A 262,670-nucleotide genomic window follows, 5' to 3' on the forward strand; every position below is an offset into this window, starting at 1 on the left:
GGCAGGAGTCAAGGCTGCAGCAGCAAATCTAGGCAGTAGGATGCAGCAGCCTCCTTCCCTTCAGCTGCCCCCTCAGCTGTTCTGCTCCCCTGGCGTCCTCAAGTGCGCACACTCTGCCTGACATTTCTTTCAGCTGTCAGGTGAAGCATTTTGTCCACAACAATTTCTGTGTTTGCTTTGCTACATGAGATGGATCCTCGGAAATATATATTTTTTTTTTTCTCCATAGCATTATCACATGTCTTTGAAGGACAACATTTTGTGAGCAAATTCTCTTTGTAACTACTTCTTATAAATACGTGCAAACATATTATTTCCATACTCTTCACTCAGGATGTAGAGATGACTAGGTATATACAGCGCTGAGGTCTACTCCATCATATGCCAGTGAAAAACAATTCTTGCTCTAAAAGATACTTGTTCACTGTCAAATGACTAAAGGCTGAACACCAAGGGTATGCATTTCAGAAGTCTTTTGTCTGTACTTTTTATAAAGAATAGGAATTTCTTATTTGGCTGAAAAAGTTCACCAGTTATTCACAGAATGCTTTCATTAACAGGTGGTACAACTGCTAATTAAACCATGTATGTTTTGTATATATGAAATTAATGTACCTGTAAATACTTATATGATAAGTATGTATTTTCACATAACACAAACAAAATCTACATATTATCATAAATCTGCATTTTTCTTTTTGAGGAAACTAACAAAGGTGTTTTGCTTTTAGAGCTTTGACATTTGACAATCTTTAAAATAGGGCAATTTCAGTAATGGGTTTTCTCAAAGCATTCCTGTTCTGGGACTCCTTGGACACAAGAATCATAGAATCACAGAATCATTAAGGTTGGAAAAGACCTCCAAGATCATCTGGTCCAACCATCCCCCTACTACCAATGTCACCCACTAAACCATGTCCCTAAGCACCACATCCAATCTCTCCTTGAACACCCCCAGGGATGGTGACTCCACCACCTCCCTGGGCAACCCGTCCCAATGCCTGACTGCTCTTTCTGAGAAGAAATGTCTCCTAATTTCCAACCTGAACCTCCTCTGGCACAGCTTGAGGCCATTCCCTCTAGTCCTATCACTAGTTACCTGAAGGAACATCAACAGTGGGTTTGCCATGCATGCAGCTGTCTTGCAGGCCAGCTTTCACTTCCAGTTAAGACCATCTAGTGTACTTGCCTCTGATGTGGGAAAGAGTAGGCCACACTATTCAAACCCATAGATTTAGGGTCAGAGACATTTTGTCTTGTAATGAAGTTCGTATTTTGAACTGAAGGGATTGCTGTTTGGGAGCTTCTGCATTTTCCATTAGTTACACTTATGGTCCGTATCCCTGCAAGTCTGTTCTCTCTGAATCCCTGCTTTGCTGTAATGCACTCTGTTTCTCACATTCCCACCATCACAGCTTGGGACCTCCCGGCAAACCAGCGTGTGTGAATTCCTTAAACACATTTGGCAACCACGTCTGTTTTACAGCTTTGTCTTTCAGGATGGGGAAGTTCTGCAGCACAGGGGCAGCCACTTTTACCATGGCTGGTATGCTCTACAGGACACCTTTCCCCACCCTGGGGCAGTACTTCACTGTGGTTAGTAAAGCCGTAAAAACAGAAGTTGTCATCTAGAGCCAAAATGATTAGGGCCAACTGCACCCTTGGTGTTCTTCCAGGCCCCACCCTGCATTTCCCACCCTGCAGATGATGTGACGAGGATGGGGTGTGTATGACAGACAGCGGAGTCTGGAGAGGAGCAGGTAGGGAAAAGGATTCTCATTGGCATTGCCTTGTGCTTTAATCTCTACTGCAAGAGCAGCTCTTGGGGGTCTTTGGCCATAAGATCAGCTAGAAAAGGGGGTGGTGGAGAGACAGTCTCTAATCTGCCCCCTTGACAGCCTCCCAAGAGGTTCTGGCCCTTTGCCACCGAGCTTTAATAGTGCAGGAGCTTATGACAGCATCAGTACTTTGGTGCTGCCACCGCCCAGTGACCTCATTTGTTCTCAGCCCGTTTCAGCATCTCCACACTGTGACATGCAGCATGAGAACTCCCTGGCTCTCGTGGTTAGGATTGTTTCTAGACCTCCAAGCTGCAAAAAGACATTTAGACTGTGCGGGACGCCAGCAGCTCGCAACCAGAGTGGTGCAGGAAGGGGATGCATCCATTCAGCTCTGCAGGGTGAAAATTCAGCTGTGAGCATCAGATGTGATGCACAGATACTTGCTGGCAGTAACCGCTAGAAGAATTTTCTTATGGTCCAAAAGTCCTTCTCATGCTCTTCTAGAGATGAAGTGCATTAAATTGCATGGTCCCTTCCCTGAAACCTCAGCTTCTTTCTGTCTCCACAAAACTCCATAATTTGTTTCTGTAATCAGTTCAACACCCTACAATGATGTACATTAATAATAAAGGGATGGAAGAAATGTAAATTGATAATACTTTTTTTTTTCTTTTTTTTTTTTTTCCCCACAGACTAAGCCCCCAAATTATCTAGGGTCTCATCACCTGAGACTCTTCAAAAACTCCACTTCAAGCATGTGTTTAAGTGGCTGCAGAAATGAATGCCTAAGCAGACAGGAAAAACATATTATCTACGTTTTTTAATTCTGTATCAAGGTCAGTATGAAGTTGTATGTTTTCCATGTTCCTGGTGTATTCACATATGAATCGCATTCAGTGATCAGTGAGGATGATCTGGCTAAAGCTTTACTCTCCATTTTCCCACTGATTGTACAAGCATACTTATGCATTATATAGATTTACTGAACGGGCTCGTCTATTCCCTTGTGCTTCAGCGCAGAGCACAATCCAATGTCACGGACAGCCCAGGCAATCTAGCAGCTCAAATCCCATTCTCACACCCCTAACCCTCCCATTTTCAAATACCTAGTAAAAAGATTAGCTGTGCGGATCAGGCTGATGCTCCTTAAGCAGTAAGAAGCATGTTTTTTGCTGTTAGCTAATTCCAAACACACAAATGTCTTTTATTGCAATTTTAACATGTGGCTCTTGGGTTGCTGTACACAGAATACAAAGGCAGAACAATGAACTTTTCAAAGTGCTTTAAAGCAACAGATAACAAGTTGATGATATCAAGTGCTGCTGCAGTGACCTTAGCCTCATTCTCTTTCCTCCATGGAATATAACACATCTCATAATTCAACAGGATGCACTGCTGCTATTAAAAAGCTCTCAGTTAGGGCTTTTCAAAATCTTCCATTTTAGTCCCAAATCTACTGTGCCATGTAAATTCCAAATCCTTACACGCAATTTATCAGCAGACAATAGATCAAAATAGTTATTGAAACAGCTTCTGTGTCATCCGCATATTTTAAAGGTCACTTTGCTACTGATGAGAAGAGAACTGCAGGATTCACTCGCACAGAGAGAAGCTAATTGCTCAACATTTCATGTCAGTATACTCAGACTCTTCCAAGCTGTTCATTACCATTTTTACCCTAACTCTAATGGAATTATTTAACATTTAAAACCATCAGACACACTCAATCTCAAAGCTCTGCAGACATTACTGCACTGAAAATATCACTTCTTCAAGTGCGGTAGACCAAATAACGGTGTTCATTTTCCATTTTATATCAAGTCAGGAAAACGCTGTGACTACAGCTGCACTTTTTATATTTCCTCAGATCTCTGCAAAGACTTAGATAGCTATCAAATAATACATATTTTTTAATATTGACTTCCCCCACTTTTTCTGCCTACCATTTTTACTCTCGGTGTCAGCTCATATCAATATAATATCTGCCTCTCTCTCGCCTTTGTTTGCATGTTTCTCTTCGCCAAGCCCTGGCATCTGTGAGTCATCTGTTTGACAATAGCAAGCTATTCACTACTTCATGTACACCACATGAGGGTGTTTCAAACTGTGAAGGATGCCAGAGTTAATTTGGAAGTCCTCCTGTTTGGAAAGGAACCAACAGGCAAACAGCTACATTTTTTCCACTGATTAAAATCTTACTGGGGCAACCTGGCACTTTTCAAAGCAAGAGATGAAACATCATACACTAGAAAACAGATGGAAGAGGCATTTTAAATACATAATCCGATGTTCCTTGAAATCAAGTAATCTTTGGGGGGGGCTTCCCTGTGCTTTGTCTTGTCCTTGAGGAATCATTTTAAATATAATATGATTTCGTATTATTTCCATTAAAATCTCCTTAGATGGGATTAACTAATCATTATTCCTCTGCAGAGCTTTTTAGAAGATTTCCTTGGCTTATTGCTGAAAGTTAATTGCAAAGTCAGGAAGAATTACCTGCTAACATAAACAATAAATAAAACTAAATTGCTCCTTCATACTCTGCTTCTTCTGGAGTTTTAGTGTACACACATTTTTCTAACATTTGCCTGCTCTGTAAGTGATGACTTAAAATCCAACAAAGATGACATAAGGTAATTAATACCCTGTTCTAGTTAGCGAGCGTAATTTCTGTACACAGCTTTTTAAAACAAACACATAAATTAAAATGAAGCTGGAGCACTTGACAAGGCTTTCTACACAGCTGGAGCAAGGGAAAGATCTACCTAAAAGAGAAAACCCTGTGGGTCCGTATCAAGACGGGCTATATCCCCGGGATATCCCAAACCTATGATCAGCAATTAGAAACTAACGAGCCCAGCCCTGGGACTGTCCCCAGCCTGCTCCCAGGCACCCCGCATCCTCACCAGCCCTGGCCTGACTCAAGCACACTGCGCATGCAGCGGGGGGGGGGGGGCTTGTTAAATAACCAAGCCAAGCTTAATTAATTTACAGGACAAAAAGGTGTCTTGTATGAAGTTTAAAAAGGATGCGTGATGCTGAGGGAAGCAGAAGGTCTGCAGGAGGATCGGTGCTTGGTGGGGTGGCCCTTGGGCATGCTGATGGCAGGCCATCCGCTCTGTCCCCGCTGCCATCAGGGGGTGGCAGGTGGGCAAAGGCTTAGGACAGGCCCCCTGCCCCATGCACAGCCTCCCCCATTCCCCACTTATCGAGGGCCCAACAGTGCGCTTTTAACACCTTGCTCTTCTGGAAAAGCTTTTATCTGGCACTCAGTAGCAACCTTCAGGCATCTGATAACTTAAACTTTGGCGGTGGGCTGTTTATGGTCCTCCAGAGTTAACAGAAGCCATGTCCAATCGGAATGATTTAAACCCACATACTGGGGCAGCTGGTGAAAAAACAAACAAACAAACAAACAAACAAAACAAACAAACAAACAAAACAAACAAACAAACAAAAACCACAAAAAAACAAAAACAGTTTTTTCTCTTTTAAAGAAGGGATACATTTGGAATGTAATCATTATCCTTGAGTAACTGCAAGTGTACATGCTTATCCTGGTAAAGATGAGATGAAGTCAAACAGGACTAACAACTATTCTGAGCTCATTTTAGGGGTGGAAAAAATCGAAAAAAAAGTGAAGCTGTCAGACAGGTTCTTTTCTCCTCTTTTCTTCTCTTTTCTCTACTTTTCCTTTCTTTTATCTGCTCTCCCTTTTTCTCCTCTTTTCTCTCCTTTTCTCCTCTCCTCTTTTTTCTTTCCCTCTTTCCTCTCCTATCTCCTCTCCTCTGTCCTGTCTTCCTCTTTTTTCTCCTCTCCTCTTCTCTCCTTTTTCTCTTTTCTTTTTTTTTCCTTTTTCTCCTCTCCTCTCCTCTCCTCTCCTCTCCTCTCCTCTCCTCTCCTCTCCTCTCCTCTCCTCTCCTCTCCTCTCCTCTCCTCTCCTCTCCTCTCCTCTCCTCTCCTCTCCTCTCCTCTCCTCTCCTCTCCTCTCCTCTCCTCTCCTCTCCTCTCCTCTCCTCTCCTCTCCTCTCCTCTCCTCCCTCTCCTCTCCTCTCCCCTCTTTCCATTTCCTTTTTTATTTTTTTTCTTTTCCTTTCCCTTTCTCCCTTTCCCTTAAGCAATAACAGTTCTGTAGGAAGGGACGCCCGACGACCACCCACCCGAGGTGCAGTCCCCCTCCTCCACACCGCCCCGTACCCCCCTTCCCCGGGGCGCGGCGCCGAGCCCCCGCTTTCGGTCCCGGCGGCGAAGGCGGCGGCCGCGGGCGCCACCTGCTGGGGCCGGCTCAGGGCCGTTTGCATCCCTCCGGGTGCTTCGGGGTCCGGGGGTGGGATGGGGCTGCCTCTGGGGAAAGACCCCCTGGAGATGCCGTGAGCAGCGCCTGGCAGCGGGCGGCAGCGTCCCTTGGCGGTGGATGCATCAGCTCCGCTCTTTGGGATCTGGCCCTGCTACGGGACACGCCGAAAAACCACTAACCCCAAACCTTAGGGTCACGCTAACCTTGGGAATGCAGCCCAAGGCACCCTGCAAAACCTTAGTGACAGAGGGAGCATCTCTGCCGTCAAGCAATTAGGATGATTAAAATATCTATAACGAGAAAATAACCCCTCGTTGGCTGGTATACTGTAGACGGTCATCCTCAGCTGTTGACAAGGAAGAAAGTTGAGGCTCTCCACAGCCCTCGGAATATGGCTGTCTAGCTTTTTCCCGTATATATAGGAAATATATAAATATATACAGGAATAAAAAGCAGCCTGCTTTTGCAGCGACTGATGGTATGACAAAAGTTAAACTGCTTTGTTTCCACAAACCCATACACACAAGAAATGGTCAGATTAGCAAAGTCATCTGCACGTTCAAAGTCTGTATAATTTAGAGGAAGGAAAGTGTTTTCTATTGAGCACAGATATTACCTTAACGATGAACTCAGAACTCCTTGTGCTAGAAGGTAAATAACACTATAAAACACTTTAAAATGTCTGTCATATTGTTCTTTCCAGTAAGTCATGGAAAGTAATTCATGTGAAGTCACAGTAATTCATGTAAAGTCACAAGAAATACAGTGCTCCAAGCCCTGATACTCATTGGCCGGTGTTTAGCAGTAAATAATGCAAATCCCATTCCTAAATCAGAACACCAATTTTGTTTGACATGATTTAATTTTAGTTGATTTGCCTTAATTACAAAAAGACCATTGTGGTAACAATAAATTTTCCAACAAGCTTGCAGGGACAGTTTCTTGGCTTGCTTAAGTCGATGTAAGAGCACAATGCTGCCAAAAGCAGTGCTCCTGCTGCATCTCTTGCACTTTGTGTTGGTAATCACACAACTGCTGACCTGAATGACATCCATTCAGTGTGCTGATGTGACCCAACCCACAGCACGATCATTTAATCATTAGTGTCAATGCAAGGAAATACGCAGCCTGGGCAGGATAGGATAAATCTGGACTGCCCCTTCCACAGACTTAAGACAGCGGACACTTCCTCCAAGGTCCTGAAAAATCTGAAGATAGCAAATGACAAAAACCAATGAAGAACAAGTAAAAATAAAAGGATTATATTCCTTTCTCTTCTCACATATACCATAAATATAATACTCAGAAAAGCAGACCCAAGGGCAATTATCGTTTCAAAGGCACGACTCTTCCAAAAGGACTGTCACATTCCATTATCCTCGGGGTCGTATTCACTTCAGTCCTTAAGTCTCTGGTCGATTGATTACTTGTAAATGAGCCCTCAACTGACTCTTCCTTGTGACTTCACCAAAGGCATCTGCATCTTCTTTGCCAACAGGTCCACTGGGCCTGCATGGTACCGTTTATGTCGTATCAGCCTCTCCCAGTGCTCTTGTGCTGAAACCCCCTGGTGACAAATGCAGACTATTTTCTTTCAATGCAAGCTACTGATTTCTGCTTTGGTGTTTTCTCTCTCTCTGTCTTCTTGGTTTGGCTTTACAGTGATAGGATGTGTTGGGTCATATTAGCTGATACTTGCAGAGTAAAAAAAAAAAGTAATTGTAATAACTGCTCATGTAGGTCTCAAAAAGCTGGTATTAAGCCAAGGTTTTCCCATGTAATCATGGTGTCCATACAGCAGAGCTGTCATCTCTATACACTTAGTAAAACAGAAAGCTTCAGCACTCTTTAGGCAGGCTTATGGAATGATGTGTTAATCTACTCCCATTAACAAGACAGCAAATTCCCAGTTGATTACCCAATTCAAATTAAGCACATGTAATCTCTCTGTGACACTCACAATGGTGTTAGTGTAATGCATACAGAGAGAGAAGGGATGAAGTCAGTGTGCTCAGGAGTGCTCAGCTGCCAACATTAATGTCATTTAGGCACTCTGAATTTTAATATGGGTCATTAACACCAAACTCCTGTAATCACTGCTTTAAAGACAGAGCTTCTTAACTGTGTCAGTCTTCCGCTGTGCACTACAGAAGCAGCGCAGGCGATGTTACAGGTTTTCCAGTTCGTGGTAGGATGGGGGAGTCCCATCAGACTCTACCATAGATGTGTACTTTATGGGAGGTGGCGGTGGCTTGAAAGATGGAGGTCTGTTCATACTGCAATGGAAGAGACAAAATGTGGTATAACACAAAAGCCACATGAAAGACCGTTGTAAAATGTTCACAAGAGGAAGTAGACGGACACTAAGCAGAGAGTATGTTGTAACAGCACCTGGCATTGGCTCTTACACATCGTGATTTCCCTGTTCCTCTTTTACAGCCCCAACGCACCTCCTGGTGCCCATGTGGCTTTCTGAGCTCCCACCTCACAGTTTTATTTTATTCATGTTTTTAAAAAAAAGATCATGGCCCTGGTGAACCACTCAAAGCCATCACAGGGATCTTCTGCTCCTGCTGCTCTTTGAAGATATATTTAAAGACTCATAACTTCTTTCTTTTGCCAATTTATAGGCCAAGATAAAGTAAGGTCCTGTCCCAAATCAGTGATAAAAATCCACTCCATTTTTACCTTCAATATATAGGGTTTGCTGTTATGTTTTGAAAGGATTTTCTAGGACAGCAAATGATTCATGATCTCCATGATTTTTCAAACATTTTAGTAATGGTAGGAAGATTAAAAATAATTGGCTTTTAGATACCACTTTCATCAGAGGGTCTCTGAATGCTTTACTAAGGAATTAAACTTTGGCCATGATTACAAACTCAGTGCTTCTCTGACTGGGATTGTGTATCAGGTAGCCTGCTTTCACATATATTATCCACAACTCCTGTAGTACCCTAGAAGTACAGTTACATTAAAGTATGTCCTCAAGTAACCATGCAAAATGAGAGAGCAAAGGCAGCTGGCAGGGAGGCTAATAGAAGTGGGATGCTCTGGGGAAAAAAAATTACTTGCACTCTTCCCTCATACCCTACAGCATGCACCAAAGCTGCACCACAGTTCTTTTTAAGGTTTATTTTAGAGAGATCTGCAGAATGGATGGGAGGACTGAGACCACTCTACACTGCATACCCCTGTATAAAAAGGTGGCACTAGTGATCCACATACTTAAAGGCCTTGTACACTGTGGAGAGTTTCAGGTGGAAACACTTAAGTCCAAACACCAGAGACTGGAGTTTGTGCTGTACTATACCTCCCACACATTCTGTTCCCCTTGCTGATACTTACATCTCTTTTTGGTACTGACACCATTTCCTGATGCCTAACACTATCAGAAAGCTGCAGAAGAGGAGCATGATCGCTACCACCGTTGGCCAGGGGAAGCGACTGGCTTCTGTATTCTTCACATTGCCTGCAAGTGACACAGTAATGAGCCAAACCTGGTCAGAAGGAGAGATGTTTGTGCCTGCTGCCTTTGGCTTCCTGATCCTCCCCAGCCCTGCAGACAAAGCAGCTCCAGCCCAATACAGGATGGCCAGGTTTCCAGGCTGAGCCCTGTAAAACCTGAACATCACTGCTCCAATTCATGGACTTGTGTTCTGGCTGGGTTTGCAGGCTGATTTCAGCCACTCACCAGTGGCTGAATGAGGTTATTTAGGCACAGCTGGACAAGCACTTCATCAGAAAACCACTGGTGTTCTCTGTTCCCCCATGAGCTTCTCCACAGAGAGACAGCATGTCTCAGCACACCCCCAGCACTCATTCCCACTGCTTAGGATTTGTAGGATCATGTCTCACCAGTACTATTGACCAGTGGGATGGTGGTAAAGAAACCTTTCCATCTGGTAGCTGAAACGGGCTGGTCTGTTATGCTGAAGGACATGTTACCTGCAAAGATATGGGTACAGAACATTTTTAGTAGCTTACTTGTTCTTTGTTTTGTTTTATTATTATTTATTTTAACAAATACAACGTCCAAACCATTCTATGATTCTGTGTTTAGAAGCCACCATCATTTACCCTGCTGAGGACTGGAAATCAAATTCCAGAGTCTGTGTGTCAAAGTTCACTTTGTGGGACAATTGTGTTTTTGGCATACAAGCTACTGCTAGGCAAAGAAATTTGCTTTTATCAAATAAAAGAACATTAGAAGAAACAGGGAACACTGGTAAATACCTATTAAGATATTCCAGCAAGCCAGCACTGAGCTGCACAGCAGTCTGGGAGAATGATAAGATTTTTGCTTCTTTGATGGTAATGAAAAAGCTAAAGATACTAAGTGGCTTAGCAGCAACACAGTCTGCTTCTGCCATGACTGCGTGAAACCTCAGTGTCCTGTATCAAGAGCTGTGTCTGAACCACAAAAATAATATTTCATTTGTTTGTAGACAGACATTTTCCCTTTCCTAATACAGTTAAGCTACCAGCCTTTAAGATCAGTGCTGCCTAAGGACACATGCCTGTTTTCTCGAGCTGTCTTTGTGTTCATGTGCTCCAAAACAATAGCTAAAATATGCAGCTAGACAACTATACGGTATTTGCAGAACCGTCACAGCACTTACTATGCACAGGGGTTGTATCCTCAGATGAGCGCGTTGCATTCTTGAGGCTCTTTGGGGATTCAGTGGTGGAATCATTCAAATCTGTATAAAAGCAGTAATAACCTTAAATGATTGTAACAGCCTGTACGTGACTGCTTCATTAGGCTTAACTGTGGCTATTTTATATCATCAGTTTTCCCTGATGCAAACAACAAATGGAATAACAGAGATACCTGAGAGTCTTTCATGTAATTGCTGGTTTATAGATCCAAGGAAAAAAATCCCACTGTTTAAATGATGTAGATGAGTAACCAGACTGAGCCAGGAAAATCTAGCTTTCTCATGAGATGCTGGTTCTGACTGAGATTAAGCAGTCAAACATACATATATATATATATACAGAGAGAAGTTTTTTAAAAATACATATGTGTGCGTATATACATATAAAGATATATATTTTAAAAACACAACTAATATATAAATACATTTAATAAAAACCCCTACCATATATATATATATGTTTATATATATATGCACTCAAGCATATATGAATGCTCAATTACAATCAGAAAAAAATCAGTCCACTTTTAGGGCACTCTAAAAATTCACTAAGAGTTTTTGATGTTAATTCAATTTAGTTTTTTTTTCCTTGTTTATCAGATATTAAATTCTACAGGGGCAAGCATAGTAGACATGCCATTTAGAAGAGGACAAAAGAAAAAAAAAAAGGACATACACTTAGAAATCTCATAGCACTGTGCTCTATAAAGCATGCCAATGAAAGCTATGTATTATTATTTACATAATGGCTTGTGTTACAGCCTCAGAGAATTTAGCTAATAGTGATAATCCCCACTGCAGGAGCCCTGTGGCTCTGGGAGGACGTACTGGAACACATTGGTATGCCTCAGCAAGCACACCGGTGCTTGTGTGCTCTGAAATTGTTCTCAGTTATAGCTGCCTCATGGAAGACCCTTCAAGCTCATGCCTCAGCTAGCTGTCAGGCAGACGTGGCTGTAGGGAAGACAGTGAGTGGTGCTGTACCTCCCTTAAATAAAACACGGTTCAGTGTGCTTTTTAACAAAACTGCAACGGGCAAGCTGTGCAAGAGCAGGGTCGCAAGGCAAGCGGAGTTGTCACAAGGTTTCAGTCTAAATGTGTGGTTGTGGGTTATATGCCGGTATATAACCACCAGTGTGCTGCAAAAATATATTCAGAATAAAGAAGGTGGCTGTTGTATTTGTGCTTCAGCCAGAAGATGACTGCCATACAAATACAATAGCGCACTGACAGGTCCTGCCTGTCCTGAAAGCACAAAGCAAGATGTAAAAAAATCAAGTAATTTCTCGCATTCTACTGCCAAACAAAGGTTTTCTGAAGGGAAAGATTTGAGAAAAAATGTCCACCCCCACCTTTTTTTCATTCATTGGTCTTTAATGAAGCTGCCTTCCAATGTTCTATTAGCCAGCCTTTATACCCCCACATTAGCTCACAATTTCATTGCTGCTCTGTGATTTTATTTAGCTTCTCCAGTAATTTATTTTGTCTATAAACTGCCCTCAATACTCACTGCATTTGCCTAGTAACCCTCCTAATTTTAATATTATTAAATTAAATAGATCTAATAAAAACAGTATACGGAAACATTTTTCATTCCTCTTTCACTGCTGCAAATCCTTAAGGCTTGGAAGACTTGAGCCTTTGTCTTCTAACTCAGTGCAATTCAGCAGAGGAATGCTTCTGTGGAGCATTAAAAAGCTAGTACAGATGACACCACTTGATGTTTGCTCTCTGTTTGGACACTACTTTTCCATGTTTAGTAATGATTTTTGGATGGCAGCATGATGAATATCAAGTGACAACTGAACATAAGCACCACAGATGTCATGGGCTTGGCAAAGGCATTGCGAACTGAGGGCCACATAGAGTACCTGCTGCTGCACTTTTTGCCAGAGACTCCAGACCACCACAGATGTGCAGCCTAAGTCTGTACCACATTTGCACTTTGCAGCACCTCTTGTTAGCTTCATAACATCCCTGCTACAGTCCTATCAAGCAAAGGAGACGTATCATCTACTCACATGCTGTTGTCACATTCTCTCTGAATGCTGTGATGCTGGTATAGCTTTTTGTCTCTGGGGCAGAAATCATCTCTCCTGTTGAAAAACACACACATACTTGCAAAAATTACTGTTGAGGACCCCATCGTTTGTTCTTCATTTTTTCCTCTTTCTTCCCTAAATGTCACATAGTTGTAAACTATCATCTGAAATTTTGGCTTCCCCCAGACACCACCAGAAAATCCTGTGTCTGGTTTTAAAGGTCTGTCACAAGCTAGAAACTTAAGAGGAGCTTAGTGAGCTGTATGAATAAACTGAGAAAACATGGGGCATTTAGGCCTGAATTTTTGGTTTTCAGCTGAAAATCAGAAACTGTGAGTGTACTGGCTTGTTTCAACCTGAAATCAATGGAGAGTGTTGAAAAAATGTACGTAAACTTGAATTTAGACAGGGTTTTACCAGGTCCAATGGGATGAAACTGTGTTTCCAACAAGCAAAGAGACGTTTTAAGGAAGTTAGTACAGGAGATTCACACCTACAACGGCTGGTGCCAAATACCCACTTCTTTAACATTTTTCTTGAATCTTCTTTTGAAGCAGTAAGTGTTCTGGAGATGAACTAGCTATTTATCTGATATTCAGACAGACAGATGGCGGTTAGCAAGTAGACCTCTATCTGTCCATGAGGAATATTTCACATTTACTAAAAAGAGACCATCTTTCCTTACACCTGTCTCATTTTTGGAAAAGTGCCATTTTGCCATCTGAACAAACCTGAGAAAGAGAAATGCAGCTATAACTTAGCAGTCAAAGCCTGGGGATTTCTGGGATCAGAGATGGAGGTTAAGGAAAGACCAGGCTGTGGATTTAAGAGCCTTAGTTTTGCCTCCCCTCCTCCTTCTCCCATCTATTTCTGTGTACTATACTACTACACTTTTGTATTAATTCCCATCTGTCTCTTGGGTTTTCATTTTAACAACTTGCAAAATAAGGGGAACTGAAACACCACCCCCATCCCTGCCACTTTTTTTTTTTTTTAAAGTGTCAGGCTTGGATTTAGCATCCTGACTCAGCTGCAGCCCTAAAGGTCTGACCAAAAGCGCCATGGTGGGACTGGTGTGGGAACCAGAAGCAAGCCAGAGATGCGCAGCACAAACCCGTGCTCAGGACAGTGCTCCTGCGACACATCGGGGACACTGGTTAAAAGGCAGTTGTTTCCTGGGCTATTTACAGGAGAGAAATGGCTCAGCTTTGGCTTGCACTACGACTTTGACATCATACCTCCCCAAGCAGTTATGATATACAACCCAGTGAGGGGAAGCCTCTCTATTCACATTGTATATTTATAGCCTTTCAGTCAAAATTATTCCCCCTTAGTGCCCTGCTGCCATCCAGGTCTCTGCTTCAGAGGGTGGGGAGGGCAGCCCAAGAAGAGGCCAGATTTAATTTCACTGCTGCTGCAATCTCTGTTCCTGCCCTGGCATACGTATATATATAACCTCCTCTTTGCCCCAGGCTTCATATGAAGGTATTCACCTCCCAAACAGTGCACTGCTGGGTCAGAATAAATCCTTTTGCTCAGCCGTTTCCTCCAGTACTGCTTCACATGTCACCAATTGCATTGCTCGCTCACACCTGGGTAAATATTGCTGTAGTATAATGGTGGTTGCTTTAAGTGAAGTTTGCAGGGTTGAATCACACAGATGAAGGAGGACACTTAACACCTGACAGGCTCACGAAAGTCAGCCTGTTGTAAGGCATTTTGTTTTGTCTGGAGAATAAGACTGCTGCAGACTCCATGGACTGTATTCATTCTTGCTATGGCTACTGCGCTGCTATGGAGGGGAAGGCAGTGGTTCAGCACTGCTGAGCTGCATCGCTTCTTCCTCATGCTGCCTGTGCTGCCATTTTGTACGTGCCATTTGAATCCAAAATGGGAATTTCACATGCCGTGATTCATGCTGAAGCAATACGGAAATCATTTTGGCCAAATTCATTACCTTGTGTTGTGGAAGCATGAGCCAAACTTGCTCGAGTTGTGAAATCTGGGGAGGCCAAAGATGTAAACTGATGCTCTAAAGAAACACAGATTAAACAGTATCCCATTTAGTTGGTAGAATGTTTAAAAATTAAAATTAAGAAATTATAGAACAACACAGATGAGTATAGAACAAAGAACTTGCAGCAAGCATTGGGTAAACACAGACTATGTGACAGGGGCCTACTGTTGGGGTTGTAGGTTAAATGCTCAGGACACGTCCCATCTATTCAGCAGGCAGTCAGTAAAAGTCAAAGTGATTAAAGCAAAGCCTTTCATATGGGCTAGCTGTTATTTAATTGTGCTTTTATACACAGGGCTCAGTTTAATGGCCATGGGGTAGATTATGCAAATGCCAGTGGTGCTCCTTGGCCTAGCTGGGGCCTGCCCAGGTGTGGGCCTCGCAACATGTCACAACTGTATAGGCCTGGGTGATCACACGCTTTTTTGGGTTTTCCTATCAGTTACAGAAGATAGTTTAACGTGGTTATCCATATGCTTCCTCTTGTAAAGCAGTGACACTTATCCCATATCATTAAAGAATAAGGATGATATGCTACTGTCAGGTCAAGATAAAAATGGGGATTTAAACTTCTTTTCTGTCACAAGCACCTCTCCATCATAACAGGATAAATTTATTTATGGTTTTATGGGATTTCTATTCCATTTTATAAAAGGCATAAGAATAATATTTGGTATTCATCATGCCATTTTACATGCTGTTCTAATGTGACAGGGCTTTAGTAGGATTTGCGTTAGCTCTCTTCCTGGTTGACTTTGCAGCTCACAAATTCCCATCCAAGAGCATTTACAGGTACTGCCAGTGTCAGGGCACGCTGACCTCTCGCTGACATTCTTCTGGCTCTGTGTACATGGCATTTAAGAAAAGGTCAAGCAAAGATCATACATCTATTGACTGAGTAATAAGGAAAGCTTTTTTAATTTTTCCTTACCTGAGGTAGTCATGACAGCCGATGTAAGTGCTGAATTTCCAAGGTCTATAACAAATCAAAGCAAACACCTTTACTAAAGATGAAAAGGGTATTTATTCTGCTTTGGAAAAGAGGGTCACTCAAGGGCTCAAGAGTGAGAGAAAGTGCATCACACTTAATTTCCAAATAATCCTTCAATGCACAACCTAGCCAAGTGGTCCAGCAAGAACCAAGAAGCACCTGAGGGAACTATGATGTGTAACCCCTAGGGAAAGCAAAGGTTTGGGGGCCAAAGGGTCTGGAACCCCTACTACCTCCAATCTCCACCTCACTCAAAAATCAGAAGTGGGTTGCGTAGTTTTAACCCATGCAGACAGATGTGTCTTATTAGCATGCAGGTTGAAATAACGTATGTGACCTGGTGAGGGCACCTGCATGGCTCCACCCATGAGGCATTTCAGAGGCTGCAACTCTGGCAGGAAATATCAGGAATACTGCCCTGAAAAGTGCTCACCAAATCCTCAAAGAAGTGGAGAGAGAGGGATTTATTCCTTGCAATTGAAGGGCTGTTAACCATCTGGCCAAGCACAACAGAGACATTGTCCTGCCCAAGCAGCATTTACATCCCAAGTAAGAGGAAGCTTATGTAGAAAAACACACCTCTTTCCTTGCCATTTATCTACAGTATTTCTCTGACACAAGCACATAATCTACTGCTGAAACACAACTGGCTCCTGTACAGAGCAAAGCAAGCTATCCAAGGAGAGGCATCTCCAAAGCACTTCAGCTGATGTGAGGGGAGAACAATTTGTCTGTCTGCGATAAGCTGACAATAAGACAAACTTGCAGGGGAAGAGCACAAATTTTCCAAATTTACACAAATTAAGAAACATTCCATCAGTTCCTTAATTAGGCAAAAGTGTTGAGGATCTTGGCTGTGTACTTAAGCAGAATGTCGAACCATTAGTAGGGAAGTTATTTTTAATTACCAGCTCAGTGCTGAAAGAACTATATTCAAATGCTAGCTGAAGCATCAGAAAGAACATTAAGTGCCCTTCAAGGCCAGAGTTTAATTACGTTTGAGTTTAACTATGATGGATTACATCACCAAAATATCTGCGCGTTGTATTTGTTCTGAAGTCATAGCTGCAGAAAAGGATACCTTACTATTCACCCAGAAGCAAGTCTGCAAAACCATCTCTCCAATAGCTTTAAGAATTTATAGATGCACCCCTAACATAACCCAGGTTATTTTGTCTTCTAATTTATCCTACCTTCTGAAGCCATGTTGGTAAATGCTTGGGATGAGGCTTCATTAGATGTATTGTCTGTGAGGGGGGAAAAAAAAAAAAAAAAACAGAGATGAAAGCAGTTCCTAAAAGAAGTTAGGCTTTTGTTATATAGGTTGAAAATTTAGTCTGGAGTTTGTGCCGTTAGTATGGCACCTTCACAGAACATTGCCAAGAATTAATTTAATTTTCCTCCTTTTTGTCACATCTAAATACACTAACATTTTTATACAGAGTGGATCTATCTTAGTGTTAGTATAGCCCACAGGCAAAAATGTAGACTTCTTTAATTGACGTCTCTCTGATTTGAATACATTTCTACAACACTGCAAATTGGGTGAAATGAGTCATTTTGAAGAAAAATGATCATTCATCTCCCCTCCTTCCAAAGCTATATTTTAAGGGACTAAGCTTTGGGTTTTGATGTAGTCTTTGTTGAAAAACATACCAATAATGTATCCAGAGCCAAAAGCTAATACAGGTGCAAGTAGTTACCACGGTACACATGAAAGCTGATCCAGGGCCAGCAGTTCTGTTATATTATCTGTGCAGCAAGGAACATACATAGTAGAAAAAAAAAAAAGAAAAAAAAAAAAAGGTGTAACTGTGCATTTGCACCTGAAGACAAGGTGTGCACAAGAGGGTGCTAAAGGAAGTCTATCTGTTCTTCTTGCCAGACACTCTGCAGGACTGCTCAGTGAGAAATACGTGGTTGTAACAGCTCACTGGTGCTGTGTAGCTAAGTTAGTGTACTTTTGGGTATGTGAATTGCAGCAAGATACTGCCTAACAAATACCAAACATCTTATGTTTGTGTAGGAGTTTCTTTTCTTCTCAACTTGATGAGTTTACTCAGGCATTTTTGTCAGGTTTCTTGGCTCATTTAGAGACTTGAGCTAAGAAACCTGCCAGAAAGCTCAAGCTGTGTGATGAATGTGTTTAACAAAACTTCCATACACTTCCCATTTCTTCTGTAATTTAAATAGCAGAGAATACATGTGTTTGGTATTCTTAACATTTCAGATATGTCCTATCTATGAAAAACCTACCAAAAGAAATAGATATTTCTTCTGATGAAATATTCCATGTTTCATTCCTGAGGAAGGGAAACAGACATACACACGAGAATGTTGTATGTGCCTGGTGGGTCCCTTGTAACATTAGCATAGATCTCAGCTGATAGAAACCATCACTGTCTTGTGAGTCTTCTTGTTCAACAGAAATTTCTGGAGAAGAAAAAACAAACACACACACAAAAAGAAAAAGAAAAGCTGCAAACCCTTTTCATAACACTTCAAATTATAAATCAGAGTCATGCAAAATGCCAGTACTGAAAAGCAAGCTTATGTAGCTGAAGGTTTCTTGGCTGAGATGCTATCCAAAGCAGTCCACCCAGATGGACACCTACATGCTCCCATCAGCAGTAGTTTAGCAACCATTGCTTTTCCTCTGAATCATTTCTACAGTTATGTAATTGACCTGTTAATGGGACTTATTACCTTCAGACTGCTCCATCAGTGTTGCTCGGTCCACATACCACACGATGCTTGGCTTGGGAAATGCGTTCCTCACAATGCAGCTCACATTAGGCTGTGGGACAGTGAAGAACAGTTAGCCTCCACCATTCTCACCTGTCCGCCACTGCTGGCATACAAAATCCATGATGGACAGAGTTGCTCTGACAATCTTATTTACACATCACCCTCCTTGGCCAGGAAGCACTCCCTCCTCATTGCAATTCTTCCCCTACCATTTTTCTAGTTGGAGGCACCATGGAAGGAAAGTTAAGGGACACCCCCATTGCTACCCTGGGGGTGATCGGGCTTCAATGCCCTTCAGTTCAGTTCAGTGGCTGGAGAGACATGGGGTGACCCCCCAAGACCCAGCCCAGCACTTTGGGGACAAACACCCATATGGAGGAACACTGGCACTAGTAATGTGTAGGATAAGGGGGCAAGAATGAGACGCCTCCTGATTGTCATGCAAATCTTTCATTTGTTGGGCAGATAAGGACACAAATCCCATGAAAAAAACTGCCTAGCACATTGATATGTTGAATACACAAAATTAAATACCTTTGTAGAGGGCATTGTACTTAAGAGGTTTCCAGAAGTCACAAGAAATCACGTTTTAGATGCAGTAGTCCTGGCTGTACGCCAGTTGTTCCAAAAATCTGTGTGCTCACTTTACTTTCTCCTCAAGCAATAGAAGGGAAGAACTGGAGTGTCCTGGTTAAACCACAACACGGAGGGACCTCAAAATCAACGCTGGATGAAGGGGCGGGTACTAGCAAGGTACGAGGTCTCATCTGCATACTGCCTGGATGTTCCCAATTAGATTTACTTAGTAGCTTATGTCACTAAGAGAAATTACCTTGTCCATTTAATCAAAAGACTTTCATATGTGACTTAATGCAGCACACCGCCCTCTTGCACCCACTTCTGAAGTGGGTTGCACACAACACATTTAGTTGAAAGGAAGTTTGATATATTGCAGGCAGCAGAAGTCAAACATTTGGTATGAAGACTGAAACTATCCAAATGAAACTCTTTCCTTGCCATTGTAAATAGTCACGAACTCAGCATAATTGCTTTCCCCTCTTTTCTCTTCATCGTTCCCTTATTATTCAGCCATTTTTAGTTCATAATATTTTTATAGATGCTTCCTGTGAAGAAATACAAATCTGGCATCCAAAGTAGATTTAGGGCCAATGAGAAAGGGTAGAAAAGAGAAGAGAAGCAGTCGGTGTTTGGAGATGAAGAATGGAGAAACTCTTCTTTGAAGAGTTTCTACTGCCCAGCCCTATGAAAGCAGCACCCCCTCCTCTGCTCAGCAGGACAGTACAGACAAACACCTGCAGAGTCCAACACCACAAGTGAAAATAAGTCATCAGGGAGAATGTAGTGGTTTTACAGAACGGCCTAGCTCAGGCCTTGTCTGAAAACAGGTGGGTATGGTGAACACAAGCCTCTGCCTGCCCACAAGCACTCTTTCTGATGAAAACTTCCTTAATCTGGAATGCTTACAGATTCAAAGTTTCAACCTGGATGGATGCAACAGGAAGCAGAACATCATAACAAGTAGCGAGAGCGTTCAGTCATAGGGGCCACAAATGTGTTTTATGCTAAGTACAGCCAGAGCTGTACAGCAGACTTTCTTTTTAGGTTTTACTCTAAGGAAGCAGGTGATAAAAGAGATCCCCAAAACACGTGTAAGTGCTCAGCTCTAAACAAGGACCCTCTAACTTAGATCCAGTCTCTCCACTGATATTTGGTTACTCCAGCTGAGTTGTGCTTGGAGCACATTATGATATATTATGCCTGGCGAGACCATTGCTCTCCCCTTGACTCAGTAGGAAACTTGGTAGCAGCCTGGAGCTGTCACCAGCCCAACCCTAAGTCAGAGCAGTACCACATCTGCTTGAACTGCAAGGTAATGACTCAGAAGGATTTCTGCCCAAGATAGATATCACAGAGGGATCAGTTCTCATTTCGGTGATGCTGAAGCTCATCTCAGAGTTACAGAGGAAATGTTGACAAATTGTACTAGAAAATACTGTACTAGTGACCACCAAAATTCATCTCCCTGCCTAGTGCTAGAATCAGTGATATTCATGTTATTCCTCGCAGCCCCAGTGATGGTGGCAAATGATCTGCTCAGCCTCTCCTGGGGTCCTTACCAGCCCTTACTATGAAGAAGGCTTTCCCAATGTCTAATCTGAATCTTCTTTGCAGAATCTAAGCCTGCCACTTCTGGTTCTGTACAAGTGCATTAAAGAGGCTATTCCTTTCACCTTTCCTGCGGCCTTTCACATATGTGAAGAATTATAGTCTAAAGAAGAAAAGTATGAGAAGTCCAGAAGAGAACAGCCTTAAATTTTTTCCCCAGAAGATTTTGCTTCAACCCCTAATTTCTCATCATCAGCAAGAATGGCTAATGTGGTCCAACAGGTTTCCTAAGAACTTATCTGAACTTGCTCATTTCTTCACACTATCTGCAATCCAAAATGGATGAGACTGGGGAATGAGAACATTTCCTTGGGTACTTTCTGTAATTGGAACATAGCCATTAAAATGTCATAAGTTTTTTACTTGAAACTTAAAGGAAAACCTAAGTTTCATGACTATTTCATAGTAGTTTCCATGTCCTGGTGCGAAGAATATTATCGTGAAAGACTAATGGCTTTGTAGATAAAACCAGTGGCATTTTCTGACTAGCTGGTTGTAAACCATGTTTAACTCAAGCACAGGGAGTGGACCACCCACAAATGATTTATATTTGCTTTCTTGCCTATTCCTCAGAAGCTGACTAGTTACAGTGTCCCTGGTTATTTTCATTTCCTATCCTATGCAATATTATTCCCTTGGGTAAATATCATGTTTTCCATAGCTGCATTTTTATTTCAAAAAGTCACATTTACCTTCAGTAAATAGCCACTTGCTTATCTAAAAATGATTGAACTTGGATATAACAGACGTTCTAAAATTTCCAATACATCCCCTGTAGGATCTGCAGTCCCCTGCATCACCACTGACCCCTCACAGCCTCTCCCCCCTGTTGCAGAGCCCTCCCTAGGGCTAACACAACATCAGAGGTTACCCAACCCACAGAGAAACCCTCAGCTAGCTCCAAAATGCTATCACTGAATCAGCATACTGCTGTGGGGACGGCAGTCACTCACAAGAAGGCATATGAGTCACTGACATTAGCTCATTGACTTGGAGGTCCCCCCTGCTGCCTGGCTCAGCACAGCCTGCCTGGAGCACCCTGAGCAAGCAGCCACGGTCACGGTCATGGCCATCCCTCCGTGCTCCAGCACTGCTCACCTTCTGTGAGGTGCCAGCTGGGCCCTCCTGCAGGCTAGCAGAGATTTCAGGGTAGGCTGGAAAGAAAACATAAAACGTATTAACGAAATGGCTACCAAAGGTCACGGTAACAGCTTCTAATGAGACTTAATGGCCTTGTTTTGTAAAGAGAGTGCAAATTAAATCCTACATCCACCCACATACCTGGCAAGATAAAAGCTTGCACCGCTCCAATTTGAGGTCAAGGAAGTGGTTTAGAAGCACACACCAGCAGCTACTACCACAAGATCTGTAGTGTATTTTTCTGCCTTTCAAAGATACTTCTGGGCGGCTTTGTTGAAGCTAGCTAAAGCCATCCTGCAGTCACAGCTCTCATAGCAGGGCATCACTGTTCCAGCTGTTGATTCCTCCAGATGTTTGCCGTCAAAGCTATCTGCAAAAGTTTTAGCCATCCCCTGCCTTCCCCCAAACTATCCATTGATCTCGAGTACCACCTTTCCCCACGCTGTTGTTCTGGTAGATATGTGACAGTCTTATGCCACAGGCTCTTCCTGCCCTGGCCAGGAAGCCCAGAGCTCTCTTTTACATCTAAGCAGCAGTTTTCTGATGACCACATCCACAAGAAATGGAAAAAGGTTATATTTTTTTCTTTTTTTTTTCCCTTTGCACAGCATTTCAGTTCTGGGCACAGCTGACTATAGATGCAACTTTGAGGAACCATAAGCCTCTTTTAGCTGGCATTTCTGAATCAGCCATTGGATTCCAGTAATGCTGACTGTTAGGTAAAAACTGCTGAAACCGGGGTTAACAACAAGTCCCAAAAGCTTTGAATAAATCATGCTTTGGCCCTTTCTGGGCCTTAAAACTGGACTGGAAACAAGCACAGAACCTGGATCCACATTCTTTCTCTTTCCAAGCTAAATCTCACCTTAACCCCCACCATTAGTATAATTTTCTTTTTTTTTTTTTTTTTTCTTCACCTAATTCTGTTAAACCAGTGTAGGTCCACCTCAGTTCATTACTTTCCCGATTGAGGTGATGTGTTCAAGTTTCCCCGTCATTTTTTAAAGCCAATCCACCCAGGACTCTCTCCCCCTCTTTTTCTAATTTCCATTTTTCTGCCAATCGTTACTGACTGGTTATTCCAGGACTGACCTATATTTAATGATTACGGCCTTGTGGTTCTCTAGACTTCTGGGTGGATTTTTTTTTTCTACTTTCTTCTTTTTGTTTGGTTCATCCTTCCTATCAGAAAATGAATATGTTAAGATTTCTGCCTCACCAAAACAGTACTGGTGGTAGTGGGGCTGGCAGATAGACAAAAAATCTTTCAGGTGTAAGAAAATGTATGGTAAACCGGATCTTCTAACAGGAGCTAAAAGTTGGCTGGTAGACTAAATAACATTAAGTCTAGTGCCTGTTTTTCCTTTAGGGTTTTGATGAGAATGGGAATGCATCTCCACTTCTGTACTGGATGTGGCCTCTGCTTTTTGAGAAGACATGTTTGCTTGGTAACTATTCCGTAAGGCAACTTTCAAGCACAGCTTGGAATGACCTAATAGATCTTTTCCATTTAACATCTCAGCCCCTGTTAACACTTCGACACTCATTTGTCTTGCTAGGATATTTACCAATGGTTTGGGTCTAGCAGAAATTCAATATTTAGTATAGTAGTTTCTGCTGCTGAGCTTTTACTCTTACAAAAAGGAGAAATCAATATTTGGCAAAGTTACATGTGAAAAGGCCATACATTTTCTCAGAAACTTGTACCTAAATGAACTCCATTCTGGAAAAGACATATTTTTAAGCATTGCAGTCTAAAAGTATCCCCTCAAAAAAAGCTCTTGATTGAACATATTCTTTTATTCAACTTATCAAGACCCTCAGCTTCACTGAGAGACTCACTCCTGCACTTCCCATGCTTCTCCTACCCAGCTCTCAGTCATACCCAGGCCACCTCAAGCATCTCTGGGGAAACACCACTGCCATCCCTCAGACTTGGGTTGTCTCTTGTATTCACACTGCCCAGCCCATGGGATCCCTTGCACTTGTTCTCCCCCAGCTCCTGATGGTGTGGCGCTACTATCATAAGCAAGCTAGTAGTTTCTGGGAGCATCATAAGATGTTCAGAAAAACCCACAGCCAAAGGCTGTGGTTTCTTTTTCTTGTTTGTATCTCTCCCCTCTTGTACCAGCTTATTGAGCTGGTGTGGGTCACATGTGACACAGAAATTCAGAAAAAAAAAAAAAACAATTAAATGTTTGGTTAACTGACACACAAAACAAGGCAAGAGCATCAGCCTGGGCAGAGAGACCTCAAGTATCTTAATATACTTGAATGATTACTGAGGTAACTCTGTAGCTGCTTGACAAATGTTGACTTTTTTAAGAGTAAAATCCATGGCTGAATCATGCAAATGCGAGAGGAAATCTAAGATCATTAACTTCTATTTTCATTTCTCTTGCGTCAGTGACTGACAGCCCTCCGACAGAAGGTTTTTTTGTTTTTTTTTTTTTCCCCCACTGTTCCCTGTTGAATCTTTCTTTGCATCCTGAGCATCATCCTTGCATTTCTGTGCCACCTCTGAGCTGTGAGCTTCCTCAGGCAAACAGCTAAGTCAAGGGACTGTCGACAGACCCATTGGCTAAAACCCATTCATTTTAGGAGAGTTGGAAATATGTTTTTCAGACCCACTGCTCTACAAGTAGAAAATACAGCCTGGTTTTCCCTGGGCAGCATTGCTCTTACCCAGTTGTGGAGTGGTTCCTAAACATCTGAAAAGGGAACAGAGCAAGAAACTGAAGATGGGGGAGGCTTCCAACATAAAATACCAGCCCACGTTTGCAATACATGGGCCCTGCCCCTCCTGACCAGTTTGAGACCCACTAGACAGGACCTCATTTTCAGAGCCAGAGCCTTTGGCAGCAGTTATAAATCACATCTCCAAAGGACATGACTTTGCAGCAATGACAGCTCCAAATCACATTCCCTGCCTAGCAAATGCTGGCCATGAGTTCCTAACCATGGGCAGCATGGTCATTTTGTAACTGGGGCACAGAGATCTCGATGACCAACACACTTACCTGTAAGTTGAAATGTGTCAATGTAACCTTACACACATGGGTGAGATCGTGGTAATTTGCATGTCAGTATTGTTATGTGCTCACTGGAGTAGAGCAAATATTTTTGATGCCAGACACGTGAAGAATGGCCTCAAATTCTTTTTAAGAACTACAAGGTTATTTACAAATATTTTAACTTACTGCAGCAGAAAAAAAAAAACCAATAACATCAATGTGTATGTATATACACACATGTATATATGAATATATAAAGTTGTATTTCAAAAGCTACTGCCTTCAGAAACAGGCAGAAGCTTTACTTTTAGAAAAGTAAGAGGACAGCTGGCAGAAGGCCCTTACCGAACACTCTCACGGTGGTGCTGCTCTTCCGGATCCTCTCTGGGTGGTAGACCACATGGCAAGAAAACACCTTGCCATCATCAGTGATTTTGGTGGGAAAAATCTTTAGAGCATTATTCAGACCCAGGTGGACTCTCCGTCCGTACAGCACGCTGCCATTCCCATACACCTCAGGACGGGAGGGCTCCTTGGTTATAAGTTCCTCTTTCTTTCCATTTTCCTCCTGTGAAAATATCATCCTGTGTAACTTGTAAAGACTGGATATCTCCTGCTGTTTTTGTAGGCCAACACTATTCCTGCTATGAAAATTTTCCTTACACCCCTAGCACTTACTAGGTGTAAGCAGACATTTGCAACACTTATTTTTGCCCAATACATTGTCTTTTTATGAGGAGATCCCCCAGAACTTCAAAACTGATAGCGGTCATCATCTTACCAACAAACTACAGGGTAAATAGCTGTGTCTTGTGAGTCCTGGCTCCTGCAGCCTGCACAGAGGGCAACAGAGCTGCTGGTCTTGAAGTTTTTAAATAGTGAAAACCTACTAATAATAGCTCAAAGTCATCTCCTCAGACTGCCCGTGTGCCAGTCACCTTGACATATAGATGCAACCAGCACATCCTGGACATCTGTGCCTTGGTATATATTTGCAAGCTGTCCTCTAAATGATGCATGGTGACCCATGTGTCATTGTGATGACCTTTTGTGGTTTTTGTTTTTTTTTTTGTTTTTTTCCCCTTTCCTCTGCTGCTTGATTTTGTAGAGTGAACAAGTTGCACTGAAAAGTGTTAAGGGTACACATGCTCCCTACAGAAAAAATTATAATTTTAAAATTAAGAATTCACTGCAAAGAGATCTGAATAGGCAATAACATGTGACAGAAGACTAAAAAATGTAAATATTTGAAAGTCACCTTTAAGATAATCCTCAACAATTACAACACAGTGACACTAGATAGAAACTAATGGGCAAACCTCAAGCACTCTGCTTGCTGATATTTATATGAGTTAATGAAAAGGTTACTGTAACACATGCATACAAATATTTATCCAGAAAGTGAGATGCAGAACAAAAACATAACTAGCTTTAAATCTCACAGCAAATTGCTGTTTTATGTATGTGGTTAGCTAGATAACTGGGTTTGCATGTCTTCAGTGTGTGCCTGTGACATGGAGGTCAGCAGAGCACAAAAACATTACAGTCAACCCTTTTTTTCCTATTTCAAAGCAGCCTGATATCTCACTAACCTACGCAGTAACTGTATTTTTCAGAGATATTAAAGCTTCACTACTGCAAAAATCCCTGAGAAATCTGTTGCAAAGAATATTTTACTTGTTACATTTGCTAAGTTCTTTGGTAAGACTGCTCTACATGTCCTCATGAAAAATTAAAAGCAATTAAGATGGGATTTTCCCTCTTTGTTTGTTTAGCAGCTATTGTTTGTGCTGTCTATGTTGCAAATGAACAATTATACTTTTCCCTATATTATTACTGTCCATCGCAATGAATAGCTATTGTTTAACAGATTCTGCAGGGTGCAGTAAAATCCAACATTTCTCTTTCTATCTGCAAAAATACCCTGTAGTTTCTTCCATAATTTGTACTTGAGAAGAAATAATATTTATACTTACCACTACCCACTTCAGAGGGTAATTGGACAAGTTTGCTGAGGTTGTGTTCTCAAGGCATGGAATTTCTAAAGTCTGGCTTAACTGCACTTCCTTCACGTAATGCTGCTCCTCTTTTAGCATCGCAACAACCGCAACAACGACAGCAACAACAAAAAGCCCAAGAAGGAAAATCAGAAACATGGTGTTCATCGTGCTTTAAGAACCGATGCTGACTGTTGTTTGAGGAACTGGCACTTTTTTGATTAGAAGGGAACCGTAATTTTCAACCATTATCCACAGACACATTTGTTAAGTGAAAGCCCTGAATCCAATTCCAGATGTAGTTTCAAGACTTTAATTCATGACTTTACCCAAATTTTTGTGCAATTCATAAAAACCTTTGCTTAACTGCTGGATTGAGACATTGTCTTTTGGAGCTGAGCTTCAAATTTTCTCTTATGATTTTTTCCACTACAATAAACCTTCACATCAATTTTATGCACCTGTATTTACTTTTCTCTGCAGAATTTCTTTGCACTAAGCAAGGTGTTCAGCTGTCAGGAGGGTTAAGATTAACCCTGCTTTTCAGTGTAAGTGGTCCTTTTATTATTCTCAAACCTGCCTTCTGCCAGGAGCAGAGAGCCTCTCACTCTTTCCTTTGTCCTCTATTTAAAAATGTATCTCAGCATCTCCTACCCTATCCATTCCTGATACAGGGCTCGAATGCACCTGTGGAAAGACAGAAGTGGTGCATCAAGCAGCGCACAGCTCTGATCCAAATGTCAGATCTGCCTGCATCCCCGTGTCTAAGCAGGAAGAGCAGTGGTGCAGCTAGGTGATGCTGCCAGTGCCTTGGCAAGTGCTGAGCTCTCTGGCTAGCCTCTTGGCCACAGCCTGCCTGGACCCTCTTGAACTTTGCTCCCCTGGTAGATTTGGTTTATGTGCTGAGACAAAACAAATACGGTACTGTGCAGCATACAGCCCTCAGAAGTACCAAGATGAACATTTGCCCCAGGAGATCAGCCTGTGGACAGCCTCTGCCTGCTCTCACCATCACGTCACAGCCGCCTAGTTTCCCTTCTCTCTTTGATTTTCATCTCCATTAACAGGCTGGTGGTGATGGTACTATGTGTTTGAAAATCCTACATGTGCCTGCTGCTCTGCATGTTGTTTTTTTTCAGTATCTACTAGCCAAATCCATCTGGATTCACTGCACTTCGATGCAGCTGGGAGCTGTACTTCATTGATGACTGCTGCCCTTCTCCATCCCACTCATAGGCTGAATTAGAGTCTTTTGCCTTCTTTTGAATGGACGAAGATCATTGCAAAAGATCTAATTAATGTAAAATGCAAATTGGCAAGAGGTATGTTGTAAATTGAATTTTTGAGTTCTCTCTAGGAAGTGGTATCAGTAGCACCAATTTCTACATCATGCGGTGGCTGAAAAATCCACAACAGTGCTGATATGAACGGCAGCTGCCCACATTTAACATTATAACGTAAGTAGACAGCAGCTAGAGCTTTGAACACGCCAGTGTCAACCAAGGCACCAGCACGGGAAGAGGAGCAATGCCCAATTGTCACTATTACTTTATTAGGGAAGAGAAAGAAAAATTGTACAAAGAACAGAACTGTACCCACGGACACTGCTGTTCTCTGCTAACCCTAACATCCCCTGCACCTAACCCTGCTCTCAGCCCTTGAAAATGTGCTGCAGATACAGCCCTGGACACCACCAGGCTGAGCATGCAGGCCTTGAAGCTCTGAAATGAAACTTGGCTCAGTTTGTTGCGTTTACTTTAATCCTCTTCAGCTTGCTAGCGGAAAACAAATGGGTCCAAAAGAGGTTTCTGGGGTCATCAAATCCAGTCCCTCTCCAGCACAGCTACAAGCTTGCCCAGCTCACCCAACATCCCTGCCCAGCTCCATCTTCATGGCAATTTGGACTCTTTGGTCTCACTGCTGGCATTAAGCAGCTGTTCCTGAAGTTGCTGCACCAGTGGTCAGCACTGTTTTTAATTTGTAGCCAAATCCATTCACATCCTATTGGAAACCATTTATTCCTTCGCCAGGATATTTAAATATCCTCCCAGGAGTTCACGCTCTCCCCCAAGGCTTACTTACCATCACGCTGCTTCCCAGCTTCCTTTTGGCTGACAAAACAAGCCATGTGTCCAGTGCCGCGACCATCCTAAACAACCCTCTGCTTTGCTCCACTTCAGTTTTGAAGGTGGGGACACACATCCGTCTGCTGTGCTAAAACCCAGCCCTGCAAATCCCAGCCCTCATTTCATTTTCCAAAATGAAAGTATGCACACTGTCCATCTGACCATCTTTTGTGCATTCCCCTCTAACTTCATGTTCCTCCAAACAATGAAGGTTTCCTAATCACGAGCTGGATAATGGCCAACGAGTGCCTGGGACATAACAAACTCTAAGCAGCAGCATTTAGTGGCACTGTTACAAACATCGAACAAGACACTCACATTGACCAAGGAATGATTGTCTACCCTGATATCCCCTCCCCTTTTCCCTGCCATAAAAAAACAACATCATTTGTAATTACTTACCTTCTGCCTTGACGATAAGTTGAATTTTTGCAGCCTTTGTCCCATATGGGTAAGTAGCAAAACTGCACTCATACTGCCCGCTGAGGGAGATGGTAACATTTCTCAAGTGCAGAGCCCACTGCTGGCATTCAGATGAGGAGTTTAAGTCAGGAAAACACATGGTCTCATTAATGTCCCAGTTGCAGCACTTCCTGGTGCTGAACGACACGGAAAAGTTGGAACAAGTCTCAAGAAATTCGAAGTAATGGGTGCCCAAAGTGGGGTGATGAACAGCTATTCTGGACAGACGGTTGTCATCGGTCTTGGACCACTGTGCCTGTACTATGTAGGTGAACTGTGGTTTGGGGAAGGTGCACAGCAGGGTCACGTCGGTACCTGGCAAAGCGTGGACCACCTCTGTGTGTGCAATGACATCTCCAGCTTGGCCTTAAAAGCAAACAGGACAGTTTTCAGCACAAGAAATATTTAAGCAAAGCTTTCTTCTAAGCTGCCTTAGAAATGATTTGGTGCCTTAGCCCCAGATAACTCTGAAGGCTCACGCCTACAGCTGCAACAACCCTCTTTCAAGTAAATCTCCTGATTTACAGCTGAGAGATGCTACAGATCTCTGCTGGCTGCAGAGGGGGGCCTGGAGGGCAAACCAGCACTTGCCCGAAGGAGGGTGGGGAGCTCCCATCGCTCTCACAGTGAAGTGCAACAGAGCTCTGAGAGGCCCCGTGAAAATGGAAACCTTTCAAGTGACATAAATGAAGCAGAAGCTGGGACCATTCATTCCCCAGCTCTGTTTTGCAAGAACAAATGAGGCATCCCTGCTGGCTGGTACTGCCTTGTGCGGCTGCCCCTGCCCATTCCCACTCCTGTGGCGCTTCAGCAGGAAGCCATTCTTTCACCTCTGTGCTGTTAAATGGCTCCTGCATGGCCTGAACTGCTGCCCGCTTCAGTGTCAGAGGGAGCAGCCCCGCTATGAGTGGCTTCTTCCCGAACTAATTTCATAAAGCACGTTGGCAGTCCTCAGTGTGCCATAGAAAGGAGTAATGGATCGGTGAAATGAAGGGGCTTTCAACACGAGCCTCTGCTGCTTGTTTGCTGCTGTGCTGCCGTAAGATTGATTTCTCTCCCTTCCTCCCTCCTGTGCACAAGAGGCTTGCAGTTCCTAAACCCCGTGTGCAGGGCACTGACAAGCTTGAGGAGATTGGGAATTCAGGGATGGGGGCAGTCGTGGTGAGCCAGGTGTTGTCTCACCCACAGAGCCAGACACAACCAGCCCTTTCTCCAAAAAAAGTGCAAAAATAAATTTGTACAGATGTCCTCAAGTACAGACTTGTCGCTGAATTTTACCCTCCCTGTGTTTCAAAACACCACCTCAGAGGACCTGTGCCGCATCCCACCATGAGTCCCCAGCACGGCCAGCACCTGCTGCTCCCCGTGCATGCCTGTGGAAAGCAGGTGCCAACTTCTTGCCTTCACCACTGGCTTGGTCTTTAGCAGGGAAGAAAATAGGAGCAGGTTCCCACCTCCCTGCAGAGCCAGCTGAGGTTTGTGACACAACTACTGAAGAGTGACATGAGCACACAGGGAATATGTGCATGTAAAGCAAAGCTACCCCCTGCTCAGGGCAAATTTTCCATTCCTTTTTTGTGCCTGTGCATGTGCCGTTCAACTTCTAATTCACTTTCACGAGATGGGAACAGATAGGAAGGTAGAGAAGAATAAGCCTGATATGGATATGAGCTGTGAGAACAAATTACAGAAAACTGTCTTTGTAAGACCGAGGAGCTTATTATAGCAAATGCTCATTAATTTCACTGGAAGTTTTGCATCAGTAAAGTTAACTAAAATGCAATCAGACTAGCAGGCAAGAGACACCCAGCAAGTTATCTGTCGTACTTTGGACTGATGCTGTATTAGGTCAAAGGACCATGTAAAGAAGGCCCACCAAATTATTTGAATATTTTATAAAAGGTGAAAAAGTTACATATAAAGAATCTTTTATTATTATTATTGTTTATTAGTAGTCTAACACGTTAGGTTATTTTAAGTAAAACCATTTCACACGAAAGTTTCTAACTTCATATTAACATCTCAAAATAATTAATCTAGTTTTATTCTAACTTCATTTTTCCAACTAAATGCTATCCATTGTCCCATACTTGCATTCCCAGACATTTACGTGTCTGACCTCCACAAAGGGGCTGGTGGTGGCCACTTTCACCTTTAAGTGGCCTTCACCTTTCAGTGAAGGTTTCATTCTCGGGAAAAAAGCAGCAGTCCTACTTTTCTCTAAACAGCTTTGCATTGAACTTGCTTGCATGTCTTGAGGCTTCTATTTTGTTGTTTGCATTTGGGGACTTTTATTTTCTACAAAAACTCCTATGAACTATTTTCCTGTCTTTTAAAACCAATCTGTCTCACTGACATGGAAAATACGAACAGCCTATACTGGATATCGAGATGCATTTTTTCGTGCCAGTCAAATGCATGAACCATCATTTTTCTGTTCTTAATCAGAACAAAGGCTCAACACACAAAATTCTGCTTCCTAGCTGGCAATAAGTGCTCCTGCATTCAGGTTCGTCAGCCTGTTGGGGGCAGAGGGGCTTGTGAGCATTATCAGGCTTTTCAAGCCTTTTAAGTGGCACATAGGGCTGGACGGGGGAAAAGGAAGAGTCTGCTTAAAGGGTTGCAGCTGTACAACATCCTTGCCTTTAAGTGTTTTGGTTCTTTCTCTCTCCCTGCACACGCAGGTAAGTGTGTGACAAGGAGACTTTTATTTGCTCTTTGAAAGCACACTTTGACTTTTTGCTGACTGGGGATGAGCACACATTGTGCTAAACACAAGTGAGATGGTCTCAGTGACTATTTTGGTGAAAATGGGTTAGACATTCTGAATAAATGACTCTGTTCATCAGCACAGACCACTTACTACTCCCTATTAGCTGCACAATATTACCAAGGTTATTAGAAAGTTGTCACAAAACAGAACATCATTGCCGGTAGTTACAGCTTGCTCTAGAGAGACCTATTAACAAGGTTTTCACCCTCGGTCTGAAAATGCCACCCTCCCCAGCACCCTGCTCTGCGAGCCAAGCGCGGGCATCCTGCTGCCACGCTTACCTGCAGCGCTGCGTGCAGACAGCAAGCAAAGGACGAGGAGGAACCATCTTCCCATCTTGTCTTGACAAAGCTCGGTTAAATACTTCGGAGCTCTCTTGGCCTTTTCCTGGCACTTTCTCAGAAAAGGAAGTCAAAACGGCCTGCCCCGCGCAGACAGGCAGATGTGCAGCACGGTCGCGCTCATCGCTCTAGCACGACTTCAAAGAAATGCTTCATTAAACGTGAAAGCCTCAGTTTCCTGTCTGAGCAATAAAATTAGTACACGTTGTGAAACCTTTATGCTGAAAACACCGCTTACACCGTAAGCCCCTGATGAAGACTGTATTTTTTCCCTCTGTCTTTTCAGATGAAGTCAAAGTAAATATTTTACTGGTTTAAGCTCTCCCTTGAAAACCTGGCAGGTGTCTAAGGCTGGATATATGGTTTATAACATATGAAAATGTTGCTTTTTCTTTCCCTCACTTCATTTCCTTCATGTTCTTCCCAAATAACTCAGATACACAATTTTCATAGTCTCTATTCTCACTGCCTTAAAAAAAACACACACACACGAAACAACAACAACAACAAAAAATACCACAAACAAAAACCACCATCACCCCCAGCAAAATAAAAAAAAACAGTCCCCCTAAAATAAACCAGAGCAAGCCAAGAGTTTTCCGGGTTCACTTTTTTGGGCAGAGGAGAGCGCTGATGGATTTCCGTGGGGCAGAGGATCCCAGCACTGCAGGTGATAGCATCACCTGGTGTGGCTGATCCTCCGCCACTCACCCAGTTCAGCTGGTAGCTTTTTAGGAAGAAAACAGATTGAAGGGCTTCCTTATCACACTTCATCCACTGAAGGCAGCCCTCCTGCCAGGGCAGGGGCAGTTCAGCAGGGAAGGCGACTGGCCTGGATGGCACCACCCCGTAGACGGGTGCCTCTGCCCACCCCAGGAGGCTGGCCCATCCTTGCGTGGCTCAAGTCCTGGTGTTTCTTTCCTGACAGCGTTTCTGTGGGTATTGGGGCCTTTGTCAGCCCCTTGTTTTATGTCAGCCCTCCCTGGTGCTTGGGCAATGCCTCCAAAATTGTCAGCCACCACCTCCAATTTTATTCCAAATACTTTTCTGTTTCCTTCCCAACTATCAACTTTTGCCGGCCATGGATCTCTCTGTGGTTCCAGCATGCAGGGCAAAAAGCTCAGGGAAAAAAAGACAGAGAGTGCTTGCTGGTCATTTCCCCATTTTACACACTACTGGATGTTAACAACATTTATACCACTTCCCTAATTTTTGCACGTGCGATCCTTTGGTAGCACGTTTAAGCAAGCTGAGGTCCTCCAGCTGGAAGAGCTGCTAGAGCTGGCCAGGACACCGAGAGGCTTCCAGGCACGTGTCTAGGGGGACAGATGCTGCTGCACTCTTCTGTTTGCATTTGTTTTATTCCCCTATCTGAGAACATGCATTAAAAGTGGTTGTGGAAAACGTGCTGGATGCCTGGCTTACTGCTAGGGGAATACTATCTGGGGATGAAATCTCAGCTTGTTATGCAGAAGCATGACAGAGAAATGCATGCCCGTGAAGTCCCGAAGTTGAGGATGAGCAGAATATTCAAAGCCATTGTATTTGCAGCCACAAAAAGGAATAAAAATGTTAAAGGTATATGTTCTGGTTTCCAGTTCAGATAAGAGACCACAAAGAACCCAGATATTATTTTCAGAGGCTGGACTCCAAGCAAATTGGACATGAATCTAGAATTTGGACTTGCAGCCATGAGTGGAGTTACCTTACCTTCTCCTGCTCATCAGTTCATGCAAGATTTGTGCCATTTTGTGTAACTTTCAGGGAAAACAAATTTCAGATGGCCCTTTTATTGATCTGAAACATGCACCACAGTTCTACAAGGCAGCTCAAGTGCCACGTGGTATATTCAATAGCCACAGAAATCCCTGAGCAGCTTCTTTGTGTTACTAGCTCACTATGTCTTGCCCTTTGAATTTGTTCCCCCTTCCCTTAAATGATATCCTGAAAATACACTGCTGCCATGTCACACGGGGCTGGCTGAAGGCAGCCACCCAGCATAGTTGCCGAGCTTAGCAAGGAAAGAAAGAAACGAAGGACGCCTCCCATCCCCATGGATTTTTTCGTCGGCAGGCCACGAGGTCCCACTCACAGCAAAGCAAACTATTGTGAGCGAAGCTCTGCCTGGGTAGGAGGCACACCTTGGTAGGTGATCTGTGTTCTACAGCATTTTCTGTTGGGCTGGACCTGGCTGGTCCACGTCGGTGCCAGCTCCCCAGGGGGAGGCAGCAGCGGGGGACCCCTGGGTGCAGTGCCTGGCAGCTCTGCCCGCTGCTCAAGGACGCCTCTGCTGCCTCATACAGCATCAAGTTTTTTTCCTTTGGGTGGCGGGGGGTGACAGTGGGGGGTCCTCTAATTATTTTCTGCAGATCTGTTCACCGCTGGCGGAGGCATTTAAATGCTACATATGTCTCTTTCCACGGCAATCACCTCTATTATGCATCAAGTTCACAAAAACCTCAACTGCAATACCTTTCTTCTGCCTCAATTGCGGTAAGCTGCACCTAAGGAAGAAGCAGAGCTGCAGTTAGTCCCACGGAAAGAGAAATCTTGAACTCCAGAGACAAATTCAATTATTCACAAAGAGAGCCTTCTCAGAAATGCTAGTGTGTGAGCTATTCCTGCCAGAGGCGAGGATGATTACCCTTGCAGACTAGTGTCCTCTAAACATTGCTTAAAGAAAGTGCTGCTCCCCAGTGAAAAAGAAGCAGAGGCTTTGAAGCTGGAATTTCATTAAAGAGCCAGCTAACCTCCCAGCTTCACCTGACGCTTCGCACAAAAGCTCCCTCTTTGTCATTGCGTTTTGGTTTTGGGGCCTCTTTGAACACCATGCCGGTGACTGCAGCTGGCAGGCGGTTTCCATGTGGCACCGAGGACTTCTTCGGTGCCCCCTTCCCACCCCAGACTCTTGTGCCTCTTGCCTGCATGATGCACTGTCCCCTCTACATGGAGGGGAGAAGAGGAGAGGGGGTTTCTCGCTGTTTCCTTCTTCCTCTCCTCCTCCTCCTCCCTGCTGTCTGCATGCTGTATCTGACATAACGCAGCCCTACTTCCAGCCGGGGTGTTTAAGCAGCATGGCAAACACAAACACCTCCTCAGTAGGGATTTTTCCAGCCTAAAGTTTCAAGACTTGGTCAGACTGTTCATCCCTTCTGCCTGACAGCTCAGAGAGGGGAAAGCAAACCAGCCCAGCCCAGCCTGTCTGCATGCCTGCACCACTGTGGTCCGTGCTGGCGGCGGGGGGTGCATCCTCTGCCTCTCCAGGCGCCGGGTGCAGCAGGATTGCAGGCACGCCTCTCTATGAACGTGTCATTTGCCACGGCATCCTGTAGACATTTCAGGGCCAGATCCAACCAGGCAATGGCTCTTTAATTACGCCTCTTGCTCATCCTGCCAGTAACTGTTGCTTTCTTCCCTGCATCAGCTGGGAACTTGCTTTTGTATGGCCTCACTCAAGGCTGTGAGTCAAAATGAATGGATAGGCAAAGAATACAGCCCTTAAATCCTCACTGCTTGCTGTCCACGGGAAAAAAAAAAATCTCTTTATGACTGGTGTTTACAGAGCCTTTCAGATAAAGCAATAAGGTGCCTTTTGGGGGAAATCATAGGGAACTCTTTTCTTGGGCTGAGCTCCTCTGGGTGCGCTCCTCCGGCTCTCTATTTCTGTGACCAATACCTGGATATAAGAAAGGGACTGCAAAAATGGGCACCAGCGTTTCTAACTAGTAGGCCTAGTTCACATTTCAGAGAAAACGAGGGTAAGTTTGGGAATAAATTGGAGACAACAAGCTCCCTCACCTTCTCTCTCATTCCAGCCACAGATCCCTGTGGTCCTCTACCATTTAATGCCCTTTTACTGATCAATGATGGTCAGCCACTCTAAACTGCTGAAAATTGCATTGTGCAAAGCACAACTTACTGGAAAAAGAGTATATAAGAAAAAATAACAACAGAGCCAACCAGCAAAACAAAACAAATACAAAGCACGTTGACTCAACAGCTATTCACCAATGAAAAACCACTGTGTGGTAGCCAGCCAGATGCCCAAAAAATTAAAGACTGTATGGAGTCATTATTTTTAAAATGACATGCAAGGCACATGTGAGACCAGCCCTGCTTTCTTTAGTTGCTTTCTCTTTTCCAGCTACAGGACAAACCGTGTTTTCCCCCCATTTTGCACAGCATCTGCTAAGGTTTTTCACTTGTATATCTCATCCTCACAATTCTGTAAGAAAATTAACCTAAATAGGTGGATAGCTGTGTAACAAAATGTAACAGCACCCATAGCTTTAGAAAGGCGTTTGTTAGGCAAGGGTAACCTACTACCAGTGCTGGAAAATATCTGCTCATGTCAGAATACAAGCCTGAGCTTTCCGCGATGCCTCCCAGAAGGGCTGTCGTCTCCTGGTCGCTCTGGCAGGACCTTCAGAGATGGTGTTTGGAGCAGCAGTTTGTCTCTTGCCAGCAAGAGACAATAGGACCCTGCATGAGAAAGGGCTTCTGTAAACTTTACCTTCGGGTCTTCGTGAAAGAGGGAGTTATTTAGACAAAGAACAGACCACTCATGCAGAAACAAGAAGTGCTGTGGACCTGGAGGGGGTACACACCTCATTATATTGTGCAGACTGCTTCTGCTGGATTTTGTTCCCAGATTAATTTAAATTCCTCCATGCTATTGTATGCAAATACCATCTCGCAGACCCACAGCCGCCTCGCCAAAGCTAAACACAGCAGCCTGGTTAGAATTCACCACTGAAGAAATACATCAAACAGAAAAGATTAAAGGTGCGAAAGTTAAGTTCAGATACAGTAGAGGTGACAATCTGAGGGAAGGAGCTGCCTTTTCATTACACACAAAAAAATAAATAATAATTTACAGCAATAAAAGGCCAGATTACAGTGACATTGAGAACCATAACCTGGATTTTTTTGATAGAATACTACGAAAGCCTGAGACGTTAATGCATTTGTTTGCACACAAGTAGCTTTGTAGCCCTATAAATACCTTTCAGGCTATCACGTTGTCAGAAACAAACACAGAGAAGTGACATCTCTCCTGTCACATCCGTCATCAATTAAATTGTCCACCACAGCCCAACTCTATATCTCTTTGGAAATGGCACAAATGAAAGAAGCAGAGATTGTTTTTCATGTCAGGGCTGCAGAGAAGGGGCTGCACCACAGTGGAGCCCGAGCTTGGACTCCTGGGGTGCTTTAGCTCAGAGCACTGTGGGGCAGGAGGCCTCACCCGGGCCCTGGAAAGAGGGAAAGAAGGCAATTCGGAGGTGAGTGCACCTTATACAAAGGCAGCATGGGGCAGGTGCATTCCTCAATTTAAGCATGTCAACGGGGTTAACAGCCTGCAGTTAAATGGGTTGAATCTAGCACGCGAATAGCTAGAAGCTGAAAATGAGAATGGGAAACTTCTGGGGTATTTTTTCATAATGATATTTTCCAGGCCATCATCGCAGCAACATTTAGCTACTTCAGATGTGGATCCTCTTGGTTCACTCCGTGCTCAGAGGCATAATGTGAGCCTGCCCTAAGGAGCCCGCGAGGACTTGTTAGTGCAGCAACGTGCGCTGCACACCAATCTCCTCCCAGGGCACTCCTTGGCCAAGTAGCTGAAGCAAAGGAAGAGGAAATAAGATAGTTTTCAACAGATAACACTCGTCTCAGTATAAGTTCCTAAAGTCTCTACCACCACTAAAATGATCAGAGATTTCTAACTCCTGTTTGCTTGTTTGGTTAGTTTGTATGGGTATTTGTATTTCATTACCCATATGATATAAATGCTCAGCTTCTGGCTGAGTCTGTCACCTCCTGAAACAATACCAGAAAGGATCTGTACTGCTTCACCTGTTTCCAATAAAACACCATGTCCAACTTGTGGTGGTTTAAAGGAGTCATGAATCAAAGGTTTGCTGTCCAAAGCAAAGGAGGAAGGGAGAATCATGCCATGAAAATCATTCCCAACTGCCACCAGGCCTGGAGGTGTGATGGTGAAGCAGAAGCAGGTTGGCAGTCACCTCCTGCACCCCTCTCCCTCTCCCAGGAGCGTGCTCCTGGCCTCCCGCCGTGCTTGCACCCTGTGGCTGGATGCTGCTCTTCCTCCTCCGACACGAGGCTGTGCACTGACTGCTGCACGACTGGCTGGGTTTAACAGCATTGCTGATGGCAATGAAATCATCCGAGACCTCTACCAGAGCAGTTAAATTCTATTTTGCATGATTGCCTCCATTTTTGACGCTGAACACGCAGCAGCTCAGAAGGTTTAAGGGCAGTGACCGAGATGATGGGTGGCACCTGGACGCTTCCAGAGCACATCTCCCAAAAAGAGTACCACTGTGCAACAGGGGAAGCTGCTTTTGTTCCGCAAGCCTTGTCTCCCAAAAGGCTGAAGACACCTTCTGCCTCTCGGAAAATCAATGGTTCAGTAAATTAATTTCAGCCTGCTACTGTAATTGGATTATAAAAAGCAGCGTCTTGCAAGACTTAAGGAAAGTCAGTAAGCTGGAGAGTTGCGCTGTGACTGAGCACAAATCAAATACCTCTAACGGTATTTGACATTTTAATTGCAAATCAGGAAAAACTCCCTCATTACAGAAGCAGAGCAAGTTGGCTCGTTGTGAATCAGACTCTCCAGAGGACACTTCCCCGCCCTGCGCCCTGCTTGGCGGCATAGCAGCCGGAGCAGCAAGCATCATGCAAACGAAGGCAGCCGCAGCCATCACCAGTCATCCCTTCTCCCTTCCAAATTGCACTGTCTCACATGGTGTGTTTCTCTAACAGATGTGGCTGCATGGCAAAGAGCTCATCAAGGAGGAAAAAAAAAGCCCGCCACAGAGTTGCACAAAACTGAACAAAAACAAGGCACCGAAAAAGAACCTACCAAGTTCAGAAGTGATTTGTGTGTATGAGTGCTGGCTCAGAATCATTTCAGGCTCATTTCAGTGATTTAACTGAATACTCCAGAGACCTGTTTGGCTTGCAGTGTTTCTGCAAAGTCTTGGCTCTGGTCTTTCAGGATGCAAGAGAAAGTATTGGGGCTGAGGAGCGGAGCAGCTGGCCAGCTGCTCAGAGCACAGGTACAATTTTAGAAGTCTGATTTAATATCTTGCTCTACTAGTGACGCTCCTGGCTAAATGGGAAATAAAACTAATCTGCCCTTATTAGATTTGGGCTGTAATCTCATATCACCCTCAGATATTGGACTTCCCTCGCAGCCTTCCTGCTTTGCACTGGATCTAATTCCCAGGAAGCAGAAGAGGTTAAGGTGGATGATAAAAGAAATCTAAGTTCAAAGAAAATTCGTATATAGTTCAGTGGTTTGAACAGCAAAGAGACTTATTAACCTGCATATGAAATAAAAAGGGAAAGAAACCGTTTATGGATGTGGTCCGTTTGCCCAGAATAAATGCTTAGTTATACCAACGTGGATGCAGCCTGTGTTTGAAAACACTTAGTACAATAAATGTATTAAATTACATCCCAGGGAGAGCTGCCCACTGTTCCTGATCACAAAAAGTACATGCCTAGATTTATGGGATCACCGCCTACATTGTACACTCATTGACCCCAGGAAATAAGTAGTGTTTATTTATCTATTTATTTATTTTCATTTTAGGGAAGCAATCTGCCATTTCAAAATGAACCATGGGCAATACTGAACAAAGCAAGTACATTAGCTATCTTATACTTAAAATTGTTATGTAGAAGATAGCAATTACAACAGCAGTAGCTCACGTAGACAGGTGGTTCTCCTAGCAAGGAGCTCCCTAGGTGTAGAGTTACCTCTGTAAGACCATGTCTCCCACCAGCTCTTCGAAGACAGAGATGACCTCCTGTTTTGTTTGGTGGTTTAACACCCCCACGCCAATTCTCAGAAAAACTTTCACCAGCCATCATCTGTACGGACAGACGAGTTCCCTGCTGACAGCAACAGTACCACAAACAACTCTTTCTTAGGTTCTGGAGCGTGCCTAAGAGCTCAAGATCTTTTTGTTTTGCATTTTCCAGGAAGAAGGGTCTAGCAACCCATATTCAAGCGCCATGAAGAAGACTATATATTTTTTTCCTTGTTCCTCATGCCATGTACTTTGTGTTTGGGAAACTGCCAAGTCTGCCTCAGGAGGTTGTTATTTTGCTCCAAGAGACCAAAATCAATCAATCAATCCGTGGCTTGGCAGCACTGGAACAGAAGATTAGGGCTCTCAGAGCAGATTATAAACACAACCCCTTCAATTAACTTCTCCGGGATGGGCTAGAGGTGGTTAGATCCTCATTAAGTCAATTAATAACAAAGATGGTCAATATGCTTTTTTTTTTTGCCTTTTTTTTTTTTTTTTTTAATGTCAGATCTCATTAATCTCATGTGTAAAGCTATAAACCCAGAGACAGGTGAAGGTAGGGGGCTGCTGTCCTGCCCACTGGGGTGCCAGAGACAAGCTGCAACCACAGGAGAAGGTTTGTCACAGGTCCTACTTCGCACATCACTACTAATGCTCTCAGTTTGGAGCAGGGAGAAGTGTGGCACCTCTAATACCACATTTCACAGACAAATGGTCTCTCAAGCAAGGATATTCAACAAGCAGTCACAGCCCCCACCTTTTGCACAAAGAGCCAGTCTAAGGAAGCATTTTGTGCCTACTTGCTCTAAGCCTCAACCCCATAACTCTCAGTTCATAGAATCATAGAATCATAGAATATCCTGAGTTGGAAGGGACCCTTAAGGATCATCAAGTCCAACTCTTGATACCGCACAGGTCTACCCAAAAGTTCAGACCATGTGACTAAGTGCACAGTCCAATCTCTTCTTAAATTCAGACAGGCTCGGTGCAGTGACCACTTCCCTGGGGAGCCTGTTCCAGTGTGCAACCACCCTCTCTGTGAAGAACCCCCTCCTGATGTCGAGCCTAAATTTCCCCTGCCTCAGCTTAACCCCGTTCCCGCGGGTCCTGTCACTGGTGTTAATGGAGAAAAGGTCTCCTGCCTCTCGACACCCCCTTACGAGGAAGTTGTAGACTGTGATGAGGTCTCCCCTCAGCCTCCTCTTCTCCAGGCTGAACAGGCCCAGTGACCTCAGCCGTTCCTCGTACGTCTTCCCCTCCAGGCCTTTCACCATCTTCGTAGCCCTCCTCTGGACACTCTCCAACAGTTTCATGTCCTTTTTATACTGTGGTGCCCAGAACTGCACACAGTACTCGAGGTGAGGCCGCACCAGCTCAGAGTAGAGCGGGACAATCACCTCCCTTGACCTACTAGCGATGCCGTGCTTGATGCACCCCAGGACACGGTTGGCCCTCCTGGCCGCCAGGGCACACTGCTGGCTCATATTCAACTTGCTGTCTACCACGACCCCCAGATCCCTCTCTTCTAGGCTGCTCTCCAGCGTCTCATCGCCCAGTCTGTATGTGCAGCCAGGGTTTCCCCGTCCCAGGTGCAGGACCCGGCACTTGCTCTTATTGAACTTCATGCGGTTGGTGATCGCCCAGCTCTCCAACCTATCCAGATCCCTCTGCAAGGCCTTTCCACCCTCATTCGAGTCCACAACTCCTCCAAGTTTGGTGTCATCAGCAAACTTGCTCAAAATACCTTCTATTCCTACATCCAGATCGTTTATAAAAATATTGAAAAGTACCGGCCCTAAAATGGAGCCTTGAGGGACCCCACTGGTGACCGCCTGCCAGCCTGACGCAGCCCCATTTACCATAACCCTTTGGGCCCTTTTTATTCATTTTAAGTGAATTGTTTTCTGGGCCTGAAAAGCTTATAGTTACACAATTATTTTTTTTTGCTGCTGGAAAGCAGGCACCAAAAACTTGGTCTGAAATTGCTCTGACAACTTAGCCCTGATATAGTTTTTTTTTCTGTCAACATGCTCATCATCCTCAGAAAGCCCTTCCATAAAACCTCGTTGCATTTTTAACAACTCAACTCCCCATCTCCTTCCGGACCTTTTCAGGACTTAGTCTTAAAATGGTGGTGGCTATAATCGGAGAAATGCATCACATCTTACTGCGGAAACCAGTTACTTGTCAAGAGGATGGAAACTAAGTATGCAAATCATTCTTTGTGGGTCTCAGGCCCAGCACGTAAAGGCCAGTTTCTCCTACTGTTATGTGCCACGGCCGTGAGGCAACTTCCTCACCTGAGCTATGGGATCAACCTCTCTACTTGAAAAACGGAGGCATTCAGGGCTCTGTGAAAGGCAGGAGAAAAAAGCCCTTAACATTGCCTGTAGGTAGAATTCCCCTACAGTAGTTCAAAGGAAGGAAGCTGAGCTGTGACCCAGAAAGGCTGAAATGAGCTGTAACCCTCTCCACTCTGTGACACAGCATTATAGCCACGTTCTCTGCTCAGCGGTAATTTATTACAACTTCTTCCTGTCTGAACAACATCGATGTGGGGCCAAACAAGCAGTAGCCTTGGCAGGCACCGCCCTGCACTGTTCTGGTGAGTAATTAAAATGATGCCAGGCAAGGGTCTGACTTAACCTTTTGTCAGGCTCCCATAGGACCTATAGTGTCACTTCACACCAGATACAGCACTACTCCATGAAAAGAGCTCCAAATTGCTTCCCTGTGAATGGCTAGCAGGTGGGACTGGCTCCCTCCCCACGCTCTGGTGGCCAGTGCACTTGGTGCAGCCTGACAAACAGCTGGGAAGTGGCTGGAGATGCCCTGATGCTCTCTAGCAAAGGAAGAAGTCTTGTCAGCAACCAGTGCAGTACGTGACTGGCCAGGAGTGATGACTGCTGAGGACCGAAAGCGATACTTGCATTCATTCTAGAAAAATAGTTGTTGCTGCTCTGTGTGACCACCAGTGCAAATACACGATTAAAGCATCTCTAGTTTGCAGCGCCTCCAAATGCATTCAAGTCAGACTCTCTTATCTAGGGCATAAATAGCATTTATAAATGCTGAATCTTATTCTAACTTTAGGTATTATTGCAGGTGAAAATCAGATTATTTGTACTTTGGCAACCTGTTCTGCACATGTTGTCATATGATGAAGATTTATATGTGCATCTCTAATGCCAAATCAAGCTCCTTTTCCCAGTGAAAAAGTAATTGGTACAACTTGACAATGGAAAAATACAGTAAGCATTTTTTTGGGAAAAGGTAATCTATCTCACTTCATTCATCTTTTCAGTCTCTGGCCCTGATTTAGCACCTTTTTTTTTTTTTTTTTTTTTGTCTGCTCAGCACCCCCAGCTTTGCAGGATTTGGCATCTGATGCACATGACTAGAATGCCCATCTTACACTGATGTCTGCTACCAGTAATAACATTTTCTTCTTTCACACAACTCTTTCTTCCGCTTTCTTTATATAGGCTAAGGTAGCACTACCCAGACCACCAGAAAAGCAGGAAGCCTAATTATTGGAGCTGTGCAACTGAAATGATGGAGTTTCTTAAGACTACAACTGAGATAAGAAGCTGCCTAATAAATTAAAAGGCAGGATGCCTGTAGTCCATCAGAGGAGTAATCGAAGACTGGATAAGACACTTGGGGTGCTTTAACACAAGGCTGTGCAGACTTGTAGAAGCCCAATTACAGCATCTCAATTTAAACAGAATAAATTGAAGACAGCTGATGGTGAAGAGAATGAAAGCTGAGCACTTGGCAGAAGGCAGTGATTGACAAGGAAATGCATAGCTCCCTCTGTAAAGAACATTTTTAATTTATATAAAAGGACAAGTTAAGTCCAGTCTTCAGAGAGGAATTTCTACACCAAGTGCAATGCTACATTTGCTATTTTTCAGCCATTCTACATGAATGAAGTGAGTTGGGGGTGACAAATACAGTACTGAAACATGTTTGTGCTTAAAGACAGCTTAGTAAATTAGGATTCCTGGCTGGGGAACAGGAGGAGGCTGAAAGGGGCAAGGACAGCCTGCTGAACACTCATTATCGCTAGCTGGTGATTTACACTGGACAGCCTTGGCAGGGCTCATCAAAGCACCGCTGTGCTGGTGGTGACCAGTGGGAGAGGAGGCTGCTGGCGAGAAAGCAGCAGGCGTGGCTGTATATTGGTGCTGGGAAAGTCCAGCTTTCTGACAAACAAAGTTTGAAGAATTCACAAGTAGACAGGCGGCACAGATCTAACACTTTATCTATGATAGCTTCCACTGTAGCTCTTTCCAGAAAATGTAGTCAGGGCCACCCATTTTTTTTTTTTCCTAAGATAAGAAGTAACCTAGCAAAATGTGGTTTTTTTTTTTTGTTTTATTTTGTTTTTGCTATTTCTCTACATGTATGTATTTTATCACAAGACCTCTAGTGGTACAGACAAGATCTTGAACTAAAACCAAAATTCCTCCCCCTGGCTTCCCATAATCTCTGTTATACTTACAGGGCTGCATCAAACTCCTGGGATGTCTAATATGACGATGGGGGAAACAACATGACCCCAAGCATCATGTCCAGCTTCCATCCTAGCCCTCAATGTCCCCACAAATTGCTCCCCAGCTTTATCTTCAAAGTCATGTTTGAACTTTTACCCTCAGCTAAGGTTAAAACATATACTGCCTGTAACATCATGTTACCACACTGTAAACATTTTCTCAAAGAAATAAACTCTTTGAAGGCCCCATAGATATCTTAAGGCCAGCATAAACTGAACCTGTGTGGCTCAGCATGCCCCTTGGCACCCCTCCAGCCCTCCTGTTTCTAATCAGCACCTAAACAAGGTGCTAATGGGCAAGGTGAGTGTTTCTGGGGGTTAAACTTTTTTGCAGCTCCTGATGCCATTTCTCCACAATTATAAGCAAATGTCTCAAAGGTGCTTAAATCCTTGTTTGCTTCTAAGACAACTGCGCTTCTTGGAATGATAGGGTAAAATCTTTCAACAAAGCTCATATTGCTGTTTCTCTTTCATTTACAGGTTCTCCAGAGGTTTAGCGATTGCTATTCTTCAAGTGAAATAATGTTAAATAAACAAACAAACAAAACATACATAAATGAGAAATATTTTACTTCAGGACAGGTAGAGTCATTAATAATAGCAACACTGAAATGTATGTTAATTAGATTTTTAGCAAACATTTTCAGCAAAAGGGACACAACACTCTGCTGCAGCCCAAGTCATTAACACTGAAGTTTTTATATTCAAATTAGAGGCTTGGCTAAGAGGTATTTTGTCTGGCTGTAGCTTGTCCCAGCACCCCAGCAGGGCCATCAGCTGGCTGCTCCAGCAGTTCTGTTCATGCTGGTGACACTCTCTGAGCTGGGGATAGGCTGAGACGGGTTGCCTGGCTTTATGTTTGTTTCTCCAACTAATTCTTTCGTGCTCACCTTGTCCTATATTGTTTTAAGAGCCAGTCAGTGCCTCGCTGCTCATTACTGTATAGCAACCTCCTACCATTTTCAAAACTCTCCATCTTCCATCCTTGGCATTCATTGAGGAGGCCTGAGGAGTAATTCATAGAAACTGGATTTTTAATTATTATTATTGGTTCCTTACAAAGATGGTTTTGCTTTCCAGTTCCTCCAAGCTAGGATATTTTAGCATGGGAAGCTTGTTTAAAAGTTCCTTCTTTGCATACAGCTTACAGCAAAATCAGCCTAGCTGGACTTCAGCTCAGCTTTCTCTAAGCCCACCTGAGGAAGTCCAGATGCTCCTGAATGACACAAACCAAGCTGAGTTATTTTATTACCATTCATCCTATTATCAAGCACTGTTCTCAAACCAAAATCTACAGAACATAAATCTGGCAAAACCTCCATGCCCTCGGTGCTTTGCAGAGAAATGATGGCCTGTCAAGGGAAGTGATGACTTGCTGTACTCTGCACTGGTGTGGTCTCACTTCAAGCACCAAGTGCAGTTTGGGCTGCCACAATATAAAAAAGACAATAAACTATTAGTGTCCAAAGGAGGGCTACAAAATGGTCAGATATCTAGAGGGGAAGATGTCTGAGGAGTGGCTGAGGCCCCTTGGTTTGTTCAGCCCAGAGCAGAGCAGGCTGAGGGGAGGCCTCATGGCGGCCTGCAGCTCCCTCACGAGGGGAGCGGAGGGGCAGGCGCTGAGCTCTGCTCTCTGGGGACAGCGACAGGACCCGAGGGAACGGCATGGGGCTGGGACAGGGGAGGGTCAGGCTGGGTGTTAGGGAAAGGTTCTGCACCCAGAGGGTGGTCAGGGCACTGGGACAGGCTTCCCAGGGCAGTGGTCATGGCACCGAGCCTGAGGGAGCTCAAGAAGCGTTTGGACAATGCTGTCAGACATACGGTCTGATATTTGGGTAGTCCTGTGTGGAGCCAGAAGTTGGACTCAGTGACCCTTGTGGGTCCCTTCCAGCTCAGGATATTCAGTGATTCTATGATTCTAATTATCACCAGACTCTCATGCCAGGAAGCAGCAGCAAGATAGATAGGTAACCCCATGAGTGCCCACTGCCCTATCCATAGAGACTCCCCAAAATTTCAAGCCCTCTGGGATGGTGTCATGTCACCAGAGGAGGAGCACCCATCTGAAAGCAAAGCACAACAAGAACTCATGGTGACACAGGCTGGCAGCCACGTGCCACTGCAAGCCTCATGTCTGTCTTGAAACAACTCGCACTGGTGGATATATGCTCAGTAAGGTCTGTCAAAGAAAGGGAAAAAAGGCTTGAACCAAATGTCCTTTCCAATCCCAGCAGCATACCCTCACAGGCTCAGCTTGGCAGTAGCAGGGACTGTGTGTTAGAAAATGAAACATGAAAAAATAATCCTACACTGCTTTTGCAGGTGGGCTGGCTCCCTGCCTCAGGCAGCAGCACTGCGATAGGATCAGTGTTAGGGGGCAGCAGCAGCAATGGGGCAGGAGCAGGGACACCCCACATCCCACAGGCCTCAGGGGAGGCATGGCTGCTGCAGCAGGCTGCTGACACTGTGAGCTGGGGAGATGGGGTAAAAAATAAAGCAAAAGCACCCATAAATAACCTCTTGGAAATCAGGCCAGCAGTTTCTTCACAGACACAAAAAATCAAAACACATCTTGCAGAAAAGCCTTCCCCATCCCTCCCTCAAGACCGACCTGCCGGCTGAGCACAGACTGTCTCTAAGCTTAAGGTTCCCTGATCCTTGTGGCTTTTCAGCCACAGGCTTTTTGCACCATCATCCTTTGTGTGGACCTTTGTCCAAAGCAGGTATGTCTGCCTGTCCTGCAGCAGAAGTTGCCCTTCCCCTTTCTGTTTTATCAGGTTTCTGGCAGGTCCCATCTCTGAGCCCATCGGTTATTTTCTTCCCACCTGTCATTTAGCAGTCACCTCTGCTAGCTCTGCAGACCTAGCAACAATGCATTTTAAACAGGCTTAAAATTCAAATTGACTTGAATTATCCCTAGGTACTTTACCCATAAACCACCAAGGAAAAAGCATTAGGCTGCCCAGAAGTCACCAAAGGCAAGAAACAAAGCCGCCCTGAGCACACAGGACCAAGTTCCTTGGCACTCACCTCTGCAATCGCTTTTAGTCCAGCAATTCACCTTAAAGCAGGCGAAGAGCAGAATGTCATCCGCATCAATGACTGCTAATGCATTTTGCAATGTATTTGATTTTAATATCAGAATATTACATTTTCCAGTACCAAGAGATAATAGGCAAAACACAAGGGTTTCCATGGGACATGGGTGTATTTTGTCTTTTATATTTGTGCTGTGCTTTGCTTTGGTGGTACAATATGCTTATATGCCATTACCATAAATTCAATTGTTTGCAAATTCTCTCTCAATTTTCCATCCTCTGGCAATAAAACTACATTTAGAAAGGGCTGTCTTTAGCAATTGCTTGCCATCCTTTTATTGATGGATTCTCTGAACATCTCATTGCACTTTTATTCTATTATCCTTTTAATGGTTTTTCATTTCCTTCAACATAGACAGCCACAGTTTTTCCCAAGGAATGTTTTTACCACAATGGGTGCCGTTTCTCCTCTCCATCTGAGGGGTATGGAGGGAGGGGGGACATTTTTCTTTTCATGAATTCATTTGTGAGATGAACTCTGCTTGTATATACAAAATATTTGGTGCCTTGAAGAGTCTTATTCTGAAAGAATATTCCTTATTTTTCCTCCCAAATATATTGGTACTATGCATTGAAACAGACCTTTAAAATTCTTATTGCATTAAACTGTAGGTGTTGCCTGTTTAAACATATGTTTTGTTTAACAAACTGAATAATTTATATTGACAATTATTTCAGCCTGCTTTAGTTTACTAAATTTAGCCAAAGATATTGTAATTAGTGGTAAAATTGTGTGAAACTTGGAGAATTATTAATATTTATGTTTAATTTCAACATCTCTCATGTCATCTGGTTGCCCAAATGAGATGTACACCTGTTCCTTAGAAACAAGGTGGTCTACAGATCTCAGAGAAAAGGGAATATCTTTCACAAGGATAGCTGATATAGTTGGAAAAAGCTAGCAAGAATCAGGCACGCTCTTGAGAGCAGAAGACCTCTGGTACACAGTGTAAAGCTATGAACACTTTTCATTACAGTACTTTAAACTTCTAGAAATATAATTACAGCAGGCAAACCTCAGTTTCCTTATTCTCAGCTTATGTATTTTATTAAGCCAACTTCTCCTGTTGTTTAATAAATAGTCTAATAATTTCTGGAGAAGTGGTTATCTGCTCCTTCTGTGCTTTCAACAAAACCCCACACTCTGAAGGTATAGTTTTACTTAATTAATCCATTTAACATTCATCTCCATTAATACCAACATCGATCTTTTCATGACAGCACAGACATCTTAATACTGTTTTGCTGGTCTTGCACAGAGATGGCTTTGGAACATTCAGACAAAATGCATCTGTGCTCCATTCACATATATACATGATGTGTACTTCATCAGGAGGCTCTGTCCACGCACAGTACTCCAAAACTTTCAGCATAAGGAACTTCTGTAAAGTAACAGAGGAATTATTCAAGGCATTTTCAGGATAAACCTGTCTTACTAAATGCAGCTTAAAGAAGTTCTTTTCCAACCCAGTGAGGTACCATGAACTTCCACCCCGGTTAGCTCCCAGGCATGCCGGACAGATGAGATTTCCCTTCAGGTCCACGGGAACCTCAGGCACAGATGGATGGTGCCATCAGCCTCCAAGGGACTTGTGCAGTGCAGCCAGATGTTGGTAGGTTTCCACCACACAGGGTTTAGAGAGAGCAAGTCCTGCCCATTAGAAGGGCACATTGCCCAAAATGTACAGCACAACTCACGAAGAATTGTCTCCTTAAACCCCAAGTAGAAACAAGTATGAACTAAATCTGGTATATTGAAGAGGTACAGTGAAATACTGGACATCAAAAATAAACAATTAAAGCGAAAGTAGGCAATTAAATCATCTTAACTGATCACCGGTTTGATCCAATAATGTTTGAATTTTGGATTAAAAAAACATCCACATGACTGAAACTAGAAGTAACCATCAAAATAAATCTCTTTTTGCTGCATATATTTGCATGTCTTGTTTGAGGATTTTTTTTATTATTATTATTTTTTTGTGTCATTGAAATACACAGTTAAGGCACACACTAGATATCTTCTTCAAAAGTTTTCATAAAAAACAGCTGGAGGCTGAATAATTGTCCCCAGCATTGTGGTTAAAAAAAAGGAAAAGAAAAAAGAAAAGAAAAAACTAACCAACTCCAAGAAACACATATCACAAGGAGAACTAAAATAACAGAATAAAAGGGAAACAACAACAACAAACACAACAAACCAAAAATATCTCATTTTACTGCTTTTTCTAACTCACAACAAAATGGCCTCCCATTTCATGCATTCCAGGGGGCTGCTGTGCATGCCTAGCAGAGGGACGTGCTCGGCCCTGCCACCACTTGCTCTGAACAGTCACGGGGTGAACTGAAGCTTCTGCTAAAAAAGGAAATATATTCTTACCAGGAAATGGTAGGATAATGGTAAAACTTAACCTGTCTGGTTTGAAGTCAACTCTTTGTCTTCTGCGGAGCAAGGCGGGTTTTATTAGCAGACATGGGCATTTTGGAACCATTTAGAAGATGAGTTATTTTACTGGACGGTCCTGCAAGACATGGACCACCTCTACCCACCTTAGCCTCAAACTGCACAGAAAATGACTGAAACCCAAGAAACTGAATCTGCAAAGAGCTAATAATTTTTCAAAGACTGGACTCCCACAGGATCAGAAGTTTCTGTCTGACCACAGACAAACCTCTTTATTTTCTTTTCACTGTTCTGCAGCTGAGAAAATCATCATCTTGTCATGAATTTACAGATCATTTTGTTCATGCAACAAAAGAAAAAACCCGAGAAGCACGATCTCTTTGTTTGAGCTCAATCATTTATTCTGCTCAATACCAGCCTAGTCTGAAATTAAATATTTTCTTCTTCTCCACCTAAATAAAATGTGATCCAACATATTATGCAGTTCTAATCTATTTTGGCCAGCTACATTTTTATGCTGATAAGGGAAAATTAATTTAACCATATATGCACAGGAAAACCATCATATTGTGCATGGAAGATAAAATCACAGAAGGCATTTGGCTTGTGAATGCAGCTTCCAGCAGAATGTTCATTTCCAATTGCATTTTCCCCCCAATAGATTCTTAATTTGCCTTGTTCTATATGGTTTTGAGTTATCATTTTGTATGGCAATAAAAATCAGTGAAGCAGCAAAAGCTTACAGGCCTGTACCTAGGTTTGATTTATATAATGGATGGCACAATATTGCTGGTCTTCATTGAAATTCATTCAGCTCCTGCTGTTTATAATGCACTTTTAAAGTACTTTGTGTATTTATTGATAAACAATCATTTTATTTGCAATAGTACTGGAAAAATAAAGGTGTCACCTTCATTTTCTTATTCTGTATATGCTTTATATTTATGAAACTTAAATTGTAGAGCTGTGTAAAACCTGCTTATTACTATCAGCTTCTGCTTCATAGCCTTAAAGTAGACTCATAGTTCCTTACAAAGCACAAGTGGTTAATAAAAGCAGGCTGTGGCAAAAAGTCAGAATTTTAAATCTTGAAATAGCACTCATTGATAAGTAAAAAAATCTGAGCAATGGTTAAAATTCAACAGCTGACCCGAACATGTCCCATATAGCTTAGGTTCTCCTACAGTAAGAAAGCTGCAGCTCCAGCCACTTTCCTGAAGTTCAATGTTCCCCTAATCAGGGAAAAAACAATCAAAATGTCCATTTTGGAGACATTGCCAGTAAGGATTTTTTAATAGCATTTGTTTAAACAAAACAATCAAGTTTTCACTCAAAAAATTTGTAACTGTCTCTTGCACAAACTTAATCAGGTGTCTTAATCCTACTGTCAGAAAAAAATCACATACTTTTATTTATTTCTCCCCTTCTTTAGAAATGCTACATGCTATATTTATGCCTCTGAAGGCATCATTTAAAAAACATATTTTCGCCTTTATTTTTCCCTTTTCCTTGTGGCACAATTTAACAAAATCTTATTTTCCATAAAAGCTGCATCAGTTCTGGTGAGGGTCATTAGACTGACAGCTTTGAGGTAAAGAATTTTTCATTTACCCCACAAGAAAGCACAGTGTAAAAAGCAGAAAAGCAATAACGTGCCTGTACGCTATCCCTGAATGAACCACTCCTGCAAATTGGTCAGAGAGTAAATATCATCTCGGGGCCCTTCTCAGTTCATGACATCTCTCTCGGAGTGCTCACAAGGATCAATAGCATTTCCTGTACAATGAGAATTCAATAATGTGTCCCTTTCTATAAAGGATGCATTTGTCTCCAGAAAAACTTATTTCACACCGGCCAAATATAAGTCACTGAAAGGTTATCACTTTAATTTACTTCCCAATTGGCCTTGTATATTACAACTCCCATTTTCCAAAATGTAGCATTCTACCGCACCAAAACCTGGATTTACTGCGTGAAGGTTTTACTACATGATCGAAAAGCCAACTGATTTATTGGCTTTTATTCCATGGCTTCAACTGGCACTCTTTTAAGAGATTCAGATTCCTCAGTCCAGCATCTGGACCTGGCAGCCTCCTGCATGGTTGCCCTCACCTTGGGCTCTGCAATCACAGCTTCCAATGCATTCTGCTTCTCAGCAAAAGGCAAGGATAGATTAGATGGAAATTAGTACCTTTGGTGCCTAGAAACAGTACTGACACACAATGCAAGGTGAAGGTGAAGAAAACTGTGTCCTTCGCTCCTTATTCGTGTTTCTTGTTTGGAGCAGAGCTGGTGGTGAGAGGAGAGGAGTATTCCCTCTCCATAGCGATTAACCTTATCTCTCAAAAGCATCAAGTGAAGGATTGAAAATGAACACATGCCTTTAAACTGGACCATTTGCAGTGCTAGATGCAGGTTCTCTCTTATACTGCTTCCTGGGGACAAAAAAAAAATAATAATAATACAAAAAAATCTTTAAGATCCCTTTTTCACCAAGAAACCTAGATAGTGACTCTACTATCCTAATATTTCTTGCTGGAAATGTTCCACCCATGCAAGGCAGGTGCCCGTATGAGTTATTGCAGCTTGGGCTCTCTTCACATCCTCTGTCCAAACCTCCTCTCCTTCTAGCAAGAAGGATTGGATTGATTTATGGTGTTCAAAAGCCATTCCTGACAGATATAGAGTCATTGGTATTGGCACACAGTGCTATTTCAAATGGACCTTACTATTTTTGCTCTTTTAAACATAGCAGGCAATTGGATTTACGGTCTCCTATGAGGTGACTTCAGCTGTTACGCTCACAAGTGTACACAGACTACACTCCTTGCTTATTTGCCTTTGATTTCTTGTCATTGAGCAAAAGATTTAGGAGGTATGTGGGGGATTGATTGATGCAGCAGGGCACCACATTACTGTTTTCAGGTACCAGGTCCCTCTGTCGGCTCCTGATGTTTGTGTGCGTTGTGTCCTGCTGATTTTTCATGTTGTTTGACTGCAGGAAGTGGTGCCAGGGCCTCCCCTCCACACTGGCCTTTGGCTGCAGTGATGCTCCAAGGGCAGTGAAAGCCCCCAAACATCTGAGAGCTGGATGCCAAGAGGAGAAATTCCCAAGACAAGAAAACCTCAGGAATAAGCTGCTCTGAGAGCAGTGCTGCTCCAGCACTGGCAAGCAGCCACCGCAAATCCCTCAGTCATGGTGTACATTTATGACTCAGGGAGCTGCAGGGATGGTGAGGTGAGGAAACCAAAAATATGTTGGGGAGAAGAATCTGGGGGAGATAGCTGTGGCCTGGTGGTTCTCCTCGCAGTGGCAGGGTGTACCCACCACAAGCAAGAGATACAGGTTTGCTCTACCATTTCAATTTGGTCTATGAGATGTCCGAGCCAAGGCTGGGTAAGCCCATCTATTTCCTAGCTAACAAAGTCTGGAAAACAAAAATTCCCCAGTTCACCCAGCTCACTAACAAGGGGGGGAGTGGGGGTGGGGGGTGTGGGGGAGTGGGACTGGGGAAGAAAAAAATAAGTTTTGATTCTCATAAAGAAAACTATCCATTTAGAACATTTTTAAAAATAAAAGAAGCTAGAGCTTAAAGTGGTGAATGGTAATGTCCTTTTTCACGTACTGAACTTTAACATTTCAGTAGTACCACTATTTTCCTTTTCCAGATTAAACTAAAAGCTGAATTTCTCAAGTACTTTGGTCATCTTTAAATTACTTGGACTGTTCAAACATTCATTTGGATCTTCTTATGAATCTTTTTCTAACTTTTGATGACAAAAAATAACTTTTCTTTTGCTTCCCAAGTTTTGAAATCTATTTCCCCTTCTTATCCTTGATTTGATTTTCTCTTTTGAATCCTTACATTTTGTACTTGTCAGCTTCATTGATAAATGTGTTCGTGAGCAGCTCTCTGTGATTTTTGGCTCAAGGAAAATAACATGACACAGCATACTTAGCGCACGATAATACTGAGCACAGAAAATTATATGTGAGGCATCAGGGAATATACAACCTGGAAGGGACATATTTTAACATTTAGATCTTAAAAACAGATACCTGAGATTGGGGACTTCTTTCTGGTGCATGTTCTTCTCTATCCCTAGAGAAAATAAGTCATTTTTTATAGTTGTAATTCAAATTTATAGCAGGTAAATTTATTAGTGCTTACCTTTCTTTCACCTTCTTAACTACCAAATTTTGTTGCTTATGATACAAAACAATTCTCAAAAGACTTACTAAATTCTAAAAAAGTACTGCGAGAAATGCAAAATTCTCCTTCCTCACCTCCATAGAATTTCAAGAAACTTTCCTTCCTTGAATCTGTATGAGAATAACATAAAAAGTCTTCTGGAAATTCAAGTATATTGTAGATTGTTGTAATTTATCATGTAGTTCTCAAGACACTCTATCATGTATTTAAAAAATTCTGCTTTCAATAATGTGCCAAAGAAAATATGCATTTTTAATTTAAAAGAAACATGCTGCAGAAAAAGACTGGTAAAGCTTAATAGTGAATGCTCTCACACCTTTTCAAAAAGGTTTTAATAAGAAAACAAAGCAAAATACTAGTTACACACAAGAACTATTAAGAATTAAAAACCAGTGGGGAGACTTTTCTCTCTAGTCATGACCAGTCCAAGTGCTTGGCTTACAAATTACAGCACTATGTAAAACAAGAATCTAGCCTTTGTAGCCCATTTCTTTAAAAAATAAGATGAAAGAATTGAATAAATTTGAGCCCTTTACTGGTACCACGACCAAAAGTAAGAAACACCCCCCTGAAATCCATCTAATAAGGCTCACTAACTGCATGTACTATCCACAGATGAAATGGTCACAGTCTAGTTGTATCTGATTAAAGATGAGGGAAGTCATGAGAAACTAGATTTTTGGATGATTCATCACTTTAGAGGCTAACTGTGCAGCAGGTGACTGGGATCACCATTAAACTTGATTGATGCTCAGTGAAACACTGTACTTTTACAGTTATGTTCCTATGGCTTTTCCTTTGCCACAAGAAACAGCTCCAAGGCTGGTGACCTGAGTAAAATGGTTTGTGGTCTGCTTAAACAAAACTCAGTGACTGGATTGAGCAGCCATAGCAGTAAATGGTTATATGAAACGAAATTTCAAGTACGCTTGCTAGAAATACTCGTCTGTCTTTCAGATTATCAAAGACAGTCTTGAATTGGTTAACAGGTGAGCTGGGAAAACACTGTGACTGTGAAGCTTCACAGGTTGCATTCAGTCCCTCTTTCTGGGTTTGCGTCACTAAACATGTGTAAAGATGCATGAACAGAGATGCATATCCAGATGTGGTATGAGACTAGGGAGCAATGAATAGCAAGTTGAGTAGCACATAGAATTAAAAAATATATTCATATGACACCCATGTGCTTGATTAACTACTGACTAAATACAAGGAAAATATGAAGAAGAACAGAATTTTTAAAAGCTTCATTTGTGATTCTACAAAGGGACATTCTGATTCTCTCATCTCAGCGCTACGTATCTGGGCGCTGAAGATGACCCAGTGAGTATCCTATCACAGCCTCTTTTGACTGAGCCACAACATCTCTTGAATTCTGAATGCAAAAATGAGACACATCCACAATAAGAACTGTTTGCAATGAATAATTCAGCAAGCTCCAGTCATGAAACCCACAACAAGCACTGCAAGGAAGATGAAGTATTTTTGCTGCCCATCATTATGTATGTTCATGCCACAGGGATTTTTCAATTATTGAACAGCGTAGAGTTGCCTTTGTTTGCAGAAAATGTCAATTTGAATTGTGTGGCTTCTACACATTCATTTATGTTTGCCAAAGGCTGCTTTAACCTTAGTTTGGCTTTTTATTCCTCTGCCACATGAAGCTGCAGATCAAAAATACTGGATGATTACTAACATTTTAAGAAGCATCTTAAGTTTGGATGCTTTAGCTGTCAAGACAGTTCCAATAATTTCTTCTGCTGTCTTTGTACCAGAAAAAACTCTATTAAATTTCTTTTTATTCACTAACTCAAACATTGTAAACAAGTACTAATGATACAGAAGTATGTTATAAGTGTCATAAGTAACAAAAAAAAATGAACGGCGAAGTAGCTCGTGTTAAGTTTACAAGCCAATATCCTGGAAAATATTGCTGCTTTTATTTAGTACCTATTGAAATTCAACCCACAGTTTAAGAAGGAACTGTCTGCACAATTTACAGAGGCAGTACTTTGAGCAGGCAACAACGCTTTGTGTGTGGATATGCTGAGCTTCAGTTTGATGATGTAAATGGCTAATTTTAGCTAGTGATGACAGAAATTATGGAATTTCTGATGTGTAAGCTCAGAGGCAAGACTATCACTTCCTGAGGCAGCAGCAAGTATAGAAATACACCTTGTAAATTACTGTTACATGTGGCAAGAGCTATTGCATTTTATTCCTTTGTGAGATATGATGAGGAAGATCAAGTTTGTTCTATAATTATAATTGTGGTGCAGTTGCTTATCAGGGCTGTGCCTGCATGTGTATCCAGTGCACTCATGCCCTTAATTCCTTGGCTGCCAACATTTTAGCATATCCCTGTTTAGTTTCTATAGAAGAAGCAACGGACTGATATCAAAAAGATTGGATTGAAGGCATGGTGTTGACTGAATACCTAGTTACCATCACAACACACGTGACTAAATTTTGCAGGAGCTACTCAGGAGGGAATTTTGGACAATGTTAGAGATTCCTCCAGATATGTCGAGTCTGCGGATGGGGCAATCTGTATGCTTTCGTATGTGGAAGAGAATCCTAGGTGTGGGGTGACTTCCCAGTGACTTCCCAGGTGGTTCCTATGCAGAATTCCCAAATTCTGCACAGGTGGCACAACTAGAAATAGTAGAAATCATTTCTGCAGATGCAGAAATGGCTGCTGTCTTTGTATGCAGTTTAAAATAATCGATGGCAATGGATCAGGCATATGCTGAAGAATTGTAGGAAGAATTCAGGAAGAAGTGAAGGAATAATTCAGCAGAACAGCAGTCTGGGGAGTCTCACCTGAAACAATGCTGATACAAAGGCCCTTGCAATGGAGAGATCCATTGCCACCCAGGCTGTATACAACCATCTTGTTCAAGAGATCTGAGTCCCCACACACCCACTACCTGTACACAAGGGTTCCAATAAGATGGGGTGTTGGTGGTGTCCGTTCTTTTCTCTTTTCTTTTCTTTTCTTTTCTTTTCTTTTCTTTTCTTTTCTTTTCTTTTCTTTTCTTTTCTTTTCTTTTCTTTTCTTTTCTTTTCTTTTCTTTTCTTTTCTTTTCTTTTCTTTTCTTTTCTTTTCTTTTCTTTTCTTTTCTTTTTTCTTTTCTTTTCTTTTCTTTTCTTTTCTTTTCTTTTCTTTTCTTTTCTTTTCTTTTCTTTTCTTTTCTTTTTTCTTTTCTTTTCTTTTCTTTTCTTTTCTTTTCTTTTCTTTTCTTTTCTTTTCTTTTCTTTTCTTTTCTTTTCTTTTCTTTTCTTTTCTTTTCTTCTTTTCTTTTCTTTTCTTTTCTTTTCTTTTCTTTTCTTTTCTTTTCTTTTCTTTTCTTTTCTTTTCTTTTCTTTTCTTTTCTTTTCTTTTCTTTTCTTTTCTTTTCTTTTCTTTTCTTTTCTTTTCTTTTCTTCTTCTCTTCTCTTCTCTTCTCTTCTCTTCTCTTCTCTTCTCTTCTCTTCTCTTCTCTTCTCTTCTCTTCTCTTCTCTTCTCTTCTCTTCTCTTCTCTTCTCTTCTCTTTTCTTTTCTTTTTCTTTTCTTTTCTTTTCTAAAGCAAACAATCTCTCAATATCTATAACTGCATACAACAGGATCGTACATACTGTGCTCATCTGGTTGGATTCTTTGCTGGCTCAGATAAAGACTACATATGGTTATGAGACTTATGCTGAACAGAGTATTTTATGAGTCATACAAGTTGAGCTAATTGTGAAAGCAGCACCACAGCTTTATAATAAAACAGAATTGAGAAATGTGAAGTAACAGGTTTGTTGAACCAGAATTTCACAAAAGGGTACTCTATTTCATAGCCTCTCTATCTTCGATATCTACATGTGATAAATCATATTCAACAGCAAGTCACCATCAACAAGGTAATGACAAAATCACAAATGGAAACTTTCCTGGAATGTCACTCTTTCCTATTATTATAAACTTATAAATAATATCTCTATCACCTAACATCCATCTCTGACATTGAACCAGCTGCTAAATATTAGGCATCAGATCTTCATAATCAACTTCTTGTCTATACACCCACACAATAACTCCTTTCAAAGACAGTCCATGCTTTCCTAATTCTTTAATAACTGACATGGAACAAAACGATACCAGATAGCAGAATACTGTTACCTTTTTTAACCCTAAAATGAACTTCAAGATTCCTAAAATGATTTTGTTTCCATGGAGATGAAGCTAATAATTACCGATGTTACATCTCTTGGTGAGAGCTATGAGAGCTGGCTTATTGATTATGGTGAAGTTTAACTGAGCAAGATAAAATGGAAAACAAAAATGAAAAGTTATTTGTTGATTACTGTTAATCAAATTGAAAAAAATCATCTCTTTTTTTTTTCTCCAGTCCTGTTCAACCTGGAGAAGAGGAGGCTGAGGGGGACCTCATCGCAGTCTACAACTTCCTCACAAGGGGAAGTGGAGAGGCAGGTGACCTATTCTCCGTTATCACCAGTGATAGGACCCGTGGGAACGGTGTTAAGCTGAGGCAGGGGAAATTTAGGCTGGACATCAGGAAGAGGTTCTTCACCGACAGGGTGGTTGCACACTGGAACAGGCTCCTCAGTGAAGTAGTCACTGCACTGAGCCTGTCTGAATTTAAGAAGCGAGTGGACTGTGCACTTAGTCACATGGTCTAAAATTTTGGGTAGACCTGTGCGGTGCCAGGAGTTGGACTTGATGATCCTTATGGGTCCCTTCCAACTCGGGATATTCTATGATTCTATGATCTGAAAAAGGATTTCTCAAATACAGAATTATTTGTATACGTGCCCCTCCATATACTCTTTTATTTTTTTAAATTTACTTGATGCTTTCTGAGTACTCCCCACTATTAAATACTTGGCAGAAAGACAGTGAAGTAAAATTCAGTGGAAATGAATAGTTATTCTTACTTCTAAGGATTTCCAAAGGCTTTCAAAGATTCAACAAACTAGCTCACTACAGCAAAAGATGCAACAATGCAACACACTTGCCCATTAACTACCATCTACCATTTCTATTTCTGTGTGTAATCATTGTATTTTTAACTCAGTCCCTAGGATACTTGTCTGATAACCCTACAGCACTGAATACCTGTGGTGGGCATTATGGGCATCCAAATCTAATGCACTTGCATGCTGGATGCATTCCCCAGATACGAATGTGTGTAAGCATATGAAACAATGTGCTCTTTTGATTCCATCTCCTTTTCTTTTTTTTTTTTTTTTTTTTTTTTCCCCTGAATTGTTGCCAGGATCTCTGTCCTTTCTCTTAGAACTCTCTCTTCTTTCTTCCATGGTTTTCTTAGGAGAGAGGTACTCCTTTAAAAAAGGGCTCTATGGCCATCACCTTTACCACGTTCCTTCCAAAACACCTGAACACGCAGCCTGTCAGCTGAGGAAACACAGCCATCAGCACAGGCTTTCTTGAGGGGCAGATCATGATCTCTAAGTGTCAGCCCAGGGAAAACTAACCCAAAAATCAGGCAAAGAAGCCCCAATACTACAACAGCTTGGAGTTATTACTGGGCATCTCACACAGCTCCCCCCCTTCCCCGTCGCTGCATTATACCCTGTTCTGGGGTCAGACATCAGCCTTGCTGTGGCTGTCCTTGTGCACTGCTCTGATCCTTTCAGTGTACGAGTGCCTCGAAGCAATTCTTGCCATCAATACTAATCTACAGCAGGCTTAAAAACAATTATTTGATTATTTGACACGACAATCACTCATTGGCCTCATTTCTCCTCTGAGAAATGTATCCGAATGCACACCACATGTGAAAATGTAGCACCAATGCACAGGGAAGAATTAACACTGGTGTTACCCACCACCGGTACCATTAATTTAACTCATGGTGTGATCCTTTTCAGACTCCATTTCCAGCTAACTGCTTATCAGTCCATTTTTCAAAGGTAGAACAGAACCAATGCAAAGGGATTAGGGAAGAGAGTCATGATGAATGTGAGGTCGCGAGCAGTCTCTGTGTCCTGCTCCTGACCTTTCTGATAACGTGCCACTTGAGAACGCAGAGATATTTTATGACATCCCCTTTACCTAAGCCCATGTTTCCACTTGTGATTTGAATAAAACAGATTGATGGTTATGCATCCGACCTCTCTGCAGACATTACAGCAGTACACCTAAAAATGTTAAATAAGGTAACTAACAAATAGCAAGCTCAAGTCCAGCTGCAAATCACTATCTTATACTCAATGCTTCAGAAAAGAGTTTGGTCTTCTTGAAAAATTTTGGTTTTCTATATAGATTAAAAACACAGATACTTTTTACATTTGAAAAGAACACAATAAAACACTATTCTGAAAAACTATTGACTGGCTTTAGTGGAACTGGGTATTAATAATAATGTGAGCATAATTTCTGGGCTGGTATGAACAGAACAATCTGTGAGACTGACAGGCGGGGAATAAAGAACATGTGAACCCAACAACTCAGGCGATAAAAAGAAATTTTAGGAGAGAAGGATATTTTGGCCATCCCTACCATCCACCCAAACTCCTTTTCAGCTGTGAAATGGGCATTCATCTGCAAATAGGTGCAGATGGGAGTGATGAGGTGTACTACTAACAGGAACCACTGGAGGACTTCAGGCTGCTAACTTGGAGGGACTTACAGGAGGTGATCTGACATGACTCGGGCTTGCTTTTCACCACAGTTATTCATTTGGGAATGCACTCAAGTGCAGTAACACTTTTTATGTTAGTGGTTGTCTTCTGCGAATGTCTTTTCATAAAAATACTTGAAGGCTCTACCATTCAACATCACTTACACTTCTCTGGCCGCTGGTACAGAGCCTTAAGGACATTATGGCTCACCTAAGACAGCGTCTTTCCTATGGAGGCCCATTAGAAAGCTCATGCATTATGCTGGGTGCTTCTTACGTCCTTGTGATACATTCCTCATTACTGCAACCTGAAATTTCATTTCCATGCCAATGACTCTCAGATCTGCCTCAGTGATGGAAAGCCCATAAGCTCCTCTAAGTTTCACAGTTGCCTGTAGAACAAATAAATCTTGAAACAGCTCAGGCTTTTGTTATCATATGTGTCATAGAAAGGTTTAAATTGGGTGTTATCTACTCTCAGCCTCAGTCCATGACCACACTGTCTACATATTTGGATACTTCAAAAGAACTACTTGAAGCTTGGGCAAAGATCATGTCTTCAGGGAGAATGCTCATTCGGAGCTGTTTTTCAATTAGCTTTTTAATTAGGCAGACCATGGGAAAGATGAAGCTATCTTTCAGTATACTGTATTTTTATTTATTTATTTATTTATTTTACTGGGTCTGTTAGCAGCTTCCATAAAATCAAGCCACCTACTCTTCCTTTGGACGTGATCAGAGCAACACTCGTACAAAACAGCTCCATATAAAATGATCCCTCTTCTTCCACCAGCCTCTTCATGGCTGCGAAAGAGCATTAGCATGAAAGATAGTTTGGTATCTACTGGTATCGTAGAAACTTTATGTGCTATAGACATGAGAATGTTAAAGGAAAAAAGATTAATTTCAAGGTTATGTTGCTGATGTGCAAAAACATTTTAAGGACAGAACTCTGCTTCCAGTAACAGAAAGGACAGGGTAAGCATAGGCTTCTCTCCGGGACCAAAGGCACATGCTGAACTTCAAGGAAGTGCCACTTTCTACTAGGGAATTTGTATCTAGCACAGATGTGCCTGCATATGGTGCAATGACTGCTGGAAAAGTATATTTAGTCCTAAAAAAAAAACAACCACCAAAGAATTAGATTAAATGTTGTGGTCAGCTTTCTACTGATTTCTAAGGCCAGAACTCTAGTGCTGTGAAATGGGATTTATGTTATAGAGAAATCAACTATTACCAGTCTCAGCCAACGAGACCAACAAAGCTTGGAACCATACAAAAAAAAACAAACCAAACCAAAACAAAATATTTTTTTTAGCAGAACTTATTATTAAGTATAGTAATGGAGAGGTTTGCCTTTTTCATCAAAGACACTAAGTGAGAATAGGAGAATCCTTCCTATTGTGCTTGCTTTGAATTACACATCCATTTTGTGTCATAGGTCAGGAGCGTAAAGAGCTCAGATTGCTTCTAATGATGCCACAAGCATTTTACAATGAGGCAGGAAAAACCTTGTTTATTAGCAATTGTGGCTTTAATCTACGGAATACAGAATGGAATAACATGTTTTACAAAGATGAGGATAATTATGGCAGAAAAATAAGCAAGCAGATCAGCAGCTTCTCAGCTGTACCTCTGAAAGGTACTGACTGTCTCAGGCCTACAGAAGTTAGATTTTAGATCTTATTTCATTTTAATATTTTATTAAGAGAAGTGATTTATTTCACCAGGTCAACAAGACTTGCTGCCTTCACTTGAAGACCTGGGATCACATGGAAGGTTTCTTTCTTCTAAGAAGAGAAAAAACATTTCACTTTTTTTTTTTAAATACATCAGAGGTTGATTCCTTAACCTCTATCTTTTCTTTCATTGCAATCAAAATTCACCACACATCTCTGAGCTGATACTCTATTTAAAAAACCGTGATTACAAATAACCAGTGCTCTTTTCCTATAAGTCCTTATATGAGTGTGTCCTGTTTTCCAACACCATTACTTTTTAACAAATTGCCATGCTTAAACAAGTTATTTTGACATGCTTTTAGGAGGTTTTGCATCAGCTGCAAGGACAGCTTTATAAGAAGTGTGATATTAATTTTCCTCAGTCTCAGCATACTTGAAGAACCAAAAAAGAAAAGGCAGAAAAAGGAGTGAGTTATTAGCATCACCACTCTTCATATAGGTTCCTGTAAGGTGAAACAGTTTTAGGGTCATACTGCCCATACAATGCATCTTGACATTGTGGTTGAGAGCAACATGATCCAAAGAATCAGACAGAGATGGTCAGACATTTCAGAAATTAGAATGCAAGTTTCAGCTTTCAAACAAACAAAACAAAACAAAACAAAACAAGTGTATTCAGGCCTGGTTACTATGAAAGCTTAGACCTTCTTTAACAGTTTAGGGACCAATGGCAACCTCAGCAAAAGTACTGAGCAGAAGAATCCACTGACCAGAAAATAAACTTGCTCTGTTAGTACATTTTGGGCAAGTCTAGCTCTTATACTTTTAGTCTCATACTGTGCCAGAGACTTTGTGCCCTGGCTCCTGCAGAGAAACAATAAAAAGCAATTTTTACCTGTAATAAGCCTCTTTCAGGACCAGGCAAAATCATCAGGCCCTGGATAGACCTCAAAAGACCATCTCATAAAAAAATGTTTGTCTTCTACTCAGCGCAGAAACTGAAGGAAACATTACAAGAGAGGGAGGGAAGGAAAAAAAAAAAAAAGAGAGAGAGAGAGAGAAGAGAGGGAGAGAAAAGAAACTTAAAACATTCTCAAGAACTCAAGCCAGGTTCATTGAGTCAGGCCAGAATTTATAACTCATGTGTAGATTCCCTACATACACACAATGTCATGAAGGTACTAGTGTCCTCTTGCAGCCTGATTTTCTGTCTAAGATGAATCTGCTCCATCACCTACTACTGTCCATAACTGTGGCAGAACAGTACTCTGGGTCCAGCTGGGGCATTGAGTCTTTGTGCACCTCCATGACTCCACTTGCAAAAAAACACTTCAAAGGAAGGACAATGTTTTCCTCTTTATCATGTACAGCTATATCATGTACAGCTATTTATGTCTCTAAGCAGCAGCTGCTGCAGGCAGGTAAAAGGTAGTTTTTAGTCTCACAATGTCACATATCTGAGTTAAATTATTTCATTGCTATGATCTTCAGAGGGCAAAGAGCATTCGATAGCAGAAGGATGTAGTTGTTTGTGTGACTCTAACAGTGATTAGTTCAGGCTAAACCAAAAGCCAGAGAGTATTCTTTATTACCATTTTTTTGACACCATCTCCAAAGATGTTTGCTATCTTTAAAAATACACATAATCTGTAAATACATTTTGGTTAACAAAAGGAGAAGTAAAAGCCCTGCATCTTTCTGTGCTAGGGTTAAGCAATACTACATTCAAGGGTTTTGTTTATTTTCTAAAAGGTTACTATATACCTTCTTCAATTCAGCTCTCCCTGTGGAACCTACATCACAAACAGACCTTTACAACTTAACTCGTCCCAGCTGTTTAAACAGATTTTTAAAAGAGAGAGCACCATCTGATACATTTAGAAGCCTTTTTTTGCAGCATCTGTTACAACTCGAGGTCAGTTTGAGGATGGCCAGAAAAAGCCAGAAAGGCAGTGTGTCCCAAAGGGAGTGAATTCAAGCAGCACACACTAATCCTCCACTTTCTTAAAGGACTGAAATCCACCACCAGGGAGCACCGATTCCAGGCACCGCCAACCACCCAAGGCTCTGCTGTGATGTCAGGTCTCTGATGGTGATTCCTTCTGTGCCCAGGGAGATGGGCAGGGAGGTGACCCAGCATCCCCACCGTCATCCTTGCAGAAAAACAATGTGGGATGTGGACTGCCTGCGATACTGGGACAGGTGCATCTTCTGTTTCAGAAAGCCTTGTTATGTCCACCTGGCCACAATCAAAGCCAAGAAAAGTCTCCTTGCATCTTATGTCATCAGAATGGAAGCTTGGGCATTTATTTTTGATTGTTGTTTGGTTTGTTTGGTTGTTTTTTTTTGCTTGTTTTGTTTTTGAATTTTGTTCTGTTTTGTTTTAAATCCAACACATCTTGCACGAAAAGTGTAAAAGATGTTATTTGAGACTGTCCAAGGTGTCCATGTGAGCATGAATTTCATAAAGAGAAAACGGTGGCATTTTAATGAAATCTTGCCAGCAACAGTTGCACAATATGAAATGATGATGATGCTTTAAGCCTCTTAAGATCTTCATTTTACCATGTATAGCACATCAGAAGTCCACTGTTGGCAGTTAACGAGCAGGGTTGCTTGTACTGAGGTCTGGGGGCAGAAAACAAAAAACAGTAGCTTTAAAACAGTTACTTTTATCTGGGGAGAAATGTACTGTCAAAGGCTGTTTCTGACAAAAGCTGTTATTTCTGTCAAAGCAGAGACTATATGGTTACGCAGGCATTTGGACGAGGATCTGTTTATTTATTTATCTGTTTATGGAGCTTCGTTTCATGTTTGTGTTCTTGGAACTGAAATCTTTCCACTTTTCTCAGAAAAATAAAATTAATTATACTTAACCTAATTACAGAGTCAAATATGAAAAAGCAAGCTGTAGTACTGGGGAGTCTCCAGTGAGCTCCTTCAGCTCCTGTTTTTCTGAAGCTGGCAGTACCCTGACAGATATGTGGCAGGAATACACAAAGTGTACCTTACCCACTGCACGGAGTGAATAACGCTGTGCACAGTCGGCACAGCGCGCTGTGTTGTTCTGTCACTGTATTCATAGCATGAAAAGAGAAAGCAAGACACTGAATAAAGGTATCGGCTATGCCACTTCCACAGCACAGACCTCCCAGTATGTGTCACCATTTGTCTCTAGAACAGAAACAAAATCAGACTACAAGAACAAGAAGCTCAACCTCATTCATATTCCTGAAGCTTTTGTCAGTTATGTGATGAAAGATCCTATATGCAAACAAATTCTCCTTCACTATGTGTGCTGCCAGCAGAAGAGAGGCTGTCCTGAGGGCCACTCTGCCACCATCTTTGGTCCACCCATGAAAAACAGACTTATGACCACCCATCCCTGGCCCCTGCCAGGGAGGCAAGGCAGGGATCCAAAACCACGTCACCAGCTTCTCTCCCTCTCCCCACACACGCGTGCCCTTTGTTTGCCACCAGCTTGCTCTTAAACTTTGGATCGAGGATCACCAACAGGGCTGCCTGTATAAGGGATGTGCTGCTGGCAGAGCAAGGAAAGCAGGGAACAGACTCCCATCTCAAAGGAACTGCCTCAGGGGAGCCAAAAGACTTCACAACAAGAAAGAATCTCACAGGTCAGGAACCAGGAGCAATAAAGAAAATCTCTCCCACCTGAATGCTGCCACCTAACCAGTGGCTACCCTTACTTCTCACTATTCAGGACTAGGAATTCCCCTCACACCAAGGCATTTCCATTCATACTAGGGCAAAGAGTGCTGCAGGGGCAACAAGAACAGGCAGGACAGGAACAAAGAACAAAACTACCCTCACACATTCAGATTTTCTTGATTTGCTTGCCTATTTAGCTGCTGAATACAGGCTGACAGTTTGGTAAAGGACAAGAGCTTCAGGTGACACAAACAAGGAGATAACTCTACCTTACGAATCACCACAGCTGTAGAGATGGGGCATCTGTGCAAAACATGATGCACACATTCAATTTATTTCCTAATCAGGATGAGTGCTTCTCACCCTTTGTCCCAGTACTGGCGGGCTATCTCTCAACTGGCAATAGTAGCCTGCATATACATTGCTCTGTATATATCTTATGGGTTCCTTCCACTACATGAATCTGTCTTTTTGGTCCTAGTGCCGTGGGCCCCTCCCAAACTCCAACAGCTTCCCTGGTTACGCTGTATGTCATTCAGAGTTTCTACACTGCTTTGTGCCATGGCTGATATTTAGAAGAGAAAGCCGTCCTTTTGTCAGCTTATGGTGTATTTCATCTCCCACTATCTCATAAAGTGACAGTTTGATTATAATGTAATTACCTTTTTTTAGTGAACCTAGTGAATAACTTTATTTCCAGATGGGTTTATGTTCCTTATATTTAAGCTCATTATGAACAAGAAAGCTGCACTGGGAAAATACAAAGCAAGGTTGTTTTTTTTCTTTTCCCCCTTTTTTTTTTCTTTTAAGGTGAACATTATGTAGGGCTTATAAAGTGAGGGAAAAGATGCCAACATCACACTGTAGAAAAGGTGACTCAAACATGAGGGCACAAAAGAGCTTGAGAGCCCTTTAAGACATTTATATGGAAACTGAAAAAATAAATGTTTAATTTTCATTGCGTGGAATTTGGTAACAGCTAACAGGCTGAATAGCTTCAATACCCAAGAATCAAGAGCCTGAGAAGCAAGGATGAGAATGGCTGCAGACGATTACGGCAGGGACAGTGCCAGCTCACAAATCGATGAAATGAAAGTCTTTTTTTATTCAGTAAAGTCTCCAAGCCTCTTGTGGCTGGGTACTCGCCAAGGAGCTCGTTTGCAAGTCAAGTATTATTTGTTGATGCTAAGAAGCACAAGCTGATACATTTTGCCAAAACGTGTCAAGAAAATCCATGTAAATCAGCAGTGCTTTGCAGCAGAAACAGTGGTTCCTCTCTGAAAACTGTCTTAGTAAAATGGCACCCTGGGGTTTCCTGTTTATTGCATCCCAGTGACTTCCAAATCAAACACGATCAGCTCAGACGCAAGTGATAATGATTTTTTTTTTAACTGCTGCTTCTATGAAAATAGAAATAAAGTTGCACAGCCAAGATGTTCTTTCTGGCTCACACATCAGCGGTATAGATCCTGCAACTGGTATTTAGTCAATAATCCTATTTACGACTGGAAATCCAGTTTCCTTTCTATCATCCGGTTTGTAGTTGATTGGCTTGAAAGGGAGGAAAGAACATCCTGAAGCAGAAAAAAAATCCTGAAGCAAACAAATTAACTTACCACAAAAGTGAAAATTGGATCCTCATTGGAGTCCATTTCTTTAGCAATGCTTTTACCTCTGGTTGAGCATGTGCTAACAAAATTCATCTGTCCAAAGCAGAGGTGCAGGACCATGTACTATGTGAACTACATCTGTCTGTGTTTTCTCAAGTGGGAAATTACTTAAATAACCAATGGAAGCAAATATATCCACTTCTCATTGCATTTCACCATTTGTAACCCTACAGATATGGCTGGATAATGGTGACATTTTGAACCTGTGACTTGTACGAGGTATATGACTTATTGGCATCACCAGCCAGGCTGTGACCTGGCATCAAGCTTCCTCCTCCCAAAAACTCCCACACTTTGCTCCTTGCAACACATCAATACTCTTCCTCTTTGACCAGCAGTTGCTTCAAAATACACATCCTGAAAATAAACAGGACTTTGGTTTATAAATATATGCATATTTTTCTATTTTCAAACAGTTCCGGGCTCATTTTCCCATATTTCCAAGATTTAGGCCACTGATAAGTAACCTAATCTGCTGTAATGAGCATATTGCTCATTTTCTGTGTGCTATCTAGCCAGCAGCTCTCCTGGGACACTTTAAACTAGCATTTAAAATGTTGATATTCCAGGCACGTGTTCTACCTTATTCTACTGCCTTGCCACAGACCTCAGTACACCAACTTAATTGTTCATTTGTCTGGGCCTGTCAGTTTTTCTATTTCCACATTCCCACCTTGGTACCAGCATTCTGTTAGGTGGTGGGAAAACCCAAAGATTGCCACATACCACAACATCATTTATTTACTCTATCAAACAGGAACTATTGATTGATTGAGCTTGTTCAGTAGCAAACTTGCAACATAATTTTATCAAGAAGTAGCTTAGTCCTATGTAAGAACTGGACCTTGGAAATTCAGATAAAAGATGTGAAATATCATTGCTCTGCTGTTACCTTTTCAAGTGAAAAAAAAATCAACATTACAGCAACAAAAACTAGACACCTACAGAAAAGAAAAGGGGAAATCATGTGAGAGAAAACTCAAAGATAAAAGAGCTAATATTAAAGCTTAGCAGTCCCTGGGGTTATTGTGAAGGCTTCTGAATGGATGAAGCATTTCTAGTAATTATGATGAATCGAACAAATACTGTCAACCTCAGGCTCACTACAAGACTATCTTCAAAAAAGGACAACTAATTATATATGTATATATAACTGAAACCAAGTTATTTTTTTCACTTAAATGACTAGGATCTGCCTACCAGGAAAGTTTTTGTGTGAGAATTTCAACCTTTAAAAAAATAATTCCAAGCTGATTTTTTTTTTTTTTTAAACACAAAGTATTTGCAATGTATTTGAACTTGTCAATCAACTCAGATGAGTGGTTTTTGTAGATGTGCTACAGAGCATTCAAAAAACTATATCACTATTGAAACAACCTTCTTTAAAAGCCAAGAGTTCAAAGACTCATCATTCTTGGACAGGTTCAAATTTCCCTTTAAGGTCCAGAGTAAGACTTAAAACACTGTCCCTGAAGAGGCCTCCAGACTCCCTCTTTGTTTCTCTTTTTCCATGTATTTTAGCAGTTAACTGATGAAGCATCAGACTTTTTCCTGATGCTTCCAGTAGAGGTGACTGAACAGCACAGGGATGAAAAGGCCTACAGGAGGCTATGGCTGTAGAGGTCCCAAATCCACGAAACAAAGATTTATCAGAGTAAAGCCATAGATAGGACCAGAGAAAGAAATGATAAACTTGGGACCCTCCTCCTTATCCAACACCACAGAATGGTTCTTGACTTTAACTTGCCTACCTCCCTGCCCACCTTCCAGAAACCATGGGTCATAGCTGAAGGTGTCTCCTTCATGTACTTATCTACTTCTTTTTTTGGCTTTGTTTCTGTCTGAAAAAAAAAAAAAAAACCAAATTAAGGATTATAAATTATGACAAAAAGGAAATTTGAAAGCAGCGTTTACCAAGAATCCTACTTCAGAAACACAAAGGATGCATCTTGAAAGGCCACAGCACCAGTCCTTCAGGATATAATTCCAAGTAGCCTTTAATTTCTTCTTGTCAGTGTAATGTATTCAGAAATGGCATAGGACTGGTTAACTTTGTAGTTGTTTTTCCTTCGATCAAGGAAGTAGCACAGAGGTCAAAGCTTTATATGACTGAGAAGCTGTCAAGCTGGTGACAGCATTAAAAAACAAAAGTGTCTGTTAAAAACCGAGTCCATCAAAAGAGAAAAAAATCGTGTCAAGAGTCTTATTAAATGACTCTATTAAGATGATTTTTTTAATCAATACATGGTATGCAGTCCACGTAATTCAATTTGAGAAAAATTTAACTAGATTATATTTTGTCAAGAACACCTTATGGGTCACTTTAAACTCAATTTTCATCTGTCCAAATAATGAACTCTAGAAGGTTAAGAGATTAGCACTTTGGAGTATGTTTTAGTGCAATCAAAGCTTTCTTGAGAGGAGGCTATTGTACTGAAATTGTCAGAATCGTTCCTGGATAGTCACGTAGACAAGAAAAAACCCTTAGAATTAATTTCTGCAAGTTACCTTGGGCAAGATAAAATAAGGCACTGACAAGGTACTCGAAGAAACTCAGACAGTCACTCCCAGCAATGTAAAGGCTTACCCCCAAAAGGCTGAAGGAATTCTGAAATAATTGCAAGCACTTCTCCAACACAAAATTATAAAGATGATACAAGTCTGTAAGATTTTATTTAAAATTAAGTATATTCTTTTCCACATATTGTCATTGACTCCTCATTCTTTCCAGTCATAATTCTTTGCTACCCTCATTACGATTTCATTCTTTCTGTGTATCTCAAAACCACAAGTCAACTTTTACTCTGCGTTTTTGTTTTCACCTTCAGGGGAGACCAGTGCGTGCAAATCACAGCATTTCTTCTCTCTGGCTTGCACTTCCCCATACAGAAATCCAGCCAGGGAAGAGAATTAAGAGGCAGCCTGACCCGCTGCCTTGCCAGCAGGGAGGCTCCGTTATATCTATGTCATTTCTGACAGACTTGTCTCTCTCGCTCTGCAGTGCCTGCCAGCCGCTGAAATGCCACCAGTTCCCCAGCTGGTCTGTTCCCAGCTCTCCCTGTCTTTTAGCACTGAGAAATTTCTTCTTACTTGCAGTCTAGGGAATCCCATTACATTTTGTTTTCTCCCCCAAGGACAGGGAGAATTGATCGTTTGCTCACCACCACAACTCTTTACCTACTGACCAGCTGCCACATCCCCAGTTTCAGTAATCTGTGCTGAACTATAAACCTTGCTAACGCTCTCCAGACTCTGGTCATCTTGAGGACACCAGAAAAGTTAATTTCACCTCTGGGATGCGCAGAAGACAACCTGCTGGCTTCAGCAGGCATTTTAGGTGACGATCAGAGCCTTGTCCTGGTGGGAGACAGGGCTTCCCGGCTCAGTGCTCCTCTCAGGCTGGGCAGTGCTGCAGCTCACAGCTCTGACCCCAGACGAGACCGATGTCCATCAGTGCAGCAAAACACCATCAGACAGCAGTCCTACCCATCTGTGGTGGCCAGAGGCTGAGGGACACATGAGCTGCTGTGGCACAGCCTCACGACTCCTCAGCAAGTGGCAGCTCAAGTCAGCGAGAACTGAGATCCAAAAGCCTTTTACAGTGCTAAAATACCACCTACGGGATGGATGGCTTTATCTGGCATTTGGGAAAGGCAAGCTGCTCTGGAGCTGGCATGCTGCACTGGAAATGCCTACAAAAGATGAGGGAGAAGGGTGGCTGTATTTCTGCAGGGATCCTAAATTGAGAACACCAAAAGGCATTAAAAAGAAGAACAGGTGGTATAATTCCTTAGTGTCATGGAAACCCCTACAGCTTGCATTTACTGTGCATGCTGGGTCAGGTTCTTTTGCTCATACCAGCTAACGAAGGCTTGCCTGATGTGTCCTTTTTGGCCATCATCCTCATTACTATGTCTGGAGGGTCGAATTTCCTACTGCTTCACATAGTTATGTGTGACCTGCTTGCATTTTCTATATGATGAATGGGTAACTGTGGTTATCCAGAAGAAGGGTAATTAAAAACAAAATATAAAGCTAACCAGACAGAGATAAGTGAATATTAAAGCACCTGACCTGGCCAGGTGCTCAAAGATATTGCTGAAAATGTCTTCAAGTTAAAAAAAAAATTACCACCTTGACAGATTACAAAGTGTTTAAACCTTCTGGCAATAAGAGCTGCTAATAAAGAAACAGTGTAAACCAGAAGACAACAGTAGCAACAGTAATTATGCAGCAAAATGATTAAACAGCTCACAGCCTTAATGACTCTAATCTATTTTATGAGAGGAAGTCACATCTTCAACATTCAAAAAAAAAATCAATTAGGGAGCAAGGGAGATGGAAAAAAAATCTATTTAAACTGCGTTCCTACAATCAAGTGATAAATCAGTCATGAGTAATTGTAGAAATCACTGCAGCTCACCATGTTTTGATAACACTGGCTACTCCACCAGGGACTGAAATCCTGTTCAGTTTCTCAGCATCCAAAGAGACTCCACAGAGTAATCTGAGAAATTGTTGTGCAGGACAAATCGTGCTGTCTGGCTGGAAGAATATCCAGCACTACCAAAACTAAGAAGCTTCCTTTGGAGACCTTTTCTTATTTTTATAGCAACAGAGCTAATTTCAGTTCAGTTCAGAGGTACTTAACAGTCTCGTTAACTCCTAACCACTCAGATATTTTGTTTCCTCTTCCCATTCTTTGTATATGTTTTCCCCTCCCAGATAAAAGAATTGCAGATATCAATTTCCCACAGTGGCACTAGCCCAGACAAGGTCATTCTTGGAGGTCTGCCGCATCCCCCTTTGCCTGCAGAAGCCAGAAACTTCAATGGAAGAACACTAGGGTGGTGTATGGGAAAACCTGAGGTGATTCCCAGACTCTTCTTGCACGGGGCCCTATTTGTTACAACATAATATTGACCTTCATGGTCACCTATGCTCTGAAAAACAGCCCTCAAAAAGGAGCTTGTTTTCACTGCACTCTTACCCAATTCTTGACGTACAGACAAGGATTGTTACACCAAATTAGACAGGCTCGTGTAATTCCAAAGGTAATAATAAATTAGTCAGAACTCCTCTTTGTCTTTTCCTTGCCCATTCTAGTGAGATTATTTTAGGTATCAGAACCCAAACCCTTTCTAAGGCTTTTATATTTATTCTTGTATCTCTCTTCTCTACCCTCACATTTGCAAAAAAATATTTTGAAACACAGAAACCTTGATGCTATCAGATATCTACCTTACAAATGTCAGGGAAAACAAAACAAAACAACAACAAAAAAACACTAGTTCCCACAAATATTGGTATATCTATAATGAAAAATGATACAGGCTCTTTTTGGCATGGTGGTGTTAGAAACTTTGTCTGATGTATTTTGTTTGCTATAACACACTTCAAGATCTGTGGATGCCAGGATGCAGTGCTTGCCTTTCCACCTCATGCAGAAGGTGCAGAAATGTTTCTGAGGACAAAGGATTGGGCTGGAGAAAGCATGCCGGATGCAAGGACTAGTATGAATGAAGAAGAATATGGATCTGGTCATGGAAAAACCCGTGTGTTGAGACAAAATATAATTTCTTATTTGATGTTTTTCTATGCAGTTCCTCTTTTTACATTTAAAATAAATACTTCAAAAGATTATATATATATCATGATTATCTACCCCTTTTCTGTAGACTAAATGTTATAACCATAACTATCAAAAAACAAACAAACAAACAAAAAAAAACAACAACTAAAAGGTTAATTTTCAGAAGATGGTGGGAGATAAAGAAACTCTAATAGGGACCTACTTGTGCCAAGGCTGTTATGCTTCTCAATGTTTCCCTGAAAAAAATTACTACCATACCATCCATCCCTGTTTGCTCACTGTTCAAATTTCAGAGCGAGATGCGATTAATTAACAAAGGTTTATATTTGTTATGGTTTTAGACCTAGAAGTTATTGACAGCCACTTGACATTAATTATTTGTAGTATTGACATCTTTGCACCATGGAAAGCTCTCTGGAGAAGAGCTCGGGAATATGCCAAAGGTGGAGAGGAACAGTTGCTGAAGGCAGGTAGGGAGATACTGTTGTTACACGTGTGCAGACTGGGAAAGCAGGGGGATTTAGTCATTGTTGTTTGTTTCATTCGTAGGTCTCAAAAATGGGAAAAAGAGAGCCTTGGTTGTTTCAAATCCTTGCTTCCAAACATTTAGGCACAGTGTGACCCTACCCAGCTTTTGGATGCAACTATGGTGCATGAGACAGTCATACAGAGAACATCGCCACCTTGTATGCACATGTCAAAAAGCCATTTAGCCCACCTCAAACAGGGGCTCATGGGCAGGTGAGCTGAGAGTTAAGCAAGTTCCTGGGGTTTCCAATGGAAAGAGAAACATTCACGCAAGGGTAGAAAACAGAGGAGTCAAGTGGTAAGCAGAACATTACATTTCAGACGGCATCAGAGAGGTGTAGGTCAAGTTGTAGCTGCACTGAACAAAGACCCAGAAGTCCAATAAATCAGTGCACCATGGCTGCAGGCAGCAGCCCAAGTAGCATGGCCTTGATGGCAAAAGCTGGGGCAGACACTGAGTGCAGGGGTGGGGGATCCACACAGCCCCCCAGTGATGCTGCCTGGTAAACAGCAGCTGGGAAGAGAGCGGGGTCAGGGGAAGACCTGCAGCTCTTCAGGAGGACATCTGCCCAAAAACAACAGCTCTGGGAGGAAGTTACCAATGATGAACCTTCCTTAAGTTGACCATCAGCTGGACTACACAGGGAGCGAGAGACTATCCAAGAGAAATTTGAGAGCAGAAGTCAGTGTGAAAAAAAATAATAAGGTGAAAAATTTATGACTGTGGAGGGAGATTTTGAAGGGGGAAAGTGGTGCCAATCGAAATCCAATTTGAAACTCAGGAATTCATACACATTCCTTAAGGTTTTTTAATGTCTAATATTGTGGTTTATATTGTTGGTATTGATCTTGAATATATATTTCACTGATTGTTCTTTACTTCTTTTCATTAAAAAAAAAAAAGCGACTTTGATCTTGATTTGATATAACTGCATAAATCATGTAGCTTTTTTCCTGACACTGTAGGCAAACCAGATGGCACACAGTACATAGCAAGGAATGAAGGTGTCACAAAAACAAACTGCCCAGCAGACTGCTTTCCTGCTCACCTGGAGGGGGGGTTAAAGTTGGGGTGAGCACCCACATGATGTTCACGTGTTGCTGAGAGCTACTGAGCTGAAGGCAGGGAGGATGACCATGTGTTTTTCCTTTTGCTTGCCCAAGCAATAGGCCAGAAAGGATTCAAATAAAAGATGTTTAAAATGTTTCTGTGCAGATAAAAGTGATCCCCTTAATTAGACAAGCAATAGTCAAGAATTTAGCTTTTACTTCTCCACATGTACTATTTAGTGCAGTGGTTTTCAAGGAGACGCAGACAGATAACACATAATACTATTGGTAAAGCAGGGATGCTGCTCCCCAGCCAACAGCACAATCCCAGAGATCACAAGCTATCACTGCAGACATTTCTGCTCTTCAGTTCAGAGGAAGACTCATGTTGACACTGACAACTTCTTCTGGGAGTTTCCAGCAGAAAAAAGGAAGCAAATGAAGGTCATATTGGTATTTAATACTGAAGTAGCTTATTAGTAATCACCAGAACAGATTTAAAAGTTTTATCTATTGTCCTTAATCATTTATCAGCTACAGCCCAAGAAGCACAACAAGCAGAACCTTTGTCCCATTTGCACAAGACAACTCTTGCTTTGTCGGAGCTTTTCCTAGTCCTGGTTGGATTGCAGCTCCCTCCTCCTCCAGTTTTGCTTCAAACACAGTGCAGCTCCCACAGATCTATACCCCACACCCGACCTCAATAGCTCCCTCTCAGACTGAAATGCAATTTGGTCTCTGGTGGCCTCACTCCATTCTGTGTTGTGCTTCGATTGCTGGAGCAGCCAATTGGGGCAGTAAGTCAGAGAAAGATGTTGTTCCCATAGTAACCCATATTCCTCTACCCACTCATTAGATTAACACATTTCAGATCAAAGGTAGACATCAAAATATCTAATAAATGATAGTCCAAGACATTACTTTTAAATATAATCTAAACCCACCAGACTGTCTCAAATGGCCCTGCTTGATATCAGAACATACATCTATAGCTGCTATGCTCATTACACTGCCCTGCCTGAAAGTTATCAAAAGCCTCTTATCTAGTTCACTTTATTGTTCGCAGACAGTTGCTGAAGTACTGAAACAAAGAGGGATTCCCCAATATCAGAGCTGCAACAAAACCAAGGAGCTCATTATCTCTGCAATTAACGCCTTTGGTACACATAGGGTTAGGATAACATTGGCAACTTCGCTTAAGAAAAGGCCTGATGCACACTCCGAGTAGCAGAAGACATCTTACCAGTTTAATCTCCTCCCAGTTCACTTTTACTATGTTCTTAGTATTTCAGCGTGAGTCGACTTACTGGAAGTCTGAGCCCGAGGAACAAATTCCTGCACTGACTCTGTGTGCCCAGATAATACGAAAACCCTTCAGGCTGCCTCGGTTCCATCATCATACCAAAACTCTGCTGCACACGGGAAAGCCTGAAAGAAACCCTGAAAACGGCAGAAACCTTTTGCCACTGAAGTTTTCCAAAATCTTCTGTTAAAACAGTTGACAAGGAGGCAATGGATGAGACACATTTACTAATTTATTTCATGTTTTCTCTGGAGTTTTAAAGAAGTGTTTCATTTTTCTCCATCTCAGCTCCCCAGATAGAAAATGAGCCATTTATTTTGATTTTCTTTCCAACCATTCATGCCTTTAAACTGACTTGATGGTTCTCAGAGAGGGTCTTGCCACAAACATACATATATACACACAAAATACGTGATGTACACTACTTGAGTAACCTGCACTTGGTAAAATTGGGTCATGGACATGACTTGGCTCTCGATGCTGATGTAATACAAGCGGTAACCGCAAGCTTGCTAAAAACCCCGTTCCCAACACTTTGCCATGACTCAAGCAAAGCCAATTTACACCTAACAACATCATTTGGAGACTGACTCTAGTTGGCATTTTCATGCCAGTGTTCTTTGTTCCCTGTAGATTTGTATCTGAAAAACAGCATTTTCCTGACAATAGGTGCAGTTTCACTAGTCTGTTCAAATCACCAGGAATTGAACTTTGTTCTTTTTATTTTTCTTCTCTCCTTTTACTTCTCTCCTTGACAAAAATCACTTTTATCAGACATACAGCCTTGGTGAGCCAGCTAACCCCATTAACATTTTGCCTATCTTCTGCTAAGCACGATACCTCACAAAAGTACAATTTGCAGGTGGGGAAAAATAATTCTCATATCAGAAAATCACCCTAGTATTGTGACAAGAAATCTTAATATGCATCCCACTATATTTTTTTTTAATGAACTTATAAGAACAGATGTTGTTCATGATTTCTAATCATAACACCAGTGCAAGCATTTGTCTAGCAAGGTGGGGAAAAATGCTACGTATGTCCTGATTTGGTTCCCTCATATTGACTATTCTAACACCTATTTCTGATAGCTTTGCATATTGCCTCATTTCAATTTCATTTCTTCATTTTCTTTTGTCTCATTGGCTCTCTGATGGTCATGCCCTTACGTGTTTTACTCCTTCAGAGTGGGGCAAGGTATTTCTGGATTCTTGAAAAATAACTCACATGGACTCTGCAGTGCAGGACAGTGCATGGCTGGGTCTTTGCTTTTGTACTGGAAAGGGTCTGTTGTTTTCTGTCACCCAGGGAGAAGAGGTAATTTGGTCCTAGTTTCCAAGTAAACTGCAGATGAAAGAGACTTTGCCTGCTTTGTTTTGCTATAACCTTAGGCAACAGCTTTAAAATATATATGATTTTGGTCATTAAAAAAAACTGTAGCCTTTTTCTGTCATTTATGTTCTCTATACTTTGTGCCTCATTAGAAACATGAGAGGAATACAGGCACTCCAACGTGATGCAAAAGCCTGTCAGCAGCCAGTACATTTTGAGTGTTAAAATGGAAACAGTAAAATGGTAAATGAACATAAAGAACAAAGAGCTTTTCTCTTAGATTCTATTATTTTCTGCATTTAAAGTATAGTAGTCAGAACAAAATCATAGACTTTAAATTAAGGAAAGAAACTGAATGGTGAAGTTGGCCATGAGTTTTGTAAATGATTGCTACTTAATAGCTGCAGCCCACTGTGGTTCTCGACAAGAAAATGCATGTCAGTCATGTCACTACCCAGGGAATAATCAGAGACACATCTTCTTACTTCCTTTTGTGGGCAGAGGGTAACTGCCTAAGCTGCCTTCTTTCTGCTGAGAAAAGCTAACTCACCAGCTCTTCAAAAGCAGGCAGTCACAAAATCACAGCATGGCTGAGGTTGAAAGGGATCTTTGTGGTCATCTGGTCCAACCCTCTGTTCAAGCAGAGCCACCTAGGGCAGGCTGCCCAGGACCAGGTCCTGGTCTGTGTGGCAACACGGGGAGCAAGGGGTCTTTCCAGCTCTGAGCTCAGTGCTGCTCACTGGAGAAACACTTGCTGCCTTCTCAGGGCACAGGAAAAAGGGAGCATGCCTTTGATCAGCAAATACCAAGGTGACATTGACTGATTTTCCTCTCTCAACTCTGATGTGTTGCTTTTCTCATTTTAAGCATCTGAAAGCAATAGAAGAAAGACCATTTTCCCCAGAAGAGAACTCTGCAAGCACTCGCATTTGCGCAAACTGATTCTCTTTCCTCTTTTCACAAAAGGAGTTGGCCAGCAATTAGAAAGCAGACAGCACTTTGGGAATAACTTTTGCAATTTTCTGTTTTAGCTTCGCTGCTTCTCAGTTAAATTCCCACAAACAGCAGATGAATATCTTTTCAAGTCTGCCTCTGGATCAGCCTCAGCATCATTCATGCCTGTAAGTGGTGCTTTCTACTTTGCAGGTAGAAAGTAACCTACCACAATGACTTTCAAGGTTAACAGAGCTGTACTGGGACACTGCGATTTTACCACAGGAAAGCTAACTTGTGTGGCTCGTTAAAGGCCAGGAAGGAGGATAACCTTGTCTGGTGTTTCTAGGGTAGCTGTTTATTCAACCCTTGCTCTTCCTTCACCCCATAAACGCTCCATCTCTCTCACAACTCCTGATCATTGGAAACTCAGAGAAAACTCCAGCCACTTTCTCCTAAATCTCTCTTGCTGCTTGCCAGCCATATCTCCTGCAGCACAGGTTCCCTTCTACCCTGTGAATAGAGTGACTTTACAGCTGGCAGGAGGGATGCTCCACATGGGAATACTGCTGTACCAGGCGGGCTCCTCGGTTTAGCAATGGTGAGTGAGAAAATACTCGGTGCCTACCTTGTATCAATGGTTCGCACTTACTACAGATTTACTTCAAAGCACTCTCAGTCCTGCCCTAGGCTCCTTATTTGTATCCTGTGTCGAATTACACACAGCTCCTAAGCAATAACCACCCAATGTATTTTTGTTGTTTTGTTTGGTGCTATTGTTTTTTTCCTAAGTAGACATTACCCCAGCTGCTCCCAGCCTTTAAACCTGTCACTGATTAAAATGTCATGTTCTGGTACTTGGTGTTCTCGCTCATCCCCTGGGATCCAGCTACAGAGCCAATCAATACCCGGTGCACAGCACACATCACAAGAGGTGCCGCCCAGCCACCTTCACGCAAGCACATGCTCTCTCTCCCTGGCAGCTTTCCCAGTGGCACTGCAGACAGCAGACACAGCACAACCGAGAGCAAAAGTAGTTTATTGGCAAAGATGTGCACTGTCACACAAATAGGAGACAGCTGCCCTAACACATCCTGACAAGGAAGCTCCGATTGTACTTGACATCTACATGATATACAGCACTCCAACTTGCAGACATGTCCTAGGGGAATCCATTGGAGACCCGGTCCCCATGAGAGGCGGGTTAGCATGCCAGGAGTTAGCCAGCACTGTTGCTCCCTTGTTAATAGAAACAGCAGCAATTTGCTTTAAAGAGAAAGGCACAAAGTGACCTTCACTGCTGCCTGGCAGTCAGCAGTCTTAAATTGAAGAAGCACGACACAATACCTTGCAGGTGGCAGAATGGTTTTTAAAATGGTTTTTAAAGAGCTGGACCATAACAGTCAGCTCCCCCCACAATATCTCAATTCAGCCTAGGACTTGGGCTAGTACCTGTTTCCCTGCTAAACCTTCTGCAGCAATTGCTCCCACTACTAAATACCTGAGGGCTGTGTCAGCTGCACAGCACAGGCCCCAGAGGCACACGCAAGGTACAGAATAATGCTGCACGATAGGTGCCACTTGAACGTATGTCTGTCCACTCTCCAACTGCGGGCCTTGGTTTCCCTAACACTGCCAAGTGCTACTTAGCCAAGTGGCTCAGCAAACTGTTACTCTTTTAAGAGAAGAGCCAAGTTTAACACGAGGAAACCATCCTACAAATCAAGATGCTGGTAGGTTCAGTGAGGCAAGGACCATAGCAGAGCAGGGGGCACTTGGAGCTGATCCAGCCTACCCGTCATGTTAAACTGCTCATCCAGAATCTTTGAGAAGGAGTGAAGCAATCAGGGAAGAGTAAATTCCCAGCAACCTTGCAGACAGTGATTCATTTCTTTGAAATCAAAAGCAATTATAAAGTGCTTTAATTTTAGTCACTTGTTGAAAAGAACATGAGCAAAGGGCAATGGTTTCAGGTGTGGCAGGGACTTCACTCAAAAGCATTCAAGACCTTTCTGCTTTGCTTCCCTCTCCTGTTCTGATGACCCCCATTTCCTCTGTAAAGGTTGCCTCTAACCTATCATCTTCATCTCTTAGCACTTCTGATAAAAGTAAACATACTCTCAGGTTGGGATGCTTCTTTTCCACCCGTCCCTACCCTTCTGCAGCCTTTTTAGATAAGAATGGGCTTCTCAGAACAACACAGATCAGCTCTGTCAGCTGACACCAGCCTTCCTCTTGTGCAATAGATTAACATTTTTATATTAAGCTGTAAATCAACAACGCATGACACATGATCGTACCACATATTCTAATATTGTAATACTTCTCCCCTGTGCTTCTCCAAACAGCTTTCCCACCTTGGAGGCTGTTTTTGAGTGGGCTGGTGACAAATGCCATGTTAGGGACCTTGCCACTGCAGCAGACTGCCAAGCTCTCAGTGAGTGCTCTGCTCTGGCCTTGTCACCTGGGAGGACTCTGGTCTCTGCCCCCCACTAGAGAATATAGCATTCTCACCCTGTGGTCCGCCTGGCAGGACAGGTTCCTTTGGTGAACTACCTAAATCACCCTTTTCCAGTTCAGCTTGACAGCTGGTAACACATGCTGGCATATTTTGCCTTGGTCTTCCATTTAGCACCATTAAAAAGGAAACAACACTGAAGTTCGATGTAGACTACAGATACCACCAGCACAAGCAATAGCTTGACAGCTTTTTTATGCCAACACACAGCACCCTATAATAAGTCTTTGATTTATATCTTTATAGAGGAAAACATTTATGCCAAATATCTGATTTAATTCTTGTTTAGTTTAGCTATGGTTGTTTTTTGATGAATGGAGTGATGTAAAGAGAGCATTAGAAAACTTATGTGAGAGGAACAGCTATCAGCTTCCTTTCACTACCATTCATACAGTTCCAAGATCAGGGTAAGCTAAAATCTTACACTGAAAAGTAATACAGCAAACCAAGATCTGATGTACAAAGTCATCTATTTTCATTTGCCTGCTGCTGCTTAAGTGACACTCAATTAAGAAAATCTCTGGGATCTGTCAGCAAGTACACTAGATGTACAATTATGCTTCATTTTATTTCCAGTCCCATCACACCTGTGGCATTGTTCTCAAGGCTTCTTACAATGGAATCAAACATCTTCAGACATGTGTTAATATGTTAACATTGGCTCTCTCTTAAATAAATCTTGAATAGGAAACAGCTTTTGAGTCATATTCCATGTTACGAATCCTTCAAGTTCAAAACAGGAAATTCTATTATCTAAAACATATTTCAAGGTAAAGCTCAGGTTGAAAAAAAATAAATTATTTTGGCCTTGGTCTGTAGTACATGTTTAAATAAAAGACAAGGGACCTCTCAGTCTTCACAATCTTTTATTTTATATATATATAAATATATATGAATAAATCACTAAAAGAATAATTATGCAATCCAAAAAGCATTTATACAGCCTTAACCCTGTAGTTTACCATAATTAAGATTTTGCACAACATCCTGAAGAGTCTATGCAGGAACTGTGTAATACATGCTTTGAAAAAAGAAACTTCCTTTAACCTTATTAAATGTTTTAAAAATCCATTTTCAATTGACTAAATTTCAGTGTGATTTTACTCAGTTGAATGAGTAAATTTAAATTGACTACTGAAGACTTACTTGTTTCGGCTGTTTCATGATTCCTCTAAACCATGTATAGAGGAACCAAAAACCCAACTGCTTTTGCCCCTTTGGACGTGGAGGCTGGTCCAGTGGGGTTCCACAACAAGATGGAGGCCTTCCACCTCCACTCCACTGCCGGCTCTGCCCCCAGCTTTCTGGCTGACCTCAGGCCTACCCCTCACATTCTGGTTTTTCAAAGCAGTGTAGAAGTTCATGTCCCTTACCTCAGAACTGACATTTTTTCAGTCCTCAAAAGAGTCCATGTGAGATAGAGCTCATATCCCTGCCGGGCTGGTGAGTCCTGTCAGACTTAACTCCTTAAAGGTTCTGAGATACTTATTGTACTAACTGCTGCTACAACATAACGTTAAAACAGAAGAAGCCCCCTTCCATCATCAAGTGCCTTTTCAGGGCCAACAAATTGTTTTGTAGAAACCCAGCTCCCAGCTACCGCTGCCCGAACACAGCAATGTACATGTACTTTTGTGGGTGCCTGGACTTGCCTTCCACTAAGGAATACTCATGGAAGTTGCAATCTCAGGCTCATGCTGAAAGGTTATGGAGTTGTCACTGCTCCAAAACAACTCTTGCCCCATCTGCTTCCCTAGCATCTGTTCCCGGAGCATTTCCTGACTCCCCCCAGTGAAGGAAATTGGTCTGCTGCATGCTATTGTTGCTCAAGGGATGGGAAAGGAAGAGGCAAAGTTGGCACTATACCAAACGCGTACGCATTCCTCAGGCCCCGTTGAACAAATCCGTTTTGCACAGGGCACAAATCACTGGTAATGATGAAATTTTTGCCTGCCTCCAAGATCTCCATGGAAGCGCCAAGCATGAGTCTCACTTCTCTGGTTCCTGGGTAGAGTTGCAATGATACATGACTAAGTTGGGAGGAAGTCATTTACTGTCATTTGAAAATAGAGTTATATGTGTCTTACTAAGGATCTTGAGACAGTTTGATAAGGTTTAATGCCCTGACTTCCTTAGCAGATGTCTTAAGTAAGTCTGTAGGGAAAAAGAACGGAAATTCATGGATGTACATGAACAGTGATAAAGACAGGCTGGAATATGTAGGAAGAAGCAACTAATTTATTAGGAATGGAAATGAAGGAAATGGAAGAGAATTTTAAACAAAATTAAACAATGTGATCGCAGTCAGGAGCCAGATCACGTTTTTCAAAGTTAAGAGAACTTACAAATGCATATGCAGATTAATAGGGTCAAGACAGCATGGTGAGAATGATGAGAAAATGCAGAACAAAAACTAAGGTGCCACTTCCTTTTTTCTTATGGGTGTACACACAATGTCCTGACACTGACTAAAACTCTGGTGACTAAGACCCTAGTTATGTCCTGGTAAAGCCAGGGGATGGACCAAGACAACCAGAGAAATAAGAGCAGCAGCTAGAGTTCAAAAGTCTGAACCAAACCCTCTTTTCTTACAAGTCTGCTAAAGATCTGGACTTGTAATTCTCTAAATTGTCATTAACTAATTTAGTCTTCCCTTGCAATTCTGAACCAGGAGCCCAGGCACAGCATTTAATTAGTGTCTCAATTATCGTTTAAATGTTTGCTCATCAAGTTCAATAAATATCAAGCGGCTGAGTTTTGACACAAGTGGCTGTGTCAATGATTTGCCAAGAAGTGGCTTATTTGAAGGTTAGCAATTCAAGCAAAGGGTTCTAAAAAAGCAGTTAATCAGTATAAATAATTTTGACTGCAGACATATCCCCTGCAAGCAAGTACCCAATTCATTTGATCTTAATAGACTAGGATGCATTTCATGCCTCACAGCAACAGACTGGTCCTAAGCTACCATCATCAAGTTCAGAGAGGTCGTATCCCTCCTAAACAACATGTTCTACCAAACAAATCACAATTTTACTGTAGAAAATGAGCAAGTGATTCACTAAAATAACTACACCAGCTGCTGAAGGAAAGAGGGAGAAAGGTGTGCAGGTCAAACTTAAATATTCTAGTGACTGGAAATCTGCTGCTTGGAGGAAATCGCTTTAGATTTTCCTGTTTTCCTTTCAACCATCAGTCATCAACCTATTTCTTCAAACATCTGTTTCTGATTGCTCTAAGGGAAGGAGACAAGAGTAATGAGAAGTCCTCAAACTTATCACACTTTTTTAAAACAAAACTGCATCATCTTTACTTGTGTCTCTAAACTACCGACAAAGTCTGCTACTTGCAGAAAATGAAAAAAAATCCTTCAGCTTAGACATGTACAGCGGCTTTGGAGATGAAGAGAGAACTGATTTTGGATGTCAAAAGCAAGATACAATTTATCCCACAAAGCGCATACATTCATCATAAACCAAGCAAGTGCAGAATAACAATGCCAAAACACCCTTTCCCAGTAGTAAAGTTGCCTTGTACTGAAATCTCTAACTTACCTGTCCTCTATATCCCCTAACAGACATCTGCACAGAAGTGATATTTAGATGAACAAACATCTGTAAGCTTTCCACAGCATTTTTCCCTGTAAGAAGGGGAAGAGAGGAACAAAATCTTCAGTCAGTCCTAAGACTGACTTGGTGGAGGTCAGAGGCAAAGGCAGGACATGGGGCTAGCAAAGGCCATAAGCCGAGTAGATCTAATACATCTGCCTGATCATAATGCAGGATCCACACCACGCTGCAGAAAAAAAAGTAGCTCTAAAGCTCACTGCCAGGGTTTGCTAGCAGAAAACCCCTTCACAGCCCTTGGCTCTCAGCCCGATGCAGGGTCTCTGAGCAGACATACCACTGCAGAACTGGAGGGAAGGGATAACCTGCTACTTGAAGCTACCGTATCTCTCTACAGCATCCCATTTCCAGCCACAGCCATTGCCTAGTCCTTGTGAGGAAGATCTGCACAGCCTAGCTGTATATGCAGTAGCTAATTTGCTCCTGAGGGCAAGCATTTGAAGCTCTAAGCCTGGGGAACATGACCATTACCTTAATGAAGTTCTTCAATAAGTAAATCATACTGAAGTGCAATACATACAAGCTTGCTCCACTTTGAAACATGAAACAATTGAATGATCTTCAACCATTGGGTTTTGCTGCACTCTAACATCAAACCTCTCTCTTCTTTTCCAACCGTGACAATGAATGACTTACCAAGTTGGCAAGCTTGTAATGCCACCCTAAATTATCCATAGCACTGTTGGGCTGGCCACTACAACTGAAACACTGATCTGAATGACCTGCAGGTTGAGGGAGGTACATGGAGGTATACCAGTTCTGAATTCGTTTTCTGGTAACACCTTGTCTGATCTAGATATGTTATTTTTGCTTTGGAATTGTTGTTGAGAGAAAAATCAGATGTCATATGTATATGTCTGTATATCTCCAGGTATCTTGGAGAAACCCAAGCAAACCTTACCAATTCAATTTCCTTTGTTCATCAGATATGCATTCCTACAAAGAGACAAAATGAATTTCACTGAGGCCATCAAAGTATGATTTTCTATGATAGTTTTAGTCCAAGTTTCTGTACCAAATTCACTGTTTCATTAAACTGCTCAGCTGCCAAACTAGCCAATTACAGTTTCCAATAACCATTTTATTTACTTCATTCATTTACTATTACAAGCTTTACCTGTTACAGGCAGAGATTTATGTAGCTGTTTGCAAACAGACAATTAAATTCATTGCAAGCTTCTCTCACAGTCTTTCCTCAGGCTTTTGCCAATTACAGAAGAGGCTTAAAATCAGCAATCAAATTCGAGACTAACATGGCTAAAGATTACACTTTGTGCTAATGAAATTGAACTAAAACAGCTTGGCACCAGCTATAGTGATGATATGAAGTAAGGATATACAAACCAATGATTCTCAGCTTGGTTGTTAACCTAAGAAAAACAATTTTTGTCCTAATTAGAATGGTTTTTTGTCTTTCTTTAAAAAAGAAAAGACAAGTGGGTTTTGTTTGCACTGAAATAAGATATTATGTCTCCATAATGGCAATTTTAACCTAAAACAATGCAATAAAAATGATGTGGAGCATTATTCACCAAAGAAAGGAAAGCAAATGGGCTGATGCCCTCTCCCTGCTCTAGTCAGATTTTAGAGGGCTTACTGAGAAATGTGGGAGCCCTTTTGCTGCATGCTCAAGAGGATACAAACTGAAGTCTCCCCTTGACAAGAAAGCAGTGGCTAGAGCTGTCACTCAATGCCCACAGATGATTACAACACTCTTCTTCATCAGCACTGCCTCCTTTTTCCCCACGTCTCTGAGCTGGGAAGGGACTGTTTCACCCCCCCAGAGCTTCATTGCCTTGTCTGCTCTAATTTCTAAGACAGTCTGTTAGGAATTATTAACCTCTGAACTGGGTGACGGACTGCAAGGTGACAGGCTATAGCACATCTCCAGCTCAGGCAATTACTACCAGCTAGCATAGACATGCAGAGGGGCAGAGGTGAAAAGCAGCACACACAAGTGACAGCACAGCCTGGACCTCTAACTTCGTTTGTTCAGTGACTTAAGTGTCTTAGATCCATGCAGAAGTTCCCCAAATGCCCAGACATTACAGATTATCACTGAATCATAACCACTGCAAAATGCCTTAACTTGTTAGGCAACAATATATACAGCAGTAGCAAAGAAAAATGCTGCACAGCATTGCAAGTAAGCCTTACAATACAGGAACAGTTTAACTTTGCCACCCCTCAGTGCACAGAAATAATTCTCTCCCCTCACCCACATTTTGTGCATTAACATAAGCCTTGTTCAGGATTGACAGCTTCCCCTTTCTAGGTAGGGAGTAATGCAGAAGTGAGAGATGTACAGTGCTGTAGTTATGTGGAAAGGAATAGAGGCAGTATGAGCTAAACCCTGCCACAAAAATTCTGGCATCATAATCCTTAATGTTGTCTTGGATGGCATTTGAAAACAACAGAAAATAATTGGGGTTGAAAACAGAGTGAAGTGTACTTTCCACCTGCCCCATGCTGCTTCTTGTCTCTCAGTCTACTCCTTGAAAAATGCCCTCACCTAAACAGAAGTACTATAAAGAAACTTCAAAAGCCAAAAAAAAAAATCAAACAACAATCTGCAACTTGTTGCAGGGCAGAAACAGAGGGATGTGTTTGGGCACAGCCTGGTTTTTTTTAAATCTTATCAAGTGATCTATATATGGGGGTTTTGAAAGAGGGCACTAGATCTCTCAGTTCTACCCCAGCACCAACCACGAGGTCAACCCAGAGACACCTTGGCCCCAGTGCGAGACCCCTCTGCCCACCCACACTGGGGCATCTGTAAGGTAGAGGCCATCCTGAGGGATAAAGACGTTGCTTTCTTGGTTATCAACAGAGTCTTTTCCCAGGCTGCCACCAATCACATCTAACAGCAGCAGCCCACAGCCAAAGAAGCCAAATATTAGTCTTTGGAAGTAATATCTTCTAAAGGGTAGAGGCAACAGATGTCCTTGTGTTACAGTTCTAATATAAATATCAAGCCCATTGCTTCTGTTGCCAGGCATTTGGATTGTGACTTCAGTTTTCCCACAAAGGGAATGCATAAGCAAAGCACAGATGGGGAAATATTAGTTGAGCTACCAAAAAAGTCACTGCATACCCTCCCCCCCCCCCCCCCCCCCAAAAAAGCATTTTGGAAAAACACAAATGTGTCTCAAAATTAACTGATAAGTATTTTTAATAATTCAAATAGAGGAAATTTGTAATTAAGATTATAAAGGATGTAAAGTCAAAAAGGCCATGTAGACCATGTGGCTTCTGTAATGCCTTTTTTTTTTTTCTAATCAAAATATACTTTTACATTATTAAATATGAGTTGATTCCTAGAATGAAAACTGAACCTATTCCCACTTTTCTGGACATATCTAGCACTCTGCAGAATCACTCTGATGACATCTAAGCAGCAACTATTATTTTTACTCTGTTCCAAGAGAGGAATGAACCATGTTCCAAATGTTTTCAAGACTAAAAGGAGGATTTTCAACATACTTAAAAATTTTTTTTTCTTTTTTTTTTAATAAGAGATTTAAATTCCCTGGTATGCTCAGTCTTTGAATTTATATATGCACTGCTAAAAATCTTCTCAAAGTACGTATTAGAAATTAATTCAGTTGGAAAGAACCAATGAAGATCATTGAGTCCAACTGACTCACCTTTTCAGGGCTAACCAAAAGTTAACACATTATTGAGGGCGCTGTCCAAATGTCTCTTGAACACTGACAGGCATGGGACATCGACCATCTCCCTAGGAAGCCTGTTCCAGTGTTTGACCACCCTCACAGTAAAGAAATATTTCCTAATGCCCAGTGTGAACCTGCCCTGGCACAGCTTTGTGCCCTTCCCAGGAATCCTACCAGTGGTGACCAGGGAGCAGAGGCCAGCACCTTCCTCTGCACTTCCCCACCTCAGGACATAGCAGAGAGCAGCGGTTTCACCTCTCAGCCTCCTTCTGTTCCAGCTGGACAACCCAAGTGCCCTCAACCTCTCCTCACACAACATGGCCTCAAGCCCTACTACCAGCTTTGTTGCCCTCCTCCAGATACCTTCAAATACCTTCACATCCTTTTCATACTGTGGACTGGACTAGGGCAGGCAGCCTGAAACAGCACTGCCCTGTGCATATGATTTTCTTACATTCTACCATATAATTTGCAGCCTCAAGGCCTTCAATGTCTGCTGTTCATACATGGAAAAAAAGTGTTTTACAAGTTCTGTTGCCCTAATGGCCTTGACCACACAGGGCAAGAAATTCATGGTAAAGCAAAGGAAATTTATAGCTGCAAATTTATAGCCTCAAAGAACGAATGGAATCAGGAATCCCAGCAAACATGGAAAAGTTTACAAGTAGCAATAAACATTTTTATTTTTTCCAAAAATTAGGATCCTTCAAGCTAGTCTCCGACATATCAGAACTTTTAAGAACTTTCTCAAGATCTGTCAACAAGATGCAATGAAGGCAAACTGAAATACAGAAAGTTACACTTAAACAGAAGAAAAACTTGTTTTACTGTGAGGGTGGCCTGAAAAAACTGTGGAGTGTCCACCTTGGGAGATATTAAAAACCTGATTGAACACCATCCTGGACAACCTGCTCTAGTTAACTAAATGATCTATGATTCTATGATCTCCAGATGCTCTTTCCAACCTCAATTTTTCTCTGTATGATTCTGCATAATAGGCAAAATCATATGCACAGGGCGGTACCATTTTAGTCTGCTTGCCTTAGTCCACTGACTCTGGTACAAACAATAGAAATCCACATCTTTTAAAGCTTATTTGAACTGTGGCTCCCACCTTGTTCCTTGAAAAACAGCAAAAAAAAAAGTAAGTTTTTCCTTTCAGTTTAGTAAAATCTCACACAGCCAAAAACATCCATTTATTTTCAGAGTGAATAAAATATATCTGTAATTCATTGTGCCAGACTTGGAAAGGGGTAAAGTTTTCAAGTCATCCATGTGACATTTTATTTCACCAATCACTCAAAAAAAATCTTTGGCTACTCCGTGAGATTGCTCATGAGCAGATTTATTAATACAAAACATAATACTAAACACTTGTTACATCACCCTTTAAAAACAGCTGGGCCTAATGCACATCCCAGAAGTCAAGCAGTAAATACTGTCTCTTTCTGCTGACTTGAGTCAGTTTTGGATCACTGATCAACTTGACGTTTTCATTTCACAAGAATTTAAGAAAAACAGAGTAAAAGGAATCACACTAGGGGGTGTAGATAGTTCTTGTAAGCTATATTTATCAGAATGACAAAGCTCAGCCACTAGCAGCACATTTTACATCTAGATTTCATTCAGAAATGGCCTTCTGTCTGAACATCCCTGATAACCTACAGAAGTCAACTGAAAAGACTGTCTGAATGGGTAAAAATTAGGAGGTACTTTATTATTATTATTATTAAAGATGAAATATCAAAGCCTGGAAAGACACACTAGGTATCTCTTGCCAAATGTTCAGGACAGAAGTCTTACTCCCTTGAAGCCTTGAATCTAAACAACGATTTTACGAGCATGATTTCAAAATACGTATCAGCACTCTTACTGCAAGTTTATATCTCAGGGCTTGAATCACCAGGAGAAAGGCACCCCAGAGATTTTAGGGAAAGAAGCTGAAACTTCAGAGGTAATGCCAACTCACTGTGTACTCATGAACAAGAGCAGTAGAAACTAAAAACAAACACACACAGCCCTCCAAAGCCTTTGCTTTCTGTTTCATGGCTTGATTGACTTTGCAGCAGATTAAAGCAATGGCCTGTGTGATTGGCAACTTTATCCCATAAAGTCTTACTCTTTGAGGAGTTATGTTCCCTATCTTCCCCCCCCCCCCCACTAAATACCTCTTTTCATTGCAGGATGCTTGCCCTGTAGTAGAGTGGAGTAGAAGGGGAGAAATAGAAATGAAGAAGAAACAAACTAGAGATGTCCAACAGCAACTGGCACTGTTTGTTCAAGTGGAAGAAAATCATGCTAAATACAGTGTTTAGCAGATAGGATGCGTTCCTATGCATTAAGGAAGTACTCATTCCAATATTTTCATTACAATGTTTTATTCAAAGATTGAATCCTTTTTATATCAAAACCAGTCTCTTGGCATTGCTCACAAACAATGACTAGATGAAGGCACTAATGGCCATCAGTCTGAATTCAAAAGCCAGTGAACCATTTCCACCAACTTGCTATGTACATGTTTCAGTAACCTTTCTATTTCATTGGATCACTAGCTACTTTTAAGCTACAACTTCTCTATAGATCTTGGGAGACACACATTCAAATTGTGTTACAAATGAGGACATACATACACAGGCTTCAGCAGCCCAGCTACTGAGGAGTATAGAAATACACGGTTATTCCACTTAAATCAGTATGAAAAGATTTGAGATTCTCCAGTAAGAATTTGCTACTCTAATACTCCACCTTTCTGCAGCTGTCTGCAAAGGATAACCCATTTATTGATCACTCCTACACCATCACAGCCAGCATGAGGGTCAAAGGATGAGTTTCTTATCATCAGATGAAACAGTGGCAGCACAAAGAATAAGTCACTTACATCTTCCCTTGTGGCCCACATGAAAGCACTTAGACACCAGGGAAATCTCTATATAGTGCTCTTGCATGCTTTGACAACTTAGGATATGCAGAGATGATTTCCACCACCACCACTAAGTAAATATGGAAGGTTTTAATTGCTGTGAAGGAGGTGCAAACTCTCATTTTAAAGAATAGATATAAAATGCTTGTCTCCAGAAGAACAGTTGGGTGATTCCTGGAAATACATCTGATTCCACCAAAGAGTAAGAAACAATGATTTTCAGTTCTAATTAAGAGAGGAAAAACTACTTTCAATGGTCCAGCAGCTAGGACAGGGATCTCTCTGTCGAGATGCATCACTACCTTTATGGGCTTAGAAATAACTTTTAGAGGCCAGAGGAAGGGCACAGGGAAGGCGGGCGCTGTCCGAGGTTCTGCCCGGTGCTCCCCAGCTGCAGGAGCCATACAGCACCAGTGGGCACAGGCAACAAAGGATTCAACTGCAGACAGAGAAGGAAGCCCAGGAGTCGGACAGTCCTAAAATTAACATCATCAACTGCCCTCCCTCCCCACACACAATAGTCTTGCAGAGAGAGCATTCCTCTGCACTGCAGTACTAACCTGCCAAGAATACCCTCTGTTCATCCTCTGTACACAACATACAAACACTTATTCTGCTGGTTCTTGCAACAAAATTAGTCATGCAATGCATTATTCTATCCCACTTTTCCATATTGTCTGCTTGTGGTCATGGCACCGAACCTGCTGGAGTTCAAGAAGTGTTTGGACATGTGGTCTGATTTTTGGGTGGTCCTTTATGGACACAGGAGTTGGACTCAATGATCCTTGCAGGTCCCTTCCAACTCAGGATATTCTATGATTCTATGCTTTGTTAACCATCACACAAGATGAGCAAGAAGGGCAGGTGGGGAGACAATCTTGATCCTTGTTTTTAAAAAAAAGAAATCTCCCCTGAAAACAAAATGAAAAACACCACACAAATATCCCAAGACAGAAACAGTCTGCTGATTCAAAGGCTGTGAACAGTCAATACACCATTTTGCCTCGGTCAGGACCCTAGTTCTGCCCCCAGTGGTGCAATGGCTGTGCTTGTGCCTGGCGCAAGGCTCCTTGGGCATCACCTTAGGGCCACTGAAGAACTCTACCATTTTTCCCACAGCTTGGGGTTGTCCTCACATCAAGAGCAGCCTTGCTCCTGTTTCAACTTCAGAGATGGGTCACTGCTGCTCTCTGGGCCTTTCATCAGGTCACTGAATCATGATCAGATCATCAGTGGAGAAGCAGATAGCTATAGTTACACAATCTTTCAGGAATCCCGCTTCACTGTCTAAAGCATCACACTTTCATGAAGAAAACATTCATCCAGCTGAAATGGGCAGCCTACCCATGGAAAGAATTTTCTTGCTCTTCTGTCACATAAAAGCCATTGATGTCATGCTTCAGCATGTGGTTTTGTTCTGCTTCCAAATATTCCCAAAGACATCATTTCACACTCCTCTGCTTTCATCCATCCTCCCTATAATTTCTTCTGCATGACACCTTTCATTCCTTTCCTTCTCTAAAGAAATAGAGCCAAATGGCATAAGCCCATTACATAAGACAACAGTCAACACCCCAAAGCATCTGTTATGACCTTCTTTCTGATATGTGTCTTCCTCATCAACACCCCTACGATGTTCTCTGGATGACTACATTTTCAGACAAGAGCTATATTACTATCACTTTCCCCTAATGTAATGTCATGAGAACTACCTTGCCACGTTGTCAATGGCAATCATTATAACAACAAATTCCAGAAGAATTATTTTTCAACTAAGTTAAATATCTAAAGTAAGAGCAAGTACAAGTGATGAATGCATAAGAGCTGTCAAATCCCTGTAATTAGTACCATATTCAGTGCTAAAAGAAAAGCCTGAAAAGCAGCACTGAATTCTAGAGTTTTATTATTGGGGAATAGGGGAGAGGAAACATCACACAAGAATGACTGACAAAGCTTCTGGGTGCACTCATTACCTGAAATCTGAAGATTCAAAAATTTTCTTGCAGATTTACTGACTGCATTAGAAAACAGGCAGTTTTTATTTCCATTTTAGTCACCTTGCAGAAAAACTCAAAACAATAACATACAATTCTGCCAAAAATCAAGCTCAATTTATTTTTCCCCAATCTTCTGTTCCCTTCCCCACATTTAAAGCAAGAGCAAAAGGCCTTTAGCCAAGGCTTTGACATACATGCTCAACCACGAATTACATATTTTTCAGAGATGTACCAATGAGTAGATAAAACTGTTTTTTTAATATTTCCCCTACTAAGATGAACTTAAAGCGACATTTTCATGACTGTATATAACCTCTAAAGTGTCCAGGAAGTGGGATCCAAAGTAGCAGCAGAGAGAACTCTCCATCTTACAATGAACACAATCCCCAGTGACAAAACCTTTATTCAAAACCACATTTTTTCTCCTGCATAGAGGACTTGGTACAAGTGTGGCTCAGAGGTTAGTCTTTGCTTAAGGTGCAGCCAGACAAATAAATTGAATCACAAGAAAGCTTCACTGGCAGTCTTTACTCCTGTTTCACAATTAAGGCTGTGAAGGGGATGGAAAATCCCCCCTGGGATTGGAAACATTTGTCCATCAGATGCTTGTGCCAGCACAGAGGAAGTTGTGCCAAATGAAGATACTGTGAACACTGGATTCTACCTGCAGTTTGTCTCAAGTATGGGCTGTGTTTCTTTACCCTGCTACAAAGTGCAGTTTTGGTAGCATCCTAATGGCCTGCAAATTAGGCAAATAATTCATGTGATAGATAACCTTAATTTTGAGCACCATCTTTCTGAGCTAGAATCATGAGCAGTGAAATCACATAAAAAGAGGGGCTGCCAGCCTAGTTTTCAAGTATCATCATTGTTATTGACTTTTCTATATGGAATATAGAAAAAACCCTATGTGCTTAACACTTCGTACACCAATGCATTTATCAGATGATCAGTTTGAAACGTTTTAAATGATTTTCAGGATTGTCTTCAGTCTGCATGGACTCCTCTGGCTAGCCATTACTGGCTGGAGTTGGGAAATCCATATGCCAGGAAGCAACTAAGTAAGTATATTTAATTAAAAGCAATCTTCAAAAGCATAGCTTTTAATAATTAGGATGTTATATAGGAAACCCAAATCCTTCAGGGAGATCAGAAATACCTAAAGCTCCAGTGGTGTTTGTCAGCAAGTCAACCCACAATTAGCCAGATTTAAAGGCTCCGGCTCCATACAAATTGATTGTCCATAAAAAGAATAACAGTTACTTCAGCACTTTTTGCTGTATCCTGAGCTTTGGCAGGTTGAAGAATTATGTCCCCCACAGAGCCACACCGCATGTAAGCACAGAGCCCACATGGCCAAATTGCATAGCTCTTTCTCACTCAATACAAATAAAACCACCTTCCTCTCATCTCCCTCAGAAATTTGAGTTCCATTTTTTGTAAGCTTTTCAGCTATAATCTATCACTAACCAGAAAGAAACCCTGTAAAGGCCTGTCATCTCCATCCTTACTAGAATCTCCTTCCACTCAAACAGCAAATTGATATCAGGACTCATAAGATACCTTTCAGATGAGATCTTTTTAATGAAAATGTGGCCCCCTACAAAAATTATTAGATTCTGTCTCACACTTTTCACCTGCACATTCAGGCCGTAGGCTCATTAGCATAAGGACTTCCTACAGGCTTTCATAACCTGCTAAAACTCCCACTATGCATTATGGCCTTCACGTATTAGAGCTGCATAATATTACTAACAGAACATGAAGGGTAATTTACTGACAAATGACTAATTGAACACACAATCTACCAACCATGTTCTAACAGAAAAATACATTCTATATAACGCAGAAATACCATATCAAATTTTAAAGGAGGGAATGAAGTCAGCAAGGCAGAGTTAATGACATCTATTAATTATAGATAGTCCAGACATACTCTTGATTGGCTTGTTTTTAACTTTCATCAACATAGACTCCAAAAGCTGTGCCTCTGTATGCCACTTCCACTGCGGATTTTCTATCTTCATCATCAGCTAACTTTACTAGAGCCCATTCTGAATCACAGAATCATAGATTCTTCTCTGTTGCAGTACATGTTCTCACCTACCCACTAATGACATGGAATAAAAACGTATGTATATTCATTTACAAGGCAGTATCCTTTTACATATTTGAAGGTTGCTATTGCATTCCCTCTCAGTGAATTCTTCAAGGAGCTTGTGAATGGCCACAAGTTATCCAGACCTTGTCTTCTCATTTTCCCCCTCAAGGCTTCTTCCAATTGATCCTTCCCTTTCTGATGTGTGATGCTGAAATCCAAATATGTTATGCTGCTTGAATAGTAAACAGTACTAAGTAGAGAGGCAGACTAACATCAAGCATCTTTACAGGTAATACTTCTAGTTACACTGTGGAGTACACCATCTTTGCTGCAATTAACACAAGTGAAGATGCAGAGCTACCTAATCTGAGATTGGATCTCATGCTATGAAAAAACAGATTAAAAAAAAACTTATCCTCACACTTTAAAAGTACTCTCAGTATTTCAAAAAGCTGACTTATTAATGCTGTCTACTTGATAGGAGACATGACATCCAGCAATGAAAACTTCCCAAATTTTATTCCCATTAGTTGTCACACCATTGGGAAGGAGTTATAATACGTATGTCTATTTTTTGAATGCTTTTTCTTGCACCTATTTTAAAAGGAAATCCACAACATCTCTGATTTAACATATCCCTGTAGGCCTCAAAGAAGCATGACTATTGCTTATTTGGCATTTTTGTCTCCAGAAGATGAAGTGGCAAAGACAAGCAGCCACAGCACTTCTAAGCAAAGCAGATTCTATTAAAAAATGGTAGTAATAATACGAGGGGCAGCAATAAAACTGTGGATAACTGAACTACCTGTATATCCAGAAGGAATGAATCTCAAAAACCAAAAGAACAGAACAAAGACAAAGAGCAGAACAGACCTCATATGTCCCAGCTTCTTAGAAAATTAGAAAAAGACCAAGAAATTTAAAAATATCCAAGTTATTACTATAAAGAATGAAGGCATTTCCATTGACCTATGCCTACCTCTCAGGCACAGCATCCTCCGGCTTCTTTTAGAATTTGCTACTGTACTCAAACAGGACACCGTTTTGCAGTGACTGTAGATCGTGCCAGATTCCCACTGTTCCCTCACAAATACGCCCAGTAACTATCATCTGCTGGAATTTAAAGCCGAGGGTCATCCATGTATTGGACTGCACTTCATCTCTTAACTTCCAAAATCATCAAAACATAATCCTAACTTCCAAAGACATCAGTGCTACCCCTCAAGCTGAAGACAAAGTTATACTTTATGGACTAAGAATCTCCCTGTAAAGTAGACTTTCTTCCTCCAAGAAATTGTCTGCAGGGGGAATAGATACCTATGCCACTCCATCCTCCAAGTGCTGGTGAACACCAAGTTCATTTATTCCTGTCATGTTTTCAGGTATATTTTTCATCAGGGTTCCTCCAGCATGTTAAGACCCTTCCTCTTGCTCAAATTCACTAGACAGATTACTGTGAGCCAAAGCTTTAAGAAAAACTCCAAAATCATTGTGAGAATATGTACTGACTTTTCACTTTGGAACAGAGGCTTTTTTTTTTTTTGGTTTCTTGTTTTTTATGTTTGATTCAGTCATTCATCTCATCTGGCTACAGAAGAATTATTCAATGTCTACTTATAAATTCTAACAAATCTGTGAATAATTCATGCCACGGAGGAGACCAAATTACCACCTACCTGCACCTGTGAATGCCAAGGGATTAATAATCAGTTATAAAGTCCCTTTTCTCTTATACTGCATTCCTGTAGCACCAAATAACACGCTCGATCAATGTGGCTGTCAACTTTGTCAAGTGAAACAGATGTATCACTGGAAGGTAGAATTCTTATATAGATTAAAGAAAATGAACAAGAATGCCACCCTAGATCACCTCACCCCAGACTGAGGTCAGCATCTCATTTCATAGCAGAGGAGCACACGCTTACCTCACAGCTTTGGCACACAAGTCCACCTCTGCATTGGGGAGTTGGTGGGAGGACAATTCCTTTGTGCCTTAGGTAAACACCTGCTTTGTAGACCAAGAAGAGAGTTTTATATCCTAGTGGCCCCTCCAACTATGGAGCCTCAAGCTCCATACTCTACCCATGGAGATTTAATCCATGATCTACAGAACAAGGGTCTTGGCTGGGTTTCTGTGTGAAGCACCATTTGCCCTAGCAGTGTAATTATTATATTTTGGCAACAGCTGTTGCCTTTTGCAGAATCAGCGTTCAAAAGCCAACTAAGATGCTCACATCCCTCCTGGGGGGATGTTGGTGACACTGAAGAGTGATGCTCCTGGGGCCTACCTCAAGCTTAGAGACTGCCACCATGGAGAGGAGTGACACTTGGTCCTGCTCCCATTGGCTCCCCAAAAAGCCAATGACACTGGACAGCATGGTATGGGATTTATCCCACCTCAGCCTGCTACACATCTCTGAAAGAAAGCTGCTTCTCACCACAGGACAGCCAAGTGCTTCTCTCCAGATCCTCACCAGCTTCATATGCTGCTTATCCAGGAGTAGCAGTCAGGCCCCTGGATACCCCAAAGCCTACCAGAGCTAAGGCGGAACAAAGACATGAACCAGGCATCAGCCATGCAGGCCAAGAAGTAACAACATCTACATCTTAAGTATGAGCTCCCCAGGTCAACTCCAAAGTGAGGCCTGAAGCAACGGTCATGAAGAACACAATCTAAACCTGCTCCCCCCCCCATACTGGTATGCCATTGAAGAGCCATGGGAGCTTTCTGTACTATTTCCAACCTCTTTTCTCTTTCTGTCTGGTGGCTAGGTGATAGCTTGCTGTTATGCCTCCAGTGCTGCTAGTCTTTACTGAAACTCAAAGCTGTGAGCCCTGTCACACTGAGTGGTTCCACTCACTGATAACATGAGCAATATTTTTCTGGGGAGTGGACAGAAAACACAAATCTGAGCACTTATAAACATTTAACAAATTTTTCTTTTCCTAAAATTTCAAGAACCTTTCTTCTCCAATGTACTATGAAGAAAAAAATACTTTTATATTAAGATTTTAGGAGTCAACATGAAATATATTTAACTGCAAGCACCAAGAAAATATCCATATGTATAAAAATACAGTCCCAAATTTAGTTTTTTGCTTATCAGCCAATACATTATCATGTCTTTAGGTTATACATTTCTACTTGTTCCTTTTTGGTTTGAGGTTTTATTGTTTTTATTGTTTTGTTTACACCCTATGGATAAAGAAACCCCCAAATCCAAGATCAGATATTGAGAATATAAAGACTATTAGTTTCTAAATACTTGCAAGGTAAACAAGCAACCACCTTTCACCCCCTACGGCCTTCAGTAGGGATCATCAGTTTCAGTTAAGTGTCTCAGTGAAAACCAGAAAAGCTATAAAGCATAAAACTAAGCTTCTCCAAAAAGCTTAACGCATTATTTTGCATCCAATTAACACAACAGGTAAGCTTTCATTGCTGTTTAGGAATCACCACAATATGTAGCTAAAAATTGTTTGATACAGTTGACTGATTACTCAGGTGCCAGCACCAGGTATGCAGGGCCTAAATCATCCTAAAACATTGCAGCTATTTTAATTTATTTACAGTAGTGCTTTCAGGAGAAAGACATGGTCTGGAGTTACAGTACTTCTCAAGAAGGTCAGAAACAGCGGAGACTGCATTGTTTGAGTCTCCTTCGCAATTCCTTACAATCTTATTGCACTGTTGCACCTAATCTCAGTTGGCTTTGATTAAATTTGTGGTTAGCACTATTTTATGCCAGCTTCGCAGCACCTTCCCAATTCCATAACATTGCTGAAACTACCCAGCTGGAAAAAACTTACCAAGAAAGTACTGGGAACATTAAAGAATCAGGTCTTTAGCACTTCCCCTCCTTGCAAATGGTATGAAGCAAATCAACTGTGAACTAAACTAGGAGCAGAAATTGGCATGGATTATACAAGCTATCTCAACTGAATATTTTTTTCCCCTCATCATATCCCTGCTTTACCTAATGAAGGAAAATTCTTTCAGACAGCTGTTATTTCTTTTGGCATCTTTCATACATCACCAGAAACACCTCCCACTGGGTTTCTCAGGAGATTGCTAAAATAACCTAAGTAATACAGTGCAAGCATTCTATCATTAGTCATCAGGATTAAGATCATTCTGGCTTTGTCTATTTTTCTCTGTGTTTTCTTTCAGTGCATCAGCACAGTCCTTTGTTTTTCTGTGAACACAATCATTCTTCAATTCTTGTAATACCTATGTGACAAGTTATTGCACTCAAAACCTTATTATGGGCAAAAGGGGAAATACTTCATTTAGGAAGCCAAGAATTTATTGTTAGACTAATTAAAATCTTAACAGCCTAACTAAAATACAATAAACTGTTATTACAGTTCAGTTACAACGACACTAACCTTCAGAGTCCAAATTACCTAAATAATTCAATGCACATCTCAGTAATACAGTTAAGGACTGCTATACAAAAGCATTTTCTGGTGTTATGTTCTCCCTTCCCCTGCTCCTCCAGCTCCGAAGTATGGCAGTAAGTCATCCTCAAGAGTCAGCTGTGGGGAACACAACTTGCCAGCATCCTGAGTCCTTTGCCAGGAGGAGCACAATGTTTCTGACTGTTGTGTTGTTTTCATTTTCCTCCCTTTTATATTGTTGTTAGTTTCTTCTTTCTATCTCCAGAACCTATACTCAAGTATTCTTATACGCTTTTTAACAGTTTTACTCCTTAATCTTTCTTTGCTGAGGTAGAACTCAATATTATATCCCGACTTGGATATGGAGCTTCTTAGATGTTTGATACCTGTTCTTCTTCCTTGTTACCACTAAAACTGGCTTTGTTAAGCTCTGCAGTTCTTTAACCAAGTACATCTGAGTTGCTGATAGCTCTGAGGCCTCCAGAACCATCCTCTGACCTGTCATCTCCCTGTGCCTCTGCTTCCCTAGACCACATCCTGCATTCTCTTTGGTGGCATCTCCTATTACACCACTACTACATTCCTCCATGCTACATTATGCCATAGCCATAAAAATTTCATTAATAACTATTTGTTATATGTGTCAATATAAAATAATGGTATTCCCACATGCTTATACAAAACTAAGCAAGAGCAAGTTATGCAATAGCCTCCCCACTGTTAAAGAAATTCTTCTTTCAAACTAAATTAAAGCTCTACACTGGCAAAGAAATTCACGTGAAGCCCAATAAAAATCAGTACTGAGCTCCTATGAAGTGAGCAGCCTTGCAAAGCAAGTGGGCTATAATGGTCAAGAGACCCCAGTCTTGCAGAAGACTAACTCAAGTCTCAGCGCCATCAAGTTTTGTGCAGTTGCAGCTGCTGAAAAATAGCATGTGCTTCTGTGTTGCTTCCAGTCCCACAAGACCAATTACATCACATCACAGGCAAAGCAAATGTTTGAGAGCTAATTAAAAGATGATTTGGAAAAAAAAATACAGATTCAGCTATAAATGGATGTGAATGCACTGAGTGCTTCAATTAGCAACACTTGCTCCAGAGAATCACTGGGTTTGTTTCTACAAACATAGGTCAGATTCAAAGTGATGGAGATCTTGCATTTAGCAGCTGGAAATGGGGAAATAGTCCCCCTTAGAAGTAGGTGTTCTGGAAACACCAAACACAGGACAGTCAGACATATGTTATTCTTGAATGTACACCTATTAGCCTTGTTAGTCAGCCAATTACTCGTTTTCTCTGCTGTTGGCTGGATTCATAATGCTGGAAGTGTCTAAGTATTTATCATGTGTGTTCATTACGACAAGGTTTTATCTACTGAAATTTTATCACCTTGTTGAGGCCACACTTTGCACAACTTTTCAGCCAAATTTCAGTCAAAATTGCCATCATTTGTGTTGAAATGTACCAGGAAAAATTGAATTGCAACTTTAGTAGACTATAAAACAAAAGTTAGCGCCTCTTTTCAAGCATCTCCTCAATGTCCATCTCCAAGTATGAGTGGGAGGGGAAGCAGATGGTCTTGTTTGCTCTCCTGAATACCCAGGTGCTTCCTGGGCAATAGTTGAAGTCTGGAAAATACTTGCAGATTTTTCTCTTTTGCCTAAACTAACTGGCTGTCACAGACTAAATATAGTGAATCTTAATCTACTAGGCTGTGAAAAAAAAGTCAAGTCCCGACAGCACAAGCCAAATAAAATATTGGATTTTTTTTTATTATCATGTAGTTTAGAGAATCTGATGTTACCACCTCCTGGCAGAGAAAAATATGCATGTTCAGGCAAAACCAACCCTTCATACATATTGAATATGCACAGTAGAGCACTTGGTGCAACCCACAGAAGTCTAACTTGAGAAAGCACATACTTGCCTACAGCTATCTTTTGAGATCTTCGAAGAAAGAAGAAAGCCATTGAAGAACAAATCCTATGCCCATCAGGGTCTGCACTGCTATAACCTCATGTCAATCACCACTGAGCACAACTTGTAGAATAATGAAGATTGTAAGGAAAAAAAACCAACAAAAACCTCTACTGTTGTATACATTTACAAAGCCAGAACTCTTTTGAGCTAAGCCTATTACCCTCAATCCAAATTCTACTCAAATGAAGTTTTCCTCATTCAATTTTCTCTATTAGAGGCAACCCAGCTCTTTTCACAGAACTGTTGAGATGGTAAAAAGTCACTAAAAATCATCTAGTCAACCCCTCTACTCAAGCATGGTCAGTTACAGCAGATTGCACAGGACTGTGTCCAGCCAGGTTTTGAACATCTCCAAGAATGGAGACTCTACAGCCTCTTTGGTCAACCTGTTTCAGTATTCAACTGCATTCACAGTAAAAGAAAAAAGGGTTTTCTTATGAAACTGGGTGGAATTTTCATGTCTTCTGTCCTTTTGTCCTGCCACCAGGCATCATTGAGAAGAGTCTGGCTCTCTTTTACTCCCCGTCAGGTATTTATACAAATTGATGAGATCCTCCCAGAGCTTTCTCTTCTGGCTGAACAGTCCCAGCTCTCTCAGCCTCTTCTCATCTCAAAGATGCTCCAATCCTTTAGACATCTTTGTCACCCTATCCTGAGTTTGCTCCAATACGTTCACGTTCCTCTTCTCCTAGGCACCCTAGCACTAGACATGACTCCAGACACAGGCACAGTAGTGCTAAGCAGAGAAGGCTCACCTACCTCAACCTTGTCTACAACCTGCCTTCCAGCAGTCTGTGATTTAAACCTATGCACACGCATTAGCATAGAGACATGGTCATTACTGTAAGCACTTTCAGTGATCACGCATGCCCAGAAGATGTGCAAGTGTCACGTCTACCATGAGTGGATCAGCAGTTATGCTGTGCTATAACTGACACATGTTGATTGTCCTTCAGACATTCTGTATGATTTCCTTTCCTAAAAAGGATGGCATAAGGAGCAGCTGAAATCCTCCTTTCAACAAGTCCAAGAACACTCAGCTGTTTGCATGTCTGGATTACATACAATAATAGAATATAATAGTTCAGCTGGAAGGGACCTTCAAAGATCCTGTAGTCCAATTGCCTGACCTCTTCAGAGTTAATACAAGTTAAAACATATTATTGAGGATGTTATCCAACTGCCTCTTGAATACTGACAGGCAAGGGGCATCAACTATCTCTCTAGGAAGCTCGCTCCAGAGTTTGACCACCCTTGCAGTAATTTTTTTTCTAATGTCCACTCTGAACACAACACCCCCCCCTACCCCAGCATGGCTTTGTGCCCTTCCTACACATCCTGTCATCTGTGACCAGGAGCAGAGAGCAGCACCTCCCTCCCCGCTTCCCCCTCCTCAGGACGTAGCAGAGAGCAGTGGGGTCACCTCTCAGCTTCCTTCTCTCCAGACCAGACAACCCAAGTGCCCCCAGCCTCTCCTCAGAGGGCATGCCTTCCAGCTCTCTTACCAGCTCTGTTGCCCTCTGGCCACTTTCAAGGACCTTAACATCCTTTTTATACTGTGGAAACCAGAACTGCACACAGTATTCAGTGCTAAATATAGCAGGAACCCTCTTGCTGCAGAACGTAGAATATAACTTCTTGCTTCAGAAAGTGAGAGCATGTCTTGAAATTTCCAGCTGCACTACCTTCAGCCTCAACCTGGGAACCTGTGAGGGCCCACATTTCAGCCAGACACCTCCCTGCCTGGTATGGCCTTATGTCTACACTATGCTTAGTGCTTCAGGCTCAGACACAACAGCAGGCTGTCAACACCCATTGCTGACAAAGAACAAAAAAAAAGAACAGTTATTCATTTTGACATGCACTTCCATCCCTTCCTCACCCTAAAAGCCTCCAAATACTTCCCTAGTAACTTTTTTTTCCAATTTTTATGGAGTCTTTGCTGATTCACAAGGGTGGAGGCAACAAGTAATGGGAGAAACACACATGCTGTAATACAAAAAGAGACCTTAGTGTGAACAACCCAGCTGGAAAAAGCTAACTACAGCAACTGTATGAGACAGCTTGATCTTAAGTTTCCAGTCAAGCTGTGTGGGCCCTCCCACACACAGACACTATGCACTCCCCAAGACCTCTTGCAATCAAGCTGCAATCCGTCACATGCTGTGGTCCCGATCCCATGGTGCATGACCAACATGCACAAAGCTCAACAGTAGTCCTTATTTTAGCAGTTCCAGAGGAAAAAAAAAGCACTCTCTACATCCTGGTTATGTTGAGCCACAGAAAAGCAAGGTGGAACATTTTTGAGTGGCTTCCTGCTAATGAGCCAACATTTCCAAAGTGGGCTCAGACAGATGCTGCTATAAAAGTACTGTAATTCCACATCATCGGCCCCTGGTGGAAATGAAGCAATGAATAAGACAGCTGCTTAACAGTGATCCAAGAAAGAAAATTATGATTAACGTTTGTCTTATTGCCTTAACATCTTCCTTTTTCCTTTACAAGACTGCGTGTGCTGAAAGTAACACTCAAAGAAAATTTTGTATTAAGTCTCCTGTATCTACAATGCTAAACATCACGTACATTGAACAAATGTTTCTGACTTACAGGGGCACACGGCTATCCAATGAGTACCTTCTGTCTCCCTTCAGTGGAGCTCTGTTGTCAAAATTACTCCCTTTCTACCCACAAGTCCTTTGATCCTTTAACTTTGTATTATACCCATAGCATTTTTTCCATGGTCTAGAACAGCTTGGCAAGAGTTATCACCATTCCTCAACTCCCTCATACAGCCCACTGGTTTGCATAACATGCCATGAAATAGCTACAATAAAACATCAACCCACTTGGAATACAACCCGTGGGCTGAGTGAGGAAACCTCCCATTGCTTTAGCGTCCAGGGCCCCGCTTCATCTGCTGTTTATAGTCACACACAGCACTTTCTTAATCAAGTCATCATCTACACTGGTGCCACAAGTTTTTCAGACAATCTGCTCTACCTTTTAGAAGTGGCAACCTCTGAGCACCAGCCAGCTAATTGTACTCTGTGGTATCCTCCACAGCACCCACACTGATGTACTTCGATCATGCTCCTATTCACCAGTTGTTACAGAGAAACACCCTCTTTCTGGAAACAGGTTTACTTTAGACTGATTCATCTCGGATCCTGCTCATTTTTTTTTTTTTATTTTTTTTCATATGCTATGTCTGAGGGAGGAAAGGCTTGGAGACAGCTTGGAAATAGCACTCTCAAGCAGTAGAAATGGAAGCACAAGTTCAGGAAAGCTCCATTCTCCAGGTGAAGCTTAGAGGAACGCATCTTTCTTCCAGCACTCAAAGAACCATTGTTTTGTCAAATGCTTACCTTAGAGTATTTTCTTGAAGCAGGGTGACTGCTTTGAGCTATCTCTGAGTGAGGCTGCACAAACTTTGGGCCCATGCGAGGCAACCTGAGCTAACACACACTCACAGTCAAGTTTTTCAACAGCCACATTTCTCTTGCAGAGCCATACAAGCAAAACGGTTAAGGTACTGTCTGGTAACATTTTTACTTGCCAAGAACGTTTCAGATGTACACTTTTATAGTGCATTAAAGTTTTGATTACTTTCTGATGTGGACTTCTCATACTTTTTTTTTAAAGTAAATCCTAAATTTACATGGAAACTCATCTTCCACATTACTTTCTTGTCCTTTACAAAGTTGTAGCATATATGCACCCCTTTAAGAACTTAAAGCCAAAGTATTGACAGAAGTATTGGCTGTATGTTGTGTGAACTCTACTGCAACTGCAAGGCACTCAGGACATACTCCATTTTTTTTTTCCCTCCATTATAACGCAGAACTATCAGCAGAGTAGCTTGCACAAGGAATAAAGGACAGAACTTAAGAGCTCAAGGCATGACTCCAGAAGAGAGTTGGAAACAATCTTATATCTTTTATGTATAGTGATGTAGAGGGGATTCCTAATATATTAAGCCAACAAGATACAAGAAGTTGTATAAGTGCATACTCAGGTGAATGCAGCAGAGAACATGCAGTAGAGAATACCTTAAAAAAATCACAACAGCTCACATTTTTAAGTGGGGGCACACAAACCTCAGGAAAACACACATACACTGGGAGTTGTTAAATCACCAAACAAATTAGAAGCAGAACTCCTCTTGAAATTATTCCTGAAAACAAGGTTTCTCTGTGCTATTTATATAGCACCTAGCAAGCTGTCTCTATTCCAATGATGCCAGAGGTTGACAGACAGTAACAATATCCAAAGGAACTGTGCAATTAACTTTAAAAGCCATTTATTCATGCAGTTTCAAGAAAAAGGTTTCCATATCAGGTCCTCCACTTTTCTCCAAGACATTAAAGAACCAAAGGCAGCATCTGGATCCAGACAACCCCCTCACTTAAATAAAAAGTGAAAGCACAGTTAATAGATATAGCATTTTTTACATGTATTGATTTCTGTAATGTTGGGTCAGGTTGACAAATAGTGGTTTTGTTAAAGCTGTGCATTTCTCATGTTATAGCCTCTGGCTCCTTATTGCTTGCACAGGGACATAGTAGTTACAGTCCTTCCACCACTATTTTTACCAGCTGGCACAGCAGTTCAGCTGTTCCTACTCTCTAAACCAACTTACATTTGGATTTTTGTTTCTTCCGGGCTTTTGACTTCAATTTTTGTAGCTAGCACTTCATACTTCCCTCTTAGTAAGAGGCTATTGTGTGTTTTGTGAAAGAACTATCAGCAGCCTCGGTCATTTGTGACCTACAACAACTAAGACATCTGTCTATACCTGGACCTTATCACTGTGACACTACGGAGAGATATCCAGATGTAGCACTACTTCTGAACTTCTAAGCCATGCCAAAGCCAGTGATGCCTCCTATACATTGCCTTTGCTCATGGCTGTACAACAAGATAACTGGATACATGCTCTGAGGTTGCAACATCTCAAATAAGCCTTTGTGACCCCTTCTACTAATGGTAAAAATGAAACAGAAGGAAAAGAGCAAAGAGAAAGTGAAGATTTTTAAGAAGCCAATCTGACCTTCAGCATAAAAAAAAAATCACATACAGCAAGTGGACAAACCCTGGCACTAATGTATATTTCACAGGTAAAATGTGCTTGGTAAGAACATACTTGTTAGATTCATCACTGTAAGGGGCAACAATAGGATTTTACTGACATTTTTGTACTGCACATGATTTCTATTACCATTCCCCATGTATTCCAATGGCTATGCTAGCAATGCCCTTGGTAACGGGCTTCAAATTGTCCACTTTCTTTTTACCTCCTGTATTTAGATTTGTTTACATCTCTTGATCTGACTACTGGTCTGACTCGTCAATTGTCATTAACATATTATAACTAGTCAGCATCTCCCAATTAGAGACAATAACCTCTGAATAAGACCAGTTTACTGGAATCCTTTTTGAGCCAGTCAGCAATAGCCATTAGAAAAAAAAAAAGCTTTACAGTGTCTAATTTTGTGTTATTGATCTGAAAATGCAAGAGATAAAGCACCGCTGGAAAACTTCCTGGAGATTATGTCAATACGCACTGGGTATTAATACAATCATTTTGAAGAAGCCAGACACAAAGACTCATCCCTTTCAAGATGTGCCTGGACTTTGGAATGACTTGTTATTATTTCTCTATCATTATTTACAGTAACTGAAACTTATCTTCCTTCCCCAGAAATTAATTCAAAGGTTTTACAGGAAAACTCATCCCAGCCTGAGCAACAGTTCACTGAATGGTTTCTCCGTGTCCAGTTCTGTTTGACTTCACAAAGACATAGGCAACCACACGTATGAGCAATCAGATCTACAGTTTTGGCAAGTTTCCCTACACTGCCATTTGTTCCTGATATAGCTTCAGGATAGGGATCTGTCAAAGCAGCTTCTGGGCTTCGCTGCCATATCGCATGTGCCTGACAGACTGTGACAAGATTGAAGCGACACACGACACCAATGGAAGCTGTGGCATTTTGGGAGAGGCAGCAGCCGCCAGCTTTGAGCATGCTCTGAGCACAGGTTAGCCAGGAGCCCTGGCTTCGTTCAGAAGCAAGGCACTGCTGGTCACCTGCTGAGTGGCATTTTGCCTCTGAGACAGGATTTTCCAATTTCCAGTGCTGCCTACAGGCATGCTTCACTTGTAATTTGGCAAGGCAAAGATACCTGGCACATCAAAAAGGCCACTAACTACAGGTAGAAACTGTATTCGGATGCTGTTATGCCACTGTATTTTTTTTCTGATTTCCAGTTCTACCAGGGAATGATTTTTTAGCTCAAATGGAAAGTATATCAACTTATCTTTTTAGATCAAGATTATTCAAATGGACTTAAACCATAATCATATGAAGAACCCTCTATTTGCCAGCCCAGCACATAAGCAGTACCTTCAGAGTGTCAATGGAACTTAACTGATGGTATCACCTTTCCCAACAAGGCAGGAATCCTTTGGAAAAAAACTGCAGGAAATATGAAGTAACCTGTCTTTTGACAGTTGCCACTTGACAAGGATGACTATTAATGCTCTCATTTCAACTCCTACTCATGTAACAGAACGTGCCACAAGCCTGCTTACACGCTGTAGCTTCATCCACAAGCGCGCCAGGCACTCTGACAGCACAGCAACCCTGGGCTATCCCCAGCCCACCACTGTGGGCGGTCAGCCTGCAGACCGGCCTGCCTCAAACCTATGTCCTGAGATCACTGGAGTTTCAAACATATGCAACGGTCAGCCACGCTCAAATGACAACATGAAAGCAATGAGAACATTGAGCCTGGTGTTACTCCTCTTGATTTCTCTCCCCTGATCCCCTCCAAACTACACCACTGAAGCTCTCATCTTCCTCTTGCCTTGGATGGTACTACAGAGCTCAGCATGAGGGAAATGAAAAGAAGGCATGGCTCATTCTTGGACCTACCTTACTATAAAATACAGGAACAGGACACAAAACACTACTCATTAGATCATCCACCAGGACCTCTTCCTGATGGTTTCATGCAGTGGTGTCACTTCTGTGAGAGGATGAACACTTGGCTGTTTTGGGAGAATCACTATCCTTAGGGACTTAACGCATTTGAAAAAAATTCTCCTTCCTTGGAAATGGAAACAGAATGGACATGGCTGGCTCACAAGGACAACACATCACATTAACATTAGAAAATAGCAGGATCTGGAACAGACATTTAGGCTGTTTAAATAATGCTTAAATGACAAAAAGAAAGAACAATAAAGCCAGAAATACAGTAAATGCATCTATATCTAGACAAACTTGCAGAAAATTAGAAAGCAGTTTCAGAGTTTAGACCAAAAACCTCTGGGGAAACCACTTAGTACAAAAGCACCAGAGAGCAGGATTCCCAACATCAGCAATTTTATCCCCAAAGGCTTTCCTGTTACCCAGTTATCCCCAGAACCAGCCACAGGGTATTTTCATATGTCAGGCTTGTTCTTTCATGGCCATTCCTTTCCTGGCATTTCTACGTAATTACTGTAATCACTCTACAAGAATATTGATGCACATGAATTTATCAGTGCCTTGGCCTCCCACGCTTGCCCAACTGCTATTTCCATTCTGACCCCAAGTCCATCGCTCTTCTGTGCCAAATTTTCTGCTTGTTTTACTCAGCTTCCAAATCTAATTAAGAGACCAAAGGGGGGAGGGGGGGGGGGTGTCAGAGGAAGGAGAACTTTCTCTTCCATAACATCCTCTTTCCCAGGAAGAGGATGCTGCTGGCTATGGAGAGTCTGAGCATTTTCTCAGACTGAACAAAGACAGCTTTCCTTGATGAATACGTGACAGCACAGGATTTCAAATGAGCAAGTAGGTGCTGGAAGTGAATAAATAATTCAGTGGGAGAGATGACAAGTGTGCCGTTCACCTAAGATTTATTTAAATTAAAAAAATAAAAAGGCTCACTGGAGATTATAGGGAAACTTTTTGAAGGACAGCTAATTCACACTTCTAAAATATTGCACGGTTGCCATGGGTATCACCCATGGGGTCCATCATATTCAACACGCTAGCAATCACATACTGGGTTCCCTTGATTTAGCAGACTTCTGCTAAGCTTTAGGAGAGATAATGACTGTTACAGATTCAAGCCTACACAAATCAAAATAATAGATTTGTTTCTTTGGTAGGGAAGGAGATTTTAAATCAAGCTTCGAGGTAGCAGGCTCATGTTCGAACTCAACATCTACACAGACAATGCATTATCTGGTGACACTATTGTCCTCCAAAGCACTTTTCTGTAATTTCCAGTGAGCTTTTAACAGCTTCTTCATGGAGAATAAATCTGATCCACCAACACATGCTTAGCTTTTCTGCCGCCCACCCTCTGAGAGGAAAGGAATGAAAACTTCTGAAAGGGTTCAGAACTGCCCACAGAAACTTGATATTTCTCCGTTTCATTTTTTTTTTTTCCAACCCTCTTCTGATTGCACTTAGTACAAGGCCTGGCATTTCTTGGCCAGATTCTGTCTTGCGTACAGCAACATAGAACCTGACAAACTACCACATCAATGACGTTTCTGTACTTTGAGAGGCAGACCGGTTTTTAGCTATAAAGAATTACGGACATATGGAATATTCTCTGATTCTAACAGATTAATTCCTGCCAGTTTAACTAGCTGAATTTAACTCTGTAGATATTTATTGCTCAAGCCCATGTTCTATTTCCTCCTTTGAGTAATTACTGGTCTCCCTGGAAGAAAGATTTTGTGGACCAGACATTCCACTGACAGTTGGGTCTGCTCTTTGTCACGACAGCAGCAGTGAACTCTCTGCATTTATCCTATTGAGATGATTTTAGTAAGTGTATCTTTTAATTCTTGGGTGAATGTGAATATGAATATCAGGCCTAAGTTTTAATGGCTAGAGATTTCACACTGAACATACCTAATACAGCCAAACACGAGACTGATGCCAGACAGGTGATCCATCTTGCCCACTATGCCCATTCCTACCTAAACACCCTCATCGATGCCCAGTGAATGGATTGAGCAGTCAGGTGGCTGCAGTGCAAATCTTTAACCCAGCTGAAAGATAACAGTCCCCCAAAGCAAGCATAATCAGACCAGAGTTGATTCATTGGTCAGACTCCTAACAGCAAGTAAGATGAACAGTTGGATTTGCTGTGTGGTGGAAGTAGCAACTGGGAGACTGGTACAGCCTCTTTCAAAAACCAGCATCTATACCAAGAACTTAATTATACCAAGAACTTAATCTTATACAAGAACTTAAAACTTTAACTTCTTATGGTGCCAAGTCACCAAATGGAGAGGAAGTTTTCTTGTAGCAAAGGCTTGAGGTCTGGTCAGTGAAATAAAACCAACGATGCCTTGCATGAAAAAGCAACAAAACATGACAGTGATAAACAAAGAAGTTGGATTGGCAAGACTATAACCTGATTAAGTTTGTTTGCCTTTTTTTTTTTTTTTTTGCAGGGATAGGGATGGTGGTGAGAGCAGGAGGAGATATGAAAAAAGCTGAGTAAAGCAGGAGGATGAAAGAATCTATAACAAGCTGGTTAGCTATAGGGAGAAGTAAGAGTTAATTTCCATCTAAGCAGTTGACATCAAGTAGAAGCATTGGAGAAAAGACTTAAATCCTTAGTAGTCCCATGGAGGTGATCACAACTGTAATCAAGAAATACATGTGATGAATTCTGTATTACAAAAATGGCATCTTTTAAAAATGGATAAAATAGCACCTTTTTTCTCCTCAGTCAAAATAAATGGAGATATTTTGTCAAAAATGCAGCATCTGTAAACAGGATACTAATGGGTGAGCATCAGAACTCAAACATCCACTTCATTATAGAGACAAAGACCTCAGTGCTTCAGATTCAAGCTTATTAACAGACCACCTGAGTAGCTTTCTTCTAAGAAGTTTTATTTTTCAAGAAAAAGGGGTAAGGAAACACTGATTATAGTCAAATTAAGATATAAAATGACTATAATTACGCCAAGAACAAAAAGTAATTATCTGTTAACAGGAGGGAAAAATCATCTTTACCTGACAGTATTTATGACTCCACTTGTTTCTGTGAGAAACTTCTTTCTGCTAATACAGACTAGCCCAGTCCTGGTTTTCCTGCTTGCTAGTACAACTCTACTTGGTTTTGAGAACGATCTTTTAGGAACTTATGATGCAAGGCCAAATCTAAGGGATTCCTGAGAACTTTCAGTTCACATTTTTGTGAGCCTACTAGCTGCCTGAACTGCTTTGAGACAAGGTGTAGCATCAGGGTAAGAGATGGAGGAACTCCAGGATCTCTCTGGTGTGTTAATGCAATTGTTTTATCCTCAAGAAGTCACAGTGGTACAAGCATCTCAGACAACACAACAGCAGTGACAGCATCTTCCCGTTATCATTATCACATGAGGCTGTAGGACTTCTTTTGGATAAGGTTGTGTTCAACGTTTCCATTACCTCACCTAGAACAGCTAATTTCTCATTTTCAACTCAGAGCTCTTCTGACAGCGCCAATGTGGTATCAGCAACTGGGGATATGCCTCCCAGCACTTCCACCTTGGTTGGAACCCTCAGATTTATTTGATGGTCAATAGAAACATTCAACCCTTCCAACCCACTGTTCAGCACAGGTGCACTGCAGTTTCCCCATTTTCTTATATCCATTTTCATAACATGCTGGTTTGACTTCTGTTACTGTTCTTTCTTTATCCATAAGCAGCTGCCTTTTGCAGATTTCCTCTTTGGTTATTTACTTATCTGCATTCACATGTAGTGGCTATGACTGAACTACCCCAAAGTCTTTCTATGACTCCACTCTCCACTGGTTTTTCCCTCAATCCCGAGCACCATCCTTCCTTGTGGTGTACCAGAAATCGCTGCTCTAATATTTGAGCTCATTGCTACAGATGATAAGTGACAGCAATCCTGAGCAAATGAGCTTTCCTTGGCAGGGCTCCCTTCAGCACTATTTCAACTGGGTAAAAAAAAGACAACTAGTAGAAATAGGCATTTGCTGTTCCTTATTTCAATGTCAAAGCAATTTATTAGAAGCAGGATGACCTACAATTTGGAGGATCTGCTGCTCCACAGATGCCATCTCTCCTCATGCGCCCCGTAGCTGTGCTTCACTACAAATGCACTATTTTTCAAGCACTAATATGATGAACAGTCTCGAGAGCAGCATTTTCCTCCCCTGGTTCAAACTGCTGGTTAATCCACTCCAGCAACCTTACTACAATGACAGCCAGGCCTTCCCCTTGCAGAAAAGGGCAGGAGCACAACAGGTTTGCCACCTGAGGCCCGTCACTCTGCACACACAGCATCCAGGGCTCCCAGCTGTGGCCTAGCAGTACCACACATAGCAGGCCTACCCCTCCTGTTAAATACACTTCCCTCCCCACCCCCTCCCCCCCCCAGTTACCACAGTCCAGCCAAGGCACCTGCTCAAGATGCTCCTCAGAAGGCTGTCCTCCTCCTTAAGGTCCAAGGGCTGTCCATAGCAGCCTTATCTGCAGGTCCACAGCAGCCTCCAGCATCCCAATGCACATAGTTTCCCTTCCTCACACACCCTGTTGCCTCCCACCCACCCAAGGAGAGGGGGAACACAGCCAAGCCCCCTCATTAGTGCCCTGCTTTCCTCCTCAGAGCCAGAGAGCTGAGACAGGTCAGCTGTACTTGTAGCAGCACACGCAGCTGGAAAGCAGACAGATCTCATTAGGCATTTACAAATCCACCTTCTGAATTGGAAATGAAGCTTCAAACACTTAGAGCAGCTGCTAAAATGTACCTTTGACAAGTGTGGGTAAACTCTTAGTTTATCCTGCACCTGGAAGAGCCTTACTTGTGTCCCTCTTGACATGCCATGGCACTGTGAAAGACTTCTCACAGGTCTGATTAGTGGGAACTCTCAATTATTCAGAAATGCTAATTTCCCAATTCTTCCACATTGCAAAGCTACTGATTAGCATTTTTTACTGAGGTGCAGGGGATTTGACTAGGCCCAGCCAAGCACGACAAGTGCCTTTTTAGATTTATATCCAGAAAGAAAACATTCCTGGATCCTTTTAAGAAAGCTCGTGTCTTCCTTTCAAAGGAGTCTCTGAACACGAGGTAACACAGGCTCTCTGCCCTTTTTGGCCCTGACTGATGAGGTTACACATTGAGATGCACACAGTACACTGAAAGGGCATCCAATTCCTTTCTGATAGATACAATACTAATGTGCAGTTTATGGCATCTCCCACCTTCCTCTTCTCTCAGCCATCAGAGCCAGGAATGACACCTCCCATGCTGAATTGCTATCCTTAGCAACTATAACTTTTTCAAATTGAAAACAACTTGATCTCTTACCTCTTTCTCCAGCCTTTTGAGATTTCCACCATGCCCTTGACATGAGACTGATCAGTGACTTCGTGCTAACAAGATTTAAAACTTTAGAAGTCACACTTCATAAGCAGTTCCCCATACTAGTTGAATTTCTTTATGCATTTTCAGAACTGTTTTTCTTCCTTTCTTGTGAAGTAATGCCTCTATTTAAACATCTTAAAGGCTGCTGCTTAATATTACTCTTTTTCAAGCAGCTCAGAACAGGAAGACAGGACTATGGATTTCCTAGCCAAAACTGAATATGGTAAACAAGAAAGGAGAGAGAGACATATAAAAAAAACAAAAACAAAGAAAAACATTGCAATCAGAAAGTTCCTTTCATTGAAATATTACATCTAGACCAATGATAAAGTATCAATGAAAGAACAGTTTTTACACACCTTCAGCTAAACAGTGTGTGACCCAAACCCATGCATGCATGTTTCTGGACAAAACTGAACCTTTCCCCACACCTGTAAAAAAGGCAGAAGTCAGATGTGTCAGTTCAGGCATAACTAGCTGGGCATCTGCATCATTGGTTACACACATTTCATGACCTAAACTTCCATTTGCCACAGTTGATCGGCCAGTGCTATGGCATATTCAAGGAAATACTGGTTCCCTGAAAATGCCCGTTTGAATTTAATGGTAACTGTCCTGTGTCCCAGGGGTATCATCAGTGCTACAGTTGGATTTCTACAATTAATTAGTTCATCGTCTGCCCTTGATGATTACATGGCACTTCTCCATAGCAACATTGATTTGTGGAGCTTAGTTTCATAAAAAGAAACCCACAAACCCTCAGATTTCAAATTATCTGTCAGCAACAGCAGTGAGAGTGCTCAGGCTGCAATTTTTAGAAGACAGTAGCTGTTTGCCTAACTTCTGCTGTGCTTGAGCAATTGGCAGATTTTGTATTGACCAGTGCTTAGCTGGCCTTCTGCTAGTGGGCTTGTAGCTGATTAGTCACATGGTGACTCATTTCAAGCTTGCTAGAAAAGCCTCTGAAATGAATGGCATGGGCTTGATAACAATCCAGGTTCCGGCCTCACTTAAACAGAGCTGGGCTGCTGTGGAGGTGCCAGTTATTCCTCATCATGCTACAACATGCCGTGTTTGTTTTTAAGTTTTCCCCTATGCCTGGTTTAATCATGCTTCTGATACCTCCTGCTTTGTAGTAATAAGAAACAGTAGCACCTAAGCCTTAGGATCTTCCAACATAGAAAACAGTCTAAGACATTCTGTACATTTTGTGAAGCACATTCAAGATATCTAATAACTCACCCAGCAGTGAAACACTGACACTTCAGAGCTGCAGAGCGATATGTGGTTATAAGCAGATGCCAAAACAGCCACCAAGTAACAACAAAATAAAGAAGAACTACCATGACTACACTTGGGCTGGAAAGATTTTTTGATGTTCAAGAAGTTTTAAGTTGTAAGTACCTTCTCACTCTTCAGTGGATCAGGAACATATTGCATAAGTTGGCAAGGCCTCAACACAGTCAACTAGTAAGACGAGAGTACTTAATGGGGATTCCAAAGCAAATACCTGAAAAATAAGGAAATCCAAAATACCAGAACAACCCCAAATACCAATTTCAAACCCTATTTCACCCTCATTGTACAGGGATGCTTCAACACTGGAATTAATAATGCTTACTCAGTCTTGTTCCAGCCTAGCTGTCAACATCCCCTAATGAAGTTTTTCTGCTCTGTGAAGTTAGCTGGTGCAGGGACAGAAACCTTGCTTTCTCCCCCCAACGCAGTTTAATGAGGGTACTGAGTTCTCTCTCTTATCTAGCAAACACCTTAATCTTTATATGAAGCAACATATCTCCATCAGGAGAATAATGATTTCAGAGCAGTCCTTGGCCTTGGGACTCCTCTCTGACACTGCACCTTCTACCATAGACTCCATGAGCCTCGCACAGTAGATGGGAGAAAGAACAGGTGACCATTTAGCAGACACAAGCAGAATTTGGCAGCCTTTGACTCTTCCCACCATCACATCAGAGCAACTTAAACCACAGCAGAGCACTGACAGCACCCATATCCAGCTCCCGTCCCTGACAGTGTGAGTCACAGAAACCTGCAGACCTGTGCAATGCTGGATAATCCCTGTTCTTCAACATACCTACATCTACTGCAGAAAATGCTAGCAACAGTGGGAAGGAAAGCTCATTTGATTCCCCTCCATGCACTGTTAACAGCAGAGCTGTGTGAGTGAGTTACAGTAATATAGGGTTTCATTTTTTGTTATATGCTACTTAAATAACATCTCATCCAAAGACACCATTGTTGTTAAAACCATTAGCTTCACATCCCTGTTGTTAGCGAACACCAAGTATTTATATCAGACACATATAATTATTATTTTTTTAAATCACAGGTCACTACTCACCACACAGCAGCACCCTCGTGAAGACCACAAAAGAGTGACAAGTAGCAGGTGGGAGCAAACAAGCAATTACATTCCCAGCAACACCTGCCTTAAATTTGAGGTGCTCTGTTCAACTAGCAGCTTACCAACCAGTGACACAAGCAATGCCCAAGGAGTTTAGAGCACTAATTGGTAGGATTTCAAGTGCAATAGCAGTCCTTTCTTCAGGACTTCCGGGCCACTCTGATGGAATTAATTTCATCCTAATGCCTCAGTGTTCATATTATGTATCCTCCTTCAACAAAAATAGCATTTTAAGTAGTTGAAGCCAGGTTAATTATCCTGCCAGCCCCTGGGAACATGTACAATGCCACCGCATGTGACCAAGGAACAACATGCAGCTAAGGAACCACATGCTGTTTCCCATGTGTCTGAATGTAGGAAAAAAGCAACTCTTCTACAGTTTAACAACACTACTACCTTAGATATAGATATTGGGTGTGAGATTTGATGGGGGCTATTTGGTAAGTAATTTAAAAGCCTAAGCATTCAGGACAAAGTAGGAGAGAAGGTGGCTCAGAAGCTATTTTTCTCTTACAGTGGTTACATCCAATAGATAAGCATTACCAGCAAAGAGCACAATTTTTAATCCAGTACACTGAAGCACAAGGGAGAACTACAGGCATTGCGTATAGATGCACTCAGAGGATAACAGACACCAGAAAGGAAAACTGCAAACTGACAGCAAATTCGTCATAAGAGTAACTAGTATAGTTTTACCAAATACACCTGTAACCTGGAAATCAGGAGGTCCCTAGCCAATAGTTATCAGGTGCTTAGTCTTTCAATTAAAGCTATGGGCACAAAACAGCTTTACAGATGAAACAATGTCAGTCTGTGAATCTAAGAGCAACTAGATGTGACAGCAGGGAAAGTTATTTTCACAGCCTGGTATATCCTGTTACTCTTAGAGTAATATGTCCCAGAAGATTTCACTGGGGCATTGTTTACATGCCCACCTCCCCCAGTCAAATGTTTCATAGTTCAAGCATTTGTTAAAACAGGGAAGTGGCTTTTAATCAACATATAACTTAAAATAGAAAGACAAAAGCATTTGAACTCTCTGGTAAGTGTGGCCACTACTTATATTTTCTACAGATAAAGCTATGAGTACAAAAAAATATCAAAGTTGTAATAAACATTTTGTAAAGCTTGAGAGGCACATAGTATAACAATCCTAAAGCAAAAAAGTAGCCTCTCTGCATTTATACCTTGGGTAATTCAGCAGACATCCTTGATTTTGCTGCTGTCCATTCAGACAGCATTTTCCCCAGGTTCATAAAAATTACCTGATCTTCCAATATAGGTCTGTTTGTACATTATAGGATTTTTAACCACCAATATAGAACTACTTGTCATTTTCCACCACTTACCATTATTATTTACAAGCTTCTTTGCATTGTCAGTTTTAGGCAGCCTTAGTGAAGTTTGGCAGCTGCAGTCTTCCAAGTGTGAGCATTGCAAATATGATGGAAGTTTCTACTGCAGATTGTACTGAGATGCTAACCCTAAACAGCAAACAGCATTTAGGAACTTTCCTCATATGTCAAATCAAAACAGTCTTCTGTTTCCAGAAACTGCAGAGTGAATCAACAGCTACGAAAAAATACGAGAAGCACAATTTAAAGTGATATAGTTCTGAAGTAGATCATGTTTTCCCCACTGAAGTGTTTCTGAAGCTAATAATTCATAATTTGTTACCAAATCCCACTATGCTGCTACCTGGGGCTGTTTTCTTTGAGGGGTGGATGAGGAGAAGGTGAGGTGGTGTGTGTTTAACACATTGTTTCTTTTTCTTCTTAAATAAATTACACTTGTCAGATATGAAGAGGTAGATCAGTCTTTATTCTGACAAATAGCAAACTGTCTTCTTTTCAGTCATAACCCTTGGCCCTTCACATGGCTTCCCTTTTCCACAAGGCCTTAATCTGAGTGCTCCACTGATTCAGAGGGCAAAATCCACCTGTGGTTTAATCCAGTACAGATTGCATGAAATTCTTCCAGCAGACAAGGACACTTGCAGGACAGCAGAACTCACTGTGCCAGGCTGCCGTGTCTTTCAGATACCTTCCCCTTCCACCTCTGAACACAGCAGTTGGTCATATCCCAGGATTCCGTGAACAAAATGATTTTATCATACAAGGAGCTGTACATACCTAACAAGTTACAGACACCTTCCTGAAAACTGGAGACACCAGTCCTGTAAAAAGTGCTAGTTACAAATCAATTATCCAATACAAACCTATGATAAAGGGAAATGAATAGTTGGATTCATAAATCAGTATCATTACAAGACGTTATCCTGTTATAGATGTGACAAAGACCCATACTATATGATGACGCACTAAAGTGATTTTGTCTTTACAAAGAATTTGTGAACAAACAGGAACAATATAGTGTGACTGCATCTTTGCTCCTTTATCTCCTATTTATTTTTTTGAAAATTAAATGTCTTAGCTAGAGAGGTCTCTGGAGTTAATTAAGTAGTTTTAAAGGCACAAAGAAAATAAGCTCATCTCCAGCTGCACCTACCACAGTTGTCTGGCTTGCAGGTAACCTTTGATTCATTACCATGGCAGCAAAGTGTGTCACCTGCAATGTGACAGCAAGAAAACTACAAATGCAGTGTAAACCAACACACGAAGCAACTTTTCCCCTTTATGAGAGCCAACTTATTTTTTTTAAAGTCAAGGTCAAAGTTTATGACAACTACATATTTTAACTATTGGCATGGTACACATGTTAAACCAAGTATATAGTAGGATTCAATTCCTCAGCTACAGAAACTTAACTCAATTGTTATCTTCAGAAAATGCAGGAACGGAGACAAAGCAGAGAGCAAGAGCTGGCCTCTGCAGAAGAGGATCTGGGAGTCCTGGTGAATAACAGCTTGAGTCAGCAGCATGCCCTTGCAGCAATGAAAGCTAACTGCCTATGGGGCTTTGTAACTATGAGTGTAGCTGTAGCCAGCAGGTCAAGGGAGATGATTGCTTCCCTATTTTTAGTGTTTGTGAGGCCTCATGGTGTGCTGTCCAGCCTTAACCCTCCCGGTACAAGACACATGTTGCTGAACTGGAACAATTCCCAGGGAGAGCCATGGAGAGATCAGGGGCTGTAGCACATCATGCACAGTGAACAGCTGAGGGCCCTGGGACTGTTCAGATGGGAGTCTGATGGGTGTGGGAAGCTACCTGCTGTCTTCAGCTACCTAACAGGGGTGGGTGTTACAGCAAAGACTGAGCCAAGCTCTTCTCAGAGGTGTCTTCACTGTGCAGGAGGCAACAGAGAAGTTAGAGCAAGTGTTGTTCAAGTAAGTTTTTCCCTATGATGGTAGTCATACCAGGAAAGGTTGTACAGAGCTTGGAAAATCTCCATCCTTGAAGTTGCTCAAAGTTCATCTGGACAAGGCTCTGGGTAATCTGATACAACTCTGAGGCAAGTAGTGAATTGGACTAGATAATCTCCAGACATCCCTCCCAATTTAAATTATTCACATAGTTTTCAAACCTGGGAACCTGGTAATCAGGAGGGTTTCTCCCTCCATTTAAATCATTGCAGATTTTATAAATGCCTTTACAATATTAATTACAATATTAAGAATTAAAATGTACAACTTGAAAACAGATTCCACTGCTCTGTTCTTTTTTTTTTCCTAGGTCTTCCAGCTTTAAACCATCATTTTTTTTTTTTTTTAGCAACATTCTGAAGTAACAAAATCTCTGAAGCTTCCATTGCACTTACAGAGGTCCAAGAGACTAAAACTGCAGACTACCACCATCTCCTGTTTGTTTTCTTGTATCTGGAAAATATAGATAAAAATTAGTTACTTGACAGAGAGAAGAGGGTCATGAAATCTATTAAGCAGTTGCAGAGAAATGGAGGCCCTCTGGAGAAAATGTTTTTCTTCTCTCTGCTTAGCATGACAACATGCCTGTCAACTTCAAACAGCTTCTTTGAGTAGAAATTAGGTTGCCCCTGGCAAACCCACACACAGTCCCTTATCAAAAATCGCAGCTGTAACATCAGATAACTCCATTCAGAAAGACTGCAGAGGGAAGGCCACCCTACTGCAGTGGCTGCAAGGTTCCCCCTCTGCTATTCCAACACCAGGGCCTAGAACAGAAACCAAGCAAGTAAAGCTGGATGTGACCCTTATATCTAACATGTCCACAACTTCACTTCATATGGATCCAGTGCATGGTGAAATGGCTGGACTCAGTATCATAAACACATTTAGCTGGGTCATCAGTAACACAGGCCACGAAGACATCATGCATGGATCTCTGTGACATTTCTGACTTGTGAGATGAAGCAAGTACACTGTTCAAGCTGAAGTAGCACACTTCCGTCCCACCCACCCCTCTGAAAACACTCTAGTAACATACTAACCGAAAATACCTGCTGCCCTATCAATTTTGTGTGGAAACTAGACTGACTCACAGCTACTATACCTGCGACAGACAGAAACTGCTGAGCATATTTCAATGCACAAAGTCTGTTGCAATATCATCTTCAGCTACCAAAGGCACCCCATTCTGATGCGACAAGACTCATTCTCTTTCCTCAGTTCGCCCTTGCATCCTAAGGTGCACATCACACAATCAAGTGGCGAGAAGTGGCATCATGAACAGACATATAATTACGGAGACATCTATTCTCTGTCTAGACTATTACTTTCATTTATCATCAAAAGTCCACTGAAACGAAATTCAGAGACATATCTGACTTATTACGAAATGTCACAGCTGAATACATTTCTGAGACACAGCTATTAAAGGCAAAAATGAATGAGTGACAATCCTGACGAAGAACAAATCTGAAACTGAACAGAAATAAAACAAACTTGTTGCTGGTTCCAGGACATTGTCTTGTAGTCTGATATGCAGAATTTGAGCAAGATCCTGACTGAGATGCACCAATACTTCACTTGCCAATTAAACTGTACACCTTTAGATTTCACAAAGGCTAGCAGAAAGTTTAGGCTCTCTTGTACAAGTTTAACAACAGATTACTTCAAGGCACATTAGAATTTCACCTGTGTTTTTTCTTCTAAAGGTTGACAGTCTGGGATATAAAGTGTTTTAGGTTCTTTGGTCCCAAGCAGCTTCACAGTACATGCACTGTTCTCTTAAATAGCTCATAAGCAAAAAGCAGGGAAAAGCTCTTCTCAGAGACCAAAGTCATTAACTTCAAGTTGTGAGCGGCTGTCAAGACTTAGTAGTCCTAACACTTTCTGTTACTCAGTGTATCTTGTAACTGAACACACAAATAGAAAACCCCTCCGTAGTTATGCCAGACAATCAACAAACCTAATGAGGTAGCACTGACCACGTACCTGGCAGTAACTGTCAGCTTTTTGCAACTGCACAGGCCTACCGGAAAGACACCACAATTTTGTCCCGATATTTATTGTTTCAACTAAAGATGAGAAAAAACAGGTAGAGCAACTAGCTCCATATGTTCACTTAATGTTTTACAAACAAAAAGCATTTTAGTAACAGCGAAGCAAGTCACAGATGGGAAAAAAGCTACCTTTGGTAACTTCTTGTCTGTACCACAGATTTCAGTTTAGGGACTAGGCACAAGATAAAATTGTTGGTAGGGAAAATCCAGAAGACAGGGCAAACAACTATTAATTACTAATGCACCAAGAACTCAGAGTTAAACATATTACATTTCGTATTACATTTAAGCTGAATTTCATCTCTTATCTTTTGACCAGTTTATTTCAAATAGTGACTTTCCCAATTTCCAGCCTTACAGAAGAGCTGGCCTTGTTTTGTGGGTCTGTATAGACATCCAGAAGTTTCCCCTCATCTGCACTTAGAAAACAAGCACACACTTGTTAGTATTAGAGGTCAACAAGCTTGAAAAAAACTCAAGGCTGTCTTAGTCTGTTAATTTACAGGATTGATAGGAACACTCAGTAATTAAGACAATTATTTTAAAGTTATTTGAAAGGTTTCAAGAATACCTCTAATGAAGTGTGTCCAATTATATTTTAATTATTTACTGATACTAATCAGGATGAGATACTGAGATACAAGCTCTAGTAGAACTGAAGCAATCCTGAGAGAGGAAGTGCTATCCAGATGTACAGTAATTCCCAGCAATCACTACCCTCTTTAGCATCACTTCACTACTCCAGTGAAGGGTAGTGGCACTTCAAAGAGAGCCTCAAATTGGGTTTTTGACTGTTGTGTGGACATATGCATCAGCTTCCTATTTGGTCAATTTTGCTTTTCTCCTCTACCCCTTTTCTTGTCCTTTGGCACAAAACATGGCAGTATCTTCACCAAAAAAAAAAAAATCAGGTACACCAATAAGTGCAAATCAACTGTCATCCCAAAGTCAATGGTTACCATGGACCCAAACAAGAATCAACAAGTGATTTACACGCTCACACATTATCCCACTTAAATGCATACAACAAATGCAATTGTAAAATGCACAGATATATAGATAATTCAGAGCTCAGTAAATGGACTGCAGGCGCAAAGTTTAGTTCTCATCAAATACCATAACCCTCCTGTTAAAAAAAACAACCGTTGGCAGGACATCTCGCTTCAGCATCCAACACCACAGGTATTCAAAAGTAGTACTGCTGGAAAAAGTCACATGCTGCACATATAGAACCAGAGAAAGAAACATGAAGAAATATATCATGCCAAGAAAATGGGTACATTTAATCTTAAATCTAAACATATAAACTTACTTCTCATATGTTTATTCAAATCAAAATCCAAATACATTTAAAGATATACAAAAATAAAAAGACATTTTCTACACCTTAAAAAAGCGGATCAAACTCACTTCTACGTGTGCAATCTTCTGTGCAATCCTAATTAGCATTCTCCTGTTATCTTCAGAGAATTCTATGCAAAAATACCCTCCCCCCAACATCTAGCCACACTTAAGACTGTAGGCAACATTTCAGAAGACTTAATACTCTAAATGTCCCTGAATATATTACAAAAAAAATCCTCTCACAGGTAATGATTACAGTAATACATTGCCTTAATTACTTTAGGGCAAAGTACATGCTGATGGAGAGCTTACAATTCAAACTTTTTTTTTGACAAACATTTTGTTGTTTTGAGCAACATAGGCAGACTACATTTTTTTTAAGCTAATCTTACATTTTTAGAAATAATTTTTAGAAATAACTAGAAAATGGACTTTTTTGCCAACATTCTCCCTCCCTTCCTCCTTCATCCCCATCTCAACTCTTCGAAACAAAACGCATTTGCAATTAAGAAAAAGGAAGTAGAATAATGATCTAAACTCGCAAGTTTTTTTTATGTCATCATAATAGGAAGTTACTAGCTTTTCAGTATCATATTCAACTAATGAATTTACCGTAAGCATTACTACAACAGCAGTTTTGAACCTCCCTGTAATGCACTTTCAACATCTTTTGCATTAAGTCTTGCTCAATAATATTGGTCTAATTACCAGAAGCAAGCTTACATTGGAAACAGTTTTGGGGTATACAAGCCCTTCTTCAGGTCTCAAATACAGCAGCAGGCCTCAAAGTTGAAAAGAGCTGCTCAGAATTTAAATGAACATGCTCATCAGTCCACAAGAGAACAGCCAAAGAAAGCTCCCAAGAAACAGGTTCTTCCCAAAATTTTGCTTTGTCATACCTTCAGCTGTCAGCTTCATCCACATATAAAAGCAAGTTGCTTAGCAAGATAACAGTTAATGCCTCATTAGTGCCCAGAAAATGGGCATCTAAACCATCAGCTTCTAGCTACTGCCTGTACCAAACTACAAGCGTTTACCTAACCCTATCATAGTGATGTCATTAACATTACTACAATTGAGATGAATACATATTTTTCTAAAAGCATTCTGCCTGCAGCACATTTAACTGTACAACGTTCCAATTCTATTGCTTCTGCAATGGGGAGTCTTCTGTCTCAAAAATCAAATCAAGTCTGCAGGAAAAAACACCGATATTACAGACGTTATGTTCAATCTGTAACAAGTTAGTTCAGTGTGAAGTAACCATACTTCACGTTTTGTCTTAAAGTCATCTGGCCAAATCCTTACTCTGTACGTATGTATAAGTTTCTCCAAAACAATTTCAGTCAGCATCTTATTTCTTGCTGCCTTAAACTTCAAGATTGTCCCATGAGCTCATTTTGGCATTGGTAAATATATATATATATATTTTTCTTTTTACTTGCCGAGTATTTTACTCTGAAAGAAAATTTACTTTAAGATCCTGAGCATGTTTTTCAACCATTACTCACACTCATAAGACTTGATCTGGAACACCTAGCACTGGTAACATGAGTACATTCACCAGTTATTTCACAGTGCTGTTTAAGAGGAAAGTACAGCACTGAAAACTACTTGAAGACTACTGAAGCTTTCCTTTTCTTGTCAAGACATAAGAATGTGTCACAGCAATAGTTTTATCACAAATTGAGAAGAAACCAAAGAACATGAAATACGTTTATTGACAAGCAAGAGCAAACTCTGAAAAACTTAACTGAGAAAATGGCTAAATAGTCGTGAGTTTTATCAGTCTAAATCTACTTCCTGCAACTAAATTTCATGTAGACCTACTCCGAAACTATAACCAGAAAGTACATCAACTGACAGCCAGGATGAAAATAACATGGAACACAAAATTCCTGATATAACAAAATTATGTCTGTTTTTGCAAGGTGGGAAGACACCCAACATGTTATGAAACAGTAAATCAGTACTTGAGAGGTAGTCTAGTTGCTCATTTGACTGGGAGAGGTAGAGGTAGTGGAGAAATCAATTGCTAAGGCCAGTCAAAATGGTAATTATCCCAGGCTTTCCAAGATGCAAAAAAACTGACTGATAGCCTATGACTACTTAGATCACCTGGAATTCAGTTCTCTTGCTGGCCTTTTACTCATTATTACATAGGCAATTTTATAACATCTGTTTAGGGAGAGAATACTCACTGATAACTGGGGCAACAGCCTAACCACACTCGGTCATGGGTCAACCTAACAAACTGTAGCATATACATCTTAAGGCTATGAAGGTTAATAAAGCTAGGTCGCACTCCTCGTTCGGCAGGCTGATGTTGTACTGTAACTACTAAAAGAAATACATACCAATGCTAGAATCAAGTTAAGTCACAAATTCCATAGGGTTTACTTACACAAAATTGCTATGCAATTTCCTTCCACAAGAAAAAAAAAATAATCTTTTAGAGATCAAAGCCAACAAACCATATTGGTTGTATGGTCAACGAGTATGAAAAAACTCATATCTTAAAATTAGCATCTGCATGTGGAATCATACATAATGCTCCCTCGGATTGATGTAGACTCTCCCAGGTCCCAAGCTTTGAGGGTGTCTGCTGCTCCAATTTTTGTAATATGTGTGCTGATAAACAGGATATATATGCTGAAGACTCTGTTGTTCCTGTAGTTCTTCAGCTTCGCAGGTAAGTTGCTTTCCATTCATGACTTTCTAAGCACATACAAGAAATAAACAGTTTCATATTTCATGTACAGAACCCACAATTCCCATTCTTGTTAAACCTTTGATGAAAATGAAAGGTCTATAATCTCCAAAATAATCCTAGGTATAAAGAAACATGAACTTGAAAATTCCAATCCCTAAGACTATTATATGGCAAATGTTAATAACTGCTCAAAGTTGACCTCGTAACTTCTGTTTCAAAGTTAGAATTTAACTCAAATCTAAAAAGCAAAACAGACTATCAAAATGTCTGTCAGCACTTCTGTGCTTTGTTATTTTATTCAACAAGAACTTTAAAGTTCTAGTGATTATATGATTAAATTAGTCAGCAAAACTATTTAGGAAATACAGTATTTTCAAGTCCTATTGACTCATTCAACTTAATGGACAGCAAACCCACACATCCAACAGTTATTCACTTGGACAGACAAGTATTTTGTTCTTCGTACTATAAAACAACCTCACACTTATTTTAAGAAAGTGGAGTAAATCAGTTTTTTTTTTTTTTTTTAGGAATTCAAGCCATCTTATTTACCATGTGCTGCAAGTTCCCAGTATCTCTCTCTCCACACTGGCTTTGCAAAGCAAAATGTTCTTTCTGAAAGAAAAGTTAGTGGAAGCAAGTCAAAACTACAGAACAGGTTTATTTTACACAAATACACTACTCATCACAAAAACGTATTCGGCATTTTCAAGTGTCTTAACTGACCACCTTTTAGAACACCACTTACAAGCTAATCTCTGGTGTGAAGAAAAATGCTGTTGTCAACATACCAGTGTTATTTTCATGAATTTTACTTTGACTTTAAATATAAGCATATTTGAGTGAGATTAAGAAGCTTTTTAAATTTATGACATTGACTTTAGACAAGTCACACTTAAAACCAAGTCAAATCCAAAATATAGTACAAGTCTTCACAATCATCACTATCATCATACGGATAAATACAGTTTGATATTGCACAGAAGTATTTAACTGAGAAGGAATTTAATTGGATACTACAAACAGTAAAAGGGGATAACATGTTGGTTTCTCCATTTGATGAAATTAAATATTTCTTAATTTGATAAAATTAAATAAAGCTGTTCCTTCTGAAAAAAAATACTAATTTCTAAAGGCAATATCCAAAGCAAAAGTGCTTTTTTTTCATTGTTAATTAAAGCAGATACATTCATAACTCATCTACTGAAATTTGTTTTGCTGACTAGTTTTCCTATTGGTTTTCCATGCTGCCTAGATCTTCCGCTGTCAACTTCTTCTGTGGAGCCTAAAACTTGTTCCTCAAAGCATGTCTCCAAAATATTACTTCAGACTCCTAGCAAGGCCCAATAGCTATATGTACATTAGGAGCTGATGGATGTTCTATTCACAGAACAGGAAAATAACTAACAGCCATCAGAATTTCCCAAAATGCAGATAGCACAAACAGCTTACAATCACAGTGGTAACAATATGTCTGCTCCTATTGTTCAGTGTGGCTTGCTAATAAAAATATAGCCATATACAGCAGTAAAACTTGCATAACCCAAACAGGAGTCCACTGCTCTGTTTATTAAGCCTAGCAATCCTTTGGAATATTGGCTATGTTGTAACAGAAGAAAAGCTGTAATTAATCCATCTGGCTGGGTCTTGTTATTTGATGCCTTCTACTTAAAAAAGTAAGTCAATTCACTTATTTGGTTATTTGCCTTTGACTGGATTCCAAAGAACAGTTCCATGAGCAGAATCAATGTAGTTTTTACAGATCTCTTACTTTTCTGAACTTATTAGCACTACATGGCTATTATAGTAACAAAGAAGTCTTAAAGCTGACTCCAATCTACTGATCAAGCAGCACTCCAATCAAATAGTAGATACTGATTAAGTGATACTATCCTACCCCAACAGTGTATCTGTAGTCTATTTCATGTCTTCAAGAAACTCAGTAATGAACACAGAGGTTCTCTGATAGCAGACAGAGCAGAGAACAAAAACTATTTGCATCTACATTTCATAACCGAACTGAAACTATGTACTTGGGCTCTGTGTCAGCTTTATGCGCCAATAGATTTAGCCCAAACATAAAGAACAAACACCGACGTTCCCAAGAGCGTGACTGATGCTGCCTTGCTCTGATCTAAGTGCTTGTGCTAACCCTCAGAGAACAAAAGCATATCAATAAAATTACAAGTACATAAAAAGCTAAAACACAGATGTTATCCCTGTCCATCAGAATATTCAGTAAGGAACAAGTAATAATGGATTGAAGTAACAATGGATTAAGTTCAAGACTGAAGAAAAAACGTAGTGATAGAAAACAGTATTTTAGAAAGTTTCTGTACCTTGTCAACTCTATTGCTTTTGGAACATCTATGACTATTAGTACTACTGATACTGTAAGAAAGACATTGTGGCTTATTTAGGGTATGCATTACATATTGATGGCAACCAGAACTCATACTGAAGTACACAAATACTCCATAACCAACTACACTGAAATAATCCAACTTCAATGAAGTAATACCAAATGGAAATCCCCCTCACTGCAAACACTTGAAGAAAAATGAGCTAACTACAGCTAACTTATCTATGATTAATGTATTGTTAACATAGACATAGAGAGAAACCAGTATTTATTGTTATATTCTGTTGTTAGAAAATCAGCATTACTGACATATAGAACAGCACACATACTGTGATCTTGAAAGTAAGCTAGAAAAGTATGGCAGGAAGGCACTTCCAGAGTTCATCCAGACGTTTGGTTTAAGTATAATCACCTTTCCAGCCTGAACAGTGGTTGTAAATGCTATGCAAAGATATGCTGGACAACAAGCAAGATGATAAGCTGCCTGGGAAAATTATTTCTCTTCTCTTCTATTAGCAAGCTTTTCTAATACCTCACAGAAAAATCTCATTTCTGTAGATTTTTGTCTTAATGAAAGGGGAGAGAACAGATTTTTTCTATTCTTCAGAACGGTTCTTCACTTGGTAGGTGAACACTTGTTCTTCAATATTTCTTTCAGAATGGCCAACTGTTTCCTTCAGTCATGACTTATGTTGCTCCAAGTATCAATTTTAAACATGGCTAAAGCACCCTACATAACTTCTGATATTCTCAGTGTTTAAAGTGTAAGTTTGCTCCAATCTCAGAAGACAAACTACAGATAAATTCAGCAGCTGCTAAAAAACAAGAACAGATTTTATCTGAGCAATTTAACACACCAATCCAACAGGAGAAAAGAGGCATCTGTGTTTTGCTTGGGTCTCACCTAAGCAGGATCTTAGGACTTGTACTACTCAAATCATGATTTAATATCAGCATTTCAAGTAGTTAGTTCACCAAACCTTCATCCCCAAATTTAAACCTTACTCAGCCAAGCTCAAGATCTCCGATCCATTCTACTCTGTCATTTTCTATCTAAACAAAGAATCAATTCACTAAAAATAATGTAAACTTAGTGGTTTTTGTTTTGTTGTTGTTTTGTTGTACTAGTTCCTGATAGCACTGTAGGAAGAATACAGAACAGTAACTATCTGTCCACTCCAGACCTTCAAGCATATGAGAGAGTAATTCTTCTCCCCTTTCTTTGTCAGTAGTGAAAAAAGTTTGATCAAGTAATAGTTTAAAGCCCTGTTCAATATGTTCAATAGAAATAAATATTTTTCCTCAATACCAAGTGCAATGTCTAAAAATTGTATTGGTTAAATCTTTAAACAGGTCTTTTTTTTTTTCATTTTTTTTTCCAATTCAGAAACTACTGTCTCAAAGTACAATACTAATAATCACTGCGTCTCTATGTTAAAAAGGAAGCTAAGGTAAAAGTTGCCAGTTCTACATTTAAAGACTTGCTTTAAACAACACAGAGGACAGAGTCAAGCATGAGAACATTCCACTCCTGTAAAAAGACAAGTCAAAATCTTGTTCTACTCTAACACATTATGAATGAGTAAGAATATAAGAACATGCGGTTCAAGCACAGAACCATATAGCAAAGTAACAGCTTGTAATCATTCAAGATGACCTCTACACTAACTGGACATTTACATCTTGAACTGGAGCCAAGTGAAGGATCTCAGGAAACCAACGTTTCCTAAAGAACAACCGTCTTCAAACTGACAAACAAAAGTGAGGAGTGTTATTCTTCCAATTAAAACTTTGTAATTTGAATGTCAGCTTATTCCAATGCCATAAATCTTCATGAATCTAATGTCTTGTTTCATTGTTTTTTGCTGCAAACTTGATATTTCTAAGTGTTGCTTTTCTTCTCCTATCTCCTTCCTAATGCTTTACTTTATGCATTTCAGTGTTTCCCCAGAGCACTGAATTTTACTTTCAACGTGCTTCTTCTCAAACAGTCCTTTAAAAGGCTCAACCAATTATCTCAACAACATCTTCATCTTATATTTTCTCATCCTTTCCAATTCACAAATCCCATTATAAATATGTCCTATCTACTCCCCATGTCTAAGAGATCTTATTTATAGGAATCCATCCCACAGAGTATATCATTGTCTTCATACATTCAAGGTCCATTAATAAAAAGCCGTGCCTCATTCTAGTCCCTATCAGGTTAATGTTTCCTTCCTGTTTTAAGATCCTTCATCAATATGGATGAGTTAATCTGCACACATTTTATGCTTCCTTCTACTCGATCCTGTTTGCCTAAACAACTTTGCAGTCTAAAGCAGTTTATAATAACGCTTCCTTTTCCATCAAGGAAGAGAAATTCCTACCTGTATTAAGATCATTATGAAAACAAGTAGAAGAGTGCAGGAGCGCCATGAATGAATCAATATCAAGTGCCATAAATGAATCAGTATTTTCCTCTATTCAAGACTACTTTTTGCATATGGTCCAGAAATATCATTCAATAAAGGGGTGTTGCATAGCCTTATGTTTTTAACTAAGCTACTACAAGTTCACTTTTTTCCTGTTTTGGAAAGGAATACTTGTATTACCATTGAAGAGCTTTACCATTTGACAGGATAGTTTGCTTATAGATGTTAGGTGTTTGAAGTTTCAAGACTCAAGTCAGTCTTTTCAGGGCTAGAATTACCTACTTGACTGTATTTCCTTTCTCTGCTTTTCTTTCTGCTGCTACAAAAAAAAAGTCCAAATAATTTCTGAGTGTTTCAAGAATCCTGAATATTCACGCATTACATTATATAAAATCACAGTTGAAGTATTATTATTTTTTCCATTTCCTTTGGAAAGGCTTGTCAAGCATGACATAATTCAATTTTTTCCCATAATATCGAAGAGCTCCTGTCTCAGTCATGTTTCTAAACAAGTCAACTTGGCTTCTTAGAAATATATTCCTTTGCAATATATTGTATGAAATAGTTAAGTAACTTGAATAATCAAATTGTTTGCCTGGATTAGTGCCCCCCCTCCCACTCCTTTTATTAATATTATGCAACAGAGAAATTCCTCTTCAAGCTACTGGAATTCTTCCATTGCTCAACTTCTTGACTTGCCTCAAAACTCAGTTGCCAAGCAAAGATTGTGCCCTCACCAAGAATATAACCCTCAGGCTGCTCACTGCTCTTTCATATTGCATGTAAAAAGCAGTTCTGAGTAAACAAATAGTATTTCCATGACAATGATTAGGAAAAAAAAGCACGAAAGCAAGAGCTCAGATAGCCTTTACTGTGAAAACTGTCTATTTACATGGTCATTTTTATATTTGTTCCGTTTACTGGCTCTTTGATTTAGCCTACACCCTCACTCTTTTAGGGCCTTTTTTCCTCTCAATTTTTACATGAGTCACAGGAAAATATAAGTTGGTATCCACAAATATCAGTATAAAAAATTAGGAGTGTTCAGTTACAACGTACTTCTACTTATGTGTTGAATGTTCAACATTACTACAAACACCAACTGCACTTAAAGCTTCCAAGTCTGAAAGAGTTACTATGAAAACACTTGTTTTCCACTATTATCAAATGTGTATAACACTCCCCTTCCTTTTAATACCAGCACTCATATGCTCACATATGCATTAAGATCTACTTAAAAATTGACTACTGCACACAAACAGGAGCATTTCAGCTTATTCAGTTACATCTGAAATAATTCACATGACCATAAAAACTACTGTGCTCTACTTGAGCACTAACTGTATCAACGATTGAAAATATTGCACACTACATGTATCAACAGAATCAGCTTAAATTGCATCGCTCCTTGGCTACTGTAAACATGTAGAAGGTACCATTTAAGTTCATTCTCCTTTAGCTTTACTTTGCGCTTTTGTGCAGCTTATTTCTGCTCAGATTTAATGTGATCATCTGTTGCTGTTGTCAATACAGCAACGCTTCACCTGCTTTTCTTTTCAGCATAGCTATAAGCTTGTATCTGAACTATTTGGAAAGAAGCCTACCAACATGCTTCTCACTTCTGTCTAGACACTGCAGTTCAAACGGCATTTAGAACATAATTTACATGGCCACTACAGACACTTAGCCAAACAGGACAAGGCAGACACACTAAGTCGCTTCTTCTCCCTCTTTATAGCTATTCAAGTGTTGGCTTATTATGACAAAAAAATACAACCAATCACTTCTTGACTAAAGGTAGTATTTTGACACTTATGTCTATTAGATTAAGCTGAAGCACTTGCCTCAAGCATAACAGACAGTACATGTGTATGGATAGTATCATTAGCAGATAGGAAGACAGCCTCCAGCTCCAGTTCTTTTCAGTTGTACAAAATTCCACAGAAGAAAAACAAAACAGGTATACTAACAATGTTATGCCAACATCCATTAGTTCTAAATAAAGAATAGTTAACATGTAGCTTGAAAGAGAATTTGATGTCTTCTCCCTTTCCCAAAACAACTTAGGAAGTATTTATCCAGCTTGAGGGAAATGAGTATTCAATCGAATCTGGTTTTGGTATTCAGTTTGTAAAATGCATTTAGATAAAACATTTTCTTCTTTGTTCAACAAAGATTACAGCCAACTTCAGCTTTTCTTAGTTCTTAAGTAGTCACTAACAGAAGCCACAGCAAGCAAAACCAGAGAGAATTCAAAGACAGTTCAGAAAAAGAAACCATGAACTTCTACACTGGATATGTGGAGAGCAGATTTCAGGCTGCTCAGTGAATAGTTAGTAAGAGCCCCTGCAAAACTGCTTTTGAAAATAATGGTGTACAGCAGTGCTGGTCATTTTTTAAGTACCACCTCCTAAGAGGACAGGCAATGGCAATTCTAAAACATGAGAAGTCAAGCAGGCATGGCAGAAGGGTGGCTTGGCTGAGCAGGGATCTTCTTCTAGAGCTTAGGCAGAAAAAAGCATATGGCTGCTGGAAGCGAGGTCAGGTGACATGGGAAGAACTGCAGGGATGCTGTTTGCCTTTGTAGGGAGAAATTTTGTGTGGCCAAAGTTCAATTAGAGTAGAAGCTGGACAGTTCCGTGATGGACAATAAAAAGGGCTTGTTAAAAATATCTTAAGAGCAAAAGAAAAGCAAAAGGATGAAGAAAACACAGGCCCGTTACTTCATGTGGACAGTCACCTCACAAACAGGAACATAAACAAAGCAGAGACATTTCATGCCTTCTTTTCCTCCGTCTTCAACACTAGCCATGGGCTCTGGGACTCCAGGTGCCCTGAGTTTAAGGACTGACTGCAGAACAATAAATTCCCAGCCAACCTCAATGTTGTGTGGGATTTGCTGTTCCACCTGGATGCACACAAGTCTGGGGGGCCCCTTGGGATTCAGCCTAGGGTACTCAGAGCTGTCTGATGTCATCATGAGACCTCTTAATTCTTCTTTCGTGGTCTTGGGAATCTGGAGAGGTCCCAGTTGACTAGAAGCTGACAAATATCGTTTCAATTTTCAAGGACAAGAAAGACGACCCTGGTAATTACAGGCCTCTCAGTCTCACTTCAGTGCCTGGTAAAATTACAGAGAAGATTATTTTGGGAGCTACTGAAAAAACACCTGAAGGACAATGCAGTCACTGATCTTAACCAAAATGAGTTCATGACAGGGAAGGTCCTAACAAACTTACTTTCCTTTTAAGACAAGGTCACCCATCTAGCTGACCAAGGGAAGCCAGTTGATGTAACTTTGGATTTTGGTGAAACTTTCAATATTGTTTATCATGGTATCCTTCTGGAGAAAATGTCCAGCATACAGCTAGATAAAAACGTAACACGAAGGATGAACAGTTGTCTGAGGGGTCAGGATCAATAAGTTATAGAAAGTGGGGTTGCATGCGTCTGATGGCCAGTCACTAGTGTTGTTCCGCAGGGCTCCATTTTAGGATCAGTTCTCTAACGTTTTCACAAATGACTTGGATGTAGGACTAGAAGGTGCTTTAACCAAGTTTGCAGATGATACTATATTGGGAGGAGCTGCTGACATTCAAGATGCCTTGCAAAGACATCTTGACAAATTAGTGGGATGGGCAATCTACAACAATATTAAGTTCAAGAGTAAGTGCCAGATTCTGCACCTGGAAAAGGGGAACTCTGTTCAGACTGTATATGTACAGACTAGGGGATGAGAGGCTGGAGAACAATCCCAATAGAAAGGAATCGGAGGATTTTGGTCAACAGCAAGGTAAACACAAGCCAGCAGTGTGCCCTGGCAGCCAGGAGGACCAACCTTATCCTGGGGTGCATCAAGCACAGCATTTTTGCTAGCTGCTCAAGGGAGTCATTGTTACACTCAACTCTGCACTGGTGTGGCATTACTTTGAGCACTGTCGGTGGTTTTGAACACCACAGTATAAAGAAAACATAAAACTATTAGAGTGTCCAAAAGAGGGCTACAGAGATGGGAAGGGTCTAGAGGAGTGGCTGAGGTCCCTTGGTTTGTTCAGCCCAGAGCAGAGCAGGCTGAGGGGAGGCCTCATGGTGGCCTGCAGCTCCCTCACAAGGGGAGCGGAGGGGCAGGCGCTGAGCTCTGCTCTCTGGGGACAGCGACAAGACCCAAGGGAACTTGAGTGGCATGGGGCTGGGACAGGGGAGGATCAGGTGATTGGAAGAGGTTCTGCACCCAGAGGGTGGCTGGGCACTGGACAGGCTCCTCAGGGCAGTGGTCACAGCACCGAGCCTAAGGGAGTTCAAGAAGCGTTTGGACAACGCTCTCAGACATATGGTCTGATTTTTGGGTGGTCCTGTGTGAAGCCAAGAGTTGGACTTGATCCTTGCAGGTCCCTTCCAACTTAGGATATTCTGTGACTCTGAGATGCTTCCAAGTACCCTGTAAAGGACAGCAAATTGCATTTCTATCTGTTGTCTTTTTAACATTTGACAGCACTGTAGATGTACAACTACCTTACAACAGTACATACCTTCTGATTCAGTAAGCAAGATAATATTTTACCATAATATTTCAAGCATAGGACTGTATTAGCAGAGGTACGCTCCATCACTATTGCATTCACTAACTATGGTAATGCCAGAAGAGTTATTCCATAGTTAGCACAAGTGTCAAACCCGAAGAACAAAAAGCATTGTTTCCTTTGTGTCATCTTAGGTGTTACACTGCCTTCAGAAGCAGAAGACAACAATCTATTACACTTTTTGTCAATTACATTTTTTGTACATTCATAATATTAGAATCATCCAGCTTCTACTAATAATAGCAGTGGGTCTTAGTTTCCTACTTCACTCAGGAACAAAACCAGCAACTGTTACTCAACATAATACCTGTAACACAATAATATTTTCATGCACTAATTGCTTTAAGAAGATAAAAGGTTTTATTGTCAGCTTATATTTGGTAAGCTTTAATAGCCAACAACCTCCTGAAGAAAATCTACAGAAGTATCTTCAGTGCTTTTAAGAAAATCTGTAACTAAGATCTCCACATCAGGTTACAACCAAACAACCACTAAACGCCCAGCAGAAAACACATGCCAATCTTGTCTGAACAGCATTATTTTAGATCACATTAAGCTACCCATGCAAATGCACTAAAAAGTCACGTAATTGTCACAGAGCTAGTATAGAATCTTTTGGTGCTGATGAAGGTATATTATATAAAAAAATATTTAAAAAGTTAGAATCTAGATAATTGCAGACAATTATTTAGCAACCCTCACTAAGAATCAAAAAAGCATATTAAGTAAACCATGGAGCCAGAATTCCAATGTATTCCAACCAGTCCAACAACAATAACTTAAAAGAATGGCAGTTGTTACCAGCAAAGATCACTACGCTGAAGTGTCTTGTTAAGTCTACCAAATCTATCTGTTCCCCAAATGAAAAGCCTTTTATAAAGCTATGTATATTCTCTTAATCACCACAATTTCAAATACCACTTCAACATCAAGAACAGCTGACTGTCAAACACTATTAAAGATACAAAAGAGATCTATTCACCAGTTGTCCAACCTTTAAGGATCCCATTAACACCAAGAACATAAGATCCAGATATTGCATAGGTAGAGAAACCTTTTGGTTGTGAGTTAACGAACGAAAGCCTTGGTACTTTACCAGGAAGGCAAAATGAGACTGAAGTAATTCAATACTTATCACTTCTCCTACCTCTACTTATATGTAACCCCTTACTCACCTGAAGCATAGCTTCTTTCTGTGGTACAGAGAATGCTCTCTCCTCACAGGAAGATGGTTTTTGAGTGGGTGGAAGATCAATCCTATATTAAAATAGAACAAAGTATGACATACCATGTTTGTGAAGTCCAGTTGACGGGTCATATATGTTTCTCCAGCTGCAAAGTCATCCAATGCTTACTTTCAAGAACACACATTTCAATCAACAGTAACCCAACTGTGGAACATTGTAATAACCTATCCACCACCGGAAATAATTCAACCAAGCACTTTTTGGAGGACAGAACTGCCCTCCCACCCTCCATCTAAGTAGAACAGGGACTGCTGTAAGCGATAGGTAACTATCATCATTTTTATGTTATGAAATAGAGCTTGAGCAACGTTTACCCATACAAGTTTTCTTCAAAAAGCCTTACCAACAATTACATCCAAGACTTTTATTATGAGCTCAATGAAAGCAAATGGCTATAGAATACAAATGTGTAAATCTCTTCATATAAATATGCTTCAGCTACAGAATTTGAGAAGCCAATATGAAAACAGTATTACTTCTAATAATGTTATAAATTACTTAGTTCTAAGAAAAACACCTGACTTATTTTCCTAACTCAACAGATTCAAGTGCTGTAAGTTACTTTATGCTGAATGCTTTATTTTATTCAACTCTTCATTAAGCATTCAGGGAGATGACAGACATTTTCATTTCTTATTCCGTTTAAGTGTTAATTGTATATAGCATATGTGAAGGGACTTGTATTTACAAATATTCTAAGCCACTGTCACTTTTTATGCGTGCTTTATGCACACTCCAAACAGGGTCTAGACATCAGCTACATTAACTGACAAAATCTGTTTGCTTGTTTGTGTTTGACCATATCAGAAGCTTAAAACTCAAGTGCATGTCAGCATCAGAAACTTGAACAGCCAACCAACATGCCAGAAAGCACGTTAAGTCACCTGTCTCTAACCATGCAAGTCAGAGTGCTTGCTTCATTTCACACACATCGCAGGATAAACCCTACTGGACCTTTACTTCTGCAAAGCATGGCTAGTTTACTTTGATATTAAACCTATGGTTATGATAAACTAGTACTAGCAAAGTTAAGATGGGCCTCTCCCCATCCTCCTGTTTCAACTACAAGCAATTACAACGAAAAGCATAAAGCTAAAATCAACATATTAAGAATATATGAACCCGCTCTTAGCTCCTTCATTTATTTTTCAGAAATGCAAGTGATATCACATTTGACTACCTTGAAAATGCAGCCCTGAAATTATGACAGCTATACAGTTTTTAAGGCAACTCAGTCATGTAAATTCCAATAAAACAACTATATTCTGTAAATTGTTTTCAAATTTAAAAAAATCCAATGCATACTTACACTTTGTCAAGATAAGATGGCCTTTTTTTCCTTGGGGTCAGCAGCACTGTCACAAAGATGGCAATGATAAAAAGAGCAAGGACTGCTCCAATCACAGCCCCTGCTACAGCAACAGAAGATGTCTGCTTATATGGCACATCTGCAATGTGATAGCACAGATTACACCTTTATGAAGTTCATGCTCTTTCTATACTCAAGTAAGCTATTTCACTGTCGCTCTGAGATGTGTCTCTTCCTTCCATCACCGAACAACAAAGCCTCTTCTTGCACTAGCATTCGTAATCTTGGCTCCAGCCATCCATTTAAAAAATTGGTTAAATTAATGGAGTTCATAAATCATTAACATCAATTCAAACGTTTCATTGGATTCCATTGGCTACATTTAATGATTTTTTTAACTGCATGCACTAATTTTCATTTTCAAGGCAAAATGAAGTTACAGAACACATACTTTGCACTTATGTGAATGAACAAAGTGTTAGTTCAAAAAAGCTAGAAAACCATGGCTTTTTCAAAAGAGCTGGAAAACCATGGCTTTACCTGCAATCTGTCTTTAAAGTCACTTAAGTCTGCACAAAGGAAAAAAATGAATCAAGGAAAAACATGCTATGAGGAGCAATGAACACAGAACTTACTAATATGTGGCTCGCTTAAAGCAACTCTTAAGACTACCTATCATCTCTAGCACTTAGCACTTAAAGCTATTGAGAAACATTCCTTTTGAAGTAAACTTTAACAAAGAAGAAAAACTGTTTTGTGAAAGATGCACTTTTCATTTGAGCTCACTGGTGTCAAGTCCTACATTTAACAACTCCCATATTGGATTAACACACTTGTCAGTCTTCAAAGATCACCCATTTCACTATGCTAGGAACCTAGTAAGTTTTAAATCTTTTATAAGGCTAAGCATGAAGCCTGCTAGCATACTTGAATTCAGTATTTGTTTCTGTTTCAAACTTGCATCAGGCTTATCATGAAGTTGCACAACAGGGGTAATTCACGTCAGCTTCACCAAGACTGTTACCTGTGAAATGCAGGTAACAAACTAAAGTAAGCGTTCTGGTGTATATTCATTATTGTGTCAGAAAGCTAACAGCACTAGAGTTTGAAGTTAACACAGCTCTATGCTTGTAATATTTTAAACACAGCATACTTTAGTTATGTCCCCTCAGAAATAATACTGTTTCTCTGAACACTGCATACCCCTCCCCCATTTAGTCTCTTACCACAAGAAGTTTTAGGAGCCTTTCAGCTATATATCCTACTCTAGTGTCCAGAAACAAAGCAACTATCCAAGCTGTTTTATTAATTACTCTTACTTCAAATACCTGTTCTGACTGTAAACTGGACTAATTTTTTTTCCACCCCTCACTTTTTAAAGAGTACCTCATCCCCAATCTGAAAAAGGGATTCCTGTCCTCTTCTAGTATATGAAAGACCCTGTAGCAATACTCCCCTGAAATCACTCACATGTTCAAATAGCAGGAAAAATCTGTATTGAACAGCTTGTTTTTTTTAATAGCTTCATTAATTTATGACTTGATCCCTTAGTTTTAACCAACTTGATCCAGAAGGTCAGTGTCACATACCATTTTAGGTGACAACTATTTTGTTTTTACCATACATCTTTCCTGATATGAACTTGACTTGTTAACTTGCCCATCAGCTACCAGTCTATACACAGAAGAACCCTAATTCCACTCTTCTCATGAGGAATGGGCATGTCAAATAGTTAACAGGGCACTTAACTACTGTATTTTAACTGGCTTAGGTTTAGTTTACATTGGGTTCCATCTTGCTTAGGTAAGAAAGCTGCTGGTAACTAATACACAGCACTAGGTCCAGAATTCATAAATATGCCGCTTTCGTCTTTCAATTGAAGTTGCCAGCAGAGGTACCTGCCTGTTTACAGGAACTGAAGTGCAATTATCAGGGTGCTCACTTAAATTGCTTTTTGAATTGCTCTGGCAAAGAAGTAGGCACAAAGATTTTCACTCTAACCAGATGAAGAATCATAAACCCAGAGTACTGTACCAAGCTAAAGAGTACCTAAGCTGTATGGTGCAAGCAACACAGCTATTTAATGACCAATTGGTCGTAAGTAGATGAAAATTGATTCATTAAATATATAAAGTTCAAGCAGAACTACAGCAGCTGAGAACAGGGATTTTTTTTTTTTTAATATTTTGAATTCTAGATAGTGTATCCTTCATGCTTAAACTGCATTTGTTTGGATAGCAACTACCACTGTTCACGATTCCTGAAGTTCATACACTTAAATCATTTCCAAAGCCACTCATTTTATAAGATAAGAATCTTCAGGAAGAGATGTTCAGAAGACCCTTTTAACAGCTTCATTACTGCAGCTCCTTCTAGCCATTCTTATACTTGTTTACCTTCACTTTTAATGTCTGTCAAACTTCAGTTTTTAACACTGCCTACATTTGAGAATGTAACAAAAATTTTTATTCACACAAGAGCCATTTGTACTTACAATCAATTCTTTTTTTTTTTTTACAGCAGACATAACAATGTACAAAAAATTGCAACACTTGTAAGCCCTATATCTATTATCAGCTTCAACTCAAACATTTCAACTTCTTAACCCATTGGAATTAAATGTATGTATTTCTTAAACAAAAACAAAAAACAAAAACAAACTCCACAGAGACAAGCAAGATATCCCATGTGGATAACAGGTTTATGGTTTTGTTTGTTTCCAAGTAACACCATCTTTTAAAGATGATATATCAAGTATTTTTATTTGAAGAGAGGTATAATCTCTTTATTCCAGAAAGAATTTGGATCAGAACCTTCAGCTAGAAACTTCACTCCTTTCCTCAAGTTTGCTCTCAAGCTACTGATACACACTATCATTTACTATTGTTTTTGAGACTTCGGTTAATTATGTATCAGTAATCCATTAATCAAAATGTGAACTTAAGTTCTTTAGGGAAGTTACTTTCCATTTGAATTTCAAATGAAGCTGTTGTTTTAATCTTTTTTGAAGACATGCAGTCATATGCAATCACAGTGTATTGTCTACAACACTTAATACAACTACTTTTGTCAAGCTCTAAATGCTGTAAGCTACTGAAAATCACAAGGATAGAAGAAACTTCAGCAAGATCCAGCAAGAAATTCCACTCATGAAGCAGTCATAAATATGCAGCCCATTTCATTTTGAATGTAGTAAAGGTTTTGCCCTTCTCAGGTTCTAAATCTCTATCGCCAGATCAGTTTCTTTTCTTCATGCTAAGCATTTGAAGATAACACTTGAACACCATTCTTTTTAATTCTGAGTTTATCATTTTTCTAAAATTCATCTAATCCTATTTCAGCCCAATTTCTCTTTGTAGTCAGACTTAGTTTGGTGCAACCACTCAAGACAAAGTAGAACTACTTCAGATGTCAAATGAGATGTCCTACATACAATGTAATTTTAAAGAACAAGCACATTGTTAAAACACTGAATTATTTGCAGGCAAAACAAATCCACTGCTGTACAGAGACTGCACAGTTTACCTAAACTGCTGTTTCTTAAATTCTGTAGTTGCATCATTGCATAGTAGGTTTTCAGTACATGAAGTAGCAATGCACACATCCACTTCCCTATTAATAAGCTCAAGTTCTAGTTACCCTCTTCAAAGCAAGCCATGTAACTTATGCAGAAGTAGGGTAGAACGTCTGTTTTGACTTCTGGTCGTAAAAACTCAAGCAAGTGTTTTGACACTTTTTAGCACACTTCATGTTTAATGGCATCCTGGAAAATGTTTAAGTTGGCTTTTGCCTTCAGCTTAGAAATTCATTGGAGTTTTCTTACTAGTTATGTCCAGTTCTCCAGCTTTCAAATTCAATGTTGCGATCCCTATAACACCTCAGAAAGCAGTCTTAAATTTTACTCTGTACTTGCAAGAAGGAGTCTCAAGTTCACTAATGACTTGACATCCTGACAAGCACAGGCCTAACAAAATACCATACTGTATATGTACACACAAGCTTTTAGAAATCAATGACTAAAAAAATAAATTTCTTATTCAAAGACAAGCCTTTTACTGGTTTATACTTACTCCTCAAAATCTTGCTCATAGATAAGTTACTTTCAGTGCAATGACTTCTTAAATACATAGATACAAGAAGGCTCATTAAAATGCTAAGAGGTATTCATTTTTGTGCAGAAAAACTAAGAATAAAGCTTTGATTCCACTGTAACTCATTTTAACTGGTACAGGATTTGCTATATAGAAGCATTAAGTTTACCATAGATAGTATCTAGATGTGGCTATTTGATTTACTAGATCTGAAAAGTACATGTCCCAAAATACCCGATCACTATCTTATGTGAACTTTTTTTTTTGAATCAGAGACCCAAGGCAGTCACTTTTTATTCTTAAACAATTTTGAGTGGTAAGTTTAATTTAGCTTTTTCTTTAACCTCTGACATAAACCAATATAAGCACTCTGCATTAAAAATCAATCTTAAACAGTAGTACAGCATTGGGAAAATAAGCAGCTCAAATACATTTTCCCCAGATTGAATATTTGCATGTCAAGTCACAATATAAAAACCTTCAAAAAAAATCAGTTTCAAAAAGTTTATTCCTCCTCATGTTTAAGTATAAACAATCTGAAAGTGATCAGCCAATGAAATGAATTGTAGATACAAGTTTAGTTTTCAGTGGTTACTACACATACCACTCCCTCCGGGATATTACCGAGCCATCTATGTGAGAAACAAAGTCTTCTTCATTGTCATCATAACATTCACCACCCATATATTTCATCCCCAATGTTCCACCTTCATAGTAATCCATTGGTCTTTCATAACGTTCCTGGTACCTGTTAATATTGTCTAAATTGTTCCACTCTGGTTTTTCAGGGTCTTCTAAATAATCTTTAGATATTAAGCTGTTCATTGGATGCTTTATTTCCTTTTTTATACTGTCAGGGTAAGAATCCACATCATCTGACTGAAGAACATCTATTTGAGACTCTTTCTGCATATCTGATGGTGGAATGTAGTTCTTAGCAAAGTAGTCACCACGGAACGTCCGTCTTCTCCTATAGCAGATAATTCCAACCAGAACACTGACAAGTATGAGGAAGAGGGCCCCACCCACCGCACTACCGATGACGGTACCCCAAGTGTCTTCCTGCATTGCTGGCAAGGATGATGTTGGAAAATCTATTATTCTAGGTTCTGTTGCTAAACCTGTGATGCCATCAGTCGAAGGATGCCAGGGAACCGTGGGCAGTCGAGTGGTAGTAGTAGGAGGATCTAATGAAAAGAGCAAAGAGGTAGACAAGACACAGAAAAGGCACAGAATGTCAATGCAAGCTAAATCAGTTAAGGGTTTATAAGAAAGCAAAGTTGATGGGTACGTCCTACAAGAATAGTTTTTCATTCTCAAGTTCACATTACTACAAAAAATGTCTTACACTTCGTACAGGCTTTGGACCAGCTTCAGTATATTGTTTTTAGTTATGTTGCAACAGCATAGGAAAATTCCTTGATGAATTTCAAAAAAGGTCATGTATAAGTAGTCATCTGGCCCTCCTCAAAGTAAGCAGATGCCACTTTTCTGATCGTGTATGTTCACCGTCCATAGTTCATGTTTAGCTCCATCATGGAGAAATGCTGTCTATTAAATAAAACCCAAGCAGTCTCCTACCTTTCCAGACAGCAATTTGGAATACCGGATCAAATTGATTGATTATGCCATAGAGTAAATTACTCCACAAACTCCCCCTTCAGAAATTGTTTAGGACACTGAGTATTATAAGAATGAAAAACTATGTTGTGTGCTCAGTCAGCAGGACATGAACGACTGATTTTAAGCTATTCTCTCCAAAAACCATGTTGCATTAATACATCTTATTCAGCCTCGCCTTAGTTTTAGTGAATGAAGCATAATTAAAAATACAATGTATTAGTTTCAAAATAACACTATCACTAAGCAAGGAGCTTTCAGGGTTTAAAATTAAAAATGGAACATTTGAGTAAAAATGGTATCTTGCATTCCCCTAAAGGCAATTTGATCCCTCATGCACAAAGAAGATTCCATATTACTTCCATGAAACAGAATATCAATTGATTTCATGTCAGATTTTGCAAGTAAGCAAGAGATTGCCAGATACCGAGCTTCTTCACTACTCAGCTTTCTCCTTTGTTCTTTAGATCTACTGTAGAAGATGCATGCATCTGCATTGAAGACAAGGTTGCAAGCGATGGGCTGATGACAGATGCTTCCTGAGATTATCCCAATCAACTTCAGTGTGATATGCAACACCAGTTTCTACCTCAGTGCTGCACTGACTACAAAGATCTTTGCTTCGCCCAATGCAAGGTAGTTGTTAAATTAAATCAGTGAATCAACATACTTTAAACATGTTATTATAGTTTGAATCTTTTAGAGAGAATATTACAGACAGCCAGGTAGATCACTAAGTTGTGTTATTATTTAAATGCCTATAAGCAAGATTCATTGAAGTACTACTATCATATTAGAGAGTAGAGAGGCACCCTGAATTTACCACCACAGAATAAAACAGGTCAAACTGGAGATTTGTTAAGCTTCCAGTTGTGTGACAAATCTTAAGCTGAAAAAATCCTTAGATATTATTTGTAATCTTACTATTCAGAGATGGTCGTACATTTCTCTCAAACTAGACAGAATTGCCACATTTGTCATCATCACTGCAAATCATACTTCAGACTGCAAAACTCATTTGAATTTAACATTTTAAGCTTGACAGAAGTTTTATACAGGTTTTCAAAGCACAAAATTTTATTACCTGATTATGTAAAAGAAGTGGTGATTTGTTAGGGAGGTATACATAAATGAAATTAATTTGACAGAAGACAGGAAACTGAACAAGGAAGATGCACTACCAAAATGAACAAGAGGAATTCAGATTATGATTTTAGTAAAAATGGATTTAAAGTGTATTTCATAATTTAAACAAAGAAGTAGAGATTAAGAAATCCAAATTTACCAGGGTTCCCATGTCCTATAAATCGAAAGGTCAAGAAGTTATTCAAGCCTCTCTTCCTTGAAAATGTACTTGCTTTAGATACAAGATTTGTTAGCTTAGCATACAATTTCAGGCAGCACCACTGATATTTATTTCCAGGATATAGATGTACACACAGATATATATACACACTTGCTTTTAACTGGCTTTGTATTTCTTCATCTACCTCTCTTTGGTAACAAGGTTTTGTGTCTTACCTTCCACATTCTCAGCATAAGATACACATTCACAATTAGGTAGCAATATCACCTTGCAAAGTTCAATTGCCACGTGTGAAACAACAGCAGCAATTACATTTATTATTACAAATATCAGTTTAAGAAAGCCTTTCCTTTAAAATATAGTTCATCTACTAGTTGTCAGGTTGGCCAACTGTATCATCTACAAACGCTAATTAGCATATTGATGTTCAACTCACTACATATATACAATAAATTCAGCATTTATTAATGATTATATACTTTAGGAATGCATATAAATACTTCTGTCACTTGTGTCGATATCTTTTATTGTTGGAGAATGACAATATTAAAACCAGCTCTCCTTGTTTATAAAGCTAATCAGAAGTAAGAACAGGTGAAGTTACCTGCTTATTTCAACCAGAGCTTTGAGGGAAAATTAGATTTCCCTCCCGCCCCCTGACTCTCCCTTCACTTCCTGCACCAGGGAAGTTTCCCAAATAGAAAATGCAATGAACCTTGCTATTCCTTTTCCCTAAATCTACTCCATAACATTAGCATTTCAGACATGTTTGAAATGCTATCTCCAAATGAAGACAATTCCCATGTTAAAAAATAGCCGAAACAGACAATGTCCTCTGAAAGCAGCCAATCAGCTGTTTTCATTATAGTAACATTTCAGGTCATCACCAGTATTTGTTTCTTAGCTTTCTTAATGTTTTCTACAAGAAATCAGAATGCACCATTTTGACTTGAAGTTAATTGTTTTAGACAGCAATTTGTTTAAAAACATCATTCCCTACCCGTTTTTTCCCCTTAACCTCTTAACTTATGACATAATGTTTAATATTATCTTATCTCTTTCACTGATGTAAGCTTCTGTTATTGTGCAAACCATAACATACCAAATTAAACATGCAGGCCAGGCAGCTGAAAGCAGAAATTCTGAAATAAGTTATCTTTAGGTTAAGCATGTCTTGATTTCTGATTGTCTCTCACTGTGGGGCCCTGTTCATATCCCTAAGATAAGCATGCTGTACTAATGGATAAGTGAAGAAGCACAGAAATATTCTTCTATGATTATATAGCTACTATCCTCATTAAAATAAAATAGGAGTCATAACTGATTAAACTAGAAGAACACAAAAGCTTTTCTGCTATGGTAGAATAAATCCACCCATTCCCTTGGCACATAAACCAGAGCTGTTTGTCTTTTCATTTCAAAGCCTTTGTTCATTTTCTACTATGGAAAGTGAGATTTTGAGATTTGTTCTTTACATCAAGTGAAGCTCTGGTAGCTTTGCAAAAACATATACTGGTACAGTATACTTAGTTTCTACTCTATTACTTCTTTCCCCCAGATATTTCCTATGACAATCAGTACTAGCTTTCAACAGTAGTTTTACTCTACTTCAGTCACATAATTTCACTCCTCCCTTCAGTGAAGGTTCCTGATACAGTTTTCCCAACTCTTGAAGTACAAGCAACTTACCCTAGGCAGATTAAATCCACAATTAAATTTAGTAGAAATATCCAACTGCATGATTCATCTCGTATCCCCATTGACATCTGCCCTTCTCAATCTCCCTGCAATATTTCCTTGTTCAAATGTTCAGGACCTATCTTCTCTTCCCCAGAAGTTCAAAGCCAGTATAAGTTAAGCCTCAAAGACATATGAGTAAGTAAATGGATGGGCTGTCTTTAGAAAGAGACGGAAAACCATCTTCAACAATTTCAGTTAATCCCTATCTCAGTATCAACAAGCATACCACTGTAAAAATCAGCTACAGAACACAGTATTTTTCAACTGCAAACCATTTCATGTGTTGTCCTATCTGAAGTCCTTCAGGAGTACAGTGACCAACTGTATAATAAGGATAAGGTAAAAATTAAATTCAATACTGGCAGACATATCCTTCAGCTAGAAGTTGTCACTTAGGCATCACTGAAAACATGTTTTCAAGTGGAATGTAATTTGGCCTAATTGTGTATTAACAGTAACAGTCATAGGCTGCATAGTTTCAAATAGCACAATAAAGTCTAGCTCTCCTCGTTAGAAAGAGACCCTACACAATTCAAGACCCCACACTTCCACTCACACATCCCTTCCTTAGCCTTGCACAAGAGGAAGGCTTGGTCTCAACTATAATTGCAAGTCAGTTGTCTTGCACGTACCTACTGCTTTGCAGTTCTAATTCTAGAAGTGAGACTGCGCCTGTACATGTATTACATGCATGTTTGAAGAGAATTATCCTTAGCTGTTCCTTCACCCACTGTTATTGCTAAATTTCCCTTACATGCTAAGTACCTAAACATTGGAGTACCTGACAGCTCTGTGTAGCTGGGCATTATAGAAAAGTGCCCCTTCTCTGAACTGCCGAAAAGCTTACCATTCAACAGCCTTACTACAGCAGGGGAAGTAGCCTTTCTATGAAATATTTCTATGACTATTTTCTGAATGTCTGAGAATGTTTTTCAAAGTTAGTACTGTTTCTCCAACCATTGCGACTCCAGAAATCAGGTAGTAGGTAATGACAATGTGTAACCCTCTCCCTAGTCCTGTAATACACAGCTTTACATCGGATTAAGGATACAAGATTTCCCTTGGATTATCTTCAGTTTGTTTCCCCTTCCCAATTTGGAAAGGATAGATACAAAGATGATGTGAGACAGGCCTCAAAACAACTGACCATTTCTTTAATCAGACTCGATCATTCATTCTTCAAGGTTGAACATACTTTGGCAGTTTCAACCTCGGGTTTCCACAGAAAATGGAACATTTTGCCTTTTTTATGGTACACAGGAAAAGCCTGCCATCATGAACGTTACCTGAATACCCCTTTCAGGTTGGAGGTTAAGACCTGTCTGGACGCCTACCTGTGCAACCTGCCCTTTGGCAGAGGGGTTGTACCCAATGATCTCTGTGCATCTGTGATATTCAGAAACAATGTTCTAAGTCCAAAGTCTGTTGTATCAGATAGCATAAAAGCTCAGTTAGAAGAGAGGTTCTTGAGATATTCTATGTAAGAGAACGAAAAAGCTCATGATTTCCAGTTAACAATGCACTTCATTTCTGCCTAACGAATTAGGAGCAACGAATTCACTAGCCTTCATCCCACTTTAGTAGGGCCAGGCAGGATCAGTCCCACATCTTCAGGCAGGGCCAGTGACTGCCTTTGTCTCTACCTGCTCTGGTGGTGTTGGTCATCTGCCTGCTGTTGTGAGCACATAGCTCTAAATGAGTTGGTAAATTCTTCCCACTTTAATTTGAAATATATTTTTTTTACAGAATACAAGAATATTTGTATTCACAACACTCCCTCAAAGAAGAGGTCTATATAGGAAGAGAAAAGCAAAAACAATGAACAAGCTCTTTTATGTTAATCCTTACAATATATCCATCTTACAAGAAGGCAGCTCTGAATTTACAAGTCAGATCATCTTACAACTGCTAGGATTGCTGGCTAACAAAGTCTGACTTGACTTTCAACAAAAACAATCTTTTCTGAAGGCAGAGAAGATGACAAAGGAAGCAAATATGCTCCTATATCAATGCAAGTCTCACAGGTCACTTCTCTCTCTCCCAGGTGGAGAAAAACGAGGCCACAGCAGCAAAAGTGAGACAGCAGAGAGCCAGGAAGATATAAAATTTGATTCCTTGTGTAAACCACTGAGCAAATCTGTATTACAAGGTTTGCCTGCTTGGCAAATCCAGCTGACAGCTAGTTTTGGAAAACTTTAACTTTTGGAATAAATCGGGAACTTCAATACTTGATCACCTCTGAATCCCGAGAGGCATTATTACTTCATGTACTTGTTCAGAAAGAGTAACTTCACATCACCAAAACAAGATATTAAGATACCTGTGCCTCTAAACAGTTATTAAAACACCTGTAGCTTTAAGTAAGATTTCACTATTTCCCCTATCCAAAGACTTACTACTAACTTGAACTAAAACCCGGTCAATCATTTAATCCCAGTCAACTACTGTTATAGCTACCCATTTGACTTAGAGTATTAAGATAAAATACTGTTTTCCTTTATTTTAATTATACCACCTTTTTGGTCTCAACGCGCATTAGCATTATAATATATTTTTGCTCAGGTTTTATTCCAATCCTGACACATTTCACATTAATAGTTATTTATTTTCCAAAGCATTTAAATAGCTTTACAGCTACCAACACCATGACTGTTCAGTAACGCTAACTTCGTAGGTTTTCTTAGACAGGTTTGTAATTAAGATTTAAAAGATGGTGTGATCATATAACTTGCCTGCTAGTTTCCAAATTTCGTTTAATATTTTTGCATAATATTTTTAATACGGTTTTCTACAGTGGGAGACAGCTAAGATACAAAAATAAGCTAATGAAATGATTGTTGCAGTCTTACACAGTTTGAGTGACACGGATAACACTCATAGGAGTGCCATGTTCACCATTACTAGACAATACCTGATCAGTTGAGTATAAAGTTGGCAAGCAGTTTAAGTTTACTATTTGCCTTACTTTCTTATACTTTTTGCATCAGTCTGTTCCTTCCATAGAGTAGCTAAAGTGATAATTACGTAACAATGGATATTTTATATTCATTTACCTGTTCTACACCATTTTAAGTGCATCTCATTAAATGAGATAGTCAACACTGAACAGCTAGTCTCAGAGTCACAGTTAAATGGGATTAATATTAATTTCTGAAAACAATACAGGTGCTATACTTTGTGAATGCCTCAACTCATTTTAATCACGCCTCCCATATACTGGCATTTAACAATGCTTTTAATCAGTTTGTTACTCTACGTAGCTTAGGGAAGATTGCCAAGTGCTAGATACTTGTCTCAGGATTAAACAAATGCGTATGACTCGCATGAGCACTAGTTGCACTGGTGTGGTGCCAGATTGTCTTTGTCTGGAAGTCACCCATATTTTCTTAGATGTGCATGATGATATACACACAAAGATTAACATGATGAAGCTTTCAAAACAAAGTTGATTTCAACTGATTACCTGTTATTACCAATTCCTAGAACATGTAGAGCCATAGCCCTTTATGAACTATCTAGCAACTGTTCAGTTTCGGATCTCCCTAAAACAGCTAAGTATTTGCAATAAAGTTACTCCAACAAAATAAAGTTATTGAACAAAGCTGAAGAGCATGCATATCAAGAGCACCCATAAATCCACATCAGTAAAGAAATTACCACAGCTTAATTATCTTAGCTGTAAACTAGTCTAAGTTATTGTATTTACCATAAGCTAGAACATAAGCTTTCAACTGTAATGCATTTCTACTTTTTCAAAAACTTGATCATTTTATGAAACCTTGACAATTCAGACTTAGCCCATTTTTGTCTGTTAGCAAAGGCTGCAAATGTAATTTGAATGATAGCTTTACATTTTCATGCATAACCATCATGAAAAGACTGACAGCAGATCATATTCATGGAACTGACAACTTGAAGAATGATGGATTTGAAATAAGTTCGCCCTTCTTTATGGTTAGAACAGGGCTGAGGACATAGCTAAACTTCCAAAATACACTAAGTATTTGAATGTTACACTCCAGAAGGATATTTCACCATATTTAATGATGCTTTTCTAGTTTTTGTCTGACTCAGTACTTCTTATAGTACAACAGTCTTTAATTGCTTTTAGACCATTACACACCCATGAGTTAAAATTTATGTAACTTAAGTTCTGTTTACAACTAAATCTACTGCCTCATAGTATTTAGAAATTTCCAGTAAACTAGCTCATTAGCTACTTAATTGGAACATACTAGTTTTCTGCAATGGCTCTCAGCATAGTTATGTCAGTATGAGTAACTAACACTGTCCCTTCTTCTATGCATGCAAGCATCTACCAAATAAGAACTGTGATTGACATGGCTTCAAGCATTCCGTATCTCCAGTTTTAGTCTTAAGTTTTCATTCTCATATCCATCTGAGTTTTCATACTTAGTTTTAGTTGTCTTCAGAGTAAGATCACGTGATTGCTTTCATGTATCATGTAACTGGTCAACTTGCACTCTGATGCTATTTTATATTGTAGAAGTAACATCAACTTACTGAACAGCTTGCAAGACCACACAAGAGAATGAAACAGTAATTTATGTCTTATTTCCTTGAGAAGTAGTAGTGTATTAGCACTTGATGATTTAGCTAGGTAGTAGTTAATTTAGGCAGTCTGTCATGGAAATTTGGAGTGTTGTTTTCTTTAGACATTTGTACAACACTATTCACATATACCTTGCTAAGTTAGTTTTCTTTCTCAACAAAACTATCATAGTAAAACATTATATAGATGCACAGATGTTTTCCAACAGCACAGGTGCTAAACAAATGCACAAGTTTGCCATATTATACAAAGCTCATCAAATAGATGTTCTGTATGAGATACTTAGCTTTATGATTATTGGATACCTGCATCCTGAGAAAAACAAACGACCAGTTAAGGGACTGCAATGCACACATAACTTAAGTTTCCTTGAAGGAAATCTGACTTCGCTAAAGCTGGTCAATCCTCTCCCACTAATAACTGCTGTTTTGATTATTATAGACAAGGTACTGTTTATTGTAGTATGTCTTGCCAAAACAGGTTAAGATTGGAAAAACAAAGTTCACCTACCAAGAAGTAGGTAACACTCTCAAGAGCTCTATGGAGACAACCTCAACCGCAATAACTTGCGCTGTATGCTGCCGTTATGAAGAGTCAGTTTATTCCCAAGTTTTGCTGTAGGTCTTAACTCTATTTCTACTTCACTTTCATATAATGGAAAGGCTCACTCTATGCATCAACTGGCTCTTCAGTTTGCTATTTCAACTACTGACAGAAGTCAAAGTTAACATACTGTTGTTGCCAAGATGTAAGACTTACCTGATATGTAGATAGTCTTCTGATCACTTCTCTGACCAAGGGCATTAGTCACCTTACAGATATAAGTCCCAGTGTAGTTGTAAGTCAATGGGCTGGTGAACTGCAGAGTGTTGTTGACAGACAGCAGTCCTTCAGGCCATTGTCCATCCAACCTAAAATGAAACAGTTGGCCATACTTCAGCTGCAAATCTTCGACTGAATTATTAATTTAACTGGGTTAAATGCTATTTGAAGTAGGCTAAAGTGAACTTGCACTGAACACTGATATTCTCAATAGGCCTTCACTGGATGTTCTCAGTCTCCAACTGAATATTTAGCATTTTAAGTTCTGTATCAAGTCCTTTAAGCATCAAATCTGCTGGCAATAGTAAATCATCTACCTATTAACATTACTTGAATTAAGTTCCTTCAAGTTCTTTTTGAGATTTTTTTTTTATCTAAATCAAGCTGTAAAGACCATTAGTTCACCAAGGTGAACTTAAATTACTGTCAGGATTACCTATTTTCCAGACAGTTCAGCAGTCACAAAGAATATTTCTGGCAGTGCAAGACGAAGTTACAGGATAATTTCACTAGCATTTGTCAGCAGGAGTTCAAGCAGTTTTTCCTCTCAACCTGTCTTTTCTTACCCCCACCCCATCACTTTCCCTTCTAAATTACAGCACTGCAACTGGATTTGATGCTTAGCAATGCATTTAGGAAAACAACTGGTTAGAAAAAAATTGTTCCTAACCTTTTGTAAACCTACTACTTAGCTGAAACATTCTACACACGGTAACAGTAACAACTGTGTAATGACAATAGAAGGGGAAAGGGCAGAAGGACTGGAACTTGTCTTAACACAGCTGCCAACTACCTACTGAAACACCTGTATAGTTTAATGCCCATACCACCACTGCATTTTATTTTGCTTTCATCTAGTGATCTGTTAAAAGCTAACAAGGACTAACTCAATATTCAAACAGGTGATCACCAGGTCTCCATACCATGGTAGCAGATATTTGCTAAATATTAAGTTGTATCAAAACACAAGAGCCACTCCAACACTATATTAGATATTCCATCAGCCTTTAGAGCCTTCTGTAACTTTCTTGGTTACTGCCCAGAGCTGCTGGACAACAGCCGCCATATGAAGCTGTGATTAACCTTGAAGCTTGATTAACCTTGTACTTCATAATATCACTTATGTATTTCAAAGAAGATTATTAAATAGTCTGTTTGAAAGTTATATCGTAATGTTTAAACTTCCATATAAACAGCATTTTTAAATCTTGTTTACCATGAGCATTTTACAATCCTAGCAAGTAGTCATCTTTGCTTCCAACAGACCAAGCTTCTAGAACTACTAGAACAGTAAAAGAACTGTTATCATTTGCAAGTCAGTAAGATAGTACAGTTTCAATATATCTGGTTTCCATTTCCTTAAACATTCAAGCTTCCCTTCTTTTACATGGATTTCCCTTCCTCCCCCCCAAAGTTCCTCATTCATCAGTATTACAACTGCTTGGGTGGATTTTATTTAAGCAAAGAGGTACACCCACTTGACTCCAGAAAGTTAAGCTTCTCTTGTAAAATTTGGTTCACATTAGCCTTAGGAAGTTTAATAGTGACTTCCAAAGCTTCAAGTGTTTAAGCGTTGAGTGTATTTTTACTGAAATTAGAATTGTATTGATTAGTTCCTATATGCATCTCTAAGTTCAAATAAAAGAAGTGAGAGGCTATAGTTCATCCCAAGAAACAAGCTGTATTGCTTTTGATAGCCTTACATGCTTCTTTGAACACAAATTTCTTTGTCATTATTTCCATCACACTAAGTTCCAAATTAAGGAATGGGATGGCAGACTACTGTAGCATATAGGTAAAGCATACATTTTAGTCTACGTATTTTAGGTGTAACCAGACCATTACATTACAACTAGTGTTAGCTGCAATACTGACTTAAGATTCCTATGCCTGCATCTAGGATAGAGTCAGTTACAGCAATGTTTTGGTTTCCTGTCAGACTGCCATCCATCAGTTCTCATCAATACCATATTTTCCAACCACGCTATGACTGCTTCTGTAGGCTATTATAACTACCATTGGGAAAGCAGGGAAATGGATTACAACTTTAGACCAGTAAATATTCCTGTGATCTTACCAACAAGAGCACTATAATATTGTGACTTACAAATTCATACCATCCTCATGGAATTATTCCTTTAGTGCCAACACTGGTACCAAATCAACTTAAAGTAGCTGGCTTTATTTCATTTTTTTCATAGTACAGATTTTGATTTGTTTGCTTTTTTGTCGTCTCGTGTCTCTTGCCCCACATACATATGTGACTTCAAAAAGCTACACAGAAAGTTTCAGAGTAGAGCCATCAAATCCTTACATTCACGTAATGAAGCTGTTATTTAAAAATCTCTACGCAATTTTATTTATTCATTCTAGAGACATTCAAAGCCTAGTTTACATTAAGCTGAACACTGCTTGAAAAACATGACAAGTTCCATAATTCAGTAAGTAGGAGTTGCCATCTCAACTGCAGTTTACAGATTTTAAAATGCAGATACTGAGAAGTGTCTATAATCTTCAAGTAATAATAAAACAGAACTAATGAAGTAATTGGATCCCTACTAGATGTATCATGCTTTGTGTATTATACTGCAACATACAGTTTATTCTAAAGCACTCTTAAGATAAGATCCTTCAAAGTTAATGACGAACTGTTCCAGGCTGGTAAACTTAAAGGATATCCACCCACCCATATTCATACATAAACCTCTTGTGCCCCATTTTTAAATGAGACTTGGTAAGACAATTACATCTCAATACAAGTCACAATCATTTTCTTCAGTTTTTTTTTTTTAAACTAGGAGTTTATACCACCAGTATCATGTGGCATGCCCCTTTTTATAAATATTTACCTGGTCCATATCAATTCCATAGGTAATGGATTTGCATCAGCATTACACCTGAGCTGAACATTCTCTCTTCCGATGAACCAGTTACCATCATAGCCAGTTACTGAAACTTCTGGGGCATCTGCCAAAAAGAGATATAACCCATCAATAACCACAGTATTTTCTTTAAACAAGCTCTGTGTAACAATCGGTTTGGTGGAACAGAAGGTAGTGGTGTTAATTTCTAAATAAAAAACAGAGGAAACAAACGGTTCCAAGCTATAGCATGATATACAGCAGTAGATAAAGTGGGGAACAGTAGAGTTGTTAGAACTGGTGCAACTGTCCCACTGCATTTTCCATAAACAGCATTTGAGTGCAATGAAAGAACTTCAGAAGAGAAGAATCAGTTCAATGTTCTTCGGTAATTTAGAGCTACTTCTCACTAACAAGATATAGGTAAGAGATCAGAACAGTGTTTTGAGAAGCAAAGTAAAGTAATTAAGAAATAAAAAAGGTCACAGATGCCAATTGAAAAGGTTAGCAGTCATCCACTGGCATTGTAATGTGGCAGGATATCGTTATGGCTCCGAAAAAGCAAGAAGGTCGCTTCAGATAAGCCTGAGAGACCTAGCTGAAATATTTAGAAAACCACGTGAAGAACCACCACTACGACTACATATAGTTGGTATAAGCTCCTACAGCCAAAGCACAGGAATATTCCCAAAAGCTGTGAGTAGACGGGAAGAATCAAGACTAGAGGAAAAAAAGTATCTGCTCTGCTCACTTGCTGCTGTGTTGCTTAGTATATGGTAGTGTTACAAGTTCTGAAACATGGCCTAGCACTACATTTCACATATTTTAGTATCAACCTGGCCCATTTTCAAATATATAACTTCAGTCTCATTCACTGTTAGAAGCAGAGGGAACCAGACATCTTTACCTGCATTTCTGTTTCCTCAACATCACTTCAATCTAGAACTTCAATTCAATACTGAAAATAAAAACCAGTACTAATCACTGCTTAGTACCCACATGACTGATTTCTCAATTGTGCTAAGAGAAGATATGTTTGTACGTATTTGGCAATAACCAAATGTTGATCCTTTAGAAGTTCAAAAGTATTAATCTTTCAAGTATTAATGTTCACATGCAGGAAAGTTGTCAAGTCCTAACCAGCATCGTAACTTCCAAAAGGAGAGAAATGAAGTACAGCTCCAAAGGCCATCTCAGTTCAAACCAGTATGCTTAAATGAACTAAGCTTCACTAAACAGAGAGTAACAAACCCACAATAGGTTTTCATCACACTGAAACAGCCAGGTTTGTTTTTTTCTAGACATTCCATTTCTTCTAATTGAATTGACAAACTTATGTGATTTAGGAGCTTTAAAGCAGCACAAAGCTGAAACAAAAGATTATCAAACAAAGAAACTGAACATAACTCATTTTGGTCACCCATTCATTGCTTAATAGAATACTGATCACATGCCTAAAGCTTACTTGCCTTAACATGTTTTATCAAAGAAGAGTTATAAGCCATCTTACTTCATATTCAGGTGTTTTAAAGATGCATATTTGTTAAACAAGCCTGGTATAGGCTTGAATTATATGAGCACTAACTGTTAACACTGTATATTACATTCATGTTTCCTTATGCAAATTAGACTGGAAAAAGCTTAACATCTAATTTGAAAGTAACTTAATCCCCATAAGCCATACTTTCCATTTGTCTTCATAACCACAAATCCTCATTAGAACTCTTTTTAATACTACTAAAATCATAGGACACTAAATAGTTTACATATCAACTTAGTTATTTTGTCTGTAATCTTTGTTATATTAAATACAAACATGAATGGTAAGTTCACCCATGAGTCAGTATCCAAAACAAATAGTGGAAACAACAGTATTCTAGTTTTCTGACTAGACTTATTTAAAATTAAAACAGAGACCCCAGATTCCTACTCGTCGCTGATCTACTTATTGTCACGTCGTTTTCTTCAGTTTTCTTTTTCCTGAAGCTGTAAGTGCTCATCTCCCTGTGGAAGGTACGCACTGATAAAGAATGTGGTTATAATACATAAATCAAGTAGCAACTATTCTGAAGTATACTTACACTGTATATCCAACACATGAGAGTATCTTATCTCCTTTTCCAAAGCTGGGTGCTTCACAATACAAGTTATACGTCTTCCTCTTGCAAATCGTGTAGGGACAATATTATACTGACTTACAACTGTCACTGTTTCATTTGGAAACAAAGTAGAGCTGGATTCCATTTCACCAAGACCTCCTTCCCAGTCAATCTCTGCAGCAGGTTTTCCAGTGGCTGCTGTACAAATTGCTGCTGTTGTTTGATTTGCACCATCTATTAGAGGGTTTGGTCCTTTTGTTAAGCTCACAACAGGTTCAACTAGGGAAGGGATAAAAAGTGAGTTTAAGCAACAACAGAATTTCCAAAAGTGTCTGTATGTACAAGAATTAAGCAGACATCTAAACCATTTGAAAAGCCCATGCTAATCAGGTGTCCTGGAAACAAATAACATCAGTTATCAAGGGTGAAAGCTGTACAATAGTTTGGCCCACTGATACAAACTCACCTCCACCCACCCACTGAAGGGTAAGGTTGTTCACTCATTATGTTTAATGTGCTGACAGGGAATTCCAGAGTGGTTAGGTTCACACCACCACCTACAGTGCTTCATTTCCAGTGTCTGACAGATTAGCATATTAGATTGAAAATGTGCTGTTAATTTATAAGACGCTTGGGTTCTGCTGCACTTTGAAGTTTTATACTTAAACTATTTATCTATACAGTCATTTTTTATCATTTTAAAGTTAGTGGTCTGGGGTTAGAAAACTGACTTAAGAGTTTAAGCTTCATTCAGTTGGTCATTGCAACAAAACAAATGGATTCCAAGCTAAAAAGAAATGAAGCCAGGAATTACCTTTAAAAATGCATTTTAACATATGTACATACACAATCATGATGCTGATTATATGCACAAATGTGCAAAAATATACCTGTACAGAAACTTACTTACACATTTAAGTTTAATGCAAAACTTAAATCTATATAAGATATATAGAGGCATAAAATAGACATATAGACTGTCATTAGATATAGATGTAAAAAACTTGACCCCAATACGTTGGGCAACACTCAAGAAAAAAAACTCTACTCAAAGAACCTGACTTCCTTGTAAGCCTGTTGCTTACCCCCAAGTTTAGAGCATGCTTGTTCTCAAGGTTAGGTTCCTTATGCACAGACCACTGCATTCTGAAAAGCCTTTAAAAAGGACTCCTTTCTGTTCCAGCAGTCTCTTCCAGCCCCATAAGACTCATCCACCAGTTACTGCCTAAGTCAGCCAGACCATCTGCTGTTTCTGACACAAACTAAGATTTTGGTGTTTCAGACGGTCTGTTTCAATATCCAATACTGGCACATATGGGTTTCCCAGTAGCATACTAGCCTATTACAAAACCCTTGTCTTGTGATGCAAATAAGCAATCTGAGCCCTCTGAAGTGAAGCTATGAGTATGTACTACAATGCTTCACAATCTACCTCAGTGGACCAGCCCTCAATAATTACAGGCCACTGGCAACTCTTGCCACTTGCATATTTCAATATCCTTTAAGAAAGGCTGTGAATTAGACCTCTGCTTCTTACAAAAAAAGCTAGCCTGCATGTTTTAAAACACAGAGCAGAGTTCACAAGAGCTGCCAATATACTTCTCCAAGCAACAATACCTGCAAGAGACAACTAACTAATATGCTATTTCAGCTTGAGTGAGTTCCGTTTTAGAATCAGTTTGTCTGCCTTCTGCTCACTCTATACCACTCTTCAGTCACTGAAGTTGGTTTATTTGTTCAATTACATTAAAAAGAAAGGCAACTACTGAATGGAAAACCTTATAAAAAAATCTGTTCTCTCCTATGCCTAGGATATATCTAGTGCTTGAAGAATATACCTCGTAAATTGAAAGTTACTTGTCTTGGGGAGGAAACATTTAGAATGAACTGCTTTCTACTGTTTTTCTGAATGCCTACCCCTTTGTGATTTGTTAGTGACCCTACCATAAATAAGCCAACAGCAGGGTTATTCCATCAAGTACTACATTTACTGTTTTCAGTTTGAACCATCTACCACAGAGCATCTTTCAGAGTTTGATACTGCATACTCCAACACTACCAACAACTTAAGTGTTCTGTAATAAGCTTGGATATTCAAACTGATGTACATATGAAGCATTCCATTGTCTGAAATAGCTTTCAAAACCTAGCATAGATATTTCAACATTTTTAAAGTTTTACCGTTTGGCAAACAATTTAGTTTCCCTGATTTTACATAAGCATTACTCCCTCACTCTCCCCAAACCACCAGTAGTAACCTCTTCAACAGCTTTTGTAGAGGCTTTATCAGTAGCATTACTAAAACACAGAAGTAAACACCTGAAGTTACACTTATGTCTCACAAGCGTAAGGATACTTACTTTTGATGTACCACCCACTAACCTCCCCCCAACCTCCAAGATCTCCATCACTACAAAAAAATCAAACAGCTTAGCAGCTAGCATTAGCTTTTCACATCAGAACTTCAACATATTTTGAGCTAGAAGTAAAACCTTCATATAATCTATTTCTTTGAACTTTCCTCAAAGATACAAATATACAGCTCCAGAGTTTTCCCCTCTACCCATTTATGAAGGAATACAAGGCTCAATTACAAGTCTTAACAAGCATAATTGAGATCTCCAGATCCAAAACAGACTACTCAGTATGCTGTTTCACTTACCATGCTTGTTACAAGAATTTGTCTTCAAATATCAGGTGCCAGAAATGAGGATAGTTTTAAAGTGATTTTTTCTTCTACCACTGTGCACCAGAGGTCTGGATGGAAATGGCAAGATTACAATGCCAACAGTATTATTTTCCTTTAACATTAAATTTACTGTGACACTGGGAATTATTAGTCCCTTTTTCATCACAGGTGACATGTACTTCAACTTTTTCCAAAAACAGTATTTCTACTCTTCATTACCTCTCCCTCTCGAAACTAGTAACCTTATCCTTCTGTATAATAAGGAATCTGGCCTACTAATGAACCCTTTGGCATTGATTTTTCTATATCAGTTAGTTTACTCATTTTTTATCGATTTTTTTCTTTACACCTGTATCTTGTGTTTCAAAAAACACAGTTAAAACTGTCTGACAAGGATCCATTCTGTGTACCAACACGCATCTTTCTTTAAATTCTCACTGTAAAAATCTGCACAATAGTGTCTGGGATAGTTCAGGGGAACAGACCTAAATTCACTATCACCAGCTCATTTGCTTCACAAATTTTAAATCCTGTCTTGCATCGTTAAGTGCTAGCCTCTTGAAGAACAAGATCTACTTTACCATTACCCAGGCTTAGAAATCTCGCTTAGCAAGACAGTAGGAGTAAAACCAAACCAAGTACTTAAATAGTCATATACAGCATTCAATGGAATAACAACATAGAGGTATGTTATCCCCTATAAGCTACCCTGTTGAAGAAAGAAAATATGGTATACAAAGACCATTTTGGCTCATTTAGTCAGTATCTTGGTAAAGAAACAGGCAGTTCGACATAACTTTTTAAACTAGGGCAAAAAAAGTAACTTTGAAGAACCAAGATCTTAGAAAAGATTAATTTACCTGTTTGACCCAAAAAGCATGTGCATGTCTTCATCATCATAGCCTCTGCTATTACACTGCACTTCCTCTTAAGAAGGCACAAAATACTAAGCTAAGCTAACTGGGAATAAGAAAGTCAGCACATGTGGTAACTCAATTTAAAGAGTGTAAGATATGTCCTGAAGTGCCATCGATATACTGTGGTAAAACACACAACACTTTATCCTGTAGGTTTTTTTTCCCCCTCCATTTGTTTTCAGTGTCTCGTCTCTGCTATACAGCATACAAGCACCTACTACACCATAGAGTTAAATGTACCCACTACGCGTATTAGGGCAAATGCTTCCTTGCTAAATAAGATCCAAGCGTAGAAAAAGGAGACACTGATTGGATGGGAAATAATCAGTTTCAGCCCCAGGACATGAACTTCCCTCACTTATGGGAGAGATTTTTAGAATAAGGGAAAACCACAGTCCAGATGAAGCTGAGTAAGTCACACCAGGTTTTTGGGTTTTGATTGGAGCTATTCCATGCCTTAAGACTAAGCCTGTGGTTGCTGAGCTCAGGCTACTACAGCTCAAGAATTACTCTGTTACATGCATATTCTGAAGACCAGGCTGAGTAGTATTACTCCCCTATTACTTTTACTACTTAACTCTAGATGTCAGTGCAGGAAAGAGTTCCCAGAAGGACAGAAGAACACCGAGACAGAGCAAGCCCAACAGTTATCCAGCTCTACATGCAAGCCAAGCACCTGCTAACCAGGATGGAAAGGCAAGTTGTTTTAAGAACGACAATTTGAAGAAAAGAAAGATGCCTAGAAAGACTGTCTTGTGACAGGAGACACTAGCACACTCTCTTCCCCCCTCCCCTCCCCCACTCCTATCTGCTTAGAGAGCTGTACTTAGTCTTTTGTGGTAGATGTACTACTCAAACATGCATATTTGTCACTATTTTTAGTATGAGATGCATCCTTGCCGAGAATTGGACAAGTTTTAAAATTCAGAGGTAGGTACCATGTCACTGACAGGCTTACAGCTATCAGCAACCATCTACATCAACCATGAAAAAAGCTATTAACAAGATGACTGTACACCTGACATCTTACTTGATCTATTCTAACTAATTTTCAGTAATAGATAGCTCAAACACATTGCAGTGCTATCTTTTCAAATGCTAAACAATGAACACACAGGACATATATTTGCTTTCCAAGTTCCAGGGTCTCCTTACATTTTTCACAAACCTAAGATTTGAAGGACAAAATGGCCAACTATTAGGAAGGTCTGAAAACATCCCAGAAAGAAGGACTGACCAGAAGAGATGATGGATACCAGTAAGAACCTCCCACTGTATACCAATGAAATTGAACCCTGAAGCCCAGAGATTTTTAAGTAGTCATGGTCATTACTGCTTGTATTACAGACTGTATAGGGGTGGAAGAGAGAACCACAAGGCCACGTGCTTTGTATCACACAGAACTTCTTTGAATTTAGCTGTTTCAAATTGGATCAAGTCACTTGCTTTGATGCATTTATTTTGCCCCACCTTGTGGTGAAAAATACAGTTCACATACCACACTAAAGCCATCTGACTTATGTTGTATGGAATTCTACTACTGTGGAAGAGATCAGAGACCAAGAATATCCTAAAACACACATTTACTTACAAAAATAGAAGGGCAGCTCTGCTGAACAAAATAGCTAACTTGCAGCAGATGCCGAAACAACTTAGTTTAAAATCAAATATTATAAAGAACAGTTAAGTAATTAGGTTTTAAAGTTTTATCATAAAGTGATCATTTTATTTCATACTGTACAACTACCCAAGTCAGCCTAGAATTCAGTACTAGTCCTTCTGACAGCATTCCAATACAAAACCATCAAGAGGGACAAAAAGTAGTTTAAATTAAATAAGGAATTTTATTTACACTTCACATTATAGCTACCCATAACTAGACAAGGGTTTTAAATCCCTCTCTTCCCACAGTTCCCAATAGTAGTCTAGACAGCTCTGCTTTTATACTGCATAGGTAACATCACCAACCCCAAGCAACTACATTAGCTTCCCATATTAGCAGCAAACTTGCAAGGGAATGTAGGCCAAGTGGTGGCTAACACTGCCTTCAACAGCTTCACAGCACACATGCAAGTCCCTAGTATCAGCACTGCCAGGTTAAAATTCTGAAGACCTGTCCAAGATGTCTTCAAAGGATTTCTGAGAAGGATCAGGACAATCCAAGTGTAAGTTCTAAAAAAGCAAGGCTCTAAAGAAGACTTATCAATGAAGCTGTTAATATCAAGATACCTGTTCTGAAAGAGTAGCGAGTATATTTTTGTGTTGCCAGGGGGTTAAAGAGTAAAATGCAACATCGAAGTCTGCAGAGTTTTGCTAACAAGTTAGTGCTATTAATTCCACTTCCTTTCATGAATGTTACTTACCTAGTACTGTTACAGTTATTGATGACTGTGCATTTCCAAGTGGGAATGTAACTGCCTTGCAAATATATTCTCCTGCATCAGAAAAGCTTACATTTTTCAGGATGATTGTTGCATCGGTGAGCGAGTAATTTTTAAATGACACTCTTCCTTGGTATTTTCCTTGAATAGAAATTCCATATTCAGGGTGATGAACAGCAATCGTCTCTGAAATTTTACCGTGCATCTTCTCCCAGGAAACTTGTGTTATTGTTTCATTTACATCAATTATGCATTTCAGTGCAACCTTCTTCCCCCAAACTGCTGTCACATGTGGATCAACAACTGGTCCAGCTAAGGTACCTAAAAACAAAACAATCATTAGTTTGTACACAAGAAGGTTATGCCTCCAAGTCATCACATTAAGCCTTCTTCATCAGTTAGCTTGCCTTTTACGAAGAAGTCCTACTTCTTCTGAGGAACCATAGTCTAGCTGATTCACAGCAATGTACAAACACATATTGCTCTTACAAAAGGCATGCTTCAAGTAGCAACCAAACTAGATGTAGATCTATCATTCTTCAAAGAACATTAGGATCAATATGCAACATTCTGTAATGACAACCTGATAATCATATAACTGGTGCATCCATCCTTTTGGCACGTGAACTAGGTATCAGACGATATCTAGATCCAGAGCAACAGGCAAAAAATAAAGAACTGGTTATTTCTAAACTTCAAAAGACTCCTAATAGAGACCATTTAATGAGAAATATATAAGTTAAGCCTTCTACCAGTCATAAATTATTATTATTTTTTTTAAGTGTCTACAGGTCACAGCAAAACCTGCCTCTTAAACTACTTCATCTCCAACACTGACCATCAACTTCAGAACTCAGATTTAGCTTCAACACCCCCTTGTTTCCAGTGAAGACATATCATCAGATAAGCTTCCTGCTATAGTGCTGTCTCTTCGTACTATATCTTTCCTCTGTATTAACACAGTAAAACTGCAAGAGTAGGGATGTTTACTCTTCACTTAAGATTCAATTTACTTCTATTCAAGACCTAAAATATTTTCCACAGTAGAAGTCTTATTCTGAGGTCAGCATTTTGCACTACCTCCTTCCAAGACAGGAAATCCATTAGACCAAGAAGTTTACACCTGTTCATTAAACCACAAGTTCACAGCTTCTTCTGTGAAACAGATGTTCCAATAACTTCAATCATTCATTCTCCAATTAAACTAACAATAAAAAAATCAAGGTCTTAATCCACACTGCATTTATTTTTACTGTGCTTAAGTTTTCAAGGTACTATTTCAACTGCTCTGATTTTTTCTTCAGTTGTCCAATTGGTACTTGAGCTGTTACTTATAAACTTCACCTGGGAACAAGATTTAGGTCCAAATTTTAGTAGCACAGCTTTCACATACATGAAGAGGTCATTCAACTGGAGACATGAACCATATTTTTGGTCAGAAAGTCTCCAGAGAAAGAAAAAATGTTTTCAGGAAAAATTCTCTATACACCTTTACATGAGTCCCTTGTTGAAAGCTTTACATTTCCCATCAATTGATTTTTCAGTGCTCAAACCATAACTAAGTCACTTAAACGAGTAATTTAAAGATTTAGATAAAGATTTAGTCTGTACAGAACTCCTGACTAATACCAGTAGTACGAAAACACTAAGTAGCACAAATAAATCCAACTAAGGAGAACTTCATACCAAGACAGCTGATAGGCCAGTAGGGGCTGGTACAGGGAAAAAGGCCAGAAAACAAAAATAGGTGTAGTCAAGGAACACTTGCTAGCCTCTTCACACTTCTGCAACTAATATGCATTGAGACAGACACTCAAAATCAGGCAGCTATCTAAACACTTGATTGGAACAAGCAAAGTTCAGCCCAAATTTAGTCTCCACTTGCCATTGCTACATTTAAGCATAAGGTGGAGTGTTCCTTAGAAAAGCTAACTATTGCTTTCTGCTTCACATATAAACAAGGCTCACAAGTTTTATTTCTGTGACACATCTTCAATTATACCATGTACTGTGTTTCACAATGTTCACAATGTACATATTCTATGATGTCATAGATGCAACAGAATGATTTTTGTTCAGAAATCACCAATTCAGAATGTTAGGCCTATACAAAGTCTTCATCTGTACCAAACATTGATAGAATGATCAGCTGTATGAACTGCAACCAACTACTACTACGTACAGAAAAGCCTTACAACATCACATAACAGCAGCTTTGACTTCTGGGAAGGCAACAAACTGAATAGGAAAGTCAGTCTACTTAGTAGCACAGCAAGTAATTTGTTTCCTTTTAAATTAGGGCTGTTCTTTTTGACAAGTCCAATTCCAATAGTTACAGGCATCAGCTACATGAAGATAACCAAAGCACATTAAAAAATTTCAATACTCAACTAACAATTATTCCTGTTTTTTTCTGTTGTGAAAATCAAATCTTTTTCACTATGGAATACGTTTAACAGCTCATTTGTGCCGTGAGACCATTGTGTTATTTCTTACGTGGACTGCATGGATATTTTCAGCAGTCCAACTTTGTTGTTGCTACTTTTAAAGATTTACAGGCTGGAGTGAACAGGCCTCAAATACACCTGACCTGCTGCAGCTATATAATATTCATCAGAAACATTTTGTTCTTAATTTACCTTTTCCATTACAGGAAACTGAGCCAACAGAACATTAAACCAAGTTTTACAAATTTCTCTTTTCTTTGGAATTTGAATGTATCAGGAGACAAGATCAACTCACCTGTGTGTGTCATTTAACTTGCAGTTACACATCGTTTGCATAAAAGTAAATACGGGGGGCAGGAGATGCATAAAGGAAGTTAATCTACTGTTAGCAAAGGATTAGCAGAATTATCCATAGTAATTTCGGGGATGGTAAAGTAAATGGATGGTATTGGCTGTGTTTAATACAGACTGAGGAGCCTCCCTCAAGTATATAGCAAGGCTTGTGAAAAGTTAGGTAAAACTAGTAGCTGCACTTTTAGTATTTAGAAAAGCGCAAACACGGGGAAAAAAGCTCCTGAAGAAGCTGCCAGCACCTAGAACAAGTAAAAGCAGCAATGTCTAAGAAATCACTTGTCAACTGCAACCACTAACTTACACCAAGAGTAGGAGCAAACACCTGCCCTACTTTTCTATACTGTCGCACAAAATGAGAAAAAATTGCAGTTCCAAATGCTTGTACACCTTACACGTAAGTATACAGATTCTTATCCAGGCACATTAAAAACAAAAGCTACAAACTCCTGTAAATATCAACTATTCTTTCCTGACTCTCATCAGTTTAGTATTTTCTCCTCACCACTCAGGAGTTTCCTGTGCACCTCACCTTTCAATCTCAAACTCAGAAATGGTTGTTCTATCTACACAGCTATAAAATTTGGGGAATTTGTGAAGCTTCATTTTGTCAAAGTGTATAGAAGTCTGTCAACTACATGACCAATATCACTTCAGAAGCACTACTATCCTTCAGTATCCTTCGAAACAACCTTTGAGTAGCAACCAGAAAATTTCAGGATTCAGTCAGTCCACAAAACAGCTTTCTCACACTAGTAGCTCTTCCAAAAATGTAAACTGCTTGCTGCAGATACAGCTTCCATTATACAGGGGCTATTAACCTTATTGAAAGGTTACTCACTCATTCTTTGTATTCATTACAAATTTTTCAGCATCAGCATGAGGCTTAAGCCATAATTCATCTCCCAAAGCAACCCAAAACAAGCACACAAAGAGAATATACTAGACAGAACTTTAGAAGATCAAAATACCAGTACCAGGCAATCATGGAAGACAAGTTGTCCTGGTTTGGGCTGGGATAATGTTCTTCAGAGTTGCTGATATGGTGCTATATTTTGGATTTAGGATAAAAACAAAGTTGATAGTTCTTTTAGTTGTTGCTGAGCATTGTTATTCTATAAAGAATAATTTAGGCTTGATGGGACCTCTGAAAGTCATTTAGTCAATAAAAGCAAGAGCAATTTCAAACAGCTTGCTCGCACCTGTCTGGTCATTTTCTGTGTTTCCACTGAGAGAGATTTCACGAGACACCTGAGATTTTCTTTTTCCAGATTCTCCTTAACACAAGGCTCAAGGGTCATCTAACACCGAGTCTTTTCTGCCTATTTCCATGTATACTAGCAAACACCACAGTATTCTACTATCACTGCAAATGCTCATTCTCACTTCAACTGCAACCACGCATCTTACAATCAAATATCAACACAAAATCATTTTTGCCACACTCCATGTTTTCACAACTGAGAATACTGAGTAGGCCAACAGGCTTTCTTCCCTTATAACACAAGGTTTCATTCATTACAAACCAGCAACTTAAGACTCAATTTTGCATGATTTTAGGAACATATCTAGTAACTACTACTGCATGAACCAACCATATAGTTGCACTGAATGTCTTGAACCTCTCTTACTGGAAAACTGTTACAACATGAAAAAGTATTTAATAATCTTGTTAGGCTTCAAGTGCTAGGTCAGAGCAGAGCAAGACAGACAAGCTATGACTGTGTGAAGTTTGTTGCTCCAAACTAAATAACTCACACGGGAAAGCAAGACTTGAGTTACTTCATGGGGAGGAAGATGTTACATACAGGCAATTCTGTACTTCAACCACTGATAGTTTCATCAAACAATGGTACACTTCTATTCATTTAATTGCCAAGATTTAAATTCTTACAGTAGCTTTTAGAAGGCACTGATGTTTGGAAACATTAAGTTATATCATGCAGAACTCTTCCAAAGGCAGTGACTGTGGATGACTTAACTGCAAGTCCATACATCAAACACCTTTCTTCATTTCCTACTTTGTTCCATAAAGCAGTTATGATCCATTTATGATACTGTGGACACAAATTTAATGCTTAGCACTGAAAGACAAGTAGTAATGGGTAAAAAAATTAAAAACCATAGATTCTCTCCTTGTTATTCAGTAACTTAAAAGTTCTGGTCCACCTCACCTCCACTTGCCAGTGTTTTTATGACTGATGGCAGGTCTACACTCTCCTGCCAACAGTACTCTCCTTCCCACTACTTCCTCCCCACCCCCAAACAAAAAAGCTCACATTATTTTCACAACACAGCTGAAGTAGTCTATAGGAGCCTTTTCTGAAGCTCTTTGTTCTGCAGCTCCTGCAGTTTGGTCCTATTTCAGTTTGGTGTTAGAAACCAAAACCACCTTCAAATACATTTCTTGCTTTTGCATTAAGTTCTGATTGTAATGCCACCTTTATCCTAGTACCATTCAGGGCATTAGCCTGAATACTGCCAGAAATTAAATTTGTTGTAAAAATGTTTATGTTTTGTTGAAATAAAATTTAAGCTGTACCCTGAAAGATCTCTTAAAAGTTCATGTTCTGATACAAGGCTTTTTGTATGTTGAGCACTACTTATCTGGACATACATACTAAATGAAACTACTACTTACAGTTTGATTAACCAAAGGTAGTAAAGTCATGAGCTTTTAGTTGATGAGGTTCTATTGCCTACTAACAAGCAACTTGTGTTAACTACAAGAACTCAGTCTTGTTGCTGCCTCAAGGATTTCTGCACACTTCTGACTCCCATGGAAGTCACCTGTTCCTCAATTCTAATTCATTTCAAGGAGGACAGTTTTACACACATCATTGCCAAAGAGAACAATTCAAGCTCTCAGGGGCTCTTACTGTTCCCCTTAAATGTTTCCAGAAGGAATTAAAACAAAGCACACATAATGAAAACAGTTTATTGAAGCCATCTGAAAGATCCTCATGTTTAAAGTGTTACAGGTAATGTAAGCCACGACTTAGCAAAGCTTATCAGAATTGACTCATCTGCTCTGTTTCAGTTCCTTCTACACCCAGAGAAGACTTTTTAGAAAACCACTTGGATAGCTCTTAGCTCCATCCTGTAACCTTCACAGGTATGTGCCTACTACTCTGTCCCTCCTACAGTCAAGTGAAAAACACATCTCCCATTTGCAGAACTCTCTCTGGTTTTAACCTTCAGCTAGTTGCCATTATTTAACTACTTATGGTTGCTGAACTAACTGTTCAAACTATGAAGTTGATTACTAAGCTGATACTCAGAGCTCTCTATTAAAGGAACCTGGAGTCATGAAGACTATTTCCTTGGACACAAATATTTCCATTCGAGAGCTTGTTTTGCTTGAAGACTATAGTGGAATAATAACTAAGTCATAAATCTACTTCAAAATCTGCTTTTAAAAGTTTATAATGCACAAGACACTTTACGACCACGTTATTCATCTCCTTAATTGATGGAAGATATCCACTTTGGATACATTGTTTTAATAAAGCTCAACTATCCTCCTCTTGAAATAGGAGGCCTTCTTTGCACACAATATTGGAATCCTTGTTTACCATCACTTTCAACTTCTGTGAAATAAACAGTATTCACTTAAGTGCGTAAATTTACTTGTAAACTCTCAGATCAAAACACCATCAAGAACTTTTCATATATTTTCATTTATATTTAACAAAGCTGTTGCAGATCCATCTTTTCTGCTTGCTCACTTAGAAGTCATCTGAAGGTAGTTGACACTACCAGGCATCTTCTACTGGTGAACTACAATAATTACTGAGTTAACACATTGCGAAGTCGCACCCAATCCTATTCTTTTTAAAGCTTTGAACCTAACTATATCATTCAGTTTGGACAGATGTTTTAGAACTCCTTGCCTATAGCAGTCAGCTACTACACTTCTGAGCCTGTTTCATAGACAACTATGTTAGTTGCATGTAGACACCAACAGTTTCTCAAATTGGTACAGTCCCTCTATTTCCAATTTTACCAGCATAGAGAACTTATAAAATGCAGTCATTTAGTACTCTTGGCTCTGCACTTACTCCAAGATGTCTCAAGATAAAATAGCATCACAGTTAGAGCTACGGACTCGACTCCTTTGTGGATGCAGAGATGGAAAGCATAAGCAGCTTGTTCCAATACCTCCATTGAAATACCTTCCAGGGGAACATGTTTTTTGGCCCTGTGAGTTACACATCTCTTTCTTCGAATGAACTGTATCTCTCTTCATCCTTCCAATCATCTTTCGCATTACCACAGTTTAAATTGACACCAGATTTCGAGGCCCAGTATTGCAAATGCCTGTCAGTCCAAGCTAGTTGCATTTGTTTATTTTGAGGTAAAGACTAAAGTTTCACCTTGGTTTAAACAATCAACATTTTCTTTTTAAAATAACATTTACATTGGGTTCACTAACTCCCCAGTTTTAGACTGTTCCAAGAATCTGATTTAAAACAGCAAGGCACTTAGCATTGTCATTTCACTCGTCAAAAAGCACTTTAAAGATGAAATAAGAGAAAAATCCCTAAAACTTGCTATCTTTTTTTAAAAAAACAAAACACGGGACTATCAAATGTTGCCATGATAACAGAAGCGGTTCACTGGTAATTCTTAATCAAAATTCTCATTAGGTGAAAAGAGATAGGGTGACGAAAACAGTGACCTTATTGCAGCAAAGCACTCATGCTGTGAAAACAAGAGTTTAGTCTCCATATGACCAACTTGGTTATTCACTGCAATAAACAGAAGATTTAGAAATCTTTCTATAGGGAATGCTTTCTATAGGGAATGGTCATACATGTCTAATTACAATAGCAATCCATTTTCGTTATCCATTATAGAACTGTGCCTACTTAACAGTCTACCACTAACTAGTAAGGAAGAGGGACCACATGGCCACTTCCTACCCACTTATTTTGCACTAGCTGTCAACTGTTTCCACAAGACAGTAGAGCCAAACAGCACAAAAGCAGAAAAAAAAAACAAGTCTTCTCCCACATCAGCAAGTTACTCAGCTTCTGGGTGTATCCTGCTTCAGTGCTAACACATGGAGCAGCTAAGGAGAAGAGTTCCAATCAGGAGCGGGGCAGAACAAGAACATCCCATTTTGGTGGCAGCAAGTTGCTATGTCAGCACAACTTCCCACAGAAGAGTTTTAAGGTCAGGCTAAACATCATTACCTCAGTTTAATTTCAGCTGGCATCAGAAAGATAAGTATCATTCTTCTAGCCCTTCTTCCTCCTGCATCAGTACTTATCAGGTGCCTTTGAGAGCTCACCCTACAAAATAATCACTTGATTTCTTCCTGAATTATCCTTCTGAGTTGGGTTCTCCCCTGTTAGTCAGTTACAAGTGGTAATGCAACAGAGACAGCAATAGCACAGCCACCCAGTCTGGTAGCATTTTCAGATTTGTTTAGCTAGAGAATAAAATCACTTAAGGACACAACAGAAAGCAGCCCTCAAACCACCACTTGAGGCTTTATAAAAATATATTCTTAAATTACTAGGAAGCAGTCAGTGTGCGTCTTCAGCAGAGAGCACAATCAAATTACTGTGTCAAGAAAAGATCACAACCAAGGAACAGAACAGACTCACGTAGCTCAAAATGCTTCAACATCAGCTTCCAATTGGAATTGTTAGCCAAGTCCTTGGGAGAAAACTGCTCTTAAATCAGAGAGCAAGTATTATAGCATATTCCTCCTTCACTATCACCTGCCTGGTCACAATCCCCAGCTCAAGCAGAATTCTAGTTTGTAAATCAAATTTTTGGGGGAGGTAGGTAATGAGAAACAGAAACAGATGTTACCTTCTATAACCTTTAGGTTTACTAACTCAGCTCAACTTTCCCTTTTAGGTAAAGTATTTCCTTTTTTTTTTAAATAAAGGAAAGAAGGCAAGGAAACTAAGTATAACACTTCTATCTTTGAAGAGCAATTCTTAAAACCTTGTTCAGTTTTTATTGCAACAGTATCACAGGCATGGAAAAGTCTATCGGAAGACAGTCTTGAAAATTAGGAATAACAATTGAACAGTCTTTGGCTAAAGCAAGAGAAATCCTGTTGGCCTTATTCTGCTTTACAGAGTAACAGAATCACAGAGTGGTTGAGGTGGGAAGAGACCTCTGGAGATCATCTAGCCCATCTCCCTGACCAAGCAGGGTCACCTGTAACACATTGTACAGCCTCACATCCAGGCAGCTGAGGAACATCTCCAGAGAAGGAGACTCCACAGCCTCTCCAGGCCACCTGTTCCAGTGCTCCATCACCTTCACAGTAAAGAAGTGTTTTCTCATATTAATCTGGAACTTCCTGTGTGGCTGTTTGTGCCCGTTGCCTCTTATCACTGCGCACTACTGAAAAAGTCTGGCCCCATCATCTTGGTACCCTCCCTTCAGATATTTATACACATCCATTAGATGTCTTTTCAGTCTTCTGTTCTCTAAGCTAAACAGGGCCAGCCCTCTTAGCCTCTCCTTGTATGATATTAGCTAGCTATCAGTCTTTTTTTTTTTTTTTATCTCCTCCCCCCCTCAAATTTTACTAGTGTTCCAACGACCCAACCCTTCGAATCAAGAGGTCAACTCAACCAGATTCCAGAAGAAAACCAGGAACGTTACAAAAACAATTCTGTAATGACATGTTCCTAGATTTCTCCCACAGCACTGATATATTAGCCCCACTGTGGCTGCTCACAAACTTTCTTCTCTTTGAAATATAGCTATTAACTTCTGAACGTTCACTTGTTCCATCTGTAACCAGACCAAAACTAAGCTCCAGTCTTAATTCCAAAAGAGAAACAGCAATTACATTTACAAAAGCAAATGTAACCCTTCTGTCCATTAAATGCAAACTTTGCTCATGGGAAGCAAGAAAAAGTATTAGCAAGTGCTCTTTTACTCTAGTGCAACACTAAGTAAAAATATATATTCAACTCAGTTCAGCATTAACATAGCTTGATCCCAACTCCTGCACTAAAACTTCCAAGGTCCGTATGTCTGAGCCCTTATGCTTATTTCACAATCCTGTTTTCTCCACATGTAACTAGAGCCGAAGCACAAGCTAACACTACCTCCACATACAGCAAAGACAGGACATACTCTGCTTCTTACCATGCTCCAAAGACCTTTAGCAACAGGCAGTAGAAAATCAAATGCAATCTAAGACAAGAGGAAAAATTTTTTTAAAAAAGGTTAGGCTCATGATTCAAATTGAGTTGTCAAGGACAGTCTCAGAAAGCCAGTTTTATAAGGTTAAAGCTTTAAATCCAACTACTCAGAGAGAATGTTGACAAAGCCTTAGCAACTTAAAAACTTCCTCTGGAATTTCAACTTAAACCATGTTAGCATCACTGTGTTTTACATGCTCTTGAATTATAATCTTCTACACATGTTAACACACTGCAAATTAAAATACTTGTGTTTACCCCAATACTAAGCGTTCATATGTTTACAAGACATGTTGAACTAATGAGTGAAGTGATCTATAAGGCAGCTGGAAGTTGTTCTGCAAACATTCCAATCCTCAGTTTAAACAAAAACCTCTCAATCCCATCCCCTTTAAAGAAGAGCAAGCAAGACAATAAGGTGCTCTTTTTCCAGGAATTGGGTCAGGCTTAGAAGCAGGACTAGAGGAGAACGTATCTTCAGTCCTACTCCATCCAACACTAGTAGTAGCATACAAGATAGCTACAGATACATATACCACTTCCACCCAGAAGCACAAAATGCTTCCTATTCCTCTTTAAATGTATTTATCCCCAAATATCAAATGAATAGGTATTGATATACTTAAAGAAAAGCAAGGGAGATCAACAGGCAGTTGCTCAAGTTACCACTCAAACCTTCTGAAGGGAAGGTTTGTTTAAAAGTTCCAAATGTTCTTCAAAGTCTTTTGAAACACAACATGAGTAAATAGTCCTGACACACCGAGCTGGAAGAAAAGGCTAGTCCTCCTATGTGGCATCCAGTTTAAATACTTAACAAAAATAGCTAGCTAACAGATACAGCAGGAGGTCAAAAGGAGCGCTGTGCTTCTGTTCTGCATCTTTGTTGAGCTGCTAACTGCATTAGAGACAGAAAAAGAAGTTATACATAAGTCTTTCCCAGTCAGCCTGAAAAACAAGAGAAAACTTCAAGTTCTAATGGGACCAAATTAGAACAGTAGTCAGTATGAACCAGTACCAGATGTAGGATGCTACCAAACTGGTTAGAGAACAAAGAAGGTTCTCAAAGTCACAAGAAGTTTAAGTAGATGTTGATTATATTTCAACAATTCAAGGTCACAGTCTAGAATACACCAGCAAAGAGAGAAGCTTGGTTCTAAGCCAACATCAGTAAGGTTGCATCTGGAGTTGTCCGACTGCAATACTGTACTTCACATACTAGCCACCTAGGGAATCTAGGTTTGAAAGAAAAAGCATGCTCAAAGGCTTTAAATATGGTCCACAAGGAAAGACTGGAAGAAGTCATCTTTGTTCTCAGATATGACACCCCAGTAAAGGTCCTGATTTACATATACTACCAAGTACAACCATGTAAGAACCCTTCTACTACTGAGTATGCCTGTAAATGTTAAGCAGTAAATCACCAAGACCATCTCTGTAGCCTCACCTTTCAAAAATTGTTGAATAAGATGCTGCAAACACGAAGGACCTTTGATGAAGAAGGCAGTTCCATACTGAGATATTTTCCCTCCACTCCCCATGACATGGCAACCTAATAGCTTAATTTGTCATAATAGGGAAACTGCATTTGTGCTCCCACAAGGGAAACGATTAACAAGAGCAGATTACTGTGGAAGCATAGGAAACAGCAAGAGAAAAGACTCAGGACAATCATTTACTCCTAACACTTTCAGGTGGCCCAACCCTAACCTGACCTGTCAGTTTAACTCACCACTGTTTTTTCAGTACTGGCCCATCTCCCATTGGCATCACAAGCTTTCTGCAACCACAGCATCCTCTGGCAACAAGTACCAACAGTCTTGCCATCAGTTCTAAAAACATCTGTGCTTGCACCTTCACCCGTTTTAGCTTCATTTGAGGAGCCCCTACTTTTTGCACTCTAAGAGTCTACACATTGTGTGCACACATTTTAGACATAGCTCATGATTACATTGATGCCACCATACGCTTCCTCTCCTCTCCCTCCTCCTAACAAATCAACTCTTTTCCTCAACTGAGAATTCTTTGCAGGCCACATATACAAGCCTACTTCCATACCATTGATCCTTGTCGCCCTCCTCTGATTTACTCAACCCAAGTTTTTTTTGTTGTTGTTGTTTCAGTTTGGTTTTAAAATCAAGGGAGCAGAGCTGAACATGGTATCTGAAGTATGGACGGACAACCTATTTATATATAAGCACATAACATGCTAAGTTCCCCCCTCCCCAACTGCAAAACTTGACTTGCCCCATGTACTCTTTTAATAGGTCGGCTCCTTGAAAAAGGAACGGACCATTATGTACTCAAGATTTGGTCTCTAAGTACACATAGTTCAGAAGACATAAGATATCTAAGTTAGTCCTCTCCTCCACAAAGAAGGCCTCATATACAAACATTTATCTACACTAGTCAGATTGTTTTAATAATCAACCACTGTTTTGTAAGGTAATCTACCTTTATTCACATGTAACCGCAAGCTACCTTTATTCACATGTAACTGCAAGCTACCTTTATTCATATGTTGTTGCCGATAGCATGTTGAACAAGGTTTCTTACTCCAGAAAAAACACTAAACACAAGATTCTGCTCTACACCAGCACCACCCAGAACTGTAGCTTTCACCACATGAATTCTCCCCAGAACAAGGTTTAGCAAGACCACAGTAACTACTAACTGAAGGTTTGGTCAGGTAAATACCCTCCCCACACTTCCTTTGAGAGGTCAAACCTCTCTCCTCCTTAGAAGATATTTAATGTTATTACAATACCTGCCAACTTTTTTTTTTTATGGGAAGAGGAAAGTGGCTGTAGCAATAAGTATCACACATGTCTGAAGAGTTATAGCCCATCACTCCTCCTTCATTGCAAAATCAGGAAGTTATCAATGACTTTGCAGTGTAACCTACTCCACCTAGCCACGAACTTGCTAAAATGGGGGATGTTATTCCAGGACACACGCTTACACTTAAATCTGACAAACAACCTCCCTTCCAAGTTACATGGCTGTTGTCTCAGCGCTACTATATAATAAACTTGCCATTACCTACACAGAAATACAAGGCAACTGCAATCAGAACCCAAAATGAAATACACAGTCATCACTAAGGTTTTATCATTGCTATTCGCTGCCTTTGACTGTAAGCTAAGATGACACTATCCTGCTACACAGTTATAACTAACGCACTGCCATAGTAATTGCAATGGTAACTGCAACGCCCATCTTGCTAGACAAATAGAGAAACTAGTGTCTATTCCCGAGTATAAATTGCACCAACATGTTCTTCACCTGTTGCAGACTTAATCTGTCAGAACCAAGGCATGCAGAATGTCCAGGTCCCAGGAAGCACTACTTATCGGTATCATCTCCTAGAGGAAATGCATGCACCAAGTCCATGGCATCTCGAGGGTCTCCAACAAATCATCACTGACAGAGATGAGTTGTAGTCTTCATTTCCAGACAAGATACCTACCAGTTACCACAGACACAACAGAATTCCTAGGTACAGGTTTCTTCGTAATACATATTTCACTGGCAAAGTCAAATAAGCCATAATATTGATATAAGAGAATAATGATATCATGTAGGTACAAAGGACCGCAGGAAGCCACCTAGTCCTACTCAAAGTAGGTCTGGTTATATCCTCCTGCATGGAGCCTCATCCAATCAAGTTTTGCATATTGCCATACCGTATTGCAGTCCTCATAACCGTATTGCAGTCCTCAGCCAATTTGGGAACCCTCTCCAGTGTCTCATTTCCCTCAGAGAGGCATTTTTCCCTCCTTACATTGACCTGGAATTTCCCACACTCCAGCTTACATATATCTCATATTTCTTGTGCTGCACCTCTGAGGCTCCTGGCTCAGTCTTCCTGACACATTCCCCTCAGGCAGCTGCAGGCAGAAGGGCTCCCTCCCCTCCTCCAGGCTGAACAAGCCCAACTCTGTCAGTCTCTCCTACACTCTTGCTCCAGCCAGCGAGCACCGCGGCCTGCCACAGGGCTCACTCTGGTACCTCAGCACCTTCACTGTACTCACAAGTCCTGAACTAAGCACTGTGCTCCAGTGCCAGAGGCAAAGAATCACTTCCCTTGACTTGCAGTCACGCTCAACAGCCCAGGACATGGTTGTCTTGCTTTGCCGTGGGGGCAAACTGCTTACACATGCTGTATTTATTGTTCCCCGGGACCCCACATCTGTGCCTGCCAGGCTACCTTTGAGAGCACTGGACCACAGCCCATGCTATTACATATTTTTTCCAGTCCAGATGTGGGACTTGGCACTTGCCATTGCTGAGCTCTGTGAGGTTGCAGCCAGCCCATTTCTCCAGCACACTGAGGTCCAAAGTAGCACTCCTGCCTTCTCCTGTAAATGGTACCCTGGGTTGGCATCTTCTGCAAACCTGCAGTAAACACTATCCTGTCTTCAAAGACAGGAAATTACATTTGCCCCAATACCAATTAAGCCACCAGCTGGACACGGCTTAACTGAATACCACCCTTCAAGCCACTCCCAACCACCTTCTTGGCCATCATGTGCCTAAAAAGGCCTGGAGGAGGATTTGGTCTACAGTCTTTCCAGGGACTGAGACAAGACTGATCAGACTGTAGTTTTCAGTCTTCCTTACCTCAAGATGGATGTGATATTGTTTTTTCCACTTGCCAGGAACCTCCTCAACTCACGAAGAGTTTTCAAAGGCAACAGCAAACAGTGATGTAAACCAGCTCACTCAGCACACTCAGAAGCAGACTTTTTGGTCCATGGTCTCAAATACATGCAATGACTTAAGTACTCTTGAATATTATCTTTCTCTACAGTGGGTAATGCTACATGTCAACAACTCCACTAGTAGACTCAAGGAACTAGGAGACCAGAGGGCAGGACTCACCAGTGAAAACTGAAACAAGACATATTGTACATCTTGCTTTTTCCCCCCATATCCTTCCTCACTAAGTCCCCAACCCCACCGACCAGCAGGAACACATACCCTTTAATTTTTCTTTTGTTACCAGTATAGTCATAGCAGCCCTTCCTGTCAGCCTTTAGCACCCTTTAGTCATTCCAGCTACACCAAGCTTGAGCTCTCCTTGTTCTGCACCTGTGCTCTCAGGTACTGCCTCCATGTTCCTTCTGCTTCAACCTTCCATGGACTTGGCTTGTTTTGCTGAGCCTCAGCCGTGAGTTCTCCTTTCTTCCAACAGGTCTGACAGACTATCAGCATGGATTTCCATCACATCACAGCAGCCATTTCTTGTAGTTTGCAGCTTTTTTCCCCTTGAAGACAGTCAGCTGTCCTCATCATTTGCTCACTAGAGCAGTTTCCCCACAAGAGCATGACAAGCACATTTCTGAATAAAGTGAAGTCATCTCTCCCACAGTCCAGGATTATGACCATCAAGGCTGTTTAGTCTTACCAGGATTTCAAGCTTAAATCTCAAAATCACGGAAGTCAGGGCTGCCATTGACTGTTACAGCCAGTTCTTCATATATCTAAGTACAGAATCTTGCGTAGTCAGTCCATGTTCACCTCCAACAACAAACTGACTTGAGTATATCCCAAGCACCTCCTGGATGGTTTGTGTGACACCACAATACTCTTTCAGCACAGATGTGCAATTCAGCCTGTTTGTTTGCCATGCTGGATGCACTTGCACATAGGCAGTACAGATTGGATTCCCATTTGTGCTGCCTTGACAACAGGAGTCAAAAAGCATCTCCCATCATGTCCCCTTTAGACACTTGTTCATCATTCCTCATGTTTTCACTTCGGCTTACAGAGAAGTGTGGGAGTATTCTAACATACTTGAAGCCCTGCTCAGAAATTAACAAATCCATTGGAAAAGAAACTTCCACCTTAGTCTCCCAGATAGACCTAATCTCTGCCTCAGCAGTCCTCGTTCCTCATGGAAAACAGTGGTCGGAGAAGTCAAAGCCCGATCTACAACACCAGCCATGCAGCCAGGTGCTGACCTGCTAGATGCATTCAACCCAAGTCTTTTTCCTTCATTCAGAAAGGCAACTAGTTTGTGGTCTCTGCACTTGCATCCTTCACCCTTGCCCTCAGAGTTCTTTAGTCACTCTTAAAAATGCTTAGGGTTACCATCCTTGGTGGCTACAATGATATCTGCAAAGAGTAGCCACTTAAAGATAAGTTTCTCTCCCCACTACAACCTGGATCCAAAGGGGAAACCTCTGAAGACTTTACATCAGGTCAGCAGATGGGGTGCCTCAAAGACCCAGAGTAAACTCTCTGGTAACTATTACCTCCTTTTTCTTTCCAATGACACTAGGTCTTTTGCACACAACAGGAGACTATTAAGATGCACAGAACAAAGTGCAAGCACACAATGAAACCACTAAGCAATTTTCATGTCTTCCATCTGATGATTAGAACTGCTAAGACCACAGTTTCAGTGACAACTCCATCAGGACAAACCCCAGCTAGCAAGTTAATAAGCTTCCTTAAACATGAGAAAAGCTGTCACAACACCTTTCAGTTGACGTTTCTGTGAAGGTCAGTCAAGGTCCCACTACACTGACAGGCCTAGCCAGTACTAATGGAGATGGTAACATGGGACACCCAGAGACCGTTGGCAGCATTTGGTGTTGATGGAGTGCACAGTCCTTACAGAAAGCTTAAGCATAAACTAGCAGAAAAGTTTCTACAGACAAGAAATCTGAGTTTAAGATAAGCACCCAAGCATTTTTTTTTTCTGTTAAACTGATTTTAAGGAAGAAACTGTGTCCTTGTAAGCATACAGCAACAGCTTTAAGCATTCAGCATTCCCTGTCCCCACAAGTATACCTCCCACACAGATTACAGAACTGCTAAAAAACTTCTGAGGAACACTAGTGTGCAATGTTTTTCTAAATGAAGGGATGAAACTCACAATCCCCAGGAAAGCTCCGATTCCCTCAAGCAGGAGGCTACTCCTCCAGTCCTTCCCTTTCTATACAGGGTCTTGTCCTTTCTCAGACATTAGGCATGTAACACCTATTCCAGGGACTTCTCCTGCTGTAAGCCTCAGTTATGTTGTTGCTATCTGTAGTGCAGATTACAAAGTCACAAGTCCAGGAAGGCGGCTAAGCACTAGCTTCGCATTTCCATTTACATGTACAATTGGAATGCTATCTGTCAATAATTAACAACTGCAGCCATACCATGCAATACAGAGTGACCACATTTTGTCAGCAGCAAATCATGAAATACGATGACTAAATCTCAGCTGTCCATTGCAAGATCTGATGAATTTTAAGTTACATTACAGAGTTACAGGGATGTGTGCTGCTCCCTGCATTGCTGACACTGCAGTGGAGGGCAGCATTGCAAATCATTTCAGCAAGTTAACCCTTTTTTGTCAAGGGTCTGCATCAGGACAGTAAGTCTGTTACTGATAGCCATGCACAAGAAAGCTTTATAATAGCTGCTATTTTTACTGCCAAAATCCACTTTCCATATTTGTCACACTACCAGCACTACTCTCAGCTGTGTGCTGTAAGAGACTGGTCTCACTGGCTACATACTGAACTAACAGAAATTCTTCTTAAGTTATTACTTATTGTAGGGGTTAACAACAAGAACCAATTTTCAAGCAAGCTTTTAATCATTCTTAATCTACAAGACAAACCACTTTATAGGACAACCTTCACTTCTGTTTAAGCTTGAAACATCTAAGTAGTTCTACATTTCTTCCACAGCTAGCAACTACTAGCTACGCTAGCTCTTGCCTACCCATGCACAAAAGATGAGGCTCATTTTGACTGGAAGGAACTTCCGTAGGGTATCCAATCCAATCCCCAACCTAAAGCAGGACCAACTCTGGAGTCAGATCATGTTGCTCAGGGTCCTACCATCATCTAGTTCTGAATATCTTCAAGGACAGGAACTCTACAACATGTTTCAGTGCTCCATTTGCCTTGTAGGAAGAAGCATTCTTAACATGTTACTGGAATTTCCCTTGATGTAGCTTGTGTCTGTTCCTCTTCCCCTTTCTCTGGGAACCTCTAAGGAGATCCAGTCTTCGTTTTCTCTTACCCTTTAAGTCACTGTAACCAGGAACCTGGATTCCCCAGAACTGTGTGGCCATGCCTTCACCTTTTACCCCACAAAGGTGTGCTGCTGACCCACAAGGACCCTTAGCTTCTCTCCTGTAAAAGTTTTTGTTTTCTCCAGTTCACACCACATCCCTGCTGCTGCATGGGGTCATTCTGCCCAAGGAAGATCTGACATTTGCCTTTGTTGAATTTCATGATGTTTAAGCCTGCAGACCTCTGACTCAATTAGCCCTAGCCTCCCGAATATCCACTACCACTCCCAATACAATACCATCCACAAGCTTAATGGCAGTTCATTACTGATTTGCATGAATGATTGGTGTGAAGACAGACCGTCCCAGTACAGATCCATGCGGAAACCTACCAGTAACAAGCCTCCAGCTGGACTTTGGACAGCTGATCCAAACCTCCTGAGGCCAGCTGCGCACAAAGCTTTCTTTTTCCCCCCACTCACTTTAGTCCACTTACTTAAACCATATCTCATCAGTTTGGCTACAAGGACATTTTCAGGAATCTTGTTGAAAGATTGTTGAAGCCTTACTACTGTCATACTAAGTAACACTGTTGTTCCTTTGCCCATAGCCACATCCTATGAATTCCACATCCTATAAATTCACAGAAATCAATTCAGGATCTCTTTTCAGATCAGCCTCAAGTTGTGGAGACAACACAACTCACTTTTCTCACTCTACATTACTTACATATTTGCAGCCACATCAGTTTAACACACCTGAACTGTGCCTCCCAAGTCTCAGGAAACAGCACCAGACTAGCTCTCAAAATTTATCAACCAAGAGAACTTTTGTTAATATTTCCATAGAGTCCCACAGTTTTCACCTCTTTAAAAGAGAATACTCTCAGTAGTATTCTTATATGATCTTATATGAAGCTTACATAAAATTTCTTCTACACCTGAGTACACTCACATTTGTCAGGAGGTAATGTACACTATTAGATGTTTATGCGAAACCACTGACACGTCAACTTCAATAATCAAGACACTTCACTATAGTCAAAAGCCTGTTTTACGGCCATTGAACTGAAGTTGTCTTAGACACATAAGCCATGTCCAGAAGCTTGAGCTATCTCCAATACCATCAAATACCAAAATGCAGCTATGCAGAATGCCACCTAAACTTAGTATGCTCCTTCCTGTACAGGATATCCTGAACAATTTGGTATATAGCACTTCCTAGCTACCAGAAGCAGGCTGTTTTATGCTACCTCAGCTACCAACAACACATTGCAACAGTATGTGCTCCAATCTTGTAGGAAGTGATTAATGGTATGTTTACAACTATCCAATTCCCATGTTTGTTTTCTTTAGCTATAGAGATAAATGCTACAGCACCTTAATGAAGTCATAACAATATTGCTCCTGTTTTAAGAAAATCTACCTTAGGAAGTCACAAGTGCACTGAAGTGTTTAAAGCACAGAAGTGGCACCACTGGAGAAGGGCTGTTTGTTCAGTTTTTATAGTACAAACATCAACCATGAGAAGCACATTCAGACACAGAATTAAGCTTCCCAGGTCTTTCCTGGCTTCACTGACCTCTAGTAATCATTTTTAGCAGAGTTGATAAATCATATTGTTATTGTTGCAAAGGCCAATAGGAAAGTAGGAGAAATCAAAGGGTCATATGAGGAAGTCTCATTTAAGTAACTGAAAAAAAAGAAACAGATTAACGTAAGTCAAAAGTCAGTTCATCCGTTAGCATGAAGAAGTTTCTTGCTTTTGATGCTATTTACCTTATACTTGATTAAGGCAAGTACTGTTCCACCAAATCAAGTACACTGAAGAGAAATCAAGCAAAGCCGGTTACTTTGAAAAATAACCTCGGTTTTTCCCAGTTCTACCTCCAGCAGCCATTCATCCAATAGGATGTTCAGAAGCATGCTCGCCTCAGCAATAATTATTTTCCAGCTTAATCACACGCAACATTGTATTACAATTAAAGCAGCAACAGAAGTAGACAAAAGACAGCCCACATAGAACTAGATTAAGAAATTAAGCCAAACTCTAGGTTGTAATCCTCTGACTCAAGAGTAAGGAAGACAACAGGTCAGAAAGCAAGAAGTTCATCAAGCTAGTTCAGCTCATTGCCTCCACTCATCTTTATGCACATCCAACATGGAAACCTATTTGACTAGCCTTTATTTACCTTTCAGTACCTTTCTTGGCCAGAGATTGCAACTGGGATAACTTTAAATTCTGCACTTGCTACTACATTACAGTGATACTGCTAACATGCTAGGCATTTAGAACAGTCACTTAAGGAAAATACCCTGTCAGTTCAAACTAACCACAGGAAGATACTGAGGACAAGCTTAAAAACTGTCATTTTCAGTAACAGACTCATTGAAAAGAGGGAAATGATGATCTCCTGTATCTTAAAAGATAATCTGATACAGGAAGAACAACAATAAACAGCAAGAACCATCTACTGCTGCAAGTAATTCTAATACTCCACTCAGCTCTAGACAAACTAGACTTGACTGGGTTTCATGTGGCCAAGGCGAAGTCATGCTATTTAATTTTATGTATTGCAATATTAAAATTGCTTTTACTTCCATACTGTAAATGAGAAAACTCAAGAAAAAAACCCACAAGAACACAGAAGTGATTGAAGAGGTGAGTCTGGAAGCTTATTACCTGAACTCATACCTGAAGTCACCTGAACTCATAGTGACCTTTTTGCTATCTTGCAGATGTACAACTTGATCAGATCAGTTTCCCACACTCAGGAAGACACAGGTAGAAGGACAGAAGACAGAAACCCAGGTTTCGGCTCTTCAGAAGTACTTTATTCTTTCCGATATTTTTGTTCTGCTAGTAATTCATTGACAGAGACTTATTTATCAGTTGACATTTGAAACAGTCCCAAGTCTAAAAGTTAATTAGCTGAAAGGAATTAGATGGAGAACAATAACTTGAAGTACTCATCTGTTTGATAGCACAAGAAAGTTTTGTTTTTAAACTATGACTTGGAATTTATTGTGCCATGCCTCGAAGCTCTTTAACACAAGACTGAGTATTAAGTTATATAGCAACCCCTGGCCTTGCTTTCCCAAAGTCAAGGTGAATACTGGCCATGAGTCCCCTCTGGAGTCTTACTTGCACTTATCTATACCACATTTTAACCAGCTCTTTCACACTTGTATTGCCCCCCACACACATCCAGGGAGCAAGACGAGCTCTTAACCAAGAGCTTTTTCATCTCTCCTTCATTTGTAGACTGCAAACAATCACTTTCCCCGTTATCTTTTACTGCTTATTTTGCTTTTTAAATACTTTAACTATTCCCTTCCATTTTACCTATGTTCAGCTTTTCCCACCTTCTCCTTTTTAACTATTTCTGGGATTTCTTCCCAGACTTACTGGTACTCTTTCCTACACAACTTTTCTGCTTTCTAAGAAGGAGTCAAGAGCATGACTGTTAAGCAGTAAATGGATTGTTAAAGTTTGATCGATGATGAATTATTGGATTAGGCATGGAATGCATTCTCTCAATAAAAATATATATTATTTCACTTCCAATGGTTATGGTCTCTGAAGCACTGAACGCCACTGTCCTCCAAATTAGCACCTTGAAAAAAAAATACATGTTTAGATAAGCTAATCCTAAAAATAAAACAACCCCTCTTCCCCCTCAAGCAAGAAAAACAAAACACATGACATAATGAAATAAGTAACAGTAGTTAAGTAATTGCATCTACAGCTATTTTTCAAGTGTATTTAGGAAAATCTGGCCAGTGAGTATCCTTTGAAAAGTTCCTAACAAAACTCCTCACAAGACCTTCTGAATTAGTATCTGTATGCTACCAAGTTTAACAGTCATCAGAAGAAAGCATACAAGCAGCCCTGATTCCACACAATATGGCCATTCAAAGCTGTAAACAAGATGTCACATAACAAATACAGAGTTAAGATAAAGCGATGGGTTACCACACAGCTCATCTTTGAGGAGTAATGTACCAGGACTACAACACCTGCACGCAATGCAACTGACATGAGCTCCCTCACTTCACTGCCAACTTGCCTAGTTGGTCAGTAGCCATGGATTGTGGTCCAAACCAGGTCTGCACACAGGAGAAACCCAAGGTTGCCCTCAGTCCCAAGACAGAGGTGAGGGCTACTTCCACAGCAACAACACAGTCTAAAATGGGACAGCAGGCTGTTGGCAATCAGCGAGATTAATCCGCACCAGTTTGTACAGCAGGTATACTGCCCTCCTTTCATTCACTACTGACTTTGTTTCAAAGCACTGAGACTTAAACTTGAGATTGTAGGGCTCCTAACTGAGCTTTTCAACAGGCCCTAGAAATGTTCCTCACCAGTCCCACACATGGCTGGCTGATACAGCATATCCCCGGCTCCTTTTCCCAGCAGATGCATTTACATCCGTGATGTTGCATACCTTGAAAGCTTCGACTACCAGCATCTAAGAGGTAATCAGCTGATTTAGATGCTCTGCAGAGACAGCACACTTTTGCTTCTCCTGCTGTAGAACACTCCTGCTTTCCAGTATCATCCTGGGAGCCACACTACATAAAGGGGGTGGAAAAAGAAAGATCTACACCGATCATATATCTGAAAGAGACACATGGCACTGCAGTCTTACAAGAAATAAATCCTGCCTGAGTCCTCTTTTGCTCAAGATAAAACATTCACATTCCATGACATAAGGCTATGTTATTTAAGACAGCAATAAAGAGAGGAACACATTGTTTAGATCAAGAAACAGCTCCATCTTTACATAGCGTAAGTGGCTAACAAGTCATCACAATTTTTTATAATACCTGAAGTATTCAGATCTCAGCACCTCAAGGTAACATTATATTTCATTTCCATACGTATACAGGTGTTCTTGCACAACAGAAGCCAAAATGTTACAGCAATCATGAAGTTTAGTATGAATGAAACCTAAGGATGCCAATTAACACTGATGAATATAAAACCTACCACCTGCTTTCACCCTCTCCATGAAAGTTTTATAACCACTTCCATCAGCTAGAACAACTCAGCCACTATTTTTATTTACATGTTACATTGCATGTTAAAAAAGTCTTGTCTAATATTTAAATAGCAGTCAAGAACAAGCCTATACAATATATTTTATTAAACGTAGATGCTAACATTGTAGTTAGCCTGTATTTATTTTACATGAGCACCACAGTTTAACAGTGATCTTAAACACAACAGACCTACCGCAACGAAACAGAACGAAGAACTGTTCCAAAACTGTAGACTATTTATTATTTCGAGTTAAATTGAAGTATGAGCTGGACAAGCCTCTGGTTTCATTTTTTGCTGATTAACAAACAATCCATGTTTAACTCTTCATCTGTCAGAGGTTACTGTTACGTCTTCCAGTGCAGTTGCTCTGTTTCCCCACACAGATGCTGCACACACTGCTGTACCAGCCACATAACGTACCAGTATTTCACTCTCCTCAAGTACCGAAATCCCTTCTACTCCTCCTCTTACTATCATCTTATTGGGTCTCCTAAAGCCTTTTCTAAGTGCATTTCTCTCCCTACCATCTTCTGAAAACGCATATTCAGACAGGAATTCCTAAGCCATTATCACTGTCCTTTTTTCTCCCTGTACACAAAAGGCTTGTATTGTCTTTTCAGCGCCCGGCTGTACTTCCTCTTCCCCCACGTAGTAATCTTGTTTGTTTGACCTCATATTTTTGTCATGACTTAGCCCGAAAGTCATAATAAAATTCCCAGTCAACTAGACTGTTCTGATCAATAGTTACACAGGAATTTCCTTAGCTTTATTCACAGTATCACTTCTGTATATGGTACACTGCATACCTGTATTTGTATAGTTTTCACACCTTTATAACCCAACCCATGTAGCTGTCCTTCCAGCTCCACTACACTGTGGTGTTCTGTACTGCAGGTTGTTTTAGTAGACTGTTTCTACCCCTCTGAATTTAGAAGGGTATGTCCCACAAATGCTTCTTTTTTTCCTTGTTCTATAAAGAAGCTAAGCATAACCAACAACTCAAATTGCAAAATATGAGTTCCCCTCAACAAAGTCACTGAAAAACACAGTGTACATTGTTCCTTTCTAGTCACCTTAAAATTCTGCCTGGTTTCTCTTTAATTCATGCTTACACTCCAAAAACAACATCATTATGAAAACTAATTGTGTACTGAAATTATGACCAATTCATTATTCCGTAGCTGACAAGTCCACCTACTCAGCATAGCTGAAAATTACTTGACAATACATACACTATTTCATGGATCAAGAGTTAGGGTAATGCTTGCTACGCATGTCATATGTTTCCCTTACTTCAAAAATACGCTAATTTTGATTGTATAAGCTTAGTACATACTTCATTGCATCGAATGGTGTTTGATGGAGAAGTAACTGGTAGAATTAATTGTACACATAATCTGAACTTGATAGCCCCGTTTTACTGAAAAAAGCAGTATTTATTAACGTAGCTCTGTCTTGATTCAAAAAAATCCAGGGGTTGCTGTTACTTCAGATTTCACATGTTTTCTCTTCCTTCCCACTTCAGCTTTTTTGGGGTAATATTTCTCTGAGGAATTACAGATCAAATAAATCATCATTTCTAGCTGTCAGTCAAAAATGATTGAGTAAAGGTTTGATTTTATATTGAAGGCTTTCTGCTAGGGTTTTCTGGTGGCGCTGTTTTCAATTCTTCCTTTTGCTAGCATTATCAGCACTGACCAGCCAGCAGGAAAAACGGTGATGAAAAGTAATCAGCAGTCTTGGGTACTGTCAACATCTAATCACGCTCAGAACTTATTTATGTGAGATGACACTAGCATTATTAAAAGCTACAGCCGTTGTATATATACGTGTGTTCCCCCCCCCACTTATCTTTGACAGTTCCAGAGATAAGGAAAACAACTGTGGGAAATTTCAGGAGCAGGAAAGCAGGAAGAGAGTTAACTGAACACTAAGATACTGACCAAGAACTCTTTTCCCCTGCTCCTGACCTCACAGTCCAGGAGTCATTTGTACTTTAAGATTTCCCCATTTTGTGCTTAGATCACACTTCAAAACTTCTGGCAGATGTTTTCAAGTGTTATCGGTCAAGTTCACATACGCCAAAAGCAATCTGGGAAGACTGACAACTGATTTACACTCATCAAGACCGAAATAGAAAGCCACCACATGACACAGCACACGGATGCTCTGAACTTCGTTGTTACTATTATCTTTATATTTAGATGTAAAAATAGCTTAGCAAGGCTATGTCAAGTCTTGAACTACAACTTATTCACCTCAAAAGAGAAGCAATCTGAACCCTTTGTTTGATCCTGAGTGAGAAGCGTGCTACCACAGTAAGTCTGCCAACCCTACGTAAACTAAGTCTTCAGACCTTGTTTTCAACTGTAGCACCTCCTTAATAGTGAAGGATTCATAACAAATACAGCCAAACCCTGCCTAATAAGTGTTTGTTATTGCCTAAGAGCTCCAAAGCCTTATGCGTGGAAACTAACTGCCGGATGAATTTACGAGGGGACGAAACTAGGTCTTCAACACTTCCTGCAGCGCTCAGCCAAGGAGCCGCAGAGAACGCGCAGTAAGGCAACCGACCTTGTTTCAGTTACGTTACCAGCGGCTCAGCTTCGCGGCTGACAAACCGTTAAAAGCCATCGGAACGCCACCAGCGCAGCCGCCCCCCCGCAGGGGCAGGGGGCACGCCGGCCGTCCCGAGGCGGCTCCGTTTCGGCAGGCGCACGTCGCGCGGCTCCAGCGGGCAGTAACCATCTTCCTGAGAGCCGCATCGTTGCCAGAGGGGGGAGACTATCACATGCGGGAGCGCAGCCTCGCAGCGAGCGGCTCGCTCCGTGCGGGAGCGCTTCCCCGCTCCCCTACCGCCGCCCCCCGCAGCCTGCCCACCCCCGGAGCCCCCGAGCCGCGGCCCCGCGAGGAGCAGGAAGGGCTCGGCGCTCCCTCACACCCGGCACGCGGCGGCGGGACGGGGGCTGCCAGCACGCCCCCAGAAGGGGCGGAAGGAGGCGAGGGAAGCCCCGGGCAGGCCCGGGACATTCCCGCAGCCCCAGCCCAACTTCCCCGGCCCGCGGCCCCCCCCCCCCACTAGCGGTACTAACGGCACTAACGGTCCGCACCGCAGCCCAAAGGCTGCGAGCGCCGCGCCCCCTCTCTCCTCTCCCCCCCTTCCCGCGAAGTTTCCCCGCCGCTCCCCCCGGCCTTACCGCAGCACAGGCGGGACACCAGCAGCCCCAGCAGCCCCAGCCCCGGCCCGCCGGGCGCCGCCGAGCCCAAGCGCCGCCACCGCCGCCGCCAGGAGGCACCGGCCGCGGGGAAAAGTTCCCCGCGGGCTGCGGGAGCAGCAGCGGCGGCCGCGGCCCCGGCCATGCTCCGGGCTCGGCTCCCAGGCACTACGCTCCGTGCCCGGCTCGCTGCCCGGCTCCGGCTCCGTCCCGCCGCCACCGCCCCGCTCCCGGCTCCGGCCCCGTTTAGCAGCGAGCAGGGAGGCGCCGCGCCCGACTCCCCGCCCTCCGCCGAGCGGGCCGCACCACCCGCTGGGGGGGGGGGGGGGGGAGAGGGAGGGAGGCGTGCGCCGCGCCCCTCAGTCCCCGCCCCCGCCGTACCCCTCCCTCCCCGCGCCTCCCCCCCCCTCGGGCAAATCGTCTCGCCCCCCGTCCCCGCTCCGGGTAGATCCAAACCCAACGGGGGGTTCCCCGTGGCAACGCGGAGAGTGAAGCTGAGGGGGAGCGGGAGGGGGGGGGCGCCGCGGCATCCTCGCCCCCCCCCCCCCCAGTGTGGGGCTGTTGGTACGCGCCGCCCCGCCCACTCTCCCCAGCCCCGCCCGCCCGGCCCGGGCCGGGGGCGCCGCGCCCCCCCCCCCTCCCCGACCCCTCCCGCCCCAGGGGAGGCCGGGACCCCCTGAGGGGCCCAGAGCAGGGGTGGGGCTCCGCGGGCCGCAGGGGACGCGTTTCCATCTCGGGTGTTCTGTGCTTAGAAGAGTGACTGAAAAATACTCAATATAGCATGGATATACCATGAATATACCACGAATATACCACATACCACCAATATACCATGTATATACCATGTATATAACACCATTGTACCATGTGCCATGAACATACCATGAATATACCACCAATATACCATATGCCATGAATATACCATGTATACACCACCAATATACCATATACCACCATGAATATACCATGTATATACCGCCAATATACCATGGGTTGTGATACCGTGCTGGGATACCTGCTGGTTAGGGGTTCCCCGATCAGCCCACGTTCTCCACACGGCAGTGCAATGCTCACTAACTTCCCTCCATGCTGGGCACCAAAAGCAGCTCTCTCCCAGCCGTGCACGGCTAAGCTTATCAGAGGCTCGCACTGTTCATCCAGTCTTCAGCTACTCCAAATGTTTTCCAATTAGCTGCCTTCATTAGTTTTTAGCTGTGGAACTAAACCAAATTCAGGCAAAGAGTTCCTACGGGCAAACTTAGCCATGATGGGTGTTTTACATTTGTCGCCATTTTGGAGGGCCATCAAACATAACTGAGAGGACTCTAAAAGTTTTGTCAAATCTCTTCCATTCCATAAATCTAACCCTCAGATGATACAAAACTCTTCCCTTCCCAGTTTGCTCTGGGATGGGGATTCAGTGTTGCTCAGGTGGTGCATAGGATCTTGTCCCAAACTGCATAAACAACTTTTGGGGACAGTTTGTTCAGAGGATAAAGGGCTATGCAGTGGCATGGTCTTCCCACTCTGTTGATACTCTCAAAGCCTGACCCTTTACTCTGTGGTGCAATTTTTGCCATTTTGATTCCATGGAAATCCATATATCCCACCATGCCAATAAATCTGGATAAATGTAAGACTGAATTAATCATGAATTAATTAATCATGAATTAATTAATCATGAATTAATCGTCCAAATTTATTTATACTTAGAGGCTTTAAAATGGGAAAATTGATGAGCGTAGCGGTAAGAGAATGTTTTAATATGGCTTTGCTGTTGTAACATTCCAGGCAGATGTATTAATTGTGTGTAATTATTCCATTTCCCCATATAGACAAGTCCTATATAGATAAATCCCCCTTCTACTGAAGAGTTGAAGCAAATTACATCTCATAATTACGTTTACACCAAGTTCAAGGCAGTCTTTAGCTGGACAGGAAATGTAATGGGGCCATAGCGTAATTGAGAGTGCAACCCTTAAAATCCTATTTGTGACAACTATAATCAAATTGTCATATGCTATATTATTTTCAGTTCTTCTCATTCCCAAATAACAAAAGGCATTAATTGCATTAAAATGAAATGTTTTGAAGGTCTGGCACCAAAATATGTGCACCTATTCACCCGGGCTAAGGAAGCAAATGCGGTTTGTCATATTTAAAGCTGTGCCCAGTCTGTAGGTAACAACTTCTAGTGCCAAGTTCAGCGCTGTTGCAGGCAGGCATCCTGGAGACTATGTGATAGAAAAGGAAATTTGACTTCATGGTATCAAGGCTAAATTTGGCTCTCCGATGCTTACAACACTCCTGAAGGTATGATGCTCCAAACAATGAATCCCACATAATATTGAGGAAGCGTATGTAGGACACACTGGCTCAGTTTTTGTAATTCCATTGTTACAGGCGTATTTTTCCATAAAAAGATGTTTTTTTTCCCAGAGTTGGCAGCAGTCCTGTTTGAACGCATCTTTGAGCTGCAGAGCTACAAAAGCCTGTGCTCTCCTTCCCGCCCGCATTTTCCTCCCTCTCTGGCCATTGTCTGCCCACCTGCCCTTCCCCCCCCGTGAAAAAAAGCTCTTCCCCTTAATTTCAGCTTGGGGTCTTTGGCAATCCTTCACTTTGCAGTTCTTAACCCTTTTGGTCATTTGAAAACAAAGTTCTGAAGCAGTGTGAAATTAACTTATATGCATAACATTTGAAGTGACGGCACAAATTCCCACTGGAATGAAGGGCCATTCACTGCAGTGGGAATTTGTAAATAGATTTGTAACAGAACAATGTGCTTTTCTGAAAACTCACTTCCATTCGCATGGATGGGACCGGCCTCCCTAGCAATGTTTCTGCACCACCACCCATTATGACCTTTTAAAATAAAAATACAGTGAAACAGCACGAAAGAAAAGCTGCCTTTTTCCATACACTCTCAGCCAGACTAGACGATCATACCGCTGTTAGGTAGAGTTTCTGTGACCTGCTGACAGGTGCTTACATTTCTGCAGTGAGTGAAATCCTCGCTGCATCTTTCCTTCAGCTGAAGTCGGAGTCGTCATGTCTCTGTCCACGCTCCAGCAAAACTGCAACCAGAGTTAATATTGCTGTATGGAGAAAGGTGCCTGTCCGATTCCTTCTTGAGGAAGCCATGGAAAAGCATCTCTGCGGGCTGTGCAGGCGTGATTGACACCGATTCCAGCAGGGCCAAGGATGCAAAGAAACGTGGGCTGCATATTTATCTGCATGCACCTCCTGTCCCTGCGGTGGGCTCAGTGCTCTGATCGTCTGTGAACTTGTATGGGAAGGGTTCAGACAACTCCTCGCCATGCACAAAGTTTGCCTTATTGCTGGCAAAGTATGTTTTTAATAGAGTTGGATACACTTAGGAATCTTTGGGTAAAGGATGCTTTACCACCATGACTCTTACTAAGAAACGACTAAGATTAGAAGTATGTCATTAAGTTGGATTGTTCTTATTTTTTTCCAAGCTTTTTGCATACAATATGATGCAAAATGATCTGGCTTGTCATCTCTTAGAAAAATTTATCACAATATTTTGATTTAAATCATAAGCTAGCCTAGCCAAGAATAACGTGCATACAGTTGCATGGTATATGATATTTTTTAAAATCCATTTGCCAAATATTTTATTTATTAAAGATGACATTTAAATCTTGTTTCAATCAAAGACTGTCCCTTTAATGAGAAATTTGAGCGGCTCACTGCCTCTTTATTGAAAAGCGTGATTAAGAAAACTTTGGTTCTCTTGCACACAGAGCAGCCCCGCTCTCATGTGTTTGTGCAAGATCCTTGATGTGTCTCAGCAAAGTCCCAGAGCTCATGCTTTTTTTCACAAAGCAGTAATGCAGTCACTGACAATAGTCATCCCCAACCTTACGTTTCATACCTGTGGTCAGAAGTATGTATCATCCCCTCTTCAATTAAATGGAGAGCCCTATCGTCTCAGCCAAGAGGTTTAGGACTCCCAGCCAAGCAAGTAAATTCCTTATGCATTTCTGACAGGCGAAAAATAGTAGGCAAGGAAATGGCATGGTTTGCAGTAGGATCTCTGTGATTACTACTTACCTCTCTGAAAAAGAGGACAGAAAACTCAAGGATTCCTCTTGGAAGGACATTTGCAAGCCAGACAATGCTTCCTCTGTTTTCTCTCTGCTCTGCTTCCCTTTACAGTAGTCTTGTGCCCTCTTTCTGTATGCTTGTTTTCTGTGCTTCCTCGCTTCGTCTTTAACTATTTAGGTATACTTACAGAGAGTTGTGGTATTTTACACTAATAAATACAAAAACACCCTTGGTTTGTATGTATCTGCATGAACAAATGCAGTTTTTGCATTTTATTGTGAAAACAATTGCATTTCTCTCTAGGCACAGGCAAAAGATATTTAAGATGATCAAAAAGGTCTCTGTTGTGGCCACAGCGATGCCCCAGCCGCAGCTCTGTGGTCTGATCACTTTCCCCATGCAGAAGAGAGCTGCTGGCCTGCCTCCACGGGGCCGAGCTCCTTCCAGCCCTGCCTGGTGTGAGGTGTTGGAGGAAGAGCCCGGGGCTGTGGCCCAAGGCAGTCCTGATGCTGTGCTGTTCTTCCCATCCCTCTAGATGTTTCACTCATGGCTAAAGGAATCTCCTCTTCTACAGAGTCAAAAAGAACAAAGATAAGCTCCTGAAAAAATAATGATAGCCAAGTGAAGTCACAACTTCATAGTGCCTGCCTACCTGTCACGGCAATCTTTTCATTGTCTCTGTTCACTGACGTGATCCCAGCTCTGGCAAGAGCTTATTTCTTGATTCAAGGAAAAGGCGGTTTTAACATTCATTTTAAGGGGATCCTTTATTCATTTTTAGTATCATTATTGTTACACCAGCTTTACTTAATTATGAGAGAAGAAGCAGGCTTACAATTCCCCAGAGAAACTTGCTGGTTTTTCTTCTTAGACTTACAGTCTTTGTCTTCTCAGCTGCTCCTCCCTTAGTCTTTTAATTTTCCTTGAGAGTGCTTATACTTAGCCTTAGAAGTAAGCACATTTTGGGGGAGATTTTAACTGCTATAAGTGGTGTAATCTTATTACTTTATTTTTCTTCTTTTCCATTGTCTTTTCCTCTGTGCATTGATTGTTAAATGCTGCAGGTATTCCTCAGGATGAGGAGTGGAGTATGCAAACCCAAAGATTGTGCCTGCATGTGTCCTAGGAACACAGCTTGGATATGTAATATATGAAAGACGAATCAAGGTAAAGTCACAAGGCAACTGCAGTAACACACCATATTCCTGCTGCTTACATCCACATTTTGTACTTGAAACCATATTAACTTCTGTGAATTCAAAGACCTGTGAAAGACTGAAATATGCCATGGTTCAATGAGAAAAAATCACCGTATCATACCTGCAGGTTTCTGCTGTCTTAAGCCAGTGTACCTTGTGGTTTCTGTGATACTTTTGAATGTCTGTCCAAATTAGTGTTGACCTGAAACTAAACGAAGGCTTCAGTCTCTGAATGATTTTTAGATTTTTAAGCACATTTTAAATCCTTTGCAGATCAAGCCTTTTAAAACTTTGAGTGGGAAAGAGAAATGTGTATTAATTTTAGACAGCTATTTTTGCACTTGTACATGCATAATTGAATTCAGAATTTGCCCGTCTGCCTTCAACCTGAAAAGAGTAGCCTAGAATGTGCCTACATGCTTTTAATCCTTTGAAAAAGATTTGTAAACTGAAGAAACCTTATTAAACTTTAAAAACTAGCCCCTGTGCACTGAGTGCTTCATTTCTATACAGCTTTGTAATAAATGCCCTTGTAAGCATACTAATCTCAATATAATATAATATAATATAATATAATATAATATAATATAATATAATATAATATAATATAAACATAACAATATTAACATAACATAACATATGTAATCTATAATAATATAGTATAAGGTCTGCTTAACATGAGCAGTCATTGGTCTGTCTCAAGGTGTGCCTTTGAACCAAGAGAAGTTCACTGGTCCATATAGAAAATGCTACTGAAGTCTTTGTCTACATAAATATCTTGCACCACTTAAATTATTGCCATGTAGAAAAGAAAGATGCATTTATAGGGGTATGAATACCCTTTTTCCTGTAAGGAAAGAGTGTCTTTATTGATGATAACATCTAAATTGTGTTTATGTAACACTTTTACCTAGAAATCTCATGATCAAAACTGTTATATAACAATAAAAAATCTATGTAGATTAAGGGCTCATAAGCAGTGGATTTTTTCTTTGTTGGTCCAGCCAAAATATCAGGGAAAAAAGAAAAAGAAAAAGAAAAAGAAAAAGAAAAAGAAAGAAAAAGAAAAAGAAAAAGAAAAAGAAAGAAAAAGAAAAAGGAAAAGGAAAAGGAAAAGGAAAAGGAAAAAGAAAAAGAAAAAGAAAAAGAAAAAGAAAAAAAAAGAAAAAGAAAAAGAAAAAGAAAAAGAAAAAGAAAAAGAAAAAGAAAAAGAAAAAGAAAAAGAAAAAGAAAAAGAAAAAGAAAAAGAAAAAGAAAAAAGAAAAAAAGAAAAAGAAAAGAAAGAGAAAAAGAAAGAAAGAAATTTAATTTGTGCCAAAAAAAAAATTGCTCAATTTTTTTGGCTTTTATAAGCATTTCTGACCCCTTCAAAGTAGGCCCATTTCTAAACAAAAGCACCCTTTAAATGTGAAGTATCGATGTTTCATTTTGGAAATATTTACTGTCTCATTGTTTCAGTTCTCCAGAACTAGACATTCTGCCATTTGCTGGAAACTATCCCAAATTCACAAATGTTTTCAGATTCTGCAAAAATGAGGTTTGGAGTAATATTATTTTGTCAGGAGTGGGATGGGAGGGGGCAAGGGTACCTCTACACTACACTGTACTAAAGAGTTCACAAGGCCTTGGATTTTTTTTCCTTGAATTTATTGTAATCCATTCAGAGAGGATTAAGCAACCCAAAACAGGCCACCCTGCAATGGAAATTAAGAAGTGCTATTTTAAGCTTACACTAAAAAATCAGTTTGCAGGAATATTTTATGTGAGGTGTACAACATATAGAGACCTGACTTTCTTAGGATTTTATTCTTTAAGAGCCACAACTGAGGAACAATACAGGCTTAACTGGTAAACTGCAGATGTGTAACTTTAGGTAGGAGAAGAATCTAATTAAAAGAAAGGAAACTTGCTCTTCATTGTATGTGCCTGTAAATATCTTGCTAAACAAGGGCTATAAAACATATTTCTCCTTCCCACAACCTCACACCTGCTAATACACCTCTTAAAATGAGCTGCATCTTCAATAATAACCTTCAGCAGTGAGTTCTGAGATCTAATTATATGTTTAATTATATATTTTCTGTCAGCTCATTTACATCCAACTACATTCAACAGCATGTCAGCTGGGATCAATTCTTCAACAGTGATTTTATTATAGTTTCTATATAATCTTAGTTTAGTATATCCACCCTGTTCCCACCCTTGAGCATATGGTGTCTCTTTTTTATGCAGCTGAATTAGAGAAAAGCATCAGCATTAAATGTGAATCTCTTGGCTTTTGATGGCTGCCAATCCTAGAGTTGTTTGCAAATGTTTTTGATATCATTTTCACTTCTGTACCACAAGTGCTTTGTTAACATCTGCCCTGCAGCAGATGATCACTTTTATTTACTGATTTATTCATGTATCTATATTTTGGTGTGAAAACACTCTTAACTCTTGGGCTTTAATCTGTGGAAGGAATACAATGTAACGAAACACAGCTATGCTTTGCACTTGAAAGGAAAAATACCAATATTTCTTTGTTTTTCAATGTAATTCTAGATATAACAGGTAGGATAGTGATAATAAATTTAGGTCTTTATTGAAATTCTCCCTCCGTTGGCTAAAGAGCCATGCTTTCTCTCACGTATGTAGTCTATCAAATGTTCTTGGAGGATCTTTTTGCACCAGCTGCTATCCTGTTTCACTTTTTGCTTCAGATTAGCTCTTTAAACATTTTGATGAACACAAAGAACGATGCCAACTTGTAACTGACAAATCCTGTTTTTCAGATTTTTCTTCCAGAGTTGCCCAGTCGTGCAGCACCACAACAGAGGCTGTGTTCACTACGGCCTCAGCAAGAGCTTTAAGTCTCATAATCTTGTGCTTTTCCAAGGCTAGAAACAAGTGTGTGGAATTGTATGATTTTCTGTTAGTCTCTTCATATGTTAGCTCTTTATAGTTAGATGAATGACACAAATGTGCTAGTATTTATGTCTTGGTTGTGTAAATGACTGCCTGTGGTTGAGGAAGGACAGCATCCAGTCCATGAGTTGTGTTTTCAGTGAAGTCTCCATGTTCCCACCAAAGACTGTGCCATTTGCCTTTAGCCTTGAGTGGGCTGGGTTTTTCACTTCATTGTTTCAAGCTGAAATGACCATTTTATACGAGTTTTAGAGATACTTTCATTTAATAGCTATGATTTTCCTCTGCTTGCAAATCCATAGAATGGAACTCATGGTAAATAAGATAGATACAGAGAAGTATTAGATTGTTCCAATCACACTTAACCCCCACCTCTGAGTCTGACTCTTTTGAATATTTCAGAAATTGACAGTTTTCCATGAGGTGAATAATGGTACAATGCTTTAGAAAGGTTTTACAAGCATGGGTCTTAAATAAGCTAAGTTTTAAATAAATAGTTGTGATTACATGAGTAATGTCGTGATTCTAACAGATACTGCGAGAATGGGGGTGTTCAAGAATAAATGCCAACTTAAAAATTAGCCCAAATAAACATATATAATTTCAATGAGATTAGAAAACAGTTTGCATTATGCAAGCAGAGACAGTTTTACTTGGACAGAAAATGTTCACACTTTGATAGCACAAAATGTTTAACCAATAGTAATCAAATTTTCCATGGATCCTTGGCTGAGACTAATCTAAAATACTCAGTCCCGAATCTGATAGCCATTTTTAGCCTGCATCATTTATTGGTTCTAGCACTTCAATTTCCCATGATTACCCCTCATTAAGGCTGTAAGCTCTCAGACAGAAGAAAAAGAGTCTCTAAAATCAGAATGACTTATATTCTTATTGATAACGCTCACCTTAATAATCCTAGAAATGCCTATGAAAAGTGACTTAACCGAGGAACCGTTTCACTTGTAAGGGTATACATCCTGTCTAAGAACTGGGATATTGTCATTTGGGTGGGTTGTATGAGAAGTGAAGGTGGCTTTGGTGCTGTCTCTGCCCGTTCTGTAGATAAGCAGAAGATATTGCTCTCTCTCATGTGTGGAAAGCAGTATAAATTATAGACTGTGCAACTCCTTCCCATAAGAAAAAATGCTCTAGTACTTAATGTTGGTGTGTTATAAGCAGAGACATATGCCCTTAATTTATAATAATAAATATTTATTTCCATGTCCCTGTCCAGTAATACATAAGTATATCTTTTGAGAGTTAAGGGCACAGAGTTAGAACACTAGGTAATTTATGCTTTTCTTGTTATGTATTACTAGAGGAACATTTTTTGTGTTCTAAGCAAAATAGAATTATGACTGAAACCCAGTCATCATTCTAGTATGTGGCATTTATTTACCTATGTACGGACACATTTATCTAAATAGGTCTGTAAGTTGCAAGTTTTCTTGTGATTCTGCAAAGACTTATGCATACTCTTTATTTCATAAGGTTAGTGAGACCAGGACAGCGTCACTCACACATGTAGAGTTTGGTCCATGTGTTAATCATAGTAATGGAGAAGCACTGATCTGTGTTAGTTAGAGTGAGTTGGAAAATTAAAAAAAAATAAAATCTATATTTTTTTTTAAATCAGAAAACGTGAGTTTAAATCAAATCTCCCAATGTGAGTATATGTGCTAGCTTGAAAAAGGCTGAAATTTCCAACGAGAGAGATCTGTAAGAAAAGTTAGCTAGATGTAAAACCACTGAAGTCACTGGAGTATTCATGTGAGGATTCACATGAGGGTTTGCTACTTGAGACCCACATGCAGACTCTAGCTATGGCAAAAAAGGCACTTGAGCCTGGGTGGTGAAGGAATGTGGAAAACAAGGGGCTGGAAGGCTGGCTTTTAGAGGCAGCTGTCTACCACTCACTGCTGTTAAGTGTAGACATGTAGTAGAGAGCTTGAAAAATACCTACTGGGTTACTTCCATGAAAGAGGAATACTGTTTCTTATTCATCTGTTATGACTATGTCTATTGTTCCTGCTCCATTTTAAAGTGAATATTTTTACATCCTTTATTGTTATAACAGCAGGGATAGATAACTTTTTTTTTTTTTCAATTACTGGAAAAGTCACTGAAAGTAGTTGTAAAGTGACCGAAATTGCTCACACCATTGAGTGTAATTTGGCAAATACTTACGACTGAAAAAATATGGAAGCAGTATAAAAAGACCTGAGATGTGTCATTTCAGAAACACCAACTGCTTATTTTGACATTTTTTAATGAATCATTTTGGCTTTTCTTTTCCATTGCAAACAACATTTCTCATTAGTGAGTTGTATATATCTTTTAAAGAAGAAAGAATAAGAGGTACATACTCTGAGAACAAAATGCAACATTTACATGAAAAACACACAAAAATTCCATTTTAATTTCAATGGAATGGGAGTTTTTTTCCCTTATTTTTTAGTGTTATAAAAATACATAATTTGCTCTTCTGCATTATTAATGACTGTAGGTGTCAGTAACTCAATGTATGCACCTCAATTTAGATCTAGTTGCATTTTGGAAAGAAAACAAACAAACAAACAAAGAGAACTGTGTGTCAATGCCACTGTATGTTTTTTTCAGTGCTCATAGGCAACACAAAGAAGTAAAGGTGCTACACTGTGTGTAAATGCATGACAAGCCTAACGAGTTCCTGAGAGCTCAAGTATGTTAGCACAAGAGCTCTGAAGAGGCCTGCCTTAATTCACTCCATCCTTTGTAAGATGTGCAGGGGATGTGGCAGCTTTGCAGGAACAACTGTCATACTAAAGACCTCATCAAAAGTCCACAGGGTTCGTTGCAAAACTGGCTTAAACTCATACGGTATATATGGTTATAAGGGAAGGCGTGGGCTTATTTATTTCCTCAAGTCTTGGAGATCTGCTGAAGAAGCAGAATGGAATAGATACAGGAGCAGAAAGCCTGATGTGCTCAGAAGTGAATCTCTGAAAGACATGTTTGAAACACACCAGAGCCCATTTTAGAGCTTTGGCATGGAAGCATAACACGCAGATCTCATAAACTGGGCAAAGAAGAGTTAAGATGCATGGCACAATTCCAGGGTATACAAGTGTTAAGTATTAAAGAAGCTGTGCTGATGCAGAAGAAAAAAAAAAGAAAAAGGGGTTGGAGCATGTTCTTTCACTTTTTTTTTTTCTTTTTTTTTTTCTGAAGTCATGTAAAGCGGATCTAGTGGAACTCCACCAAGCATCTGTTGGCTTCTGGAGGAGCACGGAAATCCTCTCTACAGAATTCTCCCCATGAAGTGGTGGTGTTCAGGGACCTTGCATCAAGCCCTGGTGCAGAATGCCTGCGTTCCCCCTTTCAGCCAAGGGACACCACACTGCAAAGTTCAAACTCTCTCTGCTATATTACAACTGAAATATAACAGTTTTGTAACTGCTTATGCAAGCTCCTTTATGAGTTGAAATGCCTCTGTATCCCCCTGGGTTATTGGTAGTGAATTGAACTTTGCATGTGCCAACTTTTTCACATTTGTGTGAAAGGAAAACCGAGGGGACTAGTCCTAATCCCTCAGAGCTAAATAAATATTTACCAAGTTTGATTCTGCCATCATTTCATGGCCAACGCTAAGTACAAGGTGACTGTGGGACTGATGAAAATGTAAAAACTGCTAATTTTCAAATGTACCATAGAATCCACTTTCATGGCATACTTTGATTTTGTATTTCTCCCTTTCCAGGTGAAATAGCCATTTTTTGGTCACTTGTGATGTTGTCATTTCCCATATATGTTTCTGAAATATAACGCTCAGTTTTGCCATTTAGATTGCCTTTATATAAAAATACAGTAGAAATTCACTGCTGCAGCAGCTACTTTCTGAGTGTGTCAGGCAGCCAGCTATCTTCTGCAAAACTGTTCCAGTTCTAGAGCTCCAAACTAAGCACAGATCACTCCAAACAAGAATATGAACATTCAAAACCAGCTCTCCTGCTAGCAAAAAGAACAACTTTGGTGTTCTCCATAGAGGGTTCAACTGATAGCCAGAACCATTCAGAGTAGATCCTAATGGTATTAAAACATCTAAGTCTACATAAATGTGTGATTTTCTGATATCTCATATGAGCAAAATTCACAAACTTATTGAAGTACCAGGGAACAATGACTTTTTATTGTTCACCTCCATGCAGGATTACTGTAATCTGGACCTTTACGTGAGGATGACAAATAAAATTCCTGTGTTGTAAAATGTAGCACCTTACATTGACCAGTGTCAGACTTTTGCAAATAAAAGAGATTCGTGCCTCTTTGCTTCCTTTGGCTCCAAACTATTTCAAAAGTCAGCTGCAGGCCTTAGATGTAATCCTCGGGGTAATTAATGGATCAAACGCCAGCTACACAGCAGATCCCATTTCAGCCTTTGAATAGCTGGGACAGCTACTTCCTCTGGGGGTGAAGTGGGGCACTGAGCTAGAGAAACTGTGTTCTCCCACCTATGGGACTATTTCCCTACAGCACATCCAGCTGCCACTAGGAAGCCTTGCTAAGGTGCTTGTCAATGCCGTCGTAGTTTATGGATAACCTTCTTTTGGAGGATATGGCTTTATCAATGTCATGTACCAGGTGGTAACTTCTAAAAAAAAATTCAGTAATTTAACAAAGCAGTGTCATTCCCCCTCCCTCCCCCCTATCTCTCCAGGAAAAAAATAAAAATAAATAATAAAAAAAAAACTAAGGCCACTATATTATCACATGGACTCTACATAAAGACCCCAAAGGTATTACAACTATGGACACCTAGAGGAAGTGTCTTGTATCATATATGAGGTATTCGTGGACTTTAAAATAATAAAAGGATTCATCTAATGAAAAGTAAATATATTTTCCCCATCCTCTATTTTCTCCATAGATGCTGGACAGGAAAAAGCATTTCTGTGGTGGAGTTCATCTCATCATGATGTGGACATCTGAAGTAGGGTGGATGAACACACCCTTAATAGTGTCTGCTTCTTACTTGGAAAATTAGAAAGCCTGAACTAACTATCTTAGTTGTAGGCATTTGCATTATAGGCATACAAATTAGGGAAAGGGAAGGCTTGCCCTTGTGAATATATTTTGGACTAAGACATCATAATTTATGCAAGTTGTTTACATATGAAGTTTGTATCCTTTTTTTTAAGAACAAATATGCCTCTGAGCAGACATTATGTAACTGGAGGCAGACAAGTGCCTTCTGTACAAGTGTGAAAAGGAGAGTGAAAAGTGAGCGTACTTCAAGTAAAAGCTGGCACAATGACTTACAAGACAAAAGGAAGAGGCATTGAACACTCTGACTGAACTTTGTTACTACTCTATTTGGTCACTAGTACATACCTGCGATGTTGACTGCATTACAAGGCCAGTTGCAGGTACCATGCGTGTTACCCAACCTGAGCTCAGGACTGCTCTGGAAAGAACAATGCAGGATTTTGTTCAGTATTGTTCCCAGCGCTACTCCGCACCGGAGCACTAACTCCGCTAACATTGCCAAAAGCGATTTCTGTTTTCTCAGCTGTAAAAGAAATGCAGTAAGTCTACCTTTTGTAAGCTCTGATCTTGCTTACTTATTTCCACTTAACTACAGTTAGACTCCTGGCAGATTTTTCTTTCTTTTCTGTCCCCTGAGAGCATATCATCAGTGCCAAGGGAAGCTGTTGAGACCGACAATTTCACGGACTACACAAGAAGTGACTAACAGCCTGATGTTGAAACCTCGGAGGCTCTAATAGCAATCAGTCTTCTTTCCATGCTCTGACATGAATCCCAAACATAACTGTGTCTATGCAGCATTTGTATATGCATCTTTTAAAACGACACACCTTCAGGGGGTTGGGCTCTAAAGCACACACGAGTTTGTTTGGATGTTGATGTAAGGGATGCTATCTGCTGGTTCTATTCTCTCCACATTTATAAAGACATAAGCATACACATGGGTGACTTAAGGTCTGAAATCACTCCTTCCTGACATTTGCCCTTAACTGATTATAAAAATGGCACTACAAACCCATTCTCCACTCTAATAATTCTCCCTTCTGAGGCATCCATCTCAAATTTGAAATCTCATGCCTTTTAATTTTTTTTCCTGTTCTCTGGCACCCCACTAGGGAAGTAACTTACAAAACATACCCCTACATTTTTAATTCATGTGACAAACCCTTTAGTTCCAGTGGAGTGTGAAGCTCAGGAAAGATTAACATTTTGGAGACCTACACACACTGACATACAATCACAGTCATTTTTACTGATCTCCTACTAATTTATTTTCCAGCTTAGTGCTGTACATAAAGACTGCTGGCATGACACTGGGTTGTAGTTCCTGAACCTGAGCCATGTAACACTTGTCTGGTTATCATGAAAACTTCATATCAATATCAAACAGTACTGATTCAGTATCAACCGACTTCACTGACTGTTTTAAAATCTTTTCTAGATTTGCCAGAAGAGAACATTTCACCCATTGTACCACAATTAAGATTTATGTTGAGATGAACAGTGAAATGTCTTGACATTTTGATAGAGTGCAACCATGTTCTATTGAACAAAAGCTGACTACCAAAGAAAATAATAGAAAGTAAAACAGTAATAATAAAAAGCCTCACCAAACTAAAATCAAGCCTGTTGAGGTTTCACAGGTGTTCAAGTCCTCATCAGTCTTCCTGAGATGAGATCAACTTTGCAGTGTTAAAACCATGGCATTTAGAAGGGGTGGCATGGCTGCGCTGTTTTAAAAGAGGAAGTAAAATGTAAAAACCCAAAGGTAAAATTTGGAAGGACTTCAATTTCTGAAATAGTATTTGACCTGAATATTGAGATCTATACTTGCAATTAATTTATTAAGTACTGTTGTGGTCATTGGTGACCAGAGGCTTGAGTTCTCTGAGCAAGCTTCTTTGGAAAGTGTGGCTATTTGAATGTAAAAGATCTCCTGTTGCCATGATTAATAATTAATTAAATATTGGCTCAGAAAATGTCTTGGTTGGACTTTTATAGCTGCTTAAGTATGCTCTGAAATCTTTTATCCCATTACTAATTCTGGTCACTGCTTACTCATGAGACTAACAGGTAGACCTAGCCAAAATATATATATATATATATTTAAATAGATGCCATATTCCCCTCAGAATAAATCACCTCGGCTAAATCAGTATCTTGATGAGGTACGTTAAAATCATTCTGTTACATGTACCACCCAAGATGCTTATTTTTGTTATTGCAGTTTGGGTCATTATATGTCATGCATAGCAGCTAAAATCTTTATTATTTTAAGGACATTATTTTTCAAAACAATTTTTTAATGATTTCTTACTGTTCAAAGTACTGACCTATAGAATTACAAAATTCCACACAAAGATGGTAAGCAAAAATAAGAAAGTATTTAACCATAAATACTAAGATGAATACTTGTGTATGAACTCTGAGTCTGATTTATGTTCCTCATGATGAAGTAGTATGTGGCCAAATTGCAAAATTATGAATTTGAAAATGAAATTCAGTGTCTAGTACTGCTTAACGGCCATATGTTTGAGAGAACTCAGTTTTTGCTCCCTTCAGAATCCTTGTGCTGAAAAGCCAGACCTAAAAAGAAATTGCAGGTATTAGAGTCTCAGATATTTATCATACTTCTGAGATGATGTTGATATAATTTCAAACCTACATCAGTAATAAGCATAATAGCTATCTCAGATATTTTGAGTTATATCCAAAATGTAATTTACATTGCCATCACCATCAATTATATCACAGTTCTGTCTAGGACTTCAGTATAAGTGCAGGAAATATAAGTGCACACTCTAGCACTCTGTAGAAAAATAATTTATTATCTTGCCATTCGCTGAGCCCCGGGAGGGGTACAAAACAGTGTGCGGTGCGCAGCTGCAATTGCATTTGCAATATTTCCTGTGACATGGAAGCATGGGAGTTGGTGGCAGGTCCCATCACAGTGGTGCTGGTGGGGAGGTGCAGATGCCCAACACCCAAGGGCCCAAAGAAAGGTAAAGCTCAAAACTCCATGCGTTGAAATCCTTACAAGCTGCAATTTTTGGAACCAAGCAAAGTGGAGAGATCTATAACCTCATCCCTACAACAGACCATATATTTGAAGCACTCCTACAACTTGCTATGGGCACAGAGAAGACAGTGGTTCACCCCATGCCACCAGTTATCATTCCAATGATGTATGTTGCAGAACTGGTGCCTGCGAAAGCAAACCTCTTACGCAAATTATTTGAGAGAAGGAAACCAGTTCTGTTTTTGCCATTAGGTGTAGTGAGAATAGGTTTTCATGATTAAACTTTCTTTTCCATCTTCCCATGGGGTGGGGCACAGGGTGACACAGAATAAGAAAAAATATAACTAAACGGTATAAGAAAAAAATAACGTGTAAATTTTTGTCTCCTAGAGGTTGAGGGGAAGGGTGCTACACTTGATGCATGTATACCCATATGCACATTTATTTACACAGAAAATGCTGATTTAATTCGAGATTTCTCTTTCACCTAGCAACATTTGTATATAATTCTCCCATTTTTTAGTATCCATGTCATTGTAATACCATGCTAATTCATACTTGGTCTCTGTATTATGAGTCACTTCATTACGTCCTACTGAAAAACAAGACTGACCCATGTTTTCATTCCCATGACTGAAATTGCTTTGAAATCTGCACGCAGACTTCTCATTCTCTGCTTGCTTTTGTGTCCTCAAACTCCTAGTAAAGTAGATTTCTATAAAATGCCCATTGTATCCTCTGTGCCCACACAACATTGTACCAATATTACTCAAGTATTACAGACATCTTTTGTGGATGCATATGTACAGACCTCTAGGAATTTCTGATCTTTGTGTTCTGTTGCAGTTTGAGCCTGTACAAGTTTGTCTGACATGTGAACTGTGCAAAATCTTTTCTGAGCTTTTTTTTTAAGCTCTGGTTTTGTCCACGGGAATGCATGGCATTTTTTTACTTCAAATGGGAAGATGTTTGTTATAACAAGGACAGAAAAGCACAAGCTAAAAACTTAGTAAAGGAATGTTAGTTAAGACAACTAGCTAGTTAGGAGACAGATCTCCTTCACGTTTACCAGTCTTCAGTGTAAATCATAGAATAATAAAGATAGAACACAAAAATTACAGTAATAATAGTAATAAAAAAAGTTTTTTCAGATACACAGTCTGCTCTGTTTTACTGACACCATAGTTTTTCATTCCAGTAAACTTCATCGTGTCTGAAGTGATTTAATAAATCAGTGAATATACTTTCTTCATAGCAGGACAAACCTAGATGTGATTAGAACACGAGGTGTATAGCTCTAACTGATTTCTCCATAAATCACTATGTTGCCAGTAATTAATATGATTTGCATTTTCAGTGATTTCTTGGATTTTATCATATGGTGCTGGCAATAAGTTGAAACAAGAAGCTGATGCGATGATCTGTGAAATTGCACAGAATAGCATACCCAGACTGTTGTACTGTACAGATTGCTGCAGGAAGAAGGAATAGAGCGGGCTTATTCCCTAAGAACAGTTTCAGAAATTTTTTCACCCCTTCAAAAGACATGCTCCTCCCCTAGATAATTCTTTTTGCTTTTATTTTGAGTCCAGCAATTTAATACTTTATTAGCTATGCATAGAGGAAAATATCACCGATCTTCCAGGAAAGCTACAGGACATTCTGTCATATTTTGAATCTTCATGTAAAAAGACAAAGCTGTCTGAATACCTATGGTTAAGAATTTGTAAGCAAACATTTCATTTTGCTTTGATGCAAAACTATTATATAATTTGAAAACAGGCAATGCTCCTTGTCTTTACCTGCATTATTAAAGTAGATCATTAAAATACTTCAACATTAAAACAAGGGACCTGATTCTGTGAATTGCACGCCCTTTCCACCAGGGAACTGACAGAATCCGGATCCAAATTAAGATATTCACGTCATTTCCCATTCGCTGCATGTTTCCTGCTATGTTAGCAGGAACTGTCCCAAACAACATTCACTGGAATATCTACAGAAGAGTTATATGATTGCTGATCGCTTTCAGTAAACACTGCTGTTGTACAGTAGAAATCCTGTAAAGCTAGGATAAAAGCTTTGAAGATAAGAAAGATTACCATGTAAATGTCATTATTTGAAGAGGAAGAATTAAATGTACTACCAAGAAAACCTTTAAAGATTGTTTTATGTGCATATAAAAAGAGAAAGTGCCAGGATCAGCGGGTGCTCAGCTATCTGAGCTTTTACATATTGATTCAGGTGGTAGATACAGGCTTAGATTCCCAGTTATAGTCACTTCAACTTAGATCCCTCTTCAGTGTGAAACAGTGTAGTTTTTCTGGAATAAGTGATACTACATTGACATATACAGCAAATGCCTTCTTCTCTCCCTCTTCCTCTGCTTCAGTCCCCACTCTCCTCTGTTCAGACCATTTTCTGGGTGGCTCTTTTTAGAAATGCACTCATTAAGAAAAACGAGTATCAAAAGTAACAGACTTTATAGGATACTGTAACTCTCAAATATGAAGAGGCTAACTTCATCCTAATAAATCATATATGTAGCAGAATAATGATCAGACTGGATTTTTCTTCCAATCTTGCTGAGAATTGAAAGATTCAATATATTTTCAATTAAAAGCAGACAAATGGAAGTCCAGATCATGCTTGCAATTCTCTCTTGCCTCAAATTGGAGGAGATAACAGGTATGATAGAACTGTGATAACAGGTATGCTAGAACGGGATTTTTACCTTTAAAGTACAGCAGAAGTCAGAAATTAAATTCCAGCTTGCAGCTCAGAGCTCAGTCCCCACCAGTATCTAGAAGGAAGGCAGACCTATCTGAGTGATCCCCCTCAGCTATTGCTGAAAAAATTATTTGCAAAAAAAGATATTCTAATTCAGAAAAGGATTTATCATCAGAAGCAGAAAAACTTCTTCATGTCTTCATCATCCCACATCCGAGACAGCTAGGTGTAGCAACTATAAGACTGAAGTTGTGAGTTATAAATAGGTAAATCAAGTTTGTTCTTTAGTTATAATTGTGGCATAGTTGGGTTGCAGGGCTGTGCCTGTATGTATACTGAGTGCTCTCACATCATGAATTCCTTGGGTGTTAAGGAGTATCCCAACCATCTCATTGTAGGTGAGATAACGGATTGGCTCGAGACAATGAAGCAACTTGAAACAAGGTGATCGACTGGCAGATTAATTGTTACAAGAGCCCATTGGATGGGAATATTTCTTCTAGAAATTGCCCCCAGAGCAAATCCTGCTGTGTCTAGTCTAATTTATATGCCCAATTGTGTTTATTAACATTTTGGATGGAGTGTCCCAAAGCATCCCTGCTAGAGAAGTAATCAGATTGTACATAGATAAGGCATTTGTAAATAGTCAATAGAAATCATTTCTCCAGAAATGGCCATGTAGGACAGCCTGAAGTCTGTGGCTAGGATATTTAAGAGATTTTTTTTTAATGAACTTAAGGTGTATGAGTAGGGATGAATTATTCATCACTACTGGGCTGGTCAAATAGGACTATGGCCTGCTGGATTGCAAGACCTGAGCAAAACAGTGGTTTGAGGGGTCTCCCCTTATCCTGTTGCAGATGCAGTTCCAAAGACTCTTGCAACAGACACCTCCATTACCACTAGACAGTGACTGAGTGCCCTGCTTGGAAGATTTGGTTCTTCCTGCAAGCCTGGCCCTGCCGAGATTCCAGTACTTTTTTTTCTTTTTTTCCTCTTACTAAACACTTTATCCAATGCTCTGTCTTATGCTCTGTCTATACATTAGTCCAGGTCTGAATAAAGAAGAAAAGAGATGATTTTCTGAAGTCTTCTAGCCAGGGAAGGCTAAGAAATCTGAAACAAGCATGGCTTGCAGCAGCACAGAAAGCAGCATGAGCGATCTTAAATCAGAGCTTCTTTGTTGCTTCTCTGCCTGCTTGGCTGCTTCCCTTCTCGCTCCCCTCCCACCACCATGTCCCATTTCCAGAGTGCAATTCCAACAAACCCATCCTGTGGGCCCTCAGCCCTGCCTGCTGAGGTGACTTTGGAACCAACCATAAAAAAACGTGATTTGATTACACAGGATCCACTGGCTTGTAAATCTCAGACTTTGGTCACTGAACAACTTCCCCATCTTAACATTTCCTTAGCTACTCTGATCTCTGAAGGCTTGGGATCCTTTTACTTAAGGAGCTAAGTTGTCTAGAGATGTATATCTGTAACGAAATCCGTTCTCAGTCTTCAGAATGAAGACACAAATGTGCTGTTTAATGCAACACAAAGCAGAGTTTTTTCATTAAAGGAAAGAAAAAGTAAAAAGTTGAGAAGCTTAGGCAATGAACACAGAAAAGAGATCCTAGGGCATAGCTGCTCTCAAACAAGCCTGATCTTTTGGCGCTGAGCACACACAAGTCCGAGTTGTAATGCCTGTGGCACGTGCTGCCTCTCTCAGGAGCCTTGCTACTGCAATTGCAGGCATTTGTAAAGAAGCACTGTGTGTGCTTTTTCACAACCAGGGGCAGAGTAGGCCCCCCTTGTAGATGGTGATTACAGGTTATGCAAAGCTGTATTTGTCAAGTAATTTGGGACCTTATGAAGTGCTGTAAACGTCTACTTGAGGGCCATACTTTCCTTTCAGAGCAATCTCCAAAACACAGAAATATCAAATAGCCAAAATCAATAACAGGAATTGTTCTTTACAGAAACTGCAGCTTCGCAGAGATTAGCTCAGTTTGGCCTCTTTTTTTTCTTCTTTTTTTTTTTTTTTTTTTTTTTTCCTCTGGGTATCGTAATACTGCAGTATATTACAGTGCTGAAAAGGTGACTGAAACTGAGAAGATTAAAACATCAGCATCCAGGCTGAATCCTGAGAAATACCATGCATCTAAACATCTCAGTTACTCCCTCTAGAAATATCTGTAGCCCCTGTGGTTTGTCCTGGACTTCAGTGCATTGTGTCGCTATGGGGAGAGGAGTCAACAGAAAGCTAGAAGGCTTGCTCTTTGGTCTGCTGGAATCTGTGGGCATGCTGCTTTTGAAGACATAGGAGTTCTGGCACTTATTGTAAGAGGAAGTAGAGCAATCATGAACTGTGGACCTAGGTCACAGGAGGAACTCAAAGGAGACGCCAGACAGACATGAAGTGAAAGCAGTAGTGCTTCCTCTTGACCAGCTTTAGACACCGACACCATCTGTACTGGGGACATAGTAAAGTAATTGACATCATCTTCCAACAGTGATTTAAATAAAAAGGAACTGAGGAATAAAATAGAAACAGAGTTAAAAAAAAAAAAAAAGCTGGAGGAAAAATCAGAGGACCTGTGGACCTGATTTCCAGTCACGTGCAAACTCCATTCCTTTACAGTGTAAAAGGTCCTCAGAGCAAACAAGAGTTCAGAGTGAACAATGCATGCATCACAGCTCATGTGAAATATCTGAGAGTTGGTCATATGGTCTTCTCTGGCCAATTTAATAAATAGTGAACTACAGAATTCTTGGCATGCAAAGTAACACCATCTGTTCTCAAAGCATGGATCCTTGTCACAGAGAAGGGAGCTGCTGTTGTTTTTCATGGGAAGGTAGTTGCCTCACCATAGGTGAGAATAATGGTGAGTTCTCAGAGTATCAAGTACAGTTAACTGTTTTATTATTCTCTTCACTGTTCCTCTTCTGATAAGCCCCAGAAGTTATTTACAGTTTAAATCATTCCAAGGTCGCTGGTTATTACAGTAGGAGAACACATTGTCAGGCAATGCAGATTACATGGCTTGGCTGCACGTTTTTACAAGTAAATAGAAATTTCTCCAGGTTGCTGTCCTGTGTGGGACAGACTCATTAAAGCGAATGCTGGACCAAAATTCCTATGGGCAAGGGGTCATGAGCTGAATTCAGTAGCGGTATAAATAAAGCAGCATGTTTTCTTGGAGGACATCTGCATTTATTCCATCTCAGCCCTGTTGAAAAAATCCTTTCCTACCACTACTCAAGTACTTATCTATTCTTGGGTACCGATGTAATCATATTTTGTAAAAGAAGTCCTTGACTGCATTGACTCCCAAACATTTCCTCATTTGTCTGATCACCGTCAATTCTTCCTCTAACATCTCTCCTGACAATCTGTGCTGCACAAAAGTCAGAGAGAAATTTTGGCTCGCAAAGATCTCCTGAGCCTCAGGGATCTGTATGCTTCCTCCCAGCCACGTGGATGGACACCAGCCTGTCTGTACAGGCCACCATCAGTGCCTGCAGATTTCCTCTCCCCCTGTTCACATCGGGTCCGACTCCAGCACTTTCTGTTTCTCACCTCATCAGGGTCATGTTCCTGGAACATACTTCATCTGCGCCAGTGGTGTAAAGTAGGCCACTTAATTTTTAGCTCTGTTTCCTATGGAAACCAGATAATGTAATTCCACCACATTTTTCCCTCCATTGAGTAGATTTGAACTAGCCAGCCAATTTCAATAACCTTTGATAGAGAGATACAGGTTTAAAAGATAGTTCAGTTCCTACAAATTTAAAGAAAATAAGTGGTCAGAGAGGTGAACAAGAGCCTTTTTGTGTCTTTTTATGGTAAATGTTACCATTAAAGCTCCCATCTTTTTATGTACCTGAGAATGCACACATCAGAGAGTGTGATAAATGCATGCCCATGGCAGAAATTTCACCTTGAGCTCAGAATGAAAAAGCCAGAGACAATCAATCACAAGTAAACTCTTCACAGAGAACGAAGGTTCATGAGGCTGGTGCTTGTGGGATATCCCATGTGAGGAATTGCTCACTGGGGGCTCTCTTCTACCTCTGTGAGTTGCATCTGATGTAAATAACAGTGAATAAACGTAAAGGCTGCGAGACAGCCAGCCCTATGTAAATGCTGATAACAACAGAACAATAACTACTGCTGAAATGTATCAGTTCTCAAGTGTTTTAGTAAACCAGTTGCCAAGGCCTGGGCAGACTCCTGTTAATATGTCTCAGTGCTGCAGTCAGTACTGATGTGGTGTGAGTGAGTGGGACTTGTTTTGCCACCTAGAGTATCAGAGGGGCTGTGCATAATATATTTTTTTAAAGTGTTCAGAAATGTACCAATTGCTATGGTATCAATTGCACTAGAAGATTATCAAGAGCCTTCTATCCTGAAGTTTTTAGCAAAATAATTAAAGATTTGAACCCCCACGAGTCCAAAAATTCTTTATTGTTTAATACCATAATCTTCTTTGTTATATATAAGGGGTCTAGTCATACAAAATAATCCAAAGCCTTTTGCAATGCATAATCCAGTGAAAAGACTCCGGTTTTAGTTCAGAGTTGGCTAAGCTATTCGTAGCAGGTAGGGACAATAGCAGGATTTTATAGCGGTCAGCAGTCTGAAAGATCCTCTGATAGAAATCTGTGAAGGAGAGCAGTAGTTCACTGTCTAGGGAGGACTTAGTGAAAGGCAAGTTGTTCCCATTTGTGTATTTAACAAGAATCATCTCTGGAATGAGGGGTTTTTAGGCTTCATGACAGGAACTGCAACTCTGTGTCCAATTTGCACCTGCATTTACTTGAGCTTAAATACAAATAAAATCCCAAATCATCATAACAGCAGCAACTGAGGATGCAGCGCAGATAAACCAGGGAAGGGATGACAATTGTCATTAGTATTCATGCGTTTGTTTTGCCAAATCACCACTTTTAAAATAAGGGTGGAAGGTCAAATGGAGATTTTTAATTGGACAAAGAACTTCAGTGCTGCCTTACGCTGCTGAAAGGAAATTCAAAGGTTTTCCAGGCACTAATGTTTTAATTAATCCAACGGAAATCCTTGGATGATGAGAAACACTTTCAGAGCGGACCTCAGGGATTGCCTTGTGTAAATCGTAGGACTAACCCAGGGGCTGGTCCGTGGGTATCATGTCCTGGCTCACGGCCTCTTCAGCTGCTACTTAAACTCTTCCTGCAGCTCCTAAAGCTGAACGATGCTCAGCTTGGCTGCGGATGCACTAGTGTGGACAATGTCTCTATCAAAAGCCTCTATCAGCTATTTACATGACAGTCCTCTCTGCTCTCCAGACCTCTTTGTTCTCCGAGTGCTCGGCACTTTTGTCAGGCCCTTTCTCCAAGAGATGTTCAAATGCTGATACGCAAAAGCAATATGTTAATCTGGACCTTTAAGGGCTCACAGAAGATGTGCTTAGATGCAGCGACTCCAGTGTGAGCCGAAGGCTGCCAGCTTTGCAATGATTAAATCCGTCAAGAGCAATAAGGCAGCTCTGCAGCTGGCTTCATAACTCCCGTGAGGTCCTTTATGGTGTTTCTAGGAACCTGTAAGTAAGGTTGCTTACGTCCCCAGCATGCCTGCTGTTGACTTCAACTGGTTGAATACTCCTGGGTGACTTTCAGGCTCTTTGGTCACTATTAAAATGTGTTGAAGTGGACACTGCTCTCAGATGAAACTTAGAAGCACCTATAAAAAGAGCTTCATAAACTTCTGCAACTTGGGGTTTTGCCATTGATGTGAAAAATTGCATGAGTCAAGAAGGAGTTATAATCTAATTTTTCTCACAAATAGATGCATCCTAGGTTTTTAACAAGTGAAAGTTTAATGGATAGAATAAATTAATAGCAGTTGTCTCAGGCGAATTAAATTATATATCCTCTGCTTGGTGTGTTTTTAATCTTTTCACTAAATTTGTAAATGATTCAATATTATAAAAGACTTTTGCCTTCTGATTCGAAGGGAAACCTACAAGACTGTTAGTTTTCCAGAGTAGCAAAAATAAAATGAAGTTCAGGAAACAAAATAACCATTTCATTTACTCTCTGAACTGTTTGTACCTTGCTTGTAGATAGACAAACAAAAGAGTATTTAAAGGAATATACAGAAGAGAAGCAAAGTGGGCAGTCCTAGGAATTGTCATGGATTTTCCTCCCAGGGTCACAAACACCACAAACTCTGAACAGGTGAAAACAACAAATGAAATGTTGTTGGACTGTGTTTTTCTCCAGAACATTTTTTCTAAACTCTTCAGGCACCAAGGCTACAACAGCAGATTTTGTGGCCAAACTTTTCATACTTGGCTGACAACTTGGCATCTGGGCTCCCAAATCCATATTTTGGCAGCTGACTGGGAGCTGACACAGCACCAATAAACCTCACTGAAGCCATTGCCTTTGAAAACCAGTCCTCCTTTATTTCTGTGCTGAAAATTGATTTAAGAGCCTTTGTTTAAGCACCTAGGATTGAAAACATTGTCTAAAGGTTTTACATTAACCATAGATTAAACAGAACTATCAGCTAGCAACAAAATAAACCAAAGTCATCCCCTTCCCTGACTAATGTGGCTTTTTCTCACTTACAAAAGATCCGATTCCTTGTTTTGAATGTGCCCCCTAAGCAGTTCATGTGTTTTCAGAGCCTGGGCTTGTTTTCCTCCTTCACTTTTCACAGTGGTGGTGAAGCTGTGCCGTCAAGAGATGAGTGAGGGCTTATGCACTCAGTGGCAAAGACAGGCAAGTAGAATACTGCATTTTTTTATTTTTATATTTTATTTTTTCAATCCTCCTGCCTTGGCATCAGTGTAGCAGCTTTTTCATACCCCCATTTGCCTGCATTCCTGTGGACAGCATACTACAATCAGAAACCACTTTCCTTCCTTCTTTACCTCAGTCCAGAAAAACTCACCCTAGCTTTTCCTTTTCTCTCTCTTTAACCACTATTAACTTATGATGATACTTCCTCAATTTTTTGCTTCACTTAGCATTTCCTTTGTGTTATATCCCAGGAACATGAACCTCTAAACTACATCTTGCTTTAATTCTATTACACTTACTTCTTAACACATGTGATCCTAATTCAGTACCCTTATTTTTGGAACTTCCTGACTTTCCCGTGCAACTCATTAGATGTCATTCATCACTTTCTGACCCATTTTTATTTCCCTTTTTTTATCCTTCTTTCCCCATTAAGAGAAAAAAGCAAGAAAAAAAAAAGAGAAAAAGAAAAAGAAAAAGAAAAAGAAAAAGAAAAAGAAAAAGAAAAAGAAAAAGAAAAAGAAAAAGAAAAAGAAAAAGAAAAAGAAAAAGAGACAGAGAGACAGAGAGAGAGAGAAAATTTCAATCAAATAAGACCATCATTTATTTTCTATTAAGTCATCATGTGAAGTGGTCAACAGAAAAATGTCTGTATTAAGTGTTGGAATCATATTGCAACATTCATGCAGTTGAAGTGGTATGTTTGCCTTGCAGGTGCCTGATTTTAACATTTGCTTTAGGTAGGGAAGACAAACAGAAAGCTGTGTGTGAAAATGAGCATAAAAAGCACCTTTTCCTTTAAAGTCTCATCCTGTCATGAATGCTAAATGCCAGTTTCCTTCTGAAAGCAAGCTTGGAACAGGCAGACAGCCATTTCAGAGGGCTGCACGCTTCGTGGCAGCAGCAAAACTAGGAAAGTTCCCTGCAGCTCGAAACAGAATAACAAAACCTCTATCTGTCTGTGTTTACATTAATGTGATGATGAAAACAGCCTGTGCCACCTTTAGCTTGCAAGACAACATGCCTTTTCCACTCCCCACAGAAAACAATACAAGGAATGAAGCAGCAACACCAGAGCAAACAAAAAAACCCAGCAAAGCATGGGGAAATGACTGAGTGAAACTCTCAGAAGTACCCAAGGATTGTTTCAGCAGAGAAACACACATTGAGTACGGTGACACATGAAGAAACTGGCTAAAGACCAAGCTGGTGCCTGTCTTCTCCATTTTCTCCTGAGAGCTGCAGGGAGCAAATATCTTTCTGGTGGCAGAAATACTTACCCTGAGGGCAGCAATAAATTAGGTGTCCAGCGCAGGGACTGCTACAGGACATCCCCCAGGCAAAGAACTGCTACAAAGCATTCCTCCATCATTTCCCTAAGTGCTAATGAGTAATTACCCCTTTCCACCCCTTTGCCCTGGTGGGGGAGGCCCCCGCAGGAGGCTGCAGCCTGGCACAGGCCCTCCAGCAGCGGGAGAGATGGGGCAAGATCTTTCCTCTTGGAAACAGCTGCCTGGGAAATGGTCTCCAAAGCGAGCCACACAATGAAACAGAACCACGCTTCCCCTCTCACAGTTATTTTTCCGAGTCATGCAGATTCATCAGCTTTATGTTGGAAAGCCTCTCGATGCTCGCCAGAGGTGGTACAGTGCTGATGTGCCTCCACGCCAAATATGCGGGGAGAATTCCTACTGTGAAAAAAAAAATGGGCTGAGGAGAGGACAAAGGAGCACACATATGTACTTCTAATGAAAATATAAACCCCACAAGTCTGTGGGCTGATATGTTGGAATCATATTGATTCGACAAGTTCCTGCTGTCAGCAAGAATGAAAGAGAAGTCCGCCAAGTGGCATGTGTATGTGCTTACAAACAATTTTTTTAAAACCCCGTTAGATTGCCTCAGGCTTCTGTTCTAAGGACAGCAACGTTTTTAGCCCAAAACAAGTCCAAAAGCTTTGGCAGAAGGGATCAACTTAATAGCTTCACTACTTGCAACTGCACTTAACAACTGCTAAACATATCCAGCAATTTCAGTCATGGACAGAAGGGCCTCGGCCTCCTTGTTCAATGGGTCACTTGGCCTGTGAAGACTTACAGTTCCGGTTCCTAGGGTTCATTTAGGGGTTTTCACTCATACCTGTTTTTCCTTGCTGAATCGAAACTTGTTACCTTGATTTCTTAACAAAACTCGTAATCTTGATCCAAAACTCAGCTATGTGGATCATTACCAGACTGTTTACTTGAGTTGTGAAATATAATTCTTTCACCTTAAAGCTACTGAAGTCTAAATTTCAGAAAAAAAAAACATAGTTCTATGATCAGCTTAAGCTGCCATACATGAACCCTGCAGCTGATAAAAGAAATCCTGCTTTGCTCCCAGCTTTGGTGGTGATTTTGACACTCGGATTCAGCATTTACAGCTCTGCTGTTCTGGGGCAAGGAGTCTGAGTCTGAAGCCTGTTCAGGACATGGCCTTGGGTTCGATGATGCTGAGACTTAGTGACTTCACAAAATTTCAGATGGGAAAGCAGATGTGGGGAAGGACAAGATGAAACCTCTCAGATTTGGATTCAGTTCAGAATCCACTTCAGATGGCAAATGATAGAGAACTTTGGCTCTCCATGAAACTAAGGTGCCCAGTAATATCCCTTTGTATGTATTTATATTCATTTATTCTTTTGAAAGGTTTGTTTACATTCCCCACTGATGTAATTTGTGTTCAAAATCCGCTGTGATATTGACACAGCCAAAAGGAATTTCCCTGGGTTCAAAGCTCAAGTATAAATCCCCTCTCCAACTTCAGAAGTGAGAGGTAAAGTCTCACAAAATTTAGAAAACCCTGTAATGGCTGGTTTTGTTAATATTCATCTAAGCATCTCAATGAAGCCAGCAAGAACCTTGGCTCCTGGTCAGTGTCTGTATTTATAAGCATATAAATACTTCCCGAGCTTATGGAAGGAAAAGTGAGGAGTGCTGTTTTTCAGATGTCTCTGCAAAAGCCTCACCGGCCTCACAACCAAAACAGACTTTGTCAGTACCACTGGTTTAATAGAAACTAAACATTTTGTGGCTGTTTAGCCTTTGCTAAGCTGGATTTTAGATCTCTTTTGGGCTTGCTATGAAAAAACCAGCAAAATGAACAACAGGCACAGCAAGTGTTAAATAGCTAAGCATTATTTCCTCTGATAAACAAGCTTTATATAAGGAAATAGTAACATATACACTTACTAGAGCTCATGGAACGGGATGTGCATTTGGATGCCAAAAGCAAGTCACTGGAAATGACAAGTCGGCATTAATTACTCTTGTTAGCATACTGAGCACATCTAATACCTTTTACAACACAAACAACAGAAAAATGAGAAATTAAGTAACACGAGATGGAACCTGATAATCCATTACATTTACATAACATTTTTTTTTCCCTGAACACACATTGCATTAGAGATTTATAGGTCAAACATACGCTGCTTTACAACCCTCTGCTCATGACTCCTGTATGTCCTGTTTAACCACTCAGAGCATCTCCCTCCACTGCTGGATTTCCAGGTGGCCCAGAGCTACCACCCTTTTGCAAGACTGTTTTTCTGTCACCAGATTTTTGGGCACTTCTGAATGAGATGTCACCAGCAAGGCTAGATGCACTCCTTTCAGCTGTGAAGGGCTGATATCCGCAGGTCAGGGACCATTCCAATGCACTGGTCTTGACCGACCAGTTTCTGGATGGGGCAGGTCAAAAAGTTGGTAGGTTCAAACCATTTTCCCCTTCCTGTTATTCTATCTTCAGTACTTTGTAACTGGTATGGAGGAGTTATCTGCTCAATTTGCCTACCTCTTGTCCCCAAAATAATAAGTACAGCTCATTTTTACTGTTGGCTCTGTTATTATTCATCATGTTAGAGGATGCTGAATAGTAAACTAAAATATGTATATATAAACAATGCATGACTGCCTGAAATGGACAGTCCATACATGCTTCTGGACTGGCCCGACAGATAATTCTACTTCCGTCAGCTGGCAACTGCTGCCCTGAAAGCAGGACCTTATCTGATAGTTGTTGCTGAACGCTTAGTCAGTTAGTGGGTGCTGCTACATCAAAGTGGATTAAAGAGGAGAAAATCTAAGGTTTGCTGCTAGGAATGGAGTTGAGCAACAGCAATAAAGATGGAATAGACCAAGAGAAAATGGATGCAAAGCTCTGAAACACTGAGCAACAAGCTGGCCAGGCACATTGTGCAAGAATTAGCAGGCATGCCAGTGTTACAGCCAGGATGTGTAGAAACTGTATATTTTTCCAAGGGGATTAAGGTAAAATAACATAGTTAAGATAAGACCTCGTAATATTTGAAGTTTTCCTGAAAGAAAACACCCATGAGATGTTGCTTTGCAGCTAATAAGGGTTATGAACCCTACAGGTATCTCTGATAAAACACCACCACCGAAAACGAAGTATGCCTGTGCGGCTGGGTTCCTGGTATTACTTTATTATTGGGTAAAGGACACCTCCAAAAGCACACTGCTTTCTACTGCCAAATTAAGGTCTCAGTTCAATACTGACTCAGGGAAATGTGACACCTGCTGAAGCAAAAAGACTCTATAACATGCATTCATATAGATCTCCCATCCAAGCTTGAATCCTGCCCTAGGCTGCCAGTCTTTGAGATCATAGCCCATCTCACCACGAGGCACAGACAAAACTATGGCAAAGCTTAATGCTGCTGCACACAGCAAATGAATCACACACTTTGGTCATCTGAGCGGGCTGAAAAAGTTCTGTTACATGAAGATATGGATCTCATTCTTCTGAACAAAGCAAACTATTTAATGAAAAACTGACGTTTTCTTAATATAAATGAGTAAGCACAGTAATTTGCACTTATGTAACTTTTCATCTCCTCCAAGGCTCAGAGCTTCTTAACAATGAAAGGTTATTATTACTTTTTTCTTTACTTATATTTTAAAGGAAAAACTGAAGCACTTGTTATTGATTTGCACAAAGAGTTGAGTCAGGACTCAGGTCAGTCTCCTGCTCTCCTTCTTGTACGTTGCTTTATCCTCCTCGCTACCACTTTAATAGTTTATTGTTCATTTTCATTGTTTTCATATAGAGGATAAGTTTAGAGCAGTTTCAGAATAAATTGTTATTTCATTGTATGGATTTATCCTGCAAGCTTCAGAATGTAAAAATAATTTCTGTACTATCCGATGTATTTGATATATAAATACTTAGGACCAGCTTCATCAGAACTGGCACATGATGAACCAAGAACATGGTTACACATATTTTTCTTTCAACATCAGCACTGGTATACGTAACTCTCACTTTTCTTCCGTCCTTTAATTCTTTCATGGCACTCTATTTTTTAATCTGGTTCACTGCACAGTTGTTGACACACAATGGAGGGAGTGGGATGGAGAGAGGGTGTAGCAGTGGGCAACAAGAACTGCCCTGGCCAGCTTTGTTGCTGAAAAAGAAATCCATGAATATATCAGCGAATTTGGTGTGTCCTAGACTTAGTGAACATAAAACAAGCATACATTTTAAATGCTGAACCTGGCTATCTCAAAGGTTTGATAAAAGCATACAAAGTCTTTATCTTTAGGTCACCGGTTCAAATCACAAGATCTGAGGTCCGTTTCTTAGTGGAAGAGTGCTAATAGCACTGATTTTCACTCTCCTCTGTGCACTTACTAAGGAGGCAGCAGCACAGGGAATGCATTATCCGCTCTGCCCTGGAGGCGGGTCAAGACTGAGCACATTAGCAGGTCTCTGTGTAGGATGCTGTTGCTTGCTTTGTCCCTGCTGAATAACTAGGAAATTAATCCCTTCGGTAGTGAATGTGACACCTTCCAACACCACAAATTCTCAGAGGCAGATGGAGGGAAAGAATACAAAGTGCATGTGTATAGATTCACGTTGAATAAATCAAAAGCCCCTCAGAAGCAATTTGTATCGGACAGGCATAAAACTGGCGCAACCCAGAGTCATGCCACCTTCTAATTGATTGATAAGAATATGTAGTAAAACCATTGCAAATGTCTGACTTTTAATTGGCACATAAAGTTTTATGAAACTGGATCATCACATAAACAGTAATAGTATGGAAAAAACTGCAACAAACACACCAACTACAGCTCAATAGTAATTTTGACAGACCATATTTCATACGAACCTCTTTACTACTGATATCCTTCATGAACTTATATTGGAAATAAAGGCCATTAAATTGCAGTCAACCCATGAAATTATGACTACAAACATTCATTATTTTATGAAGCAGCCTATTGACATTCCTTAGCCTGCAGAAAGAATTATGAACTCTTGTTACACTAATACACCGTAGCTTGGATTTAGATTATAAATTCATCACTGTGTTCATAAACTTCTGCTAGTGTTTCATTGCTTATGTGTAAAATATGCATACATTTACCAGGCTTGCTAGAATCACCACTGGATAGAAATGATTATGTTAAAATGCCAGGACTTGACATTCATTCAGGTGCAAAAACTGAGCTTTAGCTCTGCTGAAGAAGGATTACAGGACTGTATAAGACAAAGCATATTTTTCACTGTGTTAACTAACATACCGTATGACACTGTACACCTATGTCTGGTAAGTCCATTTATAGTGTTGTGGGTCTTATTCATGGGTCAGCTATCCCTTAGGGCTGAGAACTAGAAAGTGAAACTTATATTCAAAACATTTTCTTTAGATACTCATGTAGCTATGCTGGCAAAGCCTCACTACCTAGATCAGGAAGTTAGGAGATGCTAACTGTTGGCCTAATTTCTCTGGCAGCTCCCCAAATTATATGAAGATCTTTTCTTTTGGAACAACTGTCCAAAATAATGTTTTTTTTTTTTGCTGGCATCGTGATATCAAGCAGAAGATGCCCTTTTTCTCCAAGGTCTTGAGTGTAACTGAACTTTCTGCATGTAGACCTAGCCTAACCTAAAGTACAGTAGGGAATGTGGATGTAGAGGATTAACCAAAGCCTAGATTGGATTTAATTTACTTATACATTCTTTGTCTTGCTTTTATGTTTTTCTAGTCAGTGGAGTTTCCACTGTTTTCCTTAGCTATCTATCTCACAGCTTTACTTGATTGAAGGAGCAGGAAGTTGTTCCTGATTTCTTAGCTTAATTTTTCTTCTTCTTTCCATCCTTCAGCAGTTCCTTGGTCTCCTTGGTTTCAGCCTGTGAATACTTGAAGGTCTCTCAAGTTAAATAGGTTTGAAATATTCTGCATAAAAAGAAGAATGACCAGCAGGTCAAAGGAAGTGATTCTCCTCCCTGACTCTGGTCTCGTGAGACCCCATCTAGAATATTGTGTTCAGTTCTGGGGCCCCCAGCACAAGAAGGACATGGACCATTGAAGAGAGTCCAGAGGAGGGCAATGGGACGACCAGAGGGCTGGAGCACCTCTCCTATGAAGACAGGCTGAGGGAGCTGGGGTTGTTCAGCCTGGAGAAGAGAAGTCTCTGGGGAGACCTTACAGTGGCCTGCCAGTACGTAAATGGGGCCTACAGGAAAGCTGGGGAGGGACTCTTTGTCACAGCGTGTAGGGAGAGGACAAGGGGTTCTGGCTTTAAACTAAAAGAAGGTAGGTTTCGATCGGTTCTAAGGAAGAAATTCTTTCCAATGAGGGTGATGAGGCACTGGCACAGGTTGCCCAGAGAAGCTGTGGATGCCCCATCCCTGGAGGTGTTCAAGGCCAGGCTGGATGGGGCTCTGGGCAACCTGGTCTGGTGGGAGGTGTCCCTGCCCATGGTAGGGGGTTGGAACTGGGTGGGCTTTAAAGTCCCTTCCAACCCAAACTATTCTGTGGTTCTATGATTCTATGATTCATAAGTGTAAAGACAGGGAAAGTCCAAAAGGTCCTAAAGAGTCACACTGGCTCTAGGGATAACCTTGAGGAGATCTAAAGAAGGAAGCAAACAGTAATGCAAGTTATGCCAGCACTGAGATTTCCTCTCCACATTCCCCCCTAAAATAAATAAATAAATAAAAACAAAAACCTATTTTTGGAGCTTGTGAGTACACCCAGAAGCAGTCCTTAACTTTACCCCTTTAGAGAAAACTATTATGTCCTGGCGTACACTTTATCACTGAATGGCAAGAGATAGTGCTGACCACTGTTAAGCATTTTCCTGTTCTGTAAGTTATTGATTTTGCTTTTCACCATACAAAATCTCCAATGAAGTATACTTAGACGAGTTGTTTTGGATGAGTAATTTACTTGCCACACTCTTGCTGCAAACAGATGGATTATTGGTGACGTACAGTAGTAAAACACTTCTCTCATCTTGGAGTTTTGCAAGACGACATACGTTCTTATGCAGATAACAAAAGACAGGACATTATTCCAAATGTGCTGAAGACATCTTTGATATGAACTGATAAATTAGTCCTGATACGAGCAAACAGAACACCAGTCCAAACAGAGATATTCAATTACATGAGATTTTCTTTTGTCGATACACTCTGACAGATCCATTTTATATGCCGATATCTTTACAAAATGGGATTGGACATTACTGACAGCATGAATGACATCAAAATATTTTTCTGATTTGTGTTGTTTACTTGGTCTATATAAGTCTTGTAAATTTTCAGAGTTACACATCTGCTAATTTCAGAAATGTATTTGTATAACACTTGTTTTTCAGGTTGTTAATCCGAGACGTTAAAACATAATTGTTAATCTGCTTGGGAGATTTCTACATAGCATGTATTTGGATGAGGAACACAATGTGATCTGTGCATGGATAAAAATTGCTGCCTCTTTCAGGGTGGAGATGAACAATATTCCCCCTCATTCAACTCTGCCCGTCTGCCCCAGCACAGTTCAGCTTCTCCTTCCCAAGGATTGCTGTGTAGCACCACAGGAATATTGCTGTGCACAAACATGCGGAAATAAGCACCATGAATAACAGCCCCAGGGGGATGCTGGCTGCTGGGCCCAGAGAGAAGGGGGGTTTTCACCTGGACATGCTGGAAACACTTTTAGGTTCAGGTAACAGCCGGTAGAAATTTGTAAATAACATTTAAAATGTTTCTCCTGGGCATTTAAATGAAAAGACTAGGTGATGTAAGCATTTGGGACAAAAGTAATTGTGGATTGCAGGGGTGAAAAACAGAATAAAAGTAAAGGGAATATTTTGGCAAAGGAAACTTTTGAGATTTGTTGAATAATTCACTGTAGAGTCAAAGATATTCCACAGACTTAATACAGGGGATTTGGGTAGATCTCTAGAGTATCTGTGAATATTTCCACGCAGAACCATGCACACAGATTGAACCTCATAATCTGGGCAGCCAGGCATGAACCCTCTCTTAATCCTTCCAGTGGTCTGAGCTAAACCCCACTAAAAGGCAGTATATGACTGGGTTCAGTGTGGCTGTGTGACCCACCCTGTCCCACTGCTCAGGCAAGCACACTTGCATGTCCTTTGCATAAGGGTAGGGCAAGGACCTTTCTGCCAGCAAAACACAATGTTGTTTTATTCCCAGGTGTTACAAACAAGTGCCAAAAGACTCCTCTTAAGAATAATGCCCCACGTACCAGGCCAATGTTTAGATACCAAGGTTTTGCCCACTATTCTGGATTTTGATTTAAACTGACCCTGAACCTTGCTCTCCAAGAAAATTATCCTTTTTGTTTGAATGAGGTATCCTCCTCCCATTCCAATTTATTTTGTGATCAAATGTTCCTCTTTCAATTTTAATTTTTTATTTCTTTCTACTCTCCTGTCAAAGAATGTAGTTTGTGTGCTACTTGGAAGGACCTGTTTTTCTCTCTTTCTTTGCATCTCTGTTTAAAGACATGCTGTCTCTTATACTTGTGCTCAGATGACTTTCTCCTCAAGCTGCAAATGTAAGTCCAGCAATATTAAAAGGACTGCACTCTTGACAGGTAAAGCATTTTACTAGTCAATATTTGATATATGAAGCCTTTGAGCGGTAACTATATATGACCCCTTCTTCCACAATGTAGGATCACTGGCATAGTGCTACTGGCTTACTACAGGAAATGTAGAATCCTGTGTTGTTTTTGATGTACAATTTTCTCAGCAGTAACTGGGGCTAAAGAAAGTTTTCTTCTCCTGGGAATCACTTTCAGTTATTTGTGCAAAGTATGCTACATGTTAACAAAATATAATTATGGTGTTGACATAAAGATATTTTCAATTAATTTCTGTTTTCTTCAGAAAACAAAACAAAACACCACACCCTTATATTTCTGTTAAGGTCTAAGTCAGCATTTCAGGTTTGCAAGTAAACAGAAATTTCAGAATATCAGCAACACAAAGTACTTGTGCAGCAGGGAGACCCCTGGGGCCTGGGGCCAGAGTGGGTAGCTGGATGTGCCAGCAGCGGTGCCAAGCACACACTGCCATGGCTGGGATGCTCCCCGGGGCACTGCAGCAGGGTACCTGGCAGGGCCAGCCCAAGCGGGTGACATCTGAGGTAGCTGATGGAAACAGCAGACTGGAAATTGCTTCTTTCCCTAGGAAAACCAACTTAAACAAGCAATGGATAAATTTGGTGATGCTACTTTTGCAGAATTATTCTCAGCTGCTTTGTTAATCAGGAATGGAGCTCATTTTTTCATCTTAACTTATTAGTTACTCAGTCGTATAACATAAACTGGAGGTGAATTTGCTGGCTCCATAGTTTGGCTTCCAAGATGTTAATATTTTGAAATTTTGTGGTGAGAACCTATGTTCGTGTTTGTTTGGGAGGTATGTGCTAGGTTGGGAAATATATCCTTCAAACAGACAATAACTTAACCAGAATCAGAAACATATGTATTTTTTTGCCCCAAGTTAGCCATGTGTTTGGGGGGATGTGTGTGTATATTTCAAAAACTGTCATAAAACATTATAAATGATTTCCTTCTAATATGTTTAAAACATTTTCTTATGCTGTGTAAACTTGCCTATAAGAACAACAAGGCTTCTGGTGAGATAGCTGTTTGCCCAAATACAGAAATTAAAAAAAAAAAAAATGAAAAAGAAAAAGAATTATCCTCCACTGGAATCAGAAAGCAAAAGCATATGTGTATACTTCATCCAGAAAATATTGTGCTGTGGTCATTAGAAGATGGCTGACATTAGAGTTACAAAGTGGATCCCAAGATGTGCTCAGGGAAGACGTACCTGTATCACTAAAAAACAGAAGAAAAAGAACACCTCCCTTTTCAGTGAGGACAGGTGCAGAAAGCTTGTCTGGATATAACAGGGCAGAAATAGGCTGATGACTTCCTGTTCTTCATCTTAAAACTAATAAAATGAAAATGTTTCTTTGTTTGCTCTTATCTGGAAGTTTCAAAGCTTCATTGTTGAAAGGAAAGCAGTGCTGAAGAGATTTGGGATAGGATTATTTTATTCCTGGCAGTGCTTGCAGCTTCCTTCCTTCCTTCCTTCCTTCCTTCCTTCCTTCCTTCCTTCCTTCCTTCCTTCCTTCCTTCCTTCCTTCCTTCCTTCCTTCCTTCCTTCCTTCCTTCCTTCCTTCCTTCCTTCCTTCCTTCCTTCCTTTCCTTCCCTCCTTCCCTCCTTCCTTCCTTCCTTCCTTCCTTCCTTCCTTCCTTCCTTCCATTCTTTCTTTTTCTTTTTCTTTCTTTCTTTCTTTTCTTTCTTTCTTTCTTTCTTTCTTTCTTTCTTTCTTTCTTTCTTTCTTTCTTTCTTTCTTTCTTTCTTTCTTTCTTTCTTTTTCTTTCTTTCTTTTTCTTCTCTTTCTTCTCTTTCTTCTCTTTCTTTCTCTCTTTCTTTCTCTCTTTCTCTCTTCCTTTCTTCCTTTCTTCCTTCCTTCCTTCCTTCCTTTCTTTCTTTCTTTCTTTCTTTCTTTCTTTCTTTCTTTCTTTCTTTCTTTCTTTCTTTCTTTCTTTCTTTCTTTCTTTCTTTCTTTCTTTCTTTCTTTCTTTCTTTCTTTCTTTCTTCTCTTTCTCTCTCTCTCTCTTTCTCTCTTTCTTCCTTCCTTCCTTTCTTTCTTTCTTTCTTTCTTTCTTTCTTTCTTTCTTTCTTTCTTTCTTTCTTTCTTTCTTTCTTTCTTTCTTTCTTTCTTTCTTTCTTTCTTTCTTTCTTTCTTTCTTTCTTTCTTTCTTTCTTTCTTTTTTAAAAATTGAGATTTAATACCACTAATTTACTTTTGCTGTTATTCCTCTTCCAGCACAATTAGATGCATTGGATTTGGCAACCTGGCCAAACACCAAATCCTTAATTTTTTGCATTTTTAAATTTTAGAATGTGCTGGCAGCCCTCTCTAATGAAAAGATGCTACTTTATTTTCCACTTAAGGCTTATGCTTACTTTTTTCTTTCTGCCACTCTCTTTCGTTTTTCCTGGAGTGACACATGAGCCAAAGTTTCTGTTGATATACAAACAATATATACTGCAAAGAATTATGTGAAAATATTTCTATCAGGAAAAGAAGAAATAGGTTATCTGATTATTTTTATTGCAGTATGTAAACAAATGTTAGTAAAAAATAAAAGTACGTAGGGTGAAGGGTTAGGTGCTTTATGAGAGTGCTCCTCTGAACTCTGCTGACATAACAAAAACATCGCAGCTCCATTTCTATCTGCTTCCTAAAGCCTTCAAGCAGCTCCTCACGAACAGGCTTACAGTTTGAGCTCATCTCATAGCTTAAACATGCTGACATTGACAAATACTTAACAGTGCAGCTTAATTTGGCTAAATGGAATATCATGCCCTTTTTCACTTTAAAATGCAGCTTAGTGTATTATACTTCTACAGTTGACTTCATATCCAAGCAGCCCGTTAAAAGGCTAGGGAGATACAGAGACAGACCGAGAGAGTTAGCTGTACCTTTTGTGTAGAGGTGAGAGGCTGTGAACAACAAGTGGGTTTCCGAAAGAAAAAGTAAGAAAAAAAAAAAAAAAAAGGAACGCAATGGGTATTTTGTTGTTGTTGTTGGTTTGTTTGTTTTGTGTGTTTTGTTTTCCTCTGGTTTTGACAAGGAATGATCTATTGCCATTTAATTGCTAGCTGTTTTAAAAGTGCTGATGTAACACCTTGTACTTCAACACTATATCATGTAATCACTGGAAATAAATATTGCTGTCCTATTCTTGACAAAATGCTGATTTTATTTGAAAGTTGGCTGCCTTACTTGGCATAATGAATGATATTTAACTGAACTCTAGATATTTCAACTTTAAACTTCCAGGTTTTCTTAGGCCTCCTACAAGTAACATATACTATTAATTTGTGATAATATATAAATGTTCAATAATAGATAGTGCTTCCTTGATTATTGCTGAAAAATGTGAGTTAGAGCTCATAACTATGCTAATACTTTTGCAAATTGTCAGGTTAACAATTCCTAGAGGAAAAAAGTTCTTTTCAATAAGTCCCCCCACCCCCCCCACCCCCTTTCTGGTAGTGCTGACTCTTTAAAATTCACTAATCTATACCACAGTGTTTCACAGTACCATATATTAAACACATGACTGTTACAAAAAACAGTATTTTTTCGGTCCATGATTTTCTTGGTAACTTTGAAACTGAATAATTCTCTTCTTAAATGGAAAAGAGTGATTTTATCCAAATCATGAGAGTTAAATATTTTCAAGCTCTTGTTAACGTATGGTATGAGACCTAACCATAGTGGCCAAGCAGCTACTGGGCATTAGAATAAGCCAATCTGCACTGTTCACCTGGAAGATTATTGAAGATTATTGTCTGTGCTAGTGAATGTTTCCCTTTGATTCAACTGTAGGATAACAGATGATAGCACTGAAGATATTGGAATTGGTGAAGAATCATCTTTAGAGAGAAGGTAACTACAACTCTCCAAATGGTTTCTGAACCACCATGTGCCCATGAACCACCACGTACACCATGAGATCAGTTGTTTTCTAACCTGCAGATGTCTTAAGCAAGGTGTCAGGAAGACAAAACAACATTTTATGTCTTTTTGAGAAGAATGAGGAGCACTGGTAAACTTGTTTTAGTGGTTGAAGGGAAGATGATTGTCAGTGGCTACAGGAAAGAGTTTCAATATTCAAGTTTACTTCTGTAAAAAGAAAAAAGAGTTATATCGTCAGAAGAAGCTTTATCATTTCAGTTGAGGATAACTTTTTATTGGCCATAAGGGAAGAGATGAATGGGATATAGAGATAAGATTATAATTAGATTACACCTGGTTAGCAGTGGCAATATGAAGAGGATTCTGGTGGTGCTGATTTACTCTCACTCTGAGTAACAGACACAGTTTTACCATATTAAGTTTTTCTTATCCTCTTTTTGGGCATGGTTTTGATCACACAGAGTAAAACTGGATAGTAATTTTCCTAGCAGCTGATAAAGACAAAATATATACTTAACCCATTTAGCCCCTTGCTACTGCGTTGATGAGACAGATTTCTTAGAAACCTGGCTTGGTCAGAGTCAAGTGGAAGTCAGCACTGCAATGTCTAAGTGCATGAACATATAAGCTCATACCACTATAAGCTACAAAGCATATTGCTATTATCTATATACATTCTAGGAGTATGATCAGAAAGCAATACAAATGATCTTTCATCTGTAAGCTTGTAATATGCCTCAATATTTCTCCCTAAAATTATCATCCTAATCCCATCTCATATTTCAGTGGTCAGGAGTTATTCCCACCAATGTGTTTTAAGAAAGACACAACATTGCACATGCCTACAATGGACTGTGGAAAAAGAAAACAAATCTTTTCCCTTTCAGGCTTGTAATATAAGACACGTGTAAATATATCCAAATACAGTATAATTGACCACTGATGTGAGTGCAGAATGAGGGACTGGTGTCGTATGGATATACCTGGCTATGCCAGTTCTACAGCAAATTCACTGTGCTTACAGCAGTGAAGAGAAGGCACTGGAGTCTGTTCCTAGAGCAGGTTCCCAGGATCCTCCATGAGTTATAAGCCTGATTTACCACATCTACTGATGCTGTATAAGACGTGCCTAGCTTCCTGCAATCATAGTTTGTTTGATTTTACTCTGTAGACCTGAATTCCTTTTGAGTAGGAAGGCTTGTAACAGGAAAAAAAGTGACTCACTCTTTCTCCCAGAATGGAGACCTTTTTTTTCCACCGTTGAGAACTGTGGCTCATTTGTTTGAAAGACATGAAAAGCAATTGGTTTCTTATCACATTTCTCAAATGTGAGAGTAAATTATAGTGAGGTGCAATTTCAGTTATATAAAACTTTAACTAAAAATTTGCCTCTTTTTTTGTTACTGTTAATTATTAATAGTATGCACCTGGAAAATAGAGAACTGCCTGCCAATTTAAATCTTTGTAGTGGTGAAAGAACTTTAGAAGACAGTACATATCTTTGTCCAGGCAGAAAGGGTACCCTGAAGATATCGATGGAAATGAGCCATGAGACAAATGATTATTAAATGTAAGGGAGGGATTGTTGGCTCAGGTTGAGCCGTGACTTAGGAGTGCTATTGTACCTGTTACAAGCTGGTCATGGGTAACAGCTAATTCACTGCCTGTTCTAGGACTAGCAGGGCAGTACAGCTCTTGCTTTTGTAACTTTTATTCTTAGAAATCAGCTGCATGACAGATTATATTTATTAATAGAGGAATGTAGTTCTTTGCCAAAAGGCTACTTCAGCAAAAAAAGATAGTAGAAATTTATGTTATCGTCAACGGTAGACAAGAGCATGGGAATATGATGACACATCCCAAGCATAACCAGAATAAAATGTTCTGTGCAAATATAGTTTTGGTATAGGTAGTAGAAAAACAAACTTCCCATTGTGGTCTTGGTACATCTGCAAGCATGAAAACATATATAAAATCACTTTATTTATTTTATTTTATTTTATTTTATTTTATTTTATTTTATTTTATTTTATTTTATTTTATTTTATTTTATTTTATTTTATTATTTTATTTTATTTTATTTTATTTTATCCAAATTTATCTATGGCCAGAGAAGGTCATTGTGATAAAGAAGAAATATAACAATGGATAAATTACATGGAAATGAGGTAAAATATAACTATTTTCAATCATGAATCCGTTCAGTCATGGTTCAGATTCATTTATAGTTCAGTGCGCACGGTATTGGGCCATGGTACTGGCTTTGGTACAGAGGGACAACCTTAAGCTTTCTCACTCCATGTCTGAATATAGGGAGACAAAAAAACCTCCAGTGCTTTCCAGTACCAGAGCTACACTAGAGCTCCCACCAGTGTAACTCAATGATGGGAAAAGAAGATGGTTCATCATAAATGAAGCCACAGTTGACTCAAGTATTTGAGCTATTGTATAAATATGGCAATATTTTAAAGACAACACAGCTATTAAACAGTAATGAAGAACTGAAAAGCAACTCTGCATAATCACCATTCAGCTAAATGATGATTTCACAGATGGAAGAGCAGATGAAATTCAGCCAAATGATTTTAGGGGAAAATGAATAGGCAATAATGTACTTAGGAAGCATTAGCCTCTCTTCATTCTCAGAGACAGTGACCCTTTGTTCACAATTAACAAACCCTGAGGCACAAAGGGGACAGAGATGGTGGCTGCCTAAGATCTGTTCAGATCCACATAATAACACAAGCATAGAAAATCGTACATTACACTGTATCTTAACATAAAACAGAGCCTCAAATTACTTTCATATATATTCAGATTAAAATGCAAGACCTGCTAAACTATGATGAGTTACAAGTCTCCTTCCAGATCTGATGAAAGTCACTTTTGCTATAAGTTAAAGGATCAGTGGTTAGGTAGCAGTTTAGCTTTCCTTTGCTCATCGGCCTTCCTCAGGCTGGCACAAAGAAGCATGCAAAGGAGTCACCAGCCCTTAAATGCCAGCTTGTCCTTGAGAGCTGAAAGCTCGGATATAGAGCACTATTATCTCTTAGCAGCAAAGCAAGTTGAAAATGAGGAATGTATTGTGTGGCAAGCACCTGAGCCAGTAAAAACCCTAACTGAAGGCTTCAGTTACTCCTTTCATTTTGATAACTGACACATCAGTAACGTTGAAAAAGGAAAAATGTCTGCCTGTAAATAAATAATGCCACTGCAAAGAAAAGCAAATGCTAATAAGTAGTTCATCTTCATAAATAGGTGAGATTAGAAACAACTGTTACAACTTTTTTCTCTTGGAAGGCCAAAAGAAATTGTCTTTTTTAATTACTATTATCATTTTGTCACCTAGCAATGTAATTACTAATTTTGTCTTGGAAAAAAATAGGGAATTACATGCTCTTTCTTTTGAGGATATTTCACCCATGACGAATATGTGCCAAAAGTTGGTTACAATGCTGAGGCTGTCAGGTTAGTATTCTAAAACCTTCTTTACAAGATAAGGACAAGTAAATGCTGTGCTGTAACTGTACTGTGGAAAAAAAAAATGGCTTTGTAAGTGACTACTGTTCTGAATACCTTACATTTCTGTGTGAAATAGGATACTTCAGGACATAAACAAAGTAACTTTAGAAGTACTATGATCTTTTAGCACACCTGGCCTTGACAAGCTGGATTTCTTCTGCAGTTCCCCACTAGTTAGTTCTATCTTCTCTACAGAAGTTCAGACCTGTAAAACCACTGATATCACGGAGAGAAAAAAGGGGATTGCTACTTATTTATTTGCCAGATACCAGACTCACAGGTCATCCAATTAAGTCATCAGGCAGCATGTTTAAAAAGCAATCCAAGGGAAATAGTTTGGAGATGAACAACTTGCACAGCTAAATGTTGGTGGACGAGTGCTGATTGCAATTTTCTGGTTAAGGACTAAATCTGGGAGGCTATAACCAGAAGTATTGTGCTATACTTGGCTTTTTCTTGTATTCTTTCCCTTAATGTCCTTACTGGTCAGTGTCTGGTAGCGCACTGCAGAATGGACACATCTTGGGTTTTTTAACCCTGTCTTAGGTCAAGTTGTCCCTGACATGTCATCTTGCTGGTGACTTCATACAGTCACCGCCTGCATGACACAGTATGTGACATCTGTTTTCTGAGAGAGATTTGCTACATCCTCCTCTCCTTAGAGGCAAGAAGGAGGCTAAGCTCTGCATTCATGTTTCACTGTAAGTTTGAAAATTAAGCATGAGAAAATTTGGTGAAATCATCCTAGATGGGACCTAATTGACCAGATTCCTCAGAAAAGAGATCCTCAGAAGCACCCTTGGGGCACAAAAGAAGTGCGAAGAAATAGTAGTGTACATATACTACGCATATACATGTGGCTTCCAGTCTCTTTACAGACACAAAAAATCTATACAGGTAAACAACACAGCTTGTGGGATGGGGGTAGGTGGGTGTGAACAGGCAGTATAAGAAAATGATTCCTCTATGACCAATATGTGAGAAGTGACTAAATGAATGTGTCATTGCAGCCGTTGAACCTGACTTGCCACCAGCAAATCTAAAATGTAGAAGTATTAATATTACTGCATTCAGTTCTGGGGCCCCCAGCACAAGAAGGACATGGATCTGTCAGAATGAGTCCAGAGGAGGGTCATGAACATGGTCAAGGGGCTGGAGTGCCTCTTCCATGAAGACAGGATGAGGGAGCTGGGATTGTTCAGCCTAGAGAAGAGAAGGCTCAAGGGAGACCTTATAGTGGCCTTCCAGTACCTAAAGGGGGCCTACAGGAATGCTGGGGAGGGACTCTTTTTCAGGGAGTATAGGGATAGGACAAGGAGGAATGGCTTTAAACTAATAGAGGGTAGGTTTTGATCAGTTATAAGGACGAAATTCTTTCCTATGAGGATGGTGAAAAACTGGCACAGGATGCCCAGAAAAGCTGTGGATGCCCCATCCCTGGAGGTGTTCAAGGCCAGGCTGGATGGGGCTCTGGGCAACCTGGTCTGGTGGGAGGTGTCCCTGCCCATGGCAGAGGGTTTGAAAGTAGGTGATCTTTGGTTCCTTCCAACCCAAACCATTCTATGATTCTTCTGAGACCTGAAATGTGATCTAGACTTGCCGAAGGCTTATGCAAGTGTTCTAAGATAATGTATAGCTGTATGTACGTGGCAAACCTATGACTAGGAAAGCTTCAGGGTACCTATTGAAATATTTTAGATGAAGAAGTGTGGTGGAACTATTGTTTGAACTCGGAAGATTTCCAGAAGTCGTGAAGGACTGGAAGAGTTTTGCTGGAAAAGGGAAGAAGGTCTTGGGGAACACTTGTGCAATAATTACTTAACAAAACTAGACTCTAAAGTTGATTAGCTGTATTTCACATTCACAAAGCAGATTTCTGAAATAGTACCCTTGTTGTTGTTGTAGTAGTTTTTATTGTCATAGTGACAACTATAGTGGGTCATTACGGGGCTACCAAGGATGGAACAATAGTGAACACCAAGATACCTAACATAAGTTTGCTGGGTTTAAGTGATTTTTCTTACAATCATTGCAAGGAAATCATTGCATTGCAAAGCAATGATGGGGGGGAAAAAAAAAAAAAGGAAAGGTACCAATATTTTTGGCTTATAGATAGAGAGACATCATTTCTGTAGGACTTCGAAATAGTGTGTAAGTAGCAGCACTGTTATGCCCGGAGATAAAGACAAAAAAGTTTTTTCAGCCCGTGAAATGAATTTGACATGTTATACCTACTGTTAACTTCACTAAGTTAAAGATTAAAAGAATGTGTCAGTATGTATTAAAATTTTATTAAAAATTCTTATGCCATGCTCTAGCAAATGATAAGTATCCAAATAGCAGATATTTCATAAAGAAAGCTTTCTGTTCCTGTTTTGGTAACACAAAATATTTGTGTAATATTTGGTAATATCTCATGTTTTCTTTGTTAACTTCTCTAATCTCATTATGTCTAAGTAATCCAAAACTGGAAAATATTATGTTCATTATGATTATCATACTCTTAGTTGAAGATTTTTGCAACTCAATATCTCCACTATTCTTCTAGAGAATATTCCAATTATAAGTTACAATTTCACCACAAACTAAATTTCAGACAAATTAGTTTTTCCCTCCTCCACATGACATGAAAAAAAAAATAATTTTTTTTTCTTGTATTCTTGCATCTTTAGAAGTAATAGAAGAACCATATGGTATGGCATTACTGTTACTTACCAAGAACAACAACAACAACAGACTACTACTGATACAGTGTAAAAATGGTGTGCTCTAATAGTCAGCAAAATGTCTTGAAAAATTTGTGTTAATGCTGTAGAAGAGGTTAAATCGAAAGATTAACATATCCTGCCCTCCCGTCCCATGGAGTTCTGGAACTTAAATGTGTCTGGTTTTGTTTTGTTTTGTTTGTTTGTTTTATTGTAGACAAATTCTGGGAAAGGTTAAAAATAGAGTGTTGTGCATTTAACTAACACGAGAAAAACAAATGACCATATATTAAAGAGCAGCACAGGACAGGAGAGGACAAACATTTTACCCTTCGGGTCATAAAAGAGGAATTTTTGACAAATTTACATTGTCAAATTTTTACCTTTTGAAAATTACATACCTATAACAATGCATGTTTGAAAGCTGCTGACTCTGACAGCCCTAAAAGCTCTACAGGAAAAAAAATATACATTTCCAGACTTTATGCCATTAAGCTAAACTTAAATTAAATCCTTCAGTACAAGCATTGTTGCATACGAATAACAACTTTTTAACATTGTTCAGAGGGTGATGAGAAATCTATACTGAAGGAGAATAATTAATGAGGGCTGCCTACTGATGGAGGCTGACCAGCTTTAAAAGCCTTAATGTCTAGAAACATTGAGATGGAAGAGATGACAGGATTTAAATTCTGGGTCCCCTCATGTAAACACTAGCCCTGGCTTCTGAGCTGGGAAGACACGACTGCCAGGATCCAGAGTCAAAGCTGCTCATCAAGCTCGTCACATCGCTTGCCTTCCACACTTGTGCAGTGCCAGTGTCGTAAGTTTAGGTGCAGGTTTCAATGTTGCTTGCTGGCCACTCGGGCAGAACCCCTGTACTATGGCATGGATCCAAGTCCATCACAGCCTGCCCACTCCGGCTTTGATAGCAATACAGCCTGGCTAGAAACCTATTTGGAAAAAGAAAAAAGCTCCCTGTTGTCAGGAGAATAGGAGTCAGGCTGCCTGTGTGATGATCCTGCATCATCCAGGTCGTCAGAAAATGGCAATTACTGTCACACCGTGCCCTAGGTACTCTGCTTGACAAGAAAGCTATAGGGTAGAAATAAAATTAGACAAGTTCCAGATCTCCACCGAAAACTAGACATCTGCATTCTGCAGAGAGACATTCACTGCTCTAGAGAAGCATAAACGATTATACAGAGCATGATTCAAAAAGAAGTAACAGTCAGGTGTCAGACCATCAAACAATGCATATTCCACCATTATTCTCCAGTTCATTCAAGTGTAATTGGTCCTATTGCAAAGTTTGCTGAGCAAGAAAATGGAATAGCACTGCCAGAAAGCAGGCTTGACCCTGACTTCGTTATGGAAAAGTTAATCAACCAAAGAAACTGAAAAACTAGCTGAACTGGTTTTCCAGCGCACATTGTAAACCAAGAAAAGTGAGAATAAATAGAAGGGACATCCTGGGAGTGGGAAGGACAAAGGAATCTGAAATGCAGACCTTCAATGTTTTATCGCACACAAAGACTGTGTGATATTCAGTGAGATAAACCTGTAAACTCTAATATTTGTACACAAGGTACATAGATCAGTATGGCTTGCCAGGTAGGAGGGAGGAACATCCTGGCAGAGGACACCAGTGGTGTTTTCCTAGCATGGCAGCTGGGGTTACAAGAGGGGAACCTCACCTGCAAACCATGCCAGAGGAGTGAGAAAGTGCACCCTAGTACCAGGTAGTCCTCAAAGACACGAGGAACCTGGCATCAAAACCTCATCTCTGGTAGTCTGAAAGAGTGAAGAAGAGTTTAAATATTGGGGTCCTGAGCCCATTGTCATCTTTGGGTGAAGAAGTTGAAGCCTACAGAAAAGATGGCAGAAGTGAAGGCCACTTGGTCACTTCTGCTGTACAGTGCTTAGAAACACAGTAAAAATAGAAATGGCACTATCAACAGTGGAGAAAAAAAAAAAAAAAAAAAAAAACCCACAACACTTACTTTGATTCATGCTTTCTGTTGGAAAAGTGTGACAGGCTCCACATTCATTGTTCATACACAATGCTGAATATATAATCCTGGTAGATATATAAAAAATCCACTTCTATTGAAAGAGCTCAAACATAAACATGGTATGCTTTCTGCCAAATACAGGGAATTTGTTCCTCAAAGGCAGGCTATTTTCCATTAGCCTTGGAGAACACAAAGAAAAAGATGGAGAAAGGTTGTAAAGGAGGTTACAGTCTATGGGGCATGAGTTTCTAAAATGTTATTTGAATTTGTGGAATCTTGATGGATTAACAGTATTTTATGGCAGTTTTTTATCATTTTCCTTTTATTTTAAGGACAATGTGACAATTCTGGGTTAGTGGGAATCACCCATTTGAGCTCTGCGTGACATTTCAAGGGTCAATTTGTTCAGAATACTGTTTTGCTGAACAAATGACATCAGGATGTGGGTGGGGTCTATTTGTATGAGGGATACCTACAACTGATGTTATATACAAACCTTTACCTCAGTTCACAGAGACTGGCAAGTTAACTCATGCTGCAGTTTGGGATTAGACAGGGTGTTCAAATAAGGAAAAAATGCAAAATGCTGGATATTTGATACCCGACAAGCAACTGGTACCATCCCTTTAAGAAAATTCAGAATTAAAAACTGTACACTAACATATACTTCAATTGAATAAACATCACTTGCTTCTGACAAGGTGTGAATTGTCATGGATTGATGGAACAAACAGTTCTTTAAAAAGCAGAAGCTTCATGATTCAAACTAGTTTTGTAGCTTAAAATAAGGGTTTGTATGTTAGTGCTTAACTAAAGATATGAAGATGAAGGGAAATGGAAGAATAGCCTGGCAGTAACCTTCATATAGCCTTGGACTATGGATAGCATTTAAGTGTCAGGCAACAGGACATGTGACAACATCACACAGGAATATAAAGTAAGTTCTTCCTCTGATACTTTTCTTTAAAGACTGAAACAGTGATCCACATCAGAAGTTTTAAATTGACCTATCAATTTCTTATTAACTCTCTACACAGGATACAAAACAGTTTTTGCTCTATTTGAAAAAGGAATCATTGGATGTTCATTATTTCTCTTGGGAAACAGGTAGCTTACTTTTATTTATTTATTTATTTTTTAAGGAACACCTTGATGTTGCTGTGTTGCATACAGATTTTCCTTCAGAGGTATCAGAGACCAGTAATGAAGCACTTTTTTTCACTGGTGTCTTGTATGAAAGGAATATAATATAGAGATTTTTATTTTTTTAAGAAAGTACTTGCACCATAAACTTGAGTTTTGTCTTCAAGAAAAAAGTCTGCAATTCTTTCTAAAGAAACAGTAAAGGTTAAAAAAAAAAAAATAAATAAAATCTGACCAAATAACCTATTGTATGTCTGCAAGCAGACTTTCCAAGCTGAGTAGGAAATTAAGTAATCAAGCTGGACATTTGACAGAAACTTTTTTCCAGCCATTTTTGTGCTGTGCTAACAAAGAAATGAACACAGTTTATGCTAGCGCAGGGCAGCTGTCTGTGTGCAAGAAGGCAAATGAATGAAATCAAAAAGATGCAGGGCAGACAAAGATAGAGATTTGTAGAAGAAATACGAAATAGGTAATCATTGTTGATGAGGAAAGAATGGGAAGTGTTGGAATTGTCAGAGGGAATTGATTAGTTAAATTCTGAAAAGATCAGTCATGGGACCTTTATTAAATTTGTACATTGAATAAATTTGATGAAACAACTAGTAGCATGGAGACAAAATACACTAAGACAAAGCTTGGAGGAATCTTTAATGGAAGAAATAGAATATTTTGCACAACACTGATATGGCAAAAATGGAATAAAATTCACAGCACAACAAGCAACCTGGTCTAGTGGGAGGTGTCCCTGCCCATGGCAGGAGGTTGGAACTGAGTGGTTTTTAAGGTCCCTTCTAACCCAAACCATTCTGTGATTCTATGATAGGCAATATTGTTAAGTCTGCTATGGCATAAAGGAGAAATGCCTGTCTGTAACAAAGCATTCCAGGTTATTACAGACAATTCTGGAATTTGCCAAAGAATCCCTGAAGTGAATGAAGAAATAATGGTTCCGTGTATTGCATTTAGGAGATTTCTTCAACCTAATTTAGAGAAACTTAGGTACTGAAGCTTATGTTGCTTCAAAAGCGTGCTCATTTACACAGAAATGGGGATGGCCAGCATAATAATTGGGAGGTTTATTTCATACACTAATGAAAAGTTGAAGAAATAATAGAGATTATATATCTCTAACATGTGGGTACATCTTCCGGTGTCACCATCAGTTTGAGCTTTATAAAATATACCACAAGAGCAACCAGAGATTCAAGGAACATGTTCTGTTTTCTCTTGGGTTTTCTGTCTCGTGATAACTCAAGCTGAAAATTAATGCAGCTAGGATTATGAACCTTGTGTTACCCGCCACTAAGAAAAAACAGCAGATTCTTCCTGATCCCAGGCATTCATATGTTTGCAATGCTCTCAGTAAGTCAGATACAATTCATAGAAATATAATGTAGCTAAAACACAGGCTAACCAGGATTACTTTGGGATTAAGAGTTCAAAAGTGTGAAAACTGGTACAAATAATAAAAAAAACACTCAAGATTGTTTTAAGGTTGCATTTTTGCCTTCTAATCTTTTCACCTATAATATTATACTGATGGTTTAACATTTAGCATTTTGATATAACAGAAGATAGAGATTATAAATTTTAGATTTTTTTTTTTTTTTGTATTATGCTTTTCTGAAGAAATGGTGAAACCTTAGCATCAAAATTCCCATGTGGGAATAACCTCCAACATATCATCCTGAACAAAACACCTGTAAACATCTTTGTCACTGCTTAACTAGAACAATTCAGGCCAGACAAAGCAGTGGACACAGCCTGGGGGCAAGCTGGGGCTGTTTGGCAGAGACCTTGGTGAAGCTGCACATCTGGAGCAGTCCAAGGGAGAGGAAAGGGCTTAAATACTATTTCCTCAGCTCAGATAATCAGCAAGAGCAGTGTGTGAAGATCAGATGATAATGCCAAGTCCAAGAAAATATTTTTTCTCTTGCAGCTGGTTACATTTATGGGCAAATTTACACCTCACAAGGATAAGCTATTAATAAGTTTTAAAGTAAACGAACATGACTAGCTGAATTTAGGGGATTAAGTAGCATCTTTGAAAGCTTTACAGACACATTACATTTAATTACACTTGAACAGCTAAATGTTAGCATAAAGAGCAAATGGAGCCACATCATCCATGTGAGCAGTCTTTTGGCACACAGTTTACCTAGGTTACAGGTAGACCAACAGAGCTGCTGTTAATCGACTTAAATCTCAGAAACTTTTAGCTCATGGTTCTAAGTTGCCATAAGGTGCTATTGGTTTAAAAAGCAACATGGTACTGTTCATTATCCTTGTGGTTTAACATAATGGATCAATTTATCTTTCTGATAGGTCATTTAGTGCATGCCACTCTCAACAGTAAATGTGCATGAGTATTCCTTATTCCTTATGTAATTGCAAAAGAAAAAAAAAAGTCAGTATTTATATTTTGTGGTTTCTAACATAAGAAATTTAGAGGACTTTTCAGCAAAGTTATGTTTCTGCTCGGTTTTGAGGGTGGAAGGGCAGATCTAGCTTAATGGAGTGATTGCTTCAGCCACTTAACAGTCAACTTTGTCTTATTTAGTTGCAAATGTTAGAGACATACTTTCAAAAGTCACAGGCATGAACATAGCATTCAATAGCAATGAAGAAAAATACCGCAAGTTTAAATTTGGTTTCAATTAGGATGTGATTAAGGTTGAAATATACAGAATAAGTTAAGGCAGAGTTCCATTTTTCAAATGGCTATTTGTTCTTCAGTATCCAGACTGCATACTTCAAACAATATGAACTCTAAGTTGATTGATTGAAGTGTTCATTTGATAAAATACAACACAAAATAAAATTACAGGCATAAGAAGGCATTTAGACACCTTTAAGTGTTAAGTGAAAATTAAGACAAGCCTATAAGAGAAAAATAAGAACAGACCAGAAGTAATTTATATTTGTTGAGAAGGAATAATTAGAACTGAGTAACCGCAGTAGACATGTATAGAGGTGTGCCATAACAGCTAGGATGGAAGTGTGAAAAAAGAAGCAAGAAAGTAATTTTTTCTTTGAGGAGGGTGGTTCTTTCGCAGATGTTTGCAGCTGGTCATTTATGTATTGAATGTCCTGCTGAATTGCCACCTTTCCACTGATGAGCAGCAATTTGGTAACAAAACAGAGGGAATTTAGGAAAAAGGAAGATAAGTTTATAGAGGGAAAGAGATGCTTAGAAAGGTTAAAACACTCCTCAAAGAAAACTGATATCTGATTTAGCTCTATAGTTTAAGGTCTGATTTTTCTGATTACAATGTTCTTGCAGACTCCTATGGTGGATGTAGTTATGTGAATGTAGCAACTTAATGAACATGGAGAGAAAAGAGATAAATATCAGGGAAAGCTCTGCTGGTGTGCTGAGAAACTAATTACAATGGGGGGGAGGAGGGGAGGCAGGGCATGACTTTAATCCAGAATGGTAGAACTCTAAACTAGATTATGGCCGATAGAAAGGATGTGCTTCATACTGCGGTATACAAGGAAGGAGACCAAACTGTCAAGGTACTTGAAAGGGATATATCCATATCTATCTGAGACATTAAAATTGTGGAGCACAGTTAGAAATGGAAGTGTACAACATTTAAGAGACAGCTGAAGAGACAAAAGAGGAAGTTATTTGAAATACAGCCCATTAAAAGTTAAAGATTTCATGGTTAGTTAAATTACTCTGAATTACTGAAAGATTAAGAACCATGCTTAAGCTGAGTATTTGTCTTTCACACAAATACATTAACTATAGCCAATTAAATTTGCCTAATCAAGCTTAACAAAGCTACATGCTGTTTCTCATTAGAAAGTCAGTATTTAAAAAAAAAAAAAAAGTCTACTTGAAATGTAATGGTAAAGAGATTCTGTATGGATCTCCAGGAGTGCAGCCATCTGACTCTCTCGCTTAAGAGTAAGTTAATGTCACTGCTTAGTGTTTGTCCCAGGCAAAAGAAATTTTGCTGTTGCTATTTTCTTTCTGCAACTGAGAAGCACACGGAAAAGAATACCTGCTTCTTGTAAAACAATGAAAGTGATACAACTTTTATCATGTCTCAGGTAATACTACAGCACTTTCACTTGTGTTCAGTGTAACCAGTGCTGGAGTTCCAGCTTTCTTATGACTGGTAACTCCTGAGCCTTGGAATAAACCTCAGTTTGAAACTTTAGTGCTGGACAAATATTGCAAAACCTAGTAGGAAATACAGAGGAGGACTGACCAGACTTAGGATTTCTAAGCCAAAAGGAGCATGAGATGATAGAGAAGTTACAGCTCTTTTTAAAGGCCTAGGAACTGTTATTTCCAAGTTCGCCACTGCAAATACGTATGGATTAAGACTGCAGGATGCTTGCTAAGGGCTACAGGCATGACTCTGTTTCCAAGAGCATGTTGAGCTAAGAAAGGTTTATGCTTATTGATGAAATACAACTTGCCAGCAAGGCAGGTAACTTCTCAGATCTTCTTTAGAACTTTTAAGGTAAGTATCTAATAAAAACTGATGAAATCAGTAAAGCTGATGTTACTTACTGTCTCCAAATTAGGAATGAATCCATATTACTTCCCAGTACCACTGTATGAAATTGCTCGAAGGATCTACTCCATAGCTTCTCTGAGGCAGACTGGTGAAGGACAGAGGCAGATCTGTCAGGAGCAGCACACAGCTGCTTTTTTTTTTTTCTATATAATCAGAGTGGGGAGGAGGAGTAACATCGTTATATTTTGCCACAGAAGAGTCTGCCTGAAGACTTCCTGGCATACGGGTTCAAATTCATGACCAATGTTTTCAATTTGATGCTGAAGACAAAGGGGTGTTTTAGACCTAGTAGGTGATCTGCTCCACGGAGCATCTCAAGGTGTGTGGTAACAGAAACTGATGGGGACAGAGCCTGGCTGAGGGCCAAAGCAGGCCTTGTTGGCAGGTGAATGAGTAGCCCCTACATGGAGAAAGTGATCCCAATGGGAGACTGGGTTTGAGGAGAAAGACAGCTCATTTCCACATTGTAGGGAGGATACTCAAGAAGGACATTCATAACGATGTATGTGAACAGAAAGCAAAGCTACAGGCAGTGACAATAGTGTAAATTAGTACCTCAGTTCCCTAAAATCTTAACTAGCAATAAGTCCTTACTAGCACTTGCCTTTCTTTGAGCATCAGGTGTCTTTTCTGTTAAATAAAAAGCAGACTCTAAACTTGGTCCTTCTTCATCCTCACCCACCTGAGCACAGTACAAAATGCTGAAGTTGTATTTTCATGTGAACTCTATGGAGGAAATAAATATGTGGCCCAGAGGGATTTGTTAATAGCTGGAGATTCTCCCTCACTGTCCCATTAGGTTCAAGATTCTGTTGCATTGGCACAACTTCCTAGAGCTGATACACTAACACTAGCAAAGCTGTGCTTGGACTAGGAAGGTTTATTACCATAAAACTGAAAGGAGGTGTGCTCCCAGAAATAGCTTCTGACACTACAGGGTGGAGCAACCAAACAAGTCATCCATGAGTATGGTGCAGTTCATAAGAACACATCCCTCCTCAACACATCTGTTCCTCTGCTCCCATGTTTTGGAGGAAAATCGTACCTGCAGCTATGCTAACAGACCTCAGTAACCCTTTCTGTCCTATTCATTGAGTGGGAATCCTACCCTTTAAATGAGGAACCAAGTGAACACAGAGTCATATTTAGTGGGAGATCAGAGGTCACACAATTGTCCAGAAAGATCAGAAAAGTCAAAGGCAGAATATGAATCCTAAAATACAGCCCTCTTGAATGGGTTTTGTACCTCAGATGAGGTACACAAAAGTGGTCTTGATACCTAAGAAGAGAAGAGCCACAAGTGTTTTTAACCATGCTCTTGGTTACATGGCTAGCATGTTCAATGCTAAGACAAATAGACAGTCCTTTATGTGGACTGCAAAATTGAAAGATTAATATTTTAATAATTAATGTTTTAATAATATTTTAAAAGTTAATAGAAGATCAGGATGTGTCTCTCCTGATGGAGCAATAGTGCTTATATTCTGAGAGTTTGCCCAAGTGATGAGTGAATAGTTGAGTTAGAAATGAGAATTATTCATAAACTTACATTTCAGAATGACTCTTGTCCCTTTTTGGAGAGACAGACCAACCTTTGAGAGACTCTAATCTGTTTTGAGCTGCCAGTTCTTGAGGGTTTGCATTTTGCAGTTTTGGCGAAACAGGGAATGATTACTGCCTGTCAGTTTTATTCTGTTTCATACATTTACACAAGCTTACAGTGAAGACCACACATTTTATTCTAGCAAAGAGAAAGGATTAGATTCTTGATTACACAGATTAGAAAATATTGCCCTTCTGTTATTGTGAGGAAAATCATCACCTGAGGCTTGCCCTTGGGTCTGGTGAGAAAATGAATCATTTTCTGACCTTTTCCCTGCCTGCTGGACACTGGTATTTTTCCATGGCTATATTTCTGCAATGTGAAATTTACACAAAACTTTTGACTATGCCTGTGATGTTTCAGTGTTGTCACCAGGCTTCTCTGGTAGCCCTCTGCAATAAATCTAAATATGACCATCCTACCGCCCGTCGATGTGAAGTCTCCTTCTCAACCCTTTCAGGTCTTCGGACCTCAGAGATCCTATAAGCCTATACTTTGGATAATTATCCTAATGCAGACATCCAGAAGTATTACTTGTAAAACTACCAAGTTATTTCTCTGGAGCCACTGTATCAAAAATGATGCTGTTGATAACAGTTGTGAATCAGTGGTCAGCTTAAACGAACCTTAGATGTAAAGTATGCTAGTGTGGCAATGAGTCAAATGAACCAAAAGTTGTTTATTGGCAATTAAAAGCTTAAAAGCTTAAACTAGGCCTAAAATCTGCACTCTTTGTAGAAAGCACAGCAGATCATACAAAATGAAGCACGTGTTTAACAACTTGGGGATAGCTAATAGAAGTAAAACCCAGAAAGCTATGGTTTTGCACTGTATGCATAAATGCTTGGCAACTTGTACCTTTAACCTAGGCAGCTATTTGTGGTAGTTCAAAACCTTTTCTGGGATTTCATAAAAGTCACTTTGGCAACTGAAAGCAATACAGATATTGTACTTGTTTGAAATAAGCTCCATCTGCTTTGTGTGCATGTTGTTGAATAAATAGATATCATAGAATCATAGAATATCGGTATGGTAAGGGACCCACAAGGGTCATTGAGTCCAACTCCTGGGCCTCCAAAGGATCACCCCTCCAAAAAAATCTTCTTGTTAAGTGCAGAAACATTAAATCCAGCTTGTTATACAAGCCAAACTAACTGGATTGGATGTAGAAAAAACTGAATAGTCTTCCTATAGGAAAGCCAAGGACAAGTTCGAGTTCACTTGTAATAGCAGTACAGACAGCACCTAATGCCAGAACCACCCTGCATTAAAATATGTTCATACAGAAGAGGAGTATTAGCAAAACACTGAATTTTATATTGATCCTGATCACCTTGAAAAGTCAGTGAAAATATGAACATCCTTCATACTGTGCTCATCAGGTAAGATGAGAATGCTTATAATAAACATTTTGATAGCTTCCATTTAAAAGCCTGTAACTTTAAATGTACCAGTAAAATGTTAAGTTACTGGAAGTAAGCAAATACAGTACACATAAAGAATTGAAAAAGAGGGGCTTCAGTCTGTGAATTGTAATATGTAAATAACTCTAGACCAAGTGAACAGGCACAGAACTGAAACTAAGCAAGAATTGACAGCAGCTCTATTTATCCTTTTCAAGAATTGTATGCAGGCTTGACTCAACTTAAATTTTTAATGGAAATCTCCTTAAAATCACTTTCTATTTACACTTGCCAATGTTTACTGCTAGTTACAATTTTTGTTCACTTCAGTCTGTTCCTTTGTCCAGCCTCCTCAGTCTGCAGGGGTGAAGGAAAAGGAGGCAGAGCAACTTGGAGAAAAGCAGCATATCAGCTCAGAGTTCTTCATCCAATTTATTTCATTTTAGTAACTGAGTTTTAAGAAATCCCATAAATAAAATACCAGCAAGAGTTTAAGCAAAGAAATGAAATCTACATGCAAAACCATGAGTGTGAGAATGCCTATGTCTTGTATAACTTTTAATGATGAATTGTTTTGAAAATGAGCTGTATTGCTGTTCTTTTCTGATGTAGTGGTGGTGGAACTAAAGGTTGCCTGTTGTTTAAAGGATTTTTCTCTTCAACAATGCTGTGATAATCTGACCTGGGTAGAGTAAAAACATAATATGTCTGTTTCATCCCTGTTGGAATAAGCAATAAGGAGAACAAAGGAGATAGTGATCTTTGTAGAATACAAGTGAATCAAACAATATCTTGAATCAAAATAGTTTCCATGACCTTCACTATTAATTTATAATTTCTTTGGAAAAAAGAAAAAAAAAAGCTGGAATAATAAAAAGAAACAAATCAAAAGTACAGACAAGCACAATTTAGAGCTATGGAGAAATGCACTTTTGAACTTTTGACTTCTCTGAAGCCTTTTGTCTGCTAATCCATGTGTCAGAACAGCGTCCAGAGTTTCTGAGCAGAGTCCTTTATGGATTCATGCACACCTGACTGAATTGTGGTCACTGTGACCACATGCTCTGCATGCATGACAAGTCTGTGTCTCAGCTGCTTTATTTAGCACTCCGTTTCACTGTGTGCAATGGTCTTGGAGCAGTAGTCTGCTGACTTGGTGTTGGCTAACTTACACATTTCTGACAATTCTTTTAATGGCAACTTATCTGCACTGATTTACTTAGTCACCTCTATACCCTCACTGTACTTGGATCATTTTCATAACATGTGCCTTGTTTTAATAGTAGCAGGCTGCTAAAAAATGCCCATTGTGTACAAGGGACTGATAACATCAGTAACTAAGAGCATGACACCTGGCTATCCACCAGAGATCCTTGTGATGTGCAAACCAAGATGCTTTTTTTTTTTTTTTATTTGGTGGAGAAACTGAAGAGTAGTCAGTCACTCACAGAAGCAATTCACTTCTTGTATGTGAAGAGGAGATTCTCTTTTGAAGATCACTTTTTCCTTTTTTACTCCTAACATTCAAAAGATTGAAACAGAACTCTTTGCAATGATCCTAATAATAGCCACTACTGTGAAAAACTAGAAATCTGTGAATGTTAGCCTAAGTTGGAAGAGAACAAGTGAAAGTACAAATGGATGCTTGCTTTTCTCTACAGCGGTTAATTGCAGTGTACCTGCAGTGCTCTAGTCCCAGAAGCCAGAAGTGATAAGCTGTGTGCTGCAGTGCAGTACAACTAATAGCAGCCTTGCTATGGTTTTTGTTTGATGCTACCCACCAAGAGTCTGCATAAAGTCAACAGTCCCTTCCCATCGGCTACACCCTGTATTATATGCATAGCACCTGTACCAAAACGGTTAAGCCATATAGCTTTATTTGTAACACTGATTCATCTATAGCTCATCCTGACTGGCATGAGAACTCTTCCCCTTTCTTCTCCTGACACAATACAAGAGACTCTCATTAAAAATGGCACCAACTGTGAAAACTGTGAAAGATTTTAAAAGCAGATAACTTGACACTTATCCACTGTCTGATGTGTTTTTTTCCCCACACATGCAGCAGCTCAGAAGTATATCTCACCAGCTAGACACAATCTTTGCCTGACTGGCCTGTTACCTTCCTAAAATTAATCTTTCATGTCCAGAACACTTTCATATTGTACTCTCTCTCTCTCTCTCTGTCTCTGCACAAATGAATTCAGAGAAGAAACACAGAGAGGCAATAACTTGACACTGCTTCTTTTCAGCTGTCTGAGCAGTCTTCTAACCTCAAGAGCTTTTCTGCAGCTTTGCAAATCTAGAGCATAGTTGTGAAAATGATTTGAGACATATTTTCTAGGTAAACCCTGAAAGAAACCAGTTCACTCTGACTTATTTACATTTCATTGCATTGCTGTTCTGAAACAAAATACTAGGAGGTATTTCTGGGCATTGCCTGACAGCACATTGCATTCCTCCAGTTCCACATACCTACCCTGTCTTCAATACACTGTGAGTGCATACGCAGTTGTACCTCAAATAGCTTGCCTGAGGCTCAACAAGCCTGAGAGGAACATTTTCATGCTCAAGTTTTATTCTCTAATTGACACACGATTCGGAATAGACAGATAGGTAAATATTTAAGAACTTTGTTTTTTGACAGAGTGGGAGAAACAATCCAGAATTTGAATCTCTGGTGAGATTTATTCTTGGTTTTGATACTTAGCAGTTTTCTTTTAAGGAGCTAGCTTATCTATTAGTTCCACAGTCCTATGGAGAGATTTAACAAAGACAACTTATATGAGCCTGTTTCACTGACAGCTATAATCTCTTAGTTTAATTTTTGAACTGAAGATATTTCCACTGCTGGGATCCCATTGATCAGGTATCTAATCTTCAGTATAAGCATGATTTGAAATAACATCACACAACAAAGAGAAAATAGAGCGAATTAGTTATGTGAGCAATGACTCAGCTCTGTTGCCCAAATTAGAAGTGTCTAAGTTCCATTAAATAAACAACCACTTTGGCCAATTTTCCTGAGCCCTTGCCATAGTCACAAGCATATGTAAGAGAAAAGGAGTGTGGAATAAAGCATACTTTGATTTCGAAGACTGTATACGTAACTTCAGGCTGTATGTAAAACCACTTAAAGTGTTGAAATGACAAAAGATATTCCCACCCTTTCTTTCAAACTGTAAATAATCTGACAGTCAGAACCTTGCTATGGAAATGTTAAAAGCTCCTCCCATACTCACTTACAATAAATATTTTTCCAGTAGAGAGGAAATTTTAAACTGAACTGTCACACTAGAGTAATTATATCCTGGAAGGTCTACTGCCACCTTCTTTTATTTTTTATTTTCTCTAAATTCCTTATCAGTACATTACCTGCAGTCCCACATCTAAATCACCATCAGGGAAAGATCCGAGTGATTTGACAGACCTAGTGAACTATAGTTATTCCTGTGGTTTTCTTCCTTCCCCACATGCAAAAAATTTGCACTAAAAATCAATTTTTATTTGGATACTTTCAAGAAAAATCTATGTTCACTGAATTAACCTCATTTCTACATTGCATTTTCCCTAGATTTTGCTCCTGACTTTTGTAATATCTTTTTCCTTAAAGATAAAACTTAATACATGTTTTCCATATCCAAACCAATTTTGAATTGCATCTTTTTAATCAATGGTCACTTCAAGTTTTGTCATGGCAGAGCTAAACAGGTTTCCCTAAGATTTTCAAGTTGAGAGAGGAATAAATGCTTTATATCTCCAGTTATAATTGCTTGTAAATCAGGAACTTGACACACAACTTCAGCTGCTACTTTAATCTGTCTTTTTCATTAATACATGAATATAGGCACCTGAATTAAAGGAGGAATTCTATCTTTCATCTTCCATCATGCTTTTCAGCCACTTTTATCGCAATCTGCTGTTTAGACACTGGATACAGAATACTTTGTCTGAGTTAGGAAAATTTTATAGATTGTGCTAAATATTTCTTTGCCTTCTTTGCATTTCCTAAGAAATCAAATTCTTTGCTACTTCATCTCTAAAGGCCACCTTTTATACATACTCAATTTGTTACATGACTCAGCAATCCACAGAAGGAAATGGAGGCCATGAATTTTGAGTCATTTGAGGATATCATGTAAGCCTTTTATCCCATTTTAAAATAAGTTGTTGAACCTTCACTCCTGCATGGTTTGATCTGGAGAACAGATGCCAAATAGAGGCACTAGAATCAATTTAAGAATGCAGCAGCAAGGACATCTTAAAAAGCTGAAAACAAAATCCTGTTTTCCTGTCTCTCCTTTAATTGCAATCACCAGTCAAGATCCTAATCAATGCATATAAATTGTCACAAGACTACAAGGGCTGAATTTTTGAGTCTGCAGTTTAGGGATTATGTGTGCTTTATGAAGAATTAGTGCTTATGGTTATTAACTTTTTTTTTTCTGAACTTTTCCATTAGCATTCCACCTCGAGGCCACCCAATGCATTCATCTTACTAAAATATTGAAACATTAGACTGATAAAATCAGACAACCTGCCTGCATATACATAATCTTGTATTGCTTTTACAGCTTCTTCCCAAAGAACCTTTAGGGGAACTCACTGACTATGTCTAATGGCTTCTTGGTCATGTTAGCTGTCTTTTTCTTTCCAGTAAGTAAAGGTTTGTCATCTGCTAACTTGAACTTGAAAGCAGAGTTATCTTATTCCACTTCCCTTTAATTTTTGGCTCATTTTCAGAGCAAAAACTGTTTACCTAGCTTTACTCAAGTGTATGTCTCTTTAGGCTGATTCAACTTGCTAAATCTTTACTCTTTTAATTTCTCCTCTCCAACTTGAATTCTCAGTGCAATGCATATACAGTTATCTTTCCTCATGTTATTGCCAACATCTATCAGTAGATTCATGATTCCTCTGCAATCTGAAGATAGAAGCGTTTTTCTATTGCTCCTGTATTACTCCAACTTTTAAGAAACAGCTTTCATCTCTGGAGATCTAGAATTTCATTGGTTTATTCTTCTTTTATCTTTCCTTCTGAATATATTACCAGATTTTTATTGCATTAATATTCATTATGTTCTCCATCATCATTCATTCTATCAGGAAAGTAGAAATTATAGGTATGTTGATCTCAATACAAACAGGTAGCTCTTTCTAAATGTATCTTATCTTCCTCCTATTAAGGTAAGTGTATTAGCTCATTTAGGAGTGTTTAAGAAACGAGGACTATAAAGTCTATTTGAATTTCATATTTGTGCTTCCCCCTGAACTAACTTAATTATGTTAATGTCTGAAGGCAGTGCCCACTTACAAAAGCTAGCTAATCAAATACCAGTATTTGAACTCCTAGAGAATAAGCAACAGAGTTCTCCTCAGAGCCCAGTATACCAAAATCTTTTCTTAAGAATCTTCATATCAGCCCCCTCCTGAATAAAAGCCTTCCTTTAGTTCAGTGAATCTAGTGTAACCAGACCACTTTAAAAGACCATTCTGTACTTTTCCCCCTACAGTATTACCTTCATATTATAGCCTTTATGTTCTGTACTTTTCACACTTCAGAGAGTTGTGGAATGACTTTAAGAAGGTGACCCTTTAGAAAGTTAGTAAACTTTCAGAAAAGCCTTGCTGTGTCTTGTTAGCTTTAGCTTATAATGAAGGATTATAATTCACCAAGGAAGTGCTATAAGCAAGGATATATATATATATATAAATCTTGTTTTCCTACTGTTGCTTCTAATTATTCATTTTGCTTCTTTATAATATTGAGTCCCTGCCCTTTCCCTCCTCCTCTCACAACACAAACATATGTGCACACATTTTATCTGCTAGCTGTTCAAGATTTTATTTAAAAATCTGTAGGCTGTGGGATGAAAATGGATGGTTAGAATCAGCCACAGCTGATCAACAGCCCCTACCAATATGACTTAGGAACGGTACATTTCCTGAAGCAGCTAGACTTGTATGAGTTACCTGGCCTTCATTTCTTTCAATGCTGAATGTGTGACCTGCCAGATGTAGTGTTTTGTGTTTACAGAGGTACTTCATGTTGGAGAGCAATGGTACTCTCGGTACATGAAAATCTCTCAAGAGCTGAACCAACTGAATATGACAAATGCCTAATATAATCTGAACTGATGCTGAAATCTCTTTGTGGTTATATCGACAACCTGGAACAGAGGTAAAATATATTCTAGCATAGCTGTGAGGGTACCTTCATGGTTATTTTCCATTCAAGTTGTTGCATTACTTCTGTAAGATTTTTGAGATGAGCTTGCTAGATTAAAAGTTGTGAAAGTCCAAGTTCACAAATATCTACTATTAATATATTAATATAACATTAATAATATTAACATATTATTTAATTTTGTACACTTGCAATACTTAATGAAATTGGATACAGTGAAAACCAGTGCCTCATAGCTGATGAGTAATTAGTAGACTATCTCAGATTATATGTCTGTCTATTGTTTAAGATTGGCAAATTGGACTGGTGAGTTTAATGTCTGAAAAAATTACCACTGAATGAATACAACCTTTCCTAGTTGAGGAACACAGGAAAATCAGGTAGTGAAAATAGTGATTGAAATTAAGAGGAAAGGTTTCAGAGATATATCTTATTAGGTTTTCAGTCAACTGTAACATAGAAGTGAATAAGAAAAATTACTAAGACCATAAGAACTGAGTTAAGAGGTAGAATTTTAACCAAAATGGGGAGGAGTCAAGGTTAGAAAAGGAAATACAAAATTAAGATGAGATTTATGATACAATAATGTCTAAAATTATTATTCACCATTACACTGCCATGTTTCATTTATGTGAAAATTAGTAGAAAAAAAAAGCTGATCAGGTCTATGAAGAGAAATGTATCATGCAACTTACAAATTGCTAATTATGACTGCAATGTTGTGGTGTCAGTCATCCTACTAAAAGGAGATAAATGTCAGAAGAAATAACATCATGCCAAGCATCCTTCTGTATATGAGATGGGAATCAGTCTCTGACAAACTTTAAGAATATTTCATTAGCACACTAACAAATGCCAAGTAGCTTTTGAAAATTTGTTTGCTTCCATAGCAATGAAAACTAATGCCCCCAGACAAATGAGATCTATAAAACTAGAGTCGTGGTCCATTCTAAAAGTATCCCTCTGAAGACAGACTGCAGTTGACTTGGTCATTTATTTTGGGGCATGTCTCAAATGGAAATGATAGTTGGAGCTAGTGATTAATGTTGGCTATATATTTAGGTTTCCTCTAAGTGAAAAAGTGCTTTGAACCACTTCTGTAATGTTTCCAAGTTGTGATCAAGAACTTAGTACCACATGTCCTAGAATAAATGTAGCATTAATCTTACCTGGTGTTAAATTACCTGGGGTCACCTGACAAGCAGAGTACCATACATTTACATTATGTGTTTCTGGAGAAACGTGAGCTTTGAAGATAACCTCTTTGATTGCTTGTTGTCAAAGACAATAAGAGAATAATACAGCAGAGGAGAATTCTCATCAAACTATGAGACTTGGTATGCTGGATGCCAGGATATGGATCAATATGTTTCCAGGTGATCGCTGTGTTGTGCTTTCTGATAAAGGCAGCTGGTGAAGTGATGTCTAGGAGTAAAGGAAATCTCATCTCATCCTTTGATGACTTGAAGGCTTCATGCCTGTAAAACTTTAAATAACGGTGCTCCATGAATGAAATACAATGTTTTAATTAACTCTTCAGAGTTTCTTGATGTAGTTAAATGGAAAAACCTACTACCAGCAATTTATGTTAAAGTAATATACTATCTGGACAATGAAATTGAAGAAATTTCACAAGTTCTGGCTGTTTTGATTTCTGAGAAACAGGGTCCATGTAAAGCATTTAAAGAATTGCCTTTGCCAGTTAATAGGCTGGGCTGCACAGTTGTCAGTACATCATACAAGTAGGTTAGCAATTGCTATGCTATTTTGCTACAGCTGAACATTTAGTGTTGTATGTTAGATCTGTGTCTTGATTTAGTCTGACAATTTTAATAGCAATGTAGAGCTTAGTGTATCATATCCCTTGATGAGAATATAATACTGGCTTACAGAAAAGTAGGTCCCAAAGAAAGATGCTAATGACAGAAGGAAAATAGCAATTACTGACTTCATATTTTTGTCCTGCTACACTACTGTGCTTGTTGTGTATGTGTTAATGAGATATTGGCTGACAGAAAATTCCAACTTAAAAATTTTGCTTGGTTAAACAAGCAGATTCTTTTCTAACTGGCAAATGCAGAAGTCTTATTAGCAAAAGATACTATCTTACAACTACAGGAAAGGACGCTTTTTAGATTAAAAAAATAGGAAATCATTCAGACTCTAAAAGAAAATAGGTGTAGATAAAACTGCCCAGGGAATAATTCATGCATGTTTGCCTCTCTATTTCTGACAGTTCTAGGTGGTTGCTTTCAAGTCAGCCTTTGGAATCTGTAATCACAAACTCTTTTGTAATATAGCAACTACTGTTTTTCCTCTTCGCGGACATTTCTGTGAATAGTTCCAAAACTTGGTCTGATGTCCAGATTATTATATTTTTTAATTGTGAATATGAGAATGTACTAGAATTTTGAAGAAGTATTGAGACTATTGTAACTATTGTCTTCAAGTTGCATTGCCATCATTACTGGATAAAATACAATAAATTATATTGTATAGTGCTCTAACAAAGATTACTGTTAGAACAAACCAGAGAACATAAAAACACATTGTCACGTACATTATAATAAAAGGCTAAGATAGTACATATTACATACAATGCCCGCATTTTCTTTGTATTGTGCTTCAATCAGCTTTCTCTATTTAATTTCCTATGCAAGGGCATAGAGAAAAAAAAAAGAGCGATATCAAAGCTCATCATCAAACAATAATTTCCCAATGGCAAAAGCAAATCTTTGGCAATTATAGCATAGTGTATTAAAGTTTGAACTGGAGATTTAGAAGTGATTTTTTAAAAAACTACTTTTGCCACTAATACTTGGAAAAGGAACCACGTCCATGGAGGGAAAATCCAACCTGAAAAATATTTGATGAAATTTATTAAAGGCTCAGAATTGCTAGGTTTTACATGCACTAGTTGAGCAAGAAAACATTCCGTTATTCAGATAAAACTAGGTATTTCATCCAGACTTGGAGAATGAAAAGCAAATAAGAAGGGCATATTAAAAGGCTGTTACAATCAACATCTTGTAGTGGCGGATGATGTTAACCTGAGCATGAAATGAGGAAAAAATGTCTCATTAAAGATATATCTGCTCAAGAGATAAGCAATGCTTAGCAATGAGGAAAGAAGTTCAGTTTGATGAAGATGCACCAAATGGAAGCAAAGTATACACCTCCTGCAACACAATCACTTGTTGCAGAACTTATGTTGCATAATCACTCAATAAAATGAGTGTAGCAGAGTATAAAAACATATAGTGCATACCTTTAGTTAATACCTTTACAAAAAAATAAAGGACTATCTAGAAGCTACAGGAATGTCCACAGCAAGGAATTGCTGAAGCGTCTTCCTTTTAACTGTTGCACATTGAGAAGAAAGTAAATGAAATACAAAATACTTAAACCCCTTGCTCTTGCCTTGTAATTTTTTAATTGTTTTTGTGTTCAGTTATGACCACTGTTAGAAACTGGATGCTAGCTTGTACTGAGCCTTCATCTGAATTGCTATAACCATGACATGCTCTCTTCACTCATTCTTCTTAACTCAGCTCTGGTGAAGTCCGTAGAACACTAGGCACAGACTGCACACACCATTAGGCTTATGAAAGCTGTTTATTTATTTATTTATTTACTTTCAGAAATAGGTTTACTTAAGTATTGGAAGGATTAAAGATAACGTCTCCAATATTTTAAAATGAACTGTATATATAAGTCTATGTAGGGATTCCAAAGTCACCCTTTCCCGTAAATCGTGTTCTGGGGCAGCATTGTTTAAATTTGGATTTCTGTAATTTATTTTATTCCTGTCTGAAGAAATATTTGTTGGAAAGAAATTATTTGTGAGACATGAAGGCCACAGTAAGTTTCCTGTGGTACATGATTTTCCTCAGGTACACTCTAAAGTATGACCACTGTGACATTCAACCATGTGTGAAATCTGTGAGATAAGATCCTAAATATGGCTTCAGATTTTTTTTTTTCCCTATAAAAACTGTCATCCAAGCTAGAGGTGCTTCAGCTGGAAGAATTTCTGGATTGATCAGCAAATGGTCAGATATTGTGACTATGCAAACTAATGGGGACAAGGCATATTTTTTTTTTATCTTGAGGAAGCTTGCAGTAGGCAACCCTATAACCACACAACAGAGTAAGAAAGCAAAATGACTGTGTCTGACTGGATACAAATAATACTCAGAAACAAAAATGTCAGTAGCTTGCATGTGTTTTTCCAAAGAAAACCTGAAAACTCTTCAGCAGCAAGAAATTGCTGATTGAAGAAGTGTATGCAAATACCAGGGCTTTTAAAAAACATTTCAAATCTGAGTTTAGTAAACCCATAGGAAAGCTGAAAGGATAGTGAAGTTTATCTTCTCACTCAGATAACTATGAAACTACTGGCCACACTATCTAAAATTAATTGAAATCTCTACTAATTTAAGTTCTTGGCACTGATGAAGATGAGAGCTCTCTTATGGCTTTCACAAGCCAGGATGGAATTACATTCTTGGTCTCAGCCCTGTTCAGTTATGTACCACAAGCATCACTTCTCATCATATTTGGCACTAGAAAGCCTTTTTATAGAGCAGTAGGGGTAATGATACTCCAGTCCTGCCAGCCTGTAAGCATGCACAGTGCTCTCCACCATGGGGAAGCCTACCTCCTTTGCCAATGGGTGCAGCAGATTTGCTCAGGAAGGGGCTCTTACAAACATTTATCAAAAAGGCATTGTCTCATCACATCTGCTGGAGCTCCTGGAGTGAACCTGGGCACAGCTCATCCAGTCACCCAGTCCGCATGTTGCTCTGAGTATAATTTCAGCCTGAGGTATGACAGGAGATGGTGTTCCTTGGGCGGCTGCCAGGGATATGTTCTCTGAGAGATGGCTTTTCATGGGGTTGCAGATCCCCTGGCCAAGAGCCAGCTGTGACAGCAAGGCTGCTGATGCCTATCTGCTGTGTTGGGGGTTGTCCCAGAACAGCTTGTTAATGCACCAACTCTACAGGCTGATTTAAGTGATTTTACTGAAAGACTGTTTCAAACTCCCAGGGCTTCTAGTTGCACTCATTCCCAAAGCTGCTGCCACAGGCCTGATGTTTTCAGCTTGCACTGGCAAATATTCCTTTAGTTTCACAGTTCATTTTTCTTCCTTTCTCCTCCTTTCTGTGTATCTGTACAGGACCAAGGCTTTAAATTATTTACCTCCAGAAACATTGGCCATATGAAGTCTCTCCACTGGCAGAAACTATCAAGAAACATATAAAGATTTTTCCCATGCAAGACTGTTGCTGGCAAGTTCTTGATGCAAAAATCAAGAAAGAGATGGAAACTAATAACTGGAAGTTTAAGCTATGAATGATTCTCATACTGTAGATTGTTTGTTGAAGCATCACATTTTCTACTAAGCAATAGAATGAACAGGAAAAAAAAATCAGCCCTGCTTCCACATGATACGAGTCTTTTGATGAGAGGTGTTCTTAGCTGACTGCTCAGACATGTCCCCAAATGAGAGCACATATCAAAAATCTTATACAGAAAATGAACTAGAAAGCCCTTAGGACCAGAGTAAACACTTTCTCCCTAGGAACCTATCAGAATTTATTTTCTATCAACTATAATTACTTTGAGTTTAAGACTATTATCCATACAACTAGACTCTCTTGCATTTCTAAGGAACAGATATATTTAATAAATGAAGAATGTAGGAAAAACTATTCCTCAATTACACCTATTATAAAATTTAAGCTACGAAAATACAATAAAGCTTCTTCTGTATCTCACAGACTGTAATTAATGAGCAGTTATCTTAAGTCTGAATTACAAAGCACCCTTTTCTTTCTTGAATATGATACCTTAGGCATCATTTCAGTGAAGGAAAATGTCTTTAGCAGCGGAGCATATTCTGATTAATTGCATGCTAGCACTCAGTCTGCAATTTGAAAACCATGTTGCCACTAATTAATGATGCACCAGTGTCACAATAACAGATATGAAAGTGAACATATTGAAGTCACATATGTAACCAAAAGAAAGACAAAAGATGAGCTGCAGAAGTGTTAATTTTGATTATTTTTAAAAGTCCATAAATGAAATAGTGTGTGGAGTCACTTGCTATCACACAACTTACTATGTTGAAAGTTGTGTAGAAAAGCAAAGCATTTTTTTCTGCTTTTTCACACCTTCTTAATCATTGCTTTTTGGTCTGATTTTTGTCAATGGAATTGTAATTTCTAGCAAAGACGGCACATTGAGGCAATGTTTCTGTTGGATGTCAAAGGAGCCAAAACATTCTTTAATATTTTGATTTTATTTCTTTACCATGATGTACTTCAGTTCTCTGTCTCTTCCTCTTCAAAAATGGGCACTACCCTGTATGGCGTCTTACACCAACCAAAGCTTAAGGTAGGCAGGACTTTAGTGCTAACATATTTGACATGTTGTTTCTAGGTAGCAAAAATTATTTGATCTGTAAAGAAATATTTGCTACACACAGTAAGAAGCTCTTCAACTAATTAAACACCTTATGCCATAAACACAAAGTTAAGTACTTGAACTGATCAAAAGTGCCTCAAGTAAACTGTTGAGACAATCTGGTGCTAAGTATCATTTGAACCAATTACACATGTTTTTTTTCAAACAGCGTAAATAACCTCTCGCCATTTGGTTTGATAACCTTTCTCCTTCTCAACAAAAGGTCATTTAAGGTTTCTGCTTTTCCTCCAGTTTGGTCCCTCTTGGAAGCAGTACAGACTTCAAATCTCCTTTTTAGAGCTTATCTAAGACCAGTGCAGGAAAGGGATGAAAAGGTCATTCTAACCTTTTCATCCCTCTGTGTTGCCCTGAACAGTGATATTTTGTCACTGGGCTATATAATTAGGACCTCCCTCACTTCATTAGATCTAAGGCACCCTGTTGGGATAGCAACAAACTGAACTATGTCTCCAAGGAAAGCTTTCTCTCTGGTGGTTAATGTCTTCATTAAAAAAATGAAGTCATTCTGGATCTTAAAACTTGGACAGGCTTCATTTTGATCACAAAGAAGGATGCAAAAATAATTCCTTCCTTCTATGGGGAAAACAAAACAAAACGTACTGGAAAAGTGTATTAATCTACCTTCACTGGAGAAAGGCCTTTGAATGTTGAGAGAGAAAGTTCTAGTGTGTCAAAGAACTACTGTACAACTTTGATAGGTTCCATGGAAATTAGGAAAAAAGGCAAAAAGTAGCATTCTAATTCCACTCCTGCATTTTTGGAAACTGCTTACAAAATGCTAGAGAGTGAAGGGTGGAGTGAGCTTTAACCAGCGTACTTGGTATCAGGTATAGTCCTTTCTGCTCAAATATCAGACACTGATTTTACAAGAAAAGTGGAAATGACAATTTCCTCTCTTTAGCAAAGCGCAAGTCAGAGTAAAGTTTATGAACTCTATTGCTAATCAGTGCTGGAGGGTACTTAATTTTCTGGTTATGTAGTTGACAAAAGGCAGATCTTGTGCAACAAAACCTGAAAACATTCTTTGGGAATTCTGTAAGCAAGGTTGGTAAGTCAGAACATATTTACACCAACTTATTCATAATGAAAGAAGCTAAAATAATTGCAATTATCTGGAGATGTACAGAGGCTTAACCTTATATTTTAGGATTTTTTTTTAATAGCTTAGCCTGAGTACTATGGATGTAAAATAACTTAATATCCAGCAGAAAAATATAATGTAAACATGAGAAAATATCCAGCTGGGGATACTTTGCCAAAGCATTCTACTTGAATCCCTGAAAAGACCAGAGGGTCATACACAGAGTGAAGTAAGAGCTTATATGCTGGGTTTCTTAACCTCTATCTGCTATTTGAAAGAAAATTATCATGTGCAGCAAAAAGCTGAACAAAAAAAAGTCCCCAAAAGCATACTGTTAAGTTACAAGCCTGTGCTAAAGAATGTACAAATATTCTTAGTCTAGATCTTGGCCTGCTTTTAAAGAGCCTGACATGGAAGGACCTGCTGACATGCACATTTTCAGCAGCGGATTATGAACATTCACAGCTTGTGTCTTTGATGCGCATGCAGTTTTTGTGCTCTTCACGTGCAGTGATTGTGCTGTGGGAGATACTGGGCCTACTGGTTTTGGTCCTATCAGCACCTGCAAATCTGCGAGGGTGAGCTCAAAGGCAGTAGTAATACATCATGTGGGAGGGTGGAAGTAGGAGTAATTTTCTAACTTATAATAAATGAATCATGGCAAGAAGAGAAGAAGAAAAAAGAAAAAGTCTAAAGCAAACACCTGCAGTCTGGGGAATTGCTACTGACTGGAGAAAAGGTCAGAGATTTTGAAACAAACAGCACTGCAATAAAAGTTTAACTTACCCCAAAAGTTAAAAATGATTTTTCAGCTGTGGAATTACAGTACTTGCAGTGATAAAAGTTGTACCTAGGTTAACCCAAATGTGATTCATCTTTGGATGAACGTCTTTCTTCTCAACAGTTCATCCTCATTCAGCAGCCGCATTTTAGAAATTATACTCAGGATTTAATGGTATCATATTATTTTTCAAGGCAACGCATAGTTTCTAAACAGACAAGAGAAGGTAGAGAAGATAGATGCATTTCAATTGCAGCCATCTGAATGAACTTGTACAAGATGAAATGGGTTAAGTTCCTCTGACACAATACATACCAAAGGACTAAAATTTGGTGTCATTGGTACGACAGATTTTCTGGGTCACGAAATAGTTTTCTACAAATTAGGTAAAAATAGCAGGAAGGGAATAGTTTAGTAAACTTCACCACATGCATTTATGACCAGAAGGCTTAACTATTAGTGCTGATTAACTTTCTGATTAAGACAAGAATTAAACTACTACTTTTAACTAAGTACTACCATAGTTTTCTTGATGTTAACGAGCAAGCTATACACAGGTACATGCCACATGTGTGAAAGTATTTGTAACTCAGTAAAATACTTATAATCATATCACTACCAACACAACTAAGTTGGTTAGCTCTTGTGTTTAATGCATCTTCGAGATAAACACAGAAAGATGGAAGGTAAAATAAAATCTGTAAAACTTAGTAAGGTTGGAAACAGGGAGTCTGGAAAAGCAGATTACAGAATTAAAGTGTTTCTACCTGGATTTGTACATGCAAGCAGCTTCTGGTTCTCCTGCAGAAGTTTAAGCATGCAGATACGATCAGAGGTTGCAAGGGATCACATATCAGGAGTGTTTAAATTTACACCGTTGAAAATATCATGGCTCTGTTTAAAGCTTAACAGATCCCCTTCAGGTCTTGATGAAAGCATTCGAATATATACATTAGATTGTTATGACATTAGGATGCAGTCACATAGATAACTGAGCTACTCATTCTGGTTTTATTCTCAGCTGAACTTTCTATAGGCAGCTATTTTTCTGTGTGACAGACCTAGACATATTAGAACAAAAAAACACACCAGGGCTTTTAGTAAGATAGAAGGCTGGAAGATGGGTAGTTGTGGGCACCAAGAAACTCTTAAGATCTTTAACTGAGAGACTGAAGGGTATTAAAATCAAAGTGATGTAAAAAAAGAAAAACAAATTATGACCTCTGCTGTACCACTGGCTTAGCTGGAAATGTAGTGTGCTGAAATAAAGCATAAATGAATTGAGTAAGTCTCCAGCTGGCAGGGGGTGGTATTGTTTCTGCTTTCTCCTGCAGGTTTTAAGTGACTCAAGCAGTTGGCCTTATTGCTGAAGTTCAAAGGCTGTGAACCCAAGAGCTTATATATTTTATGTGAAAATACCATAGAAGCAAAGCTCCCTTTAGTCACAACAGTGAGGCCGAGTGACAGGTGCTCATTCCCCCAAATCCTTCCTGAGCTCAACGCCTGCTTGAGTTTCTCACTGATGGGATTTTCAGAGGGGCTACTAGGAGTCCCCAGCTAAGACCTAGCACTAAGATAACAAAAGACAGTCTTCAAATCTGCTGAAATTGTTGCAAATATTAAACATGGAAGAAAACTTTCCTGGTTTAAATGTTGTTATACGAGCCATTCATGAGAGACATATCAACCCCTCAGCTTTCAAAACCCTTCTGAATTCACTAAAAGAAACTTATCTGCCTCCAGAAGCTGACACTCAGTTGAAGATTTCCTAATCCTTGCAGCAGCTGAT

The 262,670-nt window shown here is 39.9% G+C and overlaps 2 protein-coding genes and 4 long non-coding RNA genes across 10 annotated transcripts; 1 reads left to right on the plus strand and 5 right to left on the minus strand.

Annotated features, from left to right (window-relative positions):
* Positions 1-6,918: 6,918 nt before the first annotated feature.
* CD96 (CD96 molecule) lies at positions 6,919-33,103 on the minus strand. The gene is made up of 15 exons (XM_067002434.1): positions 32,518-33,103; positions 29,404-29,829; positions 26,855-26,964; positions 25,224-25,446; positions 21,823-21,878; positions 18,496-18,586; positions 18,046-18,222; positions 16,983-17,036; positions 15,730-15,774; positions 14,739-14,813; positions 12,761-12,835; positions 10,701-10,781; positions 9,937-10,026; positions 9,427-9,550; positions 6,919-8,354 (listed from the first exon to the last, which is right to left on the minus strand). Exons 1-15 carry the CDS (start codon positions 32,570-32,572, stop codon positions 8,246-8,248), a joined length of 1,791 nt encoding a protein of 596 aa, XP_066858535.1. The 5' UTR covers positions 32,573-33,103; the 3' UTR covers positions 6,919-8,245.
* Positions 33,104-64,587: 31,484 nt separating this feature from the next.
* On the minus strand, positions 64,588-190,132 carry NECTIN3 (nectin cell adhesion molecule 3). Of its 3 annotated transcripts, none has more exons than XM_067002444.1 (11): positions 189,827-190,132; positions 163,564-163,902; positions 157,577-157,873; positions 155,484-155,601; positions 152,572-152,723; positions 138,483-138,621; positions 137,102-137,183; positions 127,123-127,185; positions 117,072-126,575; positions 70,107-70,196; positions 64,588-65,644 (listed from the first exon to the last, which is right to left on the minus strand). In XM_067002444.1, exons 1-9 carry the CDS (start codon positions 189,987-189,989, stop codon positions 126,399-126,401), a joined length of 1,530 nt encoding a protein of 509 aa, XP_066858545.1. In that variant the 5' UTR covers positions 189,990-190,132; the 3' UTR covers positions 64,588-65,644; positions 70,107-70,196; positions 117,072-126,398. The 3 variants fall into 3 exon arrangements, with proteins under 3 accessions (XP_066858545.1, XP_047913109.2, XP_047913116.2); XM_048057152.2 differs by having other exon boundaries at positions 115,069-126,575; XM_048057159.2 differs by lacking the exon at positions 70,107-70,196.
* On the plus strand, positions 143,506-164,494 carry LOC136791451 (uncharacterized). 3 transcript variants are annotated; one of them, XR_010833572.1, is made up of 5 exons: positions 143,506-143,860; positions 144,661-144,829; positions 157,409-157,508; positions 161,784-162,130; positions 164,364-164,494. It is a non-coding gene; the product is annotated as an uncharacterized lncRNA (long non-coding RNA). The 3 variants fall into 3 exon arrangements; XR_010833566.1 differs by lacking the exon at positions 157,409-157,508; XR_010833573.1 differs by lacking the exon at positions 157,409-157,508 and having other exon boundaries at positions 143,506-143,780.
* LOC125181966 (uncharacterized) lies at positions 183,782-189,814 on the minus strand. Its single transcript, XR_007160730.2, has 2 exons — positions 186,031-189,814; positions 183,782-185,199 (listed from the first exon to the last, which is right to left on the minus strand). It is a non-coding gene; the product is annotated as an uncharacterized lncRNA (long non-coding RNA).
* Positions 190,133-197,673: 7,541 nt separating the features above from the next.
* Positions 197,674-204,974, minus strand: LOC125182003 (uncharacterized). The gene is made up of 3 exons (XR_007160843.2): positions 204,660-204,974; positions 203,395-203,467; positions 197,674-198,244 (listed from the first exon to the last, which is right to left on the minus strand). It is a non-coding gene; the product is annotated as an uncharacterized lncRNA (long non-coding RNA).
* An 11,773-nt stretch (positions 204,975-216,747) lies between these two features.
* On the minus strand, positions 216,748-243,655 carry LOC136791447 (uncharacterized). The gene is made up of 3 exons (XR_010833543.1): positions 243,328-243,655; positions 218,803-218,849; positions 216,748-217,263 (listed from the first exon to the last, which is right to left on the minus strand). It is a non-coding gene; the product is annotated as an uncharacterized lncRNA (long non-coding RNA).
* Positions 243,656-262,670: the final 19,015 nt, after the last annotated feature.

The sequence above is a fragment of the Anser cygnoides genome, chromosome 1 (assembly GCF_040182565.1).
Source record: "Anser cygnoides isolate HZ-2024a breed goose chromosome 1, Taihu_goose_T2T_genome, whole genome shotgun sequence".
Classification (NCBI taxonomy): Eukaryota; Metazoa; Chordata; class Aves; order Anseriformes; family Anatidae; genus Anser; species Anser cygnoides.

Bases quoted from the DNA above. Each gene is read 5' to 3' on its own strand.
- CD96 (XM_067002434.1), bottom strand. From the start codon at position 32,572: ATGGGAAGATGGTTCCTCCTCGTCCTTTGCTTGCTGTCTGCACGCAGC. The intron at 29,830-32,517 runs GTAAGCGTGGCA...TTTGCTTTTAAG, and splicing joins GTCTGCACGCAGCGCTGCAG to GCCAAGCTGGAGATGTCATT. The intron at 21,879-25,223 runs GTAAGGGCCTTC...TTTTCTTTCCAG, and splicing joins CACCACCGTGAGAGTGTTCG to CCTACCCTGAAATCTCTGCT.
- NECTIN3 (XM_048057159.2), bottom strand. From the start codon at position 189,989: ATGGCCGGGGCCGCGGCCGCCGCTGCTGCTCCCGCAGCCCGCGGGGAA. The intron at 157,874-163,563 runs GTAAGTAACATT...TCCCTTCCCTAG, and splicing joins AATAACTGTAACAGTACTAG to TTGAACCTGTTGTGAGCTTA. The intron at 138,622-152,571 runs GTAAGTCTTACA...ATCACATTGCAG, and splicing joins GAAGACTATCTACATATCAG to ATGTGCCATATAAGCAGACA.